The sequence below is a fragment of the Pipra filicauda genome, unplaced genomic scaffold (assembly GCF_003945595.2).
Source record: "Pipra filicauda isolate LSUMZ 115617 unplaced genomic scaffold, ASM394559v2 scaffold170_size1570365_pilon, whole genome shotgun sequence".
Taxonomy (NCBI): Eukaryota; Metazoa; Chordata; class Aves; order Passeriformes; family Pipridae; genus Pipra; species Pipra filicauda.
Window position 1 is genome coordinate 1,132,929 of NW_024104218.1, and position 226,486 is coordinate 1,359,414.

General features: G+C 51.4%; 9 protein-coding genes across 25 annotated transcripts; 7 read left to right on the top strand and 2 right to left on the bottom strand.

The window, feature by feature from the left end:
- The first annotated feature begins 28,296 nt into the window (after positions 1-28,296).
- Positions 28,297-72,028, top strand: NOTCH1 (notch receptor 1). 2 transcript variants are annotated; one of them, XM_027731696.2, is made up of 34 exons: positions 28,297-28,453; positions 30,164-30,245; positions 47,467-47,729; positions 48,077-48,415; positions 51,442-51,564; positions 51,721-51,954; positions 52,092-52,247; positions 52,340-52,525; positions 52,971-53,084; positions 53,688-53,801; positions 54,799-55,032; positions 55,359-55,469; positions 56,126-56,318; positions 56,533-56,678; positions 57,244-57,357; positions 58,344-58,463; positions 58,757-58,909; positions 59,339-59,567; positions 59,700-59,901; positions 60,027-60,180; positions 60,408-60,592; positions 60,791-60,923; positions 61,238-61,495; positions 61,605-61,717; positions 62,229-62,800; positions 63,505-63,933; positions 64,736-64,884; positions 65,512-65,728; positions 66,078-66,162; positions 66,380-66,545; positions 67,265-67,560; positions 67,883-68,030; positions 68,148-68,245; positions 68,685-72,028. In XM_027731696.2, exons 1-34 carry the CDS (start codon positions 28,396-28,398, stop codon positions 70,152-70,154), a joined length of 7,644 nt encoding a protein of 2,547 aa, XP_027587497.2. In that variant the 5' UTR covers positions 28,297-28,395; the 3' UTR covers positions 70,155-72,028. The 2 variants fall into 2 exon arrangements, with proteins under 2 accessions (XP_027587497.2, XP_039235539.1); XM_039379605.1 differs by having other exon boundaries at positions 61,376-61,495.
- Positions 72,029-76,209: 4,181 nt separating this feature from the next.
- SEC16A (SEC16 homolog A, endoplasmic reticulum export factor) lies at positions 76,210-104,478 on the top strand. Of its 6 annotated transcripts, XM_027731702.2 has the most exons (32): positions 76,211-76,315; positions 80,272-82,809; positions 83,554-84,057; positions 84,604-84,749; positions 87,153-87,238; positions 88,192-88,327; positions 89,022-89,220; positions 90,264-90,441; positions 91,218-91,360; positions 91,777-91,838; positions 92,076-92,214; positions 92,439-92,681; positions 92,977-93,074; positions 93,777-93,858; positions 94,026-94,143; positions 94,379-94,490; positions 94,763-94,868; positions 95,300-95,440; positions 95,555-95,668; positions 96,272-96,473; positions 96,661-96,906; positions 97,595-97,683; positions 98,132-98,290; positions 98,526-98,603; positions 98,826-98,882; positions 99,545-99,656; positions 99,982-100,119; positions 100,205-100,305; positions 100,697-100,771; positions 101,401-101,460; positions 102,357-102,431; positions 102,831-104,478. In XM_027731702.2, exons 2-32 carry the CDS (start codon positions 80,335-80,337, stop codon positions 102,897-102,899), a joined length of 6,543 nt encoding a protein of 2,180 aa, XP_027587503.2. In that variant the 5' UTR covers positions 76,211-76,315; positions 80,272-80,334; the 3' UTR covers positions 102,900-104,478. The 6 variants fall into 6 exon arrangements, with proteins under 6 accessions (XP_027587502.2, XP_027587503.2, XP_027587498.2 ...); XM_027731701.2 differs by having other exon boundaries at positions 76,210-76,315; positions 80,272-84,057; positions 90,324-90,441; XM_027731697.2 differs by having other exon boundaries at positions 80,272-84,057.
- Positions 104,479-105,079: 601 nt separating this feature from the next.
- INPP5E (inositol polyphosphate-5-phosphatase E) lies at positions 105,080-114,604 on the top strand. Of its 6 annotated transcripts, none has more exons than XM_039379581.1 (11): positions 105,080-105,200; positions 105,431-106,960; positions 108,544-108,667; positions 108,848-108,945; positions 109,561-109,685; positions 109,808-109,927; positions 110,300-110,407; positions 111,154-111,315; positions 111,883-111,998; positions 112,402-112,538; positions 113,243-114,604. In XM_039379581.1, the coding sequence occupies exons 2-11, from the start codon at positions 106,104-106,106 to the stop codon at positions 113,373-113,375; spliced, it is 1,980 nt and encodes a 659-aa protein (XP_039235515.1). In that variant the 5' UTR covers positions 105,080-105,200; positions 105,431-106,103; the 3' UTR covers positions 113,376-114,604. The 6 variants fall into 6 exon arrangements, with proteins under 6 accessions (XP_039235515.1, XP_039235516.1, XP_027587505.1 ...); XM_039379582.1 differs by having other exon boundaries at positions 105,685-106,960; XM_027731704.2 differs by having other exon boundaries at positions 105,892-106,960.
- A 189-nt stretch (positions 114,605-114,793) lies between these two features.
- PMPCA (peptidase, mitochondrial processing subunit alpha) lies at positions 114,794-120,909 on the bottom strand. The gene is made up of 13 exons (XM_027731705.2): positions 120,842-120,909; positions 120,424-120,626; positions 120,230-120,309; positions 119,380-119,462; positions 118,983-119,077; positions 118,740-118,840; positions 118,057-118,320; positions 117,729-117,821; positions 117,357-117,475; positions 117,006-117,096; positions 116,820-116,882; positions 116,390-116,534; positions 114,794-116,102 (listed from the first exon to the last, which is right to left on the bottom strand). Exons 1-13 carry the CDS (start codon positions 120,892-120,894, stop codon positions 115,933-115,935), a joined length of 1,560 nt encoding a protein of 519 aa, XP_027587506.1. The 5' UTR covers positions 120,895-120,909; the 3' UTR covers positions 114,794-115,932.
- An 87-nt stretch (positions 120,910-120,996) lies between these two features.
- Positions 120,997-124,652, top strand: ENTR1 (endosome associated trafficking regulator 1). Its single transcript, XM_027731721.2, has 7 exons — positions 120,997-121,140; positions 121,218-121,466; positions 121,939-122,012; positions 122,614-122,725; positions 123,272-123,334; positions 123,970-124,106; positions 124,493-124,652. The coding sequence occupies exons 1-7, from the start codon at positions 121,030-121,032 to the stop codon at positions 124,584-124,586; spliced, it is 840 nt and encodes a 279-aa protein (XP_027587522.2). The 5' UTR covers positions 120,997-121,029; the 3' UTR covers positions 124,587-124,652.
- An 88-nt stretch (positions 124,653-124,740) lies between these two features.
- Positions 124,741-139,893, top strand: SNAPC4 (small nuclear RNA activating complex polypeptide 4). 2 transcript variants are annotated; one of them, XM_027731709.2, is made up of 23 exons: positions 124,741-125,259; positions 126,034-126,080; positions 126,424-126,579; positions 127,122-127,247; positions 127,393-127,471; positions 127,972-128,053; positions 128,586-128,690; positions 129,170-129,242; positions 129,500-129,664; positions 129,881-130,028; positions 130,358-130,464; positions 130,718-130,812; positions 131,071-131,165; positions 131,422-131,507; positions 132,178-132,588; positions 133,516-133,605; positions 133,815-134,058; positions 134,149-134,219; positions 134,536-134,634; positions 134,848-134,875; positions 135,315-137,383; positions 138,679-138,809; positions 139,385-139,893. In XM_027731709.2, the coding sequence occupies exons 1-22, from the start codon at positions 125,079-125,081 to the stop codon at positions 138,796-138,798; spliced, it is 4,677 nt and encodes a 1,558-aa protein (XP_027587510.2). In that variant the 5' UTR covers positions 124,741-125,078; the 3' UTR covers positions 138,799-138,809; positions 139,385-139,893. The 2 variants fall into 2 exon arrangements, with proteins under 2 accessions (XP_027587510.2, XP_027587507.2); XM_027731706.2 differs by having other exon boundaries at positions 138,679-138,794.
- Positions 139,894-142,330: 2,437 nt separating this feature from the next.
- CARD9 (caspase recruitment domain family member 9) lies at positions 142,331-149,438 on the top strand. 3 transcript variants are annotated; one of them, XM_039379586.1, is made up of 12 exons: positions 142,331-143,009; positions 143,406-143,543; positions 143,911-144,236; positions 144,631-144,810; positions 144,999-145,148; positions 145,383-145,511; positions 145,629-145,820; positions 146,349-146,390; positions 146,982-147,027; positions 147,973-148,043; positions 148,552-148,640; positions 148,857-149,438. In XM_039379586.1, exons 1-12 carry the CDS (start codon positions 142,826-142,828, stop codon positions 148,951-148,953), a joined length of 1,644 nt encoding a protein of 547 aa, XP_039235520.1. In that variant the 5' UTR covers positions 142,331-142,825; the 3' UTR covers positions 148,954-149,438. The 3 variants fall into 3 exon arrangements, with proteins under 3 accessions (XP_039235520.1, XP_039235521.1, XP_027587518.2); XM_039379587.1 differs by having other exon boundaries at positions 148,552-148,628; XM_027731717.2 differs by having other exon boundaries at positions 145,386-145,511; positions 148,552-148,628.
- A 164-nt stretch (positions 149,439-149,602) lies between these two features.
- On the top strand, positions 149,603-151,337 carry DNLZ (DNL-type zinc finger). The gene is made up of 3 exons (XM_027731723.2): positions 149,603-149,857; positions 150,227-150,366; positions 151,029-151,337. Exons 1-3 carry the CDS (start codon positions 149,603-149,605, stop codon positions 151,198-151,200), a joined length of 567 nt encoding a protein of 188 aa, XP_027587524.2. The 3' UTR covers positions 151,201-151,337.
- A 4,597-nt stretch (positions 151,338-155,934) lies between these two features.
- GPSM1 (G protein signaling modulator 1) lies at positions 155,935-224,973 on the bottom strand. Of its 3 annotated transcripts, none has more exons than XM_027731713.2 (14): positions 224,903-224,973; positions 201,809-202,030; positions 201,196-201,331; positions 200,755-200,897; positions 199,444-199,567; positions 198,566-198,681; positions 198,157-198,312; positions 196,337-196,445; positions 193,302-193,428; positions 180,059-180,129; positions 177,004-177,183; positions 159,464-159,623; positions 157,147-157,355; positions 155,935-157,050 (listed from the first exon to the last, which is right to left on the bottom strand). In XM_027731713.2, the coding sequence occupies exons 1-14, from the start codon at positions 224,959-224,961 to the stop codon at positions 156,862-156,864; spliced, it is 2,001 nt and encodes a 666-aa protein (XP_027587514.1). In that variant the 5' UTR covers positions 224,962-224,973; the 3' UTR covers positions 155,935-156,861. The 3 variants fall into 3 exon arrangements, with proteins under 3 accessions (XP_027587514.1, XP_027587513.1, XP_027587517.1); XM_027731712.2 differs by lacking the exon at positions 224,903-224,973 and adding an exon at positions 205,218-205,440; XM_027731716.2 differs by lacking the exons at positions 177,004-177,183; positions 180,059-180,129; positions 193,302-193,428; ... (6 more) ...; positions 201,809-202,030; positions 224,903-224,973 and adding an exon at positions 165,020-165,332.
- Between the last annotated feature and the right edge of the window lie 1,513 nt (positions 224,974-226,486).

The following is a 226,486-nucleotide window of genomic DNA, read 5'->3' on the forward strand; positions in this document are numbered from 1 at the left end:
CCGCCAGCCCTGCGGTGTCCTGGGACCACGGTGGCATTGGGAGCAGGTCGGTGCACGTCACCCTGGAGCAGAACAGAGCTGATCCCTGGCTCAGCCTTTCGCTCCTTTGATACCAGCAGCTCTCCCGCCCGGCGCTGTTCCCTCGCGTGGCTACACGTCCCCAGCTGAGCCACCGAGCACACGGAGCAGCAGCAGCAGAGCTGGTGCCAACTTGTATTTGGAGCTGAATCCTTGGTGGCTTAGGGGACCTGTGTGGTCTGAGCATCACTTCAATCCAGCCCCGCAGGAGCTCTCTCCCAGCACACGAGGCTGCACGGAGCGAGCAGTGCCGTGCCAGAGCCCACGGGGAGCGGTGCTGGCTGGGCTGGAGATGCTGAAAGGAACCAACTTCAGGGCTTTTTGCCTGGCCAGGGTCTCCCCACGCATGTAGTTTGCACTCCTGCAGCATGGAGCTGGTTTTGCATCATCCCAGCACCATGTCAGAGGGGAAACAGGGGGAAACCACAGCCCTGGCCATCCTAAAACCATCCCACTGTCTCGGCTGCTGCCCGTCGGGCCGGCCACATCCAGCCTCATGCACAGGGAGCGTTTGCTCCAAGCCCTTTTGGTCAAGCACAGAAAGCTGGCCGAAGATGGAGAGGATTCGTGCCAAGAGCTGATCCTCTCCCACTCGCCGCTGGAAGGGTTATCAGGACAGGAGTGAAATCTGGAGCACAGCCGAGGTGGGAGAGGTGTGGGAACGCAGACAAGGCAGGGTTATTTCCCCTGTGCCGCGGAGAAGCGAGGCAGGAAAGACACACAAATAGACATAATTGAGGCTAAATGTCTTAGGTTTTTGAATCAACATGCACCACTGAGAGCACAATCAAAGGCTCTTTAGTAATTTATTGACTTACCCTGAAGTAAAATTATCTGCGTGTATTTATCACACCCACACCCACACCCATCCCTTCCTATTAGGTAACTGAGTCCTTCCAGACCGCTCAGCTCCCCAGTGCCATGCAATGGTGGGAGGATGGGACGTGGAACAGGGAGCTCCATGCAAGAACTGGCTCCAGAGACATTCCCAGATGGGTAGGTGGTTCTGCAAGAGCCATGGGAATGGGGGACAGGGAGATTCCTGGCTCTGGCTTGGATGGATCAGCAGCACAGTTGCATCCATCACACACTCCCTGCCCAGCCCAGGAGCACAGAGGCTCCTGCAGAGCAAAGGGAGATGGTACAAAGCACTGGGGTTTTGCATTCGCCACTCTGTGATGTCCCAGCTTCCTGTCATGCTGCTCCAGAGGTGTGTTTCCCCTCCCTTTCCAAGCCAAGCTGAGCCCAAGCAAACTCATGGCAGGGACGGCTCTTCCCTCTGCCAGTCCAGCCTAAGTGACACCCGAGTGACATCTCAGCCTCGTCTTTCCAGGCAGAAAGGGGAAGGCAGCAGCGAGAGGCACAGTCACCAGGCCCCGAGGTCAGGCTCAGTTTCAGGAGGCACGTGCAGGTTTTGTGCGCTTGCAAAACTTCCCCATCCCTCCTCTTACGAAAGACCCTCCGCTTGCAAAACTGGGACTTTGGGAGCACGTGATAAAATAAACAAATGGTTAAGAAAAACACCACTTAAGGTATCAGGCTTGCAGTGGGGGTGAGGGCCAGGCTATGACTTGCCCACCCTGCCAGCAGCGAGGGCAGCTCGTGCCTCAGTTTGCCCCTCAGCTGGGCAGCAGCTGGTGCCACAGGGCTCAGGCTCCGGCCGTGTTCCCATTCCTGTGCTGGCACCCAGCTCTGGCCTGGGGGATCAGAAAAACCCTCCCTCCCCACCCCACGCTGCAGATTCAAAACGCTGATTTTTATTACTGACTAACGAGGCAGCAGGTTGGAGGAGGCCGATCCTGACCCTGCATCCCTGGAAAGCACCAACTGCGGCTGTGGGCAGCTGGGAGCTCCCTCGGGATGCAGGTGAGCCCATCACCGTGGCTCAGCTGGGTGGGTGCATCCCAACCTGCTGCGGGTGGACAGGCACTCCTTTAACCTGCACAGCCACAGTCCTGCTCTCAGAGGATCCCCAGAAATACAGGAAAAGCCTTGCTGTGGTCTCAGCCAACTCAGCCAGCACCAGCAGGGCCTGTGAAGAGTGGGAAAAACACAAGAAGACATCCAACCCCCTAACCAAACAGGAACACATGTTTCCCAAATGGGTCCAGCTCCCGCAAGAGGGAAGATGAATCATCAGGAGATGAATCTTCTGCAGTGGGAAACTCCAGGGCTGGGCACAGCCCTCCCACAGGGCACCACCACATCCCAGGGTGATTATGGGGGGGGACAAGCCAACTGGGGAGGGAAGAAGCAGTTTTACAGCCCAAGGACTCATCCCTGGGCACCAAGGACAAAATGTGGGGTAGAGCTAAGCCAGAGGGATGCTCCAAAGGAGCACAGAGGCTGTGCAGCCCCTGGCTGCTTCCGAGCATGGAGAGAGGTGCACGGTCCAACCTGACACACAAACGTGGGATGACCACACACACACAAAGCCCCCCAGGCTGGGAATTGGGGTGTTTTCCCCCTGCTTTGCCCCAGCCCTATCGCCCAGAGCCAGCATGGGAAACTATGAGTGCAAAAGATAGTGCCCAGGGGGAGATATCAGCCACGCTTCCTGCGCGCTGCACAGAGCCCTCCACCCCGGCCAGAGAGGGGAAGCTGCGGCTTGCCGGCCCCAGAGCCCCTCTGGCCCACAGCTCATCTTCCCTGGCACCAATTAGCCTGATTTAGCACCAGAACTTCACGTAGTGACAGAGCTGGAGAGTCTGAGCCTGCTTGGAGCAAAGCCTGGTCTGTGCATGGACGAGGAGATGCTTCTCCCAGGCTGGCGTTATCCTCAAAAAGGAGGAGTGTTGGTGGCCCCATTTCATTTGGGTTGCAGGCAAACCTCAAGGTTGGTCCTGGGTGGAGAGTGTCCATCAGCCAGTGCTGTGACACAGCTGGGAGTCAGGGCAGCCTCAGGGTTTCCTTCCAAACCATGTCTGGACGTGCCCATAACCACACTGCTCACATGGCCACAAAGCCGAGTAGTTCAGGAGCCAGCAAACCTCTGACAGACACCCCGTGCAGGTGCCTCAAAGTCCCCCCAAAAAATCTCACGTTTCTGAGCAGAGCAATGACTGAATCCCCCTGTTCTGCTCATGCCAGGGAGAGAGAAGAGCAGTGTTGTGGGTGTGAGTGAGCACGTGTGCGAGCACAGGTGAGTGTGCAAGGACAGGTGAGTGTGCACACCTTGAGACATCACCGTCAGCAGCCAGGAGGTCAGTGCCTGGGTCGAGCCCTGCCTTGTGCAGGATGTGAAGCTGAGGGGCCGGGAAGGGGCAGGGGACGGATGCTGGCGTCGTCCCCAGTGACAAACCCTACTCTGGGAACAATTACCAGCAGCTCAGGTCGGGCTGCCGTGAATTATGGACACCTCCCACAGCCAACACGCTGGTCCCTGTGGCAGAAGGCACTGCTTGGGTTCAGCCCCCGCATCTGCCTCCCCAGGGCTCCCCAGGGAAGGCCAGCCCTGGGAACCAGCACTTCACAGGGGGAGCACAGCCATCCCAGGATGGGACCCACAGCCTCTGCTCCGCCCTGGCAGCCCCACTGCCATGCCCTGTGGTGAAGCATAGCATCCACACCGTACTGCAGAGCCATCCTGAAGCTGCTTCTGCTCCCACTGGAGCCCACAGGAGTCCTGCAGCTGGGAAAGGGCAATCAGCCCCATAAATCCATCAGCGTTTCCCCTTTTACCAGGAAAATGTCTGGGAAGGGGATGTCATTATTAAAGTCACTGGAGTGCTGGGGGGAGGCATGGGGCAAGATGACAGCTGAGTTGCATGAGAGCTCTTAAAACTCCGACAGCCCTATCCCTGCACGCAGGATTGGTCCCTGCTGTGCAGGATTCATCCCTATTCCAGGACCAGGGCATCCCATCAGGGTTTGCTTGCCCGGTCCCACAGGTCTGAGCATGGATGTTCCTGCACTGGCTTACAGCAGGATAAATCCTGGGCCTGGAGCAAGGCAGCTGGGGACAATCCCTGGGCGAGGAAGATGTGTGGGGGCAGGAAACTACAAGGCGGGGAAATGTGGCAGCACTGGGAAAAGTCAGTTCTTTTTTTTTTTTTTTCTTTTATTATTGTTGGGGTTTTTGTTCTTTTTTTTTTTTTTTTTTTTTTTTTGGAAGGTGCCTGGGAAAGGAAGCGATTGTTTGGAGCAGATCTTGATGGCTCCAGGCCCCTCGTTGGGGAGATAACCAGGCGCAGCCCCTCCGTGGTGACGAGCCCCAGCCCGGCCCCGGTGGGAAATGTCCCACTGCAGCTGGGCAGCTGCGGGGGGGCAGAGGGGGATCCGGCACCGAAACCCACCCCCCCACACCTCCCTCTGAGCCAGAGTGACTCGGGGAGGGGGTGTCTGGGGTCCTCCAGCAACACCACTCCCGCAGCTGCTGCCCCCGGAGTGGCTCCAGGCCATGTCCCCACCTCAGCCCTGTCTGCTCGGGGCTATTTTGGGGGTAAGCAGGAATTAGGCAGCTTTAGCTCCTTTCTGATGTCGTTGCCAAAAATCTTGGCTAAGCATATGTAATTAGGGACTCCGTCATCTTTGGAGCTGTTACCCCCCTGCCCGGCGCTGATTTACAATATCCATGTCTTAAACACCACCGGCCCGGACCTCTCCTCCGCTTCCCACCATCTCTCACGGCTTGAGCTGGAGATTAGGAAACAAGAGAGGGGTTTGGGGCCTCGCTGTCAGCCGGGAGATAGGGCCGGGTTTGCTCTGAGGAGAGAATTATTCTGGGTATGAATTATGTCATTTTCCTCTCCGGAAGCGGCGCATGCTCCCGGGTGTCACAGCTGGCGGGGCAGAGGGGGAGACTCCTTGCCCAGCACGTCCCGGCTCCCCAACTTCTCCGGGTCCTCACACCACGAGGAGAACAACGGGAGCAGCCAGAGGGGGAAGCAAAATGAGCAGTGGCTTCTCTTCCCTGTCCCCTCTCCCCTCCATCCCAGCCGCTTGCCGCCCGGGAGGGATGCGGCCATAATTGTGCCGCGGCCGTGCGGGCTCAGCTGTGCCTGGGGCACGGGAGATGTGGGGCGGATCAAAGGCCCCCCGAGCCCTTCTCCCAACCCCCTGGGGAGCTCCAGGGCTCTGAGGCACGTGGAGCATCCCAAGAATCAGAGCAAATGGTGGGGACCTGCGTCCCCCTGCCCTTAGCGGGGTAGTTAAAGATAGAAATGGGGAGAAAGAGCTCTGGGATGGGACGGGAGCACCCGCCCGGCATGAGCCAAGCCAGGTTGGGGCGCAGCACCCCGCGCCCTCACCAGCACCCCGCAAACCCCACCGAGGAGCCACCAGCACCCCCCAGCCCCTGGTGCTGCTGTGAAAGGGAGCATTTAGGGCCGCGCTGGCACCCTTGGCAGGCGCCGGGGCGGGCGGCCGGGCCAGCTGCTGCCGCTGGCGCCAGAGCCGGCGGCGCGGGCTGCGGGGCAGGTGGACGGCTGGCTCGGCCGCCTCGCTCCCCACAAAGGCGCCCCTTTCTCCGGGCAGAATCGGATCTGAATGAATCCGCCTGATTTATTTGGCGTCGTTTCCTCAAACGGTTCCCCCCGCCCCCCCCCCGCGAGCCGTGTCCGTCCTGCCTCTCCCCCTCCTGCCGCTGGCACAGCGCTGGTGCTCACGGAGCGGCAGCGGGTGAGGGTCCCTCTGTGGGATCCCCCCTGCAGATGCTTGGGGAAGGGGACACCTGAGTGTTTTTAGGGAAGGGCCAAATGCAAGGGCAAATAGTTTGCCAGCGCCCAGGGAAGACATTGGGCACAGTGAGCGTGCAAGGAGTGAAGTGCTCATGGGACTTGCTCCGGAGGCTCACATTTACCCCAGAGTGCTTCAAAAACGTGCTGTGACCTCCTCACATCCTCCCCGTGTGCCATGCCGAGTGCTGGGCGTGCAGAGAAAGAAGCACAGCTCCATCCCTGTGGGATCACATCCTGCCCACCCAGCACCCTGACCCCAGCAGCACCCGGGGGCCTCTGGCTCTGCAGGAGAGCTTGGGCCCAGACATGAAAAGGGCTCTACACTTTCCCTTCCTGGTGTTATCCCAGCACAATGTCAATTAAAAACCGCTCTGCTTAGGGATGCAAATGCTGCCTGGCGTGCCGATGCAGACCGAGGGAGTCGCCCGACTCTGTCAGTGAGGGCCCAGATCTGCTCATTTCACTATCTCGCCCCGTCGGAAATCTTAATTAAATTCTGCCTTTGATTTGGGCGTGCTCCTGCACCCCGTGCAGCTCCTGCTGGGGCGTGCAAGCCTCCCCCAGCACCCACTCCCTCCTCCAGCTCAGGGGAGCACCCCACACCTACACATCGTGGGGGTGGTGGCAGGAGAAACCCACCGAGTTGGTGGGTCCCTGTGGCGACGTGAAACACACTGGCAATTTTTGTGAGCTAGCTGCTGAGGGCTGGGGACTGGTGGAAGTCTGGTGGACATGCCTTTTACTTCATGGGTTTTCCACTTGGGTTGGCATCCACCCGGCCGGCCGCATGCGGCTGCCTGTCCGTGCTTAAAAATTAAAAAAAAAAACATTTAAGTAATCAGCCCCAAGGAGTTGCCTGGGCTCGGTGCTGCTGTTTGCACACCCTGATGGCAGATGAAAAGCCATCCACGCTTATCAGAGACACCTTCCCTCCCCTCCAGCGTCCCCCCAGACCGGCTGACTTTTACCAGGGCAGCCCCCCCTGCTCGAGACACGCTGCCTGCGGGTTAGAGGGGGTTTCCAGCCCCTCTGGAAGAGCAGCCGGAGGGGGAAGCAGGGCGGGTGCCTGACAGCTCACAGATGGGGCAGAGCAGCAAAGTAGGACAGCTTGGGGAGGCAGCTCTGCCTCTGCAGCCCCATTGTCCCCTTTTCTTCGCGGAGCCCCAGCGCGGGAGGACGCGCGGTGCTCAGCATCACGCCGGCGGGTTTCCATGGCATTTCCCTGCCAACCCCAGCCAGCGCCTGCCCCGCTCCCGGCCCCTCCATGCCTGCTGCTGCCTGAGCACCACACGTTCGGCACGGCCGAGCCTCCCTCCCTCCCTCCGGCCTTTCCTCTGAGCTGGAGGATGAGCAGCCGTTGGGGAAGGAAGCGGCCGGGAGGAATTCATTGACCTGGAGTCAGCTCCAAGGATGTGTTTCACCTGCCCGGTGCAATCTGGGACTTTCCTACCTGGCTAACTTGGACCGAGCACAGGATCAGCTCGTTTGCTGCTAATTTGCTATTTTGTTCCTGCTGCTATGGCAAATATTTGTGTGTGGTATGTGTGGAGAAGTTCCTCCTTTGTTCCGCAGCCTCTCCCTTTGCCAGTCCCTGCAGCAAAGGCAGTCTGGGCTGACTGTTGATGCAAAGTGGTTTGGCAAGGAAGATCCTGTCTCTCCCCAAAATCTCCATCAGTGATGGGTTCACGACAGCACAAGGCTCCACTTCCCACCTCTTCCCCTCCGAATGGGCCAAGAGAAGAGGGGCTGAGCAGGGAAGGGAAAAGTCTGCTCTGTAGGAACTCACAGCCAAGTTTGCAGAAGATTTCAGGCATGCATTTCTGCAGACTCCACTGTAGCAGAGCCAGAGGAGCTCCTGCTTCCCAAGGCATGGGAACAAATAGTTCAAAGGCTGGAAGCCTTGATGACCTGAGAAACCCCCGAGTCTCAGCTCAGGGCACCTGGGCTTGCTGGAGACACTGCCCTGTCCCGAGGACTTGTCCCTCCTGCAGCCAGTGTGCTGGGAGCAAAGACTTCATGGAAAATCAGAGGCTTTTAGTGGATGCTGAGCTGCCCCACAGCTTCTGGGGTCACCCCCAGCCATGGGCAGTGCCTGCTGCGGTGCACAGAGGGGTCGGAGGGATGGCAGGGGCTGCTGGGAGCATTTGCACACCCTGGTCCACCCTGTGCTCCCCACAGAGCTCCGAAATGAGGGCAAGCACCATGCCAAATCCAGCCCTGGAGACAGAAACCGAAATTCATTTGCTTTGTTAATTAGCTAATTACACAGGAGATAAACAACAGAGAGCGTCTCCCGTGCCTTTCAGTGTGCTGGATATCAGATACCTCCAGATCCAAGCCCACCCATGCCACAGTAGATCGATTTTGGGGTGCCCTGTGCAAGGGGCAGCCCCCTAACTCACATCCCAACCAGCTCCCACCCGCCAGAGGCAGGAAAGGAATTTGGCCTCCAGTGCCACGTGAATTATAATTCCTTCCCACCACTGCAGCCAGGTTCCCCTCATGGAACCACATCTGTGAGTTTTGCAAACACCCACTCCCTCCAGCACGGGGACATGTGGGTCCAAGGAGTCTGGGATGCACCACCCCAGAGCCACAGGTGCTTCCACATCCACCTGCCGCCCCGTCCCGCGGCGCCGAGACACGGCAAAGGGCGGCTTCTTCCCCGCACCCTCCCGCTGCTGGGATGTGCCCGGACATATCCCCATCACCTCAGTGGAGCCACCCAAAACTTGCTCTCCCGGAGTTCAAATGTGCAGAGATGTCCCGGGGCACACGGAGAGGGGACTGTGCTGCCTGTGCGGACACGTCACCCGCACGTGGGGTCCTTGTGCCTCCATCGGGAGCACCAGGAACCCTGGCGAGCTGGAAAGGAAGGATCCCAGCTGGGCTGATCCCAGACAACCCCCTCAAGCACGGACAGGCCTCCCCCTCCTGCCAAAACAACCCCACAGAGGTGTGTGGGCAGGGGGTTTTGGTGCCGGAGGTCCCCAAGCCAGGCTGAGCACTGCAGACAGGCTGGTTTCATGGCGTGGGCAGGATTCCAGCTGGGGCCCGGCCAAAACCAACCCATTCGTTACAGTCCAGATCTCAGACTGGGCTTTACAGCACCCGCAGTCCCAGGGCAGAGGGGCGGGTGCCCAGGCCTGGCTGACCCACAGCTCCTTCCTCCCCAGCCGCCCATCACCCATGTCCCGCTGGAGCTGACTCTGGAGCCGTGGTGCTACAGCTCTGGGTTGCAATTCCCTGCTCCTAACGGCCAGGCTCCTCCCGGGAAAGCTTCGTGGTGGAGGCACAGCGGGTGCTCCTGCTCCCATAGGGAGCCAAACCCCAGCCCGGCGTGGTGGCAGCAGGGAGAGAGCAGGAAAGGTTCAGGCTGGAACTTGCGGGATGAGGAGTAGAGAAAGACATGTCAAACCCTCCCTCCGCTGGGATCCTTATGGTTAACGCTAAACATCTTTGGCAGAGACGTGCCTGTTGCTCAAGCGACTCCCCGGCCGCGCAGAGGCTCCGGGGGGCCGGCGGCGAGCCGGGGGCGTGCAGGAAGGCAGCTTAAATTACCCCAACGGCCTCTCCATAGCCAAGACTTTGGAAGGACTCCCTGGGAAGGGTCTCTGCCAGGTTTGACCTGTCAGTGGCACTCCGGAGCGCAGACGCTCTCGGTTTGGGGTTTTCCCGCAGAAGCCCCGCAGCCGCGGGAGGAGGATGCGGTGCCGGGGGGCAGCAGAACCGGCGGCTGCGGAGGCACGAGCAGCTCCCGGCTCGCTGCCCCGGTGCTGGGATGGCTCCAGCTGGAGCGTGAGCAGCTCGGCGCCCCGTGGCCACGCCGGCGTGCGGGCAGCCGGCCCCGGGGAGGGAGCGCGCTCCGGCCGGGAGGGGGGAATGCGGCACAGCTGGACGCAGCGGTGGGATTGGGGATGGAGGCACCGGCACCCCAGCTGCCGCCCCACAGAGCAGGGCTGCTGCAACAGCTCGGCTCTCCCGCTTTTCCTCACTGCAGTTTCGGATTTTGTGCATGGAAAGGCAAGAAGCGGCCCCCAAAAGTTTAATTTCCTCCGCCCCCCCCCTCCCTTCTCGCAGCAGCGCGAGTTGAATTTAATGTTGTTAGTCAGGCAGTGCCTGGCTGGCTGTGCCGCTCTGCAAGCTGATGGGGAAACCAATTGAGGGCAAAATTGCTGCAAACAATTGTCCTTTTGTCCCTTTCCCTGGGGTCTGTCTGCCAAGGTTAGTGGAGCTGAATAAAACTCACTTGAGCTGCAACTCACACAACATACCAAGGGCTCCTTTCGGGGCTCAGCGGGGCGAGAGGAGGGGGAGCGCGGAGGAAGGGAGGATGGGGAGCAGGAGGGGACAGAGAGGGGAGGATGCTCCACTGGGCACTAGGATGTGGAGGTAGGACAGGGAACACCCTCCTGGCCCCAGCTTGGATCCAGCAGCCCAGGGCCAACCACCACCAGTGACTGAGCCACTGGAACTGGGGCTGCACCGGTGCCAAAGGGTGACCCTGCTCACCCTCTCAGCACCCCAAAAGAGGCAGTGCTGCCTGCCTGGGGAGCCCAACGGGGCCATGGCTCCTCTCCCATCACCCCCTGCCCAGTGCCAACCCCAGAGCAGTTTGGCCAGTCCCTCCTTTGGGCTAAGGATTGTCCCTCCATGCCCACGGGCAAACCCCTGTAAAACACACGGAAACCAATGCCTTCTCCAAATAAATAATAGCACACTTGTTTGATTTCCTGAGCACAATAATTAAAAGCCTGAGGGCAGGAGGCATTGTCTGAGCGCCCCTGGGACCCAGCTCCCTCAGCTGACTCTTTACATTCCCCCAGTTATTCTTTGCATCCTTTTTTTAGCTTCTCTGTTGGCGAATGAAAAATAAAAGCACTTTTTTTCCATCAATCTGGCTTTGTTACTGGAAGCTGATGCCTGAAAAGAACTTCTGTGTTGTTTTTTTTTTTCATGAGTAATGAGCACCTCTGTTCTCACTACCCGAACATGTATGTGTTTTCCCATGGGGATGCCCCTGGCTTCCTCTCCCCCCGCTCCCCGAGGTTTGTCCCAGAAGATTTCTCCTGCTATCTGTGCGATGTGTTAGGGTACAACTGGAGTCACTTTTCCCTTTCCCTGCCATGTCACTTTTCTTTAAGTATTTCCTCACCTGGCAGGTGGTGCAGCACGGCCCTGGTGGGATGGTACCAGCAGGCTTGAGGCCCAGGTGATGGGCTGCTGGACTTCTGGGGCAGTGGATCTTTCCCAGCCCCATGGGATACAGCCGGGGAAAAGGTGGCATCTCAAGAGGGTAGGAGCAGAGGCTCAAGCTCACCAGCACCTGACCCATCTCTTGGTGCTCCTCTGCAGTGAGGAGCCCTGATGTGGAGACCCTTCAGTCAGAGGGGCCACGGGTGCACAGCCACCTCTGGGTCGTGGTGGGAAGCTGAAGTGTGCAAGAAAAATAAAGTAAGATGACACCAAAGCAAGGCTGGCTGCTTCCCTGTTATCATTCCTGGGTTTGTTTGCAAAGCTGCACTGGGTAAAATCCCATTTCTGGGACCGTCTGGGAGCTGGTTTTCTAGGAACCAGCTGTGGGAAGGACGAGGGACAGGCAGGCTGGTGGCGGCTGTGCTGCCCCGACGGGAGTGTTTCCCTGCCAACACGGGGCAGGTTTCAGTTCCTCCTGAGATCGGCTGCTCCGAGCCGAGTGGGGCTGTTCCCCACCTGTCTGTGCTGGCAGACCCAGGAATGGCACATTCCCACCCTTGAGATGGGGTCCTGTGGGGTGGAGGGGCTGGGTCGAGAGGGGAGCGGGGCTGCTGCAGCTCCCAGGATGAGCGTTCCCACAGGGGACACCACTCTGGGTATTTTTATTCCCCCCCCCCGAAGGCCCTGATTTGCCAATGGGTGTGAAATCTCTCGCCTGCCTGTGAAGAGCAGCTGGGATGGCCACCCCCTTGGCTGTCTCTCTGATGCCCTAACATCCATATTCATGTGGTTACCAACTCTGGCCCGACTACCCCTGGGACACCCATGATCCAGAGGAGACCAAGTCCTCATGCCAGACATTTTCTCAGAGCTGTACACCCAGTCACCCCCCAAAATCCTGTGGCATCCCCAGGACAAGCCGCCAAGAGGGACATTGGGGCAGGAGCACAAGGAAAGGTCAGGGTGTCCCATCACCTGGCCACCACCTTGGAGACCTTTTGCCTTTCCATTTTTAGTTTTGCTGATGAGGAAAACCAACAAACACCCCCAAAGGAGCTGTGGGGAGGGGGAAATGCCGGAAAATGAATCAGTCAAACCCAGGCACCACAGTTTGCAGCCTGCAGTGCTGGGAAGAGCTCAGTGTGCACTGCCCCACCAGCTCCAACATGGCAATTAGGTGCATCTGCCAGGAAAACACCCCCAAAACACCAGCTGAGGGATGGTTAACCAGGCACAGGGTTTGGTGCCTGGTTTGGTGAGCTGGAAACCAGAGGGGTCAGTGGCAGCTGGAGGCAGAGCAATACCCAAGCAGAGGTTTGCCAGCGCTGCCCAACTTGGCCACAGATCCGGGCTCCCATCAGCCCAGATGAGATTCTGACCCAGAGTGGTTTTAGTTTACAGTTGTGAAAAGCAAAAAAAAAAAAAAAAAAGCCCAACTATTTTTCTTATCCCTTTTTGGCGAGTTTTGTCCTGAAAAACCTCGGAGTGCAGTAGTATTGTTGTCTCTTTCCAACCCGGAGGCTGCCTGGTGATTCGAACCATCAATGAAAGCTGCTGCCCTGGCCACTAGCAAAATGAGGCGCTTTCAGCAGCCTGAACGTGTCGTTGGGAAGTTGCCATCAAACGCTGGGTAAAAAAACACAGCAGAGAAAAAAACCCCAAAACAAAGGCAAGAGTACAAACAGACAGGGCTTGGGATCAGACCGAAGGCAAAAATAAAAAAAAAAAAAAAGGGGGGGAGTTATGAACTATATTTACTCTGCCCGAGATCCTTCACTGCCTTCGCTTCTGTGTGTGGTTATTTATTCACCAAGGGCCAAATCGCAGGAAGCGCTCGGAGCCGGCAGCTCCCGGCAAGTCACCGGAGCTGCCATGGCATTCCTGCCTCCTGCATCCCTTGGGGACCTTCTCCCAGCACGACCTGACACCAGCACCATGGCTGGAGAGCACGGCATTCCCAGCGGCTGCAGCCTGGCAAGACCCACGGCTGATCCCCCACCTCCAGGTGACGGTTCCCAGATTTTTCTGGGTGTCTTTTGAGCATCACAAGCTGCCACCACCAGCAGCGTTTTGGCAGAGCAAGTTGGGGGCTGGATGATTGGAAACGGCTCCAACACCAATACCATGAGCCCAGATTTCATGTGTCCAGCCAGAGGAGATGGGGAGGGAGTGGTTGGGCACCCAAAACTGAGTCCAGCCCGTTTGAATTTTGCAAGGCAAGTGCACCCATCACACCAGCCCGGACCACTGCTCAATCAGCGTGGCCAAGCTGCTCCCAAAAGCAAGATGAGAGCAAAGGCTCATTGGTTACCTCCACATTACTTTTATTTTTATTTTTAGTATTTTATTTTCCTGCTGAAATGCCTCCTACCCGGGCATGGGGATTTCCTTGGGAGTCCCAGGTGGGTCCCTGACCCTGCTTTCACCCCATCCAGGGGCAGCAGGTGAGGAATGACTTGAAATGCAAAATCTCCTTTGTTTTCAGATGCTCTTTACACCTCAATCAGGCCGACAGTGAAAGCATGGGCAGCCCTGCTGAGAACTTCACACCCAAGTGTGCAGCCCTCTGCCACCACCACCAGCACCACCACCAGCCCTGCAAAGCCCCACGGTGACCCCCAGCCCAGAGCTGGGCAGTGGGACCAGCCAGAGGCTGCAGGAGGGTTCCCCTTTGACTCTCTGCTGCTTTCCAGGAGCATCAGCCCCAGGGAGGGGTTTCTGCCGGCGGGGAGCCCTGTGGCTGTCAGGGCTCAGCACTCCCACGTGCCTCCACACAGGGTTATTTTTCTAACATTTCTCTTTTTTTCCACTCATCCGGTACGGTTGTTGTGACACTGCAGTCAGCAAATATCATTGAGCAGTAGGAAACGTGAGGTTTTACTGCTTCAGTGAGATTCGGCTGATTAAAAGAGGAAGAGAGAAACCCTCTTTGAGAGAGTGTGAGGCCCTCGTGTGCTGCCCCAGACTTCCCCGCACCCCTCGACTGCTCAGACCCCTGGATCTGGGTCTGGCCCAGCTACAGCCCCAGTTGGTGTGTGGGGATTCACTCACAAACATCCCGGGGTGTCACTGCCTTCCCGTCATCCAGGCCCTGAGGTGGAAGGCAGGATGGGATCCCCTCACTGCCGGCAGGACCTGGGTTGGATGCTGCGCCTGGGACCCCCAAAGTCTGGATAAACCCCATGGGCTTGCTCTCGCTGGTTCTGGTGGCCACCACCAGCACAGCCCAGGGAGCCATTTGCTGCTCCTTTATCTGATGGGACATTTTGAGGGAACAATGTCCCCCGCGGCAGCGCCGGGGTGAACAATGGGCGCGGGGCGGCGGGCGGCTCGGCGGCCGGGCTGCGGGACCCCGGGCGCCCTGGCCCGCAGGAAATCCTTTTATTTTTCACTTGTGCACTGAAACAAACACAAGCTCCTGTTTATTTCCTGGTCGATTGTATTTTGGAGGATGGAGGTGGCTTCCCCACGCCGGCAGCTTAACTCCTCCCGTGCCGGCTGTGACTGTCCCCCCTCCCCAGGCGAGGTTGCCCCTCGTGCGGTGGTCGCCACGTGGTGGGACCTCCCCCACCCCCATTCTCTGCTAATTTATGTATCATTTGAAAACCTGGGGGTCATAAATAACACGTGCTGGCGTGGGAGGTCTGGGAAGCAGGAAGCCAGCCCGTCCCCTCTCATGGCTGAGGCTGGGGAGTCTGGAGCAATGTCAGGAGGGGATGGGATGGAGCTGCTGCTGGAGGAGTGGTGCAACATCCCTGAGGCTGCTCCACACCAACAGCCCAAAGAAGCCACTGCCACAATCCCATGGGATGTCCCACTGTGGAGCAGGAGGGAAGCGGGGCCCCGATGTGGCGCTGGCTCAGCACAGAGCTGCTGGGCAGCATCTGTCCCTCCTCTCTCCACCCCTCTGTACCTCTCCATGCCACCCCCAAGCCCAGAAGACCACCATCCCTCAGGTCAGGGGCTCGCATTGCCCCTCGTCCGCGGCTGCCAAGTCCTCTCCTGCGAGGGGGAGGCTCCCACGGTGAGCCGAAGGTTTGCCGACCTCAGGCTTTTCTCACAGCTTCCCCATCACATCCTCTCCCGCTCCCACGTCTGCCGTTCACAGGCGCTGCTCTCTTGGCTCCCGGCCCCGGGGCCTGTGCCTGGGTGGAAACAGCATCCAGATGGAGCTATTTTTTCACATTTTTGGGGGGGAGGGGAGGAAGGTTTGGGAAAAAGCTGCCGGGACCAGGAAAGCAGAGGGAAGGAGCAGATTTGCAGAGGGGCTGGTTAGCACGGCCCCGTTTCTGTGGGGTGCTCGTGGGAATGGAGGTCTTGGCAGGGAAACTGAGGCACGGAGCTTCCCACCAGGGCAGTGTCCTGGCTGACAGTGAAATCTAGCTCCTGCCCCAGGAATTCAATCCCTTAATTCCTTCCCTGGGTGCAATTAGGGGGACAGCACAGTCCAGATCACACCTTCATCAGCTGCCCAGACAGGCAGAACCCAAACTCATCTCCCACTCATCCAGAGCCTGGAGGGGGAGGAGAAGCCCCCCCCACCCCTCCAGCCTTAAACCACATCCATAGAAAACTTTTGAAACCCCACCATTGTGCGAGAGGATAAACATTTATTGAATATTTCCTGTTTGGCACAAATTCTCTGTGAGTCCTCTTACAGTCCTTTTTTTTTTTTTCCTTCTTGTGTCTGTCTTTAAACGAGAATTATTTGAGTTGAATGTAAAGGAAAAGTATCCCCCGAGTGAGGAGCCCCTGGGAGTGGGGAGCGAAGGAAAGCCCACGTGTGTGCCATGCCTGCTTGCTGTTAGCTATTAATTTCTGTCTCCTGAGGTCTGACATGAGCAATGCATTATGCAAAGGTTGTGGGAATATTTCAGACGCTGCATCCCGGGAGAACTACAATTTCAGTTTTACAGGGTTTAGGGTTGTGGGGTTTTTTCCCCCATGTTTCTGTCAAATGTGTTATTTCACTGAGATGTAACAGTGGTTATGGCTTACACAGAGGAGGGGAGGACGAGCTGGGTCTGGCTGGGGTGGTCAAGGGATCACTGCCTGGCCCCTTGTGTCCACAGAGCCCTCCGAGGTGGGCACTCATCAGATGGAGGAGCAGCACCTGGACCTCACTTACAGTGGGTACAGGAAAAACCTGTGGGGCTGGAGGGGGGGCTAAAAGTGGGGCTGGAGAGGTCTGAAGGTGGGGTTGTGAGCTCTGGGCAGTCAGTGCTGAGGCAGCAGCTGTGGCAAGAGGTTGGTGGTGCATCAGGGATGGCAATGCCAGAGGACACAGTGAGTTTTGGGCCAACACCCAGCACACCCTGGGATGGGGAAAAGCCTTTCAAAACGTGAGTTCTTCCATGAGATGAGTCTTGCAACAGGAACCAGCTACTGGGACTCTTCTGCTCACCACTGCTCCTCGACATGTGCCACCACAGCAGGGCTGGAGCTGGAGAAGGTGGGGGCTACATGGGGACACCTCGTCCTGTGCCACTGGAGCCCAGAGGGAGAGAGGGGGCTCAGGTTGGCATGAAGCTGAACAGGGCTTGGTCTGGAGGCAGTCTAATTCTGGCCCAGGCACAATCCAAAGGGATTTATTTTTAGGCTCTGGGCTATCGCTGCTTTGGGGAATTGAATGGAAAATGTATATTTAGCTTCTTTGGTGATATGCTTAGAAAAATGAGCTCCTGTCAGTGCTGTGGGTGGTGATTTGTGCCAGCCCTGCCCTCACCAGCGCCACTGGGCCCCTGGGCAGCCAAGCAAAGCCGGGAGACATCATCCACCGCATGGATGGTGCCTGTGACCCCGGATCACTCGGGGGGCTTCCTTCTTTTTTGTTTCTCAAAAGGATCTTGCCATACATCCTGCAGACTTTGCCCTCGCTGTGCAAACGCAGGTGTTGGAGGGCAGCACAAGCAGCCTCCATATCTCCCACGTCTGTTGTTCCCGTGGGGAATCCCACCCGGCATCCCACCCAGGACCGGCCCCATCCCCTCCGGGTGGACACAGTCACGTAGGTCCTGCTGACGGGACCTGGTTTGTGTTGTGCCCGTGGGAAGTGCTGAGGCCCCTCTGGTGTGAAAGACACACACGAACACATGGGAGGGAGGTGGTATTTCCTCCCCGAAATGCAGGTGAGAGCCAGAAGGGCAGCACGTTATGGAACCTTTCACACTATAAATACACAAGATACACAGGAACATGAGGCCCAGGGCTATTTTTGCCTGCAGGAAACAGGGATGAGAAGCAGAGCATCCCTCCCTCCCCAGCACGTTGCTGGCAGTGGGACGTGCCCAGGGCCAGGGCTGCTGGGCTGGGGCTCTGAAAGAGGTTCCATGTTCCCTCTGCCAGACTGCTGCAAGTGTCTCATCTCCAGAGGATGGGAGTGGCTGGGATAGAGCCCGAGCTGGGTAACCCCAGAATCACTGTACCCCGCAGTGGCTCATGCTCCACAACACCATCTGCTTGGGCAGCTAATGGAATAGACATGTTGCCTTCTCCAGGACTGAAGTCAGCTCTGCATCCCTCAGGGATCTCTGCTGACTGATGTCCCACTCCTGTTGTACACAGTGTTGGCTTTCCTGGCACTGGATCAGGCCCACGAAGCACAGCTGGTGTGGGAGGTAGCACTGGGGCTGCCTCCTCCTCTGATGGAGTCTCAGACAGGTCTCTCCATCCACACTCGTCTGTCCCAGCTGCCTCCTTGCTCGGCTGTCTCTTGGCTGGTATCACTTCCCTGGAAGAAGCCAAAGGTAAAAATTGCACGAAACCAGCAATGGCAAACCCCCAGCAGCAGCATCACTAATTGCACAGATGTTATCACCCCCTCAGCAGTGCCTGTCTGTCTCTGCATCCTCTCACCTCTAGCAAATGGGGCACAGAAACATTTCTTGGTCCAAAAAAACTTGAGGCAGAGTCCTGTCTCTGCCAGATACTTGCTCGGCGCCTACATGTGTGTGTGTTGCACGTCTGTGCCTGTGGCTTTGAGTGTGTTTGTGCCCTTGTAGAAAGCACATTTTGCAACAGACAAATGGAAATGAAATATTTCAAGAATGCCTCTTAAATCAAGTAATCTTGGGGAATTTGACAGCCAAGGTCACCCATAACGTTTAGTTTTTGTTTGCTCAGTGTGGAGCTGGGGCTGGGCTCTGCCTGGGCAGGATCCCATGGCTGAGGAGGGTGGCTGGTCCCCAGCGCCTTGAGGAAAGCTCTTGGGATCTATGTCCAAGAGCAGAAACAGCTTCAGGAAATGGCTGGAACCTGGACTTTCCAGCTCAAGAGGAGCCCTGCCTGGGGAGCACCTCTCCTCTGAGTCCTGGCGTGACCTGCTGGGGCATGCTCCGGCTCCAACATTCCCCAAAAGAAAAGAAGGAGGAAGAAAAAAAAGTCAACTCCTCGTGATGCAGCCCCGTAATTACCTGTTATTCTCATATCGAGGTAATTAACAATTAGGCAGCTGTCTGAATCACATGCAGAGGGACAATTATTCTGTTATTAATGGATTCTATTTAACAGGTCCTATTTTCCCAGATGTTTGGGGTTTTTTTTTTCCCCTCCTTGTGCTCCCATGAATTATCCTCGCAATTAAACCTGCACCAGAAAGAGGGAGGAGTAGTCCTAATATTTACTGAACCTTGCAAAGCATCACATTTCTCAGCTTATGAACCTGTCACAAGTCATCGGGGGGCTCTGGCAGTGATGGGGAGCCCGTAACCCAACACCCTGCGCTGTCACCTGCACAGACCCGCTGGCTCTGCCCTGCTGCTGCCGGGAGTTTATTCATTTCACGGGCACCGCTGCAGATAAAAGCCATTATTCACAGTCAGTTACATATTTCCGTTGGCAAACCTCCTCCCTCAAGAGCAGGTTTGAAAACATCCCGCTCAGCAAACCGAAGCCACGCAGACTGAAGCCAACGCTCTCTCGTGGGGAGGGAGGGTCCCCCCCGTGCCCACCCAGTGTCCCTGGGGGCTGTGATGGGTGTCCCCCCGGGATGGCTGTGGTTTGGGATCTGGGGGCAGCCCCGCTGGGCCCCTCATCTTCACGTCCCTAAAGGCACTTTTCAGGAGACACCCTGGGCTGTCTCCAGTGCTGTGGGGTGGGATGAGCTCCCCTTCCCCAGGCACCATGTGTGGCTCCCACAACTCCATGCCCACACAGAGAAACGTGCTAATACCCCCTCAATACTTAGGACAGCCCAGGTCCAACCTTTGAGTCATCTCCCAGAGGTGGTTTTGGCCACACTGCTCAGGACCCTGCAGGGACAGGGCACCCTGCATGGGCAGCAGGGATGAGGGTGGAGGGTAGCAGGCACATGGGGCTAATCCCTCTCCAGGGAAAGTTTAATTCTGATTTTCCCACCTTTTGAGTTTGGCTCATGCTCCAAAGCAGGAGAATTTGACTTCCTCCCAAACCCCCAAGTCTGGGGTTTCTTTGGAGGGGGGAAATTTTTTGAGTTGTTTCCTCAGTTCATGAGTATGGACCCGTCCAGCTCTGGAATTTGTGCTATCAACAGGCAGCCAAGGCTGAGCCCTCGCAGCCACCCTACACAGGGCCAGGCACCTGCTCCGCTCCCATTTGTTTTTTTCCAGGCACGGAGTTTAGGGATTTCACTGAAAAACAGGAACTTTGCTGGACAGCAGCTGCTCCGAGGCGGTGAATCAGCTCGTCCCGCTGACGCCCAGCAGAGCCGTGCCAGCGCCACGCTCCCATGCCCAGTGCCCACACGTTTGGGGTCCTGCCGTGGCAGCACTGCCCCCAGCCCTGTGGGCAGCCCCTGCAGCACAGGGACTCGGCCGGTGGCTGCGACCACCCGCGTGGCAGCAGCGAGGGGTCTGTGGCTGGTGCCCCGGCCCCGCCACCTGCGCAGAGGTCAGCGGCCACGACCAGGCACGGACGGCTAATGCCTTTTGTCCCAGCCTGACTTTTCCCCTCCCAGCAGGATTAGGATGGGATGACCGAGCAAGGAGGCCCCTAATCCCATTACAGACCCTGGCGCAGCCCCGTCGGGCAGCCCTGGGAACCGGCCTCAGCGCTGGGAAGGCAATGGGTGAGGAAGCAGCCTGTGCTGCCGCCATCCCACTCAGCCTCATCTCCAGCAATTTTCCCAAAACCACTTTGCTCTGTGATTGCAGAGCACTGAGCACAACACCTTGGTATGTACAGGCAGCAGGAGACGCACGGGCACCCCTGACCTCTGCAGCTCCTGTCAGCAGGGCTCACATCCACACACCCAGCAGCATTTGGAGCAGGTGGCCCCAAGCCCTTTTGGCCCATTTGGCCCATTTGGCTCACTTGGCTCATTTCTCCACGGGGGTTGCAGCTGAGCAGGCAGCAAATCTTCTCCCGCCTGGAGAGTTGTTTTTCTCCCCCAACAGTTGCGAGGAGCCGTGTTTGTCTTTCTGTCCCTTCCTGTTTACTCGCTGCCATCAGGACGCGCTTTGATGTGTTTATGCTGCTGGACATCCGTGGGAGCATCGTCCCGTGCAGCTCCCTGTTCCACAGGGCAGGACTGTGGCTCCATCCACGGGAACTTGGCAGAGCCCACGTGTCACAGGGGCACAGCCCGGCGAGGTGCCAGAGCAGGAGGGAGCAACACACCACCACCCTCGGCAGCTCCTACGCTCCAAAGTCCAGGCGACAGCACGAGCCCAGCCCGGCCGTGCCAGGAGTTGCTCCAACAGGCACAAGCTCCTGCCAGGAGTGGGGAGCTGATGGTGGCAAGGGGGCCCCACCAGGCAGCATTATCATGTGCTGAGGCAGGGGATTGACCCCATCCATCCGGCGGGTCCAGGTGTGCACGGATTCCCCCCTTGCACTCCCCGCTTCCCCCCTGGCTGTGAGTGTCCCCGCCCCGTGCAGGAGCCGCTGCATTTGAAAGGTCACCGGGCTTTGAAGTCACCGGCTCAGGGCGGCAGAGGAGGGATCACACCTTGCTGGCACCTCCTGGCCGGCCGGTTCCCAGCCCGCCACCCGCGCCGGCCCGTGCCGCGGGCAGAGTTGCTGCCGGGGGGTGGTACGGCACACGGCCCGGCCCGTGCCACCAGCCCCGTGCCTGCACCGTCCCTGTGCATGGGGATGGGGCCACAGCCAGGACCCCCAGAGCCCCCATCCCGCTGAGAGAGGCAACGGGCAGCAGCCCTTGCCAAGCAGGAGCAACCTGTCCCCATGAAGGGAACCCCCACGGGGGGGACAAATGATTGTGGTGTCACAGGGGTTTTTGGAACATAGAGGAAAAAAAGTTGATTTAGGAAAGCCAGTAGATGCAATCTTCTTGGACTTCAGCAAAGTTTTTGATACTGTCTCTCACAGTATCCTGCATAGGAGCTGCACTTGATGGGTCCCTTCCAACTCAGCATATTCTATGGGTATATGAAAACCCACAATGATCTTCCTGGAAAGAAATCACTCACCTACAGCTGCGCATGGGCAGAGTCTGGGGAATGGGCTCTGGGGCTCCTCCAAACTCTTTGGCACTGGCTGTGGCACCACCAAAGCCCCCAAGCACAGCCTGTCTGGTGGGAGCCACCACGGCACAGGGCAGGGGATCCTCAGTGCCCCGGCATGAGGGGTGCACTGGGCAGGAAGGGGGTTTTCCTGGGCCTCCTGGGTGCACCCAAACCTGGTTCGAGGGAGTCCCCCCTCCCTCCCTCTCTTCCTTCCTCCCAGGCACGGAGCCTTCTGGGATGGGGCACCCCACGATAACGCAGGCGGCTCCAGGAGGCAGCCGGTGCCCTCCAGCCTCTCCTCTCTCAGCGGAAACGGCATCTTTGAGCCGATTTCTCCTGGTTCCCTTCTTCGTGTGCCTGGCTTTGATTCGCGGCCGAGCCCTGTGATAATGTGGCTGCCTGGGAAGGAAGGGAGTAGAAGGAACTGGCTATTATGTTTGGCCCCTCTCCAGGAGGTGTTTTTGCTGGGAGGCACCAAGGTCAGAGCTGGGTGGGAAGCATTCCCCAACAGCAGCCCTCACACATGTGCCCAGCCGTGGGGGGGGGGGGACAAAGGAGTTCATGCCCCACCCCAGCACAGGGCAGCCATCGGGGGTCCCACAGCCCAACACATCCTGCACCAGCACAGAAGGTGTGCAGTCCCCTCTGCATGTTTTCCAGGGGAAAAGGGCTGCTTTGAAGCCACTCTGGAAAGTGAAACATCTCCAAATCTTCCCGTTTCCATGCGGAAGGAAAGAGGGGGCGGTGGGTGGGAGCGCCCATGAATGCAGCAACAGCAAAGGCTGGGGTGCGGAAAGTGCTTTTTTACCCTCTTTTTGTAATCACCTAAGAATTCCAACTGGCTTCATCCCGGCACAGGAGCTCCCAAGTCCCGAATCCCATAGCTCTGAGAACAGACCTGGCACTGAACTGCCCATGAAACTACCTGCTGGCGTCGGTGGCATCCCAGGACCCTGCAACTCAGCCCCCCAGGCCAGCACTGCGAGAAGGGGCACGCCCGGGTCTCCGGGAGCGATGTCTCCCAGAAAACCTGCCTGAAACCTGCACGGAGCAAGTGTCCACATGGCATGACGTCTTTCTTGAGCGTGTGCCCTGGGAGAGGCGAATCCCAGCAGTGGGGAGCCGGGTGAAACTGCGGGGATGCCAGCGTGACTCGGATGAGCTTGGCATTGCACGGCGGTCCAGAAATCCAGTATCAGGTTCATGCCCGGGCTTGTGCACAGAGATTCACGCTCAGGTTTTCACTGCTGTGAGCAATGATTTTCGATTATTTAATGTAGATATCAGGAGAGGTTTAATCCTGGCCCCTCCACGCACTCCGGTGAGCAATTTGTTTAGTGAGATGATGCGAAGTGCCTCAGCAGGAAGAGGAATGGAATAAAAAGCAAAGAAATGGAGGGTTTTGAAAGGAGATGCACATGAAACACAGAGTGCAAAAGTGTCCTGCATGTCCTCAGGGCTGGGGCAAGGCTGGGCTGGGATCTGCACTTTGAGAGAGCTGGGGTCACCACCTCCCACGTGGGTGAGAGTTGGTGGGTGCAGAACTATCCCCAATCCCCACCCCTGAGCTTGATGTCTGTGACACCCTGAGGAATCACCCCGGTAAGAGACAGCACACAGGGTCTGCAGCATCCAGGCGCAGGCAAGGACAAGAACAGCATGGAGGGAACAGGGACATGCACCAAAGGACAGGGGGACTGCATCTCCAGCAGCCCATCCCGTAAGGACAAGCACATTGTCACTCACAGCCCCATAAACCCCATGAGCTTCTGTTTACACAACAGAGAATGTTTCAGTTGTTTTATGGAGGTGGAAAGGAACAGCACAGGAGCTGGCAAGGCCAGGGCTGGGCTGAGCGACGCCTGCCCAGCACCTGCCCTCCCCTCACAGCCCATAAAGGTATTTTATTTTAAATGTGACACAGATTTTATAGCACAATAGAGCAGCAGCACCTTTTGCCCAGGTACAAATCTGCTCCTCCGGGACATCTCCCTGCCTGTCGCTAATCCCTGGGTGAGAGTTCCTGAGCTGACTTTACACACCGAGAAATGATGGCCAAGAGCAACCCTGCAACTAAAACCAGTTTCAGCAGCCCGTGAGGAGGAAAACCCTGCGGGTGCCAAGCCTGGTGCAGCAGCCGTGCCAGGGCAGGGACACGCATGGCACCGACTTCCACCCAGGGTAGTGAGGACTGAGTGTTCTCTGTCCCATCCCAACCCTGGACACCCTGATGGGACCAAATCTCACTGTGCTGCCGGGAGAAAAGTTGTCCTCTATGGCCAGGTGCTGCCAGAGGCGCTGCCATCACCCTGCCAGGGGGATGGCCGAGCTGGTGTGCTTTATCTTATGGCCATCCAGGCACAATCTTCCAGTCAGCTATTTAAGAAAAATAAGATTAAAAAAAAAAATCAGGATTTAGACCATTCTTGCAAATCCAGCCTCATTTTCCTGGTGCCCGGAAGAATCACAGCTTAATCCCATTATGGAGCAGCTTTGGGATAGTTTGACCTCGCAGACTCCAGGACCAGTGCATTTTTATCTGCTCAGACTTTCCAGGATGCTCTACCCACTTTGATTCATGCTTAATTACTAAAAATTAGGCTTTTTCAGAGCAGGAGGGAGGGTGGGGGGGTGCATGTACCAGCGTGAGGAGGGCTAACCCCCCATGCTGCTCCGAAACCCAGGCGGCAGAGCAATGCCAAGCCAAGCACGGCGGGGAAAGCAGGAGAGATCCAGTTTGATGTCTGCCTTATCAGTCTTATTTTTATTGCACTGTAGGTATAAGAGCAAAATATTGATTGTGATGATAAAGAGATGAAAGTGTCAAGAAGGAATAGGCACACAAGTTACTCAGGCGATTGGAAGCCGCGTTGGTTGTATTTAACAGGCATTTGCCATTAAAAAAAAGCCTGTTTTTATTTAAATAGCCTCGGGCAAATTTCTCACTAAACCAACTTTCCCACGCCAGCCCAGTGCTCTAACTCTGGTTTTTGGCAAATTTTTTCCTGAGCTGTCAAGGCAAAATATATATAAGAATGCTGGTCTCACTTAGGTTTTTTTCCAGCCCCTGGAGACATGAAAATAATTTACAGATGTGCATTACCTGTTTATATTTGTATTAAGTTTTGCTTAACGGACATAATTTTCTTAGCTTGCAGTAACAAAAAAATATTCCCAGAGTTTCACTCATTTAATTTTAACTTATTAAAACTTTTAAACATGTGTGGAGGTTTCATGTTTTTAAATCACTAATCACATGGACAGTTGCCAAGGTTTCTATTAAAGCCTTTCACAAACGCTATTTTTAAAAGGACCTAAAATCCCATTATTTTTAACCCCTGAAGACCACTCAGAGTAAAAAAGTTTCTTTGGATTTATGTCTTATCCACCTCTTATTGCAAAAAGATTTATGCTGAGCGCTGACTTCTGCCTTCCTCCCTTTTTAACTTTTCTTGGTAGGAGTCTCTGGAGGAGGCATCCGGGAGAAGGAAACTTGAGGAGTTTCCCTGCAAGGATTTTGCTCCAGATCACCCAGTACCAGGAGAAGGATGGAACCAGATTAAGGCAGGATATCTCACAGCAGCGCCTGGCTGGAGGAGTCATCCTCGCACCGAAATCCTCATGGAAAACCACAGAGGACCCTTTTACCTCCCCCGTGGCAAAGCCTTCCCCCAAGCAGAGCCCCAGCACTGCAGGGTCACAGAGCCCCCGGGTGATGGCAATAAATAGATGTATTTGACCTTCTGTGCTCAGGGGATGAGGCGACGCGGCTGCGCAGCCGCACGCCCGGGTCTGTCTGTGTTTATCCACAGCCGTGTCCCTGGACACACAGACCCTCCCAACCACGGAGGAAAACCAGGGCCAGGGCTCGCTTATGGATTCCCATGTGCTCTTTTAGCCCCAGGCCCATGGGGGTCCAGCACTCCAAGAGCAGCCAGTGCCTGGGATGCACAGTTATCCTTCCACCTGGTCCTGCCACCACATCCCACCGCGCTGCGTGTCCGCCAGCATCACCACGTCTCCATCCCCACATGACACAGGCATGGCAGGGACCCCAACAGCCCCATGTCCCCAGGCATGCCCATGACAATCTAGTGGGGCAGGAGGGTCTCTCCTCAGTTTCAGGGATCAAGCCCAGAGCACAGCTGAGCTGAACATGTGGTGCTTTCTGCACATGGGGAACAAGCCCGGGCAAAGCTACAGCCGATATTTCCAGGCAGGTAGAGCTGAGATGCTCCCTGGGCTCTGACGGGGAGGGAGAAAGGGAGAAGATGGAGAAAGACAGCAAAGTCTCCATCTCCACGGATGCCCCAAGGGTGGAAGCCTCAGGCTGTCCTGGCTGCTGCCTCATCTCGAGGTGAGGCTGAAAATGGTGCCACAGTCATGGTGGCACAGCCAGGGTGGGGGCAGGGGCCACATCCTGCTGTCCAGCTGCTACCACCCTACTCATGTCTGCAGGGAGGATAAAACAGGGGGACATTCACTTCTGGGAAGTATCCAAGGCCAGGTTGGACAGGGCTTTGAGCAACCTGGTCTAGTGAAAGGTGTCCCTGCCCATGGCAGGGAACTGGATGAGCTTTAAGGTCCGTTCCAGCTCAAACCATTCCATAATTCCATTATTCCCTGCCAAGGGTAGAAAATGACGGTAGAAGAAGGAACATTACAGCCCCATGTCCTTTGACATCTCTTATTTGTTCTTGAAACATATCAAAGGCCCAGCCTTGTCCCTTCTCTACTGTGAAATGAGTAGAGACAGGAGTGAGCCAAGTGACATGTCTGGAGTGAGCCAAACAGCATCTCCCTGGGACAACTTCAGGTTTCAAACAGGTCTTGAGCTTCCAGTGGCACCCAAATCCCAAGTGGCACCATGCTCCACACAGAACCCCCACTTCCCAGCCTGGGTCAGGGCACTGTTTTAGAGCCCAAGTGAGGAGGAGCAGGGAAGGAGGGAGCCGCGGGAGCGAGGTACCGCTGCAGGGCTCGCGCCTTTGATCTGCTGAGCAGACTCTGCCCTTCGGTTTGTTTAATTGTTTCACACTTGCTCTGGAAATAGTTTACAGCAGGAAGCACTGGGATAATAGTGGGGCTGGCATGGGATGGGATGAGCCTGGGGGGCCGGTGGAGAGGTGCCCTGTGATGAGAGACACAGATGACCACCATGTCACCTCCTTCCCGTTAACCCCTTGTTGACCCTCCCTCCTCTTCCTCTTTCCCAAGCTTTCACCCAAAGGCTGGCAGCCATCCCTCCATGTCCCCCTGTTTGGGAGCTGTAAAGAGCCATGGCCTCCAGCAGCTCAGAGGAGCTAGGTGGGAGACCCAGGAGTCCAGTGGGATGTCAATACTGCTGTGCCTGGTTCAGCTGGTACCCCAGCATTAATTCTCCATGCTCCAAGTTTTTGCTCCCCACTGTTGCAGGCACCATGGCCTTGCTGAGCAGGGTTGGCTCCCACAACCCTGTGAGGAAGCATCAGTCACTCAGGCTGTTTCTGTTGGCAGTGCTCTCTGGGCAGAGCCCTGAGCACCCTCCTGCAGCCACAGCTTGCGGGTAACACTCACAAACAAGTTAAGGGCTTCAACCTGTCCTGGGCTCAGGGCCTGGCTGGATTTCAGGTGGGCCATTCCCATGCCCTGGGACAAGTTGCTTGGTTTGCAATCTTGACTGCAGCACAGAGACAGCTGGGGCAGGAGCAAGGCTCCGGGGGCACGGGGATGAGGGCACAGAGACTCCCCCCAGCACTGCTGCACGCACAGGATGCCTGCACACATCTGGGGGTTGTGGGGCTGCCTCTGGGTTTGGCTTCCCTGCTTCTCCCAGTGTGTTTGTTTATTTGTGGATGTGGCGCATGGGGCTGGCCAGGCTCTGCCTGTGAGTTCATGAGTTCACAGCACAAAACAAACAACATCCGACCCAGCTCCGTGCACGCTGTCTGCACGGATCGGGAAGGTGGGTGGGAAATGGCTCTGTGTACCTGTGTGCACCTGCGTCCTGCTGCGGGTCAGAAGGTGAATCCCACCCTCTGCTTCCCAGTGCAGGACCCTGTGACCCCCAGGGGATGCTCAGCCCAAGCCCTGGTCCCCTGGTACAAACAAACACCCCCATTCCCGTGTGTCCCATGCTTTGAGTGCCCAGAGCCCCTGCTCGGACACGCCGTGGGGACCTGAGTGCTCCTGTGGTCATTGAGTGGGCACTCTGGCCCCAGGGGCTGTGCAGGGGCTGAGGGGGCTGTACTGGGGGGGGCTGTGCAGGGGCTTCACTGGGACCATGGGGGAACTGCACTGGGATTATGGGGATGGCTGCGTCAAGGGTGGGGTGAGAGCTGAACTGGGAATGTCCAGGGGCTGCACTGGAACTATGTGAAGGCTGCTTGGGGGAATCTGCATGGAGGTGTCCGAGGCTGCATTGGGGCTCTCTGCTCATTGGAGTGCTGTGCTGGGGCTGCACCGCGGGCTTGAAGGGATTACACAGGGGGTTGCACCCTGGGTGTCCAGAGTTGCCCGGGGGGGTCTGCACCGGGGGTATCCGTTGGCGGCATCGGGGGTGTCTGGTGGCCGCATACGGGGGGCTGCACTGGAGGTGCCCGGTGCCTGCGTGGAAGGAAGGGACTACCCCCGGGCTGCCCATGGGGGCCGCGCGGACCCCCCAGCCCCGCTCCCGTCCCACTCAGCGACCCTCGGTGGCGGGAAGGGGGGGTCCCAGCGGCGGCCCCCGGGGCTGGGCAGGGAGGAGCGTCTCGCCCGTGCCGTCCCATCCCCTCCCGGCCCGCCGCGCCCGGCCCGCCCCGCACCGTCCCGTCCCGCCCCCCGCCGCCCGGCCCGGCCCGCCGGGGCTGAGCAGCCGCGGGAGGCGCCGCGTTCGGAGTCGCTGCGCTCGGGCGCGCTGTGTTTGGGGCTCCCGGCGGGGCGGCGCGGACCCGCACCCGCACCCGCACCGGCTCGGCTCGGCTCGGCTCGGCCGAGGCCCCGCGGATCTATGCGGCTGTGAGCGGCGGGAGCAGAGCGGGATGGAGCGGCTCCTGGCGCCCGGCCTCCTGGTGCTCCTGCTGCCCGCCCTGACGCGAGGTGAGGGCCGCCGCCGAGGCGGGCCCCGCACCGGCCGCCCCGCAGGAAGTTTGCCGGGAGCGGGGCCGGGCGCGGCGGGAGCCCCGGGCACGGCGGGGCACGGCGGGCACCGGAGCACGGCGCCGCCGGGGGGTCCGGGCCGGGAGATTCCCGTGGGAACCGGGACTTGGCTGCTGCGGCGGGATCGGAGCGCGGCGCTCTCGGTGGGGGGGTCCGGGACGCGGCTCCTCGTGGGAACCGGGGCTCGGTGCCGCGGGATGCGCGGGGACCGCGCTCGGCTCTTGCGGGAGGACCGGAGCTCGGCGGCGCCGGGAGAAGCGGGGCCGGCACCGTGGAGGGACGGAGGGGCTGAGCCCCGCGGGGGTGGCCGGAGCTCGGCGGCGCCGGGGGAGCCGCGGCCGGAACCGTGGGGGGGGAGCGGGGCTGAGCCTCGCGGCGGCGGCCGGGGCTCGGTGCCCCGAAGGAGGCGCCCGGGGCCACCGCGAACCGGAGCTCGGTGCCGGGGGCTGCCGCGGGGAGCGGCGCTCGCTGCCGTCGGGGGAGCGGAGCTCGGTACCGGGGGGCGCCGGAGAACCGGGGCTCGGCCCGGCGGAGGGGCGCGCGGGGTTAGGGCGCTCCTGCTGTTGTTCTGCGAGAGCTTTTGACCGTTTTGCAAATTTTTCTCGGTTTCCTGTTTCTTGAAAGTCAGTCGAGGCCCCCCGGGGTCCCCCCCCGGAGCTCCCCCCTCCCGGGGCGGGACCGGGAGCTTCGCCGCAAAGCGCTGCGAGACCGTCGGGGGTGGCGGGTTTCGGGCCGGGAAAAAGAGCCCCAAAAGCGGACGGCGCTGCGGGACAGAGGGGCCGGAGCCCTGCGGTGCTCCCCACGTCCCGGGGCCGAGCTAGCAGCCTGCTCCGGAGAGCCCTGGGAGGGTTTTGGGGAGCGGAGGCAGTGGGGCTGCCCTCATCCCACAGCGTGGCTGGCAGCCCTCGGAGGCAAAGTTTGCAGGAAGTTGTGTCTGACCCGGAGTGGTCCCCAAACCCCCACGGGGACACTTGGGGCTGGGGCCAGAGCCCCAGCGGGGTGTTCCTGGGGTGCGTGGGCTCGGTGCCCATCCAGGGCACGATTTTGGTTGTGGTGGTGGCAGTGCAAAGCTGAAATGGCTCAATGTGAAACTGCCCCGGCTGCACACGCGTGTCACAGAACCAGTTACCGTGAAGAGCGAGCGGGGCAGAGAAGGGGAAGAGCGAGCCGGGGTGGAAATCGGAAGCGATTCTGGTACTTTCAGCGAGTTGCTGTGGTAACTCTGCAGAATTTGACTCTGAGGGCCAGACAATGAAACCTGTACTCACAGCAAGTTATGACGGGCGACTCATTTCGTTACCGAGTTCGTGGTAACTCATGGGCCCTGGGGCAGATGGTTTTTCCCAAATGGCATTTGTCACTCAAGGGCCTAATCTGGGGTTTCGCTCTGTCAGTCCTCCTGCTGGAGGAGCAGGCACAGCCTACCCTCGAGCCCACCCTGAGTTTATTTTTAGGCGAGCCTCTCAGAGTTGAGGCCACGCGGTCCCTGCCTGCCCCCATCACCCTGCGGGTGGGGGCTGCTGGGTGCTGTACCCCCACCTCGCCAGGCTGCACAGGTGCAGGGGGCTCTGGGGGTCTCAGCAAGCCTGTCCCCAATCTGGGTGACTGCTGCCACCTGTGCTGTGGCTAACGCTGTCCCTCTGTTTGCAGGTTTACGGTGCACGCAGCTCGCCGAATCCTGCCTCAACGGGGGCAAGTGTGAAACTTTTCCCAACGGGACGGAGGTGTGCCAGTAAGTATGGAGGAGCCAGAGGATTTTCATCTCCCCCGACCAAAGTATTGACATGCATGTTGACTTTGCTTTGAAGGCTCTGGATTTAATAGGGCAAGATGCGTTTTCTTTCCTTGAGTGGCAAGAATAACCTGCTTGTGTAGGAGTCACCGCGAGTTTGGCAGGATCGGGCTTTGTTCCTAGCTGGGTGGAAAAACATGGGCAAAGGGCCATGTTTTGCTGGTGTTAACCTATGCAGACTGCCCTGCTGATGGAGCAGGAGGTAGGGCCAGCCCGCGGCGCTTGTTGGACCATCGGGCGTGGAGGGAGGCTGTCTGTCTGTCTGTCTTCCAGCTACTCCCTCCTGGCCCTGAAGCATTGCCTTTCAGCCCCTTGCAGTTTGTGGGGTGACCAGTACATCTCCAATAAACACTCAAGAGAGGTTTCATGGCGTGGCTCTGGCTGCTGGAGCTGCCCCAATGATGTCCACGTCCATCCCCAGGGGAGCAGGGCCACCTCCTCCTACAGCACTGCCAGTGCTGGTGCCAAGCTGTGGTCTAGCCTGGTGTTCCTGGCGGGACCTGGCACCCAGGCCGGGGCCTTCTCCAAGCTGATTGTGGGGAAACGGATGTGTAAAGCGTTGGGACTCTTTGAAGGACCAACCGACCCACCGCAGCGATGGCCGATTCACTCCAGGCTCCCAGGGAACAATAACCAAGAGAAATGAATAAGACTCCAGCTCCCTTTTTAAAACTATTCCATAAAAGAAATGTGAATGGGCAAGGCTCTGTTTTCCGGCCAGATTTCCCCTCTGCCTGTTGAACGTGGCCCGAGCTGAGAGCAGGCGGGGAGACGTTCCCACCCACCCCAAATTTCCAAATAGGAAGTCCTCGGCGGAGGAACCTGAAGGCATTTCCAATCCCAACCTGTTGAATGGCAGTTTCCCTTGACAATGTGTGTTGCTTTTTTGCAAATCCGCCTGGGTGCCGTTACTCTGCCCAGTAGCCGGGCACCTCCCACCCCCTTCTCCAAGCTGAGCCCCCCAACCCTTTGGTGCAAATAAATCAGCAAATCAATCAGGCACATGAGCAATTTAATGGACAAAGGCTGGGTCCCTTTGTGAGCCACTAATGAATGCACGCCACTTTTTTTTGCACAGAAGCCCTTACCAACGCTTGACGCTCTAAATCTTGTTTTCTTTCATTCAAAGAGCGACAGCTGGGATTCGGTCGAAATTCGGCAGCTATTGTTAAGGGAGGCAGATTAATGCTGTGTGACTAATCATGTATGGCTTCCCAGAATGCCCAACCCTCCACCCCCTCCCCAACCTTACACCCCTCCTTTTCCTTGTGGTCATTCTTTCCTTTTTTTCTTAAGTCTCTGCAACTCCTGATTTACATTTCATGTGCAGATGGTGATGGAATCTAATTAGATCTGATGTGTGCGAGCTCTATTTGGAGAAGCCGCCGAAGTGGGCTTGGGGTGGGGTTTTTTTAAGAGAAAAAGTTAACTTTATACAACTTCTTGCTTGCTGGCTGGGAATAACTGCCTCTCTCTTGGCTGCAGACGCCGTGATGGCTTCGTGACTGTGTGTGAGTTATTTTTGCAGGAGCCCAAGGTGTGTGTGCTCGGTGTGTTAAAGCTCTTGTCCCGTGCAGGGCGATGGGGGTAGATATTAGAGGTACAGCCAGGCTAGAGGAGGTGCAACTTCCCAAGTTATCTGATAGCAACTCGCAAAACCCTGGTTTTTCACTTGTTTGAATATCTCTTTACGAGGAGTTTTGCTTCCAAGCTCCTTAAACAAAGCAGAGCCAAGAGCACAGATACCAGACGCAGAAAAGCTTGGCACTGCCCTTTGGCGCCTGCGTGAAATGCACCATTTTGGCTGCTGGCCACATCTCTGCTCGGCCTGGCACTTAACAAAGTTTGGCCATAAAGCCCCATTGTGCTGCCCCCACAAATCCAATTAGAAAGTGGAGTGAAATAAATAGCGTATGAGGGAGACGCTACTCCAGTGGACGAGTGTCCCGGTGCTTGTGGCGGGACAGAGCTCGTTGGGTTACGTGGAGACCACTCTGATAACTCCAAACCCGGGTTATCAGCCCCGTTGCGGAAAGGGGATCGCCGGTGCGAGACAGGGAGCTTTCTCTGCCTTTATTATTTTACAGGGGTGGTTTGTAAAGCTCCAGGTGCCTTATCTTGCTTGTCCCTTTGCCAGGCAGTGCGGGGCATGCAGGGCTTTGACTGAATGGAGGGGACTGAGCGTTGGATCGGCTGGAGGGCTCGCGACAGAAGCGCCCTAATTAAGCTGCTTTGGAGCTGTTTTCCATCTTGGCAGGGTTGTCCGGGTCTTCCAGTGCTGGAAGAGTAGCAGCAGCAGAGTTTCCTGTGTCTTGCACAAACCCCAGCTGAAGGCACAGGGTGTTTCTGTCCCAGAGCTGGAGCTTTAAAAGGTCCGATCTGGAGCTGGTGGCTGCTGCGGGGTTTGACGTGAGGTTTTGTGGCACTTGGGGAGCTGTGGCATTCCAGAAAAGGCACTTGCCTTTGGCTAAGGCATTTTCCCAGACAAAATGAGAAGGTTTTTCCAAGAGGCAGTTTTGACTTCTAGTGATAGCTCCTAATTAGACTGTTGGATAACTCTAGTTTTGACTGGCATCCCTGCAAATGAGTCGGGCTGATTTTAGCTCGCTGTGCCATGTGACATTTATTCCCAGGACCTCCCTTGCTCCACTAGTTAAAAGCAGATGGAATGAAAGAGGGCTGAATTTCCAGCCTCTCACCATTAAAGTCAGAGGAGCTGTGCCTGGGTTGTCATCCTCTTGCCCAGAGAAGCAAACGAGACGGCAAAGGGAAGGAATAAGTTAAATTAATCACTAGGTTTGTGCTGAAAAGGGGGAAAAGTCGGTTTGCTAAAGTACTTCCTCTGTTTATGAATCAGTGTGGTGTTGTAGTTCAGCCAGGGCAATGGCTCCTGAGCTGGTGCTCGTTGCCACCACCAGCTTCCACGGGCAGCGGGCCAGAAACACGGGAAGAAATATTCAGAGGGGGACCATAGCGGGAAGAGATGATTATTTTAGCTCAAAACTCTTTCAGGAGACAACCAGGAAGGCAGAGGAGTGATGTGAGCCCCGCAAGTCTCTGTACCCTTCAAGTTATTCAACTGCTCAGTCATTATTATCTCATTGTAAAGGGCGGAAGTTTCCTTCTGGTTTGGTTTTTCTCATGTGCTTTAACCCAACGTTATTTCCATGAAATAATAACAAAGAAAAAATGCAGTCTCGGTGCTGGAGAGGAAGAGGGTGGAGTGTTGAACAATCAACCAGAGGAAGCCCTTAAAGAACTAGAGGAGCAGTGATTCAGCCATGTTGAGAACTCTTGGTGGCTCTTTCAGGTCTGATCTCATTCTCGGAAAGAACAAGGTGGAAATGGGTAAGAGAGGAGATTAAAAATACATAAGTGTCACCTGTTGTGAATTCCAGTGGAAAAGAAACTTAGCTGAGAAGCCCAGCTGGTGAGGTCATTGGGACAGCAGCAGGGGTTTTAGCTCTTTTCTAAAAGAATCTGTTTACACCTCTCCTCTCTGCAAGGTGTCTCGATGGCTATCAGTTGTCTCCGCTGGTCCTACTCTCTCCTGTTCACTTGCCTTGGGATTTTATTGCTTGAGCTGAGGTTTTTCACTTGATTTTTCTCATGGCTTGGATGGTTGGGATGGGCAGAGGGTTGTACTGCGTGGCCAGCGTGGGTCACCTTCAAGAGATGTCTCAGTGGCTCCCTCAGCAGTCCCTGCAGCACAGAGATGAGCAGGAGAGATGGGGTGCTGCCTGCTGGGATAAATTTGCTCAGGGATGCAGGGGGGATGCAGTACTCACAGTGGCCATCATCACCAGAGATCAGAGGGGCTGCTTCCTGCTGTTTACTCACAGCTGTTAGATGTGTGACCCCAGAGCAGCTTGCCTTGGAAGGGACATTTAAAGGTCACCTGGTCCAGCCCCCCTGCAATGAGCAGGGTCATCTTCAATCTTCGTGATGTGATGCAGTGCTCCGTGGGCAGCTTCTGGAGGTCTCTCACTTTGTTGTATGGGGTATGTTTTAATCCACCAAAATCTGTTCCACCTGAACCCCCCGACTCGCTCTCTTCCTCCCTGCTGGCAGCCACAACATGTCCATTTGTTCCAGCTGATTCTGCATCCCTGGCCTCACCTCCAAGGCTGTTATGGTTTATTGTATGTAGCATGAGGGTGACACGTATAAGTCACTGCAAGACCAGGCTGTGCACCAATTAAGGGCTCGGACAACATAATCAGGAAGCAGTTAGCAAGTTTTAAAATAACATTGTTTGGAAATTAACCTGCTTTTTCCAGGCCTGGAGGTGTGGTGAGCCTCGTTTTTGCTCGTGTTGGTAGGTGTCCCAAGTGGTAACGGCGTGTGTACATGAGTGGAATGTGAAATTTATAGAGCATCAGTGTGTTTAACGAGGGAGTAGCCTCGGGGTGCAGTCAGGGAGAGCTGGTACACTCTGGATCTGGATGGAGAATTCTCTGTGGTTAACGTGCTGCCAAACTCCAGGTGAAGGTTTTAGACCATGTATTGGGGCTGTGGAGTGGAAGAGCCTCTGGGATACAACTTAACTCTCCCTCGGAAATCAGGCCTGCAGTGGGATCTCAGTTGAATCCTGCCTCCATCCCAGCAGCCGAAAAGGTGTTCAGGGTCCACCTGTTCCACTCGGGCTGTGTCCAGTCATCCCTGAGGACTGCCCAGCTCCTGCTGCCACCTGGGATGAGGCAGTGCCGTGGGGACTTGGGCTGCTCACTCACTGCTCCCCAGGCTGGTCCTGGGCTGTTCCCACAGCTCTTTGCTTTGGGGTCCAGGGTTAGAAAGTCCATCAGGCCAGAGAGGTGATGGCTTGAGGTGATTCCAGATGCTTCTTGAATGGTGTTTTCATCTCATTACAAGCCCTTGGCACATGGTGCTGAGCCCCAGTGCCTGAAGGATGGTGCTGCAGCCACCCAGCCCAGCAGCTGTGCCCAAATCCTACCAAACCCTGATGCTGTCTTGCTGCATGGTACCCTTAAGAGCCCGGATTTGCTGCGGGGAGAAGGCATCCCAGCTGTCCCAGACCATCTATCCTGGAAGGGCACCATCCTGCAGTGCTGCGCTCCTTGGGGTTGGCCTGGAGAGGTGCTGGCAGCAGCAGGTTGGTGTTACTCCCATCTCAGAGACTGTAAGCCCTCAGTGTTCTGTTGGGTGCTCACCAGCCCAGGGCTGTGCTCACACTTTGGTGTGGAGTAAAACTGCAGCTACTGGCATCAGCCAAAGATCTGGAATAAGCGTAGAAATGCTGCTCTGGTGTTGAGGGGGAATGTTGCATCCCTGATTCCTGGGTATCTGGATGTGGAGACAGCCAGGAGCAGAGAGGTGTGAGGGTCAGGCCATGCCTTTGCACCTCTGGCATTCTCAGGGTCCGATCAGGGTCACAGATTTGGGGGCTGAAGGGCTTTGGAAGCCCCAGCTGGATTTCATATCACAACTCTCTTTGCACGTCTGTTGTGTGCGATGTTGGGAAGTCTTGGCAGCACCTGCTGGGTCTCAGTGACACCAACCCCATGGCAGCTCCCATCCGCCTGCCTGGAGAGCCCCAGGGCAGTTAGAGATGCCCAGCTGGGAATACCCCAGTGTTTAACATCTGGCTCCTGCTGGTGGAGCAGCTCAGTGCTGCTTCCAGGTGACCATCTGGCCAGGGATGAAGGTGCCTGTTCACACCTGCACACCCATGTGTGGACTCTGCCTTCCTCAGAGTGTGGCAGCACCCAGACCCGTTGCAGCATCTCTGTCTACAGCTCTAGTGCTTGTCTTGTGGGTCAGGTCCTCTCCTCTCACCCCCTCATGCTGGCAGGTACCCCATGGGCAGGGGTCTGCCTTATGGGATGGGGTTGGGGTTCCCACATACCTCCAGAAAGGTGTGCTTAGTGCCTCAGTTTCCCTCCATTTGCAGTTGGTTACCTGAACATCAAAACCTGTCTCAGTGCAAGAAGGAGCAGCACAGCCTGCCAGCTGCATCCTGGTTCAGGGAGGTGAATTAGGTGAGAATTGTGGAACGGTTTGGATTGGAAGGGACCTCAAAGACCATCTTGTTCCAACTCCCTGCCATGGACAGGGACATTTTTCACTAGCCCAGGTTGCTCTAAGCCCCATCCACCTGGCCTTGGACACTTCCAGTGATAGGGCAGCCACAGCTTCTCTGGGCAACCTGCTGATGATGGTGGTTCCCACTGGCAAATGCAGTGCTTGGTGTGAGAGAGACAGGAGTAAAGCCTGTGTCAGGTGTTGGGGATGGGGGAGAGGTGTTTGGCTGGGCCATATGGGGAGCTCTGCCCCCCAAAATAGAACATTTGCAGTTGGAAGGGACCTACAGTGGCCATCAGCTGATGAGGCAGCAATCGTGCCCACTACTTTTCATGCAGTGGGGTTTCTGCCGCGTCCAGCGTTGGTGTCTGTTGGGAATCATAGAATCACAGAACATCCTGAGTTGGAAAGGACCCACAAGGATCATTGAGTCCAACTCCTAGCCCTGCTCAGAACAGCCCCAGCCTCCCCCCATGTGCCCTGGGACAGGGTGGTGGTGAGAAGCGAGCGGTGCGCGCTCAGGGTGTGCCTCCCTGGCACAGCAGTAATTAATGTCTGCTTTAAGCTTTCACCCGTCACGTCCTCCCCTTCCCCCCATGGCAGCCTGCAGTTAATATTGGAAAAGCCAGTTAAACAGTTAATGTTTAGGCCCTGGTTATTAGGCTCTTGCACATTTCCAGCAAAGGGAGCCGAGCTGCATTTTAATGGGAAACTTTCATGCTCAGTCAAGTTGCAAAAATTTATTTGCGCAGGAGTCATTTTCTTTTAACAAGTTTTCACCCTAATTCCCTTCCCCAAAATCTGAATTTAATGGTATTTATATGGGAAATGGATTTATTAAGTTTTAATGATGCTATAACATTGCCCTTATTTAATAGAAGGGGCACCCTGCAGGCAAGTGGCCTGGTGGTGGGATGGGGTGGGAGGGCTGGGTGCTGGAGGGGCACCCATGGGCTGGGCAGCCTGTTGCTTTGAGCTTGATCTGAAGTCAGTGTAGCTGAGATTGTCAGTGCCATGTTTGCTTGGACCTCCTGAGCTGTGCAGGATCAGTCCCTGGCTGTTGCAAGGGCTGAGCCTTGTGTCCAGCTGCCAGTTCCTCCTCATCCTCCCCTGTGGCTCCTGGTGTGATGTGGCACTACCTGTGTCTGCCACAGCTGTCCCCAAGAGAAGCACAGAAAGGAGCCTTTGGCATTGGGGCACTTGGCTTTGTCAGTTGCTCTGTCCCATGTCCCCTTGCTGAGAGAGCTGGTGTCAGCAGGGTGATGGAACCCCAAGGACCACACTCTCCCCGCTGGCATCACTGCCTGGGAGTTGAGCATTTGTGAGTGTCTAGTGGTTTATTTTAAGATGGAAATTTTCTGCTGTTGATGAGCAGCCATGGAGGAGTTCATGCCCCAGTGTTCCCACCCCACCAATGCATCCTTGCACGGGGGATTGGAAGGACACCCTCCCGAGGGCACTCATGGGTGGTTAACCCATTGGATGGCTCCTCTTGAGCAGGTGGAGGAATGTGGCCATCCACAGTGGGATGTGCCACACCATCAGCTCCCAGTTCCCGCCCTCACACCCGCTGCCCGACTTTGGGGCGGGCTGGGAGAGTGACCCCGCGGGGGAGCAGCCCGGGAGGAGGGGGGGCCTCTCCCTGGCCCCCAGCCCCTATTAAAATGTTAGACACAGACCTCCAAGTCAAAAGGCAGGGCGACAGACGGCCCTTTCACAGGGCCTGCTGCTCCCCACAAAAGGGGGGTTTCCAGGGGAGGGGGGCAGGAATGCAGGCTGCGGCCGGAGGGCAGAGCCGCCACCATTGTCCCTGCTCCCTCGGCGAGGGCGTCATGTTGACACAGGGATTTCTGCCGGCAAAAGGTGTCGGAGGCAGAGTCTTCCCTCCCTCCCTCGCCGTTTCCTTGGTTAAACTCAGCAGCAACAGAAATCCCGGGATACAGATCCTGGGAGCTGATACCCGTCTGCTCGGTGATGCTTTACATCCCTCAGCACATGGTTTCCAAGTGGGCAAGGGTTTTGTTGCTTGTAACAATTTTTGGGAGCTTTGCTCGCAAGGGGAAGCCAGCAGCTTTGTGGCCATGAGCTTGGGGGGGAGCTGGATCCATCACTGTCTGGCCATTGCCACCTTTGCCCGCTCCCCATCTCACTGAAACATCCCCGGCAGGAATTTCTCTGGCTTTCGGTTGGCTTTGTGCCACAGGGGCACCCGTGTGCTCTGCTAAACCCCCCTCTCCTCTTTGTTTATAAATATTGGAGCTAAATTTAGCTTGTTTAAACTTTTGGTGGCTGTTCAGATCCTAATCGTAGGTTTTATGTTCAGGATTAGAAGAGTGGGATGGTGGGGTCACGCGTGGGAGTTTTCCATATTTGGCTCTTGGGCTGCGCGGTGTTTAACCAAGACTTGGTTTGAGGGGGAAAGGGGAAAAAAAGAGAGTTCATCATTTCCTTAGAGAGGTGTGACACCAGTGCCAGAGCTCTGGGAGCACAGCACTGTGAATTCACCCTGCACAGGCAGCAAGTGTGGACAGCACTGGGTCCAAAGTGGGGGAAAATGGGCATTTACCCCAAAAGGGATAGGGAAGGGAGAGTGGCCTTGGGCACCAGCAGTGCTTGGCTGGCGGGCAGCCTGGGGAGGTGGAAATTCCTCACCTCCCCCAAATTCTGACTTTTCCTTCTGCTGGCTCAAAGAATGAAGCGTTTTTAAAGGGAAAAAGTTTACAAATGAGAAACCAGAGCAGGGAGAAGTTGCAGGGAGTGCTCTCAGATGCCAGAGGTGTCGGCAGCACCACAGAGGAGGAAAAGAGCTGGGTGCCATACTGGTGTTTGATGGGCACACTGGGCACAGTTGGCACTTGTTGGAGGACCTGCCCCAGGAAAGCCACCCCTGTCCCGTGGGTGGGTGGTGGGATCATGTGCTGGCCTCAGCCCGGGCTGTGTTCCCTGGGGATCCTCTGCTGGAAGCACATCCTTCATGGTGGCCCCATAAATGGGCTCCTCCAAGAGAAGGAGCAGGGGCCGGGATGAGCGGAGTGAGCCGAGCTCCCACAAACAATGGGGCCGTGCAGCTTTACACCGGGAGAGGATATAAAAAACATCAACTGGGGAAAACAAATATTTCATAGCAGCCATTGTTGAGGGTGGGAATGAGGGCGAGTTTTGTCTTGGGCTCTTCCTTCGACATCTTTCATGTTTATTGTGAATGAAGCTCCATTGAAAGGCAGCTCCTTCCCAGGTAGCCAGTTACCACCCGGTGAATAGCCTGGCCACTCTGCTTAGTAATGGGATTATATTGTTTTTCATTACAATGGGAACTTTGATTCCCAAACTATCCTGACTAATGTCTGCTTAAGAAACAAAGCCATTTTTTTCCCTCTCCCTTCAAGCTGGTAGGAGGAACTGGGCTGTAGCATGTTTTTCCCCACTCCTGTCCATGAGCATATCCAGGTTTGGGAATTCCTTTAGTTTCTCTCCAGATGAAAGTCTGGATCTTAAAATCTCAATTAGATGGCTTGGGCTAGGTCAAAAATGAAATGGAACAAGGAAAAAAAAACACATCAAAGACTTGGGATTGCAGTTTGCTTTTTTAATTAAACAAGAGTGGAGATCTGCTCCTGCTTTATTAACCTGATGTCACTTGGAGTAACCTGCTGCTTTGCCAACCACCTCCCTGTGTGAAACTCTGCTTTTTTCCCAGGCTGGTGTCCCAGAGTGTTTAATAAAGCAGGGCCTGGATGGGACTTCTTAAAAAACCACCAGTTTGGTCTCGTGCTGGGTTTTGGTGCTGGGAGCTGCGTCGTGGCTGCTGGAGGTTTCTGTGGGGCTGTGCTGGCACCGGGGGAGCTTTGGGGTGCATCACCCAGTCGGGGTGCCCCACATGGGTGAGGGGAGCTGGGCAGCTCTGCCTTCATGCCTTGGCTCTCCTGGGAGCTGTGGCAAAGCCTTTGGTTTCTTAATGGCCGTGTGTGCCAGAAACCACAGAGCGAAGCTGCAGGTGAGGCGCGGTGAGCCCGGCCGGGCCTGCTGCTGGAGGGGGCTCGAGCAGCCCCCAGCCCCTGCCTGCCAGGGCAGAGGGAGCATCCACAGCCCCACATGTCCCAGGGAGGTCAGGGCAGAGTCCAAAATGTTCCTTGTCTCCCTGCTCCCATTTCCTTCTGCTGGCTCCAGGTGTATCATGCCACTTGAGCAGAGTGGCGGTGCCAGGCCAGGAGTTGAGTGAGAGGTGGGAGCAGAGAGCAGGGTGCAGGTCCCAGCAGGACCATTTTCCAGACCTTTCCCTGGCTCCAGAGTGTGCTCCTGTGCTCAGCAGGGTGTTTCCAAGGCAGGCTGATGCCGCTGGGAAGCCCTCCTGTAGACAGTAGTACACACCTGTTGCTCCGTGCAGCATGGGAGGGGTTCTTGGGGAGGCAGTGGAATAAGAATGAATGGAATAAGATGGAGTAAGAAGCATGTCTGTTCTCTCGGGGACATGGAGACATATCCCCAAGCACTGGCCCTTTCTCTGCTTGGATTGGAGCCAGGGCAGATCAGGGATCCCTGGGCTGGCAGTGAGCAAACGTGTCTTACGGGGAAGGGTGTAACTTCAGGAGAAAGCTGGGCTGTTGCTTCCAGGCTGTGCCCGGCAGGAAGCCACTGGCGCAACTGGAAAGGTGACTCCTGTGTGTGGCTGGCTGATGGAAAGCAGGCTTCCCTATCACCCAGGGTCTGCAGCTGCTGGGGTGCAGGGGAAGGTGTGGAGCAGGCAGTTGTGGTTCCCTGTCAGCCTGAGGATGACGGTTACCCCGAGAGGTTTGGGGACAGCGGGGTAGGGTTGTGTCACTGCTCTGCAGCTGGGAGCAGCCTGCAGGGGCTGTGGGCTGTCGTGCAGCTAAGGGAGACTCTCCTGCGGGTTGTTTCTCCTTCCTTCAGCTGTTGCCAACAAACATGAGAAATCTGAGTGTCCTGATCATGTTTGGCCACTTGATTCACTCCGCTGGCTCCAGACCACGCTGGCACAGGCATCTGCTGGTCATGCCATGCATTTGTTGGTACAGAGGGTTCTGGGGTTGTGATGGTCCCTTGGTGGGGACCCTCTGCACCATGCAAGGTCATGGTCATGGTTCCTGAACCTTCTCTGCACCGGGGTGGCTCTCACAGGGACTAGTGACTCATCTGAGGTGCTGTTCTGAGCCACAGGTACCATGGAGCAAAGATCATGGAGCAGAGATCCCCCCAACTCAGCCTGTCAGGGTGGGGCCTGGCCCCATGGTGGGAGACCCCACACCCACCACCTGGGTGTGCTGCTGCCCAATTAGTGTCAAGTGCCCCTAAAATGGGGCTTGAGGAAAGACCCGAGCCTCCCCTGCTCAGCTTTCCCACGCTGCTCATACTTTGGGGAAAACAACCACGGCCGTTTATGCTTCCAGCAGATGAGGGTGAGGAAGAGGTTATGTGATAGCAGAGCAGATAAGAGACAGCCTGGATGCGGGGCCAGGGGCTGGAATGGGGCTCCCCACTAGCCCCTCCCACAATGTGGGGCTGGCCCCTGATGAGATTGGGGTAGGAGACAGCTCTTGCATATCCAGTGGCTGTGCTCCAGCTTACACCTCGTTTCCATTTTGCTTGATGGCTTATTTTGTGCATTGTAAGCCTGAGGTGGGTTTTACCTCCAGCCCTTCCACTGTCGCGGGGTCCCTTGGGAGGACGTGCTGGGACGGGATAGGAGAGCAGTGGGTGGTGTGAGCTGCAGGGTGGTGCAGGCTGAGCCCCCACATCCAGGGCATCCCCCCATGCACCCAGCACCTCCGAAACACTCCCCAGCCCCCGGGCTGTGCTTGTGCAGGGCTGACACATCCCAAATTTGAACAAAGCCCCCGTGCCACCATGCGGGAGCTGTGCCGGGGCGGGGTGGGCTGCGGGAGCGCCTGGGTGTCATCTGTGCCGGCCGTGGCAGATGGCAGCTTAGCACAGAAAGGAAAACATTAGTCTTGGGTCAGAGGTCGCAGAAACATCTGCCTCGGGATGCTTTCAGTGCCCGCATTGCTGCGGAGGGACAAAACCTGTTGCTGGTGGGTTGGAGGAAAAGGCTTGTGCGCCGCGAGCGGGGACGGAGCGAACAAAGGGCTGGTGGAGCGCGGAGCCACACACAGGGAGAGCCCAGCACGACAGCCATGGGATGGGGGGGACTGGGATGGGCACCCCAGCTCTGCCAGCACCGCAGTGGGATGAGGGGGTGCTGGGAGTCACCACAGCCGGGCAAGCAGACAGGTAGAGCAGAGCTGGGACAGTGGCTTGGCAGCAGAGCTCACAGGTTCCGATACACCCCCGCAACTCATTCATGCTTTTGATTATCCGATCTGCCGAGCTCTCCTGGAGCCCTGCTGGAATAGCTGCAGCGTTGGACCACTGGTTGTAACTCCTTAAGGATGTGCAGCAGACACAACAAATGCACATGCTCGTGCTGAGCAGACCCAGATTTGGCCTGGGCTCGGTGCTGGGAGCAGGGTGGGAATTTGGGGCCACTGTTCCCGTTCCCAGGCTGTCCCCTGGGACTTGCTGTCTGACCTTGGACAAGGCCTTCTCCATCACCCTTCACACTGGCCGTGAATCATGCTGGAGATTTATGGGTCGGCAGCGCGGTGCATTATTAATGCGCCTCCCCCTCACACGGGTGCTCACTCTGGGCCAGTGTGGAGGGGGAAGACACATCCCAGCCCAGAGTTGTGGGAATCCAGCCCCCAGCCTCTGCCTGACCTGCCCTGAAACAAAAAGCCACCAGGATGGACGGCAGCCCCAGACTTTTGGGGGCTGTAAATCTGTGTGTTCACCCCTGCAAGGACCACATGCAACATCCTATCCACAGGGATGGGGACCAACTGCTGTCCCCTGTCCTGTCTAGTGCTTGTCCCTTGGTGGAAAACACTCCAGAAGTGTAGGGTTGTGAGTCAGTCTGCCATGACTTGTTCCATGTGCTGAAATGGTGCTGGGAGAGGGATCGTCATGTGTTGGAGCAGGGCTTGGCCATCCCCGGGATCGGGATTCGTCACCCTCCGTCGGGGTGGGTCCCGGCCGGAGTGTTTGATGCCTCTTCAGCAGGTTAATGAGTCAACGGAAACGGTTCTCAGCTGCGCTCGGGGGAGGGACAGACACCGGTGTTTTTAGCCATTCCTGCCTGGTTTGGGAACAGGGTGTACGTCACACATGGAGCTGGGAGTGTGACCACACTGGCCTCTCTGGGGATTTCTCAGAAGCTCCTCAGGACCCCGGGGAGCTTGGCCACATTTCACCGCCTCAAAGCTACTTTCTAATGGCCCTTCTGAGCTGTTTTGATCCTGGAGCACCCGCCCTGTCCTCTGCCAACACATATATTTATAATTAAAGCATAGCTTTAATGTCTCGTATGCTAATCTCCATAAGATGCTTGGGGTTTGGTTTGGGTAACCCTTGCTTGGGAAATGCCAAAGGAAAAACCACAGGGTGATGTTCACCTGGCTGAGCCCGTGGGGACCTTGCATCCTCCATGTCTACCCTGACACCACCACCCCCCAGTGTGTTTTTTTTACAGAAAATAAAGCTAAGCTCCTTGGGCTGAGCTTTAGGAGAGGTTTTTAGTCCCTGGAGAAGTAGGTGGACGCATGATGAGGTTGCAGCACAGCTGGGAGCTGAACCTGACTCTGCTGAATCCGGCCTTTCCAGACCTGGGAAAGTTGAAAAATAACTACGTCTTGGACTGTCCTGATTCTTCACCTGGTTTTTGATCTCTTGCTTTGCATGCGAGACTTGTCTCCAGGCTTCCCTCCGCAGCCAGGACTCTCTAAAGCCGCTGTGGTCGCTGGGCTTTGAAATGCAGCTCCAGAGCAGCTCCAGAGTCTCTGTCTGTGAGTGAGCTCCGGGACTTGTGAGGGAAGGGAACGGTGCAGTTCATCCTGTGGCTTTGTCCACAGCCAGGAATGTGCTCTTCCCTGCCTCATCTCAGACTTGCTGTTGCAGGAATAGCATTGGTCTGTGCAGGAGCATCTACAGATGATGCGGCAGCAGTGTGGAAGTGTGAGGGAGGAGGATGTCCTGGACGCTGCCTTGGAAAAGAAACTGAGATGACTTAGAAATGTGGAAGGATTTGAGAGGGCTCCCTGAGCTGGGGGCTGGTGTGTGCAGTGGGTATGTGAGGCTGAAACTGTGATTCAGGAATCACCAGGCATCCCCAGAGGGTCTGTGTTGCACAGCCCCGCGCTGCACGACGCCAACTCCCCCGTGGGTTATAGCAGTGACTGCTGGATTTTAAGGGTGCCAGTGCTGTATTGCTTGTTTTCTGAAGAGTTGCTGGAAATACCTCCTTTTCTAGGAGGAGAAATGTGGAGCATGAGCATGCCCTGGTCCTCCTTGGTCCACGTGTGCCCATCGCTCAGCTCAGCCCTTCCATGTCGAACCCTTCCCTGCCGTCTGCCGCACCCTCCTCACTTCTGGAGCTGATTGCGGCCATAAATCAGCTCTTAAGGCAAACAAATAGAAATTAATTTAAAAATAATCTACCAACTCCATGCATCTTGAGGGGTTTCCTGAAGCAAAAGCCTGGAAAGCACCTGGGCAGCCCAGCCAGGCGTGGGTTAGTCCCCATCCCAGGCACTGCCAGTGACCCCAACCCCCCTGTGCCTTCAGGCAGGGACTTCCCTACCCCTCAGAATTCTTCCTCCAATCGCTAATTAACCTCTTGGCTAATAGCCATGCCCAAATTTGGGCTGGGCTCTGCTCCGACGTCCCATCCCTGAGCTCAAACCACCCGCTCGCCTGCGCTGAAATTGGAAACGGTCCGAAAACTAATTGGGTGGGAGGGTGTTGGGTTGCGTGCCCCTCTCCCTGACCTCACGGCGCAGGAACCCCAATCCCAGAGATAGCCCTGCTGGCCGCCTGCCTTGTCCCGGGATGCAGAGCATCACCTCCTGGTCCCAGAGCATCGTCTCCCGCTCCCGGCTGCCCACGGCGGCACCACCGTGGCCGTTCCCGCGCTGCCATCGCAGGTCTTTGTCCAGCATCCAATCTTTTTTTCTTTTTTTTCTTTTTTTTTTTTTTGACTAAGAGAGAATTTTTTTTTCCGCCTTTTTCTCCCGTTGGAGAATCCCGTGACGCTCCCCTTGTCCGCCAGCCGCCGCGAGAGAGCCCGGAGGATTGTTTTAAGAAAAAAAGCGTGTGTGGTGCGGGGAGGCGGGGGGGGGGAGCGGAGATTTTAACAGATGACTGCACACCCGAGCGGTTTGCCGGCGTCGTGCCTGTGCCGCTCGCCCGGGCCCCGCACAAAGAGCCCTCTCAGGCAGCCACGGCCCCAACCTCCGCATTCCCCCGCTCGGGGCCGTGGCTCAGCCACCCAGAAGCGCCGTCGCCCCGCGGTCGAGGCGCCCCGGGCTCGGAGCCGCCGGCGAGCCGGGCATCGTCCGCGGGCGCCGGCAGCTGCTCTGCCTCATTAGGATGCACACCTGCTCCCCGCCGCCCTTTGTGTGCCGAGCAGATGCCCTGATTTATTATTATACACATTTTCTTTTTCATTTGGCCTGGATAATGCCGTCTCATTAACTCAAAATGTCTCCGAATCCTGACAAATTCTCACACAATCCCCAACAATGAAATCAGAATTGGGTTAAAAAAAAAAAAAAACAAAAAAAAAAAGAAAAAGGGGGGGGGGGGGGGGAAGTAGGGAAGAAGAGAGGGGGAGCGGGGGCCAAAACGTGGTCGTGCTGCCGGCACGGCGCGGCAAAGAGTGGTGGCTCGGGGCTGGGGCGCCTGAGGGTGGGGGTTTGCTGGCTGTGCTTCACTGGAGGAGCCCCACATTCGTGTTTTGGGGGGTTGCAGGTCAATGCTGTGCCCGGGAATGCAACATCCCACCAGCTCTGATGGCAACAGGTGTGAGCACGTGGTGCCCTGAGCCCCAGCCCACCAAAGCACAGCAGGGACCACAGTCCCCCAGTGCCCGGGTGCTGTCACCTTCCCTACCCATCACCTCCAGCAGGGGTTACCTTACCCATGCCTCGTGGCCATGCATGCAGGATCCCAGATTTATTTCTGCTCTCAAAGCCTCTGCTAGCAGAGCATGAGCTGAGCCTGGTGTACCCTGTGCTGCCTTGGTGGCATTGCCATCGTGGTGTGGGACAGTTCCTCCCATGCAGTACTTGCCACAGCTGCCTGGCACAGCCCAGCCAGGGCAGAACATCCCTTTTGGAAGCAGTGTAAAGTGAGCAGGGCTGGCTGGGGACAAAACGTGTGGTAGCATCAGTGTGTTGCAGATGTGATACAAGAGGTGCTGTGTAGGTGGGTTTTTGTCTCGTTCCTGGGATCTTTCGATGTCAGGTGTACAGCTTTGCTCCGTCTTCCCTTTCCCAAGGGACACCTTCCCCTCTCTGTGTGGTCCTGCCAGCCCCACGGGGATGGCTGGTGGGATTTGCCCTTGGGGCATGTCCCTGTTGCCAGGCCCAGTCCTGCACCAGGCAGTTGCTGCAGCCCTGTTGGCCAACAGTGACAGATGGTGGAGCTGGTGGTGTCATCGGGGGGTCTTTACTCAGGGCCCCCACACAGAGGGACGCAGCAGCCAGAGCAGCTCATCCCTCCTAACGCGGGATTTGGCTTTGGGGAAGCTCTCAGCTGGTTGTGAGGAGCAGAATCACGTCCCACCTGTTGCCAGCCAATGCTGAGTCCCTTTTTGATCACGTTTGAGTGATTTAGGATGGAGGGAGGATAAAAATGGGTGCAGGGATGTCCCCTTGCTGCCTGGCCCCATGGATTCATCTCTCTGTTGGGGTCTGTGGGTGCAGGTGTGGGGATGCTCCTCTTTGTTCCACCATGTGTCCCTTGTGCCTTGGCTTCCTCTTCAGCGAGGAGAGGGGAGGCAGAACTCTCCCTGCCATGAGATGCAGGACATCAGCGCCACGGCTGCGGTTGTGCAAGTCGGCGCAGGCCCCTCGATGGGGGACGCCTTCATTGCCAGCACCTCTTTCATCTTCCTCTTCCCAGCTCAGAGCAGCCAGGGCAGAGCCCCGCCACCGCCAAGCCCGGTGTGCCGGGATGTGGGGCGGGGTTGGGCCGGTCCCTGGGCCGTGCGGGTGCCCCCCCGTCCCCTCCGGGCGATCCCGCTGACGGCATGTCTCGCCCCTGCCAGGTGTAGCGGTGCCTACGTGGGCGAGCGGTGCCAGCTGCCCAACCCCTGCCTGAGCTCCCCCTGCAAGAACGCCGGCACCTGCACCGCGGTGGTGCGCGGCAGCACCGTGGATTACACCTGCGCCTGCCGCCTGGGCTTCACCGACGAGCTGTGCCTGACGCCCCGAGACAACGTCTGCCTCAGCAACCCCTGCCGGAACGGGGGCACCTGCGACCTGCTGACGCTCACCGAGTACAAGTGCCGCTGCCCGCCCGGGTGGTCAGGTGAGGGCAGTCACTGTGTGGTGTGGGGACGCGGCCGGGGGCAGAGGGACGGCCTGTGGTAGGGGCTGCTCCTGGAATAGCCCCGTGGATGGAGACATGCCTGTGGTTTTGGCTTCCTTCAGTTCTGGGGAAGAGATAGGGAGGGTGGTCTGCAAACTCAGGTTGGAGTTTAGGAGGGTCCAGGCTGGGGGAGCTGTCACCCTCCTGCACAGTGTTAAGGGGGGGCTGAGGTGAGGGGGATTAGTTACAACCAGTCCCAGATCCGGTCTGCAACCCGGCGCAGGTCGCTGCCACACAGACCCTGAGCTGCAACTTGCATCCTCATCCTCCCTCCCTGCCCTCCCCAGGCAAAACCTGCCAGCAGGCCGACCCCTGCGCCTCCAACCCCTGCGCCAACGGGGGCCAGTGCGTGCCCTTCGAAGCCCACTACATCTGCCGCTGCACCGCCGGCTTCCACGGCGCCAACTGCAAGCAGGACGTCAATGAGTGCAACATCTCCCCGCCCGTCTGCAAGAACGGGGGCAGCTGCACCAACGAGGTGGGCACCTACCAGTGCTCCTGCAAGCCGGCGTACACCGGGCAGAACTGCGAGCACCTCTACGTGCCCTGCAACCCCTCGCCCTGCCAGAACGGGGGCACCTGCCGCCAGATCGGGGACACCACCTATGACTGCACCTGCCTGCCAGGTAGGGACTGCCTCCCATGGGGGGAGGAAAGGGCTTGGGGACCCTCTTGCAGCTCCTCTGTCCGCCTTAAACAAGCAGTGCCCAATCTTCCCATGAGTTATGACTCTGGGAGGGACAAAACTCATTGTGCCACGTGCCTTTGGGAAGACGCTGGGCAGCAATGCCCGAGGAGGAGAGGTCATCTGGGGGCTTTTTATGCTTGGTGCTTCACCAAAATAGCTCTTCCAAAGCAACTATTTGAGCAGAGGCCCCTGTGCGGATGCTCATATTCCAGAATAAGAGTGCCTTTTTCCGCTTTAGCTTAATCCACTTCCAGAGTGGAATAATTAGCCCGGAATAGCTATTTTGGAAAGTTTCCGAGTGCAAATGGAGTTGGGGAAGGAAGACCCTCTCCGTGCTCACTGCTGCTCCCTCTGGCAAGTGCCAGAGCAGCCCAGCAGGATTACAGCCTCAGGCATGAAGGGCTCTTGTGGGGGGGCCGGATGGGGCTGTCCTGGGAGCTCAACACCCTGGAAGGGGTGGTGGCACCCTGGAAGGGAGCTTGGCACCCTTCAAGTCAGAGGGAAGAACAGCAGCTGTGAAAGGGCCCCTGACCCCAGCAAGCCCTTTCACTTCTGCCCTCAGACAGTGGTTCGCAGCGCAGTCGGGGCAGGGAATGGAAGGAGCTGAGCAACCCCACGCTCCCCCCATCCCTGGGTCAGCTGGAGAAATGAAACAGTGGAGTTTCAGCCCACACCAGGCTGCGTTTGCCAGGGCAAGTGCCACTTCTCACCCGAGCCAGCCACATTGGACACCCGTGACAGATGTGGAGGGGACACATCCGCCCTCTCCTTGTGAAGGAAGCTGTGGGCAGCTGCCTGAGGAGCCTCTTGTGGGATTGCTTTGATCCTCTGGTCACCTGTAGGGTGAGGGGTGGGCACCTTCTCTGCTCTGCACCCTGGGCAGGGCTTGGCATTGCCACAGGGAGCTCCAGCCTCCCTCCCTGTAGCTCCTGCCCCATCTCTGCTGGGGACACAGCATCTGGATGGAGATGGGCACAGATGTAGCTGCATCCTGGCAGCCCAGCCTGGTGATGATCCCTATGAGCAGTGTGGGGAATCTTGTCTTTATCTCTGACACAGGCTCAGAGGTTCAATCCCCTTCCCGAAGCTTTTGGCTGCATAACTCAGGAATCTCATTAACCACCCAGAATACCCAGGGCCATGCAGGATCTCCCGCTCACCCAGGCTGGAGCAAAGCTCCTGTCCTTAGGGACAATGAGGTGTGGGGCTGACTGGGCCAGCAGTGCCAGGAAGGAAGCCTTTCTTTCCAGGATGAGCTCCCAGGGGCGATGCTCTGTTGGAGCAGCTCCGAGCCCTGTCCCCTCGGAGCAGCACTGCCACAGGGATGGGCAGGTGGAGGTGGCAGGAGGAGCAGCCCAGGCCCTGCCCTGCCATTCTGCTGACGAGGCACTTTCCCTGAGCAGCCCAAGCGTGGGGCACGTCAGGGGGGGTGAGGCATGGCCCTGGGGCAGCATCTCTGCTCCGGGGAGGATCGGCTCTTCCACGCCCAGCTGCGGCTCCGTGGGCCGCTTCCAGATTTGCATCCTGCAGGAGCTGGTTCACCTCCCGTGGGGTGGCACAGCCCCTGCTCCAGTGGGATGGCACCTCCACCATCCCACATGGCTCGCTGCAGGAGCTGTGCAGCCACGGGCAGAGGCAGGAGGGGTGAGGGGCTGTTCCTCATGATAAGGGGTGATTGATACGCTGGTATGTGGTGCAGCAGACCCGGAACAATGACCCCTTTTCATTCCTGGAGAGGCCTGGCCGTGCGGGGTTTCTTGAAGTTAAACTAATCTGGGCTGTTTTATCATGCCATCGCTGTAGAATGTAACCCTGAGTTTAAAGTAATTGCAGCACTAATTACTCATTGGGATGGTTCGAAATGAGTTAATCCTGGTATCTAGGACGTTGCCAGTTACTGCTGCTCAGTCTCAGCCCAGCTGCTTAAAAATGAGGTGCAAATCAATGTTTTCTGCTCTGGGCTCCTACCAGCAATCATAAAAACCTGTGGCTGCTCCCCATGTGATGGGACTGAGGAGAGAAAAACGTGGAGAGGGCAAGGGGAGAGCCCTCAGCTAGGCCAGGGTCTGGGATCCCACAGAGGACGAGTCTGAGCACCCGTTCCTTACCTGTGGAGGTAACATTTTGAGCTGTCTGCACAGGGAGCAGCCTGGCCTGGAGCTGCAGAATATCCTGGGGAGTCTGGGGGAGCTGGATGGACACTGTGGGGAACTGATGTGGGCTGGCATTGCCATCCCAACCCCCAGCTCCTGGGCAGCAGCTGGGTCAGGGGCTTTGGGGGCCATACAGTGAATGCAGCTCTTTAAACAAATGTTGGTCAGAGGGGGAAGGGTGGCTTGGCAGATGCCCTGAGAAGGGCCTGGCTACTTTGTTTCTGGTGGAGAGGCTGGGGGAGGCAGGGTTTCCATGAGTGCTGTGCTATCAGGTGGGTGTGATAACAAACCCAAGCAGCCGGGCTCCCCACACAAGAGGTGGGTTGGGATGAGCCCAGTGCCCTGCGGGGAGGTGGCTCACCCTGGCAGGGACTTGGATCCCCCTCCAGGGCAAGCACTGCTGCTGAGGCTCTTTACAAGTGAAATTAAAAGCTGGTGATTCAGCACTGGGTGCCACCAGCCTTCGTGGGAGCAGCCCTGGTTCATTCCAGCTATGCCGTGGACTCAGATCCTCTGCTGCCCGGGGCAAGTGTCTCCAGACCTGGGGGCTTTGGCACAGGGATACCTTGTCTGCCCTCATCAGCAGAGGAAGCTGCTGCCTTCCAGGCTCCAGCAGAACCAGCCCCTGGCAGAGGCGGGATAGAGATGGGGATGAAACCAGCCGGCTGCTTCAAAGACGAGTTGGGAGCACCTGGCACACGCTCAGCACCTGATAATGAAGAATCTGCCACTGGCAGGGGGTGGTGGGGGCTGAGGTGGTGGCACAGCCAGTTGGTCAGTTGGCATCACAGCAGACATCTCCTCTGTGCAGGGTTCACGGGTCAGAACTGTGAGGAAAACATCAACGACTGCCCAGGCAACAACTGCAAGAATGGGGGCACCTGTGTGGATGGCGTCAACACCTACAACTGCCAGTGCCCGCCCGAGTGGACAGGTAATGCAGGGATGTGAGGGTGGCCCAGGGCTGGGCTGGGAGGACAGGTCCTGCCCTGGGGGGTGCCACGGGCTGGGTGGGCAGAACTGTCCTGCTTACAGAGCCTGCGGGAGGGGGGCAGCGCCGGCCTCACGCAGGTGCCCTGTCCCCTGGCAGGTCAGTACTGCACTGAGGACGTGGACGAGTGCCAGCTGATGCCCAACGCCTGCCAGAACGGTGGCACCTGCCACAACAACCACGGCGGCTACAACTGTGTCTGTGTCAACGGCTGGACGGGCGAGGACTGCAGCGAGAACATCGACGACTGCGCCATGGCCGCCTGCTTCCACGGGGCCACCTGCCACGACCGGGTGGCCTCCTTCTACTGCGAGTGCCCCCACGGCCGCACGGGTGAGCCCCTCCTTGTCCCTTGCCCGCAGCGCAGGGTGGCAGCTCCCTGCACGTCCCCTGGCTCCTTGCTGAGGTCTTGCTTCACCATGACTTGTGTGCCCATCGCCCCTGACGTGTGCCTGCCTTTCGCTGCCCAGGTTTGCTGTGCCACCTGGACGATGCCTGCATCAGCAACCCCTGCAACGAGGGCTCCAACTGCGACACCAACCCCGTCAATGGCAAAGCCATCTGCACGTGTCCCTCGGGGTACATGGGGCCAGCCTGCAACCAGGACGTGGATGAGTGTTCTCTGGGTGAGTGCTGGGGCTGAGCTCATGTGGAGCGGCCGGGGAAGGTGCTGGTGCAGCCAGGAGCACATCCTGTGAGCTGTGCTTGTGTGTTGCAGGAGCCAACCCATGTGAGCACGCAGGGAAGTGCATCAACACCCAAGGGTCCTTCCAGTGCCAGTGTCTGCAGGGCTACTCGGGCCCTCGCTGCGAGATCGATGTCAATGAGTGTCTCTCCAATCCCTGCCAGAACGATGCCACCTGCCTGGACCAGATCGGGGAGTTCCAGTGCATCTGCATGCCCGGTGGGTGGGCAGCTCTGCAGACCCCTGCAGACTAGTCATGGTATTGGGGGTGGGCAGCGGGAGGGTTCTGGGTGCCCCTGAGCTTCAGCTCAGTGCTGGGTTGGGTGAGAAGCTCCTGAGTGCCTGGGGGCTGCACTGAAGAGAAAGAGCTTGGTAAAGACTGTGTGGTCTCCCACAGTGGTGGGGGGCACAGGAGGTGAGAGTTGGGCACCATCAGCCCTGCACTGGACTCCTCTTGCCAACCTTGCTGTCCTGGATTGAGCCAAGGCATGGAGATCTGGGTTGGACAACCATGGAGCAGGTTGTGCTTCAGGTCCCACCACCTGTAGAACAGCTTCTGAGCTGCCTTTTAAAGATGGACCAGATGTGCCTAGGTGTAACCCACCCATCCTGCATGTTGTGCCCACCCTTGCTGTGGTGCTGACGGTGCTGGGTCTCTCTGCAGGTTATGAGGGGGTTTACTGTGAGATCAACACAGATGAGTGTGCCAGCAGCCCCTGCCTGCACAACGGCAACTGCCTCGACAAGATCAACGAGTTCCACTGTGAATGCCCCACTGGTACGTGGCATAAATCCCACTGCCAACGTGGCAGAAACAAAACCAGGATGCATCCTGGCTTGAGCCAAGAAGGAGCCAAAAATGGACTCCTTAAATTTCAGAGCCTTCCGAAATGGGGAGAGGTTCTTTTGGAGGGAGGTTTCTCCATTGCAGTGAGGGGCTGAGCCCCACTCTGGCAATGCTGCTCCAACTCCAACTCTGGCCCATGGGAGAGGGGATGGAGGATTAAACCCCACGGCTTTGCACTTGAAAAGGCCCCTCTTTGGGAAGGAGGGCTGGGGGCCGGGGGGGCTGCACCAGCGGCTTTGAATGCGGTGTCAAAGTCACGGGGTGGAGCGGAGAATGGGGAGACGGTTAATCTGTGAAAGGAGGTTTTGAAGTTCAGAGACTTTGCTCCTCTAGAGATGTAAATAAGATGCTCTCAATGGTGGGTCGCAGCCCCACATTCAGGGCCCCCAGCAGCCGTCCCCATGGAAACCCGGCGCCCCGGCCGGGATGCGGGGGGCCCGGCGGGAGCTGCCCGGCGGCGGGGGAGGCTGGGGCGGCTCCGGCCGCTGCGCAGGGACGTGACTTCTCCTTCCATTCCTTCTCCCTCCATTCCAGGCTTCAACGGGCACCTGTGCCAGTTCGACATCGACGAGTGCGCCAGCACCCCCTGCAAGAACGGCGCCAAGTGCGTGGACGGCCCCAACACCTACAGCTGCGAGTGCACCGAAGGTGAGGGGATCCTGCATCCTGGGGGGCTCCGGGGGTCCCGCCCCACTGGGCAGGAACAAGCCACCTTCTTCCCTGCGATGTGCCATAAAACCACACTGATGAATTATTAAGTGCCCTCCTCTCCAAGCACCTTCTGTGGGGATTGTCCACAGACCTTCCATCAGTGGGGTCAGTCCCTGCTGATGTGACTCCCGCGGGGCAGGACTGTTCCTATCCCGGGTGTCGTTGGAACGAGTGGAGCCCCAGAGCCAGGTGTAAGAGCCCAGCACTCATGAGGTGTGGCCCCGCAGCAGCCGTCCTGCCGTGCTCCCGCCTCGGCGGCGGGCGGCAGCGAGGGGGAAGGCAGGAAGGAAGGAATAAAGCTGCCTCTATGGGGACGCAAGGTGCAGGGCCGTGGGGGCTCGCCGACCGAAACCCAAGGAGCAGTTGCACAAAATGATGACTTGAGCCCTGGTGGCAAACAGTGGCTCTTTTGTGGAGCAGCTCCCGCCAGAAATCTTCCAGCTGAATGGCCTCTAATTAGTGTCTTGCTAATGCCAAGCCCCGATGAAAAGCTGCTATGTGGGCTTGGCGGGGTCTAGTCAAAGCTGTACTTTGTCCTCGGCTCTCCACCCCCAAACCCGGCGGGGAGGGAGCCGGCCAGGAGAATAGGATCTGCCGGGGGGGTTATTATTCGGGGGTGCCTGCGGCCGGCCCCCCCTGTGCGCTCCGGGACGAGCCGCGGGCGAGCGCGGGGCCCTGCTCCTGAGCCGAGGAGGCTTAATGCAGGTCATTGTGCACCCCGGGACAAAGCCCCTGAGCCGGGGTCCAACCGGCGTGTTGGGGTGCTCCTTGCCTGCACCCCGCTCCCGGGGGTCCTGGGGCTCACAGCAGGGCAGGTGGGCAGGTAAAGCCATCCCAGGGCACTGCCTCACACATGGCCAGGATGGGAAGGAGCGTCCCTCATCGTCACCCTGTGTCCCCCATCCTCACCCTGTGTCCCCCCCACTGGTGGCAGGTTTCACAGGTGCTCACTGCGAGATCGACATCGATGAGTGTGACCCCGACCCGTGTCACTACGGGACCTGCAAGGACGGCATCGCCTCCTTCACCTGCCTCTGCCAGCCAGGCTACACTGGCCACCGCTGCGACATCAACATCAACGAGTGCCAGAGCCAGCCCTGCAAAAATGGGGGGACCTGCCAGGACAGGAACAACGCCTACAACTGCATCTGCCTCAAAGGGACCACTGGTGAGCGGGAGGGAACCCCTGAGGCTCCACACGGGTTGGCCGGTGCAGCATCCCAGTCCCATCCCCATCCCAGGGCAGGTTGGCCCTGAGCCGCCGACAGCAGCCGCCCTGGTGCTGGGGCTGGCCCGGGGCATCCTGGGTGAGGGCGAGTTTTCCCGGTTTGGTGCCCGAATCCGGCAGGAACCGCACCCCAGCTGGGAGCCGGGGAGCTGCTTATGGAGGAGGTGCTTTGTTGTGGAGCGGCGGCAGCAGTTGATGCCAGGGGGCTTCATTTTGCTGCATCAGCAGAGCCTGGGACTCCCTAGCAACACCCCTCTCCTCCCCAGGACCAAACTGTGAGATCAACCTGGACGACTGTGCCAGCAGCCCCTGCGACTACGGCAAGTGCATCGACAAGATCAACGGCTACGAGTGCACCTGTGAGCCGGGGTACACAGGTGAGAGCAGGGCATGGCAGCCACCGCCACACCCTGGGGACCTGCAGCTTCTGGTGCCCCATGTCACCAGGAGGGGGGGTGCAATAAGGAGGGGTGAGGCTGCCATCCCACTCGCCGGAGGTTTTGCACCCTCCAGCGCTCCTGCTTGTTCAGGAGGGTGACCCTGGCTCAGGCTGAAATCAAAGGGGTGTCTGGTGCCGCGAATTCGACTCCTGCTGCACCCACTCCCATGGGTATCAGGTTGCTGCCTTGTCCGACTGGTTTGTTTGATCGCTGCTGCAAATGGTGGAGGGCTTTGATGGGAGCAGCCCCCGCCACTCCCTGCCCGCACGGCCCCTTGTCCTCGGGCCCACTGGGAGCCGAAATAAAGCCTGGCTTTGTCAGCCACGGCAGGTAGGGTTACAGGCTGAAACTGCCCCCCTTCGGTATTCCCTCGTGGACCAAACGAGCCCAGGGCACGGCCTCTTCCCAGTCACGTTTAATTAAGCCAGGCAGGCGATGCAGGGTGTGAAGTCACCCTCCCTGCAGGGCAGCCCGCTCCTCTGTGGCTGGCACTCGTGTGTCCAGAGATCCGAGATCCGAGGTGAGGCAGAATGCACCCCCCTGCCATGCTGTGCATCCCATGGGGTAACTTTTCCTCACTCCCCCTTTCCCAGGGCGCATGTGCAACATCAACATCGACGAGTGTGCCAGCAACCCCTGCCACAACGGGGGCACGTGCAAGGATGGCATCAACGGCTTCACCTGCCTCTGCCCCGAGGGCTTCCACGACCCCAAGTGCCTGTCCGAAGTGAACGAGTGCAACAGCAACCCCTGCATCCATGGGAAATGCCATGATGGATTGAATGGGTAGGTTGGAAGGCACAGGGGCTGCTGGAATAGCAAGGTCAGGGTTAGAGAAGGGCGAGCATCTGTCCCCCAAGTCAGTGCTTGTCCATGCTCTGTGCCAGTGCTGTCGGATATTTTCCTGCAGTGGCACGATTAGGGACCAGGATTTACTGGGTAAATGATGGCTGGTGCAGCCTGGAGGACCAGATCTTTAAACCCCAATTTTTCCCCAAAGCTACAAGTGTGACTGTGACCCAGGCTGGAGTGGGACCAACTGCGACATTAACAACAACGAGTGTGAATCCAATCCCTGCATGAACGGTGGCACCTGCAAGGACATGACCAGTGGCTACATCTGCACCTGCAGGGAGGGCTTCAGCGGTAAGAGGGGGTTAGATTGGATATTTGGGAAAAGTTCTACTTGGGAAATGGTGACCAGGCACTAGAACAGGCTGCCCAGGGAAGTGGTGGAGTTGCCATCCTTGGAAGTGTTCAAAAGGCATGTGAACGTGCCACTTGGGGACATGGTTTAGTGATGAACATTGTGGTGCTGGTTGCACTCAGTAGTCTTAGAGGGCTTTTTAGCCCTAACAATTCTGTGATTCCATGATTCTAGGGGTGCAGCCAGGGATGCTACTCTGTCCCCCCTTTGCTGGGATCTGGGAGAGAGCTGTGAGTGGGCATTCCCATGATGCTGGGTGGGCTGGAGGCCTCACTGTGGGAGCGGCAGAGCCCCAGGTCTGTCTGGGAGCTGTGGCAGTGCAGCCAGCCTGGGGACCTTCAGTGAAGTTTGGGCACTCCTGGCTGGAGCTGAGCACAGGAGGCTTTTCCAGAGCAATGAGTGGGCTGTTACCATTGTCACCACGTCCCCACTGTACCCTCAGCCCCCTCCCACCAGCACATGCAGCTCTATCACAACTGATTTTATCTATTTTTCTTAAAACAGGCCCCAACTGCCAGACCAATATCAACGAATGTGCTTCCAACCCGTGCCTGAACCAGGGCACGTGCATCGATGATGTCGCTGGCTACACCTGCAACTGCCTCCTGCCCTACACAGGTGAGGGGGCACCCTGTGCCCCTCCATGGCTCTGTGGGGCTTCTGCTTCACATGTGACACCAAACTGGTCCCTCTGAACGTGCAACAAACCAGCACCAAGCACAGAGGCTTCCCTTGCACTGCCCTGCCGTGGGGCTGCCCGCAGCCACGGCTCCACCTCCCCTCTCCACAGCGCAGCTGGAGGAAATTTGCAGGAGCTTTGGGAAGCTGCCAGAAACAGCTTCCTCCCTCCTTATCCTCCTCCTCCTCCTTCTGGAGGGCACCAGGGTGGTGGTGGCTCAGGGACGGCAGCGCCCGAGGGCCGCCCCGCTCACACCCCACCGCCCAAGGGGGTCAGCGGTGCCGGTGGCCCCGCTCTGCAGCCACGATGCTCGCGCTGGAGGGAGCGAGCCGAGGCCGAGGGGCCGGGGGATTCTGCTGAGCCAATTCCTGTTTGCCAGCCTCCCGTTTCCGCTCGCGCAGAGCGGCGCAGCCGGTGCACAATTGCAGGAAGCCATGAGCCGTTTCCTGCCCTCGGCAGTGGCCATAGAAACCCCTGGGGGGGACGGGGACTGGGCAGGCGGGGAGGGGAAGGCTCTGGAAAATAGCAAAAGGCCAGTTCAGGAGATACTGGCTGACAGGGAAGATAAGGGTTCGGAGGGAACGTGTCCCCTGGCTGGACGTAAACAGGAAAAGCAGCGGAGAGGGACAGGGGGAGGGAGTGTAAGGGGGAAAAGACACCCCGAGCAGCACTTCCCTGCCAAAGGAAGTGTGCAGTGCTTTAATGCAGCCCAGATTGCCAGGGTTTAAATGGTTCGTGGGTGACGTGGGGTCATGGGCGACCAGGGATGGAGGAGACAGTCCCAGCTGGGCTGCCCTGGGGTGGTGGGGAAGCCCAGAGCCTCCCCCAGAGCTGGCAGCAGCCCAGGGCAGGGGACGGGAGTTGCAGGATCTTGGGCCACCCATTGTTTCGGAGGGGGTGTCAGTGGGTGCTTGTGCCTGTGCAGGAGCCACCTGTGAGGATGTGCTGGCCCCCTGTGCTGGCAGCCCCTGCAAGAACGGCGGCGAGTGCCGGGAGTCGGAAGATTACAAGAGCTTCTCCTGCAGTTGCCCCCCTGGCTGGCAAGGTATGGGCATGGACCGTTTGGGGGTTCAGCACACCCTGCTCCCCTCAGGGAGGGAAAGGCAGAGGGGAAGGGGCATGGCCAGGGAGCAGCCCTGCATGGTGCTAGGCTTTGGGGAGGGTCCCGACCTGCCCCATGGCTCAGCCAGGCAGCCACTGCCTGCACACCTTAGCGAGGGCAGTTTGCTGGGAGGGCTCCTGTCCCCAGTGTGAGCAGTGCCCAAGACATCATTGTCACCCCTGGGGCTTTCACCAGCACCTCCAGCCCACATGGCCCTTGTCCTGCTCTGTCCCCAGGTCAGACCTGTGAGATTGACATCAATGAGTGTGTGAAGAGCCCCTGCCGAAATGGGGCCACGTGCCAGAACACCAATGGGAGCTACCGCTGTGCCTGCAGGACCGGCTTCTCCGGCCGCAACTGCGACACCGACATCGACGACTGCAAGCCCAGTAAGAGCAGGGGCTGCCCCATGGGCCATGTTCAGCCCAGCCATCAGCTGAGCCATCGGCTTCATCCCCATTCCTGGTCCTGGGATTTTCCTCCCTGTGAGTGGGCTGCCACTGCAGCCTGGGCTGTGCTGTGAGCCCTGCTGAGGCTTTCGGGCCACCTCAAACACATCCCGGACAAGATGGGAGGGAGGAGGCCAGATGGGAGCAGGAGGAAGGAGGCTGGGGAATAATGTGTCCCATATGCCCTCCTTGTGCCCAGTCTCCTGATGGGGCTGGTTTAGCTTCTGCCCAGTGCCTGGGCTTAGTCCCATCCCTCCATGCAGCCAGGGAACGTGTGTGGGGACAGTGCTGTGGGGCATCTCCTGGGCTGGGCTGCTGCGCCATGCCTAGACCCATCTCATCTTCACATGCATATCCCTCCTTCTCCAGACCCGTGCCACAACGGTGGCTCCTGCTCCGATGGCATTGGCACGTTCTTCTGCGAGTGCCTGGCTGGTTTCCGTGGGCCCAAGTGCGAGGAGGACATCAACGAGTGCGCCAGCAACCCCTGCAAGAACGGGGCCAACTGCACCGACTGCGTCAACAGCTACACCTGCACCTGCCCCTCCGGCTTCAGCGGCATCCACTGCGAGAACAACACACCCGACTGCACGGAGAGGTACAGCCCTGCCATGGCTGGGGCAAGGGCTGAGGTCCCCCTGCTGCCCCATAGCCCTGGGCTGGTGGCGGGGGCTTTGGCGTGGAGATTAACCAGTGGTGACTCGCTGGGATGTGATATCTGTGTTCCCAGCTCCTGCTTCAACGGTGGGACCTGCGTGGATGGCATCAACACCTTCACCTGCGTCTGTCTGCCCGGCTTCACGGGCAGCTACTGCGAGCACAACATCAATGAGTGTGACTCCAAGCCATGCCTGAATGGGGGCACGTGTCAGGACAGCTACGGGACGTACAAGTGCACTTGTCCCCAGGGATACACCGGGCTCAACTGCCAGGTAGAGGAACCTTGGGCAGTGCCCACCTCTGCATGCTGCCCTGGGTATTTGGGGGTCACTGCTGTCTCCACTCCTGCAGAAGCCCTGCTGGGTCGTGACCCTCATCTCTTGCTCTGCTCCCCCAGAACCTGGTGCGCTGGTGTGACTCCTCTCCCTGCAAAAACGGAGGCAAGTGCTGGCAGACCAACAACCTGTACCGCTGTGAGTGCAACAGTGGGTGGACAGGGCTCTACTGCGACGTCCCCAGTGTCTCCTGCGAGGTGGCTGCCAAGCAGCAAGGTATGTCCCTGCCATGTGTATGGACTCACAGGGCCGGGCTGGGGTCAGTTCTCTTGGTGGGGATCTTTGGCACAACCAGAGTGATCTCAAGGGTTGCTGTAATGTGCACCACCCTAGGCTGCAGTCCTGGCTGTGGTTCCTGGTGGGATGCATGGTGGCCAGGATGTGGCCCTGTGGTATGTGTGTGTCACCAAGGTCCCTGCAATTTACTCTGCTCTCCCTGGCAGGTATCGATGTAGCACATCTCTGCAGGAACTCAGGGCTCTGTGTAGACACTGGCAACACTCACTTCTGCCGCTGCCAGGCTGGCTACACCGGCAGCTACTGCGAGGAGCAGGTGGATGAGTGCTCCCCCAACCCCTGCCAGAACGGAGCCACCTGCACAGACTACCTGGGAGGCTACTCCTGCGAGGTGGGTGCCGTGGGGGGCAGTGATGCCCAAGGGAAAAATTCCCAGTTACTGCCTTTCTGCTGCCCAAGGAGCTGTCCTGGCTTCAGGCTGGTCCTGTGCCCCTTCACTAAGTTGGAGGCAGGGGTGCTGGCTGTGCTCCTGCAGCCAGTTGGGAATTGAGGGAACCTCTCTGATAGTTCCCCTCTTCCCTCCTTGCAGTGTGTGGCTGGTTATCATGGAGTTAACTGCTCAGAGGAGATCAATGAGTGCTTGTCCCACCCATGCCAGAACGGAGGAACCTGCATCGATCTCATCAATACCTACAAATGCTCCTGCCCCAGAGGAACCCAAGGTAAATTAACTCCCCAGGCTGGGGCATTAGTGGGCTGAGTGCAGATATCCTTGGATTCTGCTCATTAGCTGCTGGGGTTAGCAGCAGCAGGCGCAGCGGTGGAGGTTGGTGTTTGCTCGCGGGCTTACCCATCAAGGCCACGCAGCCTCAGCCTTGGCCGTGCGGTGCCGCGTCCCCCCTGCCCGAGCTGGGGCTCAGGCTGCCACTGCCGTGGTCAGACTCAGCCCCTCCGCAGGGAAGGGCTCGCACACGGGACCACCGGGCACCCCGACACTGTTTGATGAGCTGTGTGGGTTGTTCCCCCATCTCTCTAGGGGTGCACTGTGAGATCAATGTGGATGACTGCAGCCCTTTCTTTGATCCTGTCACCCTGGGGCCCAAGTGCTTTAACAATGGCAAGTGCAAGGATCGGGTAGGGGGCTACAGCTGCATCTGCCCCCCTGGCTTTGTAGGGGAGCGCTGCGAGGGAGACGTCAATGAGTGCCTGTCCAACCCCTGCGACGCCCGCGGCACCCAGAACTGCGTGCAGCGGGTCAACGACTACAAATGCGAGTGCAGACCTGGCTATGCAGGTGAGCACCACATCCCCCCCCCTCTCAGAGCCCAGCCCTGCAGCCCCCCAGGCCTCCCCAGGCATCCCCACGCCTTCCTCTGCTCCTCACACACTCCTCTCCCTCGCAGGCCGTCGCTGTGACACGGTGGTGGACGGGTGTAAAGGCAAACCCTGCAGAAATGGTGGGACGTGTGCTGTTGCCAGCAACACTGGCCGTGGTTTCATCTGCAAGTGCCCCCCGGTAGGTACCTGCTCCTCTCCAGCTCTGAGCATGGCATCTTGTACAGGCCCTGCAAGCCAGCCCCATGCTCGAGGGGTGGTCAAGGGGCCAGTTTAGCCCTTGAGGCTTCCCCAGCTGGAATAGCCAGGGGAGGATGCTTTGCTGTGGGTGCTCATGGGCAGGACATGTGTCTGTATTTGCACACCCCACATGCTTGCAAGGACACTGTGATAGGGTCAGAGAGAAGACAGCCTGCAGGTACCATGCACAGCTCTGTAGGACTGGCTCTTCCTAGTTGACTGTTATTTGCACCACCTAAAAGTGGAGCAGGTAGCTATGGAGAAAACCTCACTTTATTTTATGGGGATTCTCAGGGTTTACATTCTAGATTATTCTTACTCATCACTAGTTTTAGAGGAGGCACCAGAGCCATGCCTTGATTCCCTGGGTTTCCCAGAACACACACATGGGTTAGGCTGCTCGTAGGACAGCATCAGCGATTCTGACTCCCTCCTTGCTGTCCCCTGCCCAGGGATTCGTGGGCGCCACCTGCGAGAACGACTCCCGCACATGTGGGAACCTGCACTGCCTGAACGGCGGCACCTGCATCTCCATGCACAAGAGCTCCAAGTGCATGTGCGCGCCGGCCTTCACGGGCCCCGAGTGCCAGTACCCGGCCAGCAGCCCCTGCATGTCCAACCCCTGCTACAACGGGGGCACCTGCGAGTTCTTCGGCGATGCCTCCCCCTACTACCGCTGCAACTGCCCCGCCAACTTCAACGGCCTCAACTGCCACATCCTCGACTTCGATTTCCAGGGTGGGATCGGGCAGGACATCATCCCGCCCAAAATCGAGGAGAAGTGCGAGATCGCGGTTTGCGCGGGGTACGCCGGCAACAAGATCTGCGACGGGAAGTGCAACAACCACGCCTGTGGCTGGGACGGGGGCGACTGCTCCCTCAATTTCAACGATCCCTGGAAGAACTGCTCCCAGTCTCTGCAGTGCTGGAAGTATTTCAACGATGGCAAGTGTGATTCCCAGTGCAATAACGCTGGCTGCCTCTACGATGGATTTGACTGCCAGAAATACGAGGGGCAGTGCAAGTAAGTGACTTGCTCACTGACCCTCTTGTTTTATAGACAAGACCTCCTGATGTGCTGATCGCTTGGAGGTATTTTCTGCTTGCATCTGCTAAAGCTCCTAGATGCAGACCTGTGTTCACTCTCTGCATTCTCTTCTGCTGCCTATGAGCAAGCAACCACGCTTCCCTGTGGTCTCACTGAATTTATATCCACTTAGAAGCTCTCTGGGTTTGGCTCATTCCAGATGGCTTCCCTGTCCTTGCCTGTATCACTCCATAGAAGTGAATTCTCCAACTCACAGCAGTAACACAGTGAGTTTCAGGGCAGGGAGACCCCAGATGGAAGAGCAGCCAGGAAACATGATGATGTTAACATCCAAACATTTCCCAAACATTGTCTTTGGCAACAGCATGAACTTAATCCCAGATTCCTGGACCAACTCTGGTCTGAGTAACTATTCTGTGTCCCCATGTCTTCTCTGAGTCACAGTAATTTCTCCTTTTTTCTTGCATCTAAATTGCAATTTGTAACTTAACAGCTGCCATCTCTCACCTGCAGAGGTGAATGCTTTCTGTGTAAACTGGTTTAGTGTCCATCAGGGTGAAGAATATTTATACAGAAGCAAGGTCCCTGTGGACCACTGCTGCTTTTCTGAGCAGATGGGTGATATGTGCAGTACTTGGTCTAATTCATTCTCCTGCCTTTCCTCTTCTTCTTCCTCCCAGCCCTCTGTATGACCAGTACTGCAAAGATCACTTCTCAGATGGCCACTGTGACCAGGGCTGCAACAACTTTGAGTGCGAATGGGATGGTCTGGACTGTGCAAACAACATGCCAGAGAAGCTGGCAGATGGCACACTGGTGGTGGTGGTCCTCATCACCCCAGAGAACCTGAAGAACAACTCTTTCAACTTCCTGAGGGAGCTGAGCCGAGTGCTGCACACCAACGTGGTCTTCAAGAAGAACCCCAAGGGAGAGTATATGATCTTTCCATATTATGGCAATGAGGAGGAGCTGAAAAAACACTACATCAAGAGGTCCACAGAGGACTGGTCGGATATGTCCAGTGCTGTCATCAACAAAGTGAAGAGCAGCCTCTACTCCAGGGCTGGCAGGAGGCAGAAGAGGGAGCTCGATCAGATGGACATCAGAGGGTAAGGGGGACCAGTGGGATCCTTTCCTCACTGAGCAGCACTTGTTTTCTGTGTTCATAATAGTAACACGCTATAAAGGGAAGGATGTAGGCCAGATAATTGTATTTGGAAGTTCCTTTCTGTGTGAACAGAAACCGGATTTTGCTCCCATGTGGGAAAATCGAGGGATCATTCAGGAGTCCCTGATACAATGCTGCACCGACTCTCACGATTGAAGGAGTCCTGTGTATTGTTGGGAGCCGGGGCTGGGCTGGGTGGGACCTGGAAGCAGAGGTTGGCCTGACCGACTGTCTGACTTCAGGAAGTCATTAAGTTAAGCCTCAGTTTCTCCCTGGGAAATGCTTTCTAGAGCTTTGTTGTAAAACTCAATTACTGCAAACTGTGTTTGGAGATCTTTGGTGTAAACATATAGATCCAACCTGCTCCCTCTCCCTGGGCTTAATCAAAAAACACTGAAAGCAAAGGAGTTAGAGCAGTGAAACTGATGTGAGAAGATCTGAGGGCTCCCAAACAGCATTATTTAAGATACTGTAGTGTCTAGGTAATTTTAAAACATTGTGAAGTGGAGACTCCCTTCCATTCCTGTAGATAAAGAGTTGGATTTCACAGTATTTATTGAGGCAAATCCAATAGAACATGAGTGGGAGCTGCAGAGGGTTTGGGCCACAGGGAAGCAAGGAGATGGGTTCCCACCTTCTAATTCCCACTGATGGGGGGTTAAAGAGGGAAGGGAGATGGGGCTCTTGTGTCTTCTCAGTGTGGTCATTGCTCCCTGTTCCTTATCGACTTTTCTCTCCCACAGATCCATCGTTTACTTGGAAATTGATAACCGCCAGTGCATCCAGTCGTCTTCCCAGTGCTTCCAGAGTGCAACTGATGTGGCAGCATTCCTGGGTGCCTTGGCCTCCCTTGGCAACCTGAACATACCCTACAAAATAGAAGCTGTTAAAAGTAAGTACAGCTTGTCAGCTGGGGAAGAGAAACAACCAAAACTTTCCATCCTTACCTGGGTTTAGTTATCTGTCAATTGGCTGCATTTGAACATGGTCTGGTTTTAATAAACCTCACATCTCTTTTTCTGGAAGTCTTTTCTTAAAAAATAAAGCAAAACCAGTTTAGTGTTTTTTTTCTTAGTCTGGGTTTTATTTCAAAATCATTATCACTCTAAAAGTTATTAAAAAAAAAAAAAGAAAAGAAAAAGAAAACCCAAGTAGCCCCAATCAATCAGTGACATGCAAGGAGTTGAAGTTTGTATCTTGAAAATCCCCCCTAAATCCTTTTGTCTTAACAGCTCAATGCAAGCGCAGTGATTTGAAGTTTGCTAATCCTTTTCCTTAAAGGAGAAAAAAGTGAAGCTGTCTCCTGGTGCAGGCTGGCTTGTGCAGCCGAGAATTTGCCGATAGTTTGCAATTCTGATTAATAGCGTATAAAATGACCTTATTTTGGGGAGGGGGGGGTGGCTGATTTAGATCAGACTTAGGTACCTCTATTAACTAATTTTCCTTCATTTCCACTCTGTCCCTGGTTTGCTATGCAGCTTAATGTCTCAGCATCTCTTTGTGCCCCACTGTTTTGTAGGTGAAACAGCTGAGCCCGCGACGAACTCCCAGCTGTATCCTATGTACGTGGTGGTGGCTGCACTGGTCTTGCTTGCTTTCATTGGACTGGGAGTACTGGTGTCTCGTAAGCGGCGCAGGGAGCATGGGCAGCTTTGGTTCCCAGAAGGCTTCAAAGTGACAGAGTCGAGCAAGAAGAAGCGGCGAGAACCACTCGGGGAGGACTCTGTTGGACTGAAGTGAGTAGTTTGCTTGCTGACACATTAAACACAGTGGGTCTGCCCGGGGCTCTTCTGAAAGAGCCCATCGGAGTTTCGTCCTCTAGTTCATCGTGTTGGTGTAGCAGGGAGGAGAAAAATCAGGGTTCTTAAAGTCTTGCATGGGGAAAACAGCGTTCCCATCTGGAGGAGGGTTTTAAATGCTTCATGATCTGTTTGCACTTGGTAAAAAATGAAAGGCAATCTGAGGGGAACCTCCTGGAAAATGCCTGGTTGATTCTTCTTTCAGTTCGTGCATGCACGTGGACACAGGCACTCAGGGACAGTTCCTACAGAGGAGGTAACTTTTTTTATGGTTTTTTTTTTAAAGACCCCTCAAAAATGCTTCGGACGGCACGCTGATGGATGACAACCAAAATGAGTGGGGTGATGAGGAGGACACCAAGAAGTTCAGGGTAAGCCCTCTGCCACATTCCCTTTCCGTGCTGCAGACAGTCACTGGCTGGGTTAGTCACGGAGGGAGCAGAGTGCTGCGGGAAGCCGGGGAGCAGAGGGACCCTCAGGGGTGCTGTGCATTGCTGCTCTCAGCTCCTTTGCCTGTGACTCACAGAGCTTCCCAGGCTGGAGCTCAGCCCCCTCCTCACACCCTGATTCCCTGCTGTGGTTCCTCAGTTCGAGGAGCAGGCGATGCTGCCGGACACGGACGACCAGACGGATCACAGGCAGTGGACCCAGCAGCACCTGGATGCCGCTGACCTGCGCATCTCCTCCATGGCCCCTACTCCTCCACAGGGGGAAATCGATGCCGACTGCATGGATGTCAACGTCAGAGGGCCGGGTAAGGTGGAACCCCTTTCACTTCTGCACTGGTTGTCAGCTCATCTCAAACCTTCCCTCACCCCTTGCAGAGGAGCAGCCCCAGACAGCCCTACCTGCCTCTCGTTAGTACAGAGTCACTGCTACGTGTTCTGCATCACACAGTTGCTGTTGTGCATGATTTAGAGATAGACCTTATCGCATTTTGCTTTCCATTAGAGCTCTTTTGTTTAATCACTGAGGTGGAAATCAGAGAATACAGAGAAAGTGCCTATTAAATCACCCAGGTTATCTCTGTGCCACTTGTAGATTTCTCCCCTCCCACCGATCTGCACATTTCAATCTTTTTTCAGGTTTTTAACTATATTAACAGCTTTTAAATTAATACAAACATTTGGTCTTCCCCACATCTGTGAAATTGCCCTCTGAAATAATGGAGATTTATTTACCATACTCAATTTGGTTTGAGCAGCCTTCCTTATAAACTGCACCTTCCATGGTGCAGTCTGCAAGGTAGCAGATGAAATAGGAAAAGCAGTGAGTGATGAGATACCACGAAGGAATTTCAGATCCATATCAGAGGAAGGATATTCGTGTTTGATGTTTAGAACCAGTCAGGAACATAGCCTTGCTGCACCCACGAGAATAAGCATCTATCACAGACAGAGCATCTTGCTGAGCCGCCCGCATTACAGAAGGGTAAAAAGCCTTTTTTTTCACGGGGTTCCCCTGTGCTTTCAGACGGCTTCACCCCCCTCATGATCGCCTCGTGCAGCGGAGGAGGGCTGGAGACTGGCAACAGTGAGGAGGAGGACGATGCTCCCGCTGTCATCTCGGATTTCATTTACCAAGGCGCCAGCCTGCACAACCAGACCGACCGCACGGGCGAGACGGCGCTGCACCTGGCCGCCAGGTATTCCCGCTCCGACGCTGCCAAGCGCCTGCTGGAGGCCAGTGCCGATGCCAACATCCAGGACAACATGGGCCGGACGCCCCTCCACGCCGCCGTCTCAGCCGATGCCCAAGGAGTCTTCCAGGTAATGGATCCCTTGGCCACCAGTTCTCAGGGGTTTTCAGATGCTGTGTGTTGAGTCAGTCACACAGCTGAGCTCATTGCAGGGTCTCCAGCTCCAACCTGGGCAAGGTGGGGGGTGAAGGTCGTAAAAATTGAAGCATTTGTTGTCTTGGGGCACAGCAAAGCAGCAACCCCACAGCAGCATCCCTGGACTGGGAGCGGGGACTGGAGGGCCCAGTCTCTGGAAAGGGCATTGCAGGTCCTGCGACCCGGACACCTGGAGTGCCTGCTGTCTGTCCCTCCTAACATTTGTGTATCTTGTCCTTTGTCCCTTTTTGTGGCAGATCCTGATTAGGAACAGGGCGACAGACCTTGATGCCCGGATGCATGATGGGACCACTCCTCTGATCCTGGCTGCTCGCTTGGCTGTGGAGGGAATGCTGGACGACCTCATCAACTGCCACGCAGACGTCAACGCCGTGGATGATCTAGGTACTGAGGCAACTAAAACACGGGCTCCCTCACATGTGGAAGGAAAGGGCTGCTTGCTCTTGCTGTTACTCTTACCTCTCACTAATGTGTGTTGCATTTCGTGGTCTTCCTCTCCAGGCAAGTCAGCCCTGCACTGGGCAGCTGCTGTGAATAATGTTGAAGCTGCAGTGGTCCTTCTGAAGAATGGTGCCAATAAGGACATGCAGAACAATAAGGTAATGTCTCCTAGGCTGACATATGCAAGGAAAGAACCATCTGGGGAGTCTGTTAAAGAGCAGTTTTTGCCAGACAAATGTCTGGCACTGAGACTCTGATTTGATTGTTCTGCTGTGAATGAAGTTGTTGGAATTAGCTCAAAGGAGCACTGTGGGATTTGGTCGTATGGTTGATGTTGAGAGGCCACGCAGTGCTTGGTGGGCAGTTTGGTACAGTGTTTTTGTGGCCATCTCCAGCATGTTCAGGGTCACTCGCAGTGTTCCTGGTTTGATATCAGTAGAAGGACAGGCTCTGGTCAGGAGGGTAGGAAAAAGCAGCACCGAAATCTCACCAGACAGATGATTGTGGACAACATGGTGTTGGGCACGGAGCTCAGGGCAGTGTTAGCCAGGGGAATCTGTGAACTCAACCCTAACCATCTTTTTGCTGGGTTTCCAGGAGGAGACCCCACTGTTCCTCGCAGCCAGAGAAGGGAGCTACGAAACTGCCAAGGTCCTGCTGGACCACTTTGCCAACCGGGACATCACGGACCACATGGACCGCCTGCCGCGGGACATCGCCCAGGAGCGCATGCACCACGACATCGTGAGGCTGCTGGACGAGTACAACCTGGTGAGGAGCCCACCACTGCACAACGGCCCCCTGGGAGCGCCCACCCTGTCCCCCCCGCTCTGCTCCCCCAACAGCTACATTGGCAACCTCAAGCCCGCCGTCCAGGGCAAGAAGGCCAGGAAGCCGAGTACCAAGGGCCTGAGCTGCAATGGCAAGGATGCCAAAGACCTCAAAGCCCGGAGGAAAAAATCCCAGGATGGAAAAGGATGCCTGCTTGACAACTCCAGCGTGTTGTCCCCAGTGGACTCCCTGGAGTCGCCCCATGGGTACCTCTCAGATGTGGCCTCTCCTCCGCTGATGACATCCCCGTTTCAGCAGTCCCCTTCCATGCCCCTGAATCATCTGCCAGGCATGCCGGATGCCCACATGAGCATCAACCACCTCAACATGGCGGGGAAGCAGGATATGGCCATGGGAAGCTCCAGCAGGATGGCCTTCGATTCGGTGCCGCCGCGTCTCTCCCACCTGCCCGTGTCCAGCCCCAGCACGGTGATGAGCAATGCCCCGATGAGCTTCTCCGTCGGTGGAGCGGCCGGGCTGAACGGGCAGTGTGACTGGCTCACCAGGCTGCAGAACGGGATGGTCCAGAGCCAGTACAACCCCCTGAGAGGCAACATCCAACCCGGGGCGCACCAGCAGCCCCAAAACCTCCAGCACGGCATGATGACCTCCCTGCACAACGGCCTGCCCACCACCAGCTTGTCGCAGATGATGAGCTACCAGGCCATGCCCAGCACCCGGCTGGCGTCCCAGCCCCACCTGATGCAGAGCCAGCAGCTCCAGCAGATGCAGCAGCAGCAGCTCCAGCAGCAGAACCTGCAGCCGCAGCAGCAGCCGCAGCAGCCCCAGCAGCCGCCGCCGCCGCAGCAGCCGCAGCAGCACCACAACCCCGGCTCCAACGGGAGCGGCCACATGGGCCAGAATTTCCTTGGTACCGAGCTGAGCCAGCCCGACATGCAGCCGGTGAGCAGCAGCAGCATGGCAGTGCACACCATCCTGCCCCAGGATTCCCAGATGCTGCCCACGTCCCTGCCGTCCTCCCTCGCCCAGCCCATGACCACCACGCAGTTCCTAACCCCGCCTTCCCAGCACAGTTATTCCTCCCCCTTGGACAACACCCCCAGCCACCAGCTCCAGGTGCCCGACCACCCTTTCCTAACGCCGTCTCCGGAGTCGCCGGACCAGTGGTCCAGCTCGTCTCCTCATTCCAACGTGTCCGACTGGTCCGAGGGCATCTCCAGCCCTCCCACGAGTATGCAGTCACAGATGGGACACATCCCCGAAGCCTTCAAGTAAAACAAGGTGTTTTAGAGACACTGGTGCTCAGTGAGAGTCAGAAGCTCGAGGGAGATCGTTTTTTTAAAAGGACCTTGGATGCTTTTATTAAAGGATCCTTTTTAAATATGTTTTTATAAAAAAAAAAAAAGGAAAAAAAAAGAAAAAGACACATTTAATTCCTTTTTTTTTTTTTTTAGTATTTATTTATGTACTTTTTACTTTACATGAAAACACTGCCTTTTTTATTTATATGTTCTATTGTTAAGAACTCAATGTGGGACACCAGTTGTGTTTCAAGAAATGGACAAATTAGGTTTTTATAGGACGTTCTCTTTTGTTTGGGGGGATTCATTGTGTTTGATTTGAGAGGAAATGTTTATGTAAAGCTATAAGCAGCAATTTGTGATTCTGAAATGCCATTAATTTATTTTTTTTCTCTTTCAACTCAGAAAGAGAGGTGAGAAAGAAAAGGGGAATTAAAAATTGACTAAAAATACCACTCCTTGGGGGGGGAAAATTAAGTATCAACAAATTTTTTTAAATGTACTTTAAAATGTTTCCTTTGCTATTATATGAGAGGACATTTTATGGTACCAGTCATGAATCTTTGTTTAAATTTCAGTATTATATAGTTGTACATTTGCCTTGATAATAGAAATTTTTGTTCTCTCTTGTTTTTATATATATATATAAAAATATATATATTTAAATGATTTTTATGATCTAAAAAAAAAAAAATAGGAAAGAAAATCAGGATTATAGACCTGTAAGAACAGGTTCTAAGCTAAAAAAAAAAACAAACCAACTACAAAACATGAATACTGTCCCCCATCAAAAAGAAGTGTATTTGCCAAACTTCCAAGAGAGCAAGCCCGTTAACTGTGGAGTATATACACAAAGGACACTTAATTTTACTTTGAATATCTTTACTGGTTTTGGTTTTTTTGTTGTTGTTGTTTTTTCGTGTTTGCCTTTGAGTAACTGTTTAAGAAATAAATGCCAATATAAACTTTGTAAACCACATCCTTATTTTAAGGATGGCCTGCCTATTTTTAAAAGAAGGCGTGTCTATTAATGCAGACACCCTGAGTGAGATTACAAAGCATTATAACACTGCCACCACCACGTGCTCGCCCGGCTCCAGCTCCTCTGGCAGTGCCACTGCTGCTGGTTTTAGTGGGATGCTGGACTGGCTAAAACTGGAGGGCGAAGGACAGCACAGCTGAGCCTGTGCTGTGAAACCTTAACATTTTGTTCTGTAACGTTAGCCTGGAGTGATGCATCTTTTTTTATATTGGTGTACACTCTTTCTGTGTATCATGTAAAATATAGTATAAGCCTGTGGCAGATTTAATGTTTGTAAATATCTTTTTTTTTTTTTTTTTTTTAAAGAAGAGGTGGATTTTGTTTCAAAAATCTAAATGAGCAAGTCTTAAATATATCATAAATATATCACCTTATAGAGGTGTTGGAATATCACTCACTCGGGTGCGAAGGCAAGCAGACACCCTAAGACTAGATATGTGTATGGGACAGGCAGATAGAGAGCAGTTAATCAGGAAAACCTAAGAAAAGGGTTCCTTTTCCTCATTCCTTTTTATTAGAACACCAAATAAAATGGATATTTCTCAAGGCCCAGCGCCTTGCTGAGCACTCATCTTAGTTAACATTTCAGACCATTGTTATTGTGACACGCCTAATATGAGTGATAAAAACATCACGTGGTGTTGAACCTTCCTATGTTTTATAAACTAGAGTGTAGTTTAAGAAAAGATATCTTCTGTAATAAAAGCTATCTACATGCAAAGTTGTAGTTTGCAAAAATGATGTATTTTTTTTGGTTAACTGATTTGCAATAAATGATGCTTCTGGGCATCTAGATTTTACTAAAACTGGAACTTAGTGTTTTTGTTACGGAGCGGTTGAAATCTGGGCTTGACACCTGCTGGTTCTCAATGCTGCAGGGCTGCCTTTTGGCACAAAGTGCTGGAGCTTCCCCAACATCTTGTTCTCTGTGTAGAATCTCAGAGAAGGGCTTTGGACAGTGAAAATTTCTCCTTAACTTGTGAGAAACTCTCACTGACTTGAGGCATCTGGTTTGAGCAAGGCAGGAGGGGCTCTGAAAAGCATGTTCAAAGTACTGTAAAATTTTGCTTTCTGATCAGTTTTTTGTAGGAGCATTTTCTGGCTGACGAGAACGATGAAGGGTAAAAAATAGCCACGTGCTTCTGATTCCATAGTGCCTATGGGAACAGTGTGGTGTTAGGAATTACCTGCAGTGCTTCCTACTTCACAGGCAGTGCTGAGCCTGTGCCGGGGCTCTTGGATGTGGTGGCTGGCACAGATTGGAACTGGGAAGCCATGGGATGAGGAACAGCAGCACCAGAGGACCAAACACCACGCAGAAATGTTTGCTGTCCTTGCTGCGCTCGAGATTTTTAAGGTAATTTAATTTAATTCTTTCTCTCCCCCACAGGGAGTCTCTAGTCCAAATGCAGCTGCAAAGTCCCCAAATAACTGGATATAAATAGCAGAGCCATTGACCTCCTCCCAAATCACATAAGCCTGGAATGCTGGTATTTTCCACTCCGTGGCTGGGGAGGGAGTGGGCATGTGTGTACATGTACCTGATATCCAGCCCCAGACGGATCTGGGGCCACCAGACATTTGCTGCACAACCCGTCAGCAGCTGGTGCTGCGGTGTTTTATGTGCCACCCAGCAGAGAAACACAGCACGTTCAGGGCTCAGGGAGGTGAAGTTCCAGGGTGCACTCCCAGAAAACTCCATGGAAAGGGGTATTTTAACTGAGGACAAACCCCTTTGCCCCCTGCAAGATGTGGTTCAACGGTGAGGATCTCGTTACCCTCCCCAAGGGACATCCTGGAGATGGGTTTCTCAAGATATGCTCTTCCCCACAGTTGTGTCTCGCTGCATCCCATCTGGAATATGCTAAATGAAGAGTGTCTGCCTTCGCTGTGACTCACAGATGTGCTGTTCATGGATCCAGCCACGCTCCCACGCAGCCCCATCCTTCCAGGCTTCTCCCACACATCCCCATCCCAGCACTCGTGGCTGGGTCCAACTGAGGCTGGGAAAGGCTCCTGCCAGCCTGAGGAGGCATCAGTAAGACCCTCTCCTATGTGGTCTGGTGTACAACAGCCCAGTCACTCGTGGTAGAAATTCAAGTCGTTCGAGGCAGAAATTTGGCCTGGAATAGATTAAAAAAGGGTTTATGAGGACGTGAGAAACAATGTGACATTGCAAGAGGCAGCTAAACATGTGGCTCGTTTAAGAAGAAGGGCTGCAAAGCATTTAATTTTCCATGGGGAATGGTTAGAGGGACAGAACAAGGAAAGAAGGGGCTAAATACCAGGGAAAGAGGCAAATGCATAGACACTAATAAATTGGCCACAAAGTAATTCCAGCTAGAAGTCAGAAAAGGTTTTCTAAGCAGTAAAGGAGTAAGGATACGAAATGTAGTTTTTAGGTGTTTAGCCTCCAATTACTCATATATTTATGAAGGCACCTGGGGACCCACAAACTCCTGCCAGTCCCTTGTCCTTGTTTTCTTGACTGGGTACATGAGTCGATCATGGGGTCACAGATCCCCAACTGGGATCAAGGCAAATTTAAACAAGAAATGAGAGAAATGGCCCCAGTTTCAAGCTCTCCCTCCATACTTAGGGCTTTCCCACCAATTCCCTATCCAGAAGGAGTTGCCTTCCCCCACTCCCCTCCAACCAAACCATGTCCCACCACAAGCTCATCTTCATGTCATGTTGGGAGCTGAATTTCAAGCTCTGCTGTCACCAGAAGATGATGAGGAATGACTGGATCACGGCAAGTGTGTTTGTTTTAGCATTCTGGGTGAAAAAGGCTGAGAAGCACTAAAATTATATCCAATGCCAAAGGAAGGGTTCAGAAGTGCTTGCACAAAACAAGATTAGCACCAGCTATTGCCATGGCAGGTATGTTGGTGCTATGAGGAATCAGTGCACCTGAACTATTTGTTTACATGCTGGAGGGCTTTTTTTTTTTTTTTTCATTCTTTGTTTTCATTATTCCTGCTCAATTAGATGGGACATTTAGAAGTTGCTACTCTGTATTGCTTCTACCTCCAGGCTGTTGGTGTTTGCTCAGAAAGTTGCTCACAGCTGCTCGAACCCTGATGGACGATTTGTTGCTGCAGCTCAAATCACCCCCTGAGGAATGTACAAAAGGAGCCAAATTCACCTCGGGTTTGGCCTCCCTCAAAACACACACGGGTTAATGTGGCTGGGGTAGTGTGAATAATCACAGCAACTAAATGAGTAAATTAATAAAACTCAGCTTGTCCAGTTGGCCAACAGAATGCAAAATACTGGTAAGGGATACAGATACTCTCCTTTAACCATTTTCCCTGTTTCTTAATTCAGAGAATGATCTTTTCCATAGAAAGCTGTGTGCAACCTGACGACTGAATAAATCCTCAAAATTTAACGGAAAAAGGTCAGTATCATTTGTGTTGTACCCCAAGTGAGCTGAGGAAGCAGGAGAGAAGGATGTGCTTTTTATTTGTAATGGGTCACTCAAGTCCAGAACTGTATTGCTGAGTAGAGCAAATCACTTAGAAAACTTCAGGGTAAAAAGGGATCAAACGTCTTAATGTGACAATTCTTTATAATCACATGCCAGGAGAACAGCAAAGGTGAGATCTCATCATCAGTGTTTGCACTATGTATCCATATATAAGAAGAAGGTTAGATATGTAAATCTCTAACTATAGACACAGATGTGAGCAATTGATGGTCTTTAGAACACATCTGTATTTCTAAAAAGCCAATCAGGCTAATTAAAATCATGTTTCCTCAGACTACACCTGTTGGGGGAAATATCAAGGGAGAACCAGGGCTTTATCTGCAACTCATGCCTGCGTAGGGAAATTGTATTTGACAAGCTGGTTTCTAAGAATGTTCCTACAAAAGAGGGAGATGAAAGGCCCTTAAAAATCACAGTGCTGCCTCTGCTGTTCCCACACCAGCATCAAAGTGCTGCTTCCCTTGCTTGGACTGGGCTTTGAGGATATTCCCCTGCTTTAATGATCAAGCTGCAGAGACAGCTCTTGCACTGATAATGACCCTTGATTAAGATGTTTATTTAGGTCGTTGTGTTTTCTTTCTCCTCTAAGGATGGTTTTTGGGTGCAGAGTGTGACAGTGTGGGCACCGCCAGCGAATGAGAGGCATTTTTCTGGTGCTGGAACGGGGGGGTCCCCACTTAAAAACTTTGTGTAAAATAGACCTGCGACACAGAGCTAGGAGAGAGAGGGGAGTGAAATCTTTGGACTTGCACGTAACTATGTGAAATCATGTTATGATCTTGGAGATAGATATATATATATATATATAAACATGCAAAAGGCCATGGAGCTGGGGAAGGGGCTGGAGCAGCAGGAGCAGCTGAGGGAGCTGGGGGGGCTCAGCCTGGAGAAAAGGAGGTTCAGGGGGGAACCTTCTCACTCTCTGCAACTCCCTGACAGGAGTTTGGAGCCAGGTGGGGGTCAGGCTCTGCTCCCAGGGAACAGGGGACAGGATGAGAGGAAACGGCCTCAAGTTGCACCATTGGAGGTTTAGATTGGACATCAGGGAAAAATTCTTCACTGAAGGGAGGGTCAGGTGTTTATAGTTCTCAGTTCCAGCAGCCCTGGGCAGTTCCCAATCCGCGCCCCCACATCCCTGAGGAGCAGGACCGGGACCAGCAGTGCTCTGTCCCGCCCTGGCGGCCGCCCGCGACACTGCAACCCCCCCGGGCACCCGAGGGGATCGCGACCCGCATGGGAATTCCACGGGACACCCCTCCAAGCCCCGGATGGGAGAGGGGCGAGGCCGTGGCAGAACTGGGAAGAGGCTGAGGCGGGACTCGAACCCTCGGTCCCACAGTCGCCCTGGGCAGGATTCGAACCCGCAGCCCTCGGACCCGCCCCCTTTTTCCTTCACGGGGCCGCTGGGCAGCAGCAGCACCACCACTGGGCGCCGCGCGCGTCCATGTGACGTCATCGCGCGCCGCGGCGTGACACGTCGGCGGCGGCAGCCCCGCGATCCGGATATGCCAAGATGGCGGCGGCGGCCGGTGCCGGGGCCGTGAGGGGCGGCGGGGCCCGCGCCCGCTGCTGAGGGGTCGCGGCCCGCGGGAGCTGCCAGGTACCGCCGGGGCGGAGGGAAGGGGCGCGCCAGGGCGTCTCGGGTGCTCCGCGTGAGGAGCGCCAGGCCTTGAGGTGCGATCACTGGGGGGCTCCGGGGCCCGCCCCGCCGTGCCTCAGGGTGGGCCTCGGGGCGGTCGCAGGGGGAGCCGGCGGGCTCGCAGCCCCCCGCGGCTGGGGCGGGTGATGGTGCCGCAGGGAAGGGCGAAGGCACCGCCGCAGTGGCGGCCGGGGGGGGGTTTCCCGCAGGATCTGCGTGGCGGTGGGCTGTCTCGGTGGGACAGGGAGACGCCGCGGGGGTGCGAGGCGTGTTCGGGGGTGCGGGAGGGAGAAGATGCCGCCCGATGTTTGCTGTCACGTACTCCCTGTGGGGACACGCGGCGCCTGTCCCAGCTCGGAGCTGTTTTTCCGAGCTGTCAGGTGCCACAGGTCCGAGCTCCGGTGCTGACTCAGGGAGTTGCTGGGGCAGCGAGCTGATGGTCGGGGTCCTCTCGAAACAAACGGGAATGTTTTGTGCTGCTGCTGTGCTTTTGGTTCCCAAACAGCTCTTTTCACGGGATCACAGCCTGGTTGAGGTTGGAAGGACTTTAAAACCCATCCAGTCCCCCCTCTTGCCATGGGCAGGGACACCTTCCACTGGCCCAGGTTGCTCCAAGCCCTGGCCAGCCTGGCCTTCGACACTTCCAGGGATGGGGCAGCTACAGCTTCTCTGGGAATTCCATCCCAGCCCCTCACCACCCTCACAGGGAAGAATTGCTTCCCAGTATCCCATCTAACCCTGCCCTCTGCCAGTTTAAAGCTTTTTCCCCTTGTCCTGTCCCTGCATTTTCACTGAGTGACATTTATAACCATTTAGGAGAAGGCCAGTAGGAAGCTGTCAGGGGTATTAAAGATGTAGAATGTGTTCAGTCTGAGTGTTACCCACATGTGTGCAGATGTGCAGCTGTCTACATAAGAAAGGAATTCTGAAAAAACAGTGTCCCATTTGCTGCAAATCTCATTTTCCAGCTATTGTTGTCGTTGAGGTTGCAGTGGGCTTTTTTAGTCACTTTGTTCTCAGTAGGAATCTCTGTATGTGAACATGTTATTTATTATTTGGTTCATCATGTGTGAGAATGAGAATTAATATTAGTCCTCTGTAACCTGCTTTGTGGACATACTTATTCTAAGAGTAATTTATTTAGCATATGTCCGTTGGAGATAGGATTAAATTAATTCCTCCCAAATAAATTATTATATATGAAGCTATAGAGCTTTTCAGGTGAATTTTTTTATGGCCTTGTCTAGAGGGTGTTTTTAATCTTTTTTTTGTCTTTGGTAATGTGTTTTGTTTTTGTTTTTTTTTGGTGCTCCTGGAGACACCCTCTGCAATTGTTATTACTGGTGACTAATGTATAGCAGTCTGTTCTGCTTTATCAATTAATAAACCAGCTGAAGCAGAGATGGATTGCTTTAACTGGTGTAGTTATTTCTCATTTATAAATACCTTAAAATCAGCATTTCTGTTAATCCTGGGTGAGGGGCGGGGAGGGTCAGTAGCACTGAGTTGATATCTGTTGTTTAAATTACCTGACATGGGCATGTTCATTTTATTTGGACTCAATTCCTCCAATCTTGGGTGCTTTTACTACTGTGTGCAGTCTGTTAATATTAACTTTGCTTTTGAGGAAGCTGATCCCTCGTGTTGAACTTCTGTCATGCACAATCAGAGATCCTGTTGGAGGAATGGCAAGTTCTGCCTTAAAGTAGAACTCAACACTTATTTTAATTAGCTAATTACTGATGCTGGCTGTAACAAAAATGTGGTAAAGTATGAGGATTTTTTTTTTGTGTAAGACACTGCAAGGAGTGAAGTCCACATTAGAAGTTTTGAAGTGGGTATTTAAGTTGGCTTTTGTGCTCAGCTGTATTTCAAAAACAACTTTTCTGTGAAAAACAGAACTGCTTGGTAGATATCAATATTTTGTTCAGTGGAATTAGTGCTTTCCATCTGCCTTGGCATATGGTTTAATTAGCTTTTTTCCCCTCCCCAGTCCAAAGTATGTTACATAAACCCACAAGTTTATTTGGAGGGGAGAGAGGAGGTTTTACAGTTTGGTTAATGCAGCAAAAAACACGATGAAAAAGAACTGGTGATGTCCAGAACAGCCTGGGGTTACTTCAGCTTGTGGAAATTGGGCTGAGTGTTTAGGCAGGGTTTCCTGGAAACATGGTTGGCAGTAAGTGTGGCCAGCTGGAAAACCTTCACCTCGGGATCATAACAGGAGGAAAGATTGCAAAGCTCTGAAACCTTTTTGTAAGCATTCCTTGGTGGAATTCAGCAGGCTCCAAAAAGAATGGTGAAGGCAAAGTAATGCAAGTAATGCATGAAGCTAATGAAGCTTTGATGCTTCTGCTGAAGTCACTTCTGATTGTCTTTTCCGTTTTAATAAAACACAACATTTATTAAATCTTAAGATACAGCTGTGGAATATATGGATATGGAGAGAAACTGAGAGAGTCTGACTCTAAAAGAGGGTCCTGGATTATACACAGGGCTGTTGGAGGGGTTTTTCCTTAGGATATGTTGTATTGATGCCTGGTAGAGTCTGTGTAGGTCCTGCTGTGGTACTGTCAGTGTGCTTTTTATTGGATTTTTTTAGTTAAAATCTCTATAAAATACATGTAGTTACTCAGTGTTCACTCAATATGTATTTTTGATAACCAGAAACCAGAAGTGTTTTGCATTTGAACTTCTTTCTCACTATTAAAATTTTGGCTTGATTACAAGCATCTGACTTTTCTGGCTTCCCATTTTATTACTGTTACTGACAAGATGCCGAATCTTAAAAGAACTCCAACTAAAAACTGCACAGCTTTTGTCTGTCTTCTATAAGAATCTGGTATGGAGCAATTGCTGTGGGTACTTCACTCCACTAAACTATTGTGTACCATCAGAAAACAAAACTATTGCATGTTGCTAAAGCTAAAGCTTCACTGAGCTGCACTGGGCAAGTACTGAAGAATTCCTCTAGTTTTGTCAGCTTCCCTCTTCCCCACATTGTTAAGGGGTGATAAAATTGAAAAAGACACCCTGATGAATTGAGTGAGCTTCCTGTGTACCAGATTCCTGGCTGGCATTGTTTGGAGTTGGGGTTGAATTACTTCACCCTGAAATAGAGCTGTAACCCTGAGACTGTGCCAAAGTCCCTCTGATGTTAAAATGAGAACCTTCATTAATAGGTGAGGGGAGCTGATTGGTTTTTTATCCTTAAATGCAGTTTCACTATGCACCATTCATCCAGGAGAGACAATATTTGTGACGGAAATCCAATTGCCTTTCTCAAAATAAATAACACCAGTATCCTACACAACCTTGTCTTGATAAAAGAGAAATGGACTGTGTTCTGTTGGGAGTGATAACATCTGGTGAATTCCTTCTTGGGGTGCTTCTCATCTTACCTGTGAAAAGCTCCATTCACATGGAGCACCAGTGCAGCAGAGCTGAAGATCATCTCTAATTGAATTAGAGTTAGATAATAACTTCTTATCTCCTCGCCAGTGAATTAAGCAGGACATAGTGCTTGCAAGTTCTGTTGTAGGCTGGCTGCTGATGCATATTTCTGCTTAAAACAAATTTTGGGGAATGTAACAGTATAATACCATTGGTGCTGTAACAGTCCAAGGGTTTAACACTAGAATGGGTCTGAACTGTGTTCAGTTACTCTTACATGAAGCTGGTTGTTAATACAGTTGGTGAATGATGTGCATTGTTACCACACAGCATTAAACTACATTAATACTGGAAATACAAGTGGGAATACAATGGAAATACAAATGGAAGAAATACAATGTTGTGTGTTAATTTCTGACACGTTCTGGAGAAAGGGGGGGGATATTTGTTCTAGAATAAAAATTGCTCAAGTGCTGCAGGTATTGTGAGAAAGGAGACTCACTTGTCATGTTTTGCCTTAGCAGGGCAGGAGAAGAAATCCGTCTACAGCATCCAGTGTGTCACGGCTGACCCTGCAGGAGGCCACCATGCAGCAGCCCCCACAGCCTGTCCCGGCGGGAGCAGCGGCTCCTCCTCCCGCCGGCATCGCTCGGAACATGTACTGGAGGAACAGCCCCCTCAGCAAACGAGCCAACGCAGCAGCTGCCCCGGTGCAGCCCGTGACAGACCCCTTTGCCTTCGGCAGACAAACCCCACAGGGCCCTCCCTTAGATAATCCATCCAAGGGCAGCGCGCTGCCGTTCCCGCAGCCGGCCCTTGTGCATCCGTCACCCTCACGTGCGGGGGACAATCCCCATGGACCACACATGTCTTTACCAGCTCCTGTGTCTCAACCAGGAGTAAGTCCCAGTTCGTTTTCTAATGTTCCAGTTCCTTCTCCGTCCCCGGGGTATGTTATAAATAGTGCTGCGGAAGCGCATCCCAGCGCGGATCCCGGACTCCGTGGGCCTGCGGTGCCTCTGCATTATAACACGACAGCAGCAGTTGAAAATTCTTTCAGTGTGCATCCTGGAGTGGTGTCTGCATCAAACAAACCTGGAGGTAGACAGGATGTTGGCAGAGATCCAAATGACGTTCCTTCAGGACCCAACACGGCAGCGCTCTTCCCCCCACCGCCCCAGCAGCCTGTGTCCCAGTGGAGGCCTGGCCAAGGGAACCTGCAGTCTCCAGTTCGGAATTTTGTGCCCTACCCTGAGCCGTCTTCTCAGATTGACAGTCAGAACATTTCTCAGCCTTCTGGCGGCACTTCTCACCCTCCTCCACACACAAATGTACTGCAGGGCCCTGGACACCAAGGTATTCCACAAAATAGCGTACAAGCGCCTTTATCTGCTGGTTGTGAAAAGAATGGGAGAAATGGCTCTGCAAATAGTCATCACATGAACAGCATCCAGCCTGGAAGTGTGTTCAGGCAGAACACAGAAATGACTAACCCTTGGTTAAGTCAACCTTACCAGGAACAGTTTTACCCACAGCCACCCTTGCAAGACTCCAGTTTTGTCCCTCCCACAGCTCAGGAAAATAACCCCAAAAACCAGTCTCCAGCTATATCTGAAACATCAAATAGATCAATTCCCACTGATCGAGATTCAGGAACTCTCTCCATGTTTTTCAAAGGGGATGAGGCAGAAAATGAAGAAATACTTTCATCTGAAAAAAATTACATGATGGAGAAAACAGAGTTTGATGCTTGTCAGCCAAATTCAGCATCCCTGTATCACCAGCCAGTGCATCCTCAGCAGGTGGCAACTAATGTTCTCTCTCAGGCACCGGTCGGTACAGGTTCAGCCAGTGAGATGGTACAGAAAGGAATGGATGTCCAGTACTTCCCAAAAATTGTGAGTCATCAGGAGGCACAGGCTGCGAAGCACACTCTGTTTGGTGATGACAAGGCTCATGTAGGTGACACGGCTGCTGGCTCCCAGTATGAAAACGTGGAGAACCTGGAGTGCATTCAGAACCAAGAAGTGCTGCCCAGCGAACCACAGAACATCAGTGCTTCGTCCCCTGCTGCTGGTCCTGATCCGTACAGGTACGGATCCTTCCCAGGTCAGATGCTTCCAAAGAACGCTGTTGTGAGCCATGCTGAAGGAGGACCAAACTTGGAGGCACCCGATTCATTACCTCATCCTGTCCGACCAGACAGTGTATCTTCCAACTACAGCAACATGAGCCATAGGAGCACTTCCAGCTCAGCACGGCCTCCGGAGCAAGTCGGTACGTTCATCCAGCAGGAAAGTGGGAAGCCTGATGAGGAATCCTCTGCCAGCTTCTTCAAACAGATTGACTCCTCCCCTCTGGGAGGGGACTCAGGTGAGCTAAACCTGAGCAAGAACTACCATGGGAATCTATCTCAGCCTCCAACTCCAAGCCCTCCTAAGCCTACTGGAGTGTTTCAGACAAGTGCAAATAGTTCTTTTGAACCTGTGAGATCCCATGGAGTTGGTATAAAACCTGCAGAGATCGACCAAGCGAAGATGGTGGTGGAATTGAGGGAGAACCACTCAAACCAAAAGAATATCAAGAAGAGCACAGCTGTGCCAGCTGCATCCCCAGGCAACCTTGAACAGCCACCGGATAACCTGGAAACCATTTTCATGCCTCAGGTACATCCACTGCCTCTTGCAGGCTCTGGTGAAGCTGGGAATATGTTGCACTCTGGACCTGTTGTGGAAAACATACAATCAGTATCCGAGAGACGGTCCTCAACAAGAGCTCAGGGAGCAGTTAAGAAGTGTGATAGCCCAGCAACAACTTTGTGGGCTCATAATGAGTTACCCAATTTTGGGGGAAATGTGCTTCTGGCTCCTGCTGCTCCTGCAGTGTATGTACCTGCCAAACAGACTGTAGAAGTCATCCAGCCACCAGAAGAAGTTCTGTCTAATCAGCAGCCATGTAAACCAGGGACTATTGCTGTGCAGCATTCCCAGGATGGAAATATAACTTTTGAAAATCTTGAGAATCCTCCCAAAATGGGAGAAGAGGAGGCACTTCAGTCTCAGGCAAGTTCTGGTTATGCAAGTTTGTTGTCTTCTCCACCTACAGAGTCTTTGCAAAATCAACCTATCCTGATTGCTCAGCCTAATCAAAGCTATAACTTGGCTCAGCCAATTAATTTTTCTATTTCTCTATCTAATCAGCTAAGCAACAATGAAAACAATCAGCCAATGAAGGACTCTGGAGTTGGGGACAAGTCTGCAATGGGTCCCCAAACTTCACATGCTGGTGGGGAAAACATGGCGTTACCTGTGATGCAAGTTGGATCTCTATTAGTTAATGCACTTCCAAATACTAATCTGTTAAAACATAATTTATTACAAAGCCCTGTTAATTCCTCTGATCCTGCTTCTAATCAGCCTGCAAACTTGCTTATGAAAACTCCTCTTAATTTGGCTCCAGAAGGGCAAAAGAATGTTAATATGGAAGGTTTTGTTCCTGAATTTGCTAGCAAGCCAGGGTCTAACTCGTCTGTTCCTCCTGGGACAAATCTTCCCAGTGCCAGTGGAAGTGCACTAGTGCCCCCTGTTAATTCCATAGGACAGGGTAATAATTCTGCAAACCACTCAAATTGCAAAGAAGAAGCTGCTGGAGTGCTCGACTTCACGGTGTCACGGACGTCGGAGAAGAGCAGCACAAGTAGTTCTGTCCAGGCGCACAGTCAGCCTGGTGGTCCAGCACAGCAGGCAGCTGGTGGTGCTGCTCAGGTGCGCCCCGAGGTGCCTGACAAACAACATTTCTATCAACAGGTGACAAAAGATGTGCAGCATCAGGCTGCGTCAGACAGAGCTGCACAGGGAGCGTTGCCGCCCCAGCCACAAATGCAAGCAGCTCAAACGCAGCAGCCAACGTCTGGGCAGGCCTCGGCTCCTCCAGACTCCCAGGTTTCCACAGGGACTAAAGCCGTGCAGCAGGGGGAGAACCAGGGGCTGGGTAACCATCCTCAGCCTGGGGGTCCCCAGGAGGCAGGTTCGACCCAGCCGAGGTACAACCAGACGAGTCCTGGGAAGCCGGAACAACCGCCGGGCGCTCCAGCTGCCACAGCCCCCTCTGCCACCTCCAGTCAGTCAGGCACACCCAGCGTGCAGCAGGACCTGCAGCGTCCATCCCTGCCTCAGACTCCTCAGGATGCCTTTGGTCCCCCCCAGAACCCTTACTACTACTACAGACACCCTTATGATGCTTATCAGCCTCCGTATCCGCCGCCTTATCCTCCTGCAGACCCCAGGACAGCAGCTCACCTTTATTACATGGTAAATTTTTATTTTCCCCTTCCTCTCCCTTTAGTATGTGTTACTAATGTTCATCTTTGAATGATGACTTAGGGCAGTCGTGTCATGATAAACATTCAGGAGAGCGTTCTCATTAAATGTAGGGAGAATCCAGATGGCAGTAACAAAACTTACTTTGCAAAGATTATGAAAACAAAAGTAGTTGCTGATACCAGTTCCAGTTGGCACAGGTGTCAGTTCATAGCAATTTGTTTGGTTCTTTGGAAAAAGTTGGCAGTTTTAAGTGTCTTGGCTGCCCAGGTGCCCAGATTTGGTTTCTCTCTGCTTGATGGTTTAGTAGAGTGGTTGAACTGCCCTTAGTCCAGACGTAATGGTTTTTTTCTTAAGTTTTTGATATTAATGGACTGAAATATAATTTGCCACAACAGGTGTTGAAAGCTAAACTCTAGTTTATTGATCTGCCTCTCTTCAGGTATCCCAGTCGTGTTGTGTGTGGTGATTTGTTCGGTTTTAGCTTATTTTGGGAGGTGTGCAGCCTCTTCCCTTGGATGTGCCTCTGTTTTCCAGGAGGACAGCTATGGACAGTACGACCCCCGGTACCGACACTACGACAGCACCAGCACAGCTTACATGGAGCCTGGGAGCTACCGGTATCCCGAGCCGGAGCGTCCCAGTTCCAGAGCCAGCCACTGCTCCGACAGACCCTCTTCTAGGTATGCAATTCCTGAATTGAGTAAAGATCTGGGATACCCCGGAGCAGGGAGTGTGGTGATTCCTGTTGAAGTTTTATAGCACAAGGCACAGCGAGGAATTCAAACGCTCCTCGTGTGCTGCTGGAGGAACGGGCGGGATCAAACGCCGGGTCTGAAAGGGATACAATTCCCCAGCCCTTTCTGTTGCCAAAGCCTCCTTGCTGCTTTCCTTCAGTTCCCTGGGGGTTGGTGGTGTTTCTGCCAGGCAGGAAGTCACTGCCTTGGCCTCGATGCTGAGGTTTGTGCTGTGAAAGAGGAGTGCAGGCCATGGGTTTGCTAATCAATACTCATTTATTTTCTGGCTTGCACTTGAGCAGTGGCCACTCGTGCTGTTAATAAATGGCACTTTTGCACATTGGTGTGGGATTTACCTTGGAAGGACTGTGGTAAGTGTGGCCTAATGATCCACAGGTGTCCAGAAGGGAGAGTGGTGAGTCAGGTGACAACATCCTGGTGCTGTGTCGGGTTCATTTGTCTGAGAATTCCCTCAGCTATGGATGAGCTTTCTCACAAATCTCCCAGGCTGTGGTCTGTGTAGGAAAGGAGCTGTGTGGGCATATTCCACCCACTGACTTCACTGCAGGTTTTGAATAGGAAAACTTAAATAAGAGGAAAATTTAAATAATAGGAAAAGCTAAAAGCATTGATCTGTCTGATTATATGAAATAAAAAATTTGAGAGAGGGAAGCAATGTGTTTAGATGCTACTTGAAAATGTTAAATAAAAGCAGAAATTAAATCTCTAGTCTTTCTCAAGCAAGAAGCAGCAAATTACCTTCCAGGGATTGCTGCTTTCTGATGATTATTGTATAAGTGATTTGTATGAACTTCAAAGTAGTGACAAAATGTCCCTGTTGTTATCTGCTGGGGAGGGGGTTCCATTTGTCCAACAGAGAAACTCCAGTTATCTGTCTGGAAATGATGAAACCCTTTGTAGTGTTTGTCTGTTGTTGGTAGTTCGATCATGGAGCAGGGATCAAATTAAAAATAAAACATTGTACTTTCCACCTCCAGAAGATTATAGATGTATTTTGGTCTCGAGGAGCACGAAACGATGGCTGTAGCTCCATGTGATAACTTCTATCATTTTATTAAGTGAATATAAGTGTACTGTGAGAATTTGTAATGAGATGATAACCCCTAGTAGCAGTTCCTGGTGTGTACTCTTCTTATGTAGTGTTTTTAGAAGAGGTTGAGGTTCTTGTACGTGGCATTGGCAGATCAAAGCCCGTTACCAGTAGCTGTGTTGGTGTTGTGTGTGGCTGCCAATGCAGTCAGATGTGGGCTGTGGGGTGTCTGCAGGGCACCAGAGCTCTGTGTGGAACCTGCCCTTGATGTGCAGGATTGATGATACAGCCTTGTAAACTCTGTTTGGGGAAGGGACTGAGATCCCTCTGGAGGAGACTGGGAAGACTTGGTTGGGTGGATAAACCTGACCTGATAAGATCAGACCTCCTCCTCTGCAGAGTAAGTGCTGTGTTAGCAGCCTTCCCACACTCCTGGGAGCAGCATCCCTGACTTGCTTGGCCACTTTGGAGTTGGCACTGTCAGTTGTAGAGGAGCATGAAAGTTCCCATCATCCCACACCAGCATTAAATATCTTTACCTCCTCTATGTGTGTGTGTGTGAACATGTGTGTTTGAGTGTACATACACCTGTGTAGGTACAAACATACATGTGTATGTACATGTGTACATAACCTGTATGTGTACATTCATACTGCATTCTTCATTTGACATTCATCTTCTGGCATCTCAGAAATTGTAGGATGACGACTTAAAAATAGAATATAATTTTTCAAGTAATGGCCACATCTTTCCTTTCCCACCAGAAGAATTTTATTATCTTTTTATATACAGTGACTCTTACTTTGATGTGTTGGTTTAGTTGGGTTCTTTTCCTTGTGCTGTTTGGACAATCAGCATTCTGACATGGGCTCTGTAAATGAGTATTTTCTTCACCACAGGAAGTATAACAAAACACTCCTAAAGTTGGAGGAACTGTTATTTCATTAATTGTTTTATTATCAAATTCTCTGTTGAGACACTTCAAAGGACGCTAATTATAGCAGTAGTTTTTGTGATTAATTGTCTGTAAGTAATTAAACTTATCACCAAAACAGTTTACAAAGACACTGAATTATTGTGTAGTAAGGGCTGTCAGCTTTTCATGACACACAACAATTTAGTGACACACTGGTTTGTAAAGTCTTAATTTTATGATTCCTTGATTTCCTGGAAATGCATTATTTTAAGTATGAAACTCCCTAATCAGTGGTGACATACAGCTCTTCCTATCTCCTGCTGACTTCAGAAGATATTAAAGGAGTAATAATAACTTTTTATACTTGTGTGCTTTCTTTCAGGCAAGGGTATTCAGAAGATTATTATGGAAAAAGTGGATGGGGTGATTATTATTCAGGCTATTACTCAAACTCGTATGATTATGGAGGTAAGCTGTCAAAATTAACTCTATTTTTTTTCTGTAGAAAATGACAGGTTTAAACAATGATTTATGGGGGAGAGGAACTTTAAGATCAGAGAATTATTGTACTTTTCCACGTTAATACAACTGATATCCTTTCCACAACCAGGAAGAATAAAACTATACTTGCTGAAAATTGATCTTTGGGCCCACTTCAGTTCATAATACCTTGCCATCCTTCCTGTATGTTTTTTATTCAGTAGCAGTAGTAAATAGAAGACAAAATTAGTGGTTTTTTTCCTCACTACCAGCCTTTCCTTTGTGAAAACACACCATTCTAAGTGTAAAGAACAGTTTTGTTCAAAGTGTGGCAAGCCTGCCATTCTCTGGGGTGTGTCCCTGGTGTGGGACCTGCAGGCAGAGTTGTAAAGTGAATTTTAGGTGGGTGTGGAGAGAAGTTGAGTCATGACTGGCTTTCGGTTTTGTCCATCATTATCTCAGTGCTCACTGAGACACTCTGGCATTGGCAGGCTGAGGGTAATTGCTTGTCTAGTGCCTGGGAGGATTTTAAACAACATCTGTCCACATCCTGAGACATTTGGCAAGAGGCTCTGCAGGCTGATCACAAAGGTTCTGTGAGTGTCATAACAAATATTAGGATTGAGTTTTAAAGATGTCGATAAAGATCTGTCTGATGGTAAACACTGTCCCTTCAAGAGTAGATAACTATAAGCACCATATTTCTCTGAAAGGGGTAACCTTGATTTTTTGTTTGTTTTTTTTTCTAACTAAAACACTTTGGCTTTGCTCTGTGCTTCAGGACCAAACCAGTATGTAATTAAATAGAAAATAATAGAAAAAGGTTATAGATAGCGGCTTCCAACACCTGAACCATTTCCTTTTCTTTTCTGAACTGTTTCTTTTTATTTTCTGAACTGTTTCTTTTTCTTTCCTGAACCATTTCTTTTTCTTTTCCAAAGATCCAAGTCGCTGGGAACGGTACCCATCGGCTTATGACCCCAGGTACAGAGATCCCAGGAGTTATGACCAGAGGTATTGGTATGATGCTGAACACAACCCTTACCAGAAGAGAGAAGCGTATCCATATGGCAGCAGGTTTGTCCATTCAATCCATGTTCTCTCAATGCTCTTTCCAGACCTGGGGCAGCACAAGGCTGAGTGTGTGTCTGAGGGGAGGTGGAGAATCTGGTTTCTTCAGGGTTGAGACTCCCATAGTCAAATGTTCCACCAGAGAATTAAGTTCCAACAGTAAATGTTAAGGCAAAGGCTGAGATTCTGCTTGTGCACTGATAGAAATATTAGTTTATTTTCTGAAGATCTGCCCCAAAGCCTTCAGAATTTATGAATGATAGGATGGTTGTATTGGGCATCAGAATTTCAGGGTATCATGCAGATTTGTAAGTAAAATTCCCTCAACATTCTGTGTAACAGACTATTAAAATGCAGTGTTACACATTGCACAGATATGTGTTGTTAGTCCTTTCTGCAGCTTTAACGGGTCATGGGGGAAAAAACAGATGAGCTGTCACATCACTCTAAAGAAAGGATTTAGGGCAGCAGAACTTGTTTTCAGACCTGTTGAACGTTCTGTGGGTTTTCAGAACAGCCTCTGAGTATGTTGTTGTTCTTGGTCTGGAATATTCTGGATGAACTCTCAGTTTGTTTACTGCAATAACAACCTCAGCCTAGGCAGTGATTTAAAGCCCTTCTGAAGCGAGGCACGGTTGCCCTGACAGTCCCTCCCCTCAGGGGTATGGGTGCCTGTGTTCATTTTTGGTTTGTTCCCCAGGAGCGACCGATACGAGGACAACTGGAGGTACGACCCCCGTTTCACCGGGAGCTTCGACGATGACTCGGAGCCCCACAGGGATCCCTACGGAGACGAGTTCGACCGGCGCAGCGTCCACAGCGAACACTCCGGGCACAGCCTGCGCAGCTCCCGCAGCGTCCACAGCCACCAGAGCAGCTTCAGCTCCCGCTCCCAACAAGTGAGTTTCAGCTGGACACGCCAGGTGTTGTTCCAGCTGAGTTTTTCCTCTCTTTTTCACATTGCAAATGTGAAAATATTTCTGGGGTGTGTGTTTTGAAAACTTTTATTCTCTAAGCTAAAGCTGTTTTTGAAATATAGTTTTGAACTTAATATTTGTCGCAGTTGTCATGAGAACTTTAACCAAAATCACACACATACACAGCAGTGGAAAATTTCCTCTACTGAGTCCATTTGCTGTTTGTGAGATCTTTGCCTTCCCTGTGCTTGGCTGTAGTGGACAGTGTGCCTGGCTTTGTGTCTTGTTTTCCTCATCACAAGCATGAAATTGTTACTGAACTTGGGAGCTGTTAAAGGACTAACTTCGTATTTGTATGATGTTATTTTGACCAAATCTAACTGATTACTCATCCACTTATGCCACGAGTACATTTACCTGAAAACCTCAGAGAATATTTGGCTAGTTTTTGAGGTACAGTCTTTGCCAGTGGAATGGGTCATTTTACCTGTAGTTTCATGTGTTGGTTTGTCGTGTTTCTTGGAAGTTTAGGTGGTTTTCCAGTCTGAACTCCAATTCATTTAGTAATATTGGAAGTAGTATAATATTGGAGATCGTTGGGTCATGAATCTTTAGGCACCTGAAGTCATTTAGGCATTCATCAGGTTTAATGAGTTGAGATTTTTTGTCTGTTACAGCAGAGGTGAACCTTGATTCTGACCCACAGTTGTTGATAACACAACTCCTTCTATAATCTTACTTTTAACACAAGCACATAAAAAGTCTCACGAGAGAACTGAACATACTTAGATGTGAACAGATCAAATGGTGGTAAAAGCAGTAAGGGAGAGATACATTAATTTTTTTCTGTAGCATGTTGCTTCAGCACAGGGTGGCTTTCTCTAAGGCAGTGGTGCAGTAAGCCTGGTTTACAAACAGAATCAAACCTGTCAGGGGGGATGCTCACAGTCTGCAGTCCTGCTTGCAGTGTTGCTTGCTCTGTGTAACCTCCTGCTCTCTAACACTCACTAATATGCTCTGTTTAGAGCCAGCTCTATAGGAGTAACCACGATCTAACGGCCAATGCCTATGAAACCACTGCCCAGGCAGTGTCCCTTCACACAGATTATCCCTATGGAGGATATGATGCCAGCTTTGATGGACAACAGCCTTTTCCAGATTATGGCTACCCGGCTGAAACTGGATGGGCAGCTGTGGAACAAGGTATGGGCACGCTGGGGAGGGAGGAGGGGAGGAACTGTGCCTGGGAGGGTCTCTACCAATAGTACTTTGTGCTACTGGGAATATTTGTGGGTATGAGATGCTTTGAGATGCCTCTCCTGTATTCAGTGAGCCTGTTAACAGGATAAAATGCTGTTTTACAGTGTATGTTCACATGAACAAAGTTTTATTTCCTTTTCAGTAAAGGCTAACTTGCTGCTGAAACCTGGGTGTATCACAGATCAGGAGTTCTAGGCAGTTCTAGACAGTGTTGCTGCAAACCTCCATTAGATAGGTTTTTAGGTACAGTGGTTGTGGTTCATTGGGAATGATAGAAATTTAACCTAAACTTCAGATTTTTCCATAGTTTCGTCTTACCCTTTTATGTAGAACAAAACACTTCTCTGGAAGAGCTTTTACAAAGTATCTTGATGTATATTACTGGCTCTTTGAGGGTGTTTTATGTATTTGTACAGAGATCACAGAAATGTGTCTGATACAGTCAAATCCCCTGCATTGAAAAAAATAAGTGGATTTTAAAGCTCTGTAGTTTTGTTCTAGTTCTTACAAATCTTCAGATTTGGGACTTTGGAATTATTTAGGTGCTTGGGACTATAATGGAACTGATTAATTGTTGCTTATAAAGTTTAGCCAGATTGAGTGGCAGGATGTTTTCCACTAATACTGCAGGATTTTTGAATTGGATAAATACATCAGCAAGTTTACTTAGTTGCAAGACAGGTTACCTATTCTTATTTTATCTTTTCTTCCCATTTCAGCACCTTTAAGACCCTCAACGCCTGAGAAATTTTCAGTGCCTCATATCTGTGCCAGGTTTGGGCCTGGGGGCTTCTTGATAAAAGCACTGCCAAACCTGCCTTCTGAGGGCCAGCCAGCTCTGGTTGAAATACACAGCATGGAGGTAAAATTTAAAAGGAAAAAAGGTAGAGGGTGGAATACAGGATCTTTCTTTTGGAAGGGAAAGAGGGTACTTGACTTCATTTATCTGTATTTTTTTAACATGTATCTTTGTTTGGGTTGTAATCATAAGTAAAAGAGTAGCTTTAAAAGTTCTTTTCCTCTGAGAGATGATTTAGTCATGATCAGATCATCCAGCTCCTTACAGGATGTACATCCAGGATGATGTACAGAATAAGTTCCATGTAAAAGAGGTTTCATCATTTGTTATCCTTGTGCAGGTTGCAATTCACCCTTTGTGTTCTGTTTAAGAGCAAAAGGCTTGATTACACCATGGGTTATGTTCAGGTCTGGGGGTTTTGTTGTTAAAAAGCAAATTCATATTTTAAGAACTTCTTCTGGATTATGTTTGTGTTTTAGACCATGTTACAACATTCTCCAGAGCAAGAAGAGATGAGAGCATTTCCTGGTCCTCTTGCTAAGTATGTTCTTACAATTTTTAGAAATAACTTTCAGCATTCAGAATTCATGTCTTCACTGAATATTTCTTTACCTGTCAATTACAGGATTTAAACTTAATAAAATATTTGTGGCTTTTCACCTGCTTAAATAACACATGGGCTTTAAATATGTTCCTTATACTAATCACAGTAATGACCTGAATGTTTACATTTGTCTCATTACAGGCTTTCTTTTTAATTTGTTAATTTTTTTTTCAGGGATGAGACCCATAAAGTGGATGTTATTAATTTTGCACAAAGTAAAGCTTCACAGTGCTTTAAGAATGAAAATCTCATCGACAAAGAATCTGCAAGTCTGCTTTGGGACTTTATTGTACTGCTGTGCAGGCAGAATGGGGTATGTCTCACTGCTTGAGTTTTTATCTACCCTAAAATATTTTATACACAAATAGTATTTATGAAAAAGTCAGTAATATGTGTATAGTGGCTTCTTTGGGAATAGTTCATGCAGGCAAACAGGGCACTTGCCCTCAGGTGCTCAGTCACATATTGTTGCTGAAGTAACAAATAAAATGAAGGCAAACAGATTTTTTTATATTTGTTTTCTCTGTACACTTCCAGACTGTTGTGGGAACAGACCTGGCTGAACTTTTGCTCCGAGATCATAAAACAGTGTGGCTTCCTGGGAAATCCCCTAATGAGGCAAATCTGATTGATTTCACTAATGAGGCTCTGGAACAAGTGGAAGAGGAATCTGGTGAAGCCCAGCTCTCGTTTCTCACTGATAATCTTCTAACCACAGCTGACAGTTTTGAGAAAGAGACTGAGAGATTCAGGGAGTTGCTGCTTTATGGCCGCAAGAAGGTGAGTGCTTGTGGTGTTCCAAACCTATTTTATGTAATTATTTTCACATAGGCATCAGTTAAAATAATTTTTGCAGCTTGTAGTGCGTATTTTATTTCATGGCATTGCACTACCCTGATAAAGCAAAATGTTATGCCCTACTGTTTATAATCTAAAACAAAATCATTGTCATGCGTCAGCTTTTATCTAAACAAACATGTTTTTATTTGATTACAAAGTACTCTGTTAAACAGTCATTGCTTATCTGAGCAATATGTTAAGCTATTACCAGGAAACTAATATCTGTATTTATTAGGATGCTCTGGAGTCTGCCATGAAGCATGGTTTGTGGGGGCATGCTCTGCTACTTGCCAGCAAAATGGACAGCAGGACACATGCAAGAGTGATGACCAGGTACTGGTTTGCTTGTTGATTAGTAGGATTTGACTACCTGTTTTGCTAATGAGATAAAGACTTGGTGCTCAGAAATCCTAATGTCAAAATCATGAGTTATCCTTAGTGGTTCGTGCAAGAATTATGCTTTAATTTTACCTGTGTATTCGTTTGTCATCTGTTACTTTTTATTCTGGGGCCTTCTGGCTGTAAACTCCCACCTGAGAAGTTATTCTCTGCCTCTCCTTTCATTTAAGGGGTATTTGATCACTCTCATCTGTGGCCTTGCTTGACAGTTAGTCAGACTTGGAGAAAACTGTGCAAAACCCAACTGTCAGCTTTGTTAAAGCCAAATAACTCTGTGGTACCTTCACCCTCCTTGTCTGAAAGAAGTAGTTGTGTTTGTGCACGATTGGTCTGTAGACAGAAAAACTTCTTTTGGCTTCCTGAGCTTGTGAAATCATGTACAAAGTCTCATAATCTGGCTTGGGGAGAATCCTGAGGTTTTCCTACCTTGGACTGACTGATGTTGGAGTGAGAGATCCAGTTCACTGGTGATGTTTTCAACATTATGCACTGGGCAAATGCTTATTCAGTGTGTTGTTTTCAAACAGCACTTCCTCCTCCTGAGCTAAGCTGGATTAATTGCCTCTGAGAGTTGAAGTACGTTTTAACTGCTTACCCCATGTTTGTGTTTTGTTTTTCTCTGCAATGTCTCTGTAGATTTGCCAACAGTCTCCCAATTAATGACCCTCTGCAGACTGTTTACCAGCTCATGTCTGGAAGGATGCCAGCTGCATCCACGGTAAGATTCAAGTGGGAGCTGCAGTGAGCAGTGTAGTTCCCAGCAGAAATCTTTCCATGTGCTTTCCTAGAATGTCAGATAAGTTGCTCTGGTCCTTTTTAGGCTGAAGCACTTACCCATGCAGAGCTCCAGTCACTGATTTGACTAAGTAATTCTTCTAATTTTAGTGCTGTGGAGATGAGAAATGGGGAGACTGGAGGCCTCATCTAGCAATGGTGTTATCCAACTTGACCAATAATGTGGACTTGGAATCCAGGACCATTGCTACCATGGGAGACACTCTTGGTAACTCTTGGGGATTGAACAGGGTGATGACTGAAGGAAAAGCTTTCTGAAAGATTTGATTACTCAGCTTATTTTTTTGAAAACAAGTGATTGCTGTGTAAAATATAAAATGGAACAGTTTTATGTGGCCTTGTCTCTGTGGTGAAGGTATTTGATGCAAAGCCAAACAATACAGGACACTGAGTTACAATGTGCCACTGAAATATCCTGAGTTCTCTCATTTATTTCTCTGCAGCTTCTAAAGGCCTGCTGGATGCTGCTCATTTTTGTTACCTTATGGCCCAAGTTGGGTTTGGAGTTTACACAAGGAAGACAACAAAGCTTGTCCTAATTGGATCAAATCACAGGTTTGGCTTTCCTCTTTTTTTTTTTTTTTTAACACAACTTTTTAGATGCAAAAATGAAAGTTTGAGAGGCTGAGTTGCACTGCTCCCTTTCTCCTCACTAGGAGTAGCTGGTTTTGAGAGAATTGTTTGATGCCCTGTCCTTTTTTGAAGAGAATTTAGTGACGTTGTATGTCAACAGAGTTATGTTTGTGACTTTATTTCTGCTTGACAGATCCAGGTTTATTGTCAGCATATATAAACTCTAATACTTTTCCTCTCCTGCTCCCAAACAGTTTACCCTTTTTAAAGTTTGCTACCAATGAAGCCATTCAAAGAACAGAAGCCTATGAATATGCACAGTCTCTAGGAAGTCAGCCTGGCTGCTTGCCCAATTTCCAGGTGAAGAGCTGTTTCTGTTTTGGTTTGGGTTTTGTTTTGGCAGATTTCACACAAGGTGTTGGTCTCTCATGTGCTGTATTCAGCACAGCAATATTTAATTCACAGCATAGCTGCTGTCCTGTTGTCACTTAAATTTCCTTGTCACTTTTTTCAGCTCTGCATCCTGAACTTCTGAATTTTAAAATTTATTATTGTAATTTTGTATTCCAAAAGAAAAATCCATTTGTTGGCACTAGCTGTAGATAAATTGATAACTTCCGTTGTGTGGAAGAGGAGAATTGAATGCTTTTTCACTAAATTTCCTTTCATGCCTATACAAATGTGATAAAGGGATAATTGAGCTTCCAGCTGAAATGTCAGACTGCCTTTCATTTTTTCACTTCTCAGAGTGTTGTGATCACTTGGTTTATTTCTCTGCTTGCATCCCCCAGGTTTTCAAATTCATCTATGCTTGCAGACTGGCTGAAATGGGACTGGCTGCTCAGGCTTTCCATTATTGTGAAGTGATTTCCAGAACTGTCCTAAAAGATCCACATTACTATTCCCCTGTACTGATTGGCCAACTAATCCAGGTAACATGAGGAACAATTAAGTACTTGTGGCATCCTACTGTAGGTGGGAGGCTGTGGCTGAAGTTGCCTTGTGTTGGCTGGTGAACTCACCCTTTGGATGATTCCTTTCCCTAGATGTCATCCCAGCTGCGCCTGTTTGACCCACAGATAAAGGAAAAACCAGAACAGGAATCTTTTATTGAACCTCCCTGGTTGATAACACTTCGACATGTGGATGGACAGATCAAGGTACAGAATGTACTTTTCAACATGAAGTTTTCTCTTTTCAGGATTAGTGTAAATGCATTTTTTTTGAATATTTTTCTTTATACTGCTAATTACAGAAGCAGATGAAGTGACCTTACATATTCATGTCATAAATTGCAAGTGTTATGGTTTAAACCAAGTGGATTTACCACACTTCAGTGCCTTGAGATTCAATACAGAATAGTTAAAATTATGGGACAGGCTTTTCTTAGTACCATAATGCAAAGGAGAATTGCAAGACTCACGAGGTTGTAATAACTCCTGCTGGAAGCAGGGGATCTGCTTGCCAGAAAAATAAGTTGTGTGTGAATTAGTTTTGCTAGATTGTAACAGAGGGGAAGCAGTTACCATTTATTCAAAGAGCTCTTTTAGAAATTTGAACCTTGAGCTAATTACCTGTGCCTCGATTTGAAAACAAACCCTTTAAGTTGTTTGAACTTGGTCCATAAATGGCTGACAACTCATTTTTTGACTGGACACTGAAAGACCCTGTGTGCTGTTTTGACACATCAGATTTCCTTTGCTCTGTGTTCCCTGTGAGCTGAACATGTGGTGCAGTTAATAATACCTTGCTTTTTGGTGCAGGAGGGTGCAATAGCCTATAACACAGACAGGTCCACCCCCCCACCGTACGAGTGCAGCACCCCCAGCTCTGAGCTGGACCGGGCGAGTCAGTGTGATGGAGGAGGGGGCCGTGATGTGGGTCCTGCTGCTGAAAACGCCTTGTTGGCATCCTTGTTACCCAACATGGCTCAACAGATGCAAAGCGTGCAGCTGATGCCTTCAGGTCAGTGTTTCATGTCCTTTGTGACAGAGAGAAAAGAAAAGTTTCGGGTTTCTGATACCAGAAACCACCTGGGGCTGGTTGGAGCAGGGAGATTTCACTTCTGCATTGTGCCATTTGTAGGATAAAAGGTTCCTGCTGGAATTTCTGTTTAATTCTAACTCTTGACTGTGTTTTTTTTGTGCTGCAGTACCTCAGGCTGTCCTTGATGGCTCAACTGCAATGATTCCTCCTGGTGACCAGGAAGCCCGAAGTGTCCCTTTCTATCCAGTGGCTCCTCAGCCTCTTGGTCCAGGGCCTGGCTTTGCACCTCCAGGATTTTCAAATCCATATGGGACTGAACCATCCCCACTTTATTTAGGGTCAACACTGCCACCAGGAGGGCCACCACAAGAAACTGAACCACGGCCAGAAGAGCAGACAAACCTGGAAACAGGTCTGGGATCTTAATGAACAGCTTTCCTTCCTTACAAAGGGGAATGAATTATTTTGGGGAATAATTCAAAGTATCTCCATATTTAGAAAATAGTAAGTCAGGATCTGGATAATGAGATTTAAAACCACCATGTAATGGTAAGGAAGCATCTGTAGAAAGTTATAGTATTCATGCTGCTTGTTTGACTTGCTTTAAAAGCCAGATCAGACTCAGCAGATCATGACTTAGACCCTGCCAGGTAATCCCTGGGATTGGCAGTTCTGTTTCTAAGGTCTGTGGTTGGAGCCTCAGGGGTTTCTCCCTGTGGCCATGAGCATCTTGGACCCTGATAAGTTTTAGTTCAGTGACAGCAGAACCTGACTCAAGTGAAGACAGGAATACACAGGTTTGGCAGAGCTGAGTTTGAGATGTGGGAAACCTTTAAGTGCCCCATTCTGATGGTTGAATCCCTCAGTGTGCTCTGGCCTGTGTTTAGAATAAACACAAATCCCTGCAGGAGGGGAGAAAAATCACAGCAACTGCAGTTCATGTTCTTTAAAAGACCATATTCTTTCCAGAAGAAGATTCATAACTAATGAAAACTTTTGCCTTAAAACTGAAGTGAGACTTGAGGGCTTTTGAGTTTGATGTTGTTTTTTTTTTGTTGTTGTTGTGCCCCCCAGTAACAAAATTAATTTTTTTTTTTAAGGAATGCAGAGAATTGCCCCAGAGTCTCCCTCACAAAATTCCTTCCCTGAACAGAGAGAGGAAGATTTCTACGGCAGAATGGCCAGCATGGTATCTTTATTTCATTTCTTCAGCAAGTGGCAGCTGCATTGCAGCACAATGAAAACACAAGAGGATTTTGGGGCTCTTCAGCGACACTTGAAGCTTAATTTTTAGAAGTCCCCAAATTTAAGATTAAATTTCTGAAATTTAGATGTCTTAAATTGTGTGGAAGTTCTTGATAAAAAGTGAATGTTGTGTCAGATATTTAGCTACATGTTTATTAAGCATTTATGTTTAATATTTTTAATATATACAAATGTATTTATTATTTATGCCCTGGCTTTGTATCTAACCAGGCACCAGGATGAAGATCCATCTTTAGGTTTATTTTCTAGGAACTTTTATATATCTTCCTATTATGAACTTTTCAAAGAAAGAATTTGTGTAGCAAGATGAAATATAATCCATCACTCCAGCAGTGACAACTTTGTCCTTTCCTGTGTATTTGTAATAACAGGGCTATGGACAAAGATCCCGAACAACCTCAGAGTCTTCTGCTCATTCTGCGGGACGAGAGAGATCCAACTCTGCAGCAAAACAGCCCTCTCCTCCTCCCTCTGCTCCTGCAGGGAAAGAGACCAAAAAAGAAACAAAAAAGGAGGCAGCACCTAGAAAGGTAAAACTTTATCACTGAGGTAGTTACAGCTGGAGGAGACTTGTTAGTGTGTGTGGTAACCCCTGGTCCAGGGACTTGATTTCAGAGGTTTTAACTGTTTATTTCTGTTAGGTGCAGCTCTGGGCTCAGAGTTGAAGGCCCTAACAGAAAATGTGTTGTTGCACGAATGTTTCTTTTCATCTGACTGTAAAGACAGTGGGGAGAGAATCAACTGACTGGATTAATTTCTTTTTAGACTGGTACAACCTGGTTTCGCTGGCTGATGGGAAAAGGAAAGAATGAGGCTCACCTGCCAGATGACAAGAACAAATCAGTAAGATCACAAAAACATTCATACACTTGAATTTGTTCCAGATGTTCTCCTGGATGACAGATGAACATTGTTCTGACAAGTAAACAAATGCTTGTAAAACTTTGAAGATTATGCTTATTTCAAGACTGGCTTTTTTTTAAAGAAATGGTTACAGGTTTTTTTAGATTTTTTTTTAACAGCTTGTGTTGACCTCTTAATTTTTGACTGTGGGTTTTCTTGTAGATTGTTTGGGATGAACAGAAACAGCGCTGGGTCAATCTGGATGAACCAGAGGAAGAGGTAAAAATCTGAATCCTCATGATTTTTCCAAGTGGAAAATGGAAATCTGTACTGGCACAAAATTTTCTTTACTCTGTTGTTGGCTCTTAAGAGCTGCCTTCTGCTGCATTTGGGTTAAAATGTGCAGTATCTTGAAACTAATAAATGGGTTATGTTTGCATCTTTAGTTGCTGGTGTGGATTCAGTAACTGCAATTGAATTTACAAGGGAATTTGCTTTACACTTAGTCTGGTGTATCACTTCGTTAGAGGTTGGCATCACCTAGACAATTGCAAGTAAATTGACTTGCTGCAAACAGAATATAGGGAAAAAGGTAGGGAGAATCTAGTTTTGAAAATGTAATGCTTTGTACAGCAAAGAAAATCACACTTCCTGTCCATCCTTGTCATTTGAGGATCTGCCTAAAAACACAAATGATAAGAACCACTGTTGTTGTTTCCTTTTAGTGTGAGTGTAGGTGGGCTGTAGAAATGCCTTGGCATTATTTAAGGTATCAGTTGGGAGATATTGCTGTTCCCAGGTGAGATATCTGTTGGGAATATTGATTTGTAGACCCAATTTCGTGCGCTCTGGAATAAGGAGAGGAGAAGTCAGGCGTATACTTGGTTTAAAACTCTCAGTCAGTGATGAGATTGGATTTTTTTTTTTTGTTCTCCCTGCAGAGTAAACCTCCACCACCACCTCCAACAGGATTTCCTAAAGCTCCTCAGGCTGCTCCACCTGGACCCGGGGGCCCCCCTGGTGCCCCTGTCAATATGTTCTCCAGAAGAGCAGGTAACAGATAACATTAATGCTCAAAGTATGGAAGAATTCAGATTTTCTCTTGCATAAAATGTGAAGACAGAAGTCTGGGCTTCTCTGGAGTTGTTTGGGAACAGCTGGCAACTCAGTGGAGCTGTGGCTATTGCTGGCTTTGCTTGTGCCTAGATCCCGCACTGTGACTTCTGTCACAACTGTCTCCTGACTTGGGTGTTACTGTTTGTGTCCCTGGAGTGTTATTTTCTGATTCTGAAAGAAGCTTTAACCAGCAAACTGAAATAGTCACAGGCATGACAAACACAAGGCTTATTTCTGTTATTTCTGCATCTTTCTGTTGTAGCTGGGAGCAGAGCCCGTTACGTGGATGTCCTGAATCCAGGGGGAACCAAGTCAAGCGGAGCAGTTCCTGCACCATCAGACCTGTTTGCCCCCTTGGCACCAATGCCCATTCCTGCCAACGTGTTTGTTCCAAACTCAGGTGTGTCACGTGGATACAACTGTAGGGAGGTTGTATGGCTATTTATGGGTATGGTGTGCTTGGCTAAATCCTGTTTCCTCTCCAGTTCCAGGGGAATCCCAGCCAATGGAAGGAAGTAGTGCAGCAGAGCACACACCAGCTGCAAACCAAACCAACACAGATCCTGCTGCAGCTGTGGAACCAGAGGTGAGTTTGAATGAATTATATCTACAAGACATTCTGACTTCTGATTAAAAACCCCTCGTGGTTCTAAAGAGTAGCTTCACAGCCACAAGACGTAAAGAATGTTGTTGTGGAAATTGTGGTTTAACGGTTTATTTGAAGAACTGAAGAAGGGAAATGCAAGTGAAAATGGAAGTGGGAATCCCATGAGAAGTTGTGTTTCCTTATTTGGCAGGGCTGCAGGTTCCATGGGTGCAGGATGTGCCAGGAAAGGGACCAGGAACATAGGAATGTTATACTGCATGTTTCACCTGCTTCATGTATTGTAAGGTTCTGCTTCAGTGGGATCTTTAGCAGAAATGTGAAATAGCATCGTAGTAATGATGATAAACAGAATTGCCTTGTTTTTCTTTAGTACTTAAACCCTGCAGCCCTTCCTCCTGGATCTGGACTTCCTGTTCCAAACCCTGATGGCTCCCAATCAGGCGAGGTAAGGCTTGATGCAAAGTAGTTAATGACTTTTACAGCGTATTTTAAGCATTAATTTGTAGTGGATTTACTATTGGTCATCAAAAACAAGTAACTGATTCAGTTGCTGATGATTAGCCAAGATGGAGTATGAATTGTAGAGAAAAAAACCTCTAGACCCATATGAGAAGTTCAACTTCCATGTCCTACATTCTGTGATATGGTCTCCTTTTCCCATATAAGTACTTTTATGAGCCTTTTTCAGAGTAAAATTTGAGAGCAGTTTGAGGATCTCTTCTTGCCTCCATGCATGCATGTAATTTCACTAATATTAAGTGCAAGACACAAGGAGAATAGACTGCTGTGTGCCAGGCAGAGTAACATTACCTTTGTTCCTACTAAATGTTTTCTATATCTACATAATTTTGTGCTTTAAGAAGTCCTTTTGATTTAAACTAACTTCCGGCTTTACGTTTTGGTTTTGGTTTGTTTTTGATTTTTTTTTTTTTTTTTTTAACTTGAAGTTGGTTTAACCTTTGGCAGTGAGACTTTTACAATGAAATAAAACAACTGAAAGCTTGGGGCAGTGACATGCATGACGACTTTTTTATTTGTGTTTTTTTGTATTTGTGTGTTCTTGCTGTTTTGTAGCTTTCGCGCTCTAGTTCAATGAGTTCATTATCACGTGAAGTAAGCCAGCATTTTAATCAGGTACATGTGGCTGGCCATTCTCATTTATGTTAACTTATTTACTTTCCCCCCCCTCTTTATTTTGCATTTGCTCAAACACTAATGCTACTTTTAGTCATTTTCCCCTCTTCTCATTTCACAGAAATTTCATTAAAAGTAGCTAATGATGTAGTGTTCCTTTTTACACTCAAACAGGGTCTTCAGTTTTGTATATTTGTGAGAGTGCATGTAATCCAGGCATGCTTTTTGTTTATGTTCCTAAGAGATTCACATAATGATTTCACCATCTTTTTACTGAGATACTAAAGAAGTCAGTTGATTTTAAACAAAAACCAACCAACCAAACAAAAAATTCCCCAAACCAAACACAACAAATCTAAAAAGACACAAACAAGCAAAACTCAGTCATTCTGCTGCTGCCAGTCTCAAATTGCTTATAAACCATCTGCAAAAGTCCCTGTAGGAATTAAAGGAATGCTTCATCTCTGCTGTAAGTTCCAGAGCTGTGGGGTCACCAAAAGGGGTGATACAAACCTTTCTGATATTTCTTAGTAGAGCCAAACCTGACATAGAATGTTTATTTTGGGGCAAGCCCTAAGGTGTACTAACAGAGGCAGAAGGTACTAATTCAGTGGAGTTGCACTGGTGTCTTGTGTTGGTTTTGCATGCTTTGGATCTTCAGAGCTATTGACAGTTTATGCATGTGTGGCATTGTTTGGCCAATTCCTACATTAAGCAAGTAATATTCTAGATCTGGATGCAAACTGTACCAGCACTCTGCAGTTGTTACAATATGCTGTGCTCTCCATGTTGGTGGCATTATTCCTGTGAATATTTGCTCTGTATAACTCAGCAAACCACGTTTGAGAGGCAGCAAAGCTCTGCCCTTCTCTAACTGCAGTATTCTCTCTCTCCAGCCTGCCAGTGTACCACCCTCGGGGGCACCTGCAGCAGGAGCAGTACCATTCTACAATCCCTCTCAATTTGCACAAGTGAGTAAAGGCCTCATGTTTCCTTTGCCTTATTTTCATTATCCAACATTGCCCAGAGAAGCTGTAGCTGCCCAATCCCTGGAAGTGTTCAAGGCCAAGTTGGACGTGGCTTGGAGCAACCTGGGATAGTGGAAGGTGTGGCAAGGGGATGGGACTGGAGGGTCTTTAAATTCTCTTCCAACCCAAATCAGTCTGTGATTCTACACTTTGAACAAAACATGATTTTGTGCTTAACCAGCTTAATCTGGATTGTTCCATGTAGGATATTAAATGTGCGCAGAGACCAGTCTGACACCTGTTTAACAGATTTCCATTCAAACCTATATTCCCAATTTTTTGTTATTTTGTCTCCAGCATGACACTTTTACAGAACATTTTTTTTTTTCTTCCTTTTTTCAGTCTCCTGCAGCCACTGGAAGTTCAAGGCTGGGAAGAATTGGACAGAGGAAGTATCCAACGTTGAAGTAGAACACAATGGCTTTGAATTTGGAATCCTCAATCATGTTCTGAGTATGCAAAGAACTATTCAGCCTTATGGCACGTGGTATCAGCTGCAGTTGACATGACAGAAATTTAATGATGGGTGATTTTTTTCATGGGTCTCCCTGCTTGCACCTCATCTACGCAAAACCATTACCAAACATGAAATATATGTAACTTTTCCTTTTTAAAAAACCTGGCTAGAAATAGCTTTGCTGTGATAAAGGATAGACACAAGGGAGGAAATAGTTGCTGTCTGTTACAGAACCTGTTTGTAAATTGCATAGGCAATTTATTCCTTATTTTAAACCTGTTAGTGTGACCTTCCAAGGCATAGTTTCAGGGATTCCTTAATTTCTGAAGGATGTTCCCCTCCCAGCGGAGGAAAAAAAACATGTCCACATTGTAACATAACACTGTGGCCTTAAGAGGACCATGCACAGTTGTGATGCTTTGCCAGGACGTGGAACTGGATCTGTTCCCCTGGGAGACGCCTCACACCTGGTGTGTTTTTGGGAGCGGGGAGGGGGCCACAGCTCATCCAAATAAATTGACCTACGTTGAATGAAAACTGTGACTGTAATCTAATACTGATTTGATTTGGATCTTTCCTAGTCTGTATGTAGTTTGTGGTTTAGACTACTTGTAAAGCCAACTGTATAGTGGGAAGGAGCTCTGTATCATAGCCAATGCTGTTCTCTTGATGAGTGAGTGTTCGTTTAAGTGCAATACGGTTACTTGCTTTCTCTCAAACTGCTGGCACTGTGCAACTGGGGGGGTAACAGCTTGAAAGTTTTGTTCATTTTTATTTTTCCTTTTGAGTGCCAGAATCAGCGTAATAATCCGTTCTTGAATCTCCATTACTAAAATAACCAAGGTCTTAAGTAGCTAACAGGTGAATTTCAAACGTACTAAAAGTAGGCGGATTAGACCTCTACGGATGGACTTTAAAATCTTTAGGTTTAATATAGGAAATCCTGAAAACCATGATATGCAGCATTTATATTCACTGAAGAATCTGAATTATCTACAAAGAGAGAAATAAACTTTAAATATTTATTAAATCATTAGGCCATATTTTATTTAGAACTTGTCACCAAACTATTTGATTTTACTTGAATTTCTGCCCGGGAGTAGAAGTAACGCGAATGTGAAATTGCCAGTGTTGGTCCCCCATTGTTTTGTTTTTTTTTTTTCTTTTTCTGAATAACACCACTTTTCTGAGATCATGATAGCCTTACATGTGTCCCAAAAGGTTTGTACCCAGCCCAAGTAAAAGGCTGCTGGGGGGGATTAGGAACCTCTGTGTGATGGTCCATACTCAATTCCAGCCGTGGGCAGCAGCAGTCAGTGTGGTTTACTTTTCTATAATTGAAACCTAATCAGACACTTGGCTTTCCTCTAGTCCAGCCAGGCTGCTGATTATTTTCTCCTTTCAGTAGAGACTGCCAAACAACTTCATTCAAGGAGGCTCCCTCTGAACTGGGAGCAGCTGTCTTTCCTAAGTGTAAGATTTGACACTGTAAATTCTTAAATAAAATATTTTGCGCTCTGGAGCACTTTCACATTTTACTTTCTTCTTGTGGTTATTGCTTTAGCGAGCTGGGTGGACGAACCTCTCCTATTCATCTGGGAATGATCCGTGTGAAGGAACTTCTCCTGTTCATCTGGGAACGATCCGTGTGAGGAAAGGGAGCCTGGAGTGTTCAGTGTTGGAACTGGCTTGTGTATTGGGAATAGGTTTAGATGAGATGCTGGGAAGAAATTTTTGGCTGTGAGGGTAGTGGGGCCCTGGCACAGGTTTCCTTTAGAAAGGATTAATGTCCCATGCCTGGGAAGTGTTCAAGGCCAGGTTGGTCGGGGCTTGGAGCAACCTGGAATAGTGGAAGGTGTCTGGATGGGCTCTTAAGGTCTCTTCCAACCCGAACCATTCTGCAATTCCGTGATCAGTGAAATGTTCAAAATCATAGCTTTGAGCCTTAATACAGGCAACTTTTAATTTTTTTTTTTACGAGTGTAAAATGTTTACTTTAAGCTGCTTATTTAAACGCCGCCCGTATCGTGACAGTCGCGACTGGGGGATTCCCTCAGGGCGGGCGCTCCTCCGGCCGCCAGGGGGCGCTGCCCGCGGGGCGGGCCCGCCGTTGCCAGGGAGGGGCCGGGGCGGCCTCGGAGAGAGCGGGACCGACAGCGGGAGCGACACCGCACGGGATCGGCACCGGCACCGGCACGGCCGCCCCCACCGCCGCCCAGCCCCGCCGGCAACGCGGAGAACCCCGGAAGGAGCCGGTGAGGCCCGCGCTGCGTCCCGCCCGCGGGGGCGGCGGTGCCGGTGAGGGCCGGGCCGGGCCGGGGCCGGTTCGTCCTGCCCGGCCCGGGGGCTGCGGGGGCGGCCCCGCGGTGCAGAACCCGCGCTCGGGGCTGCGCTCGCCGCGTGTTGCCTTTGCGGGGGCGGCTGGCGGGGCGGGTTGGTCCGCGGTAGCCGCAGAATGACGAGGTGCTTCCCCCCATCCCTGTAGGGCTTTGCCTTGAACCCCGTTTCCATCCCCTAAACCCACCCCTCCCTCGGGTGTTTGCTCGGTGTCTGCGGTTGGTGCGAGGCGAGAAAAGGCGGCAGCGATTTCCCTGCTGTGAGATGGGTGGAAATTTCCTGGCCTCGGGCAGCCCGGTGTGCTGGTGACGCCGCGTGTGGACGGCAAGGAGAGCCTGCTGTGCTTTGTGTGCAGGTCGAGTTTCCTCTCGTTCTGACAGGGCACACGGCCTTTTCTTACAGAAGTGTGCACACAGCCCTGGTATCTGCAGCAGTGAGGAGGTCAGTTCTCTGCTCTTGATAAAAGAAATAACGGTGTTCTACGAACAAGGTCACGCTAAGGTTTGAGTTGTGCTGGAGGGAGGTCCTGCGAGATGCTTTCTGATTAAGTATCACAATTTGCAGCTCAATAACTTTTTATCCTTACGTGTTTCTCTTGGGGAAATCCAGGTATCCCACGTCTTGTAATTTTGCAGACAATGCATCTGCCTGCACGTGCACCTGCCCTTCATTCCCAGCTAAAGACTGAGCTGTCTGCAATTCCCATGCCTTGCTGGCGTAGTTAAAGCCCTGTGAACCCACAGGGCGATAAAAGGGAAGGAAACTATGCTGTGAGGAACTTTTCATCTGGAGCAGCATCCACAGCGGGTACCTGGGGGAGGATGAGCACTCCAAATGGATTTGCACAGCACTCAAGGGCGTGTGTTACTCAGAGCATGGAGGGTGGAGCAGTGCAGGACCTGCGGGCTAAAAAAGCTGGAAAAGCGGCCAAAAAGGAGGCTGGTGGCAATGTGGCGCTTCCTGCTGAAGGTCCTGTGAGTGTGGGCACCCCTGTAAGTGAGACCTTAAAGCTCCTACCAGAGGAGCTCAAAGCCAATATGAAAATTAAATCGATCACTCCAAGGCCTCCTCGGAAGCCCCGGCTGGAACGTGCTGCATCTCTGGATGAGAAGAGCTGGAGGAGGTGGAGGCGGTTTAGGACGAGCCAGGAGAGCCTGACTGATCCCAACGACACCAGTTCCTCCAACGGTTCCCTGCAGGAAGCGTCCCCCAGCCCTCCCAACAGGGGCAGGGCGAGCCCTTGCCATCCCTGCTGCCAGCAGAATTCCTTGTACAGTTCACCAGACGCCTCAGAAGCCAGTCCCGTGGGGAAGAGCAGGGGAAGCACCTCTGACCTGGGGAAACGAGCCTCCGAGATCTCCAGTGCCTTTGGGGGGCTGCTGCGGGGGAAAGCGTTCGCGGGAGGCAAACCCCGGCTGTCCCAAATCATGCCAGCTCGCCCCCTGCCCCCCATGGAGCTCAACGTGGCCTCTCACACCCTGAGGACAGCTAATAGGATCGACTCAGATTGTCTGGATTACCGACATTATTCTCAGCACAAGTTTGGGAGGGTGAGCAGCAGCCTGAGCGACACCCGGCTGCACGGCAATGGGATGGTGTACGACAGCTGCTCCACAGACTCCATGAAATCCACCTTCAGCCTGCTCACTCCCATTCGAGCCAAGGATGTTCGGAGCAGGTAAGGCCCCCAGCTTCTCCTGGCAAAAGTTTGGGAGGTGTTAGCAGGGAGAAGAATCCCACTGGGCAGGGGCTGCGAATGTCCGACCGCTCAGAAAGCACAGAAGTCGTTCTGTGTTATTTAACCTGCTGTGGAGACTGGAAACAGTTGGAAGATTAAGAGATTGGTACAGATACGCTGTGTTTGCTCCTTTTAGCTGATTATTTTCCTTCTTGTGTTTGATTTGCTGTCAGTTTTTTTGTAATATTTACATAACCTTTTTTGAAAATTTAGAAACAGTAACTGTGCATGACAACAGTTGGGAGAACCGGTTTTTTTAAATCTAAAAGTACATTGGGCTTGAACTGAAGTGTTAAATGGCAGGAAAAATACCTAAATATTTTAGCTTGAAGCTATCATGCAGGACATACAGTGTTATCACTGTCCTGTAAGGTGCTGTGTGTCCTCTGCAGCTGTTGTGCTTTTTTGGCTTCTGGTAGGATCAAATCACCTATTGGGAACTGCTCCAGTGTCCCACAGGAGCTCCTCTGCCTCAGCTTTTCCAGGCAAGAATCTAGTCATTGATTCAAAGGATGAGAGTCAGCAGTAGAGGGGAAATAACTGAGATAAATTAAAGTGTTACCAATTAGTAAGAAAGCCCTGGGATAGATTGTTACTTGTTTGCCATGAGGGTTTTCTTCCAATTCCCTCCCTGAAGCAGCTGCAGGCAGTGGCTTGCCCAGCGCTCCCCTGACATTGTGCTGTCATCGTTATTTGCAGAGCTTAAGCAAGATTAAAAATGCTTATTCAGTGGGCAGCCCTTGTGCCAACAGCCCTTGCCTGTGTAAACAGTGTGTCCTTCGGAGGGGCAGGAGGTATGGGACGATCTGTCCTTTCCAAATGTGATATTTTGAGACCTCAGGCTCAGTAAATTGTTTATTTGATGAGCTGAATTGGAGGAAGAGTGTGAATTTGAGTCTTCGATTAGGAGCAACTTGGTGCCAGAACAGCAGGCATGGTGGAGCTATTTTGATGTTGTAAGTAAACCAAGGTGCTTCGAGATACTGCAGTATCATGGAATCACAGACTGGTTTGGGGTGGAAGGGACCTTAAATCCCATCCAGTCCCACCCCCTGCCATGGGCAGGGACACCTTCCACTAGCCCAGGTTGCTCCAAGCCCCATCCAGCCTGGCCTTGGGCACTTCCAGGGATGGGGCAGCCACAGCTTCTCTGGGCAACCTGGGCCAGGTTATCAAACCAGTCTCTTTATTCTGTGTCTGAGGTAAGTATTAGTGGGGCTGAAGACTTGGATGGCTTCAGCCTCCTCATCACAGCACCTGGGCAGCATCAGCCTCACCATCATCCTCATGTCCTGGCTTTGAAAGACTGATTATGACAATGGTTTTGTTTTATTGTAGATGATCCACAAACTCTCTATAAGAGTTGGAACTTTATAAGGAACTTCAGGCAAGCAGAACAATATATAAGTACTAAATGCCTTCTTCTTAAAGATATATTCTTGAATAACTCAAGATTCAAGCATTACAAATCATTATTCCATGCCCTTTCCTTGGATACTCTTTCATGGATCTTCTGTTCACAGGAGCTATTTGGAAGGCAGCCTTATGGCAAGTGGTGCCTTACTGGGAGCAGAAGAACTTAGCAGATATTTCCCTGATCGGAATATTGGAATTTTTGTGGCCACCTGGAACATGCAGGGTCAGAAGGTAAGGGCACAGAAGACTCCACAGTGGTAAAGTTACCCCAGCTTTACTGATGTTTTTCTATTCATGACTATGTTCCTCATCAAACTGAGTTCATCATCTTTATCAAATTACAAGGTACTTTTCTTCTAAATCTTAGCACAACTAATATGGCTATTTTTTTTTTCATTTCTTTTTTAATAGGAACTTCCAGTGAATCTGGATGACTTCTTATTGCCAACAGATCCTGACTATGCCCAGGACATGTATGTCATTGGGGTTCAAGAAGGCTGTCCAGACAGGTAGCAAAAACAATGTAATGAACCATCTTCTTTTATTGTTAAGTAATTACTTTGCTTTGAATTAGCCTGGAAATAGTATCCATTGTAATCTTAATATTTTCAATAATCAACCCATTTAATAAGACTGAATTCATTGCATGAGTACCAGGGGAAATAGACTTTAGAGCAAAAAGGCCACAAAGATCTGTAAATCACAGAGTCATGGAATGGTTTGGCTTGGGAGGGACCTTGAAGTTCATCCAGTTCTACCCCCTGTCATGGGCAGGGGCACCTTCCACCAGCCCAGGTTGCTCCAAGCCCTGTCCAGCCTGGCCTTGGACATTTCCAGGGATGGGGCAGCCACAGCTTCTCTGGGCATACCGAATTTGGTCCTGTTAGAGCAGCTGATGGCAAAATCCTGCTGATTCCTGTGGCACCTCAGCCCAGCTCTGAGGGGCTCTGAGCTGGCTCGGCTGTGCAGCCACTCCTTAGTCATTCAGTGGAAGTTTTATCAGTACTTACTGTTCATTGATGTTCTGTGTCAGAGGGACTGCTCTGTTTCCACAATACTGATTTCCTCTCTGGTTGTTGTCTCCTGTACTGTCTGTGTGATCCAGCTGTTGTTCTTTCCTGCAGAAGAGAGTGGGAGATCCGCCTGCAGGAGACTTTGGGCCCCCACTACGTCCTGCTCTACTCGGCCGCACATGGGGTGCTCTACATGTCGGTCTTCATCCGCAGGGACCTCATCTGGTTCTGCTCAGGTGTGTGGGGAGCTGAAAGCACTGCTGCCAGCCAGTGTCCTGGCTTTTTCTCCCTCTCCTAACTTCCCTGCTCACTGTCTCTAGAGGCTCTCAGTGAAAGCATCTTGTTTTTCTCCTTCCAGAAGTGGAGTACGCCACGGTGACAACTCGAATCGTGTCTCAGATCAAAACCAAGGGAGCTCTGGGAATCTGCTTCACGTTTTTTGGGACCTCCTTTCTCTTCATCACCTCCCACTTCACATGTGAGACATTTACAATCTTGCTAGAAGGGTCCTGTTTGAGGGAGGAGGGGAAGGAACTGTACAGAGGTAAAAAAGGACGGGCTGAAGGCAAAACTCAGGATTGCTGAGCTGAGAACGATAAGGGGGGAGGATTGTTTGATAACAAACTTACAAAAGAACTGTGTGTGTTAAAACAGAAATGAACTCTGCACCATTGTGTTCCCTTTTCCACACCTTCTGTTATTATTTTTCAGTGTGTGTGTTCCCTGGGTCAGTGTCCCATTTTACACATGGAAAATGTCTGATGCCCTTTGGAAGCTCCCCTTGTAACCAAAAGTGGTCATTGAATGAAAGTGATTCATCCTTGGCAGTAACGGGCTTTGTGTCTTTCAGCTGGGGACAGTAAAGTGAACGAGAGGAAACTGGACTACAATAAAACCATTCAAGCCCTTACACTTCCCAAGAATGTTCCAGACACAAATCCATATCGATCCAGTTCTAGTAAGTGTGAAACTATGTGTGAGAACCCAACAGTCTGTGCATTGTCTTTCAGTCTGCACTAAGAAAGAATGAGAGTTATAATTTGAGAGACCACAGGGCTTTTCGTCTGAGGATAGTTATTACTCACACGATTCTTTTCTTTTCTTTTTTGAAATTTTGAGGGGGGATTTGAGAAAAAAATTAAAATGGGAGAGAGAAAATTCAAAAAGGAATTTTTATGTGATGTATTTTTCCAGCAATATGATAATTTTGGTGTAAGTATTACCAATATTACAGATGTGTTTTACTTTCCAAGTGTTTTCTAGAGCAATTAGGAATTAATTTATTTCAAAACTTAAGAGAAGGAACGTTTTGTCACTTTGCATATACAGGTTTGTGTATATGTTGTTTGCCAAATTCCGTTATTCTTTCTTAATACTGTGCTGATAATGTCATGCCTAGATAAGTAGGCAAATCTTTTCTCTAGAAAGATGAATTGACTCTTTATCTGCAGTGTAGCATTAGGGTTTTGTGTTCACCCTGGGTTTAGGTCCTATCGATAGTTTGGTCTCTTTTCAGCTTTTTCTATGATGTTTAAAATTTCTGTTCTGTTTCTACTGGGTTTTTTATAACCATATTCTGTGATGGTCACAGGCAGAAAACATGCTGAGGCATCACATCTCCTGGTAGTGAAAAGAAGGGATTTATGCCTGTTCCTTGACCGTATCTGGCAGAATATCCTGAACACTTGTGGCCTGAATTTGCAGGTGATGTCACAACTCGGTTTGATGAAGTCTTCTGGTTTGGTGACTTCAACTTCCGACTGAACAAGGACCGTGAGACTGTGGATTCCATCCTGAGCCAGAACCCGGACACAGACGTGTCCAAGCTCCTGGTGTATGACCAGCTCACCAGTGAGATGAGTCGGGGTGAGAGGCAGCTGTTTTCCTCCCTGATCCCCATGAACAAAGATATCTACACACAGGACTAATCACAGCCAACTTAATGAAGACCTTTCCTGCTTCCTTTTGTTACATTCCCTAAAAAAAAAGAAGTCAGCAGTTGTTAAATACAGTGGCAGTGTGTCAAGGGACCTTTTGCTGTAGCATTTTATCCATAGTGTAACCTCCCAAGCCATTTGCTGCTGTTTCATCTGACTCTCTATAACTTGGGACACCATTCTGTCACAGTGTCCAGGGAATTTAGATTTGAACATTTGAGCATTTGCAAAGTAGCACAAGCTTTCAGTGGAAAGGGAAGTGCATGGACCAGATGTTCTTTGTTTAATTGGCCACTGACTAAATATCCACTGGCTATTTTTTATCTTCACTATGTAATAACTTGAGCCTTCTCCCTTTAAGGAGCCCGACCCCATGTTTTTCTAGTCATGTATGTACATGGCTGTTGTTTCTAGCCAGCATTAGTAGAATCAGTGCAGAAATGCGCTGGATTCTCAGGAAGGAGGAATTTGTTCATGCTGTTCTCTTCCCTTACAGGGTCTATTTTCAAAGGATTCCAAGAGGCTGATATCCATTTCCGCCCTTCCTACAAGTTTGACATAGGGAAGGACAGCTATGACACCACTTCCAAACAAAGGACTCCATCCTACACGGTAAGGGATGATTTCAGCACCTCACATTTGCACCAGAGGGGATCCAGATGTGCTGAGATTTGTGGCTTAAGGGCAACAGGGCATGTGGGTCTCCTCTGGAAGAAAGGATTGTTGAACCTGTGAGCGCAAGGATAGTTTGGCACAGGCTGTTAACCTCATTTTCCCTGCCCTACATCCTGTTTGAGTGGATTCTGGATTCTCCCTTGTGCTCATAGCTGGGCACAGAGCAGCTCTGGGGATCAGGCACACACTCTTCATTAATGGATCCCTGTCCAAGACACTTAATTTCACTAAGTGGAATGTGATAAATGAATGGTCTCTTGTGAACCAGTGCTGCTCTCCAGGGTGGGTGGATGTGCAAAGGGAGTTACCAGCACTCTCCCCTCTCTCTCTCCGTCTCCAGGACCGGGTTGTGTTCCGCAGTCGGTACAAGGACGACATCCAGGCTGTCAAATATTCCTCTTGTCCTGTGATCAAAACCTCAGACCATCGCCCTGTGTTTGCCTTGTTTCGTGTCAAAGTGAGGCCTGGCAGAGACAAGTAAGTACCTCCTTGTGCTGCTCTGTGTGATTGCACGTGGCTCCAGGGATCCTGAGGATATGCTCCTGTTTGGAGTTTGTCTTCTCAGAATTCCTAAAATAGAGTTTATCCCATGTAGCTCTCTGCAGTCTGATTTTTATGCTGGTGGTCAGAGCAGTGAGAGCTTAAACCTTGCACTGACAGCTGAAATCCCTGCTTCCAGGTCCCTTAATCCTCCTGAGGGGGATAAACAGAGCCCATTGGAATTGATTATTAATCTGTGTTTTATCTGAGATGCAGTTCTTTGTTTTCCCTATCAGCATGGGCAGCTTTCCTTTTCTCTTCTTCTTTCTGTTTTTGGGATCAATGCTGTTTTCCCTCCCCAGTGGTGCCTGCATTTCAGCATAGCTGGATGTCAGTGGAATATTTTGAGATCCTCCAAGCTCCTAATGTCCAGCTGTGGACTGTTGTACTAGTGGAACTCTTTAGAAAATTGAAATTACATTTCCCTTTTACAACCAGGACTTTCTCCATGTAAATGTGTTGTGAAAAACCTTAACTTGTTGCTGTGGAAGAACAACTTTTGTTTCTCCCACAGCAGTAGCTGAATGCATTAAGAAAGTAAAAATTAGATTTCTGGCCTTTGTTATATGAGCTAGTTGGGAAACATTGGGCAAAGAAGAATACATTTATGCCCTGATCTGTGGCTTGTGTTTCTGTTGTAGCATTCCACTTGCTGCAGGGCAGTTTGACAGAGAACTGTATTTAATGGGAATAAAGAGGAGGATTACGAGGGAACTTCAGAAACGACGGGAGCAAAAGGACCAAAAATCCAGCAGCATATGTAGCATTTCTTGAGCTGAGAGCCCTGCAATGCTTGTGGTAGAGGTGCCCCGAAAGAGGATTTCAGGCCACGGCAAACTCTGCAGGGAATTGTCTGCTTTAAGCACCTCTGGCAGTTGTGAAGAATGTCTTAAACCTCATCCTGGATTCATCTGCATGAGCTAATCCATGTAGCTCAAGTGCTTTTGCCGAAGAAAAGGAGTCAGTTATTTAAGACAAGACATCCATCCCAACAGGTAAAATGGATTTATTTTTAACCAGACTCTCTTAGGAAGCCACTGGGTGCAGCCCGTTGTTTGTAGGAGGACTCCACACAGGGGCACAGCTGCTGGAACTGGCATCACCTGGGGCAGGGGACCTAAGAAAAGCCTGCAGAAAGGTGAATTTTTTTTGTTTGTCTCTCTGGTTTGGTCAGATCTGCTTCCATACAGTGTGGGGTTGGGTTTTGCTCCTTCTCTGTAGCCAAGTGTACAGTATTCTGTAAAATGAGTACGAGGGACCAGCTGATGAATTTGGGCAGTTCTGTGTATGGACAGTGCTCCTGTGTTGGGCTTTTTGGGTCCTCTACAGCAAGATGTGTGTGAATGTACTCCTGTACATTGAAGTGTAGAAACATTGCCTTTCAATAATCATTCTATAGGCCTTCTGTTACTAAGGGGGTAAATACCCTGCTCTCAGGCCATATACTTGGCTGCTTGAAACAATCCCTCCCTGACCTCACTTGCCCTCTCCAGGGCTCATAAAACACTACCTGCCTTCAGCAGCAGGACACCTGAATTGAAAGGAATGGTTTAAGTACTGTACTGTGTGATGCTTCACCAAAGTGATGCCAAGTGAGTGTACCAGGGAGGTTTGCAGAGCCCAGTCAGCTCCATGCAGTTCCATCACCTCCAGTCACAGTTAATTCCTTTTGGTTTTGTTTTTCCAACTCGGTGAACTGTGAATAACTTGCTATTTTTGAAGTAGTGTTGTCTTAAGGCTAAACATACTACAAGGACCAGTATGGCACTGGTCAAATGTTAAGTACAGCTAATACTTAAAAACTCCTCATGGATCATTCATCACCTTTAGTACCTAAAACACCAAGCAAACACCTTGGAGGAAGTGCTGCTGACTATGCAACCTGTCCAAGACAGAGTTTCTGTTCTGCGGTACATTTATGGCACTGACCTGTCTGTAGCCATCAGGTACTTGGATTTCCTTTCTTTTTAAAGGAATAAAAATAAATTAATGCAATACCTTAACTGAGAACCAGCTCTTACTGTTGTCAGAACCAGAGTTCTTTGTGTGATGCATGTTTGGGTGACCTGAGCCATTTGTCTTCAGCTGGAAGAGCAGGACAGATTTCTCTGGGATTTTTAGAACTGAACAAAGCACATTTCACCTGCCAGTGCAAGAAACACCCCTTGGCTGATGAATTTCAGAAGTCTTACTACTTGCTCCAGCTGTTTAGAGGCCTCTTTATTTCCTTACAAACATACACAACAAGTGAACAGGATTTCCAGACTGTGGGCTGCACAAGAAGCAATGCAACATTTTCTTCTGGTTGCACAAGGAAAGGATGGGGTAAAGCAGGTAAATAGCTGCCTCACAGTGCTCTGCTCCCAGTTTGATTGCTCCTCACCATACACAGCTAGGATTGAAGTGCTGCAATGCAGCTGTTTATATTTTTAAACCCATGTGTTAGGGGATTATGTAAATCAAATGTTTTATTCCTCGTTTGAGCCTCCATTTCTTCAGTACTTCACGTGTGGCACTTGGCTTTCTGTAAGGTGGAGTCAGTCAAGACCATAATGTTTCTTAAATGCTGTAATTTTGTGATCTTGGCTCTCAGCTGAGGGACATCTCAGCTGTGAGACAAATGACTGTGTCTTCTTTTTGCAAGGCCTTAAGTTCATCTGAGTGACGCTGAGGAAATGAGGTACGAGTTTTAAGGTGCAGCAGCAGCAGCAACTCCTTTAATAACTGTTTGTAAAGCAACCCTGGAGGAAAAGAACTTTTATTCTTTAGCACAGTTCACTTCTGGGTGAAAAACCTGAAGAACAGGATCATTTTCATTCTCAGGTGTCCATGTAGCATTATGCACAGTATCTCTGCAGATGAACTCCACAGAAACTTGGTAATGCCATGGGTCTGCTTCCCTCTGAGCTCCAGCAAAATGATGAAGTTATTCCCAGACATGTGACTCCTGGTGAGTACTACTGATGAAATGAATCCATGATTTGTAACAAAACCTGGACTGCAGGAAACTTTTTGCCAAACTTGACAGGGATAATAACTATTATTGTCCTAATTCAGTTTGAGCAAGTCTTTGTTCAACTTGGTAACAGCTATAAATATTCTTTGAATTCAGACGTGTAAGCCAAGCTCTTTAAGGTGCCACCACATCCCTCGGGAAGGAATCCCACCGAGTCCGGTGCTCCGAAGCAGCTTTGCTCATTGGCAGCACAGCTCCATGGTTGCACAGCGTGGCTGGGAAGATGTGAGGGAGGGAGGGTGGTACAGCAACATTATACTCTGAAAACCACGTTCCAAAAGAAGGGAGTCTGTGAGCCTGGCAGGACGTGCTGCTCTATCGGAAGAGCCGGTACAGCCGCGGGAGCCGCCCGTCCTTGCTGGAAAGCGCTGCCTGGATGTGCTCATAGGAGGGCAGGTCTGTCAGGTCACCCAGGGCAGCCACAGCTGGCTTCTTGTGGAGCATCTTAGTGACCACCCTCTTGATATCGGTAGGTTTCACCTGACCTGCAGGCAAAAAAAAAGGCAGAGCTGTGACAACATCGTAAGTAGAATAATACTCAGAAAAACAATCACTGACTCTTTTCTTCCATGCTTCTGGTTTTCCCTTCCTTCTGACTAAATAGGCCCTGTGCTACCTTGAAAGCAATCAAGAACAGTTTGAAATATATTTGTGCAGTATTTATGCCCCCAGGCTTTCTCAGGCAATTCAGCTGTGCTGCAGGAATATGTTCTAAGTTGTCCTGCCCCGACTGTACCTACAGTTCACTCAAGGCAAGGCCCTGTGTACTCACCGATGAGGGCACAGAGCTCGTGAGGTAGCTTCCTTGTGTTGGTGGCCAACACCTGCCTCCCCACATCCTCAAAGATCACTGGCCTAGACTCGAGGTTCATCATGAGCATGGACTTGAGCTGCGTCTTCGCTCGCTCAAGTTCTACCTGTGAAGGAGCAGGAAATACAAATAACGTTCCAAAAAATTCTGGTGGCTGCTCTCTAACAGAAGATAACATGGAAGAGTTCTACAGTGTGTTCACGGAATCCCAGGATGGTTTGCTTGGAAAGGACCTTAAGGCTCATCTCTTTCCACCCCCCTGCCATGGGCAGGGACACTTTTCCCTTGGAGCAACCCCAGGTTGCTCCAAGCCCCATCCAACCTGGCCTTGAACAATTCCAGGGATTATTTCAACTCAAAGACCGTCTGCAAGTTCAAATGTGCTGCTGACCTCTCCCACTGCTCCTGCCATGAGGATGAATTCTCTGGTGATGATTTCCACCATCTCCCGAACCTACAGAGAACAGATCATTGAAAGAAGATCAGAACAACACTTACTGTGTCAACATTACTGTCTGGTACTGAGTGATGTGGTTACTTTTTAAGGACACCTGTCTTTGAATACAGGACTCTGTACCTGTTTGGGATCTGCACTGGCATGGATACACAGGAGACCTGTGTCCTCGTAACTGTGGTGGTAAGAGGTTGCATTGTACATCCAGTGGTGCCTGTGGGAATACAAACAGCATTTTCAAATTTAAACCCCAAAATTTACATGTAAAAATTAAACACACACAGACAGTGAGTGCCCTCCCAGTGTACTTTCAGGATTCTCAGCAGTGCCAATGAGACTTTCACCTTCTCAAAATGCCAACTGACAAACCAGTTCCATGCTTCAAGCAGAATAACCTGGCAACGTCTGCTTTCATTTTTTCCATATGAACCTGCTGGAGGACTGTTTCTGCCACCCCTTAAAAGGCAAACCAACCTGTTGAGCACATTGAGGTATAGTCGGGTGAACATGCCCTTGCCAGGCCCTCCAGCTGAGAAAGAGCCACCACCTCCCATCATCATGTTTAGCACCGCAAAGGGAATGAAATCGTCCTCCTGAATTGCAACAAGAAATTCAGTCAGATCATGGCAGGGCTCTCAAGGGTCTGGGGTCAGTAAAGGGGAGGGAAAGAAAGAAATATGGCACAAGAAGAGTGGGAAGGTCAGTGCCTGCATCAAACTGTCAGTGGAAAAGCTGCTTGTCTGAGCATGCAGCAGCAAGAGTGCCAGTGTTTCTGTAATGAGTCACTGTTCTGGGATTCTTCAAGTACAGGGCTCCCAAAACAAGGGACTTTAGGTTAATACTTACTAAAAATGAGCAGCTTTCTAACCCAATCATGATGTGGGTGAGCTCTGGGATGGGAGTAGGGCCCAGACTCACATCTGACATGTCTTTTTCAACCTGTGGGAAGAGCAGACAGGTTATTAAGACTGATTTTCACTGCTGTTGCATCCAGCTTGATACATTCCTAATAATTAACCTGTCACCCAATTACCAGCTGTCACAGCCACTTTTGGCTCGTACTCATGAACAGTATGTAACTTTAGAAAAGCAAAAAAACCAGCTCAACTCCAAATCTGCCCTTCCAGCTGACAGCAGAGGGGCACAACACCACCTGCACCCCTTCACCCCTTACCTTGACGATGCCTCCCGTGTACTGAGCCACGGACCTGTCCACGCCCCTGCTCTGCCCAGTGCCCCACACGGGCTCCACTCCCAGCAGGTATTTCCTGGCACACTCCACCAGCTGCTCGTGCTCGATGCCCACCCCAGCCAGCACCATCCTGTCAGGGGTGTAGTAGCTGCGCAGGTACGAGTGCAGCACGTCCCGATCGATTTTGTCCGTGTTCTCCACGGGGCAGAACCTGTTCAGTCCAACTGTGTTGTCTCTGAAGGCTGCCTGAAAGGGAACAGACACGTTCAAGTAACAAATATCACCTCACCCCCCTAAAGCCCTCATCTAAACCTCCCCTTTCTGTTTTGGAATTAAGCCAACCTGTTTGAGACATGTAAAAGAGGAAAGGCTGAGCATTATTTCATTATCAACATACTGTCATTTCATTAATCAACATACTGTCACCCACATCAACAAAGGTTAAGTTGCAGATAGTTTTTTTTTTTAGTTTAGGTTAGAATCTTTCACAAGTGTACAATGCTGGATTTCAGAGTGGAGAGACAGCAAAATTCTCCCATCACTGAAATCGAATCGAGTAACAAAATAACCTGGTTTCAGAATAACGTAAAATAAACCCTGGAGTTGACAGAAAAATGAGAAGAATGCAGGGGACTGCATGCAAGGTGGAATTTTCAGTGTGTTACCGCATGGATCATCTCAGTGAGCAGAGGCTCTGGGTCAGGCCTCATGTTCAAGTCCTCCAGCTCAAACCGTATGGCCGTGCGGGTCATCTCAATCTCCTCATCTGGAACAGGACAGAGAGCAAGAGATGACAACCCCCAACTGCTGCAAGGGAAGTTCTTGATGAGCACAATCTAGTGGAGAATTCTAAGAGCAAGCCACATCTTGGAGATTTTTTTTAGAGGCAGAGAATTGTGTTCCCAGACCTGATAACCTGGGCTGCAGCGCTACATCGGCCAGCAGGTTGACCACAGTGTCCAGGCCTCTGGCATCAGCAGACACAGCGTACATGATGGTGTCCCTGCAACACAGACAGACAGTTCTGCACTGAGAACTCACTTCTGGCATCATTCAGTGTCATTTCAGTATCAGGAAATCACAGGTAAAGCTGCTTCACTCATTAAATGCTTTCGAAAGGAAATAGAACTGACTTTGATAACCCATTCAGGTTCAGTTTTGTAGCTCCCCAGCAGCCACCACAAATGGATTTCTGCTGCTTGGAAACAAAAAGTGGCTTTTACTGCCCCACACTAGAAAAAGGAACTCAAAGGAACTCAAAGTGTTTGTCAGTGTTATAATAAGAGCAGGAGAAGGAGATCCCACCTCGATGCCTGGCAGTCACAAATGCCCCCATGCTTCTCCAAGGTGAGGAGAATTTCATCCTTGCTGCCAAACTGAGCTGTGGACTAAGAAAAAAAATACCAGTGTTATTAATTATTAAAGCAATAACTTTTTATAACCCTTCAGTGTAGCCCAGAACAACCATCTTCTACATTCTTTTAGTCAAGTGGTTTGATCAATACTCACTGACCCTGGAGATAAAATATGCACAACAGGCCTTCAAAATGTAATAATGGGCACAATAATTAAGTGGGAATTAAGAGGGATGATTAAAGGGATAGAGCACCTCTCCTATAAGGAAAGGCTCAGAGAGATGGGATTGTTCAGCCTGGAGAAGAGATTTGGGTGATCTAATTCTGGCCTTTCAGTACCTGATGAAGTACAAGAAAAATGGAGAGAGACTTGTGATGAGTCTGGAATGACAGGACAAGGGAGAATGGCTTCAAACTGAAAGAAGGCAGGATTAGATGGGACATTGGGAAGGAATTGTTCCCTATGAGGGTGGTGAGGCCCTGGCACAGGTTGCCCATAGAAGCTGTGGCTGCTCCATCGCTGGAAGTGTCCAAGGCTGGACAGGGCTTGGAGCACCCTGGGACAGTGGAAGGTGTCCCTGCCCAGAGCAGGGGGTGGAACTGGATGGTCTTTAAGGTCCTGTCCAACCCAAACCATTCTGTGGTTCTATCATTGTGGGAATACTGTCAGCATTATTTAAACAGTTCAAGTGCACAGAGCCCTGTGGGTCAGGCCCTGCCCTTGGCTGCTCCCCCTCCCTTCCCAGTGCAGATTTTGGGTGCTCAGAATCCCATGCTGGGCAGGGCAGGGCAGTACTCACAGAGAAGGCCAGCTTTTCCAAGAAGTGGGAGATACCGCTGAGATATTTTGCTTCGTGTCTTGATCCCGAATTCACAAGAACTGGCGTTAAGAAGAGAATAAATCAGTGTAACTTTTACACCTCCGGTCCTTACACAGACACCCGGCTCCGGGGGAGCCGTGGTGTCACCACCCCTGGCCCCTCCGGGTACTCACTGCCCACGGTGCAGAACTGCCCGAACTTGTTCTGGGAGGCGACGCGCAGCCCGTTCTCCAGCACCGTCACCCTCGTCTCGAAGCGCTCCCGGCCCTCGGCGGCCGCGAACACGGCCTTGGGCACACCGGGCAGCGGGCACGTCAGCGATACGCTGGGGTAGGCTCCGCCGCCGCTGTAGCTCCGCCCGGCCGCCAGCCCGCACCTGGGGACACCGGGGACATCGTCGGGATGTGCGGGGGCACCGCGCCGGCAGCGCCTCCGCCAAGGCCGGCACCGAGCGCTGCGCGCCCCAGGGCCGGCACCCAGCGCTGCCCGCCTTCCCCCGCGGTGCTGGGAGCTGTCCCCTCCCCGGGCGGTCCCCTCGCGGTCCCCAGCGCCATCCCCCGCCCAGCCCGGTGCCTCCGGGGCCGCGCTCACCGCCGAGCCGCCCCGCGGGCTCCGCGCCGCAGCCACGCCACGGCCGCCGCCATCTTGCCACCACCCGGGACCGCCGGGTCACGTGGGCGGGGCCGGGAGGGGAAGGGGGCGTGGCCGACCCTGCCGCTCGCTCGCTGAGTGGCCCGTCCCGCTGGGGAGGCCCCGCCCCGCGGAGCCCTCAGGCTGCCATGGCGGCGGAGCCGCTCCCGGGGCCGCTCCCGGCCGAGCCCAACCCCTTCTCCTTCCGAGAGTTCGTCCGCACCAAGGCCCGCGGCGGCGGGGCGGGCGAAGCCCCCCAGGTAAGGCCCTGGGCGGCGGCGCGGCTGGGTCCTGCCCTGCCTCAGCGCCCTCCTCAGCCCTTCTCTCCCCTGCGCAGGCAGCGCCGCCCGGGCTCGTCGCGCTCCCGCTTCCCGCAATGCCCACAGATGTGGGAGGTGAGGAAGAGGAGGAGGAGGAGGAGGAGGAGGAAGAGTGGAGCGAGAGCTACCAGCCGCTGGCCGTGGAGCGGGCCCACCTCGCTGCCGCCGGACCCGCCTCGCCCTCCACCGGCTCCTTCTGCTTGGCCGCGCCCGGAGCCCCCCCGGGCCCGGGCTGTGCTTCCTCACGGCAGCCCAGCTACGAGCAGGTGAGCGCTGCCCGCCCCCCGGCACCTTCGCTGTCGGGCGAGCCCTGAGCTGGGTGTCCACTGGTTGCAGGACTCGGTGTCACAGCCCGCTGCCTGAAGAGCAGCTGAGGCAGAGAGGCAGGTCTGGAAAAGCGCTTTTCAGCATGAGTCAGGTCCAGCGCCTTCCCTGCCCTTCTGCTCTGGGTATGACCCAGGTGACTTCCTCGTGCTCCTGCCCCTGGAGGTCACGTTAATTTAGAATTGGCAGTGTTTAATTAGTCACATCTTGCACGGGTTGCTCAGTGCCACCCTCCTGTGCCCCATGGGGTCAGTGAAGTGGTTTCCAGAGAGGAAAACTGAGTGCAAAATTAAGCATGAATGTATTAGAAAGTGCAAGAATTCCTAGCATTAAAGCTGAATATTTTGGTGTTGGAGTGTTTGTAGTGTTGTGAAACAGCACCCTCAATCCTAATGAGAATGTTTCCTTTTTTAGCTGAAAGAAGAGAATGCCACTTTGAGAAGCAAGATCAGTAAACTTCAAATTCTCTCTGAAACCCAAGCAGACAAGTGCGTAAGACACAGTGTGGGGGAAATAACCACCCAAGGAGTTGGATTAAAAGAGGGGCTCACTGGGAACAGTGTCCTTAAAGAAACAAAATGTAGTTGAAAGCTATGCTATTTATTAAAAAAAGCATTAGCAGACCTGGTTTTCTTATTGGGAAAGTCTTGGAAACCAGGTAGCCAGCTGACATCTGATGTGTTTGTGTGGCCTGTGCTTCATGCAGTGCAAGTGGTGGGTGAGAACAAGGGCAGGGCTCAACAGGATGCATTTCAGAAAGGTTCAGATTAACAAAATAATAAATATTCATCTCTCTCCTTTGAAGCAAAAAAATAGATTTTATTTTTGCTGGTGAGCAACCTGGGAGACCTGAATTCCCTAAGGTTAAACAACCCGGTGACCCAGCTAGGGTAGCAGTTTCTTCAGGTCTGAATCTGATGGATGTGGAACAGAGAAATCCCCTGAGCCACAGCCTAGAACTGGAGCTCTGTGGGAAGAACTATTTTTTCTTATAAAAGAATGAGTTTCTCGATCCTTACTTGATCCCTGGAATTTTCTTCCTAAAGTATTTAACTTTACAAACACTTACTGTACATCTCTTTTTTTAAGGATGAGGAAGCTTGAGAAAAAGCTTGAGGAAAACAAAATCAAAGAAGAAAAAGAAACACAGGATCTGGAAGCAATGGTGCAGCACGTGGAGCAAAATCTCCAGCTGATGACTGTAAGTGTTGGTGTTTGCAGTTGGAACTGTGGTTCCATCCCTTTTCCTCCTTCCCCAGGAGAGGGAGGGAAGCTGAAGTGATTGCTTCACCCAAACAGCTCTGATGGGTTCAAACTTTTCCCTTGGAACAAGACAGCATCCCAGACCAGAACTCCTTTGTTTCCCTAGAGTAAGGCAGGTCTTTGCTTTAATATAATTTCTGGATTCATCAACTGAAGTTGCTTTTTTGCAGCCTTCTGACAACACATCCTGCGTGAACTCTGAATTGTTTTTTCTCTTTGCTTATTTATACTGAGTGTCTTTTTCTCTTGTCCAAGAAAAAAGAATGAATAATGTCCAGAAGAGCTGGGTGGCACCTGCAGATCCCAGAAAGGAGAAATGGGGAGGGGAGGAAGGAGCTGTTCCCACCTCCTAAAGCATTCAGAACACAGGATGGGCAAACACAAACCATATCCCTCCAAGTTCTGTGCTGGAATCACTCATTCCTGTGTAGCCCAAGCTGCTGCTGTATCCTCTGTGGCGTAAATAATCTTTGTTGTGTTTCAGAAACGGGCTGTTAAAGCTGAGAACAGCGCTGCCAAGCTGAGACAGGAGAACACCCTGCTCCAGGTATGGAGCAGCATTCCTGGGGCCTGGCTGGGGAACTGGGGCTACAGGGATATGTCTTGGAATTGAGCCTCTAAAGAGGATATTGCAACATTTTTGCAGGCCATTGGGAAAATACTGAGGGTGTTCTCGGGTTCAGTTGTGGTGCCCTGCCAGAGGCTGGGAAGACCTGGATGGTGCCACACTTTTCAGTGGTGCCCAGTGACAAGATGAGGAGCAATGGCCATAAATTAAAACACAACAAGTTCCACCTCAGCATGAAGAAGAACTTCTTTCCATGGAAGGTGGCAGAGCACTGGAACAGCTGTCCAGGGAAGTCATGGATTTTCCCTCTCTGGAGATGTTCCAGATGCATTCTTGTGTCACCTGCTCTGGGTCACCCTGTCTTGGCAGGGGTTTGGACTGGATGATCTCCAGAGGCCTGTTTCAACTCTAATGATTCTGGGAAGGCATTCCCAACTAGATGTTGGGATCTAGTTGCTATTTATTGCATCCTTTTATTCTCTTCTCTACCTTTGTGTGAGTGATTTTATTACATGACATAAACATAAATTGCTGCGTGAACACGTTCATTAGTTGTAAGGTATCCACTGGAGTTTTGTGGCTGTTTATCCTAGTTTTTGCCTGTTTCCCCCCAGGTCCAGCTGAGGAATTACAAGGCAGAGAACGAGGCCCTGCAGCTGGGACAGGCAGGGCTGGCAGCAGCAAAGCAGAATGCAGAGCTGGCCCTGCAGCACCTGCTCAGGGTCACAACCAGCTCCCGAGCATCCATCAGGTGAGACACCTCTCCTGAGGCCATCCCAGGCTCTGGGCTGAATCCTGGGCTCACAAATAAACCTCCTCAGTGGGTTTTTTAAGCATTGAATCTCAGGTTTTTGTGTTTTGTGTGCCAGATGAGCTACTCCATGTTCTTATTCCCCTTCGGTGTGTTTTCCTCCAAGTGCAGGTAAAATAAAAATAACTGGAAATAAAGTGTAGGTAAAATGAAAAAATAACTGGGATGTGGGAGTCTCTAAGTCTCTTATACTTCACTTTAAGAAGTGAAGGTTCCAGTCTTGATAAGCTGTTGCTTGATAGGTCACATAGTGGGCAACCCCCCCAAAACTGCCCATGAATTCTCTGGTCCCCCCCCCATGTAACACTGTGTCTCTCCCATTCCAGGCAGCTCCTCTCCGGAGCAGAATCCCTGCAGCTTGTCGCTGATCTCCTGAAATCCATCGACAGAATTTCCGAGGTGTCAGAGGATGGACAGTGAGTGACTCAGACACCATGGAGGACTTTGCTTTCATTTAGTAACCATTACTAAAAAGCGAATTTTTGATACTCGGCCTCATATCGATGCACGGAGCTGCAGAACTGGCGTCCCCATCCCTCCGCACCGCGCAGCCGATGGATCGCTAAATCCCGAAGGGACAGGAGCGCATCCCTGTTCCTGCGGGGCTGGGAGCACTGCCCCTCCTCCGTGAGCACCTCAGCGTTCAGCTGGGGCTCCTCGTGCCGCGGCAGGCGAAGGGGCTGTGGGTCGGATCCCGATCCCAATCCCGATCCCAATCCCGATCCCACCAAACCCCCGGTGGGTCTCGGTCCCTGCAGGGCCCGGGGCCGCCCCACGTGTTCCGAGCCCCGTCCCGATTGGCTGCGCGGCGTCACGTGGGAGCCCAGCTGACCCGGGAGCCCGCGGCGATTGGTCAGGGGCGCGGGGGGGGCGGGGCCAGGCGCAGCCCCAGCGCGGAGCGGCGGCCCCGCCATGTCCGGCGGGCCGGGCCCGGCCGGGCCCTCGCGGACCCCTTGGAGCCCCCCGGGGCTCGACCTGGACGCCGAGCGGGAGAGGATCCGCCGCGAGATCGAGGAGCTGGAGCGCAGCCTGGAGCCCGGCGGGGTCGGCGTCGAGCTGGCCGTGTCCGACTGCAGCCTCAGCTCCGGCAGCGGTACGGGCTCGGGGGGGCTCGGAGGGGTGGCCCAGGAGCTGCCGCACCGGCGTGGGGCGTGTTCTCGTGGTGAAACCCCCGGAGCCGGCTGAGAGCTCCCTGACGGAGGGGTCTGGTTGGTTCTGGTCACTGGGGACGGGCGGGCTCACGACACCAAACAGCCCAAAAATACTTCCCGGAGTGAAACCACAGCGTCCGACCGGGCATCACAAACCCTGTGTGAGCCGCTCCATCCCACAGCCGGCCTGCGCCACTTAAAGTTCGTTTTCCAAAGCAAAGGGGACGTGGTAACAGCTCGAGCATCTCTGCCCGTAGTGGCTTCACCCACCTCTGTTTTGGTGGTGCAAGTCTGAATAACTTCTATCAGGAGTCGGAACCACTGGGTGCAAACCCAGGCGTTGCTGAGGGCCTGTTGGTGCTCTCAGAATTTGTGTTTCTGTTGGCTTGGAATGTTCACTTGGCTGCTCACCCTTTGGCCTCTGATTTGCCGCCGTGTGCAGGACCAGGATGTAGCTGGATTATTGCTTTAGTTATCCTACCTTAGTTATCCAGAGCTGCTCTTTTTTCCTACTCTAGAATGAAAAAAATGAAGATGTGGAGTGTAACTAAATACAACTTTACTTGACAATGTTGTCAGTATCCAAAGCCACTAATTGCCATGTCTGGGTTCTCTGTGATGCTTTATTCTGTCTACCTTAATTGAAAAGTTTTGGGTTTGAAGCTTTCCTTTTATCCCACTACAATCAGCACTTTTGTATTTTTGTTGTCCAACAGATGATGATGAAGATGATGATGATAATGAAGATTCTCATGGTGAAATGGTAAATATTTTATCTTTAAACATATCTTTCCATCTGTCTGTTGAAGGGAAAATGGGGAAATCCGGGCAGCTGCCTTGGCTCTGTGCTCAGGAAGGGTTAATACCAGCCCTGGAGTTTGGAGATTCCTGTCCAGGATTTTGTTATTCAGTGTAATACACAGATTTCTTCAAGTGACCACAAGTGACAGAGGGCAGAGGCCTCACTGCTCTGGTGCTGCTAATCCCTGTCCCTGGAAACACCACGGGCTGTGGGTCAAACAGGTGTTAAATTAGATAATTAATTATGTTACATAGCTGCCTTTAAAGCAAGTGTTTCTTTCCCTTTTCCCCTTAAATGCCTCAAGGAAATGGAAAGAGAAGAAGACAGCAGTGATGATGATATTGAGAGCCTGCCACAGGATCCAGAAACGTGCCTGCAGATGAACCATGTGTACCAGGAGGTTATCCAGGAAAAGATTGAGGAAGTGGAGCTGCTCATTGCACAAAACAGAGAGCAGCAGGTGAGCAGCACAGGACGGAAATGTTCATTTCTGTGCTTTTCTGGGTTGCCATTTGCCATCTTCACCTCTCCTCAAGCCTAGTAAGGCTTCCCAGGATATTCCTAGTGCATCACAGGTGCCAGAGGAATCAGCTGGAGCAGTCACAGTCCCATATCCATGTGCTGGTGCAGTGCTCATCTGGCTTGGCCAGGAACCAGGTGCATTTTCTTCCTGGCGGTTCAAACCAGTGTCACTGAGTGGCTTTTCAAGTAGTTTATTTGACTGAAGTTTCCATGCTTTCTTACAACCAAAAATGGGTATTTTACATCTTACACTTTAGCTTGCTGTGGCAAATTAGTATTTTATTAATGTTTGAATCACCTGCACTGCACTGTACAAAGTCAGGAAGTTCCAAATCCTGCCTTTTAACATTCACTGATTTACAGTCTGGTGCTGCAAACTTGAACCCTGCCTGGGATGTTTGTGGTGGCTCAGCCACTGCTCTCTGAAATCAGGAGTTTGAGGGAGACACTGACACTGTTTATTTAACTCTTGTCTTGCAGAAGGAAATCATGAGTGAGCTCGATGGTTCAAAAACAGCCAAGGCAGGAGATGGCAGAAGTCTACCAGCAAATGTATTCTTGGGTCACTTTATGAAGCCTTACTTTAAGGATAAAACCACAGGAATTGTAAGTAACTGTAGCTGTGTCTTCAGTGATAGATTTGCATTGTAACTGTTTTTGTAGCAGTTCATGTTTGAGTTCTAGGGAGAAAGAATAACTTTTCTGCATGTCTGACTCTTCCAATGTATCTAACCCTTCTAATCCTCACCAGGGCCCTCCTTCCAATGAAGATGCCAAGGAAAAGGCAGCTCAGGGCATAAAATCCTTTGAACAACTGCATTCAGCAAAGTGTAAGTAACTCTGTGGGCTGTTCAGTGTTCTAGAAGAGCTATAACAAATGTATATATTCATATTGTTAGTCTGTGTGTGCCATTTGCAGTTAAACATCAACATCTGTGATGTTGCAAACTTGACTCCACAAAAAACGTAGTTAGAATGGGATGCTCTGTAAATTGTTTTATTGAGTGATTAGTGACTTATTTGCATTTGTTTTGATTTATCAACTCCTGTGAGCACTCCAAAACCATGGTGCAAGGGTAGAGAGAAGTTCAAGGGGCACCTCCAGCTCTAGGTGGTCACGGACACCTTGATGATGATCTTGACTGAAGTTTTGTTGGAGATAAAAATGAGTGAGGGGCTGTGATTTGCCCAAGTCAGATGTGACATCAGTGATGTAGGCAAGGAACTCCTACTGCAGACCTGGGGGATGTTTCCAGGGGTCTTGGAAGCAGTGGGTTTCCCTTGGCAGTGGTTCTGCACTGATGTCTGACTGCTCCACTGTTTGGTTCAGGGAAGAGCAGGGAGAAGACGCTGTTGCAGAAATCAGTGGTGAGCGACCGCTTGCAACGCCTGCTCCAGCCAAAGCTCCTGAAGTGAGTACTGACAAACCCCCTCTTTTCTCCTGAGAATGTGACATGTGAAAGAAGGAGAAGGTAGATGTGGAGATTCCACCTGCTTCAGCAAGTTCCTGTGTTAACTGTTTGTGTGATTTTACAGCCATCTATTTCTTCCCATTGAAACAGCGATATAATTTAAAATAGTCTGCAGGGCTTGAAGCTGGAATTGTGACATGTAGTGAGTCATAATGGTGTGTCCAGAGGGAGATTTCTGTGCTGGAGCTGGTACAGTCTTTCTTGCTGTTGTAACAACCTTTGGTTCCCCTTGTAAATACTGAAATGGTTAATCTGAGACATGTTCTGGGTCAGTGACTGTATTGAAGGAATAAAAATAGGACAATGAGTGTGCCATGTGGGAAGACCTGGGAGAACAGCAGTTTTGTGTGGAAATAAACTGAAGGAAGGAATGATGCTGATGGAGAAACTGTCTCTGCTGAATGTCTTCTTATACCATTGACCTCATTCCCATCTAGTCCTATCAAGTAATGATAAAAATGTCTTTGAACAGGATGAGTTATTGGAATCAGAAACTGGAGAAGGTCAAGACTGAAACGGAGAAACAGACCTTGGAAAAGCAAATCAAAGAAGTGGAGCGAGAAATAGAAGCAATTAAGTAAGTCTTTTTATGTTCTTGGTGAAAAATAAATGTCTCTTCTTGGAATTTAGCTTTTATAGTTCTCCTACTTCTAGATGTGATGTTTGGAGAAATACTTATTTGTGTTGGCTTGTGAAAAATAAAACAGCTCTTTCATCTCCACAGTTCTTTACTAAAAATTTTGTTTTGGACCTTGATACACAAAATGTAATATCTGTATCCATTACAGAGGTGCTGCTTTAGATAACTCTTGGTTTAGCAACAAAGGAGCAGAGAGTTCTGATATGTTTAATACCTTTGAGCTTTTGCTCATGAACGTGTCTAGAGCAACATATTTGGATATTACATTAATTGTTTCTCCTGCTAAACCGAGTGTTCAGTTCTTGTGGAAGTCAGGAACAGGTGGGAGGAACAAAATGAAGCAGGATCAAGAAGACAAAGTGTTTAATTAACCATTTAACACGGTTCTTTCTTGTTCTTTGTACCTTCTACTGTAGCCAACTGCCAGAAAGTGACTTGTTAGGAAACAGATTTGATGAGCACGACTGGGAGAAAATCTCAAACATCCATGTAAGTTGGGGGATCAACTGTCTTATGGCTTCTGGTATCTGTGTCCCTTCTCTTGAGAATCTCCTGGCTTGGTTTGCATCCACTGTTTCCATCGTGCATTTCTCCAAGTTGACTGCTGATTTGATCTCAGATTGTTAAATTTGATGGTTTAAAACCTGGCAATAAGATATCTGGAATGCTAAATATTGGTGTTCCTGTCTGTCCTGCTGTTTCGGTCCCAGCTTTAAGATGAAACAGATTTTTGTTGTTTCTTTTAGTTTGATGGGCAACGTAGTGCAGAAGAACTGAAGAAGTTCTGGGAAAATTGGGAGCATCCAAGCATCAACAAAAAGGAGTGGACTGAGGAGGAAATAGAGAGGCTGAAGCGGATCGCTGCTAAACACAACTACCTGGACTGGCAGACCATAGCCCAGGAGCTGGGGGTAAGGTCTGAGGTGACAAATCACTTAATTCTCACTTAACTGTGCCTCATGTCAGGTTTCAGAAAACAATGTTGATACTAATCCACTGTTAATTAATGCTTTTCTGAGAAATGTCCAAGAACAGTGCCAAAAACATCTGGTACTTCAGCCTTTCCCTTTTGCTTTTAGTCCTCATAAATAACCAGTTCTCTGTGTATCTGTTTTCTTTGTATTAAGACAAACAGGACACCTTTCCAGTGCTTGCAGAAGTATCAAATCTATAATAAAGATTTGAAAAGGAAGGAATGGACTAAGAGTGAAGATCAGATGCTTTTAGAACTGGTTCAAGAGATGAGAGTGGGAAGCCATATCCCATACAAGAAAAGTAAGTGACCTACAAGTGACAAAGTCTTCCATTCACCTGAGTCTAACAGCTGGTGTTTTCAGCCTGTCAGACATGTGGGAGCTGAAACCTTTCCTAGCTTTCTGCAGCTGCAGGATGGATTGTTGGGTCATCATGTGTGTAATGCAGATAATGCCATTATAAACAGTGACATTTTGTGTATGCTGTGCTCTTTCCGTGTTTGTGTGCCATTGTTTAAAAATTAAAATGCTGCTTATGGCAATCACTGCTTGGAAATCTCACCATTAGAATGTAAGGAAAAGAAAAACATTGTTTACAACAGATTTCAAAACAGACCCTTGTGTTTCTAGTTGCTTATTACATGGAAGGAAGAGATTCTGCTCAGCTGATCTACCGCTGGACAAAGAGCGTGGACCCCAGCTTGAAGAAAGGACCCTGGACACCAGAGGAAGATGCTGTAAGCTCTGTTCTCTGGTGCCTGGAATTGCAGGGTGGGAATGTGAAGAGTGTTGAGGTGGTGCAAGGCTGTGTAGAGCTGAGCTTTAGCAGTGGCACAGAGGAGTGTAAAACGGACCAAGGCGGGCAGTTTGCAGAGGGCTTAGAAACTCCTAAACACTTGAGAGATTTACAACACCAATACAACTGCTTCTGTCTCAGGCCTGTTAGGATGTTACTGGTGAGAATTTCAACTCTTTCTCTGATGAACACAGATGCTGTTGGCTGCAGTGAAGAAGTATGGAGAGAAGGACTGGTATAAAATCAGGACAGAGGTGCCGGGGAGGAGCGACGCTCAGTGCAGAGACAGGTGAGTGTAAATGTCCCAAGAGTGCTTCAGGTTTATTACCCCTGATGCAACTTATTTTACAAGTGTTTGATTTGCTTAAACCAGTGTTCCCTTAAGGGCTGTTTTATGGAGTGGTTATGGTCTAAATAGTCATAAGGGAGTAGGGATGGGACCCCTTGGAAAAAGGAAGACTCTGGTTTTGTTCAGGAGTATGCAGTGATGATTTGAGCTGTACAAGCAGAATTGAATGTTCCTTACTGTGATTTTTTTATTTGGAAGGTACTTAAAAGCGTTGCACTGGGATGTAAAGAAAGGCAAGTGGAGCTTAGAGGAAGAGGAGCAGCTGATTGAACTGGTTGAAAAGCATGGCCTGGGTAGGTGTTTCTGTGACTTGCTCTATACAAGTTTAGAGAACTAAGCATCATTAAAGGTACAGGCTCTGCTTTGTACTGCTGATTGCAGCCTTCCTTGTATTGTGTGTTGTGGGTATTAAAGATTTGAGATCCATTCATGCAGTGACTCTTATAGAAGGAAATGAATAGTGTATGTATAATGTTCTGCACTGAAAAGCCTTTGTGCTCAGTGTGTGGCAGCAGTGGTCATGTTTTACATCCTCTGCATCCTTTTTAGGTCACTGGAGTAAAATAGCTTCTGAGTTGCCACATCGGACTGGCTCCCAGTGCCTGAGCAAGTGGAAACTCATGATTGGGTCTAAGGTACTGTGAAAATCCTGCTGTGGCACAGTCCCATCTCTTCAGTTAAAATTCTCTAAACTAAAAGTAGAATCCTTAAAATCAGTGCAAAAATTGACATGGATTTTTGCACGATCGAAATTTTTGTCTTGGGTGTTCACGGTTTAATTTTTTGATGTGTTAAAGCAGCCTTTGTTCTGAAGGTCTCAAGTTAATTTGCTGTATATTTGTATGTTATCCAGAATTCTTTACTCCCTTGACATGGCTGTAAGGATGGGATATACCTAGGTTTTTGTGTGTGTATCTCATGAGTTGCCAGTTTTGGTAACAAGCATTACAGAAATTCTGGCTACTTAACACCATGTTGAAGATGGTCTTGTTTCCACTGACAAAGCACCTGCCCTAGGGAGGGATCTGTGGCCACCCAAATATGTCAGTACTTAGTTTGTACTTCCACATGCACCAGTTCTTTACAGAAACTTGTATTTGTAGCTTATTCTTTGCATACAAGAATCTAAACCAAAATCCATGTACTGGGTGTAGTCAATCTTAGCAGAAGCAAAGCAGAACTATCCATGTGAAAGCCACTGGTACGATTCTGCCCTATGAAACTTTTAACTTTCTGATTTGAGAGAGTTGCAAGCCAAGGGTGAACACTGGCTAAAACTTGTCTGTGTTTTTTTTGGCCGAGAAGAAAAGATCCAGGGCAGCAAAACGGCAGCCCGTTGAGGAGAGTTCCACCTCTTCAGAGAGCAGCAGTGAGGACATAGAGCTGGACTTGGCAGACAGCTCAGAGGAGGAGGAGGAGGAGATGACAAGCAGGACCAGCAAGGAGGAGTGTGCACTCCCCAGCATTGATTTATGGATACCAACACAGCCAGACACGCAGGAGGCAAACAAAGGAAGATCCCAAACCTCAGCCCTCTTCTCTCTTGGGAGTGCTGATGCAGGGACCAGTGGCAGTGACATTCCAAGGGCAGTGTGTGATGGAGACACAGACAGAGCTGCTGATAAATCATCTGAGCTGAACACTCTGCTGAGGGGCATCGCACGACCCCACTCCACAGATATCGCGGTGAGGAATCCAGCAGAAGTAATGGCCAAGGTGAGCTGGGATTCCCAGGCTGTGCTTGCTGGGATGGGAGCTGAGGCACGACTGGGAGGTGCAGCAGCTGCAGTAAGGAGGGGATGTGATGAGCAGATGACAAAATCTTTTTCTCACCTCTGTCGGCTGCCTTCTCACTGTGCCATCAGAGGGAGCTGTTGGAAACTCAGCCATGGGATTAAACGGAAATTTCCAGGGCTGCCTCCCCGTGCATTACCTAGAAAATCGCTGTGTTCTTCCCTGTGTGTACTGTCACACAAACAAAACTCTGTTCAGATCTTCATAAAGCAGAATTGTCCAGTGAGTTATGGTGTCTTTGGAAGAATTAAGTCACTTGCACATCCATCTCTGATTCTGAGCTGGGTTTTCACCCCAGATCGGATGCTGAAGCAGTAAAAACCCTCCTAAGCACATTTTTGCAGCAGGATATTCCTTAGCAAAATATGTGATGTCTAAATCACTATTTAAGTTCACACAAGCAAAATTATTCTGAGTTTTGGGTTCAGAATTTGAATGTGTGCCCTGGACTGTGGCAGACAAGTTTGTTGGGTTACAGATACAGCATTATTTTACTAGTAGAAGTTTAGGGAAAAATCAGTGACTTCTCCAAACATCTTGCTGTTCCTTCCCTTGTACTGTTAAGTTAAAAAATGCAGAGAGAATCACCCAGTAAATTCTGCCCCTCAGCGTGAGTTTTGGTAGATAATTCACACAAATCTTTTATGAAACAACCATTTGGTGTTGTGAAGATGCATAAGGACTGAAAAACAAGGTAAAGATCTGCTCTTCAGGGCTGATTTCATTTAATACGATACTTTCAACAGCAGGAATGTTGAAAACTCTTGTACCTGCTGTGCATATTCAGTGCAAGTAATTCTCTCTGAATTGCCCTCCCTTTTATCTTTCCTTGTGTGCTTTCATGTTAAGGCTTCCCAGTGTGGAAAACAAGTGCTGCGGGTTACCCTGGAGGATGTGAGAAGAATATTAAGGAATAACACATTCTTTCAGAGGAAATTTGTAAGTGCCTCTTCTGTCTCGTCTTCTCTTGTGACATCAGCACTTCCAGGCTGTATTTAGTGGGGATTTTTTTTAATATATAATGACATATCTTCTTGCACTGTAGTCCCAGGAGAAAAAGGTCATCATTTTTTGTCGTAACTGCCTCGTGAATAGTTTGTCCTGGGACAAACTGTTGGAACTCTAATTGTGTATTTTTTCATGCACAGCAATTCAAGATGCTAAAACCTCCTGTTGGCCTTTTAGCAAAAACAGCTGGAGGTAGTGCAGCTGTTGGCCAGAATCTCCAGGGGCTGCAGAACGTGACACACAAAACTTATCGCCAGGAGAGGGAGCGTTGGAAGAGGCTCAGCCTGGACAGGAAGCTGCTCATGGCAATGACCCCTTGGGTGGGCAATGTGCTGCTGCCCTGCACCTTGCAGACTGGGAAGATGGCTTTTCATCAGACAAAAGGTACTTCTGACCCATCCTGCTTTCTGTCTCTACTTTCTGACATCTTGTAAGTGAATTCCCAGCTGATTTTGATGTTGGATTCTTTCCTAGCTGATGCTATTCAAGAGAAGGTCAAGTCAATCAGTCTCACAAGCACTCCTCTGTTCACACTGTTCATTCAGGTAGGTATTACTGTCTTAATAGCATTATCTGCTTTCAAACAGTGGTAATCTTTATTTTTCTGTATTTGAGGCTTAAGTACATGATTTATCTTTGTTTCTTAAATAATCTAATTACTGGATTAACCTGGCCTTGTGCCTTGCATATGATATTTCTTAAATCCTGCATCCAAAATCTAATCCTGCCAGGGCTTTCCTGTAAGTGTAAGAATGTCCCCAGAATCTTGCATGTGAAGCATGTCCCACCCATCTTGTCTAGTCACTGACCCCAAGAACATTTTTGTTCTCAATCAAATGTTAATGAAGTTCTCCCTTGCAGCTCTTTCAGATTGACACCAAGGGCTGTATGAAGATTATTCGTGAGAGGAAGCTGAGGGAGTTAGAGCTGCTCAAGGCTGATGCAAGAAGGCCTCAGCAGGTATTGGGCAGGGTTTGTTTCTAAGCTTTTCCCACTGAAGTCTTAAATAAACCTTTTTTAATTGTTTGGCCAGTAGTGCTGTTTGTGCATGTGTTACCAGTTCGTTTTGGTTCAGAGGCATAATAATCTTGGTAGATGTGGGTTTGATTCACATCTGTGCTGGTTTAATGAGGTATCTCAGAAATATAATTTAATGTATTTTTTTTTTGACAGGCTTCCCAAAACGTGGAGGCTTCTTCAGGTACCTACCAGAACATTTATTTTTATGATGTGCAAGAACTTTCACTTATTTAATCACCGTTACATTAACGACCAGTTTAACTGAAAGGAGAACTTTTGGAACAAAACTGCACTGTCATGCTCATTTTTGCTAACTCTTGGATCTCTGTTATTGGCTAAACATGTTCCTCTTTGGTAAGGACCAGAAGAAACACTGGAGGGCTGGGGGACCAGTGGCACTGGACCAGTCCAATGCCTTGCTCAGTGATGTCAACTTGTTATCACAGTTATCTGAAGGATGCCAGGACATGCCTTGATTAAATCAGGACTATAATGCTGTAGGAATTCTCACAAACAGGAATTTTGCCACTTCCTGTGCAGGGTACTTCTTTTTCATAGCGTAGGAATGGCTTTTGAAAATACTGTTTGTTCATTTTAATTTTATTTCCTCTCCTCTGTAGGCAGTTCATCCCAACCTTGTGCTCAGAGGAACTCCCAACGGGGCATACCAAGGAGTGCTGTCAGGAGACCTGTTGCCTTAAAAGCAAGAGGAACTTGTGCTGCTGCCTTTGAGAGCAGTGCCCCAGCTCCTCCAGCCCAGGGGCAAAGGCAGAAGCCTAAAACTGTCTCAGAATTACTGAGAGAGAAGAGGTTAAGGGAGGCCCAGGCTAAGAAGGCCATGCAGAGGACAGTGTTGGTGGCCCCACAGGTCCTGGTTTCGGGGCCTTTGATAATCCAGCACCCACCACAGCAAATCATTCCTTCTGCACAAGCAGGGAGCAAACCTTCAGCAGCTGGTTGTGCAAATAGCCAAGTACAGGGTGCACCAGCTCCAGTGCCAGCAAGTGCTTCTGCTGCAGGTTCCACTTCTGCTGTCGTGCCTGAAAACCATTCCTCAGCAGTGCCAGCAACGGGGGAAGGCCCTGGTTGCTCACAAGGGACAGATCTGCAGTGCAATAAGGAACTAAAAGAGCAAGGTCTGGAAAGCAGCCCTGAAGGAGGGGGTTTTCCAGGCATGAATCCAGCTGCAGCAGAGAAGACCCCAGACCAGGGAGGGTGCAATGGTCAGGTTGTAGCCAGTAGCTCAGCCCCAGTCGTGCTGCAAAACCAGGCTTTTGTGCCAGGCCAGATCACAGTGGTGCCTGTTGGCCTGGAGTCTGGCACCAACAAACTGTCCCTTTCCACACCAGTCCCCTGTGAGCTGAACAGTAACGGGCCACAACACAGGCCAGTCAGCCTCTTGCCTGCTCTTGTCACTCCCCAAGCTGGATCTCCTGTGATTCCCAACAGCATCCTGCCCTTCACATGGGTGGTAACCCCACGAGCTCTGCTCCCCACCGCTGTGCAAACTGTGGTGGGTGTTCCCCAAGGAACACCAGATGCTCCTGGGAGAGGTCAGTGTCAGACAGCTGTGACTTCCAATGGCAGTGTCTCTGGTTTGGGAGTCACTCCTGTAGCAGCTGGAGCAAATCCACCTCACCCCAGCAGTGCAGAGACAAAAGGACCAAGTTCCCAGGGAGCAGGAGTTCCTTTGGGAAAGGCAGCTGACCATTCCACGATCCTCTTACCCGGGACCTCGGTGAGTCCTGGATGCACCTCATCCAGTGTTTCTTCTGTAACACCTGCAAGTTCCAATGGCTTCTCCAAGGCTTCTGACTCCCCTGCAGCTCCAACTGCTCCTCCACCTGACACCGCAGTCCTGGTGCTGCCCCAGACACAGCCCCCTGCAAACACTCAGGGGGCTGATCCCCAGCACGTGTCCAACCTTGCCAGCTTGGGAAAGAGCCCTGACTCTGCTACAGCAAACACAGAGATTATCACACAAGGGGTTGTGCTCCAGCCAGGAGATCTGGTTCCTCATGGCAGTGTCCCAGGGAGCTTGGGTTGCTTTGCTGCCCAAGCCTTGAAGAACAGACCCATTGCCTCCAAGCCACCGACGACGCAGCCCGAGGACATTCCCCCCCAGCCAAGCACTTCCAGTGCAGAGAAGAATCTCCTTGACCTCAGCCTGATTTCCCTGGAAGACGAGGGGCTGGTGAGGGAGTGGCTGAGTGGGAAACGAGGTGTCCAGGTCCCATCACTGCAAACCAGGCTGCCTTATTTGCCACCTTTTCTGAGCAACATAAAAACCCTCTCGAAGCTCCTCCTGCAGAAAGCAGCTCTGGAGGAGCAAGCATCAAGTCTCCTGCCCTCTGATGCCACTGAGGATGGAGGCACTCGGGATGTTTTCCATGCTATTGGAGAACTGGTGCAGCAGAAACTGGGTGATAACCCTGCTTACCTCCTGCTGAAAGCCAGATTCCTGGCAGCATTCACACTCCCAGCTGTCCTGGCAACTCTGCCTCCTCCAAAAGTGACAACAACTCTGTCAGCCAGCAGGAAGCAATATGAGGAGAGTGATGAAGAGGAGTGGCAGAGTGAGAAGGAAGTGTCTGAGGAAGAGAGTTGTGGGAATGAATTAACAGGAGTACAGTTGGATTGGAGAGTTGGGGATGAGCCTGGAGACAAAGATGTTGATTTACTAAATCAGGTAAAGCAGATGCCAGGAGCTAAAAGCAGAAAGTTACTCCCAGCTAAATATTGCACTGGAACTCAGGGAGAATCCTTCACTGTTTTTAAATGTAGCAGAAATTTGGTCCTTTTGAATAAACATGGTTTTACAGCTGATAAAAGGAAAAGCTCTGCAGCTCAACTGGGAGCCCTTAGTCCAAGGCTAAAAGTCTGTGCTTTATGGGGCACATTAAACGTGACAATTCCCAGAAGTGGATATCAAAGCTCCCTTCCTTTTACAGCTTATAACCTGCTGCACTGACTTGTATTTTTGAAATCAGGCCCTTGTTTTTCATTTGTATGTGTGCTCAAAATCCCAGTAATATCAGGGGAATTGTATATGTTCTATTTGCATCTTCATCCCAAATTGGTTTATGTGGCTAGAGATTATTGAACTGTATGGATTGATGGAAGCCACAAGGTCCACCCCAAGTCAATCTCTAATTTTTAAGTTAACTCCATTACTGCCCAGCACTCTTTCTTACAAAACACACGAGGAAGTTGTGCAGCTCAAACTTGCATTTCAAATCACTGTGGCTCCAAAGTAAACAAACAAAACACCGATGAAGATGAATCAACAAGGCAAATGGCTGTTTCTATAGAAAGATGGCCAAGCTGCCTAAAAATCAGAGCTTCCCCAGCAGTTTTCTTTCTGTTCTGGCTCTGACTTTTGGGTCTGGGCTAGTTCAGTGTTGTCTGAACTGTGAGCAGTTGCTCCAAAAGTCACCAGCAGGTTTTCACTGCCAACCTCTCTTCTGTGTCACCTTCCAGGCTCACTCCCACTCCCGTGATTCCCACTACAGCCAGGTTGTTTTCCTGGTGGTTTCCAGGGGAAAGTTTGTGGTAGGGGTTGTGTTTCACGAGCAATCAGAAGCTGGTGTGGCCTGTGCTGTCTGGGGCACTGTCTGGCTCCAGCAGTGAGAGCCAAAGCATCACCCATGGCAGGCACCCAACCTCTAACAAAAGGTTGTGCCACAGCCTCTGTAATGGACAGTTGTGCCCAGACAGAAACAACAGCAGGAATTGCTCTGCTTTGGGAGCGGGAACAGGAGGAAATGTCAGTGTTGGCTGAAGGTTTTGCTCTGAAAACTCGGGGATATTTTGTGCTTTGTCTGACACTGGTAACAGAATGTTGTCCCATGCTTATTTTCGAAGGTAAATGGAAGATTATTTTGGAAATCTTGCTGAGCTCCATAAAATAAAAAGATGGCTGAAGGGGTTATTTGCAGTTTTGCCCATTCTCATGATTCTGATCATCTCCTGCTTGTGTTGCAGGGCCTGGGGGCTGAAGAGGGCACTGCCCGCTCTGCCTTGGATTCCTGCACTGCTGTGGCTGATGCCAGTGCTGCTCCAGTCAGGAGAAGTGCCCGCTGCAGGAAGAGGAGGAGGATGTGAGAAGGACATGTGTTAGTAGCTACTCAGAGACTTGTATTTTGTGCCTGAGAACCTGAACCACATTTGTCTGTGGTTCAGCTCAGACAATGAATCACGACCCCAGGAAAGGGCTGAAATTATCTCTGCTCTTGTTCCCCGAGGACACAGAGTTCTACAGTCACCACTAATCACACCCTAAGGCTGATAATCTGTTGTGGGGAGTGAAAGTTCATGTCTGTATGATAAAATTATAGATACAACAGTCACGAAGTTCAAACATTTGGCTGCCAGTGAGTGCTTCACTGGAGTTTAACTCTTCTTTGAACAACCCTGTGGGGTTTTGAGGGGTTTATTTCCCCTTTATGGCTTCATTTCTCTACACTTATAACAGGCCAGCTTCTGTAGGGTACAAGTGTGTGATGTCCTTAGTATCTGTTGAGGCTTTTGGTGCAAGAGATGGAATGAATATGAGCAGTGTTTGATTCTCATGGTTGTCAGATGACACTGCTCGAGTTTTTTTCTTTAAAATTTGTTTTAGAAACTCCAAAAGAGCAACTTCCCTATAAAAATGCTGTGACTGATAGGAGCTGTTTGTGCTTTGTTACAGAGGTCACTGGAATGAGCTCTGCCTCCCTGCATGGCAGTAGGAGGTACTCTTTGCACTGTTCACTTTTACCACTTCCAACACACCAACTGGATGGACCTGGGGAAGAGGAAAATGGCTGGACTGGTTTTCCCATCACCCAACAAAATCTGCATCTGTAGGAAAGGTGCAGAAATGGAAGAAAATGGCTGGAGGGAAATCATTTAGGCATGGGCCAATTCTGCTCTTTCAAACTCACACCTGCCATAGATGCTGGGGGAGAAGGTGCTGGAAATCTGGGGGAACCAGCAATGGTGGTTATTTATTTCTTTTTTGTTCAGCCCCTATTTATGTAAATGTTTATCCATGTTCAGAATATGTTGTTAATTGGGTGGGTTTTAGTGCTGTGACAGTGGCTTTGCTTGCTAACTGACTGAATGCTGCTGAATAAGCAGCAGATTAATTTTGTATCAAAATGGGTCTTTAAGTATTTGTTGAAATACAGATGTTTTATTTTTCTCACTTAAAAATTACTGCTGTATTCTGTGTGGTTTTTTCCCTGGTAAATAGTGCTTTTAATAACGTGTGTATGAGTGTGATTGCTAATGAGAAAAATGAAGTTTGCAAGCTGCATGAAAACCAGGGAGAATGTGGAAAATGAATATTCATGTGGCTAAAAAGGATTGAATTCAGCTTGGATTCTTTCTTGATTCTTCCACAGCCTGCCCTGTAGAGACATCAACAAATCACTCAACAACAACTTGTTTCTTCATTTATAAACCAGCAATTTCTGTCTCCCAGAGAGGTGCAAGGTTAGCTGAGGCAAAGCTGATAAAATCTAGATGGAAAATGCTGCAGAAAGTTTCGTTGCACTGCACTGACTGAGCTTCCCCTGAGTGTGGTGATGAGTTCTGTGAGTTCCAACTGTTCTATAAGGGCTCTTCAGGCAGAGCTGGGGTCAGGGGGACAGTGGGTGCCAGTGCTGCTGTCATTTGGTGTCAAAACATTCTTGAGCAATTGGAATGATTGTGGAATGGCTTTTCTCTTGCAGTGTGCTCTATTTTCCATAAGCCAGTGTAGATAACATTTTTCCAATAAATTCGTCTGGGTCAGAAGCAGTTCTGGGTGCTGTTCACAGGCTGTTATGGTGATCTGTGCTCTAAATGACTCTTGTCCTCTGTAAATGCTGCTCAGGAGGTGCCCTTGTAAACTGTTTGTGGAAAAACTGTTCAAGAAGCAGCTGTCTTTGTCCTTTTTCAGGATTAAACTGATCTGTCACTATAGAACAAAACCTCCCAGGGTTAGATTGGTCAATTAGCAGCCACTGATTGCCTTCAGCAAGGGCACAGCTGACACAGGTACTGTACCTTCTTTTAATGTAAAGCTGATTTAATGCCTACCAAGAGTCACAGACTGCAAAAATCTCTGAGCATCTCTGCCCCACTCCTAATGATAACATGGAAAAACTCTCCACAAACTTAGAAAGCAGAACAAAGAGTGGAGTGGGAAGCTAATGAGAACATGTGTCATGCTGCCATGGCATCGGAGCCTGTGTGTTCTCCAGGCTTTTTTAACAGACTCTTGAACAGAGTCCTTGTCTCAGCTACATCTCCAGGACTGTGGGAAGAGGGGGAGGCAGGCACAGGTCTTGTGTTGATGCTCAACTGCTTCTATGCTGCTTTCTGTGCTGCTCCTTCAATTGCTGTTAGAGCCACAGCCTGTAATTTGGGAATCGTGGGTTATGTTCCTCGCTTGGCCGAGGCTTGACTCCCTTTCCCCTCAAAGTTCCGAGTTGTCATAATTATGCTTGAAGCTTAAGGACATCCAAAATTAGAGGCATCATTATGGAAATCATCCTTTTCAGCAGAACTCTAAACCAAGAGCGAGTCCTTGCTGCCACCTGCTTTCCTGGACAGAGATGTTAACAGCTGGAAGGAAGGCCTTTGAAGAGCCTCTAATTTTGTGGCTGATTTTAGTCCCCTGAAATCAACTGCACAGACCCATGCCTGTGACTTTTGTTCTTTCTTAAGTCTTTTTTTAGTCTTTGTGACCACTACACAAGGAAACTTTCTGGACCCCAGCAGGTAGTTCAGTGGGGCAAATGCAAAACCAAGTCAGAATGAGTCCAAAATCACTGTGTGTGTATTGCTGCTGACTCACGACGCCACTACCATCTTTCTCCTCCCCAACACCCATTCTGGCTTCCCCTTTTTTTATTTATCTCTTTTTTTCCCCTTCCATTTCCCGTCTTAGAGTATAGCTGAGTAGTTTCCCCTTTCCTCAAACTAGTTTTGCTCCTGGAATGATCTTTGCTCTGGCCAGAATATAAAGGGAGGCTGCACCCAAGACAAGTTTTCTCAGAGCCAGGACACAGGAGGGGAAACAAGGAGGTTTTTGTGACTGCACAGGCTCAGGTTGGTCCATGTAATACAGAATGGTTTATGTTAACAGGGAAAAAAAATAATTTACAGCTCTGAGGCAATAATGAGTTTAGCAACAGGGAAGTGTGTGTCTCTTGTAATCTGCTGGTTTGTGACCATAAATTGCTGAAGCTGCAGAGGGGGGATCTGTGAGCTGGGCTGTGGGAGGCAGGTGACCTCAGGGCTTCCTGGTGCTGATCTTCACCTCTGTGTGTACAGTGGAAATCATGGACAGCTCTGCCTTATGGATAAGGCACAACATGCAGAAGAACACCTTTTGTATGATGACAGGTGAACTCGGTAAAAGCTGTTACCACTGGGGGTTTTCACAGAGCCTTTTTTGGGTGTCAGACTTAGTGTCTGACAGAATTCAGGGATCTCAAATGCTGGGGAATGGAGAAGGAGGTGTGAACTGTTTGTAAAGCAGAGGCAACAGCTTATTAGGAGAGTTTTAAAAGTGTTTTCACTTTTTGCCATCATCTTATCCTGCGTTGTGTCCCACTCTTTTTGTGGTTTTTATGGGGATTAAAGATTTAATTCTAAGCATAGCTGAGCACCTGGAGAACACAGGGTGACTTTGTTAGTGAGACTTGACAGCACATAGCTGTTGGCTGGATTTTCCTTTGTTCACAGGGCTCTCAATGACTTGCCTGTCCCCACTAAGTCTGTTGCTAAATAGTTTTACTTTCCTGTTGCAGTGAGCTCTGGGAGCTGCTCAGCTGCTTGGAAGGAGGTTCATCGAGCTTTGGTGACTTCTGTTTTCTCAGAATTTCTCCCCAGCTGTGGCAGCAGCACTGGCACCACCCTCAGCTGCTGCTGCCCCCCCTCTGGGACTTCCCTTTGTGTGATATGTGACTGTTCCACAGGTGATTTGCCAGCACATGGGAGATGTGCTCCTGTGTCTAAAAGACACTTTTCCATTCTCAGTCTGTGAACATCCTCGGCTTTCCCACCACACTCCTGGAGGCTGAGTCTGCTTGCTTGTTTTCTGAGGGTTGTTTTCCAGGCAGGACAACGCTGCTCACTGACAGTTCTCAGCGCTGACATGTTGGAGGAAGATAACGATGAGATCTGCTGGAATAACCTGGAGAACTTCCGAGTGAAGCTGATCTCTGTGATCGACCCTTCCCGGATAACCCCCTACCTCCGGCAGTGCAAAGTGCTCAGCCCTGACGATGAGGAGCAGGTCCTCAACGACCCCAGCCTGGTCATGCGCAAACGGAAGGCAGGTGGGTGGCTGAGGGCAGCCTTTGGCTCCCTGGATGCTCCTGTGCTCTGCTGGGAGCAGATTGGAACAGTTAAAATGCTTTTGTTTAGTCACTGGGCAATTGGTTTAGGATTTTCTGAGGAATTAGGCACTGGAAGGGCTGCCCAGGGAGGTGGTGTGTCACCATCCCTGGAGGTGTTTAAGGAAAGACTCAGTGCCATGGTCTAGTTGACAAGGTGGTGTTTGGTCATAAATTGGACTTAATAATCTCAGAGCTCTTTTTCAACCTGATTCTGTGATTCTGTGATTTAATCCCAGGGACTTCTGTATGTGGAGAATGTGGAGCCATTTTTTGTGATGTTAGAAATAGGTGAAGAGATGAATAACTGAACAGAACGTCCTGTTGCCATTCTTGCAGGTGTTCTTCTGGACATTCTTCAGCGAACAGGACACAAGGGCTTTGAGGCCTTTATGGAGAGTCTTGAGCTTTATTATCCACAGCTGTATAAGAAAATAACTGGCAAGGAGCCCAGCAGGGTTTTCTCTATGATTATAGGTACTGTTTGTGTCCTCAAAAACAGCTCTTCGTTTGGTGTTGCTGTGCAGAGTCGGGAGCACTCCCTGCCTTGCTCCCTGTGAGCTTTGGGAGCGTTCTGGGAAGAACAGCCCTGAGGTCACAGGCTGGACTGGGGGGAGGGTGCAGAAGGAAGCAGAAGGATCAATTCTTTCTGCCTGTTCTGCCAGTGGCACTGTGGTGCAGGAGGGCACAGAGCAGGGGGAAGCAGCAGGGATAACTTGATCCCACAAGTTCAGGGTTGGCATGGGCTGATCCCAAGCTGCAGTGGGAAGGGGGGGGAAGCTGAGCTGTGTGTGTGCCTGGGAGCAGCCAGGACAGCAGGGGCTGACTCCTGCCTCCCAAACAGACACCGCTGGGGAATCAGGCCTGAGCCAGGTGCTGATGAACGAGATCATGAAGCTGCAGAGCGCGGTGCAGGAGGAGCGGCGCAGGGCCCAGGAGCTCACGGTGTGGCTGCACAGCAAGGAGGACACCATCAGGGAGATGTGGGTGAGGGACAGCCTGCTCCGAAAGCACCAGGAGCGGGCGCAGAGGATGAAGGAGGAGAGGGACAGCCTGAGCAGGGAGCTGAAGAAGTGCAAGGATGAGAACTACAACCTGGCCATGAGCTACGCCAAGCAGAGCGAGGAGAAGAGCGCGGCCCTCATGAAGAACAGGGACCTGATCCTAGAGGTCAGTCACATGTCTCCAGCTTCCCCCTTCTTATCTGACCCCTAGAAGGCTGGGCTGAGCACCTGACTTGTCTTTGCCCAGCATGAAGCACTGAGCATCTTCTCTAGCAAATGGCATGACTTGGTGGTCTCTGGCTCAGCCCTGTAGGCCCATGTTCTACAAGTTGTGCTGTGAAGAATTAAGAGCCTTTCCCTCTGCTCTCACAAAGACAGCACAGGAACAACATGGATCTGTAGCACACAGGCAGGACTCTGGTCCCCAGAGCACCAAACCTCCCGAGGAAAACAGAGCGGGGAAAAACTTGCCCTGTGTTTGTCTGGGGAACGGAGCGAGAGCTGCTTTTGCAGGCCGCAGTTTTCCCCGTGTTCCTGATGAGCTCTGAACCTTCTCACAGATTGACCACTTGAAGCACAGCCTCATGAAGGCTGAGGATGACTGCAAGCTGGAGAGAAAGCACACCATGAAGCTCAAACACGCCATAGAGCAGCGCCCCAGCCACGAGGTGGTGTGGGAGATCCAGCAGGAGAAGGAGCTCCTCTTGGCCAAGAATCAGGAGCTGGAGAACACTCTCCAGGTTGGTGGGCTGGTTGAATATGGATTTGTGAGAAGTGGTTACTTGTAGCAGCCAGGGAAGTGATGGGGCTGCGTATTCTGTGGGTCAGCTGTGACCTTGTTCTCCCAAGTCAAATAGAGCACTGGCGCTGGGAGAGTTGATATGGAGTTAGGTGCTGGCTGTATCTCACTTTTTCCTTTGTCCAGCAGGTTGCCAGGGAACAGAATTTGGAGAAGAGCCTCTCCAAGGAGACTCTGGAGAGTGACTGCAGGCAGATACTGGAGGAACGGCGGGAGCTGGCGGACACCATTTACAGCCTGCGCAAGGAGCTGCGCCGAGCCAGGGCGCTCCAGGACAAAGTAGGTGCTGCAGGGCAAACTCCTCCTCAGGGTCCTGTTGGGAGACAGGCAGGTGAAGCACCTCTTGCCTGTGGAGCAGAGCAGCTGCTCAGGAGCAATCCTACTGTAGTATCTGTATTTTAGCATCCTGTGTGCAGGTGATGGCTCAGGCTGTGGAGGTCTGGCCAGAGCAATCTGTGACACAGAGCAGGAGTGGTGCCAGTCCAGCTCAGGTGCTTTTTGACCTTGTCTCAGCAGTATGCAGAGGAAAAAGAGATGCTTGAGCTGCAGTGCACATCCCTGAGGAAGGACTCCCAGATGTATAAGAAACGGATTGAAGCTGTTCTGCAGCAGATGGAGGAAGTGGCTGCAGAAAGAGACCAGGTGATAGAACATTCCTCATGGAATGCTGCTCATCCCTGCTCTGCTGCCTAAAGCGGGCAGATACGTAACCCTGACTGTGCTGCTGTGTGACATGGCACGTGTTGTCCCTCTCCCCAGGCTCTCCTGACCCGGGAGCAGTTCCACATGCAGTACTCCAAGAACCTGGTGGAGAGGGACGCTCACCGCAAGCAGATCCGGGAGCTGGGGGAGAGATGTGACGAGATGCAGCTGCAGCTCTTCCAGAAGGAGAGCCAGCTGCTGGCCACTGAGGCCAAGCTGAAAAGGTTGCAACTGGAGCTGCCCACCCCGGTAGGACTGTGATCCCTGGGATGGGATTGGGAAGCTGAGTGTGGTGCCAGAGTGTGGCTGTTCCGAGGCCTTTGCAACTGGACAGTTCCAGGGACCACCTGCCTGGGGAACCATTAAAATCAATTAAAACCAAATGCTGAGTTTAGACAATGAAAGACATGATGGTTCCTATGACCTGACCTTAGTTCCAGGCATGGATAAGGTGGGCTGATGCTGTGGTTGTGTTTAGAACATGTCCAAAGGTGATGAGGGGGGATCCTCAACCATCAAAGAGTGAACTCTGTTTAGAGACTCTGTGTGAGCCATTTGGATGAAATGGAAGCTAAACTTTCTAGAATTAAATTAGATATACAGGTGCTTTTAATTAATATGGCATCTTGTGTGCTTTCTCCAAGTGACCAGACAGGAGCGTAGGAGGCAGGAATTCCACACTTCTCTGTTTTTTGGAGCTCTCAGTCTCCTCTATGTTCCCTTGCTGCCACTTCCTTGCTTTTGAGGAATGGTTAATTTCTACTGGTTTTGTTTCAGACCTCTGACCTGGATGATACCTCCTCCAGAGATTCCCAGGAAGTGAGTAGGGCGCCTTGTTTACCTTTCACTTTCTTTTGGGATGGTTTCGTATTCCTCACTTGCACTCAGTTCCCCAAGTATCAGCAGTTTCCAATCCATGGCTCAGGCTCCTTTCATGACATGAAAAAGTACAGAGGCAGCCAAACAGTGACAGAATCTCCCTGTGTCCTGAGGATTCTCAGTGTAGGACACAGTTATGGCATTAGTCAGCAAGATTTGCTGAGTTTAAACAAATCAGGGGCATTGAATTATTTGGAATTGCTTCTAATTGTCTCTCTTGTGTGAGAACAGGCAAAAATAAGTCTAACCCTGGGGACATCTGTAGTAAAGAGTTTCACTTAGTTCATAACATCAGAGTGGGAGTGATTGTCACTGTCACATTGTCTGGAGGCCAAAGGAGCTCATTATCCTATTCATGGAGGACAAATCCACAAGTAAATCTGTAACTCCTGGCTCGGTCTGCTCTTTGCTGACAGCAAGGTACACCAGGGAAAAGCTGGTTCTAAGCATGTCCAGTTTCTTATATTCCTGGATCTCTTCCTGCAGACTGAAGGGCAGTTCTCACGTTCTTCCTCTGTTTCTGTCCCACAGCTCACCCTTCACAGTCACCTGGATGAAGATGCACAGCCCACTAAAAGTAAGGCTTTACTTGGGAGAACACTGGGCAGAATTCTGGAGAGAATGGTCCAGTGTCTCAAAGGGAAATGAAAAGACATTCCTGGGTTTTATTTTTAGCTGGTCACAGAACAGAACAAACATCCTTCCGCTTCAGCTGGACCATGTGGCTTTCTCCAGGGATTCTTCCCTCTCCTCTTCCCTTTTATGTAGCAGGTTGTTTTCCCAAAAGCAGAACCAGGTGGTGAGTGCTGTCACTGGTTCTGTTTCTGTGGCATCCCCAGTGGAAATGATTCAGCAGTGTGGAAAGGAATTAATAGGCTCCTCTTAGAACTTGAAAATCTCTTTTGAAACAGGTTGAGAAAGGGAGAAAACTGGCACAGTAGAAGAAATTTTCTGGTTTGATCTCCTGGAAGATCTAAATGATCTGTTCATTCATTGAGAGGGGAGATTTTTCACAAAAGCTGAACAACACTGATCCAGAAAGATTTTTTTATTATTCTGCCTTGCTCAGTTCAAAAATATATATCCTGACACCTGGTCACTACATAAGGAGTTTCACCAAAATATGGTCTGATGTGAAGTGCCTTGATATACACAACTTGGGGAACAGGGATAAATTACTGTTAAAATAATAATTAACATGTTTCTCATGGTGACCTCTAACATGAGTATTATTTTTTTAATGATGCTGAGCAGAGGTGCTGCTTAGTAAAGGTTTGTTTTGCTCCTGCATAAGCAGAAACTGGGGAACTCCACCATCTGAGCAAGACTCAGGGCTCAAGTAAAATGAGAAGTGACTCTGCACTGATCACGGGACCAAGTCCTGGCATTTTGGGCCTGGTTTCAGTTCTGCTGAGGAGTCTGTGCAGTTACATCACAACTGTTCTGTTTGAAGAACTGGTGGAGGGAGAAGTTACTTCACAATGGCAATTCTGACTAAAGGTGTGATTTTTCCATCTCTCAGAAGATTGCCCTGAAGGACCAAACCAGCAGCTGAGCCCTGGAGAAGACAATCTGCCCCCAAAGTCACTCAGTGTAAGAGAATCTTCGTGGGCTCTTCTGGGGTTTGTAATCTTTAATGTTCTCATTAATGATGGATTTTCCAGGTTTGAGAAGCATGTCAGCTTTTCCAAAATCTGAGTACTTAGTGCAGAATTCACCCTCCAAAAAGAGTGAGCTCTGAATAGCAGAACATTTGTGGTTATTTCTCCATTTGTGCATAGAAACTTCTCCTAATTACTTTCTATCCTTCACTTCTGGGTGTGGATGTTTTCCAGTTTCATTGATTGCAGCATTACCATTTAATTGATTGCAGCAGATTCTGTTTGTACAGGAAACAGAATCCCAAATTTACAAATGTGAGGGAATAAATATGCTAAAACTCTGTGAAGCAGAGGTATTCCCATCCTGCACACACACTAATAGGGACAGCCCAGAAATGAACCTACTGTACTTCATTCTGCAGGCAGCTACGTGGTGCTAACACTGATCTGATGTTTGGAGGAATCCACTTAATTTTTTTTAATTTATTTTTTAATTCAAGGAGTGTGGCTTGGCCAATGAGGAACTGGCAGAAAAGGAGAGGAAGAGGATGAAGGACTGCTTTGAGCGCTACCGAAGGTCTGGGCTGCAGTAAGCAGGACTAACCTAGACATACCTGTGTGGCCTAACTTAATATCTTGTGTTTCCTCTTTCCTGCCCATCCCCTGCCCCCAAACTTGATTCATGGAGGGCATAAAATTGAACACGTAATGGACTAATACATACTAAACCTCCCCAAAGCGTTGAAATGCTGCTTGTGTGCAGAAAACACCTTCTAAAAATGATACGCCCAGTCTTGTTTTTCAGAAAAAGAGCCATGAGGAGGGTGCCAAAGGACCGGCACCACGAGGCCGACTGGGAGAACACCACGGGCAGTGACAACACCGACACCGAGGGCTCCTGAGGGAGGGACAACGGGGACACCATCAGCTCCTGAGAGAGGAAAACAGGGACACCGAGGGCTCCTGAGGGAGGGACAATGGGGACACCATCAGCTCCTGAGAGAGGAAAACAGGGACACCATCAGCTCCTGAGAGAGGGACAACAGGGACACTGAGGGTTCTGGAATGAGGGACAATGGGGACACCATCAGCTCCTGAAGGAGGGACAACACTGGCATTGAGGTCTCCTGAGTGCAGGAACCAACCTGGGAGGAAAACCAGCCTGTGCTGGGGTGGCTGTGCCTCTGACTTTCACTCTCTATGGACTATTTAGATTTTAAGACCATCCAACCCAACATTCACGAAAAGTTAACATGCGAAAGGCTAATGCGTGCCAAAGGTTGGACTCCGTGATCTCAGAGGTCTTTTCCAACCTCGTTGATTCTGTGTTACCGGACACTACTGTTTGCATCTGACACGCCCTCATCCATCTCTCTTATAGGTTAATAAACACGATTAAATATTGCGTGTGCGACAGTGCCCGGGACTGAGCTGCCGGTTAATGAAAGGGTTAATTAAAGAGTTAATTGAAGGCGGGTCCCTGGCGCTGCCCGAATCCAACATGGCCGCCGGCGCTTCAGCCCCCGCCCCCCGGCGCGCACGCGCGGTGCGATGCGGCGCGTGGCGCGGGCCGCGCTGAGGGCGCTGCCCCGGGAGGCGCCGCCATGGCGGCCCCGCCGCCCCCCGCCCGGCCCCGGGGCCGCACCGCCGCCGCACCGCTCGCTCTGCACCGCCCCGGGGCCGCCCTGGGGTCCGGACCGCCCGCTCTGCACCGCCCCGGGGCCGCGCCGGGTCCCGTCTCGCCCGGCCTGCACCGCCCCGGGGCCGCCACCGGCGACGCACTATCGCCTGGTGTACACCTGCAAGGTGGGCGAGGGGGGGCTGTGAGGGACAGAGCCGGGGGGAGGTCCCAATGCAGCTGCTTGCTTGTGGTTCTAAACCTGTAGTCAAAGACTAACTCAGGCTGGAAGAGCCCTTTGGAGGTTTCCAGTCCCACCCCGTTGTGCGAGGAGGACGTTCGGGGTCTTGTGAGTATCGCTGAGGATCCCCCTCCTCAGGGAGGCACAGAGAGCAGTGAAACCCCGCTTGTGTTGGGCTGAGCTCCCGGCATCGAGCCGCTCGGGGTAGTTCGAGGTGACGGAGGGGGAGAGAAAGTTTTAATCGCATAAAGTGGCTTTGTCCTAAAGGCCCAGGAGCTGCAGGTCCCGCGCTCACAAAATCCGCTTCGTTTCCCAGGTGTGCCACACGCGCTCGTCCAAATCCATCTCGAAGGCCGCCTACCACCGCGGGGTGGTGATCGTGACCTGCCCCGGCTGCGGGAACCACCACGTCATCGCCGACAACCTGGGCTGGTTCTCCGACCTGCAGGGAAAGAGGTGGGTGTGCCGAGGGATCCTGCTCAGCCCCTGCTCGGGGGTGCAGCCGGACCCTCCTTGAGCTCGTGCGTTATTTCTGTGATGCTTTTAAAATGTGGCTCAGGCAAAAAGACACAGAAAAAGAGTTTTTGCAGGGTGTAATTCTGTTGCATCCAGTTCCTTAAAGTACACAGACTCGGTTTTAAATCATGTGTAATTTGACTGGCACTGTCTAGGATCCAAATAAATGGTGTGAAGCTGCAGCAGAAGCTGTGGGGTGCACAGGGATCCTTGTTGGTGGCAGTAGGTGAATTGCTGCCTGTGGGGTTCTGTTCCTCTCAGGCTTTACCACATCACTGCTGGGTTTCCCTGGATAAGTGTCTCAAGTGTGTAGACTCATCTGCTGTGGAATTCCAGTGATTTCTAACTTCCCGAGATACCTTTAAAAGCTTCTGTTTAGCTGTAATTGCTGAATTATTGATCACAGTGGATAAAAATAGTCCCAGAAGGTTTGGGCAGGTTTTCTCTGCTTCCCAAACTCTTTATGGAGGAGTCCCATGGTGATGCCCTTGTGATTCACTGCGTGGTGTCAATCCTGAGGGCAGAGTGGAGGAGGGAACTTGTGCTTGGCTGTGCTGGGCCTTTGCTGTGGTGTCACTGTTGGTTCTCAAATCGCTGTCCAGGAACATCGAGGAGATCCTGGCAGCCAAAGGGGAGAAGGTGAGACGTGTGGCTGGTGAGGAAGCTCTGGAGTTGCTGCTGGAAAGCTCAGCAGAGCCCGAGTCCCAAGGTCAGCTGGCAGAGGGGGACAGCAAGGAAGCCCCCCCAGAGCCTGGCAGCAAGGGACAGACCTGACACATGGGGCTGTGACCTGTGGGACAGACCTGACACGTGGGATTTGGGTTGCCCTGCTGGTGCTAAGAGACTCTTTACTTTCATTCCCTGATTTCCACAGTCTGTATTTAAAATAAACTTGGGTGTGGGTTTTTCTCTGTCGTGTGTCTTTGTCCTGTGTAACTTTGCCTTTGATTGAGCTGATGGCTTTAGAGACGGTGTAGGTATTTTTCCTGGTACTTGTTTTGCTGACTTTGAGGCTGTTTTCAGTGCTCCAGCAGTACCCAGAGCCCAGCTTTGTTCCCTGCTCAGAAGGCAGCCAGAAATTCTTTGTGTGATTTTGGCATAACAAGGTGCAGCTGGAGCTGGAGGTTTCAGGGATGTCCCCTGCCCTTCCCAGGCATTGTGGAGCTGGTGGAGGTGCATCCCATGGCAGCTGAACAGAGGGGCAATTGATACCACCTGAGGAGGTGAGTCCCAAATTCCAAAGCCAAAATGGTCCCACAGGAGGGTGAGCAGCTCTCGCTGCTTTGCTTTTATCTGTCCTTTGCCATCTTCCAGAGTTTTGTTGCTGTGCCCCTGGTGTCAGGGCTGAAAGTTCTGTATTTTGGGGTTACAGTATCCCACACTCGGGGACCCCACTCGGGCTCCTTGCTGGGGAGGATGGGTGTGAAGGCAAAACTAATAGCTGTGGAGCATGCTGGAGAGAAGTAGAGCACCTAGAAAGCTGCCTTAGAATTCACTGGAAAATATTGAGGGGCTTTTTAGTGCTACTGATGCATATTAAGATTAGTAAGAAGAAAAATAATAAATGAAAAATGTAGGTGTTTGCAGCACTCAGGTAGTGGTGGATCATCAGTGAGATGATCATGTTGGACTTTGTTAGGGCTTGTTTCCTCTGTACAGTGAAGTAGCTGCTTTGTTATGGTTTTGAACTTGCAATCAAAGACTAATTTAGGGTGAAAGAGCTCTCTGGAGGTTTCTAGTCCAACCCCCTTGTTAAAGGAGGATGTTCAGGGTCTCTGAGGGTGGAGATCCCTCAACCTCTTTGGATCCCCCCTCGTTAGAGAGGCACAGAAGGCAGTAAAACCCCTCTCGGCCTTTGTGTCTGGGGCTGAGCAAACCCCTTTCTCTCAGCCAGTCTTGTCCAGCTGCTCATGGTCCTTAATCAGCCAAGGATTCAGTGAGGGCATTGTGTGCATTAATGACTTTACTTCACCAGAAGTGTTCATAGCAATTTTATATGTGTTGCATTGTAAGTATTGGGTCAGAGTAACAGGAAAATTGTCATGTTGCTGTTGGTGTATCAGTTCAGAGTGATGAAACAGGGGCAGGACCTTCACCAGCCAGCTCGTGTGTGCTCAGACCCTGGTGAAATACAGCTCTCCCTGAAACAACAGCTGCTGGAGAGATCCAGTGTTGAGAAACAGGAGTCTTGCATCTCCGAGCACTGCTGTGTGCTCACCCTGTGCTGAGCTGTTGGCACCTATTAGCACTGCAAGAAAAGTGCTTATTTTATTACCTTTAATCTGAAAATCAGCATTCTGCTTCCATGGTGCTGATGCCTTTGATGGGGTGGAACAGAGCAGCTGTTGCAGGATCTGTGTTGCCTTGGAAACAACTCATTTACAACCTGGCTTTTTTTGGCTGTTTTCCTTACCTTTCTTACCTGTTACTGTGCTCCAGCTACAGGAAGGTGGTGCTAGTTTTTGCTCTGTTATAGTAAAAAAATGTAGCAAAACCTGTGTTGGCCATTCCTGTATTTTAGTCTTTCCCTGTCCCATGGTCCTCTGGCACCTTGTGCCTCTGCAACCCCCAGCTCTGAGCAGGGAGGGCAGCAGTTCTTGCTGCTGCTCTGAAGGTTCAGGCCAACATCACATGAGGGAATTTGCATGTAACACAAAAAATATTTGCTGCTAAGAGATTCCAAGTAAAAAAAGGAATTCTGTGCTCCCTTTTGAAGCGGGTTTTTCTGAAAAATGTTGTGTCCTGGGGCAGTGGGTTTGCTCTGGAAGGGGGACACAGGTCTGTCTGGGGAGAGCCCAGCAGAGCTTGGTTCAGCCAGAAATGAGGAGTGGGGAGAAGCAGCTTTTCTCCTGAACTTGTAGGTGTGTCAGGATGGGGAAAAAGTGCTGTGAAGGCCCAGTGGAACAGGAGACAGACTGAAGGAGCAGAGGAGAGAGACTGTAGGCACAGCTGACCAGGGTAAGTCTTTGGGACACAGAGGGGAGGTGGTGATTTCCAGGGGGGCAAAGCAGCAGTCCCAGGGCAGCAAACAAAACTGTTTGCACATTATTTGACACATTCCACTGTGGTTAAGGGATGGATCCTGTTCCTGAATCCTGTCCCAAAAGGGCTTTTCTGCAAAAGGGCAAACACTGCCTCATTTTCTGACTCTGTAGTGCTGCCAGTGTTTACCCAGCAGAGCAGGACTGTGCTGGGCAGTGTCTGTCAAATGGGGGGCACTGGGTTCTGGGACCAAGGGTGGTAAAGGGGGCTGAGATGGGGTCCTATGGGGCTGGGAGTGAGTAGCTGAGAGCCTTTCCAGCTGAGGAATATCAGTGAGGGCTGGAGCAGCAGCACAGTGAGGCTCTGGGGAGGCTGAGGGAAGTGTGGGGCCTCAGCCCTGAAGTGACTTGGCAGTAAAAAAAAAAATAAAATCTCCCCAGGCCTGACATCAGCCCTGCCCTGCGAGTGCCTCGGCTGGGTAGGAGAGGGCAGGATCTCACGTTCTGCTGGGTTTTGAGAGTTCTTCATGAAGAGGATCTGCCCAGCACCAGGGACAGCCTCTGGTCTGAGTAATTCGCTCCACAGCTGCAGCAGCAGCACTGCACGGCCCCGGCAATCCCGCGGCTCTCCGGCGGGTGTCAGCATCGGAGAGCTCTTCCTGGCTTGGGATCGAGCTCTGGGGGCGTGGGAGAGGGAGAGGTTCAGCAGAGCAGCCACCACTGCGGGCTCTGGGCTGCCCTGGAGAGACAGTTGTAGCCAGTGCCTCCAGACAAACCAGCGTGTGCTGCCTTCCCCAGAGCTGAGGATGGAGAGACAGGAGGTGAGACCCCATCACTCATCCACAGGGATGGCATCTGCTCCTGGGAATCTGAGCCTGCACACACAGACTTCTGGCACAGAACTACTGCATGGAGGCACCCAGGTCTGAGGATGGCTCTTCCTGGATCTTTGCTCAGGACTGGCAGTGGCCAGCACGACTTAGCCAGGCGTGGGAAGACCAGCTCGGACTTGGCTTTATCCTCACATTCAAACTCTGCTGCTCCCAAAGTGCTTTCTAGCACAGTCCAAGAGCCTGCTCATGCCTGCTGCTGTGTGAGTGTCCTCTCTGAGGGCTGGTGCCAGGGCTGTGCAGTGCCCTCGCTGCCCTGGTGCCCTGGCAGCTGCTGGGGGACAGCACAGCTCTGGGCCAGGCGCCGGGGAGGCACCGAGACGGGCAGGGCCTGAAAGGAACGGCCTGGCCTTTCCTCGGCCTTTTCCAGGGGTCTTTTCTCACCATGCAGGGCTGCTCTGCCTGCCCTGTCGTCCTGGAAACTTCTGGGCAGGGAATTCTCAGGGCTTTGTATCTCCCTCCACAGCCACATCCATGCTGGAAGGCAGGCAGAGCTGGAACAGGGGCTGCTTCCAAGAGATCTGTGTGCTCTCAGTGTAAAGGGTGTGTAGGTGGGTGCACACACCCTTTTGTTAACATGTGGGGTGTCTGTCACCAGAGACCCCCCTCCCCACCCACCCCCATTCCAAAGGGCCAGGATTAAGCCCTGCTGTCAGCCAAGAAATAATGGAAATGAGTATTTGCACTGAAGCTTAGACACAAATATTTATTAAGCACAACCCCCCCACATCCCTTCCCCTTGAGCTGTATTCATTTCTAATATATTAATCCATTTGGCAGATTATTTTTTAGAAAAAAAACAAGTACCTGTGGGTTGGAAATTTCCCATTAAAATGACATTAGCAAATGCACATGTAAAAAATAAATAAGCTCATACATTCAAGTATATGGCAAATAATACCTCAATAATACCTCTGAAAGCTTAATGGTCAGATTCCAGTTCACCACCTGGCTGAGAGCTGCACAGGCCCGAGCCTGCAGCTGGTCAGGTCATCATCATCATCATCAATGTTTTCCTCTTTTACAAATGCCAGCTTGGCTGGTACAAAGGTGGCTGGGCAGGTCCTCCTCTCCCTTCTCCAGAGCTCTTCCCAGCCCCAGGAAGGAGGCCCAGCCTTGGCCAAGTGGTCCGTGCAGCAGGTGAGTGCTCCCAGGTAGCAGGTAAAATGCAGCTACCACTCCACATGGTCAGTGCAGGCAGGGAAAATGCCCCATGAGCAGCATCACTGGTCTAAAAACATCTCGCTGCTGGTTGGGAATGCTTCCAACAAACGCATTTCAAACAGGAAGTGTTGATTTTATTCTCTACAGGAACGTCGCTGCTTCGGCACAACTCGGTGCTGCAGTTTCTGAAGTCCAAGATAGTCTCTGGTCAAGCGAAGGGAAATACTGCACCTCCTGAAGTCAGGTCCCTGCTCCCCTCCTCCAGCTTTCCCAACTGGTCCAAAAGGGGAAGGAATGACAATAAATGTGGCTGGGGCTCCCCTGAGGCTCCAGGTATTGGAGCTGGGTGGGGCACAGCCACGGTGCCTTGCCCGGAGCAGCTCTGCCAGGGCCAGGAGCAGCTCAGCACTGGTGTGGGGAGAAACACAGAGGCTGAAGGGCCATTATCCTGAGCTGCTGTTGGACACAGAAGGACAAGGACAAGCTGTGGGCAGAAAGCTTTGCTGGCTGTCGAAGCGGGTCCCTGTCACACGCAGGTTCTGCCTCAGGCACCCTCACCTGCCTGAGACCTTGGCTCAGTGGCACCAGTGCTGCCCACATTTGCCATGGGCTGAACACATGAACAGAGACCTTCCCCTTCCCAGGCACAGCCCCTGTCCTGGGCCTGCACAGCTGGCTGAGCTCCAGAGGTGACAAGTCCCACTAAAGCTCAGGGTGAGTGAGGCTTTGCTCCTGCCCAAGAGGTCCCAGGACAGCTCCGCCCAGAGCTGGGGAAGCAGGGAGGTGTCCAGGGCTCTGCAGAGTCCTCAGCAAACCTAAAATACACTCAGGTGTGTGGGACAACGATGCAGCTGGGGTGGGTTAAGATTTAAAGAACTGGTATGGCCTCAGACTTGGGCTTATTTTCTCCTGTAGAAGGAACAAAGCTGAGCAAGATGTTCCAGGGAAGGATCCAGAGTCATTCGTGTCGCCTCGTGATGCAGGCAGTACAGGAGGCCTTCAAAATGGAAAAGGTGCTCTTCCCTTCCCCCATTTAATTAAAAGTGTTGTGGAAATAAAAGACATCAAGGCTGGAGTTAACTACCCCCTCTGGGCTCCTACAAGTTCCTGGGTTTTTAGGTGATCAGCAAAGGGGCTGCCAAAGCCTTCCCTCGTGCCCAGTGTTACAGGGGCCGTGTGTCCTAAAAAAACCCCTTGTTTAAAAATTGTGCCCCATATCCATTGGGCCTTCCCGTAGCAACAGGATGGAGGTGCAGCTCCCACACCCCTGGAGTGGCTCCTGGGACAAGTCTGTGGTAGCACAGGAGCCCTCGGGTTTGAAACCACTCACTTTTTTTTTCTTAAAAACAAAAAAAACCCAAATAAAGCCAAAACAACCCCCCCAGACCAAAGCCCAGTTCTTAGCTGGAACCAGGCCTGTGCTGCTCCTCCTCAGCCTCCTCCTGGGCCGAGGCCAAATCCACCCGCTGCTCGTCCATGCGCTTGGCCTGGACACGCTGGATGAGGCTGAAAAAGTCTTCGTCCGGCATGGTGGGACCCCGGGGGATGGAGTCAGGGGGGGCACAGCGCTGGTCATCGATCCTGGAGGACTGCACGGGGGGAGAGGGGCGTTAGGGTGGGGCAGGATGACAGGGAAGGGCTGGAGCAGAGGGGTCCGAGCTCCCGTTCCCCCCCAGCACGGGTACCTGACACTTCATGAGCATGTTGAAGAACTCGTCCCCGGGCTCCTGGGCGTCCCCCTCCACGCGCAGGTGCCCCAGGTTGTTGTGGGTTATCCGCAGCCCCGGCAGGTTGCCTACGTTGGCACGTTGGTCATCCAGGCGCCTGCTCTGGGAGCTGGCGATGAGGTCGAAGAACTCCTCTGTCTGCGGAGATGCCATCAGGGCAGACTGTGCTGTGGGGACAGGGCAGGGTCACCCCTCTGCCTGCAGAGCCCAAATCCTCCTCACCAAACCACTGTCCAACCCACCTCCCACACAGGCAAAGACCCAGAGGCAGCACAAGGGGGAAGGAGGTGCCATGACAAGGTGAAAAGCAGAACCTCACACCCACCTCCCCCTGCTGGACCCCCCGAGGGGCTCTCTGCCACTCACTGCGCTTGGTCAGCTCCTGGAGGCCACCAAAGGTGCCACCTCAGCCCAGGAGACTCAGTGCCCCCACCTTAACCACAGCCTGGGTGTGATCACTACAGCACTACAGGCAGCTTCCACTGCTGCTTCCACTCTGGTTCCCAGCTGGAGCCAAGAGGCACCAGGCAGACACTGGCAATTGCAGGTGAGCACAGAGTTCCTGAGCGCTGTGACAGGCGCCTGCACAGTCCTGAGGGTCAGGAATAATTCCAGACAGCTACTCAGCAAAGCCCAGGCCTGGCCGAGCCTTCCACTTGCCAGCACCTTCCCAGGCCCCCCAGAAGCCCAGCCTGCTTGGGCCAGCTGGAGGAGAGGCTGCCAAGGTGAGTCCCTAGCCTGGGATAGGGTTGGCACAGCCTGGTGCCAGGGGTCCCAGTCCAGAACCAGTACACATAATCCACCCTCTATAGACCCTTTGGAAATGCATCACTGGAAAGAGCCTGTTGGCTCCTGGCAGCTTCTGGGCAGGGAAGGGCTCCCAAACAACAGACATTGCACTCAGACAGGGGCAAGCAAAGGAAAGCTGTAAGAAATCCAGCCTGACTGGTGTTCCTGTCCCACTGAGCCCGAAGCACTGGGGCAGAGGCTGCCCTGAGCCTCTCGACACAGCGAGCTCGCCTTGGAGCCCCAGCTCATGGAGCTGCAAAAACACAGGAAAATCTCAGCCCTGACGCAAAGATGAGTTTCTTCCCCTTCAGCTCACGAAGAATCCTTCAAAATAACACGTCCAAAAGGCTCAGAGCCCAAATGAGCCAAACAGAACAAGTGCCTGCTTGTGCATTCTTTATAAAGCTCCGTATTTTAAACCCAGTCTCCTAAATTACACAGCTGTTACAGCCAAATGCATTTCTGTGTCAGAAATGCATCTTTTGACAAAGTGATGCTTATTTCCACCCTATTTTTAGATGATAAAAGCCCTCTCACCTCACAGCCAACCTGCCTTCTTGACCTTCTCTGCACAGCTCTGCTCTCGCTGCCACTTCAGCCCCCGCCCCTGCCCCTGCTCCTTCTGCCCAGCTCTGAGGGGTGTCAGGGGTCTCCTCCTCTCCCGTTTGCACTTTGGAGTCTTTTGGAAACATAAACAAATCCCTCAGCTCAAATGGACTTTCTGGAGGCCTTTGTGCCAGTGATTAAGCGTGGAGTGTGATCTGTGCATTTCAGAGCTGCTCTCCAGCTTGGGTTAAACAAAGGCCGTCAAGACCAAAAAACCCGAGTGCAAACACAGCCCTGCCTTTCCTGTCCCATCTGTTTGTCAGGCGCCTTCCTCAGTTTATCCCTGCTCTTCCTGGGGGTGAGCTCGCTGTCTGCCTGCTGGAGCTTCCCACTGTTTATCCATCCCTCTGGCTCCTCTGTCCTTACACAGCACCTATCACCACAGCATCCAAGAACAGTACAAAATCCAGAAGTTTTTCCTCCATGGCAACACTATTACAAAAACTGGCAGTATTTTAACTTGCCTGAGAAAGCCTGACCCAGCCCCTGCACGCCCCAGGTTCTTACAAGGCTCCCTCAGCCGTGACCATCATCTTCCTCATGGAAGTGGCAGAAGTCCCCATGCCAACCTCACCATTCCAAAGCCAAGACCTAAAGATCCACACTGGAGGAATCCAAGTGCATTTTCCATTTCTCTTCCTAGTTTACTCCCCAAGCCTTAGCTCACATTCTCCAAGCCTTTCCCTCAGCAACCATTAACATAAGAATGTCTCTTCCTTCCTTAAATAATGAGGGAGATTGCCAAGGAACTGCTAAGTTCAGAGAGCTGAGGCTTAGGGAAAACATCACGGGATCCACAGTAAACCACAACAGCTGGCCAGGCTGCGGGAGCAGCGACACTCCCACAGAAACAGTGCCTTAGAAACGCTCGGGTGCTCACATATCCGCTCTCCCAGGGCAGGCACCGGGGTGGCAGCTCCCTCCGCAGCCTCCGACGGGCACTCCTCCAGCGGGCAGCGCTGATCATCCATCCGGTTGCTCTGGAACTTGCTCAACAGGTCAAAGAAGCATTCCTCATCCGAAGGGGTCCGGTTGATTTTCTGGGAAGAGAGTGGACAGAGTCAGAACACCCCGATCAGCTCCAATCGCCCCGTCTGGTGCGGATCAGGAATGGTCGTGGCCTCTCCTGGTCTGTTCAGAGGCTGGTTCCTGGCTGTGCCCTTGGCTTGCCAAGCCCCCCAGCTGGGAGCCTTTTGGGGTCACTGCTCCTTGGTCCCTCTGATCCCAGAGGCTCCAGGCACTTCCACAGCCCAAAGCAGAGCCCGGCTCCCACCAGCACGCGGACGAGCCTCACGCTGAGCAGTCGCTGTCACTGCAGTGCCTCGAGCACCCAGAGCAAACTGGAGGCTGAAGGGGAAAGAGGGGACAAAAGGGGACAGCATTCCCCAGGCACTGCTCTGTGGGGAGCTCCTGGGCTGGAAAGGGCTGGGCTCAGAGAGGGATGAAGGGGAACTGTGCAGCCACCTTGGCTGAAGTGCTGCTGAGTGCCCAGCTGGGGCTCAGCCCGAGCTCAGGGTTTGCTCTTCCACCAGCTAAATCCAACCCTTCCACACTGCCCCTCACACCCCAACGCTTCCCTTCAGTGCCCCCATGTCCTCAGCACAACACTTGTAACAGTCACCCAGCTGAAAATGCCACTAAATTACAGTTTTTCAGGACAGCAGCGCTTACACAAGAGCCCCAAATGAGCACCTTGCACTGGGCAGGGATATATTTAAGTCGTGCTGCAGGAGGGCTTGTGTTGGAGGCCACCAGTCCAACATCCAGTTCCAGCACAGAGAGGGGCTGCGTGCCCTGAGAGCAAGCCCAGAGCAGCAGGAACAACAGACCTTTCCAAGGAGTCCCTTGGAATGGGAGATAAAATTAACCAGCGATAAGAGGGGCATCTGCCAGGCTCGGGGACGGTCCCTGAGTGCCGAGCTGGTCCCACCAGTTGCTGGAAAAAATACCACAACAGAAACCAACCAAAACCTCCTACAACTGGGTCTGTCTGTGCTATTTTCCAGCACAGAGTCTGGGCAGGAGCACTGGATCCCTCCTGGGGGGCAGCACATCGTGCCAGAGAGATGGCGAGGGCACAGGGAGAGCCAGCCCCGAGTGCCAGACTTTCCAGCGGAGAAGGGATCCCCTTGGCTGCTGCTGAAGCAAAGTCCCTCTCCCAGCTCTGCTTGTGGCCACTCTGGGCAGCCTGGGAGCCTTCCCAATCCCACCACATGCAGTGCCATTCCCAGCAGAGCTCTTCCCTGGGGCAGGGGCAGGCAAAGCCCTTCATGGGAGCTCTGCAACGGGAAGAGACTTGTGCTGACAGGGTTAAAGCCACAAGTTGGATTCAGTAAATGAAGGAAAACAATTTTCCTGTATGCCAAGCGAAGCAGATGAGATGCTCTCAGCTTCTATTTAGGGCAGCGTCAAAATTAGCAGCGGGCCAGAGAGGAACATTAGCAATGTGGGAGCTGATCGGGGAGGGGAAAAACCCCTCTCACCTCCCTCCACGTGCTGATCTGTTCATGGATCCATCCTCTGAACCATCAACAGTTGCACCTTGGAAATCAAAGCTTGAACCGAGGGTGAACTACATCTCTCACAGCTCTGCTGTGTCAGGCTGTGTGACCCAAATTTCAGGCTAGAGGAGGAAGCAGCTCATTCACACCGAGCCTCCCTCCAGCTTCCCCACAACCACACGGAGTAAATCAGAGCCTGGATCCACGGGACAAGTTCCCCCTTGCAGGAGCAGCCTGACAGTGTGTGGCCAGAGCCCCCAGCTCAGGGCTTCCCCCAAAAGACACAGATTGCCCTGGGGCATGTCCTGCCAGAGACCCTGCGATTTGGGGTGTTGGGATCCCTGCTCGCAACGTGGCTGGGAGAGGAAAGGATGCTCTGAATCAGCAGGAAGAACAGCCAGTAGTGCATGGAAGTGTGGGATGGGGCTGGCTGTGTGCCCAGGTACCTCCTGGTATGGTGGCACCCGAGGGGCAGGAGGTCAGTGCCCCTGGGCCATGACTGGGGCTCACACGTGCTGTGCCAGCCAGGACGGGACATTGGGAGCCTCAGGGCAGCACCTGAGGACACCAGGCTCCCTCCAGCACTGCCCCAGCCAACCCCTGCCCCAGGCCTGCACCTCTCTAATTAAAATGCCCAAATGTGACAAGGCAGGGAGTGCTTGGCTCCTTCCCTCCCAGCCTGCTCCAAGCCCCGAGGCAGGAGCTGCGAGGGCAGATGGAAGTGTGATCACACCCCGGGGCTCACCATCTGTGCTCGCCCGGGGCTTGGCACATCCAGGGCATCCCCACACGGGGCTGAGCAACAGCCATAGGACAGACATACACACCAGGCACCACGGGCCCAGGTCCCTAAATGCTTCCTGGGCACCACCTTTGGTTTCCAGCCCCAAGACTCACCCCATAGCTCGTGTCCCTGGCTGGGACATCCTCTGTTTCCAGCACTGCAACTGCCCAAATTCTGCCAACTGTCACCTTCCTGTGGTCAGCCAGATGCTGTCACAAAATTAAAACCAACCCTGTCTGCACGGGGCAGAGGGACCTGGGGCTTTTGCTGGCACCCACAGCCCAGGGGCTGCTGGAACAGCAGAGCTCACCCCGGGGCAGATCTGGCTGCAAACACTCACCCTCAGCACACACACACCTCTCCCCATGAGGGGACAAGGACAAGTGTGAAGCCTCTTCTCCCTGACCTCGGGAAGACAGTGACAGCTCCATCCCAGGCAGGTGGAGGTCCCATTCATGGGGGTCAGAGCTTTGTTCCCATTTTCTGAGAGTGGTATTCCCACCTGGACACTGTCAGCTCATCACGGAGCTGAGCAACCTGGCTTGGGACAGCCTGGGAGCAGGACTCTCCCTCCTGACACACTCTCTCTCCTGGAAGGCATCCAGGCTTTTGCATACATTCCCTTGCTGGTGGATGAACAGGCTGTTTAACCTGCCTGGGTGGATTCAGGATGTGCAAACCACAGCTGAGGTGTTGGAGAGGCAGCGAGGAGCAGATCCTGCTGCCACTCCCCCCTCTCCCTGCAGGACGGGACCACCGGCTCTCCAGGAGGGCTTGGGAGTCCCTGCAGGTCACTGCCCTGTGGAGGAGCACAAACCCACCCTGTTTCCTCTCTGATAAACTCTCACTCACACCAAATAAGGTCCTGGGCTGCCCAGCTCTGCCCAAGACGTGCAGGACACGGAGAAGAATCTCTTGGGGAAATGCCTCAGTCCAGACACTCTGGATGTGCAGGTGAAGCCGAGGCTGAAGCGATCCTAGGAAAGCCAAAAAAAGTCAAACCAACTCCTGTGCCTAAACCCCCTCAGCTATTTTCACTTGGAGTCAGGAAAGCCATTAAACAAAAGCAGAAGACCTAGTTGCAGGAACAAAAACCCCTTCCCAGCTCCCAACACCTGAAGTCACAGCCCACAGATGCCTCGCAGGGCTCCCACCCTTGGAGCCGCTGCCCACCCGTGAGAGCCTTTCTCTGACACATTCCCATTCCCAAGCCACATCCCGGGATCAGCACCCTGTCCCCAGTCTCTCTTTGGCCCCTCAGCAGCCCATACCCTCCCAGGGTATGGGGGGCACCAACAACTGCTGTCACAGGTACCCTCAACCCAACGCTCCGGAGGTGGCGGCTTCTCCCAGAGCTTCCTGCTGCCCCCACAGCAGCTCGGGATGCAGCTCTTCCCACATTTGCTGCTCAGCCCCACCAAAGTCTATCTGAATCACTCCCAGGCTGCTCTGGGACAGGGCTCCAGAGACCCTCAAACACCGTCAGATCTTTCTGTGCTGGCCAACCCATGGCACATCCACCAGTGATTCCATGGGGGAAACATCCCCTTCAAAAGGAGCTTCTCCCACCAAACCAAACTGCCGACGCTCTCGTGAGCCACCCAAAGGGCCAAACATTGTCCCTCAGTCAGATCAGCTTCTCCCCCCACAGCTGGTGTCCCCAGGGCACTGACCTGCCTTTGGTTCCCCTCCTGTCCTCCCGGCTCAGCTTCTTGCAGACCTGCCCCGATGCAGGAAGGAGCCGTCAGGCTCAAGGGCTGCTCTGCCCAGCCCTCCGAGGGGACCTGCAGGCAGGACCTGCTGCCCACCAGCCAACAGATCCCAGTGGATCTGGCACAATGGATCCACCTCAGGAGCTCCTGCTCGAAGGCATCTGGTCAGTGGCCGGGTCAGGGATGAGCGAGGACGGCAGCGGGTTCAGGGGTAACGCAGCTGTTTTCACTGCCCCCCCCTCAGAACACTCTGCCTTGGCATTTATGTGTCCACCACAATTCCACCTTATTTCAGGGAGGAGACAACCTGGAGATGTGACCTGCCCTCGTCCTGCAGAGATGCAGTGGCAGAGCTGGGGCAGGAGCCAGCGACTGGTCCCCAGGGTCAAGCTCTCCCCGGTGGACAATCCTTGGAAAACCGTGCCCCTTGTTCTGGCAGCATTATGTGCCCAGGGCCTGGTAGATATTCATTCCCACACATCCACGTCTCTGTGCCATGCCTTATCTGTCTCTCCCTCTGTGAACCAGATGCACCATCACTCCTCATCTTTGCTCTTTCCAAGGCAGCCGACCTCAAAACCCCCAGGCAGGAGCGGGGCTGGTGGTGCTGGTGACCCCCAGTGCCAGGGCACCTTCTCCAGGGCTGCCCCGCTGCCTGTCAGTCCCCTGCACGTGGCTTTTCTTTATCCTGTATCACCCCAACACCTCACCCTGGAGACCCCACTGTGGGGGCTGCACAACCCCAACCCATCGGGCTCTGAACCTCCCCACCTCACCTGGTGAAGGGCAGCGAGGGGGAGGTTTGCAGAGAGCTCCCGAACGGCAAGTGGGGGCTGGAGGAGAGGAGCGGAAGGAAATCCCTGCCTGAAAGCCACAGCCTGTTTCCCCGGGAGCTGAAACGCCTGGAGCACCATCTCTCAGGGGCTCTCCCAGTGCCTGGCCAGCAGCACCTCGGCTGGAGCCTCCACTCCTTGACGAGCCAGTCATCTCCAGAATCAGCAGAGCTGGAAAACTCGCCTGGTCCTTGCTGAGGACACCACTTCCCTTTCCATGCCAATCCACGGGTGCCGCTGCCACGCTCCCCCTGAGGGCAGGGCTGGTGGCAGACACTCCGTGTCCCCCTCCCCGGGCTCAGGGATCACCACCCACCCTCAGCACTCTCTGCTGTGAGACACAGCACGCCCCGAGAGCCTGAGCACTGCCTGCAGCCCATAAAGTTGCCAAAATATCAGTAATAAAGTTGCAAAAATATTAATAATAAAAAGTTCACGCTGAAGCTACCTGAAAACTTTAAAAACCCCGAGCATACACAGGCACATCCCGGCCTTAGTGAATCTCTCCTCTGTCTCTGTATCTACCTCCTCCTCCTCCTCCCGACCCAGCCTCTCATTTCACAGAAAGAAGGAAACACAAACAAAACCCGAGTTTTCCTCACTGACCTCAGCAGCCAGCTCTTCCCCAGGCTCCAGCTTTCACATGTCCACGGGCAGGAACGACCTCCCCTCGCAGGGCAGCGGCAGCGATGCTCCGGCAGCGCCGGGAGCTCTCCCAGCCCCGCTCCGGGAGCGCGGATTTATGCGGAGCGCGGAGCCATGTGAAGAACGTCGCCAGCTCCAGTGACCCGCTGGGTGCGAGATGAGGCTTAAAGCGACAGCCCTGCTCCTCCCAGAGCCACTCCGGTGCCCTGGCACGGAGGGGAGGGGGGGTGGGCTCCAGAGAAGGCTCCTCTCTCCCTCACCTCGCTGCCACGATCCTCCTCGTGTTATTAAGATGATGCTCTTAAACACACAGTGGAGCTACGTGAATATTTAGCTTTCCTTCCACCTCCTCACCTCCCACCCGCCACACTCACTTTACCTTAAAAATAGATTGGGATCGATTCTCCAAAACTACATCTGCAAACACACTCGGCTCCACAGGCACAGGCACCGCGGCAGCAAATGCTCTGTGCACACACAGACACAATATTATCGCCTGGATTTAAAGCACCAAAATACTGAAGGACCATTTTTAGCTCCCGATAGTCCTCCTGCTCCTCATATTATTAGATGTGCGATTTTTTTTTGTCTTATTGCAAGAGCTGGAGCTGCTCAGCCATAAGCACCTCCCGATTTAAATGTACCACCGTTCAACAGAGGGAAATTTCTAATTGCAACAGGGTTTTAAACAGGGAAAGATGGAAATGCCACGCAGCAGCCGAAGAGCTGTTCTTACCTCACATTTGTGAAATGGGGATTTCTGGCACTGAAATGAGGCACTGGGAGGAGAAGCAGCTTTCCAAAGGGGCAAAATGGGGACAGAGCCCGGGTGGCACTCCCAGCTCTCTGTCTACGCTGTCCTCTTACACTTCATTCTCACGTTTCACTGCCAAAGTAGTAGATTTCTTTAGCCTTAACAAATGCAGCTTTGGGGAACTGCCCATGCTTTTCCACACCAGTACATTTATTTCCAGGAGTCACACAGTAATTAGAAAGATGGAAACTGTGTGGGACCCGAGACCAGGACTCCTGCAGAAGATGGGTAACAACCCAGGGGCAGAGCCCACACACACACACGAGGTCGGTGCTTGGAACAACAAGAGGAAATGACATTTCCCCTCTGGGTTGAGGATGCAGGAAAGGGGAGTGAGTGAGATGTCTGTGATCTGCAGAGACACCCCCTGCACTGTCAGGTCCCAGCTCTGAGCCAGAGACTGTGCCCTGGGCACACGTGTGCCCTGCCCCAGCCCCTGGCACAGACCATACACACCCTGCCCAAACCCAGGACGTGCACACGCTTCCCTTGTAAGCATGAAATTATCACCCTCACTTGGACTGTTTTCAAAGATTTTTTTTTTTCCCTTTAAACAACTCGCCCACTCATCCCTATAAACGCCGGTGCTAAAAGCTGGTTCTGTTGTTAAGATTTCAAATAACTTGGGTTTTATTGTTCCAAACAAAATCAAAATAACTCACCCACGCTCCCTCCTTCCGTAACACAGTAAGTGCTGACCTGTTGGGACCAGGCCCTGCTGCCACACAGGGCTTCAATCCACGCCTGTGGCTCAACAGCAGGTGACAATGTAATTTCTGATCTCCTTTTGGGAGGGAGCGTGTTGTGCCTCGTGGGTGTCTGGCTGAAGTGTTACTGACACCTCTGCTGCTCACAGTGCTGATCCAACTGTCTGCAAGCTCCTGCCACTGTGACCAGATTTGGCCATTCTGTGCAACAACCACATTAATATTGGATTTACCCTTTTTTCCTCAGCTACACAATAACCTGTCCTGGAACCACAGGTCAGCCCAGCCCTCACTGATGAGACCAGTGTGCCCATGGCATGGAAATTACTTCTGGCTTCTCTTTGGGAGGCAATATGTGCATTCAAACAGTCTCTCTAGTTAATGTAATGACTTTTCCACATGGGTTTTGACAGCATTTACCACACCAGGCTGGGTTTCCCTGTCACCATTTAATAGAAACACACTAGGCTGGATTTAGCACCTGAAGCTTGTTTTACTAACTCAGGAGACAAGGCAGAAGCACCATAACTCCAGGTCACTCTCTCCAGTCTGTGGAAGAAGATGAGGGATACAGAGGTCAATCTGGTCCAGCAAAAACCTGAAGCATCCCTTAAACACCAAAACTGGGAGTGAACCTGAACTACTTGCTTAAAACAACTCAGGTTATAAGTGTTTGCCAACAAGCAGTAAGTTTTTGGAGTGTATCCGATGCTCCCCCTCACCCAGGGCTATGGTTCCTGGCTGTGCACACCAACACACACCCAAGCAGAAAAACAGTGTTTTAACTACAAGCAGTTGCAGTGATTTACTTTGCAGTTGGAAAGGGATGGAAATAGGACCACGCTTGGCCGTGGAGTCTCAGCTGAGCAGCAGTAATTTGCTAAACTGAAATAACTCCGTTGCTTTAAAGGATGTAACCCATATTCTTGATTAATTAGCACAGAGGCCAAGGTTAATATATGGAGCTCAACTCCCAGTCACCTACTCTATCCACCAGACGAGTACCCCCCCAGTCCCAGCCCTGTGGAGCAGCAGGAGGTGATGGGGAGGCAGGTGAGGTCACTGCCAGCAAAGGGCACGTTTCTCTTTGGAGATGGAGATGATCCAACGCTCCAGCAGCAGAGGTGCCCTCCTCCCCCCAGCCACTGCTCTCCCTGCATCTCAAATGGGAAGCTCCTGGCAATTTGCTTTGAAAACGCTCTGCAAAAAGGCCTACTTGTCTCTGGATTGCCAGAATTGTGCTGCTTTCCTGAAGCAGACTTTTATTTAGACACCTACTTGCTCTCAGCGCAGCGATGTTTTAAGAAGGAGCTGAACAGAAGCAGCACCTTCACCAGGGGTGGTGGTGATGGTGAAGTTGGTGGTGGATCTGTGCACACCCATCTACATCAGCACCCATAACACATCCAGCCTGCACATAAACACCCCTCGCTGCAGCAAACGCCCAGATCTTAATTATTATTTACTCACACTCCGGTAATGCCTGAAGGCCGCGTTCGAGATCAAGGCTTTGTTGTGCAAGGCACCCCACAGAACATGAAATCCTGGCCCTGCTGGGGCAGGGAGGGTTCCTGGGGCTGGTACCTGTGGGTTTGCCATCGCAGGGATGGTCAGACACAGCCCTGCTCAGAAGAGTTTAAACAGGTAAGACAAAAATCACATGCAAAGGCAGGAGCAGCTTCTCCTATCGGCCAAAAGCATCTGGTACCTGCTGCTGTAAAGGGCAGGATGAAACTACACCCTGTTTGGGGTTTGCTCCACATGACAGTGCCCAGAGAATACTGGGATGCAAATGGCTTTAGATACAGGCAGAAAAGTCCTCCTGGGACTTTCCTGCACATCCCTCGGGAGCTGCACCTCCTGCCCCCAGGCACATTCAGTGCTCCCACTCTGCTGGCTCTCAGGTCAGGGCTGCACCATTGCAGAAGGTGGTTCCCCCTCTCCTCCAGCACAATAAGCACTGCAGGGAACTGGAACTCTCCCTGTGGGCACAGGTAGCACGATCCAGGTTGGAAAAGTTGGATCTAGGGGATGGATTGGGGCTCTGCTTTAATTGCACATCTCCCCAGGAAGCTTCCCCAGCAGTCCCTGCACACGGAGCCCTTCCCTGGGCTCAGCTCTGCCAGGGCTGGGGCTGTAAGAACAGGAAAGAGCCAGGGGCTCTGAAAAAACATTATTTAGGCTTTTTTAGATTAATTGGTGTTAATTGCCTTGAGAGGCTTAAAAATAGCACTGCTAATGGGAACGTGGACACAGGCTGAAGGTGAGGTGTGAGCAGAGGCTTGTGATGGCCACATTAACCCTGACACAGGCTGTTCCCTGCCCAGCAGCCACTGCCAAAAACAGGGACACCCCCTGTCCAGCTGGGAATTGTCTGCCTGCACCTCTAACCCCGACAGACCCCGAGCTGCCTTCACACTCAGACAGGGGCAGAGGGAACCTTCCTGCTGCCACGGCGGTGTTTGAACCCTCCTTGTTTCAGGCTCCTTTGATTTATGGATTCACATCCTGCTCCTGACTCCTGCAATCATGGAGGACCCTCGGCCAGCTCCCAGGGAGCCTCAGTTTTCTGCTCCTAGTCCAAGAACAGTGACAAGGACATCCCAGAAAGACCCCAAAACCTCTGCGATCTTAAATCCAGAGGAGAGGATTGGCACTGGATGGGACCACATCCATCCAAAAGCAGGGGGTTGAGGAACAACCCATCACCTGAGGAGGTCACTGCCCATCACTGGCTCCTTGAACTCCCCTCCTTGACCACAAAAGAACTCTGGGATGGAGTTGCTTGGTGCCAATGAAGGCAGTGGGGTGGTCTCTGGGTAGGATGCCCCGGTGGCAGCTCACGGGGGTGATTTGGCCTCCCCAAAGCTGGGGGGGACAAACCCCAGGACAAACAGACAACCCCCAAACTTGCCCCAAGGCTGTGCTGTGTTTGTGTCCTGCGAGGGAGCCTCCAGCTCTGCCCCAGCAGCTGGAAACAGCCACTATCCAAGATAAGGCACAGACAAAACTGGTCTGGTCCTACAGCTCCTGCACTGCCACAGGTCTGTCCTTAAATGAAACCCAAAATACATAATATTAGGGTGCATTTCCTGTTTTTTAAATATAATTTAGATAAAGAGAAACACAAGTTCTCAGTACAGAAAAGATTCAACACCAAGCAGACCCACCAAGCAATAGCAGAGTACAGCTCAGCAAGCACAGCCAGACCACGATCCCTTCCCAGCACAGAGATCCCTGTGGATCCATCAGGTGCTCCCTTAACACACCAGATCCCACCAGCCAAGGCTGGGAGCTCAGGGACAGCCATGGAAGAAAAGCAAACACAACCCCCAGTCACCAGAGGCCTCTGTGTCATCTGGTGTCATCCCAGCTCCAGGGATTTACATCCAAAGAGAACCTGGACTACGATTTTTCTTTAAGCTCTTCTGGCATGTGCAGTTTAATAAATGCCAGAGGCCGGAACTGTGAACACACAAAGTGCCCCAGGTACAGCAGAGACCTGAGAAATGAATGAAACGTTCCAGGTTTTGAGAGAAATCAAACACTTGGAGCTTTATTGCTCTGGGTCTGGCTTCAATTCATCCCTTTTTTTTTAGTGCTGTTCTCTTTAAAGTGACAGTTTCTAGGAAATGGTGAGCGTAACATCTCTTTTACTGTCTCATTCCACTTGATGGCTGACGGTTTGCCGGGAGAAAAGGTTGTGCAAGGAGGAGAGCAGACCTCAATTATGGCTTTAAAGTGCCAATAACTGAAAACTCAGTTTTCAATGAGTCAAGGCAAGAAAAATGGATTTTGGTAGCTTGGTGAGTCACCTCCAGCCCAGACCACTGGACCAGCAAGTGGGCAGACATTCAGTCATAACCCCCAACAAAGGTCTGCTGGGGGTTCTTGGACAACCAGCTCGGGTTTTATCTCCTCCCTAGAGCAGATTCCTGTGGTAAGTGGCTCTTTCTTACAGTTTTCTAGCTCTGATCAGTTATGGATGGAATATGTGCTTTCCTACATTCCCCTGATCCTCATCCCAAGGGATCTGAGAAGCATCCAAGGACCTTGGGGGTCCTTGGTGTAACCTCTGGTGGAGCCAAGGGCTTGGCCACCACCCAGCACATGGCACAGCCAGTGTGTTCTTCTCTCTGTGTGTGGTTGATGCACAGGCACAGGCTTGTCTAAATCCTGCCTCCTATCTCCCTTCCACACAGCATGGCTTTGATTCACAGCCTGACCTCAGTCTGGGAGGAGGGAAAACAAGGGACAGGAGGAGTGGGGAAACGCAGAAAGAGGGTGTGCAAGCAACAAGAATATCCCAAATCCGGAGATAAGGAATTCATCTTTATCTCTGGGACTTTAAATACCGAAGCATCTCATCAAGAAGGAAGGATACTGATCCCTGCAGCCCACGCCACGTGCCCTGCCACCATCAGCCCTGTCCCAGGGAGCACATGGAAGTTTCCTGCATCCTAAGTGGTGACAAGGTCTCATTTCTACTCAATCTGAGGAGCCTGGCAGGTAATTCTGGCTTTGACTGTAACTGTGCATGTTAGTCTCCCTCCCAAACCACCTCTGCACGAGAAAAAGGGACTTGAAGAAGGACTATAAAGCCCTAAGCCTCAGGCAGCAGCTGGTGCAGCCCCAGCCCCGGAGCTGCCCTCGGGAAGGGTCGTGCCTGGGCTCAGTCCTGCAGGACACTCCTGCAGCAGAGCCCAGCTCTGCCCTGCCTCCCTCTCACTCACACAGGCTCATTGGATAATTACAGAGAAAACCAAGGCAAATCCCAATTTTAGTGCCATTATAAAACAGAGAGGGGGAATTCATTACCTGGCAGCTGTTAATATTTAAGGAAGAAACTGATAATTTGCTTCTGAGGCAGCAAATGCAGCAGAGGCAGAAAACGCAGCTGCCTCCCCCCACCTTCTCCGTGCAGTCACTTTGCAGAGGTTTTCTGTCCCCACATTTATTTCCCTGCCTCCCATGCCAGCACCAGAGTCCCAGTGAGGAGCAGCACGTCAGGGCTCTGCCTGGCAAAACTCCCGAGAGCTTTGGCTCTGCTGCCTCTCTGGATTTGGGAGAGTGTTTTTTACACCTCTGTTGGCCCAGGCAGCATCTGTGCAACCAGCCCACCCGAGTCAGGGCACAGCAGCTCAAGAAGGGCCCTACAGCTTAACAAAGAGGCTCAAGGAAAGGCAGGTCAGATAATTTCAGGTGACTCTCCGGAGACAACCAGATCCTTGGCTGCTTCTCCAGACAGCCCAAATCCCTGGAAGAACCTCCCAGTACCTGTCAGGCTCGAGCTCTCCAGAAGGTTTTCTGGTGCAGCATGCTGCCTCCAGCTAGGAAATAGCACAGCCTCCCTCCTGGGTCTGCATCTGCCTGGAGCACCTTGGAAGGTCCCACAAGCTGAACAGGAAGATAAAACACGCCAAGAACAAGCAGCGGCTCAGTGTTTACCTGCTCGCTTCCAACAGGACTGACACCACCACAGCAGCCTCCAGGTGTCATAGGAACAGGCTTAAATTTAGCAGCAGCTGCCTTCCCTCTCTCCCTGGCTCTGCTTTCTCCCTTCCTCTCCACTCCCCTTGCTCTGGGAGCACGTTTACACCAGAAAGTCTGACCAACACTAATGGCATAATTATAACCCTGCAGTTAAACAAACATCAAGGCTGTGGGACAAAGGAGGGTGTGCTTTGCACTGCCCTCGAGTTGAGGGAGTTCACACATCAGTGAGATGAAGCAGCGACCAACCTGATGTTAAAAGAGAGGGAAGATGCACAAACACCACGGAGCAGCAAAGGCTGCCTGGTACAAACCCCATGTCCCAGCTCCTGAGGGACTTGAGGAAGCAACAGTTTAACCTTCTCTCAAACAAGACAACCAGAGAAATGATGCTCTGGGGCCAGAAGCCCCCCGAGGCTGATGCATCCTTCCACCCCAGCATCCATCCAGCCCATTCCACAGTGCCCAGGGAAGTCACAGGGGATGGATGGGGACACCTGACACCTGAGCACTGCCTGAACACGTGGTTCAGCAGGGACAGGCAGGACCTCCCTGCCACAGCCACTGAGCCCAGCACTGAACCCTCACACCTGTAGGCCAGGCAGAGGGTCAACCACGAGCATCCTGCAACCCAACAATCCCCCAGTAAATCACGAGACAGAAAACCATCAAAAGAGCTCTGGCAACCTGCCTTTGGGGTGGGGACGTATGATCTACAAAACTTTCCCTTCTTTTATGGTTGCTTCTCACTGTAATCATAAAAAAGGCCTTATAAAAACATTAGTCCTAGGGAATGTCTGGTGATGCAGCTTCAAAATTGTTCAGTGTCTAAATACATCAGCAATCCATCTCTGCAAGTCGTCACTGCAATCAAACACAGCTCCTCTTTCTCTTGACTATAAATGGTCTCTGCTGAGGACAGGGTGGGGGACAGGCTTGGAGAGTTCCCTCGAGCTGGTGCACTCCCTGGGAAGGGGAGAGTCCAGAGGAACTGGACCATTTCTAGAGCACAGATCCCCAAGGAGGGGGGAGGAGTGGGTTTGATCCTCACCTCTGTCCATGGTTTTTGCTCCAGCTGTTGGACCTTGACCCACTAAAGTGCAGCTCTGGCACATGCACAGCCCCAAGACCCCAAAGACTTTAGTTCAGTGCTGACCTTAAACACCAGGCCGAGAATTGAGGCAGGTCCCCAGCCCCTCCCTGGGCAGTCTTTTATGGAACACACAGTCCCTTTCTTCTGTGGATCCTCTCCTTCTTCCATAGCAGTTGCTCTCTCAGAGAGGAGGGTGAGGGACACAATCTCTGATATTTTTGAAGTGTTAGAAAACTCCCATCCTTCTAGTAACCTTCTAGTTACCTTCTAATAACCCCCTAAAACACATCTCTTACCAAGCAGGAGCATTATGACCTTCTCCACAGCGGAGCAGGGGGGTTAAATTCATGAGTGAGCCTTTGATGTCTGCAAGCTTCGTGTAGTACAAAACCTCTGCTTTGATATTCATTTTAAAAGAGGAAACTCAGAAGGTGTGCACTGCACGAGTCCCAGGGAGGGATTCAGAGGGACTTGGATCTGTCTGTCCACAACTGCAGGCAGAGGGACCGAGCTCTAAGGCAGCTCCTTCTGCTCAGGGCTCTGCTGCAACAGAGCAAAAATGTGACCAAACATGTCTCACCCTCACCAGCTTCTCCCAGACCAAACCCACCATTGTGGAGAACCAGGCACTCACAGCCCTGAGTATTCCCGTGGGAGCTCCACACCTGACCACAGGGCCCTGCCCGTGCCCGTCCCCAGACCCAGGCAGTGCTGGTCCTTCCCAGTGGGGAAATCCCCCCCCTTCATGGGGCCATGGGAGGGGTAGGGAAGCCCCTCTCTGCCCCACCAGCCGCAGGACCCTCCTGTGTGAGCACCACGTGCAGCACCAGCACAGCAGTGGCAGAAGGTCTGGGGCACAGGGAGGGACCTGCCACGCTCTCCTACCTTACGCAGCACCTGGGCCATGGCTTCTCCTATCCATCCCAGCATCCCCACGGCTCTGCCAGCAGGCTGAGCCCCTCTCTCAGGGCCCGACAGAGCTGCCAGGAGGGACAAGCTCCTCTCCATCCCTCGGCTCACTTCGCCTCCCTGCACTTTTCCCTGCCTGCCCTCCCCTGTCCCGCCCCCTCCCACGGGGAGTTTCCCAGCAGCTCAGTAATTAGCAGCATCATCACCAATGCTAATAACAACCACCACAGCTCCTGCCATCCAAAGCTCAAACAACTTGGCAGCCACCATCACGCCCCTGTAGCCTCCCCGGGGCTGGCAGGGAGGCAGCACACGGAGCTGTTCCCCCAGCACAGGGAGGGGGAAGGGGAGGGAAACACGAGGCAGCAGATGGGTGGCAAATCCAGGATCTCTGACTCAGGCACTGCTCTCCCAGGAACTCCCCATCCCGGGACCTGCCTGCTGCACAAGCCCCTTGGGAAGGAGGTCAGTGGCTGTGCTGACAGCAGGACTTATCCAGAAATTGTGTCACTCCACCTGGGAGTCTTGGGATGAGGTTTTTTTCCTGGGAATCCCTGTACACAGCCTGGGTTCCCCTCTGCAGATGGACTGTGGGAGAGCAGCACACAGGACCACATGTGCAGCCTGAGCTGGTGGGACAGCAGGGATTGTGGCACCCCATAAAAGCACCTTAGATCAACCATCAGAGCTCACCTCGAATTAAGGACTTGCTCTTTACTGATGGATTAAAGAGAATTTTTGCTCTGAGCATTCACAAAGTGAGGAATCGGGGGGGATTCTTGTCTGAACTCCCCGACCTGGAAAAACTTCTCTCCCATTTGGGAGGGGTCTGCTATGTCTGATTTATTAAAAGTTCCCACGGATGGGAACTGCAGCTTTTCAAAAAAACCCACCCAGAACCAGCACCCCTCCACAGAGGGGACAACAGCAGGACACAAGGCAATGGGTTGCTTTGCTTTTGGCAAGACAACACTGACTTTAAACATGACAGAGCCAGGCTAGGAACACCCCACATAACAAAATTCCCCTGCAGTGACCCCGCTGTCTCCCCCAGAAGGTCCCACAGAGACGCCCTGTCACTGCCACTCACCAAACCCCACAGGCACTGCCAAGAGGTCATCAGTGGTTGGCAAGGTCCCACAGGGCCACTTTTAGACACAACCTAAGGATCCACAGCTACACTCCTAAGGAAAGTTTTTTCCTGGCTCTTGATGGAGCGTGGCTTTTGTTTGGTCTCTGGCTGAATGTCTGAGTTAAAAATACAAGGCTATTTCTGGCAGAAGTGGGGTTTTTTTTCTGCCTTTGTATTGCCTTGTGTGCCCCCATGCTGCTGTCTCCTTTCTGGCTCAGATGAGCTTTGTTTTCCTTCTCAATGATCATGTTTGCACCGGTGAGCAGTAGGAAATGCTTTTCCTATCAGACCATTTCCACGAGCACTGTTGGGAATGAAGAATGAGCTCACGGAAGTCTAAAAAAAAACCCCAGTTAGTGTAAAGATCCTGTCTCCAGTGGCCAAAAAACTGAAAATCAGGAATGTCTGTGGTAAAAAGGGATGTGTACACACACCCATGCACACAGGTAGAGCAGGATATGTTCTCCCCACGATCCACAGACCAGGAACAAAGGACTCAGAGCTAGAAACACTTTCAAGCATCCCCACTCCACAGCCAGGCTTCATCCCAAGCTCTGCAGCTCAGACCCAGCATGAAAATATTTAATTTCACTTTTCTTAAATGCCAAGAAAAAAATAGGTCTATCTTTCCTGGTTTGGATTTATTCCATCTGGAATGACTGCATAATCAGGGCTGTGATAGTGTGTTACAGACTCAGTATAAAGCAGAAGCTTAAATACTTCCAAGCATCATGAGATCATTGATCTTCCCTGTTACTCTCCGTATCTCCTGGCAACAAGCTGAGGACTTGGGGCTCCTCACTTGAGATCACAGAGTTCAGATATCTCCAAGCCCCCTCCCACGACTCAGAAGCATGTCATGGTTGTGGGTGTGATCTCTGTCTCCAGGACCCAGAACAAAACCAACACAGCTGCAGGAAACCTCCCCAGTATTTGTGTTTGTTCTGTGTCACAACAAACATCAACACAACCGGAAGGTAGCGGCCCACAAACAGCTCAGCTGTCAGGCTGAAGACATCAAAAAGGCACCTGGAGAGCTTTTCAGGACATGGATCCCCATCCTCATCTGGGGAGACAAGCACAGATTGAATCAGAGCTCCCCAACAGGTCAGTGACCTGCAAATCCCTGACACTGGGGCAGCTCCTGCCCCTGAGGAAATGTGCTCTTCCTACACTGCTTCCAAAGAGAAGCTCCTGGACAATGATTTCTATAATCTCTGCCTAATGACTGATCAGTTCTAACAGACCACTCTGCACACTGACCATTGGTGTGAGCAGGAGATGAGGGGGAACAACACATACGGTCCCACATTTGGCAAAGGCAACCGGCACTTTTGGCTGCTCATCAAAGACCTGAGAAGGGCTCTGTGTCCTGAAGGCAACAAGCCCACTCCTCATGAGCCCCAGGAGGCTGATAAACCAAGCTCAACAAAACAAGGGGTCCAAACTGTTTTCCTGGAATTCGAGGCATCACATCCTGACAGTCCCAGGAAAGCTCAAAGTCCAAACTCCTGTCCCTCAAGAGAAAGTTCCAAATATCACAACTGAACACCAGTCACTCGTAAACCAGTTTGTGATGGAGGTTGGTGCCACTGCTCTGTTAAATGGTCAGTAATTCTGAGGCTCAAAGAGGCAAAATGATTTGCCCAAGTTTCCCAAATTGCCAACAGCAGAGCTACACACGGGCTCTGTTTTCCAGCCAAAAGGCCACCCCTGCACCATGTTAGAAATGAAGAACATTCTCTCTAAGAAACTCCCAAATAAATAATAAAAAATGTATCAAAATCATCTTCCTACCGACTGTGACACCTGGACTCGGACTTCACCAGCATCCAAGGGTGATGCACTCGGTCCCTGGGACTTCCTCTCCAAACTGGATTGGTGTTCCCGGTATTTCCTCGTCCTCGCAGGTAACGAGAGGAACTCTTTTCCCGAGATCTTCAGGTCTCCCACATGGTGGTTGTCCCCATTCTGGTCCTTGGGAAAGCAAGAAACAGCCATTGCACCACTTGTCTGTCTCAGGTTTACATGGAGATCTGCTGGCACGTATCCAGTAGAACAGGAGACACGGGAGCACGAAGCGACTGCGGAGTTTGGAGGGTGGGAGTGCCACTCACCACCTGCAGGGCTGAACCAGGACACTTGGTCTGTCCCTGCAGTGCATGATTTTAATGAGTGGAGAGGAAGCATCACCCAAACAACACACAGGAGTCAACTCCTCCACAGGGAGAGGCAGCATCCTCTTAAAACCCCCAGGTATGCAGGTGGGAGCAGGGCTGGTTTATTTATGGGCACAGGGAATGATGGATGACAGGTGCAGAAACAGAAGAGTGACTCCTGCCAACTGCACTCCTAAAAACCTCCTTTAAACAGAGTGGCAAGCTCATCCTGCCCAGGATACCAAACTCTTGGCACAAGTCCCTCCACTGGCTGTATCTCCATTCATTCCCAGTGCCCAGCCCTGCAGCAGCCCATGCTGAGCCATGGATAACCCGACCAGGCCCCAGGGAAGGATGTTCCACAGCATTTTCCACCTCTAGGATTTGGCTCCCAGCACAGACAGAGCATTGCCTGCCTCAGTCTCCCACTGTCTACAGCAAGAAAGAAACCACTGGGTAAGGGCCCTAAAAGGCAGATGAACACAGATGGTTGGGGTCTCATCCAGCGCTTTGCCAACCCTCACACCACCAGAAGGATGAGGGGACAGCAGGGTAATGTAAGTACAGCAGAAGGGCCATGAGCAGTCTCACTCCTGCCCTCTCTGCTCCCTTAAATGCTTGTGCTCAGTGCTCCCACAGACATAAATACAGGATTATCACCCCCAGGTAATGTGTGGGGAAATGGAGGTGGCAGAGACTCCAGACAGGAATAGTGAGAACAAGTAAGGAGAAATTCATTTCCCTGGATGCTATTAATGGGACCAGTGCAGCCAGGCCGGTGTCCACAGCTTGAAAAGCAGCCACAAGAATATATTTCAGAACTAGAAACTGCCTCACAATGCTTTAGTTGGAGCCCTCAGACTGCTTGGTGCATGACAGCCAGAAGAGATGACTCAATTATGGCATGTAAGCACCTTCAGGGTGAAACCCAGCAGGTGATAAAGAGATTTTAGTCTGGTACAGAGAGGAATAAACAAGAACCAAAGGCTGGGAGCTACTAAAGCCAGAGAAGCTCAAACCAAGAAAAAGGGCACAGGATGGAAAAAACAGGATGAGCAGAAAGGAGGATTCCTGCAATCTGCTGGGGCCCTCAGAACCAACGTGGGTATTCCCTGGCAGACACACACTACCCTAACACATGACTCTGTGCAGACGCACTGGACAGGAGCTCCTGACTTGCTGACTTTGAAGGCTGCCTCTGGCAGAGCTGGTGGGCAGAAGGTGAGACAATACTGAGGGGATGCTGCAGAGATCACAGTTCACTGGTTTGTACCTTACAATCTTATCACTCCCACCACAGCGAGCTCAAAGCAAACAAGCCTCTCCCATGGCTGTAATCCCCTTTCCCCATGAGCACAGCAGTAGAGAGGAAGGGGAACTGCATCCAAAACACTGTCTCAAGTAAAGGTGAACTCACACACACCCCACAGGACCACTGCAGGGGGAACAGGAGTACTCACGCCTGACTCCACAGCTCCTGCTTACTCCATCCTCCCCATGAAACCCCTGATATCCATAACCCTGCCTGAGCTATTGAATGACGTTCAGCTTTCACAGCAAAGAGCAGGAAACCAACAGCATTAACAGCCTCAGCAGCAAGTCACACACCAGCAAAGCCCCCCAGGCAGCCCTCTGGGCTGTGCTGCTCCGATGAGGACACACGATCCAATGTCCCCTGACATCGGACATCGCTGTCCCTGCCATCGACACCCCAGGGATGGAGTCACACTGGTGAGAGCAGGGGCCAAAATGGCCAAGGGGCAGCTGAGAGAATTGATAAAACATCAGAGCACATGGAATTTATTTCCCAAAGACAGTCAATTCAGGGAGGAGCTTTTGTCTGGCGTTCCCAGCGCTTACGGGGATGTTCAGGCTCCCAAATGGTTTCTCAAGCCTGAGGTTGTTTCCCATTGACCATTTACATCCACCTGCAGCTTGGATGAACTTTTCCTCTCTGTGACAGTTCTGTAAAGGGGAAATTCTCTCTGGGACGCTCAGGAGAGCTGTGCCTGGAAAGCACTGGATGAATGTAAATTATTTGTGCCAAAGACATTCCAAAAAGGCAGAGCGTGGCTGCCTGCCTGGCCACCTCCTCTGGGAACAGGCATGACTGAGCCCCACAGCTGGGCAGACAGAGCATCCTGAGCAGGATTTTCTGAGAGACTTAAATGATCCCTGTAGCTGGAAAGGCTCAGTGCCTCCCAGCTGGCTGCAGAAACAGCTCTTGCCCTGGGGACACGGAGAAAACGCTGATCTGCTTGGATCTGACATTCCCAGTAGCGAAGTGGAGCAGAGGCAATCCTTGGAGCCCCTGGAACAGAACCCTCCTGCAACGCTCCAGCTCCTGCATCTGCCCTCTCTGTCACTCCACTGGGGTGACAAGGCACCAGGATCTGCCACCAGCCCCCGCAGGGGCTAAACTGCTCACGATTATCCTTCCAATAAAGGGCTGCTTTTTGAAAAAAAGCACAGAAGTGGCTTTTCAGCTTTGAGTGTTAAGTGCCTTTTTAGTTAGACCAGCTGTTCCTCTCCTCCAAGCTCTCTAGAAACCCTCTTTGGTTAATCCCATTGACTCCAGTGATATCTGCTAATTGCATATTTCCCTGCAAATGAAGCCAGTCAACAAACCAGTCGGAATCTGTGTACAGATTCCTACTGACACTTAATCTTTGAGGCCAGACATCTTTGCTTACCTTTTCAGAAGGGAACTTGAGGAGGTCTAAGCTGTCCATGCTGTTCCTCTGGAGTCTCTTTGGCCTGGCTCCTGCAAAACAATGCACTCTCACATCAGGGGGGTGTCACTCACCCACGGCACCAACGTCACACAGAGAAAACTCAAACCATGGCAGATCCTCTGCTCTGGTTCACTGCAAAGTCAAAGGGATGGGATGTTGCAGCTGTGCTGGCCTTGAGATTCAAGTATGGGGGGGGTTCTTTATTGTTTTGGGTCTTTTTTCAAAACACTATCCCAGCACAGTCAGCACAAGCTCGGGCTGTGTGAGGCCTTCACCACTGAACCAGTACCCAGATCACACCACGACCCTGATCTCAAATGGAGTCTCTGGAATTCAGGAGTTACAAACCCTGCTCTAAACCACAAAAGTCATGGGACTGGCATTGAGAAAAATCATAACAAAAATACAGTTTAATAATACATCCGTGGATTTGCTGCTTTATCTTCATGTTTTTAACTCAAAGAATGTTTCTGGGACTCAACTTTGAGCTTTTCTCTACAGACGCAACAGCTGGAAAATTAAGTGAAGGAGCAAATATTTTCTAACTATCATAGGCCCAACCTTAAGGGGAGCAAAACCTTGCCTTGAACCTGACAGAGAAATCAAAATTTGGCAGCATTCATATTTATTTGAGATTTCATGAAATTCATTTTAACATAGTATTCCAACAACAACAGAGTGGGTGAAACACAGTTCAGCTCTGACTCCTGATTTCCAGACCTCTTTGCCTCCACAGACTCCCTCCAATCTGCTTCCAGTTGCCCTTTCTTTACAAAATGGCCCTGGGATGCCTCCACCACACCTGGGAAAGCTCCTGCCTTTCCACTCTCCTGCTCCCCTTCCCTGATCTTTTCCGAAGGCTCAGTTTAGCTGATTCCCACGTGACATCCCACACCAGCAACACCATGCAGGGCAGAAGCCAAAGCTCTCTGTTCAAGGTCCCATGACAACTTCCAGGCTTCAGGGGAAATCCTGGGGGAGAGGGAGTGAATGCATGTGAGTGGAAACCCACCCCCATGCTGAGCCCTGAGAACGGAAACCACGGAGCTTTGTGTGGTTCCTGCAACAGCAAACTCACCAAACCCAACCATTCCCCAGCTTCCCACCACCACCAAGAGCACCACTGCCTGTCAGAGCAGCCCCCACAGACCCTGTTTGAGCCCAGGGTGCCATGGAGCTGCTCCATGGACAAACTTAACAGAGAAGAGGCACGAAATTCATAAATCAAGACTGACTGTGAGCAGGACGTGGGGATTAAATGGCAAAAGCCCCCAGGCAGCAGGGATTCCTGCAGGAACACACATCCAGCTGAGCCAGGGCTCCAGATGCCACCACAGCTGTATCTAAACTGCACCAACTCCAAGGACACCACTGCTTTTGAAAGTTCATGAGCTTCATGAGATATGAAACAAGCTCAGACCAGGTGGGACTTCACCAAGGGTCGTGCAGACACATCACAGCTTGGCTATAAGTGACCTGAAGTTAATGTCTCTGTCCCTCACCACCCTGATTTCTTCTCGCAGCCACGAAGACTCAAAATCAGCAAAATATTTCTGTGTGTTTCTGCCTCTCTGCTCCAAAAAGCACATCAGCACCAGCTTCTTTCTGAGGTGACTCATTGCCAGGCTTTGAGTTCAGGGGGACTGACATCAGGGCTGGCAAGGAGGTGCAGAACAGATATTGATGTGAATACACAGGAGAGCGAGGAACACACGGAATGATGAGCAGTGACATTTCTATCAAACTTTACCCTCCTCCCCAGTACAAAGCCAATTGCTCAACTGGCAGCAGCTCAGAACGTTTAGGTTGGAAAAACCCTCTAAGATCAAGTTCAACCTGTGCCTGATCCCCACCTTGTCTCCCAGCCCAGAGCACTAAGTGCCACGTCCAGTTGTTCCTTGGACACCTCCAAGGATGGGGACTCCACCACCTGCCTGGGCAGCCCCTTCCAACACCTGAGCACCCTTTCCATGAAGAAAGCTCCCTGTGAGGCAGCAGGGCAGCTGCCAAACGTGTGAAGGGCTTCTGGCTGCTGCCACGCTGGTCAGGCAGGAGCTCAGCGAGGGGAAGGCAGAGATGGGTTGTTCCCAGTGGCTCCCAGTTACACACCACGACATTCTGGACACTGCTGTTGCTGCTCATGGCTCTCAAAACAACCCACAGCCTCACCTGTGGAGCAGCAAGGTGGGTCTGGAGTGAAAGTCACCCCCAAACACCTGATCAGAGGCACGTTTGGGTCTCAGAGCGATGCCCAGGAGGCCAGACCAGCCCCCTGGGAGCGAACGTGCGTCACAGCTTTTAACAGCCACTTCCAGGAAAGCAAGAAAGCAGCAAAGTGTGTCCCATTAGATAAACACACATCATTTCCAGCTGTCTAAAGAGTCATTAATTACACACCTCCGTCCTCAGGTGCTTTTGTGCCTTTCCAACAGCTCTGAACTGCTGGCCAGCAGCCATTAATCTCCGAGCTGAGACCTGCCCTCCCCGTTGCTAATTTAATAGAGTCAGCTGAGACTCCCCCAGCAGAACAACTTGTCTTTTTCACTTGTTTGGATGCTGGTGTCTCTCTTCTACCCTGTGGGGTTTACACACAGTTGAGCCAAGAGAAGAAGAAGTCTGGAGTTACAAACAACTCCAGAGCCACCCAACTTGGTTGTTTCTTCCAGGAGAAAACGCAACCAGTGCCGGGGTTGAACGTCACCCCCCTCACCATGAGCTGAGGAGTAGCATTAAAACAAGCAGCAGGAGGGAATAAGAGGGTACCTGTCCCTCAGGGCCACCAGAAATTGGATCAACACAGGTAGTTTCTCCCCTTTACTCCACACAGGAGAGCAGAGAGGTTTCCATACTCACAAGCGCCCCGCGACAGGAGTCCCATTAACTTTCTGTCTCCAACCAGGACATTCCCTCAGATGGCTCCAGGAGTAACTTCCAGCCTCCTCCAAGCTGTTTTTCCCAGCAATACCTGCAGCACCACTCAATATTCAGCAGAAGCTGAACTCTGCCTTTTTCTCCCCAGTGCCGATCACCAGCAGCCGTGGATGCGAAGGACTGAGCAGCTGAAAACTCGTGTCTGTTCCTCTGGAAGGTTTTTTCCTGTCTCTCCAGCATTTATTGGCATGTTTACCAAGGCTGCTGCAGAGTAACGGAAAACCTCAGGGGCATTTCTAAATGCTCTCTCTGTCTCGAAGGTTTGCTGAGGTCTCTAACAGAGCAAGCTGAAACCTTCTTGTGAACATCAGCTGAGCAACACTCCTGACTGGCTGCATTCATGCCCTGTTTTCCTGCAGCTCCTTGGATGTTGTTCCTTTCACCGCTCAGGGGTGTTGTTCCTTTTTTAAATATTTTTTTTCAAAATCTCTTCCTCCCCCACCCATGATCTCAGCATCACCAGGAACCAAGGGGATTTTTTTTTTTTAACTTTCTGCTTTTGCAGTTTGGTTCCTGAGGTGAGTTTAACGGTTTTCACGTTCTTGTATTTAAAAACCTGATGAAGGAGCCACCTCCCTCCTTCAAAGGGAGCAACAGACTCCAGGGAGGGGGAAGTTCACTGCAACAGAGCAGAGGGTGATGCTCGTGTGCTTACCTGTGTGCAGGAGACATCCTGGCTTCCCTCACATCCTCCCATCTCACAAATGCTATCTGTTCTCCTATCTTTGGGACACTAAGCCAACATATCCAGGCCAGATATCAACCTAGACCCATCTTTCTTCCCCACCTGCAGAGATGGGGATGGCCCCTCTGCACATCCTTGTGCTAACTGTGATGACCTGGATACAGGAACCTCTACCTGCAGTCAGGGGTTTGGGACTGAACCCTCCCTGATCTCCTTGGGCTTCCTAAGCTCCTCAGTGTAGAGCTACATGGACCCTGTGTGCCTGAGGGAGAGGCTAAACCAGAACACTGCCATGGTGCACACAGCAGGCACAGCACCTTCCACCCATTTTTCTCCTATCCTTGGAATCTGTCACCAGCTCCACACTGTCTGGGAGGGCAGGATCACTATGGTCTCCAGAAGGAAGAGCTCTATTCCTGTACCAGGACAGGCAAGTCCTCGGTTTTCAGGGTGCAATTAGAGAAGAAATCACAATATCAATATCCTGAGCTGGAGGAGTCCACAGGGATCAAAGTCCAACTCCTGGATGCTCACATGGCAAAAATTCTCCAGCAGTACCTCACTACAAAGTGAGATGCAGCCACAGAAAACACAAGGAAGTTTTATCAGAGGTCGGTGATGGGATCATCCCGTGGGAATGGGCGCTAGGACAAAGCTGGGCACACAGTGCAGGCAGAGTTTTGCTCCTCCACGGACAATCTCCATATCCAACGGGCGCTCCCGAGATTTCAGCTGACAAGATCGAGCAGAACATGTGTAGCAGCGACTCAGGGAGCCCTGCCAGGAGCTCTCATCAAGTTGACATGTGCTTTGATAACTCCAAGGCTCTCCCCCATCTCCAGCAGCTCCGAGAGCTGCCTACTCCCTCCTGGATGGAGGGGAAGCGAGGCCCCCCCGCCGCGGATCGAGCGACAGTTCTATTTGCAGGCCAGGAACACGCTGTACCCCTCGGGGTGGCTGCACCACAGGAAGCACAATTAAACCTGACAGAGGACCCCACAGAAGACCAACAGGGAAAGGTTGTACAGCCAAATCAGCCCCCCACTGCCTCCCGTGCTCCCGGGTGAGCTGCACACACAGCTCAGTGGTTACCCCACAGAGCACAGGCTTTGCACCCCCCAAAGACCACAAATCTGGCATAAGCTCCTGCTGTATTTTCATGAAAAGGTCATTTCTCTCTGTATTAACCAAGATACTGACTTGTCTTTGGGGTGAGTTCTTCCAGCCCTGGACGGTGCCTCCCCCGGTTTGTACAGATCCAAACCTTGATTCTGGCAGACAACTCTAAATATTGTTCAATATAACCAAATCAGACCAGCTAGCCGGTTGTTTGGGGTGGAATACTGGTCTGGAAACCCTCCCAAGCTCAGGAGTGACAGTGGAGATACGGTCCAGCGATCCCAGCGCTCGCGGAGCACCTCAAATCATACGCTGCTGACATCTAATCAGGGGAGCTCTGTCAAGCTCCTGCTCCATTATTACAGCAAAGCTCTAAAAGAGGAAAGGGGGAGGGGGGAATCAAGCACAGCAGCAAGCAAAGAAATAAGGAAAAAAAAAAAATCAGCCTCCAGTAGGACAAGCATCTCATTTAAGGCTTTAATTAGTCTTCAAACACATAATGGGTTCTGGCACTATAAATCCACTTGACCTCTATTATTGTCAGCACTCGCCTGATAAATGGTGGCATTTGTTTTCCCAGTTGTTACTGGGATAGAACAATACTTTTCTCTAAATAGAGAAAGCAAATAATATCAGTTATTTACGATGACTGTGCCATAAAATGCTGGCGCCAAGCTGCTGTGTGCCCGTCCCGAGAAGGACCATCTGCTTACCCCCCATCCTGCAGCCAGGAAAGGAGCAGGGAATCCTGACAGCTCTGGGCCCTTCTGTGAGGATACAGCCAGAGGGCACAGTGTAAATAACCCCATCAGTTATTTGAGGCGTTTTCTGGCTACATAGTCCAGACAAAAGTCAAGAAAGAGTCAGAGCTTACAACAGAAAGGAGAGTCCACGTGAAAATAAAGGGGAAGCTGTGGGGAGGTTGTTTTCAACATGATGTCACATCACTCCTCAGGAACGCTCTGGGCCCATGCAAGCTTCTCCATCAGCTCTCCATGGCAGAACTGGGAGCCACAAGGAGAGGAATGATCCATCTGTTGCTGGGAAGATCAGGCTCCAGCACGTTTGCTCTGACGAGCTGAACCCGTTGGCACACGGAGCACAAGCTGAGCAAACACCAACCTCCCAGACAGACCCTGAGCTCTGCAAAAACCTGCTCCAGAATAAGAATCTTGCAGTTTTTTTCCCCCCGTGGCAAAACTGTTCCTTTAAAGAAGCTACATACAGTATGTGGTAACAAAGAGAAGCTCCTTTTGAATCAAGATGCTCGTCTGGCTGACTTGGCAGAAGATGCTCTGTGTACGTGTCACCCGAGTTCTGCATCTCCAGAATCCAGTCTGACAGCTGAGCAACTGGCTGAAAATAACTGAAATAACAGCAATACTGCACATCTAAACGGCACCCAGGAGCCCTGGGGCGTTTGCTGACTGCACTCAGGGTGAGCAGCTACCCCAGAGGCTTCTCAGGTGGGGACAGGGAATAAGGAGACGCTCTGGAGCCTTCACATTCACATGGAAGAGATAAGGCTTGGAGCAAGAGTCCTCCTTGGGGATAAAGATGGCACAAGGGAGATATTTATTTTTTCTTATTTCTTATTTATTTCCCCCAGTGGAAGCAAACCCAGTGCAGGAAAGCTGCAATCTTTGAGTACAAGGTGATGTTACTTGCAGCCTTACAACACTAAGTCCCGTGATGTTGGGCATGTCTTTGATTTCAGTTTTCCAAACGTGCAGTGGGCATTGGCTTATCTCTAACCACAGAAGGAATAAGGCCTATTTGCAAACAAAGCATTGGTAATTTGGGTCAAAGAATGAAGTATTTTGGGGTGTATTTGCAGAAAACACAGAGCACCCAATTATGCAACACCTCACCATCAAATCCGAGCCTGGGAGCTTGTGGGAAGCTGGAGCCATGTCAGGCACAGCCTCCTCTAACCCCAGGCAATCGTCTGCTTAATTGATTAACAGCTGTGGGGACAGGAGGATCTTTTGGGAGATAAGATGAAGTGGGTGGAGCAGGCTGGGAGGAGACATGTAACCCCAGGGCTAACTCAGGAGCAGTGTGATAGACTTGGCAGGAGCACCTGGCTCTCTTCTGAGGGCAGGATTTTCTCTGCCAGGATTCAGCAGTCTCATGACCTCCATCTTCCATTATCAGCTTGTGTGGAACAAGCAGAGATCAAAAAGAAACCGAGTTTGAGCAAGAGAGTGACAGTAATTAACAGGGGCAACATCTCCAGCAGCCAGACAGGCCCAAGGACACGCCGTGTCCTCCAGACTGACTCAGGGAGGGCAGAGAAACAGCAACCACGTGTCAGCTTTGCAGCCAAACACCCCCAGCAAAATCCTCTAAAAAGAGAGGGAAAGCACTTGATCCCTCCTCCTGGATGCTGTTGGGATCAGTCAGCAGCTCCCACCAGCCAGGCACTTCCCAGCTATTGGAACACGGCTGCCCACGCTGGGCTGGGAATCCGTGAGCTCTGTCCCTACAAGCTGCCAGGCGTTCTTGTAAGCAAAGGTCAGTTGTCTGAGTGCTTTTCCCTGCCAGGTGAGGGAGGATGGTTCCTGAGGTAAGTCAAGAGATCACTGTGATTCATTTTGAGGGTCTGGCCTTGCCTTGCTCAGTGAAGTCCCAAAGCAGACCATGGTCATCCATACAAAAACCTTTAAGAGAGAAAAAGTAATTCTAACTGGGCGAGAAAAAGAACTTTCTTCTTCTCCTTTCTTCCTCTGTGCTGCATAAAAATATATATCAAGCAGAGGCTTCTTGTTCCTGATGGCAAGACTGTCCTGCTGGACAAAAGAGCATCATAACCATTGGCATTTCCTACACACCAGCTACCAAAGGAATTGTCTGTGGAAAGTGCCTTTGGGAACCAGACAGCACACACCAGAGCTGGGATGGCTGCTGGAGTCTGGAACAGCAGCCAAAGGGAACTTCAGCCTTCCCAGAACCAATAATTTCGAAGAAGTTCTCTCTCCCCACAACAAGAGATCCCTTGATTTAGTGGATGGCTTTGCCAAAAGCCACGTTGTGCCTTCTCTGCCACAGGCTTCAAGAACTGGCCTCTTCCTCATCCTCCCTTCCAGCACTTGCTGTGTCCCCTGGCATCAAGATCAAACAAACACCTGAGTTTCACTGGCATAATATCTTCTCCTCAGGTCCTGGAGCATTTCCTCTGCTGTGAGCCAAGAACTCCTGTATTTTACATGGATGCAGGGAAGGAGGCTCATATACACAGCAAGATGAGGGAAGAACACAAAATATTTCTTAACACTTTGCAAAGGATATTTTGGAACTTCCTAAAGCCAATACTGGGGCAGTCTGAAGTGAGTGCTAAATTACTCAGTTTAAATCCAAATGACTCAGAGGTTCATCCCCCCCATCAGCGCTGCTGGAATGATTTAACAGCTGTAACAGCAGAGGTTACTCAGACTTAGAAAAAACTCATTATGAAGATAATGAAGTGGCATCCTTCAGAAGTCCTAAATTTTCACTCCATGGAAGCAGCATTCCCACCACAGACACAGGTCTTTTGGACCCCTTCCTGCAGGCACATGGGAACATTTGCTCCAGCTCTCCTCTGTCAGAGCCCAATAAAGCAACCAGACCAACCTTGCATCCTTGCCTTCCACTTGGCCAAAAGCTTGTCAACACCCTCATCCATCAAAGCCCTGCACAAGCAGGTCCAATTAACCAGCACGGCCTTGGGCTTTCATTTTCAGAATGAAAAAAGGCTGAGCTGCAGCCCATCAGCTCCTGGGAAAAAAAAAAAAAATCAAATGGAGTTGAGGATATTTAATTTTAAGCAATTTGAATTGCTACCCTCACTCAGTGTGGCTGGTAGGGACGGGGCAGGTTCCATGTTGAAGCCGTTAGGGATGTGACCCCGCACTCATCTGCTCAGAGGAAGCCAAATGCTTCCTAGACAGTGAAATCACAGCCTGAGGGAGCAGGGCTGTCCCACTGTCAGCAAGATGCTGGTCTCAGACAGCCACATCTCTCAGCTGACAGTCAGTTTTCCGCAGGAAGGCTGAGCAAACCACGGAGGAGGAACATCCCTGTCCCTGGGCAGCATCCCAGCCTCAGGCACGGGCTGGCAGGGGGTACAGCACCACCACCTCCCTGCCTGCGTCAGCAGAGGGATGGTCAATCCTGCCTGTTTCATCCCTAAACACCTCTTAGGTACTTCAAAGATATTTAAAGCAAGCAAACAAACAAAACCAAACAGGCTGGAAAACATAAAAGCAGGTTTTCTTCTCCCCCTGTCTGATTGATCCGAGGGTTCAAAGATTCCTGTGAAGAGGCAAACCCAAAACTGCATCGAGGATGCAAAGCCCCACAATCAAAGCCCCACAGAGCTGATCACTGCTGAGGAAGGAGTGGGATTTCATGCCCACCTGGGCTCAGCTGCCACTGCAGAACACAAACACATCTGCCTCGTGCAGGGGTGAGAGCACCCAGCACGGAGCCTCCTGAGCACCGAACCAGCAGAGCAGCCTCGTGCAGAAGATGAGCAGAGGGTGGGGGAAGTCAGGCCGAGTCCTTCCCTGCCCTCAGAGCTCTTGGGCACGGCGGGGCAGAGGTATTTGTGTACTGCAAACAGCACAGAAACTGTGCCAGGAGCCAGCTCACAGAGCTCTGAAAGCATCCACATGCCAACGCCTCCTGGAACACCTGCATCCCTCCCCACCTACACCCAGCTGCCAGGAGAGGTGTTGCTTGGTGTCTCCTGACACTGCTGCTGCCAGCAGAGATGATGGCTGAGGCTGACGTGCTGCTGAAAGCAAAAGAAAAGCAGCCCAGAGTGAGTTTTCACTTTGGAGGGGCACCAGGGCTGGCCTGGGCTCCTCCCTGCCTTCTGCCAGCGCCTGCAGCCCTGGGGGGGTGGGTGATCCCTGTTCCTGTGCTCCTCTCCCAGCTGGCAGGATGTCCTGGCTGGTGCCAGCACCCAAAGGGGAGAGCTGGCACCAGGGAAGTGAAGAGGGCAATGCTGCAACGTGCACCAGAGATTTACCCACCCAGGGCCAGCCCACCAGGCACTGCCTCCAGGCTGGGACTGGGAAGGGCTCAGCTCAGTGCTCCCAATCCCCTGCGACCCACAGAGCCCTGGGCACAGCTGAGCTACAGCCTCAGCCCAGCCCAAGTGACCTGGAAAAGGGCAGCCAGGGAGGGGGACATCAGGGCTATCCTGGGAATAGGGCTGGCTGTTTGCACCCCAGGACATCTCCCAGCACTGCTTCTTGTCCTAGTTGCCTTCACCCTACAAAACAACTCCCCTGGGGCCACAGCAAGGCCCCTCACTTCTCTCCCGAAGACAAAGCCAACCACTACTCAATTCTTAACTTGCAGTGTGTCAAAGAGGACAAGACCATTTTTTAGGGCCACAGTTTTGGTTGTTTGCAGAAACAAACCCAACCTCTGTTTATTTACTTCATGGTTCAGCTACTCTCCAGCTTCCTTCAGTTTGTTGCTTTAAGCTCTCTGTGTTTGCGTTTCTCAACAAGGTCGTTGCTTTCACAAGACTTCTGCAGCACTGCCCCACTCCCCCGGCCTCCAGCTTTGTCTTCTGACGTCCAAATACGCTCAGAATATTAATTAAAATCACAAAGTGTTCAGCAAGAGGAGCCAAAACAACAGAAGAAAACATCAGACACTCCTTCCACCCCCAGGCCCCCCGGGAAGGGCAATGCCCAAGACCCAGAAGCAGATGTCACTTGGGAAGGACATCACAGTGATAGTCTGGCTCAGGGTTTCTCAGCCTTTACTCTACCTGCTTGGTGAAATTAATGTGTTTTATAACAGGCCTGCCTTATCAGATGATTTTAGCATCCTTAGGAATATGCAGCTCTTTTATAACCTTAAGCAGGGAAAAGAACCTGAAGGGGAAAAAAAAAATGCAAAGCTCTCCTGACCATGAGATTTGTCGACATCAAAAGGCACGGCTGGTTCAGAAGTCAACTTGAATCTCAACCCTCTCACCTGCTTCCTATTACAGAACCAGATGTTCCTCTTGCTATAAATTGCTGCTATTAATAATATAAATAATTACGCTTTTCTAATCATTTAATAGGTGCACAGGAGGGTACCAAAATTTCTGGTAGGCATTAAATGCCTCTCCCCTCTCTTAAGGGCTCAGACACACTGGTGGCCTCTCATCCTCCGCAGGATTTCAGAGTAAGAGAGCTGAAGCCAGGATAAAAGCTAAGAGAGCCAGGCTCCTCTCCACAGGCTGTGCTGCACACCCATCCTCTCTCCAAACCTCCATGTGACAGGGACAGTACTTTTCCCACCTGAGATGTGTCTGTAAAAGCACCCAGTGCTTAGTGAGGTGTAGTTTCCACACTCCCTTCCTGTGGCAGGATGATGCTGCACAACCCCAGCCCACAAACACAGAGGCAGCTGGTTTTCACCTCCCCAGCAGGTTCCCAGGACCCGGTGAGGGGAAGCTCTGCTCTGCCAGACCCCTCCCTCTCTCTCCCCTGCAAGCCCCAGTCATCTACTGCTTTTCCTCCCAAGAACACTTTGTCCTTCTGTTGACAAACGGCCTCAGCCTTGGGAATGTGAGCAGCAGCACCACAGATTAACGAGGTCACTGCAACCTCCAGAACTCTGCCTGCAGCTGCTCAGCCCCTTTCCCATCCTCCAGCGATCTCACACAGACCTGCACAGCTCTGCCTCAGCCTGAGGAACATCACTGCTGGCTCCAGATGTTAGCACAGCACATCTGGATCACTGGAGCCACACGCTGGCTCTGCCTTGCCCTGCCTCACCCTTGGGGTTAAGCCCGTGACTGACCAGGAAAAACCCCAACCCTTCAGTGCCACTCACTCCGAGTCTCCTGCTGGGAGATGTGGGTGGTGGGGCTTTGTCACCACCCCCATGGGGGACACTGCCACACACCAGGCTCAGCTCTCCCCATGAAGGGCTCTGCTCAGATCAAGACCCTCCCTGACCCCCACAGTGCACCGTCCTCACACTGGGACACCAGGCCAGTCCACAGCAGGTGACATCCAAGCCCAGAGTCAACGGGGAGCGTGTTAAGAGAGCAGAGACCCCCCTGCTCTATTTTTTCCAGCTAAGAAAAGGCTGTGCACTCCTGGCTGTGCAATACGGTCAGAGCTGCAGAGCCCCTCTCCCAGATGAACCTGGCTGGACCCTTTCCACCACAGCTCTTCCACACAACAGGCTCACATCCCCATCCAAAAACGTCTCAGCACCCAGTGCTCTCATGCCCACGCGGTCCTTGGCACTGCCCTCCTCCTGCACCCTCCTGCTCCCAGCCCAAGGGACCTGGCACCCCATCAGCCCAATTCCACCACCCTTCCCTCTGACCAACATCAAGGTTCATTTCCTGTTCCCCTTTCACAACCAAGTAACTTGCCAAAAGGGAAGCCCCTAAGGAGATGTCAGGAATGAGAGGAAGGCTCCGGCTAATGCGTTTTCCAGGAGTTACGAGGATGAGCTGACGTGCAAAAGGAGGCTGGGGCAGCTGTTGTGGCCCCCACGGCCTTTGAGGCAACAGCTCAGCTCCAATGGGGCCTGGTAGGACACACACTGGCTCCCTCACCATGTTTGATTTCCCAGAAAAAGCTTCAGCACTGACGTGGCCAATGACACCTTTGAGATCGATACCGAGAGCAAACACGCACAGCCAGCCTTTCCCTCCCAGAGCCTCAGCCCAAGCATCACCCTCTCCACGTCAGCTCTACCACCAGGAAAGGGAACAGTCCACCTGGGAAAGCGTGTCTGTGCTAACAAGGTCATATTTAATCAGCCGGCACCTCCCGGGACGCGGCTGGGGCTGTGTGAATTAACAAGTCTGCCCGCAGCAGAGCGGCCAGCTGGCAGTGCCCGTGCCAGGCACCCACCAGGGTCTGCAGTGGGCACTTCCAGGACATTCCTTGAGCTGGGGACACACAGCAACAGAGGTAGAATGACCCAGTGTCCAGTGCCCTGAGCAAAGTCATTCTGTCTGCTGTGACCATGTCTTGCCACTTCTTGTCTCCAGGTTCAGCATCACTGCAGGTGTCCCAAGGGTGAGATGTCACCCAGTGGACTGATGCTCCCAATCTGCCTTCAGCCCCTACCCTAGGTTTCTTCTTGGGTGCTAATCAGAACAAGAGCAGCCAAAAATCCCTGCCAGTCACTTCTGAAAGCCTGTGGTATCAGTCAAATCAGTTAAAAGGGCCCTGCAGAGCTTTAAAAGATACAAAAGCCCATTTGTTGCATGGCACGGGGAATTTTATTCCCAATGCAGATTAATTCCATTAACTCATTCTGTGCCCTTTTTTTGGGGTGATCCTTCCCTGCCCTTGCAGGTTATGGAAAGCACAGAGCAAACACATCACAACCTCCTTTCCTTTGAAGGCACTTGTATTTCCTGCCCGCTCGCAAACGCCTCCCCCTCCCCACACCACGTCCTTCCAGAGACCTTCCAGTGCCACCAAAAGCCCAGGAACTCACCTTGTGCTTCATAGCCAGCATAATGATGAGCTGCACCCATGTCCTCATCCCCAGGGCCCAGACCAAGGGCTGACCTGAGCTGGGCCATGTTCACCTGTGCTGTCAGCTCCCCGCTCCGGTCCCCGATCTGCAGTGGGAACACCAACAGGGCAGCTGGTTAAAGGCACGTGCTCCAAGCAAACAGCCCCCAGCAAGGGGTTTGCCAGTCCCATCTCAAAGCAGATGCAGAATCAGCCAAAAAAGAGCTTGGAGACACCCTGAGAGACCACAGAGCCCAGCTTTCAGCCCCAAAGGAGCTCTCTGAAACTATTCCTCGGTGATAGTTTGGGACGGGATCTGTGTGTGCTGTGCTGCACCCTAAAACACAGTTCTGTGGAGTTCAGAGAGGGCTCAGCTCGCCCACTGCCACAGAACTGAGCCACAGTTAAATCTGCATGTCTGGTCTGTCCTGCAGCCACACATGGCTTGGCAGAGAGCCCTGGAAATCTCAGCCCCCTTCCTCAAGTATTTCCATGGTTACTGAGCACCAGACACTGCACTGCCATCAGCCACGTGAGCAGTGTCACACCAGGGCTCGGATGCTCCCAAAGCCCTTCTCTCCTGGCTCAGATCCATACAACTTTGAGTTGTTCCTAGTGATCTACCCACACAAGACTCCAAAACTCTTTTGGAGTCCACATTTTACCCAAATTTCCACCTCTCGCTGGCCTGAGGCCAAGGAAGCTGATGGTACATGTTCGGAAAGAGCTCTGTCCAACTGCTCCTGCTGCTTAAACAGGGACATGACACCGGGTCCTCCTCAAAGTTCAACTGAACGACAAAATGCTGGTGCTGCACATCACCAGAGAACACAGAGAGGTCACCCAGAAACAGCCTCTAATCTTCAGAGCAAGAGCAGCCTCTGTGACAGAGGAAGACCTTGGCTGTTCCCCTGGAGAGGCCCAATTCCCTGTTAAATGCCTGGCAACAGCTCTTTTGTGGCCCTGTGCGATAGACGGCAGCGGGAGCCGTCCTGGAACAAAATCATAAATCCCCACATTATTTATGACAAAGCCCCAAGCGCCAGTAAAGGCAGGCAGATCAAAGGGCTTATCATCAGCCATAAATCCCCCTGCCAATTACAGGAGATTTGCTGTTGACATCATCTCCAGAGAAATTACTATGTCCTGGTTAGGTCTTACAGTCCTTGATGCTCTATTAAATGCTTCCCTGACTTCCACTCATTCCAGATCATCTCCAAAGCCCTATTAACAACCCAGGAACAGACTGGCAGGACAATGATCCTGAGCATGACCTACCACACAACACACCACAGCAGAGCCCTGTTTTCTGCCCTCAGTTTCCCAGGAGCCTCCTCCCACACTTAGAGATGGCAAAGGTATCCCAGAGCAGTGTCTGAGAGCTGGGGCAGCTTCCAAGGCTTTTAGGTACACATCCTTTATTCCAGCTGTTTCAGAGGAATTTTGTCAGTAACCCCAACCATCCTGCAGCAGCTTCCAGTGTGGTTATCCTGAGCAGATTTCATTTGGATTCAAATGTCACTGTTAGATTTTTGGTGGAGGGGAAAGGGAAAAAGTGATGGAGAAGTGAGTTACAAACATGGGTGTGAAAAGGTTTAATTTCACAAGGTTTCTCCTGAGCAAACTGCTGGTTGCACCAGCACAAGCAGCTCACTCATTTCCAAGACTAAGCTAAAACATCAGCTTTAACAGAACCACTGCTAGAAGCCAATGCAAGTTCTCCTCAAAGGGACAGACTCTGCTCTGTAATTAATGATGGAGGGGACTTTATCAGCCACCTGCCATGAGGAACCTACTCCTGACACAGCCTGTGGTCACAGCCAGCACCCTGGAATGAGAACCCACTCTGGTGGGTTTCCCCTCAAGCCCCAAAGGCCCCAGGACCAGCACTGCTTGTCCTCCCATTGTTCTTCAGCTGCATTTCACTCTGACGAGCAGAGTCCAGCTCCAGAGCTCAGCCCACACTGCCACAGCCCGAGCAGAACAGAGCTGGAAAAGTTAATTTGTCCTAAAATGTACAGGGCCAAAAGAACAGTATTTCTTCTGTGTGTCTGATAAGTATAATTAAATCTGTAATTAGGCTGCTGTGTCAGCCCTACTCTGAGATTTCGCCAACCTAACAGACAGGCAGGAGAACACCCAGCTCACTCACATATGGTGATTTCAATTAGTGCTTCAAGAGGGCAATTTCTTCATCTGGGGAAGACTAAAGAGGCCATGGCCAATTTCCTCAGCACCCTGGAAGGAGCAAACAATGGAATTCTTGCCTTCTGCACTTCTGAGCCACCCAAAACCATGGTGTGTTCTTGCAGCAGGAAAGCTGCAGCGAGCTGGGTGAGCAGGTCTGTGAAAGCCACAGGAGCTGCACAACGACACCCCAAATGGTGTGGCAGTGGCACAGGGTGGTTGCAGGCTGTGTGTGCCCAGTGACAGCATGGATTGCATTAGGACACTGCTGGAGTGCCCACCCAGCAGCTGGGACTCCCTGCCAGCTCCACTGAGAGGAAACAGCTCCTCAGGCACACACTCTGCTGCAGTGCAGAACACAGCACTCAGGAGCTGCCCTTGTGTTCTCCACGTGTTTAACTGACCAGCAAATGCAGCCAGAACACGCCTGGTTCATCTCAGTCAGAATGTCAGGAAAGGGGGGACTTACTAACAGATGGGACACCGAGAGGTATCAGAGCTCCTTCACCTGGGTGCACAACACCTTGGCCAGCAGAGCAGACAACTGGTGCCCAGGTCCTTTCTCACCCAGGAATATTGGTTAAGAGCAAAGCACAGCTAAGACATTTGCTGCAATTAAGGGGAAGACTGGGAGCCTCCCATCAAAAGAATGTTTTCCTGCCAAGCTCTGCAGTTCCTAAGGACACCACTGAAACAGCACATAGAGAAAGGCTTTCCAGAGCAGTCACAGTAGGAGAAGAACTACATTAATAGAACTTAGTGGTATAAAATAACCTTCCTCTCACCACAGGGGACTGGTTCCCTCTGATCTAAACCAGCATCTCTTACCTCTTGGGAGATTTCAAGATGTTTCCTTGCAAAGTGCAAAGCCTGTTCATGGCTCCCCAGTGAGACGTAGGCATTTCCCAGACTCCAGCAGGCTCTTCCTTCTCCCACCCTGCAGAACAGGAAACTGTCAACCACAGAAACTCTGGGCAAAGCCCAGCAGCTCAGCAGCCCTTTCAGGGCCTTCCTGAGAGCGCTGACAGCCAGGCTTCTTGCTATGCTTTCATCTACACAATGGTTCTACAAAGGAAGATGAAGTGTGTTGTACATCTGAAACTCCTCTTCCTGAGGTCAGCAAGAGCTGGGGATGAACAGCAGCCTCAGAAGCAGGTCTGTGCCCACAGTGACACAAAACTAAGCAGTGTAGCAAGGGCCCAGGATGGTTTGGCTTCACTGGTGAGCACCAGCCCAAGAGGGGAAGCCAGAGCTCCTGCCCACCTTCCAGCTCACACGACAAGGGCTCCTCTCCAGAGACACACAACACATCAAGAGGGAACACAACATCCAGCCCTTTGGTTGTACAAGAGCCCAGAGCCAAACTAGTGAGAAGATGGCAAGGAGAGAATGCTGCAGGCAGGCAACAGCCTCGGCTGAGTCCCAGCCCTGCATTGCCCAGGGGGCACAACTGGAACTGCCCCAAAGCCAAGTGAACATTGACTGGTTTCCACAAGGTCTCCAGGGCACTGCTTCTCATTTCCAGGAGCCCGGGAAAGCAGGTGGGTATGGAACCTGCCCTGTGCAGCCCTGACCCCCAAGCCTGGGGACACCTCAGTGTCCCTGGAGGTCCAGCAGCTGTTTGCAGGAGCAGGCAGAGCCTCCTGCTCCCCAGAGCCTGCTCAGCTCTGCAGCCGAGCAGATGTGGGGGGAGAAGGGATAAAAAAAGCACCTGGGGGCGCGGGGGGAGGTTCAGCATGACTGCAACTCCCTTTTCAGAGGTTTGGGCGGGTTGATCAGCATTTCAACGTTTTTCTTGTCACCCTGTTCAATACCTTCTGCTCATAGGGTGTGTTCCCAGAAACGCAGGAGCCCACAGGCCTGCACCCCCACACAGCATGATTCACCCTCGGGTGGGATTGTACCTTCTCTGAGCAGATACTGCCCGGGTGGTGGCACAGCTCTCCCATCCTGATGTCCCTGCTCCATCTAGTGGAGGACACCCAGCTTCCAAGAGAATTCAGCAAAACGCTAAAAGTCACTTCAGCTGCAAGAAGGCTCAGGATCACAGAGTATCCAGCAAAAAGGAACCAACCCCTCGTAAAAGATGATATTAATTTTTTTTTTTTAAAAACTAAGAGGCCAAGCCTCCAAATAAGGAGGGATGAGGATGAGAAACAAAATACATCATCTCCACATCCTCTGTGGAACAGCATTTGTTTCTACATGGAAGTTTCCAGCATTAACCCAGAGCAACAGGACAAAGTGGCACGTATTTATGCCCTAAGCACACAGTTTCTAAGGAAGACACAGTATTTGTGAACTTGAGGGAGCTTTAGAGGGGCCATTCTGGGGTAACAACACAGCAGTAGCCACGTGGCAAAGCACTGAGCATGATGCATTTTTGTGAAGTACCTCTTGTGACAGATCTCAGCCCACACAGACACAGCATTAAGGGCACAACCTCCATGGTTGAATGACATGATAAAGGTGTCAATCATGTCACGTTTCTGACAGATGACCAGACCAAGGCTTGGGTTTTGAGAGATTTCTAATGACTTTCAAGAACACACATCACCACTTAACCCCAGAAACAGAGAACAGTAGGTCAGGGAAGGGTCAGTGCTCTGCACCCAGAAGAGACCCCCTTCCCTGAGGCACTTCTTTACCTGTCTCCCAGCTCCTGTGCTATCACCAGGTGCTTTAGGTGGTACTCGATTGCTCTTTCGTAGTCCTGAAGCAGCGTGCACGTGTTTCCAAGGCTGTAGCAAGCCTGGGCTTCTACTGCTTGGTCTTTGAGTTGTCTGGAGAGCTGGAGTGTTTTCCTGCAGGGCAGAGGTGGGAATGAAGAGACCTGGCCACTGCAAGGTGACAGAGAAGTCCCCCCTTTGGCTGGCAGGTCCCCCCTTTGGCACACGCTGCACTGCAGCTGATGCCTGTGAGGTGGATGTATCACCCCCCACACATGCCACTGGCCTTCAGATTCCTTGTCACAGCCCCCCTGAGCTTAGGAATTCGCTGCAACAGGTCAAGATTCCCACGGGAAGAGGAACAGGTCAAGATTTCCCCGGCACTTACTTGTAGTACTCTGCGGAGATGTCGAACCTGCCGAGGAAGATGTGAGCATTGCCCAGGTTGCTGTAGGCTCTGCGCTCGGCTGCCTTGTCCCCAAACTCCTTGGCAATGGCCAGGCGCTGCAGCAGAGACAGGGCAGTGGGCACAGGGGGCACTGACAGCTTTCTGCCCCACACCAATTCCTCTGGGACATCAACGTCTCGGTTTGCAAAGCTCCCACCCAGCCAGGCCGTGTTGCACCTGCCAGTCAGGGCTGGGTGCAGCAGGAAATCTCTCCCTCTTTTTTGCAATTCAGCATCAGGAAAGGCCTTTGGAAAAGTTCCATCCCCATGCTGTCCCCCAGAACTTAAAAACCCAGAGTTGCTGCGACAGGGCTGAGTTTCCAGGGGGCTGAGCACGTTCCACTGCAAGGAAACTGGTACTCACTGAAACAGAAGTTAAATTGCATTTGAATTGGGGCAGGGACTGTGTCACCTCACCCCCCTGTAAAGCTTTACAGAAAGTTATTATGTTCTACAAGCAGCATTTATTCTTGATCAACAGCTCTTTCAGCAGCTTAATTAAATTCATGGTTTGCATTTATTAAAATCTAGACTGAGACAAATTAAGAGCAGAAAAAAACCTTGCTAGACCCAGCTGCAATTTGCCCTTGGATACCTCCTTCGGTTTCCAAGCCAACAGCACCCTTCCCTCAAGCTGCTCATTAGGTGCTGATGGGGACTGGAGTAAGATTTGCTCAGTGTGAGTTACTACAACAGGGTTCACACAGGAGGGAGAAAAACTGCTGGGGGGAAACATCTCCCTGTGCTTGGTGGGATGTGGTGGAAGGAAAGCTGCTCTCACAGCCCCTGAGGCCAGGAAGGCAGGCAAAGGGCTCCTACCTCCTTGTGGAAGGCTATGGCTTCACTGAAGTTGCCAAGTAAGTACTGGGTGTTGCCAAGGTTGCCGTAAGCACGGCCCTGAGCAGCTCTGTCCCCCAGCTCCTTCACCAGGGACAGGTTCCTCCTGAAAGACACCAGAGCAGAAGGTGCAGTGAGACACAGCCAGTGCTCTGCAGGGGACACAGCGAGGAAACTTGCACAGAAAGAAAGGAGAGCCAACCTGGAGAATGTATTTTTCTCCCAACCACCTATCCTGGGTGCAGGAGAGTCTGGTGACCTGTGCCAGGGCAGCTCTGGGAGCTCGTGCCAAGCCAGGGGTGCAAGTCCCTGCTGCTCCCTCTCCTCAGGCAATTGGTGGCTGGTGCAGGAAGCACCCCAGTGCTCACACTGAGAGATCCCACATTCAACCAGAAATGGCCACTTCACTGCACAGGGCAGAACCAGGGGCACAGGAGGAAGGAGATCACCTGGAGCAGGACAGGGACACACCTGGGGAGAGGGGCAGAATCCACAGTCCCATGGCAGAGCTCTTCTTTGGCATCTTCCCAGCACTTCTTTACCTTGTTTTTCCCCTTTTACACATGCAGCACACAGAGAAGGGTAGAGCACTCACAGCTGGCACAGATTTACCCACTGGCTATGCTACATGCACCACTGCTTGGAAAAAGAATGGTGAGCTATTTATAGGCACTATCACACCCTCAGACATGAGGAGACGGATGTAAGCTCCTGTCTCTCTTCTTTTAAAAAGCCTACTTAAAAAACCTGCTTTATAAAAGCAAAACTCTGAAGTACAAGGAGAAACACATAAACCCAAAAGCCTGGTGACAACCTTCCCGTGTGGGACATCACAGGGATCTTTGAAACTATTTAGGAAAAGGAAGGATGTTGCAAGCAAGATAAAGTACAGATCCTTGAGAAGGACAAGCAGGACTTCAAAGGGACTCTTCCCTTGGGTGACAGAGAGTGGCCCCAGCGATGGAGACACACAGGGATCCATCCTCCTGGAGGCCAGCAGAGAGCAGCAGGGGCTACAGGAGCCGACAGTTCAGCTTCCCAACACAGACTATTGAACTTCAGTGCATGATCATAATTCAAACCACAGTGAGTTTTGCCAAGGCAATGCCAGGATGAATTTTAGCTCAAATTTTATAGAAGGCTTGTAGTCCTTTCCTCACCTTCCTTGAGATTAATTTGCCATCATAACTTGGCATCTCAGGGGAATATTTCTAATTTATTTCAACATGCAAATTCTCATTCAGGGGCCCTGTTCCCTGCAGGAGAAAGGCCTGGCTAAGCTTGGATACTTACTCATAATATTCTGAAGCTTTCTGCAGTGTCTCCTTGACTTCCTGAGGGAGGGAGCCTGGGTCCTGGGCCATGTTCCATGATAAGTGCTTTCCCTTGGCATGGTAAACATTTCCTATATTATAGAGTGCTCTGGCTTCACCTACCTAAAAGGAGGAAGAACAGGGAACAGCAAGATATGACACTTCACATCCCAGTACGGACCTTTCCACTGCTGGGCAGGGATGGTCAAAGGCAGGAGCCCACATTTTCCTCTCCCCATCTTCACCCTCCTGGCAGCTGTTACTGCCAGCACCACGAGAGCAGTGCTGGCAGCCAGGAGGGAGAGCTTTACCCTCCACCTCCTCCCAAAGCCCACCTCCACCAGATCACATTTACTGACCAGCAGACAGATTATTTTTAAAGCCAGGAAATATTTCCTCTTGGATGCCACGAACCAATTACCTTGTCTCCCTGCTCCTGAGAAATGTCCAAGTGTCTCTGGCAACAAACCACAGCTTCATCAAACTGCCCGAGTATTTTCAGGGTATTCCCAAGGTTGCCACTTGCCTTGGCCTCTCCAATGCGGTCCCCAATGGTCCTACAAGGTGAGGGTGTTAAAGAGCTCACAGACTTTTATTCACCAGCTGCTGGAAGCAGAATTCAAGCTGCAGCAAGTGCTGTGTGGTACCTGCACCACATCCAGGAGCTCCCAGCACACACCCCCAGCTGGAGACATCACACAGGTCCCACAGTTCTGAAGACAGATCCTTGTTCCCTGTTTTGCTGCCTCAGGTGAGCTGCTCTAATGATTTCAGGTGTGCTTACCTGGGGACAGGAGAACTGCTCTTGCTCCAAGCACTCTCCTCATATCCCTTCCTTCACCTCCCTGCTCTGAAGGGAGCTGACCCATTCTCATTGCCCCCTGAGTTCTCCACAGGACAAACACCCTCAGGGGCTACTTTTGGGTGTGTATTTCTGGGTAGATCCCCTCAGGCTGCTGGGTTCAGACCCCACAGAAGTTGCCCTTGCTCAAGGTTGTGTCTGAGGAGGATGAAGGCAGGGCTCACTCACTTACCTGGCCAGGGTCAGGTCGTGCTTATGGTACTCCAGGGCTTTGGAATACTCCTTTAGATAGAAATAGGCATTGCCCAGCTGGCTGTAGATGGCACTGAGAGTCTTCAGGTCCTCAGTCCCCACCTGCACTGCTGCTTCGAAGAAGGCTGCCCCAGCTTTGAAGTCCCCAGCCTTGCACAAGCGCTCTCCTTCCAGGGCCAGTTCCAGGCAGGATGCCTCCATTCTGCAAAAAGCAAGGACATCATTCCTAGAGGAGTTCAACTGCAGTGCTCCCACACTGCCCTGTGATGGTTACAAAGTTTGTTTCATTGTACACTAATTTCCTCCTGGGAACAAGACACAGGAGCATCCAGATTCCACCTTCTCGGGGAAGGTGCCCCTGCCCACGGCAGGGGGTTGGAACGAGACAGTCTTTAAGGTCCTTTTCAACCAAACCATTCTGTGATTCTGTGATTTACAGACCACACCTGCAAGAGGCCAAAGGGAGTCCCCTGGTTCCCAGCAGGAATCTGGATTAGAAACTCAGGGCTCTTGGCTCCAAGATATGGAATCATCACAAGAGTAACACGGCATCTGTTTTCCTTCCAGGTGGTGCAGGGCACAGAAGCCACATACCCAGGTAGTCACCACCTTCCTGCACCACCTTCCCAGGGGTAACACAGAGGGGAGCCAAATTGGAGCACATTTTTATTGGATAGCAGAGAAAACTCTGGACTGTGCAGAATTTCTTGGCTGAGCAGCTCCCAGTGCTCGGTGTCTGCTTTTCATTAAGTCTCCTGCTGTCGCTTTTTCCACACATTAGCCTTCAGGCCAGCTTTCCTCCCATGGATTTCTGACACCTTTGGCAATGGCACACACCATGCTGTCAGAGGGGAGCACTTTGTGAGCAGTGACACTGCTCCAAGAGAAAGGAAACGTGCTCCTTTGAGAGCTCCACCAAGCCCTCTCTGAATTACAGCTGTCCCTGTTAGACCAGCACATCCAAAGTTCTCCAGAGGGACTCCCAACCTTACACTGGAAATGCCTTGCCTGCAGCAAAATCAGCCCCTTCCTGAGGAGGATGGGCACAGCGTGTTCCTGTTCTTCTGTTCAGACACTTCTCTTTGCTCTTTTGGGTTTTTCATTTCTGCTCAATGTATTTTTAAAAGTCAAAACCACTGGGTCAGAGGTGGACATCTGCTGACAAAAAACACAGCTCCCTCGTCCAGGGGCAGAACAGCAACAGTCTGACAAAAGATAACAAATGCCCAAGGTGGTTTCTGTTCTGTTCTCAGGCAAAGAGCACTTGGAGGAAGTCCATGGTACCCAGACCAAAAGAACAACTTGCCCAGCTGGCACCTCCTGGGGCAGTTTCCTGCTGAGCTCTGGGAGATGCTTCCCCAAAGCCACCCATGAGCCAAGGCCCAGCCCTGCAACTTGGGCACCAAGGCTGAGGTGTGGAGGCCAAGCACAACCTGCCACCACATAATACCAATTCCAGGGCAGAATTCCTCCTGCCCCAGGTCTGCCCTCCCACATCTTCTGCCCAAATCCACACCCAGCACTCGCCTCCCCTTCCCACAAGGGGCACAGGGAGATGCACGTAAGAAATACCAAATCCAACACATTTTTCCTACAAACAGGCAGAATGGTGCTTTCTCAGCTGCCAGGAAACAAAGCCAGTTCCTCTCTGAGCCTAAACTGTCTGAAATTCAACCTCATTTGCTTGGCAATCTCCCTGCTGAGTCGGTTCCACATGGTTCCAAACACCCAAGGCTTGGCAGCCCCACAGCCTCCTCCAGAGCAGGACAGCCCACAAGGACTGTCCAAACAAGAAAAATTAGCAAAAGAGCTGGTTTCAGCCTCTCCCAACACACCTGTGACCTCTTCTGCCTCGCTCTTCATTTGCCCCCAGAACCACCGAGTAACGAGGGAGAAGGGGATTGTGACACAGCTCCTGTGAGCTCCCACCTCAAACTCCCACACAAATACTTGATTCCAAGCTCACTGCAAGGCCCATATTTGAGTGGTTATTTTATTTACACAAGAAAGCTGCTTGTGGTGCCAGTGCAGCATCAGCCCCTGCCTCAGCTTTGATAAAAGAAATAAAAATATTAAGACTGTTAATACTAAAAATGTTTAACTTTTCTCTACTGATCCTCTTGCTAGACCACAGGAAAAATTAGTAAGAATGAGCTTGGGGATCACAGCAAACTTCCATCAGTCCCAAGGCACATCCATGGTTTGTAGATCACTGGAGTTATTTATTGCCATCATCAGGTATTGACAAGTCTCTGCTGATACATCCCAAACAGCTGCAAGAAGACTTGGGACTGAAGAAACACAAGAGACACCTTGTACTCAAATCAGCAGGATTAACTTCAGGCAGCTTTAGAGGAGATGAATCTTGAGAGGACCTGAAATGCAGGAAGGAGCTGCTATCACAGGAATTAACGTTGAATTCCAGTTAGAAGACAGCAGAGACAGAAGCAAATTTCAAACTGGCTCCAGCTCAAATTTCAAACTGGTTCCAGCTCAAATTTCAACACAAACAAAACTCTTCCCCACATCCAGGTTATCTTTGAGAAACTGAGTTCACCAACAGTAAACAGTCTAAAAACTGAGCTGGGGACCAATCTCCCTGATTCGTGGCATTGCTGGATAGCTTGGATCAAACTTCTGGTGTGATTTTAACAGCTTGAAGTGAAGGTTCCCATTCCCACAGTGACAAAACCCAATTACAAACTCCGAGGGTGGCATCTCGCTCGGGCTGTATCTGCCATACCCCAAAGTGAATTTTGTGCCCTGGAACCCACACTCTGATACACTCACACACACTCACACTCTCTGGGTGCTTTCCTGCTGTTCCCATAGTAACTGCTCAGGCACAAGGCAGTGCCACGACCTTCCAGTGCACACAGCCCTTAATTAAAATCTGTTTGTCCTTGAACAGGCTGCTCTGCAGAGTATCTGACTTATCTAATTAACATCACCGCTCGGATTGGGACCTGAGCAAACAAGGCGAAGGGACAGGAAGCTTTTTTCCCTGCATCACTCTCTGCCAAGCCTCTGCTGCCTTGTAAAGGGACAACAGGCAAGGATGGCAATTATTAATAGAAACACAGCCCACTTGTAAAACCCACCTGCCCTTCCCACACAGCCAGAGCTACTCTGGGAAGCACCTCTGCAAGCAGTTCAATCACTTCAGGCTTAAAAGCACTCAGAAACAACGCCCAGGGCAGAGGAATCAACTAAAGGTCAATGAACAAACTCAAGCACTCTAAAGCTCCACTTAAAAAAGCTTCCGGAGGCCATAGCTCAACTGTCCATAAAAAAATGACTAAAAGGCTGAACCTGAACCACCCTGACAGGCCAGCAAAGGGAAAACAGTCAATGAGGACACACTGCAGAGGGTCCAAGCCCTCTCTTACCTCTTCTTCTGCAGGCTGTGCATTTTCTGAGCATAAACCCAGAGCTCCAAACCCACTGGCAGAAGGAAGCAGTGGGGCTGAGGTCTACTTGGAACAATTTTGCAGGCAGGCAGGATCCAGGCTTTGGAAGATGCTGATGGCATCCTCACATCTATACAACATGAACTGCTCTCCAGTTTTCACTTCATCAGAAAGTAATGTCTTCTTTCCTCTTAGAAATACAACATCCTTCATCCACTGTTGTAGCAGATAGGTGAGTTCACAGCTGAATTCCAGGAACAAGAGTACCTTGGTTCATTCACATACTTTCAGCACTGCCCAGGAAAAAGGTCCCTAGAAGAGGCTTCAAGATGATCAAAGGCAAGCAGTTCCCTCCTTTCTGGATTGGTCTCTTCCCAAAGCACTTTTCCTTTGTGTTCCATCAGCTATTCCTGCTGGTGCCTCTTTGCTCCAGGAGCACAAGGGCTCCTGCTGCTACAAACTTCTCCCTGTCAGGTGAGGAGCTCAGGGCTCCTCCTAAAGAAGGTCACCTTTGGGCACAGCACTTACTAATCTGTCAGTCCCCAAAGAGGCCTCATCCATCTGCCACCCAGGAAGCTTTGAGAGTTCCAGGAATGATCCGAGCAGTCCTCAGACTGGGGAAAAGCAGGAGAAGGTGGTTCCCACAGAGCCCATTTAAGTGGGCTCCAAACCATCCCTGTGGCACAACCTGCTGCCTTCCAGCCCTCGGGGAGGAAGTTGCTCCTCTGCTGACACACAGGCAACACGCCTGGGCCTGTATCACCTCAGCAAGCACCTGCTGCTCAGGTCTTAATACCAGGAAAGAAGATTCCAGTTATCCTGAGTCAGCACATCACTGGGACAGGCTGGAGGAGCTGGGCTTGGCCACCTGGTGCAGTTCAGAAGAGACATTGCAGAACACAAGCTGCTCATCCACAGCTGAGACATTTAACACGATTCTCCCACCACACTCAACCTTTTCAGCCCCAGCACAGCATGTCCCTGATCGTGGGTCCGAACAGGGGAGGGGGTGAAGGTCACTTGAAGTGGCCCCTCTTCATAAGCCTTGCCCCAAACCACTGAAAACCACTCAGATTTGTGTGTTCCTCCAGACAGGCAGGATTTCCAAGTAGCCACAGAATCAGTTTGGGTTGGAAGGGACCATAAAAATCATCCAGTTAGATCCTCCCAGACTCCAGGCCCACCACAAACAGCCAGGAAGGTCCAACAGCCTTCCCAGATCCAGTCCCAGACCAAAACAAGACTCCAACACTTAAAACGTCATCTGCTGACTGCAGGAAGGCGACAGACTATGTCAAGTCTGCCCAGATAAGAGCAAAGTTTTGGAGGCACCAGTTGTAATCTAGGAATCAGAACAGGGCTGGTGTGTACAGCAACAAGTCCCAGCATCACTTCCCAGCTGGAGCACAAGTCCTGCAGGTCCTCCACACCTTGGGTTACACCCCCCCCCCCCATTAAACAATATTGAGGAAGGTTCCTGGAGCATTTTGAGATCCTTCTGTAAAAGGTCCCTCAAAAAGGGCAATGTAATGTGTTTAAGAAACAACAACAAAAAGAACATTATTAAAAAAAAAAAAAAAAGGCAGTAAGAGGCCAAATATAAACCCAGTGTTTGGCCACAAACATTGGAATTCTGCCAGGGAGATGAGTGAGTGGCACAACATCAGCAGATGAACTTGATCCCCACCAGTGCAACAGCTGGGACTCTCCAACCCGGGAATGGATGTTGCTTCCGACACTCAGGAGGCAGAAAGGGGTGACCTCCCACCATGAGCTGACGGGGAGGAGGAAATCTCTTCCCAATCCAACACAAGGTAGGGCCTCCCTCCCTCCTCCTCAACTTCCTTTTGAAAGGATAACTGTTTGAAGGCACAAAACGCTGAGAATGGGAAGAGCAGCTCCCGCCTCGAAGGAGAAGATTTCCCGGGGTCGTTCGTCACTGTCAGACAGCAGCTAATGATGAGCTGGAGCACAGACTGCCTTTTGGCTGCTGGCAAGCTCGCTGCAAGAATTAAAAGAGCAGAAATGTGCCTTCACAAAAGGTTCACAAGCAAAATGCAAAGACTCTCACACATCAAGTGTTTTCAAGCCACCCGGCAATTTGGAGAAGGCAGGGAGGGCCTCGGGAGCACTGGGGATGCCAAGGACACTGCCAAGGGAGAAACAAAGGGAACAGCACAAGGTGTTACCAGTGCCATTAACAATCATCACCATGACTGCTGTCAAAACACTCTAATTAGGATCTGTGTGATGATATAGGGCCCCAGAGGAGGAACACTACTGAAAAGGTGAGTTCAAAAGCTTGGAGCCACAGTCAGACCTCCCAACAAACACCCTGCTCTCCCTTGCCAAATATTCCAAGAAAATAACACTGCATGGACAACATCACAGCCTGTTAGGCTGGAAAACAACTGTGCAGGCTGCATTTAGCCAAGAGCTGTTCTGCAGGATCACGGGATGTGCACCGACCTCAGGCTCCCACCTCAGCCCTGCTCCACTCCAGGCAGGTGGAAAAAGAAAAGAACACAAAGTGTCCAGCAATTCAACTTGTCTTACCCCAACCCTCTCTCTCACACACTCAGGGCTGCCTTGCTGTCACTGTTGACAATGAATCCATCAGGTTCCACAGAAAATTATCATATCACAAGACAGAGCCCGGAGACAGTTGTCTGCTGCCTTAAATATTGCAAGTATCACAGGGCAAGAGAACCTCTTCTTGCCTGCAAGGTGAAACTGCCTTAAAAATAAAAGGGGGAAAAGGAAAGATATTTATAGATATTTGATTCATATTAGTGGGGGCGACTGCAAAACTCATTCCCAATCACAGCTGCTGTAGTTCTAAAGTCAGGAATAAAGCCCAAGCTTTCAGACAGAAGGTAAGGCAGGGGAAAAAAAAAACCATCAAAACCATCAACAGTAGTAAAAAATCCCTCTTAGTGTATCTATTGATATGAATCAGTGAAGCAACAGATTTTAGCATCTTACTTGCAATTTTAGCATCTTGCTCACTGATAAATCTGATTCAGTTTTATTCAAAAATAAATGTCATTTCAGAGCACTGATGACAGGGGCAATTAAACATTTTTTCCCCAACCAAGAAGGAATCACGTTTACCAGGTGCTCAGTGGAAATGCATATTCACTGGTTTAACTAACTAAATATGCATTTAAATAATTACTTTCTTCAAGGACCTGCTGCCAGTTAATCAAGCTGGGAATTATTCCCCTTTAGCAAATTCCTTTTCTAGCCCTCACACAGCTCCTGTACCGAGAGGCAGCTGATGATTCTGAACCACCAGGTAACACAGTCAGGGCAGGGCTGTTCAAACCCCCAGGGATGTTTCCCCTGAGGGAGTTCACACCCCACAGGAACCAGCTCAGCTTCCCCTGGGCCAAAGCCCATCCTGCTGACAAGGGGTCCAAATGTTTTCCTGGGCTCGCCTACACGAGGAAAGCTGGTCCAGAAGCACAGCCCAAATTTATTCACGGTGAGTTTATATCCTATTTAGCCTCGGGCCAGCACTGCAAGCCAGACTGAGCTGCTCTGCTCTGCCTGGGGCACTCTCACAGCAGTGTTTAGGGCAGTATCTCTCTGCTTACTTTGCCCCAGGCAGGGTCCTCACTGCTCATCAAGTGACACTTTCCTCACCCCAGCCTGGGGACTCACATCATTCTGTCACCGGCACATCCACACCTGGCTCTCTCTCCCTCTTGCTCCCAAATGAGGAGCTTCCATCTCTGAGAAGAAAATCTCATTACTCGCCCCTAAATACACACACTTTCAACTTCCTACCATTAAATATCACCCCACTGCCACGACACCACACATATCAATCGTTCTCCAATCATTACTCCATACTCATCCTCCCCTGTACTGCTCCAGATCATCAACACACCCAGTAGCAGCCTGGGAGGGGACTAATGAAAATGCTCAATTAATTATCTCCCTCCCCAGACCAGTTCTAGTGCAATGTGTCCAGCTTGCCCTGTGCCAGCTCTTCCTGCAGCTCTGCCCCTGCCTTCCCTCCCACGTCACATCCCCAGCACTAATCCCCTCCTGACAAGCAGTTTCCTTGCAAGGCATTTATCAAACACAGGCTGGCAGGGAAGGGGACAGACAAATCAAGATATACACGAAATCAGCCTGACCCAAACTACTTTTGCAAGTCCGAAACAGGAGCTGGTTCCCCTCCAGTCAGAGGGCAGAACCTCTGGGGCACTCTCACCTACATGGCACCTTATTAGTGAGGGGAAGGAAACAAACCTCTTGTTTTGTTTGGAGAGGAAGAGGTCAAAGATGAAGCCATGAATGCTGAACCCTCTCCTCCCCTGCCTCTGAACTGGGTCCAAGTGTCTGGGCCAGCTTCACATCTGTGCAGCTCTGTGTCCCCAGCACATCTGGAGGGGAGAAGGGTTCCACTCCACACACTTTCACTGGTAGGAGCAGTGCAGTGAGTCCTTTCAGTGACCCCTGAGCTGAAAATAATAATATCCACACACAGTTATTGCTGCTGGGGAGGTGTTTGCTCAAGCTGGAGCTCCAGGGATTACCCACACAAAGTGATTTTCACTGCAGTCTTTTGCTCAGGGCATGAAACAGAGAATCCAGGGGGGGAACTACAGGGAGTTCTGGAAGCTGCTGGGTGTGTGTGCTGGCTCCAGATTTCCCCTTCCCCTCACTGAGGCAGCATCAGTGCTCACAGTAGTCATTTCAGCTAATTGCTATCTACCATTAGCTGCAGAGTACTTACAAGGGATTCAATTCCACTGCATATTTGCTAATAAATACCAAATGACAGTGAGGAAGACAGCTGTATTTAGCTGCATTTACCCTCTTATTAGCAGCACCGAATAAGACCCCATTTCAATGCAGAATGGCTCCAACAAGCTGCGTCATTGTCAGAAATTCAAATCCAAACTCCCCACTGCCTGCTTGAAAGCAAAAGTCATCCAGCATTCCCCTGCTTACACAACCTCTGTGGCTTTGATCCACGGGGATGTGGAGACCAGAGGGCAGATGGGAGTTATTTGCTGGTTTAGGAGCATTTTGTGAAGCAGCTCATGATGATGAGTTGGAAGGTGCAGCAACTTTTCAACCTAAGGACCCCAAAATATTTCGCAGAGGTGTGAGGGCAGCAATTACCTGATTCTGTAAAAAGGCAGCTAAAGGCACTGTGGGCAAATTATGCCTTGCTGTGAGTCAGCTGGAGGGAATGGAAAGGAACCCAGGAGCCCTGGCTCCCAGCACCTCTTCCAGGTCCTCCCTCACAAGTGCCACGTGGAGCTGATCCATCAGGACTGAGGTGCAGCATCTTCCACCCAGGCAAGGATGCTCACACAGCTCGTGCCACCAGCTCAGCATGATGCCCCCAGCTCCAGGAGCTGAAAATGGCCTCTGGAAACCTGGTCTGCACGTGGAAGGACTGGGCTCTCAGTAAGTTATACACAGGGAAGAATTATCCTGATTCCATGTACCAAATCCTTCCCACAAATACAGTTGGACCCACAGGAAGAACAGAGAGCACAATGAATTTTTTCTGTGTCATCTGAGGAGCGAAATCTCTAAAAGGCAATGAGCACAAATTTAAGTCTTTGTGCTCCAAAATTACTCAAATATCAAAGGGCCATGATGGATGTAATTAACTTCCAGCACTTGAAAATGCTCAGATGAGATTAAGGTGCAAATGTGGATTTCATCTCATCCTGGTTAACAGTTTCATTTGATACCCAGTTTCAAAGCACTTAAATTATAAAATGCAAATACTTCCCAGGGTCTAAGGAAATGATGATTAAGGAGATACTGATTTGAAAATTAATTCATTAAAACATGTTCTGACTCCCAAATGAAAAAAAAATTATTATAAATCCACCAAGCATATGAACTGATCAAGAGTACTCTGAAGGGGAACTGAGTGAGGAGAACTTGCTTTCAAGGAGAGTGAGAAGGAAACCTTCTGAAGAGCTTGGAATACAATTTCCTTGTGTGGCTCATCAGCAGGGTATGAACCCAACCACCACCTGCCATCTGAGGAAAAGATGAATAAACATAGGAGCCAGCAGCACCAGCCTGCCAAATGCCAGTGGAGTCACGATGCTCCTGCCTGAGGGTGCTCTTTGGTTCCCAGGAGGCACAAGGGAGGATGCTCAGCTGTGTATCAGCAGTTTGTTCATACCTGCAAGACCACAGAACCCTGCAGAGCTCCAGGCAAGGCAGCACCTGCAACAGGAGGGGATTTTAGGCATTCCTGCTTCACCACAGAGATCTGAGATGGACTCAGCACACCAAGGGAAGCTTCCTGAGCTTTTCCAGGAGCGTTTTGCTTTCTCAACACCTTTAACGAGATGAATCCATCACACTGCCACGAAACAACGCTCTTGGGATGATTTCACCAGCAGTGAAGTGCTATCTATGTCTTTCAGTTACTTCCAGAAAGCAGAGAGCAAGGGAGGGTATGCAGGCTGAATGGCTTTTCATTATAAAGTTACTTTGGCAATTAGGTCAACACATCCTCTCACTAAAATATATGCTGTGATTTAAACCAGCATAGTGTTCCTGCTGTGGGATACAGTGGGTTACAGTTGCCATATACATTAAAAAAAACCAAGTAGTTGGCTCATCAAAACTCCACAGTGAAAACAGCCAATTTATTTGCTACCCATTTGATTTATGCCATTCAGCTTCTACTACCCACCAATATACAGGGGCTCATTCATGCCAAACTTACTGCTGAAAATGGGCAGGATCTGGTGTGAGGGATTCTCTTTCCCAATTCAGAAGCACTGTAAATGAGATGAGAGATGTGCAAATATCTCCTCTCTAAAACTGTCCCCCCCCAGACACGCAGTGGGGACTCAGCAGCCAGTTCCCATGGGAGCAGCCTGGATGCTCTCCTGGGGTGGGAGAGGGGGCTGCCTGGCCCCTCCTGTCTTCTCCATGTCCCCCCATGAGGGATGAGTCCTCATGGACCACAGTGAAGCTACAACATGGCAGTGACAGCTCAGATCAGACACAGAACATGTGCAGGGACTGGAGCTGTGAGCCAGCCTGGACTGCAGAGCATCACAGCCTCGCCCAGTTCCTGCCCCAGGGTCCTGCCACCCCCCAGCTGCCAGCAGGGTCAAGCTCAGCTCCACAAGTGCCACTAGCACAATCATTCCAGTTATTCTATGCACAGGCTGAGGGGCTGGATGAGGTTTCCTTTCCTGCACACCCAGACTCCTTCTCTGAAGCCAAGTGAAAGCAAGTCTTGTTTTCCCAGAAACGCTGAGGCCACAGGCCCAGGTCTATTCTCAGTTCAAGCTGCCTGGAAACCCCTCCAGCTGCAGCCCCTGCTTCTCCTTCCTCTGCCAGTTGCTCCTGCCTCGAGCATGGACTTGCAGCAGGGAAACAACTGCACATTGAAAAGGTGCTGCCAAGTCCCAGCAACACCAGGGACTGTGTTACAGTGAAGCCCTGCTGGACAAAGGAAGCCACCTCTGCCTGTCCCAGCTCCTTGCCCATGCCCAATCTCATCCCAAACCTCCTGCAGCAGTTGGAGGCTGCACACACTCCCCACGTGCTGCCTCTTTCCTGCCCACAGACCCCTGCAAAGCACTGATCACACTCAGGGGACAGCAAAGGGATCGTCATCGTGATGCAGCACAAAAGGAAACGATGACAAAGTTCACACCAGGGTTTTTTCCACTGACTCCACAGCAACCTACAGCCAATTTGGTTCTGTTCCCTTCCTGTCTCATCTGCTTCCGTCTGCCCCAAGCCAAGTGTCTCAGTCCAAGAGAGAGGGGCCTGTGGGATCCATCAGAAAACTCACACCCTGATCCTGGGCCATCCAGGCTTTGAGCCAGGGAGATGCTGAGCAGTCACAGCTCACCAAGAGGCTGCTGAGGATGCTCTGCAGCACCAGCACTCACACCTGAAAGGGGTTTGGATGTGACCTTAGTGACAGAACCAGACAACCCTCATCTTCCTCCAGAAGTCACTGGAAAGCAAATAGCAGGAACCAAACAAGTCCAGTGAATCCAAACAAGCAGCAGCTTCTTTTTCAAACGACCATTTAGTAAAGCCTGTGAGGAGGGTGACATCGAGCCAGAGCCTGTGACAGTTCCTCTCTTGGTCATTACAGCCCTCCATGCCCAAACCAGAGGAATCCACAGAGGTGCCTCTCCTGGGTCACACAGGGCATGTGGGCAGAGCTCGTGGCCGGGCTGAAGCGACGCCAGGCACTGGGACAGAGTGTTGTTGGCAAAGCTGCAGCAGAGCAGATTGCACCAATTTTACATTGTTTTTCTGCAGCTGTCTCCTGCTCTGAGGGTTGTTAAAAGCATTGTTGTGTTCTTCCTGAAAATTCCAGGGGTGCCAAAATTCAGACATCAGCCCAGAGCCACTCGTGCATTTAAAAGGCTGCCTTGGCCAACTGTGTGAGAGCTCACACAGGACACTGCCCTTCTCCCTGGCTGCTAGGCAGCCACAGGGCATCCCTCTGGGTTTTGTAAAGATAATATTCCACATCTGTCTGAAAAACCAGGAAAGAGGCTCCCCAGGAGCTCAGATATCAGCCAGGAGTCCACTGCAGCCCGTGCCAGCATCTCTGTTTCTGCAGCTCCTCTGTGCAAAACCAGACTCAGCAGAGCAGCACCAGAAGGGGGTTTGGGTTCTCCATGGCATTTCGGAAAAATCTACACATCCCATCAATCTGCAAGCGTGGCAGGATTCCCAGAAAGCCAAGCAGTTCACATGCCAGGGGAGAATTACACTCGGCTCATCCAAGGAGAGCAGACCCACCGTCTCGCACCGGCTGTGCTGGGTGTCTGCTGCCCCTGCAGGGAACCCTGGAGCTCCAGCACCCAGCAAGCTGGTTCCACTGCTTCCAGAGGATTGTGTGGCTGAGTCCTCCACCACGTTTTCCCAGATTTTTAGCACTTCTGTCCCAGTATAGCTCCATGGGTAACACCTACCCTGGAAACGCTTGGCACGTCTGTACAAATCCAGTGCAGGGAGGCAAGTCCTGCTCCTCCCCACATCCCACAGCAGGTTTTGCTCCAACACTGTGGCATTAGTGCAGTTCAGTCAATGTGTAAACAGCCAGCCAGCACATACTGTGATATGAGTTTGCCATGTAGAGCAAAGCATGGTGTGCCCTTGCATCTGTGAAATGGGCTCTGGTCCTGTTCTTCCATTGGAGGAATTAATTGGTATAAACATCGTGTTTCTTGAAGAGTCTTTCCAAATACAGCAAGGCGGCTCCTCTCCACAGACCTGTTTTAGGTTTAGGGTAGCTCCTTCTTGCAACCTCACAGGTATTGCTGTGGCTTTATAAAGACCACAGGCTGCTGCTCTGGAGCACTGGAAGAACTCACTGCTCCCCTCCTGCCTCTCACTGGTGAGAGAAGGGAAGATACAGCACCACGGTCACAGATCTGCCCAAATTCAGGGAGCTCATTTCTCCTGACAGCTGAATAATGCAACTCTTCAGAAAAAAAAATCTCTGCTCCTGCAGAGAGACATCACCAGCATCCAGCAGGGAAAGAAAGACATGGCCCAGCACCAGGCTGCACAGAGAAATGTGCTTGGGGAGCAGCAACAGGGAGGAGGAGACAGGTGACAAGACAGCTCTTACCTTACTCCATAAGGGTGATGGGCTGGGAAAGCTGCTGCCATGCAGGAACAACACAGCTTCCCCACAGATTTCGTGTGCTGGAGGAGCCTGCCTGTTTTAATCCAGGCCATTATGGAGTGGCTGCATTTGTGCTGCACAAACATCCTCCACGAACCTTTCAGGAGCACTTAGATCCTCCAACACACATGGTTTTAATTGGGAATTCTTTTTTTTTTCCACTTTAATTCCAGTCACATGTCCTGAGCTGTTACTTTTCTCTCCTCTGTGTGTATAGATAGCTGTATTCTCACAGTCTCCTGTCTGGGTGCCACACTTGCCTCAGGCAACCAGCTCCCAGAGCCGTCAGCCTCGACAAATGACTCAGTTCTGTTGGGAGCCAGGTCTGCAAAGCATCTCCTGCCTTCCCTTCCCAAGGCTGCTGCTCACACAGCTGCCCTGGGCTGGGCAGGTGAGCTCTGCCCTCTGCACGTGGGCTCGGAGCTTCTCCGAGCTGGAGTCAGACCTGTCCAAGTCTGGTGAGAACCTCACCCAGGGTCCTTCAGAAAGAGACTTCCACCACAGAAGAATCATTTTGTTCAGTGTGGGGGAGAGCCAAAGGGCAGGACACACATCAGTTCTCTGCTCACTCCTCATCCTTGTGCAAGATCTCTCACAGGTCTCTGCAAAACCGTCACTCACTGGAACGACTGATGAAACTTTCTCCAAAAACACCGATGCCAAAGGGTGGTTTTGGTGAAGAAAACATACATCTTGCAGAGTGAGTTTTCATTTTCTTCCAGGGCAGCAGAGGAAAAAGTGGGTATTTTCAACCACTTCATTATTAACCCCTTAGACAGCTGACCATGTTGACAAAGCTCCCTGTGGACCCCGATCTGCTCAGAACCTGTGGTCCCTGCTGGCACACTCAGTCTGCACTCCCTGCCTGCACATCAAAGGGATGAACAGAGATAAAATAGCAGCCTTCCCTTCTCCCAGGGCTTTACCCAGGAAAGTACCAAACCACAGACTTCCATCAACGAACCAGTTCATGCTTGTACTTTCCTGGATTACTGCCCTGATGGAAGCAATTCATACAAGAGCTGGCCAAGGGCTGTGGCCTTGAAATTCTGGGCACATCCCAATGAACTCATATGTTTTATTATTTAGAGCCAGGCAGGAGCTCAGACACTCGGCTGAACTCAGAGGCCAGGAAATGCCTTGAGGTGCACGTGGAGTAGCACAATTCCAGGACACTCCGCTGCTTTTATGGATGTAAGTCCACGCTCGCTCTCCAGAAGATGTTGGCACATGGGCTTCCCAAGCTGCTCCTTGCTGAAATCAGAAGGGCTTCTTTGTCACAAGGGGGAAGAGAAACACACGTGGCTTACGATGCTCCATATTTTCATCTGTTGAATTCATTTGCTGGTGGTTTGTATCCCTGCCTTCCTGCTGCAGAAAGCTTGGCTGATGAACAAGCTGAATCTGATGGGCCTCTGTGTTTTGCAGCAAAATGAAATCCCCAGTGCATTTTCTCCACACAAATCTCTGCAGACAGTTGCTAAAAAAGGGGCTGTTCCTGAGGCTGCACCAGCTGTGATGTGGTAACTACAAGAGCACTGCTGGAGTCCAGTGATGACAAGATCCTCCTCAAAGCACTGGCAGCTCCTGCCCATCCCAAATGCTTCCTGCCCGACTGGAACAGATGTGTGGCTTTTTTCCCCTCCATCTTTCACCATACCCCAAAGGCAGAGCACCCAGGAACTTCACTCACTTATGCAATTTAACTTGCAGGATTTTCTCTGCGTCTTTCTCTCCCTTTTTAAATTACCTCCTCTCTTCCCAAACCCTGAGAGACAGAGAAGTTGTAGAGTCACAGGTGCCTGAGCCCTTTAAAAACTCAAGGCTGTTGTGCTTTCCTCAAGCCAGTACCTGGAGTTGGGCTCTTCCCAGTGACCAGACCCCAGGGCCACCCAGGCTGCTCCTTTCCCTGTGGTTTGCAGTGTTCCCACCACACTTGCAAGGCACACCTTGTAAAACGGGCAGAGCCTGGTGTTTCATTCACCAGCTGGGAACTCCCTTCAAAAACAACCTTTTTTACCTCCATCCCATGTTAAGGAGAACAGCAGAGCTGTTGTGATTTTATGCAGCAGCAGGGCTGCACTGCCCAGCACAGCTCAGGAGAGGATGGAGCCAAGGTCTCCAAAATCACAATTTCCCTCACAGTGACATGGGTAAGGAAGTGCTGAAGGGAAGGAGTGGGAGCCAGGACATTCAGCTCCCAGCTTTGCCACCTCTGTTCTCTTTCACTCCAAAGACTCTACAATTTCACACCCTTGAAAGCAGGAACAATATTTCCCAGAAAGGCTACAATAAAATACTGATGTTTACCAAGCACTGTGAACCCCTGGAACGGATGTAATCCTGCCAGGATCCACTCAGTACAGCAATACAAACCAGGAATAACAGCAATTAACAAACAACCCAGAGAGATGAATATTATTGGCACTTTTCAGGTCTCCTCAGGCATGAATGGATATTCCACAAATGGAATGCACAAAGAGCCACCTCAACTCTGCATCCTGGATCACAGGAGAAACTTGCCCCACAGTTAATTTGGGCTCAAGCTGCTCCAGAGCACAGAAAGTCACAGAATTTGCACCAAAATGCCCAGGGAGGTACCAGCAGCTGAGTCTCTTCCTGCTGTCCCGGTGAACACTCAGAAATCACAAAATCAGTTAGGTTGGAAAAGACCTCTGAGATAACCAAGTCCAATCTATGACCTAACAGCACCTTATCAACCAGACCATGGCACTGAGTGCCACTTCCAGTCTTTTCTTAAACACAAAAAACTGGCACCTGCTGGGAGCAAATCCAGCCCAGCACTCTGCAAAACTCACAGGAGTGTCAGGAAAGTCCTGGAAACATAGAACTGGGAAGCCACTTGGGACAGCAAACCCTCCATTCCACCTGTAAACACACGTGGCTGTGAAGCCTTGTTAATCAGCACCACACACACACACACACAGATCTCTTGCTTGTCCCAGCTGTGGGATGGAGCTTCCCCCTGGGAGCTCAGCACAACTATTAATTATTTGTGTTGCCCATGGCAGAGCTGGTCTCCCTGAGCAGCAGAAGTCATTCCTCCCAGGCTCCCCAGGGCAGGCAAGCACCAGAGAGGCTGCAAATCGAGGAATTGCCCCGGGGTCCCATCATGGATCAGCAGCTGGATCAGCATGGATCAGCAGCTTCCACAGCGAGCTCTGCCCGGCATCCAGACAGGGGCCGACTTTCACACGAGCCAGCTCTGCTCCCTGGCAGCCAGAGCGTGGGAGGGGAATGGAGCTGCATCCCCAGGGCAGGAGAGGAGCTCTGTCACACCCTGTGTGTTCAGAGCTGCCTCCCAGGAGCACAGCACAGCCTCATCCTCCCTCCACGGCTCAGAGAGCAAACTGCAACCGCAGCTGACGGCTCCCAGCCCCATCCATGCACTTTTAAAAGCAGCTTCCAAGACAAAACATCTGCTCCCAGGTGGAGCCAGGGCTCCATATGAAATGGCTTCTACCCTGAGTTATGCTATTAGTGTAACATAGGTGTTTTCCCCATTTCAAGCCATTTTCTAAGTCTTTCCCCTGCATTAGCCCCAAACTCCCAGGGAAGAGCCACTCTGGCTGCTCCAGAGGGTGTAAATGCAAAGGATAACAGAAAAGCATGAAGGGAACCAAGCCAATCCAATACTCCTCTTCCAAAAAATCCCTCCAGGTGTAGCAGCTGTACGGAGCTACTGATTCACACAGAAGGTGAAGGTTCTTTAGATATACACTGCCTGATCTCAGAGCTGGAAAGTCCTGTGGTTCCAGTGCTGGCATCCTTGGGCAAAATCCTCTTGCTGAAAGAAAACTGGGAATAGCAGATGATTTTTAAGCTATTTGCTCCTACCCTGTGATCAGGTAGTGATCAGACAGTAGCACTGCCTGCCAAGTCATTCATTCAGAGTTGCTGTTGCTGCTCCAGCTCCTGGGGCCTTGCAGAGGGTCCTTTTATTCCTTCCAGTGAATTAAGGATCAATAAGATGCTTCAGCACAGGCTTGCTCCCCCTTCCCCAGGCTTCAGTGGGACAAGGATGAGTCAGGCACTTAAAGGATCAGGCCATTATACTGGCTTGGGTTTGGCTGCTCACTTTGAAGGCTCTCAGTCCAAAGCCTCAGATTCAGTTCCAAGAAGAGCCCGTATTTGCTCCCCCCCTGGTGGGAACAGAGGTCATGGCTATTGCCCTTACCAGCCCTGTTAATTTTATCCTGGGAGAAGCCAGTTAAGTCACTTAAGTACAGGGTTGTGCTGCAAATTGCTCATTTAATATTGCCCTTGAAACTGCACTGTAATGATAATTTTTCACTTCCTTCCCTAGATAGTTGCATAACAATGCTGGGCATTGTTTAGAGAGCTCCAAACTAGAGGCAGCCTTGGCCCTTTCCCCTTCTCCTGACTAAGAACTTGTGACTTTCTGGCTGTGGAGGGTTTTTTGGCCTGTTTTTTTTTATGCACTCTATCAGCTTATTACATCAAACACCAGACAGACGTGACTCTAATGTTAAGTAGCCTTCCAACAAAATTATTCCTACTTTTCTTTCATCAGAAAAAAAAAATAATCCCATTTATACCAGTTAAATCTAAGCCAGTTAGAAAGTCAGATCTGCCAAATAACATTTCATTAAAAGTATCTTTAAGGGAGGGAGCAGCTCAGTCAATGGAAAGCTTTCCCATTGACAATAAATAGCCCAGGCCCAGAATTCCACAGTCTCACTTTGTGGTTGGGATGTGCAGCCTGAGCACCCAGATCAGGAGGAATTTGGGTTTCATGGCTTTGGTTGGCAGGGGGTTTTATAACAGGCAAGTGGCTTTGAACTCTGGAAGTTGGGCTGGCTGATCAGAGCAGGACTGGAACAGAGGGATGGGACACGGCACCGGGAACACCTGAGCAGCAATTTGGAGATAAAACTGCTCTTCAAGCAGGACAGCATCGTCCATCCTGATCTTCATTTAACAAACCAAGTCATTCTGTTAGTCCCAGTCCATAAAAAAAAGAAAAAAAAAGAAATCCCCTTCCTATCTGCACAGCCAACTGCAGATTATTCCCTCCAAGCCTGAGGCCTGGATCAGTGAGGAAAGAAGCTGATTTCCCAGACTTTTACCAGCATATCCAATTTTAAGCCTTTCTGCTCCTGGCTATGACTTTGCTCATCCTCAAGGCACCACCAAGGCAAGGCTTTCCCCTGTGGTTTATGTAATATATCAGGACTAAATCCAACATCTGGGACACATCACTGAACTGGAGGAGGGGAAGGCCAACAGAGCTGTGCAGCCTGTTCCTGTCTCCTTCATCCAGAAATTTCTACTCTCCCATCACCTCCAAGTCTCTGCTGTCATCACAAGAGCAAGTCATGGTCCAGCTGCATTTGGCTCAAGAGAGGAATAGCCAAAAAGGATTTTAAAAATCCCTCTTCTCTAACGAATCAATTTCTCAGCCTTCATAACACATTTTCATCCTCTTTGGTATAATAAGCACAGTTCCCCTAACTTTGAAAATAAGGGGAAGAAGATCCCTAATTGGCTACATCCTCCAGGAGAACAGAAATTAATTACACCACAAGATCTTCCTGTGGCATAAGCAAAGTCATGCTGCAGACACCAGCCAAGGTTCTGACAAGACCTGGAGCCAGCAGGAGCCTGAAGGGGACCCAGCACACATGGAGTGAACTAAACTGCAACATCTGGTCACCATGATCCAAAGGCAAGTCTCCTGGTTATAAGAGCTCTTCCTGGACAGTGTCCCTCCTCCCTTGTCAGCCATGAGCTCCTTCAGACCCTTTCCCAGGAGGGAAGCATCCAATGACTAATGCAACAGGTGGCAAAAGGTACCTCAGTAGCTGGTCATGGAGCTCCAGGTAGCACAGCTTGTTCCTGCTTCACAGCCAACATTCCAGGTGGGAAGGGTCCATGACTGCCTCACTTCCAGCCCCAGCTCTGTGTTCAGCCAGGCTCTGGTGTGATCAATAGATTATTAATGTTTATCTCACAGGGAACTGGTGCCCTCAGGCCACACAAGACTCAAACTTACTTAACTTCAGTTGACTCGGGAGTGAACTCCACAGAACCCACAAACACGTGGCCAACACACAAAGTTCTCTTTCTACTCTGCTTGGCACAAATGCCTTGTACAACACTCACAATTTCGGGATAAAGCATCCAGAGGGACAGCTCTCACCCAGGAGAGGCACAACAAGCAGGAGGTCTGGCAGAGCTTCAGTCAGCGAGGTGCAAGTCAGCACAGGGAAAAGGCAGGGAATCACCTCAGCTCCGTTCCCACCTGCACATCCAAGTCCAATTAACACCCTGAAGACACAACTGTTTGTATTGCAGCAGCACCTACAGGGCAGAGGGAACAGGAGGATCACACTGTACAGGCACAAAGCACTTCCCTATCCAGAGGGAGCAGGGACAGAGCCTTTCCCCACCCCAGTCCCACAAGGTGAAACACAGAAGCACCAAAAAGGATGCCCGAGGTCCTGGGGAAACCTGCAAAGCAGCCAGGCACTGACTCCAAATCCAAGGTCTGACCAGCAAAGGTCCCTCTCCCTGCTGTGGTAGAGACTAAATGTCCTGCTTGGCTCCACGTTGGGCTTGACCACAACGTTGGGCTTGATCAGATGACTCACAAATGCTGAAAGTACAAGTGAGTTGTTCAAAATGTCCCAAAGGAGATGTCAGCACAACCAGCACTGCCAACACTGCCTGCTAAGCTATCATGTAATTTTTGCTCAGGCCACCTATTATGCAGCACAGCTATTTTAGAAATGTTTGTCCTGTTTTTCACATCCTTCTGCAGTCAGTCTCCTTCAGGCAGAGGCCTACAGAAGTAAAATTGGAATCTTTCAGAAACCTCTGAACCAGCTTTCTCCAATGTAATAATTGAGCAATTTCAGGTTTGTTCTATAGAGAAAAGAGAGGCAAAAGGCCTGGTAGTGCACCTGAGCCCTTTCCCAATCCCACAGAAGAAGCTAATTGCATTTTCCCAAAACCAGCACTGCTGCTGGTGCTAATTTTCACCTCTGGGGCAGATAGAATTAAACACCACCTCTTGGAAATAGGAGAGCTTTTAGTACTATATAGAGCCCAGATTTAAAAAGCTGTGACAGTTTACAAGAACTAGCAGTATGGAAATATCAGAATATTTCATGTTGTGATCCCTTGGATACATGTAAAACAAACAGGAGCCACTCCAGAGGGAAGTCCACCCCAATGGTGGATTTTCTCTGCAAACACCAGTATATTCTGCCTTAACCACCGAGCTGAGTTGCTCCCTCTCTCACTGCCTTCCCTGTCAGAAGGCCAGCAGTTCCTCCACACCAGTTTTCCCATCAGAACAGGAGGAAGATGCCTCCTCTCAGAGCTCAGTGGTGCTCAGAGCACTCTCTAATTGCCTGATGCACATTCAGGTCAGGTCCTCGCTGTGGTGACACTAATGAGCGAGATGGAGACTGTTTATGACACAATCAAGAAAAGTTTTCCAACATTACAAAAGCCAACAGTGATATTGAATATACACAGACTGCAAGAAAACAGAGAAGGGAAAGGAAGGAACAAGGTGTGCTTTTATCTGAGTTCCCATGCCAGATTAATACATTTCTGGACCGACTGCAGCATCATCTACTGTTCTTTCTGTGTGGGATCAATAATGTCTCCGTGATGTCAATGCAGTACAGCGATGGCTTTCCCAGGATGTGCCCATGCCTCCCTCCCAGACCCAGAAGTCTCCAGAGTGGCCTTATAAAGCAAAGGGCCACATCCAGCAGAGCTCTGTGGACACTGATGGACTGGGCCCTGGAATGAGCTTGTCACTCTCAGGAATGATGATCCAGGGTTTGGTGCTTCCTACACGTTCCAAATTAGCCACCACAAAAAGGCAAGTTAGAGCACCTGCAGCAGCAGAGAAGAGCAGGACACCTCCTGCAAGCAGGTACTTCACAGCTCCCACAGCCCAATTCTGCCTGACAAGAGTCCTCAGAGGTTACAGGCAGCTGAATTGATGCACTTAAATCGGTACCAGCTCAGAACCCCACAGAGGGTAAGGCAGTAACTCAGGCTCATGTAGTACCTGCTCAACTCGAGTTTGTGGAGCACAATCCCAGAGCCTGACATTTCCAACAGGCCCCAGCAGAGATCCCACATCCAACACCAGGAGCTGAGCACCACAGGAACACCAGCCCTGCAGAGTCACGACTGCTCAGCTGCTTCCAGAGCCCTGGACCTTCAACAAGTCCTCCTGGAGCCTGACAGTGCTGCTGGAGCAAATGGCACCAGGAAGGTCAGCAAGGGCAGAGCTGCACAGGGGCTCCTCTTCAAAACCACCCGTGCTGTGTGACTGCTGCAGCACAGGCTCCAGCTCTGGGCTCTGTGAATAGCAGAGTTTGGCTCTGTCAGCATCAGGATTCTCTGCTGCCAGCACAGAGCAGATGCCTTTGTTTAGGATGGGCTGAATTCAGGGACACACTAAGGGATGGAGTAAAACAAATAAACACTTGCACTTCTTCGGGGCACACATCTTCCCACCCCATCCTATGTCCTAGAAGGGCCATAGTTTCCCCAGACTCCACAGAAAAGGTCTGGCACCCTCTGCCTGCACAGGTATCTCCTGCAGTTCTTACATCTGAGTTAATGTTCCCAGGAAAAAAACAAAACAACCAACCAAACAAAAATCAGATGGCTTTGATGCCAGTCACCATGGCTTTACCACCCAAACTGCCACCTGAGGTTCCACCTGTCACCCAGACGTGCCTATCAGATGGAGTTCAGAGTCATTTACTTCAACTCACAAGTTTCTACACTGCAATGCAAGTGGAGTTAAGGAGGAAACTCTCAGTGTAGTTCACAGTACAGTGAGGACAGAGGGGCTCCACCAACATCTACTTTCAAGGCCTGAAAAGCACAGCAGGGACTTCTAACACCACACACCCTGCCAAAAACACCCAGATAAGCCACAGGAGAGGTGCTTCCCATTTCTCTTCTATTTGTCCTCACTAACAGCTGGTAGCAGTGTTCTTTGTGCTGGACAGGCTCGTGTTAGTGGGACTCAGCCCCACACTGGAATTTCCTTCACAGAAATGACCAAAATCTAGTCCCAAAAAAGTTTCCAAGCAAAACAAAAAGAGAAGGAAAGAAAAAGCCTCAGTCGGATTAAAATCCAGCTCCACCAGAGTCGGCAGAGCAATGGTTTTAACTCTGCATTCTCCTTTCATTTTCCCAGGAGTTGCTACATAATACAACAAAACCGAGAAACACCTGCTGCCCTAATGAACCAACACTCATTAAACAAGACAACCCACTAGCTGTGGGTACTAATTATTGCAGAGCATGGAAAGAGAACTGATGAAAAGCTACTGTAGTTCATACACTTAAGGCATTCTTGGTTTTTTTAGCTTTCAAGTCCAGCTACTGCATCACCTCCACTTCTGACTGACAGAGGAGAAATAAAACACAGGGATGAACAGCACGAACAACAACGTTGTAAGGCCTCCAAGTGACTCGTTTAGCCTTCTTTGGTTTTAGCCTTTTTCATCTTTGAGAAGAATGGACAGACACGGCATTCCCGTGAACGCTAAACAGCCTGGACCTATTTTCTCCCAGCCCTGTGCGAATTCTTGTAGCGCCCAGTTTTAAAGCTGAGACTTGGGAGTCTCTGCAGTGCCATCACAGCGAACACCCAGCGCTGACCAGCCTTCAGCATCACCCTCCTCTAGCAGAGGAGCCGATCCCTCCCAAGGACACCCACCGGGCACCCACCGCTCCCACCACCCGAACGCGAGCGGGAGCTGCCCCAGCGCGTTTTTCCCGACTCCTCTCGGTTTGCTCCGGCCGGATCCCCACCCGAGCAACAGCTCCTCGCTCCCCCGGGCTGAGCGCGGAGCGGGGCGGGCGCGGTGCCGCGGGGGTGGGCGCAGCGCCGGGGCCGGGACCGCGCTCCCGCCGGGCTCCGCTCGCCCCGGGACCGGGCTCCTCCCGGCACCGGGCTCACCTGGAGTAGAAGCGTCGGGCGACGGAGCCCGGGCTGTCCCCGCCGGGCGGGCACGCCATGGGCGCCGGCCCCGCGGCGGGGAGCGGGCAGCGGACTATGGCAGCGCCGGGAAGTGATGCACCGAGCAAAGAAACTCGCGGGCAGGCCCCTCCTCCGGCTGATGTCAGCCCGGCCCGGCCCTGCCTCCCGCCCGGCACGGCGTGGGACGGGGGAGCCGAGCCCCGGCCGGGGCGTCCCAGGCTCCGGGCACCTCATCCCGGGCTCCGCGCGGTCACCCTCCTCCCCCGTGTTCGCATTCCTTCGTCCCCCGCGTCCACATCCCCTCGTCCTCCCTGTCACCAACCCCTGTGGTGCCTCACCGCTCACCCGGGAGCTCCCACGGCACGCCCGGACAAAGGCATGTGGCACAGCAGCGCTGGTGTCTGACCCGCGCCAGGTGTAGCCGCTTAAACCCATGATTAGGAGAAGCAGTTTTGGCTGAGCCAAAGCCCTTTTGGCCCCGAAAGGAAGTGTCTGCACCTGGAGGCAGCCAGGAGGAGCAGCTGGGAGCAGGACCTGGCAGGGCTGTGCCACGAGCAGGTTTAGCCACAAAGCCAAGACTGGCCGCTGTCTTTGGTAGGGAGGAATCCACCTGGGAAAGGGGTGTTTCCCTCCGTCCCACAACATTTCCTTTCAGTTAACTGTGTCTTGTTGAACCTCGTGACCTTTAATATTTATTAAATTGTTATCTAGAGGTGGATGCAGCTCATCCTCAAACACTGCATCCAGCTCCCTTTGTTTCCCAAGGCTTGAGATGCCCCTGTGGAAGTTGGTGAGCTGGTCATTCAGCAGAAGCCTGTCTGAAAATTAGTGCCACTTACCCAGCAACAGCAAATTAAATGTTGTTATCGTCACAGACACCCCCACACCCCCCCCAGAGCAGCACAGTTATAAACTGTGGCTTTGTCTGGGTTTCAGCAGCTTGCCCTGCACACACACAACCCCATGGCTGGAGGGAATCCAGAGCAATACTTGCTTACTGGACTGTTTCACCCTGGGGACCTGCTGAAAACCCCTCTCTCAAGAGTAAACCCAGATCCTGCTCGGGAAAAAACATCCTCCATAACACCCCACTAGCAAACCACAAAAGCCTCTTTCCCGAGAGCTAATTGATTGGGCATTTGAATTCAAAACAAAACCCCATAAACAAACCTGTGTCTCAGCTTTGGAATAGTCTCAGTCCTGTAGATAAACCACAGCAGAGAAAGCTGAAAGCGTCCAGCTGAGAGCTGCCTCCTCACCCAGGGAGGTGGGATGGTGTCCTGGGTGCCTCATCACCCCAAAAATAAGGAATCCCTCTGCCACAGAAGCCCCTCTGGGAGGACCATTACCAACCTGTGGGCCACGCTGGGACTTTGTGCCTCACAGCAGCCAGTTTTTACCCAGGCTGTGGTTTCCCTGACAGCAGCAAACATCCTGGTGCAAGCAGCTTTTCACAGGCACATGGAAAAAAGGAACTGTTCAGCCCTAAAAGATTTTGGGATTTCCAGGGGGGGTGTTTGAACCTGCCTCCCCCCTCCCTAACCCCTCTTCAAGAGAAGAATA

Bases quoted from the DNA above. Each gene is read 5' to 3' on its own strand.
- SNAPC4 (XM_027731706.2), top strand. From the start codon at position 125,079: ATGTCCGGCGGGCCGGGCCCGGCCGGGCCCTCGCGGACCCCTTGGAGC. The intron at 134,220-134,535 runs GTAGGTATTACT...TCTCCCTTGCAG, and splicing joins TGTTCACACTGTTCATTCAG to CTCTTTCAGATTGACACCAA. The intron at 134,876-135,314 runs GTACCTACCAGA...TCTCCTCTGTAG, and splicing joins AAACGTGGAGGCTTCTTCAG to GCAGTTCATCCCAACCTTGT.
- NOTCH1 (XM_027731696.2), top strand. From the start codon at position 28,396: ATGGAGCGGCTCCTGGCGCCCGGCCTCCTGGTGCTCCTGCTGCCCGCC. The intron at 30,246-47,466 runs GTAAGTATGGAG...CGCCCCTGCCAG, and splicing joins AACGGGACGGAGGTGTGCCA to GTGTAGCGGTGCCTACGTGG. The intron at 52,248-52,339 runs GTGAGTGCTGGG...TGTGTGTTGCAG, and splicing joins CGTGGATGAGTGTTCTCTGG to GAGCCAACCCATGTGAGCAC.
- PMPCA (XM_027731705.2), bottom strand. From the start codon at position 120,894: ATGGCGGCGGCCGTGGCGTGGCTGCGGCGCGGAGCCCGCGGGGCGGCT. The intron at 116,883-117,005 runs GTACAGAGTCCT...TGTTCTCTGTAG, and splicing joins CCAGTGCAGATCCCAAACAG to GTTCGGGAGATGGTGGAAAT. The intron at 116,535-116,819 runs GTCAGCAGCACA...GCTCCTTCACAG, and splicing joins TGGCAGGAGCAGTGGGAGAG to GTAGAACTTGAGCGAGCGAA.
- INPP5E (XM_039379581.1), top strand. From the start codon at position 106,104: ATGAGCACTCCAAATGGATTTGCACAGCACTCAAGGGCGTGTGTTACT. The intron at 106,961-108,543 runs GTAAGGCCCCCA...TTCTGTTCACAG, and splicing joins GCCAAGGATGTTCGGAGCAG to GAGCTATTTGGAAGGCAGCC. The intron at 108,668-108,847 runs GTAAGGGCACAG...CTTTTTTAATAG, and splicing joins GGAACATGCAGGGTCAGAAG to GAACTTCCAGTGAATCTGGA.
- SEC16A (XM_027731697.2), top strand. From the start codon at position 80,335: ATGCAGCAGCCCCCACAGCCTGTCCCGGCGGGAGCAGCGGCTCCTCCT. The intron at 87,239-88,191 runs GTAAGCTGTCAA...TCTTTTCCAAAG, and splicing joins AAACTCGTATGATTATGGAG to ATCCAAGTCGCTGGGAACGG. The intron at 98,883-99,544 runs GTAAAAATCTGA...TTCTCCCTGCAG, and splicing joins TGGATGAACCAGAGGAAGAG to AGTAAACCTCCACCACCACC.
- GPSM1 (XM_027731712.2), bottom strand. From the start codon at position 205,360: ATGCCATCAGCATCTTCCAAAGCCTGGATCCTGCCTGCCTGCAAAATT. The intron at 193,429-196,336 runs GTAAGAGATGCT...TTCCCACTGCAG, and splicing joins ATCTTGAAATCTCCCAAGAG to ATCGGGGACCGGAGCGGGGA. The intron at 157,051-157,146 runs GTACCCGTGCTG...CCCCCCGTGCAG, and splicing joins ACATGCTCATGAAGTGTCAG to TCCTCCAGGATCGATGACCA.
- ENTR1 (XM_027731721.2), top strand. From the start codon at position 121,030: ATGGCGGCGGAGCCGCTCCCGGGGCCGCTCCCGGCCGAGCCCAACCCC. The intron at 121,141-121,217 runs GTAAGGCCCTGG...TCCCCTGCGCAG, and splicing joins GGGCGGGCGAAGCCCCCCAG to GCAGCGCCGCCCGGGCTCGT. The intron at 123,335-123,969 runs GTATGGAGCAGC...GTTTCCCCCCAG, and splicing joins AGGAGAACACCCTGCTCCAG to GTCCAGCTGAGGAATTACAA.
- CARD9 (XM_039379586.1), top strand. From the start codon at position 142,826: ATGTTGGAGGAAGATAACGATGAGATCTGCTGGAATAACCTGGAGAAC. The intron at 143,544-143,910 runs GTACTGTTTGTG...CCTCCCAAACAG, and splicing joins GGTTTTCTCTATGATTATAG to ACACCGCTGGGGAATCAGGC. The intron at 147,028-147,972 runs GTAAGGCTTTAC...TCCATCTCTCAG, and splicing joins AGATGCACAGCCCACTAAAA to AAGATTGCCCTGAAGGACCA.
- DNLZ (XM_027731723.2), top strand. From the start codon at position 149,603: ATGCGGCGCGTGGCGCGGGCCGCGCTGAGGGCGCTGCCCCGGGAGGCG. The intron at 149,858-150,226 runs GTGGGCGAGGGG...TTCGTTTCCCAG, and splicing joins GCCTGGTGTACACCTGCAAG to GTGTGCCACACGCGCTCGTC. The intron at 150,367-151,028 runs GTGGGTGTGCCG...ATCGCTGTCCAG, and splicing joins TCCGACCTGCAGGGAAAGAG to GAACATCGAGGAGATCCTGG.